Raw genomic sequence first — 288,358 nt, forward strand, 5'->3', positions numbered from 1 at the left:
CAATTTACTAACTCTCATGTCTTTCAAAACCTGTATGACTTTCTTTCTTCCATGGAACAGAAAACGTATGATTTATTGTAGAATTTCCAAGTTGCTTTTTTCTATGCAGTGAAAGTGAATGGTGACCACAGCTGCCTGTCAAGCAAGATTTTCAGTGACTAACAACTTAAATTTAATGATATTCCTCACACTAATCATATGTCTTGAAATACTTGGAATAAAGACCTTTTCAAAGCATGTTCTATAGTTTGGGTTGTCAAACACATTCAAAACAAAAACGAGAGGTGCTATATTCATTGTGACATGTTGCGGTAACTTTAACATGATTGTCATAAAATGTTAGCATTAAAATTTGGACCATGTTGTTTGGGGGCTGGATGCCTGTAACTAACAGAAAAAAAAAAAAAGTTTGATAGGTAGTGTTAATTATTTCTTTAAGTTTACATGCATTGAAAGTGATCTCATAGATCGCTATACCATAAGTCATGCACTTGCATTGCTAACAGCTTCATTGATTATAATATGACCGATTAAATATTCTTGACATTTCTGCCAAGGAAATAAAAGAATCTAAAAAACAATATGCTTTCATCATCTCTCTCGTGCAGCCATAACAAGGTACATGTCAATTCAAGTATTTTGATGTCCTTTAAGAAATGTTGTCTCAAAGTATTATTTAAAGGATCTGGTAATGAAACCTCATTGTTAATTTTCAGTTTTTGCATGTTTCTTATTTATTCTGTTTTAACTAGACACAAATTAATGCACTAGTCATAGTGTTTTGACAATTCTGGGTTATAAAAAATGCCACTACCAGAAAATACTTCAGGTCTGTACTTGCATAGTAGCGTTGTAATTCTTTGTTAAGTCCTATGAAACTTTTTTGTGCCCTTTTGCAGCTTGACAGCCCCTGGTACCCATCCACTTTCATTATACAGAAGAGTGTAGCTTGGACATTCTACTTGTAATCGACAGCTTTTGACAGCCACAAATGCTGTCGATTGAGCTCAACTTGTATTGAACCCGGAACATTCCTTTGACATCTCCTTTTGCGTTAAATGGAAGAGAGAATGCCAAATTAGATCAGAACGACATAAACGTAAGTAAATGATGACAGAATTAAAATTTTTGAGTAAACTAACCCATTAAAACTGATGGAGGATGGTTTAATTACAAGATCCACTACTGTGTACAATATGGCTGACTGTAGGTTCCTTTGTTTAGTAAGCAGAATGAACAGCCTGCTATACTCCCAATGGTAGGTAACTGTCCTCTACACTATGTTAATATGAATTAGATGTGACATTTCATGTTACCTAAAATATCATGCTGAGATTTGCCCTCCACCTGGTCCTATTAGTAGGGTTTCACATTTAAGCTCACATTGCATCCATGCTGGACAGGGCGAGATGTGCTAAGGAATCTTAGAGAAAGTGGCAGGTTTAAGGGTTTTGGCTGCAGCTATTTTAATCTGAAGACTAGAGCATTAAGTGCACAATAGCGCTGTAGAGGGGCCTCCCTCAGGGTTAGCCAACTAGTAAAGCTCTGGAAGAGACAGAGTGAATATGTGCATGCAAATTGGCACGGGTGCCTTTGTGCTGTTTTTTTTCTTTCTTTTTTTTTTTTTTTTTGGCTGATTATTAGTGAACAGGCTAAGTCTTTTCTGTGAAAACTGAATAAAAAGTGTGGTGTAGTCTGTTTGTACATCTTAGGGCTTTCCTTGAGGTACTCTCTCTCTCTTTCTCTCTCTCTCTGTCATTCACCCTACATTCCCTTCATGGGTGAATATCTCCATGACGACCCCATCCTCTGTCTCCCTCTTTTTCTCTTCTGCTCTCACTCTCTCTCTTTCTAGTTTGCGTCATACAGATGAAAAGTGCCTAATCCCCTTGTGGAACTCAGTCTAACCGACACACATCCAGAATCCCTGCATGCTTCTCTTTTGGTAAGACGTCACTCACACGGGCACGTCACTCACACGGCACGTCACTCTCTTCTAGTGAGCTTGGCTTTACCGCGGGAAACAACTGATAGAGAAGGCAAGAAAGAGAGGGAGGGTGGAGATAAACGCTTATTGTTCTTGAGCAGCCTGAAACTGGAGGTGTGGTATCTGCCGGGCGTTGTCGTGGAGACAGAGTGCTGGCTGCTCGCTGTTCCCTCTTCCTCTTAGCCGATCACTCAGACTCTGATCACAAGGAGGCTGATCCTTATGGCATCTAGAGCAGCAGCCACAGGTAACCAGCACACATTGAGCACGTCAGCACACAATACTACCTATGCCTTGAGGTGTGTGTGTATGAGTTAGGATTACTGTTTTAAACAGAAAAATTGAGTGTAATGCATGTAAAACTAAAACAAATACCTATATGTGCTTTATTTTTGGACGTGTGAAAGAAAAAGTGTGCATGCATTTAAGACACTCTTTGTGTGTTGCAGGTAGAAACGCATCAGAGGTGTGTATGTGTGTGCATTGTGACTCATAAAAGGGAAAGTGGTGATGTATTCTGCGAGGGGTTTTGGAGAGAGCTGCTGCGCTTTAGTGGAGAGGAGGGCAGAAAGAAATTAGATTTTTCATCAGCAAACTGTGTGGGTGGTACAGCTAAACGTGTCAGTAGTTCACTTTGTCTGTGATGGTCAGGTGTCAATGTCAATGCGCTCATTCTTCTCTCAGTGGATGCAAGACACTGCGATTCGCTCTTCTTTGGCATTCAAGACAGAGGCTTTAGACAGTGTTGGATGCTGTTCCAGGGTAAAGAGCAAAAAGTCTGGATTCCAGGGATGGAGAGGGACAGGTTTGGTCTGTCAGACAATAAAGAGGCTAGAGACCTGCCTTCCGTTCTCGAGAGACAGACCGAGCTTTGACTGAATAAGTAAGTGACTTACAGAATTAATTAGTGTGTCAGGGTGGTATTCACACATATGCATTTTAAGCTAACCAACGTGTGTCATCAAATTGTAGGAATAAGATCACTATTATTTGGTTTAAATCCTGTTAGGGTAAAATATGAACTCAGCAGATCTTCCAGATATGGGATTCCATTTTCAGATCCATTAGAGGCTGAAGGAAGGGATAAAAAAGAGAGAAAGACATTGAGGAAATGGACCTGGCAAGTTGATGTGAGGCTGTTTAGGTTTGTTGTGAGGTAAGCTTCTTTTCTGTTGTAGGAGAGATCTAGTGAGCATCAGATAATTAAAAATAAAAGTATTAATTATTTAGATTTGGCTTGTAAGTCTAACTGTATGTCAAAACTTCTCATTAAAATTGGTACCATTGATGGTGGGGGATTTTTCATACTTGTTGAGCTTTACAATGGTACCGTTTTTAAACCAAGAACGTTTGCAGAATTTTGAGGGAATCAGTTATGTCAATTTCTATAAGTTAATAAACTCCCAAGATTAAGTTATTAGAACTTTCAGGTTTTGATTTTGTAATACATATGGATATGTAATGTTAATTGCTCGTAATTTAAAATATTGAGAAAGCTAACTCATAAATTTCAATGGTAATTCAATTTAAGTTTAATACTTTGGCTGAAATTAAAATGACCATGTAAGCTCAACTTAAATTCTTCAAGTGGAGGGAACCTAACTACGTAGCTAGTACTAGCTAGAATAAGCTAGTGAATACTAGCATGCCAAATGCATGCTAATTGGAAACACTATGCTTTAAATAGCATAGCTGTTTCTCAACGAGTAAAGCAATATACTGTAGCTCAAGCTCCCCTTTTCATAAAGGTATCCCAAAGATTTTAACATTGCAGAAACTCTTCTATTAACACATTAAAACATTCAACACTAACAAGTACCCTTACACACCTGCCTGCAATTTTCAAATGATTCTAAAGATCTTGATTTGCTGGTTCTGATGCATTTGATTTTGGACCTAAATTTGGCAGGACAGTGACCATCCAGGAAGGGAATTAAATAGCCCTTTTCTATGATGTTTGAATTCCATCATAAGTGCAAATGACTTTACATTTTTTAAACATCCCATCTAGATTTAATTTACAAATATGTGCGCCATTGGGTCTTTCTTAGAGAAAGTTTCTTTCTTACAGGAGTGTAAGGGTGTAAAGCTGTGGGGGTTAAGAAAAACTGCACCAATAAATCCATGAATGAAAGGAGTTGAGTGTAAATGTCACTGGATGTGTGAGTGTGTAATGTGATTTTTTGAGAGTGCGAATGGATGTGTGAAAATGGAGGTCACTGCTATTCTGTGATTTGGATCATGGATTGGAACGTAAACGCTCAACCTATCGGAAATGCAAGTACAAAGATCATTGCAAACATGGCAAAGTGCCTTGCCTATGTATTAAATATACTGTGAACAAAACCCTTACAGCTACTGAGGTATAGCCTCTTAATTTATGTCCGAACGAATTAAATCCTACAACCACATCTTGTGTAACATCACCCCACAGAGGTTTAAATTCAGGAGGGAAAACAAATCAGTGTTTCACATCTTTACTGTTTTCTAATCAAGCCTGAGGGGAAATGTTCTTTAATGTAATATTAATATAATTACCACGTAATTATAATGTAATAATTGCACCAGGAATTTCACTGGGCTTAAAAGCTTAATCTCTCCTTTGTTAGCCCTGTAAACTATGCCAACAGGTCTGTATTGACATTGTAGTGCTACTGCTTTTATTTTCCTGATGCTTTGTACCAACTGCACAATAAAATCAAGTGTTTCTCTCTACTTTGTATAGCAAAATGGTTTTCTATAGATTAGTCCAGCCATATGTTATGCAAGCTACTAGACTGCTTTCAGAGAATTTCAGTAAAGCCACAAGAATTGAAAGGTACATTTTACAAGATTGCTCAGGGAATATGTGGAATAGACAAAGACATAACATTCTGAAGTGTTTTCAGATCAATGCCAAAATACATTTACATTAACATATTTCTTATATACCTTTTAACTAATTATAATGTGCATTGAACAGTTACAATTCCTTTTCAGCAGGTTGCAAAAGATCTGAATAAACAATAAAGCCATGAAGGCAATTTAGAAAGTGGCAACAGGGACATAGTTCTACTGAGAATGTATTGCTGTCTGTTGATAATTGGAGTTAGTTTTTATTTTATTTTTTCAATCTTGAACTGTTAATTGGAGGTATATTTCAAAGAAAGGCACGTTTACACTCGGGGTAAAGTAGCAGTAAATTGGTAGTTGTATATGTTTGGGATGTTATTCTACTGTTGAGATGTTTTTGATGAATAGGTGGATGCCTCTCCCTGTTGTGAAAGGCAACTCAACCTCAGCAAACTTCTGCTTCAGGGTAGCACACGGTTACAATGATATTGAGTTGAAGTAATTGGGAACTAGTGTCAAGCGATGTAAAACCTTCAGTCCCCAGGGGTTTTAAAGTATGAGTCTGTGCTGTTGAGCTCATACTAATAATGCTGACAGTTCAGCTGTTGGTTTGATTAAAAAAATTGCAAGCTGCCAATAGGGTTACAAATTAGACACACTAGTGTTAACAATCTGCAATATGTGCAGAGGACATATGGGGAGGATTTACAGTCTACAGATGACTCCAGGTGCATCTTTCATGGAACACAACATTTTCTTCCTTAAAAATTAATGATGAAAGAAGGCAGTAAGAGTAGTTTAGAGTGGTATAAAGGTGAGGAAACGATCAAAGAATTGTCATTTTAGTCAGGGAATCCCTTTTAAAGGTTGATTTTAGGTCAAAGTACTTTGAGAATCTTCTTTGAAATAGGATGGTTGTTAACGGCCCACTGATCCAGCAATTTATCCCACTGGAGATATTATCACTGTAGGAAACACTTTACAATAAAGTTCCAGTTGTTAACATTAGTTAAAACCATTAGTTTAACTAACAATGAACATGACTTTTACAGCATTTTTAAATCTTTGTTAATGCTAATTTCAACATACTGTATATTAATACATTTTTAAATTCAAAAGTTGTTTATGTTTACATTAGTTAATGAACTAACAATGAACAACTGTATTTTTATTAACTAACATTAACGAAGATTAATAAATGTGTTAAAAAAAATTGTTTTAGTTCATAATATCTAATGCATTAACTAATGTTAATGAATGAAACCTTATTGTTACAACAGGTTTTGCATATCTCACATATACTTGATAAGCCGACTAATATTCACTATTAGACAGATTCATTATCCTACCTGATATAAGATGCACGAAAAATAGGAAAAAAGTTCTCCTCTAAATCTCTAAAGCTTTTTAATTAGGCTTCCTGTCAATGTGCAAATAGCTTTGCTTCAACTCCACTGGCCCTGGTGGCCTTCAGGAGCTTCCTGAATGTCCTCTGAGGAGACAACATGCAAGAAGACTTTTTTACTAAATGTATTTCCTCCACGAATGCTGCGAGTCATCTTTAAATAACTAGTTTTCAAACTTTCAGTATTTCTAAATGGAGAATTAAGAATTATACTCTATATATGAGCTGGCTATTCTATTGCATCTTTGACTTAATAAATTCTTGAGTGCAGTAAAAAAAGCCACCATGGTTCACTCGTAAATCTGCATGCAGTTCACACCCTCAGTGTCACTAACCACTGAGGTGGCACACTGTAATTGTTAATATATTTGTTTCAGTGACTGCTGTAGCTTTACGCAACGCTGCACAGGAGAATAAGGTCATATATTTGTTCATCCTTCTCATTTGTTTGCTTGTTTGGGGACAAACAGTCCTCAAAGAGCTGAAGCCTGATAAGTATCTCACTAATCTGCATTATGTGCATGAATTAGCATATATCGGACAACAAACTAAATATGCATGTGGATAGATGTGTGCTTGTGTCAGTCATGTCTAGATGTGAGAGATTGTGAACGTTTGGCCGAGGAATCTGTTCAGACTAGTCGTTTGAAACTTGTGTGGCCATTGCCAAGTAATTTCACTTAGTAGATTCAGTTTAATTGCTTTATTTTAAAATGGCTGAGTCTTTTATCACCCTGAAGGGGTTTATTTTGACTGACTGTACACTGAAAACCCTAATAAGTTTACTTTACTTAATTAACTGAGTAAACTTGTTCCCCCAATTGGATAGAGTAATGACTTTTCCAGAAATTGTGTAATTAAGTTCAATTAACTTTGTGATCATATAGAATTAACTGAACTTTTTAAGTTAAGGTAACTAGATGCAAGTAGATTTATCTCAGATTTGCTATTTAAATGTTGTTTCTACTTAGTTATTTCTATTGAATGGACTCAAATTTATGTCATACAATATACAGCTTTAAATAAAGATTATAACTGATTATAGATCAGTCATGAAACAAACTTATTTCTCTACAGAAATGCATATATGCATATAATGATTTAAACCATTTCAGTTAATCTAAATAAACAATTAAAAATGCATTTGAACAGACTGCACACTGCAGAAATATATGCAGGTAGGAGAAAATTCTCTGAACTAACATTGTAACAAAAACAGCAGGAACAGTTTGTATTTATAAATGAAACTATTCATTCAAAATATCTTTACATTTGGCCAGACCTTGCCATCATCAAGATTCAACGCCACTTACTGTATAACCTAAAAAATAAAATGAAAAAGTGAAAAAAAAATTTTGGGTAGCTAATGTGAAATGCATAAAGTAGCCCGTAAAGTCAGTGCATTGACCCAAGTTTTGACAAATGTCCCCAACTCATTTTCGAGGGCAATCAATACATCCAGTGGGTTGAAAGGCAACTTGGTAACACTTTAGAATACTGTTTCTTACTTAATGCATAACTAATAAGGAATTACTGCAGAACTAATAGGTAATTCTTCATTAACACTTAAGTCACTACTATTAACTACTAAGGAAGATGTGTTAACTAATCAGTATGTAATAGCATTTTCTAGTTGTGTTAAGTAACAATTAGCTAATCAATAACTATTGAATTCAGTCATGCCTCCTGATTAACTACTTTTAATTATCTACTAATTCAACAACAGGAGAAATAACTATTGAGTAACTACTAATGAACAGTCGATTAATTACAATACTGTTCCAGGTTGTAAGTAATTCCCTCATAATTATGTGGCAATTCTGTATTAATTAATCATGGGTTCCCTGTATGTTCCCTTCCCCTCAGTCATTGCCTTACATACAGGAATAATTTACCCAAATGTAATGTGATATGTGCTGAGGAAAACAAGAGACACACACACTATACTGTATATAAATCATAAACCTACCTGAGGTAAGTTGGCTAGTCACTTATAGTGGGGATGGGGTTCCATTCTGTTGTTGATTTCTGGTTACAGACCACACTCACAAAGCAGTTGACCTTAAAGGCCAAAACTATGAAATTAGCTGTAATGACTCATTTTGGGAGTGTAGTAATTCCACGAAATGCATATTGCATTTCCATAGTAATAATAACATTCGAAGTAAGGAAGAAGAAATGGCCACAACCTGAATTTTGTAATGGCTAATTGTTATGATATTATTGCAATTAATTGTAATTAATCGACTGTTCATTAGTAGTTACTCAATAGTTATTTCTCCTGAAGCTGAATTAGTAGATAATTAAAAGTAGTTAATCAGGAGGCATGACTGAATTCAATAGTTATTGATTAGCTAATTGTTACTTAACACAACTATAAAATGCTATTACATACTGATTAGTTAACACATCTTCCTTAGTAGTTAATAGTAGTGACTTCAGTGTTAATGAAGAATTACTTATTAGTTCTGCAGTAATTCCTTATTAGTTATGCATTAAGTAAGATACAGTATTCTAAAGTGTTACCGGCAACTTTCGCTCTTCCTGCTCCAAAGCTATGCTGGCATCAGCTCCTTTCTGTGCTTGGTCAATCTCCTCTTCCTAAATGCATAGAAATAATCTTTATCAAAATGTATATTAACAATCTCCATTGTATTTATTTGCACAATTAAATATTCTCAAAATCAACAGCTTTTACTACATAGTAAAAAGAATAATGATGCTTAAAGGGATAGTTCACCCAAAAATAAAAATAATGTAATATAACCACCATGCCATCCCAGATTTGTACTTTCTTATGTTGAACACAAACATAAGATTTTAGAAGAATATCTCAGCTCTGTTGGTACATTCAATGCAAGTTAATGGTGGTACATTAAGGTGGCAGAGAAGTAACCCATAAGACTCCAATGCTTGAATCCAGATCTTCTGCAGTAATATGATAAGTGTGGTTGAGAAACAGATCAATATTTAAGTACTTTTTTCAATTGAGCTCCACTTTCAAATTCATATTTGTCTTCTGTTGTTTTTGGGGATTCACATTCTTTGTGCATTTCGCCACCTACTGGGCAGCAAGGAAAATCCATAGCAAAAATTGCTTTAATATTGATCTGTTTCTCACCCACACCTGTCATATCGAGTTGTATTCATATCTCTAATGCCGCATTTATGTGCTTTTTGGACTTTCAAAGGTCTGGTCACCATTCACTTGCATTGTATGGACCTACAGAGCTGGGATATTCTTCCAAAAATCTTAATTTGTGTTCTGCAGAATATAGAAAGTCATACACATCTGGGATGGCTTGAGGATGAGTATGTGAGAATTTTCATTTGAAACACAGCTATTCAACCACTGTACCTCATGCATACAATTGATACATTGATATGTATTAAAATGGTGCTATATAAATATGAACAATGTCATCCAAATGTGTTTCTACCTTTTTTTTTTTTTTTTTTTGCCTTTAAAACCTCTGATTTACTCTTCTTTCAGTTATAGTTGTAGACCTTTTTTTTTAAATGTTTACATTTAAAATTCATGATGAGACCATTTTCAACCACTGCAAACCCTGCTAAATATTGCAACATTAATATACTTATAATGTGACACTTTTTTCATAAACCAACTTACACATGTTGATATCAGAGTATCTCATTTGGGGGAAACCAAAAATGATAATTCTCTCATCATTTATGCAATCTTATGCCATGCCAAAATCATTTGACTTACTTAAGGGGAACACAAACAAAGATTTTTTTATGGATATATGGTGTGTTTCCCCATATAATGCAATTCAGTGATGTTAAAAACTTTTAAGATCCATAAAGACAGCATAAGACAGACTTGAGTGGAAATGTTGGTTTGTGTTCCACAGAAGACAGAAAGTCATAAGAGTTTGAGAAGGCATAAGGGGTGAGAAGGTCAAATGGCAAGAGAAATAGCAGTTTTGGATGAACTACTAAAGTAATTGATGAAGCTGAACAGTTAATATAAACCAACACTCAGCTAATGTATGCTGGTTAGCCTACCCTTTAAGATGAAGGGGTTGAATGAGACATTTGGATATTTGCATTAAAACATGTAAAAATGTGATTTACTTGTTGGAATTACCTGGTGCTTGGTGAGTGTCTGCGATGCGAGTGAGGAGTTGAAGCTGCCGCGTGATGAAGGGCCCTGAGAAGTGGTTACAGATGAAGAGTCTCTTGTGAAAAAATATGCGGTTTACACATACACATCTAATTAGCCTCATGCAGGCACACATTCAGTATACTGTAGAAAATTGATAGCAACAATAAACTCTACTGATTTACACTATGTTTAAAGTAATTTACCTTTGAACTTTTTGGCAAAACCTCTGTGTTGTCCACAAGCTCTAAAGTCCCAAATATGCTTGCAGTTCAATCACTGATCATGTGGTTTCCCATGGAATCTTAAAAAAATTGGTTGAGTTTAATGTCGCTTCACTTAAAATAATTAGCAAAGTTTCTTCATTTTAGTGATAAATAATACAACAAAAGAGCTAAAACGTCTATGAATTCTTAATAACGACTATTTAAATTCCCCTATATGTTCCCTTCGAGCAAGGAAACATAATTTATTAATTAAAATGCAAGACATTGTGGGTATTGCACATAGCCTCAATTTTGTACTCAATAGTTTGAGTTATTTAATGTTTCATTAAAACAACTTGATTTTTCCATCAATGACAACATTAGGGTTTACAGTGAACATTACACAACATATAACACTACTACCTACACAATAAATAAATAAATGGACATGAAATATTGATTTGCGCTGAAATTATGTTTAAACTAAATTATGTTAAGAAAGATATCATGAAGTCTCTATAAACAGCTGAATTCCACCTCCAGTTTAGTTCTGTGAAAATGATCGTCTGATTGCTTACTATCCCACTTACAAGAATACTTTCTAAATAAATAAATACATGGACATGAAACATTGATTTAAGTTGAATTTATTTTATTTGCTTACTTGATAACTTGCTAAGATGACTCGCGATTACCAGTCTGAAGTCACTTTATCCCTGGATGTGTGGTCATTATTCAGAGGTATCAGACTGCTGGATGGCACTATTGACCAATCAGAATCAAGTATTCCAGGAAGCTGTGTAATAATTAATTATATTATACGGTGGACATTTTTTACTCCAAAAAATATCAATAATAAATGTAACTCTTTATTGAACATTTGTGTATTAAAGTACTGTTGGCACCGATTTATAAACCTAACATTGGGTCCTAGAAAATCAATGTAGCACACAGCCTATCGTTGCTCATTGCTTTAATTTGAATTTAAGTAATTTAAGGGTTTAATTCACTTGTATGGAGGACTTCACAGTGCTGATCAATTCATGCATTTTGTTTGTGTGTAGCACTTATACCATTATACGAACAAGTGCCAATTAAGAATTCATGCCAAAATCAGTTTGGACCCATAATAGAAATGCACTCATTGGAATCAAAAACAGACTGCTCTTAAAAGCACTGCCTCTTAGAACAGCTGACATCATCTTGATTCACTGCACATGCCAAATAAGGATAGATGCTCCGTTTTACCAGAAAGTAGAAAATGTCCCAATGATTGAAGACCAGAATCCTCATAAAGAAAAAGAAGTTCAAGTTTTGTCATTTCTGTGACCTGAAGATATTATTAACCAATGTCATCTATCAAGTAATTAGTGGTACTTTCGCATATCTGGAGTTAGGGATTTGAACATAACTTTTCAAGTATTAAACATTGTGTTGTAACACTCTATATTAATATTCCCTATTTAAAAGGTATAACAAGTGATCATTACCTCTCATGTTATAAATGCTTATTAACACTAATTCAATATGAATATCCTATGAAAACATACCTTAATGTAAAGTAGACACATATGAAGCATTTATTAAGCACTTGCCAACATTAGAAACTTGTACATAGAAGTTTGGTATGGTTTAATGGTCATCAGGCCCTTTTTATAAAATATATGCTGCAAATGAGCATGAAGACTTGAGAAGTGTTTTTGCAGAGGACTTTAGTTAACTAGGCTAGGTAGGTTGGGTAACTACTTGGAGTAGCACCATTGTTTTGACATCAACATGACAAAGTAAATTGACAACACAAGTGATTAAAGACATTACAGAAATGAAAACAAAGCTAATTATCCCTCCTTGTACTCACACTACAATAACCTGTTTTTGCTGCATTGTGACAATGAATTATGACATGTTATGTGTTTGATTAAAACAGCTATAAATAAGTAGATGTTTATTTGCATGTTATTATTGTAGCAATTACATTTTAGTTCAAAGTAATTTAACTCCTCACTATTTGGCAAGTTGTACATGAAAGAAATACATGAAAGTTGCCCTTTTATTCATGTTGTTATAACTGCTTATAAATTTATAAATTTATGTTGATTTTTAATGCATTTGTAAATGACCTACTAGTCATTAATGAACCTCTTTCTAAACCCTTAAGAAAGGGAACATTAATGGAAAGTGTTACCCATTATGTAACTACATATACTACATATATGAATGAAACCTTAGAGTGTGTGGCTTTTTGTGGATAGATGTACTATTTCTTATCAAAGCAAACTGATTTATATTGGCAGATGATAAAACAGGTGAAAAAAAAACCTAGATTTATATTGAAGAATGGATCTGAGCCATATAGGAATATCAGAGACTTGGGAGTTGGTTCTTTTGACTTTAGCTAGTAAGGAACCATCTATCAACCACCCAGAACACCCGAGCATTAGATGATGAGTTTTGTAAGCAATTTTCTTTTATGGAATGTAAAAAAAAAAAAAATGAATCAAGCATAATTATTAAGTGATTAGATCGCCTTTATAAATCCAAATGTGAATAATTATACAAGCATATTATTGTAAAAGAAAATAGAGGAAAATAATAAACAGCAGCTAACTGAAACTTTCAGCTTTTAATGGCAAGGGTTACTGCTTCAGTGTTTTTGCCTGCAGGGTTAATTTGCATTGCTGAAGCAATGTCTGCAGACAGTCGGCTCATCAAATCTTGCGTTTTTTCCATTTTGCGCGTTCCTTTCTTCCTTTTTGTGAGTGTGATTGTGTACACGCTGTGTGTATGCAGAGGAGAAATCAAGAAGAAAGCATAAGTGATGCTTCTACTACACAGTAGCATGATCACCCCCCCCCCACACACAGACACACAGACGTGCAGGCTGAAATATAAATCAGTGTGCCTGAATTCTTTGTCCTGTTATTATTCATTGCAGCATGCTGCTTTTTCTAATTTACTATTTATATTCTCTTATACCTCTCATATTCTCATCATACAATATTCTCATAATTTTATCTTTAGATATTTTTTCTATAGTCTTCAATTGTTGACTTTCTTCCTCTCAGGTAAGGTTGTATTTTATTATAGATAAGAGTTTGCAAATTTGTAGTATTATAGAATTCTTATGCATTAGAATGTGTGTATGTAATTGCATATGGGCATGTCCTGATATTCTATACTTCATCTAAAACTATTTTAAACAGAATTTGTGTATAAATATTATGCATGCCTGTTTTATGACCTTGGGCCATATATTAAGAGTGCTAGCGCTAAGCACAGGGCTATGCTTTAAGTAAGCAAAGTCAGTGAGCATGGCCATGAAGTTTTGGTATTTTCGTGCAAGCATGCGCTATAGGCGCAAGTTGGTTTGGCGAAATAACGCTTGCAAAGCTCTAATGGGCTAAGTTAAGTGCAATTTAATTCTGAGGTTCGCCTCCGGTTATTCCACCATCTGCATCCTATTATATAGCCCATTCCATAGGTGCCAATTTATGTTTCGGTCGGTGGTCCATACCCTTTCAAGCACCAGCGACATAAACAACGACAGCACATTCATAAGAAGTTGGTAAAGTTAATGGACTGTAGGAAATTAATTTGAAGGGAAAAAAATATGGATTTACCTCTTTTATGCATTAACTGCATCCTTGTTGAATGTCAGGATTTGAAGGCTTTGCTAAATTATAGAAAATGTAAGTATTATTAATCTTTTTTATTATTATTATTATTCATTCATGGAAACAAAACAAAAAAACTGAACCAAAAATATACCTAAATTCAAATGACACTTAAAATGTAATGAAAATATATTAAAAATAACGAAGTGGTCAAACAATCATACCAGATCTAAACATTTCACTCTCTCTAACTTCTTTCATCGGCCCATTTTGCAGTGACTTAAAAATAACACTATGACAACAGGTGGAAAAATACCAACACAAATTAGATAATAGATACAATTGTAAATACAGTATACACATAACAATAATAATAACTGATAAATAAATCATGACCTATAGATAGTTTACTACAAATCCAATAAATATTTGTGTCATTAAAAAGTCTTTTGTAAGTGACATAATTTGATGTTCCACTATATTTTCAGAGTTTGGACATTAACTTTATTACCACCTGCTGGTGGAATCTCCAAACTGCAAATGTAGGAAATGTGTTTAGACTTTAAGTTTAGCTGAGATAAGACCTGCTTTTTAAATGTCTTAGCGCAATTACCTATTTCTCTGGAAAATAGCAAACTGTGCTTTGCGGCTCTTCATTACCATACAGTACACCCACAGTTTGCGCACATACACCCACAAACAGCGCAAACACCTACACCCACAGCCATTTGTGTTTTGTGCTGGCACAAAATTGTGCTTAGAATTGGCGCTTTCATGAAAATTGGATAAGAGTTACATGGTAAATAAAGCCCCTTATGATAATTGAGAGATAATGGCGACTATGGAAAACTATGGAATATTTAAACACTTTTCACACCACAGGACTATTTAAGTGAACAGCATATGGTGACCAGGTGCAACATCTAAAAATATACATTCTCCCTTGAACAAATGTATAATTTGTAACCTAAAAAGGGTCATGTTCAAATATCCATACCCTTAAAAAATCACTTTCTTACTGATTATTTTTGGCTTTTTTATCTAAACATCCTTACAACAAGATTGTGCAAAATTGTGTTAGATAATAAGACTTGTTTTCAGAGACTATATTTTTAATTACATTTATTTTTCTCACCACATTTTCAAATTTCTTGTTTTAAGCGTAAATCCAACAAAATTTGTATTTACCAATGGCTTAAAAAAATAAACTGGTTTCAAGATATGTTTCTTTGAAAACAAGTCTTAATATCTTAGGCAGTTTTGCTTCTCAAGCAAATTAATCTTGTCTTATGCGTGTTGAAATTTTGCAGTGTATTATTTGTCAGATACGCATACGTTTAAGAGTTATGTGTGTAAAAGGTTTGTTTATATTTTACAATTCTTAGTATCTCTGTTTAAATCCCTGCCATTAAAAAAGCGGGTGCTGGCAGACTTGACAAACGCAACCTAAATTAAGGCATTAGCAGCTGTGCCTTGAAGCCCTACTGATGTTTATTAAACATAAACACATTCCATCAGCCCTTACACATGCTCTCCAAGATAGACCACACTAGACATACAAAAACACTCACACATGAGCATACTAATTTATACAAATATGCATAGCTGACAGCATACGACGTGCAGGTAATATTCACCAATGCTTCCTTTGTGTGAGGGGAAACGGTCATCTCAATACTTGAATGTGTGATACCAGCAAAATCATTTGGGTTTTAAAAAATGATTCTGTGGATTCTCACCTGAGCGCTGGGGATATGAAACATTCAAATATAAGGGTTTGATTGACAGCTCTGTTGCCATGGGTTTCAGCAGAGCTACACAGGGGTTTTGGTCTTGTGCAATGTGAGGGATGCTTGAAGGAATGAATGTGTAATAATAACGCCGAGATCAATAGCAGGAGTCAATAGCGCTCCACTGGGCTGGATCAGAGTATCATAGAGATACTAGAGCACGCTGTCTGAAGGCGACACACAGGGGAACACATACAGGCTGTGGCACCTACATTTAGACACCTCAGTATGAAATAATCACCAAATGTAGTTCAAGTTTGCGCTGTAGCGCTGAATTAAACATGAGATCCAAAGACCCCAAAGGATCAAGGTCAGTGCACACACACACTGTATATCAGGGGTCCCCAAACTTTTTTCTATGAGGGCCACATAATTTTTCCTTTCTATAATGGAGGGCCGTAGTCTAACATAAAATGGCATGGGCCGGAGTGATTTATTGTGGAGATTTTATTATGATTTTAAATGGATTTACAGTATTATGCCTCCTAATGCTAGATTAATTTATTATTTATGCACCATACATATCAAGTGATATATAGCCTATTAAAAGAGCATTATTACTATCGTAATGACATTTTTTCATATTCATTGCTATTGAAATCAAATTATTTACTTTTTAATTTTAGGCTAATCAGTGTGAACTATGGGCTTGTTTCTGGCTGGTGAGAAGTCCAATGTCAGGTTCCATTCCTGTCACAGCCAGTCTCAAAGACTGATGCAAATGTTCATCAGTGAGTCTTGATCTCATTGGCTTTTTCATCAGTTTCATGCGTGAAAAGGTTTGCTCACAGATATATGTGCCAAAAAGTGTGGACATCTTCATTGCATTCCTTCTGATGTTTGGGTAGGTCTCGTTAGGGAGGGCAGTATAGAATTCAATGAGACTGTTGGGCTTAAACACGTCTTTCAGAACATCACAGTTCTGTAACTCAGCCAACTCAAACTGATAAGAAGGCAGGGCTTCGTCAATGTCAGCAGCAAAAGGGTTCTGAAAAAGGCGGATTTCTTTAGCGTGGACATGTAGCTCACGGAATCGCACATCAAACTCCGCCTTCAGCATTTCCAGCGCTTCCACTGACTTTTCAGCTGGGAATGGGTCCACTGGTTTCTCAGCTGAGAGGCTTTGGGTAACAGGGAGATGGGTGAAGTCTTGCTTTTGCACTTGACCCACAAGCAGTGCTAGTTTCACCTCAAATGCTTTTATGTGCGAATACATGTCACATATTAGTTTCCCCTTGCCTTGGAGCTGCACGTTGAGGCCATTCAACATTTCTGTCACATCTGTTAAAAAGGCGAGGTCCCATTTCCATTTTGTGTCGATCAGTTCTGGGACAGTTTTGCCCTTTGTCAGAAGAAAAACATTGATTTCGGGTAGCAGCTCGTAAAAACGCCTCAAAACTCTGCCCCGGCTTAACCATCGGACTTCTGTGTGGTAAAGCACATCTCCGTGAGAAGACTCTAGCTCGGACAGAAAGACTTGGAACTGCCTGTGTTTAAGTCCGTTTGCTCTGATGAAGTTTACATGACACCACCACTTTCATAATCGATTCCCACTTCAGAACTTTGCAGCACAGTGCTTGCTGATGAATTAGGCAGTGTACTTGTAAAGGGGGCACGAGACCTCTTTCCTCCATTTCTCTATTCATGCGTCCAATCAGTCCCCTTGACGCGCCAACCATACTAGGAGCTCCGTCAGTCGTGATGCTGGCCAGCTTAGACCAGTCTAGATCCAACTCTTCTATCGTTTGGCACACTTTACCAAAAATATCCTCCCCTGTCGTAGTACCTTTGAGACTTTTTAGGGCTGCCAGCTCCTCGGACACTTCAAAGTTTGAGCTAACTCCGCGAAGAAAAACGAGCAGCTGTGCCGTGTCCTGCACGTCATTACTTTCATCCAGCGCTAATGCAAAAAAATCACTTTCACTTTTTCCTTCAGCTGGGCATATTATACCCCATTTCTTCAATTCGTCTGGTGATTGTACTTGCGGACAGATTCACCGCATTTAAGACGTCTTTCTTATCGGGGCACACCTCCTCCGCAACAGCATTCATACATTTCTTTACGAACTCACCATCACTGAATGGCCTACCGCAGGTTGCAATCAGTTTAGCTACCTGAAAGCTAGCTCGAATGGATGATTGGTTCAACTGGGTTTGCCGTACAAACGTATTTTGCTGAGCAGATAGTCCACTTTTTAGCTTCGACACTTTGTCTGCTCTCATTTGAAAAAAATAATCACTTGTCCACTTTTGGTTAAATACCCTGCATTCTGAATCAACTTTTCTCTTTCCCAACCGTTTGGCCATTTTGTTGTCACTTTAAATTTTCTTGCTGGATCGCGTGCACCCGCTCGATCACGATGGAACGTTAATCCGGGTGAATCTAACAAATAATTTGGCTACTTTAATAATTATAACTAAGGGAAATTTTATTTTGAAAGCCAATATGTATTATCAAATACAAATATGATATGATTAAAACATATTTAAAATTAAATTGTAAAAATATTTCTCTGCATGGCATTGTTCAGAGGGCCGGTCCAAATGTGGGGGCGGGCCGTAGTTTGGGGACCCCTGCTCTATATGCTTGAGTGTACATTCCCCCAGATTCACTTGGGTATGTATGCTCCCCACTGCTTCTCTAACAACAACCACCAACTTTTGCTTGTTCCCTTCGGTCTCAAATTACTCAGACACACACCCACACCATACGCACATCCACCTGTTGGGAGATGGGACACTGCGCTCTCAGTGGCTGTGGTGGTTTCACTCAATGAAAAATGGATGAGACTAAAATTAGATAAACTAAAATTAGACCAAGTTAATCTGCAGAATGTCCTCAAAGTAAGAGAAACCGCAGGCTTCACAATCCCCCTCTATGGAAGCAACACACTGATGTAGAGCAATGGGACACGGGCAGATTCTGTTATCAAAAGCTCACCTGGAATGCATGAGAAAATGCTTTGACCTTTGTTTTGATGCACTAGAAGATAGCACACAAGGTTTTTCAACACACACGTGCTCACTGCGAATACCGAGTAGTGAACTAGTGAGATCTCTTGAGTTTTGGTAGTGTTTGATGTCTGTATGGTGTGTAATTGATGTTAAATATGAGTATTTTTGAGTATTTCAACAAAAATGTAATTTTGTCATCGTTTTCTCACCCTCATATCATTCCAAACACATATTACTTTTTTGTCTTGCATGGAACACAAAATTAAATGCTTAACATAATGTCCAAGCTGCTTTTTTCCATACAATGAAAGAGAATATGTACTAAGGAAAACTGTAGTCACCATTCACTTTCAATGTATTGGAAAAGAGCTGCTTGGACATTTTCTTAGATCAGGTTTTCTCAACCACTGAGATTTTTTTTTATCATGAGTACAAATGACCAATTAGAAGGATAGAACTGTACATTTGCAATGTTTGGGGCAACAGTGACCTCCATTGTCGAATCGTGTTCAGGTTTACGTAAGACGACCATAAGAGGCTGCATTTCTCTGATGTTAATAATTAGCTGTCCAATCACAATAATCAATCAATGCTGCAAATCATTCTTTTTGGACAGTGTTGCATGCGCTAGCTCCATGCATTATTGTGCTAGTTTCAATGCAATCTCTGGACATCATCATTTCTGAGCGGCAGTCCCAAGTAGGGTTGCCACCCATCCCATATTTAAAGATGAAATGATGTATCCCGTATCTAATCAATACAGATGTGATTTGTCGTGTATTTAAGCTGCTCCGACAGCGTCACCAAGAAATCCTTCAAGATCAATAATTTTCATTGGAAATTGTGTCTACAGTGGGTAGGGGACAGTTTGAAAGTTCTCACATTGTGGTAAAATGAGCTAAAACTGTGGAGGGTGTGATAAGAGACCATCTAAAAACTTCAGCCAGCAGCAAATATTGGGTCACAGTGGGCAAAAGGTTAAGAAACCCTGTCTTAGATAACAAAAATCAAAGGCACCCATTTTAGTTCACAGGATAACTCACTGTATTGTAACCTCTTTTTCCAATGAGCACTAGTGGTTGTATATTTTGACACCTTTGAAGCACACCTACTGTAGTTCTCCATTTTTACTTATTCTCTTAGATACTTTTATGGTGATTCTGCATCCTTTTTGAAGCTGGAAAAATTCAGTCCCCACTCATTGTAGTGCATAAAAAGCGACAAGTACAGTTGTTAAAAATGTCTCCTTTTGTGCTCAAACTCAAGAAAGAAAGTCATATGGGATATAATTATAATTTTTGGGTGAACTATCCCTTTTAAACCAAACTTCCTTGTCTGTGTGTGGTATAGAGTGAAAAATTGAAGGACTGATATTTTGTGATAGACTAAAAGAGTCCATTTGTCCAAACCAAAAGCTGTTCCCTGCTGTGTGACAACATATTCTATTATATATCAGCTAATCTCAGTTCTCAAAAAGAGGACTTTATAATGATTAATTGATTAACTTTGCCTTTGAAATGCCTCACTAATCCAGACACCTTAGTAAGAATTACATCAACACTCATGCTCTCCCTGCTGCTGATACCATCATTGGATCGGCTGGATTAATTGAATTATTAACTCATTAAAACGTAATAAACCTCTACTGTCAGCGAGCTGCTCACCATAGCGACACACAGGCTTAGCGGGGCCCCAGATGTTCCACATAAACGCGTCCTCTGTCTTCATTCTGACACTCATGTTGGCAGGGGAATGTTTGAGGTTGAACGCTGATGGAGTTGTGAAATAAAACGGAACTATGCCAAGGCTAAGAAATACTTCTCTTGTGCACGCAGCCACATAAGGACGTTTGCAATCAAACTCCTTGAATTGCAATGAGGTGGCAAATGTTGTGGCATGTATTGATATTGATTTAAAAGGAAAGCCTACGTAGTATTGTGTTTGCTAATCACTCTGAGTTTGAATGAGGCAACCTGTGCTCGTCAATTGGGGTTTGAATCATTAAGGCCAGTATGGATTTCTTTGTTTGTTTTATTTGCACTTCAAAAGCTTTCTTGGTGATTTAATGGTTTCTTGTATTGATCTTTATTAGACATTTTCTGTGTGGAACATGGCAGATGTTAATTACATCAATAAGTAGCTATACAAAGAAATATACTAATAAATTATTGTATTTTATTAACATGGTGGAAGACACATTGTCTTAATTACTCATTAGAGAATCACTGCACTCTTATGGGGGTCGCACACCTCAAGTTTCAGGCAGACGACATATGTTATCCTTTAATTACATCTATGAATGTCAGCACACTGCCGTCACAGTTCGATTCAATTCAATATAAAAATGGCTTTTAGATAGAAACAAACATATCAAATAGCCTATTTGGTTAAAGGGTTACTTAATCCAAAAATCATTTTCTAACCTTCATGCCATCCCAGTTGTGTATCACTTTCTTTTTTCAGTTGAACACTAACAAAGTTTTTTAGAAGAATTTTCAGCTCTGTAGCTTCATACAATGCAACTGAATGTCATCAGACATTTCAAACTCCAAAAACCAAATAAAGGCATCATAAAAGTAATCCCTAAGACTCCAGTAGTTTAATCAATGTCTTCTGAAGCGATCCCATTAATTTTGGGTGAGAACAGAAAATATAACTCTTTTTCACTGTACATCTTGCCATTGCAGTCTCTAGGCCAGATATCTGCCAAAAACAAAAAAAAAAACAAACGGGTCTGGGAATTTAAAGTTTACTGGACATATTGGAAAAAATCCAGTCATTTTATTTTGGTGTTTATTTTGCACTATACCGCAATGGGCTGCGCATAATATACAATAAAATAACGGGGGATGCTTTTGCCAGTGTGTGGAATTCAACCTGCTGTAATTACGGATTCGAAATTTGCAAACTGTCTGGAAAGTTTAAACCTCTGTGGCAGCAAAGCTTTGTCATCATCGGGATGGCATCATGCTGTACAATTGTGGCATCAACTAAAGGAGTTGCTGAAGCTTCGTGTTAATATTTTCACCAGACATTGTGTCAGACGATTTCTTAATTTGTCGGACAATGGGACGTTTTAATGGTCCAAAATTATAATTACTGGCTTACGGAAACCCTGCTCTAGCATGATCATGATTTCAAGCTCGATTACACTTCCTAGAGCTTGACACATGCACCGAGCTCTAGATGGCGTTATAGGAATTGTAATCGAGTTTGAAATCATGATAGAGACTGCTGTCAAGATGTACAGTGAAAAAGGAGTTACAATTTGGTCTGTTCTCACCCGAAACAAACTGGATCACTTCAGAAGACACGGATTAAACCACTGGAGTCATATGAATTACTTTTAGGTTGACTTTATCTCCTTTGTGGCGCTTCAGATGTCATCATTCACTTGCATTGTATGAACCTATAGAGCTAAAATATTATTCAAAAAATCTGTTTGTTCTCAGCAGAAGAAAGAAAGTCACACACATTTGGAATGAGGGTGAGTAAATAATCAGAGAAGCTTCATTTTTGGGTGAACTATCCCTTTAATGTTCCCAGTCATGCAAGCTAGCTAACCTTAGCCTAATGAATAGATAATTAATATGTAACTTGTAGGCCTACTATAACTGCTGCATAGCTACCTAGAAAAAGAGATGTATATATATTAAGCATAAAATGTTACAAGATTAAACTACATACATTATTTGGTTCACATTCAATAACAATTTATTATTCAATAACAATTATTTATCTTAACTGGAGTGTAAAGATAGGACACAACTCTTTTATATGCATTACCAGTGCTTCGTCCTACTAGTCCAGTGTGAGACCCCTTTAGAATTTTTATTAATTTTTTGTGGTTCTATATGGAACCAGTTCTTTACTTAACAATTAACAACCTTTTATGTCAAAATTATTTTACATAAAGAAAGAACCTTTTTGGCACAAAAAAACGTTTGGGTCTTTAGCTTAAAAATAAAAAATAATAATAATATGTAATTTAATGTGTTGTGGCTATTGCTATTTCATTTTCTTCTAGTGTTAAAGTAACTTCTGAGATAAACTATTTAATTCACATATCCATGTGAATGTCCAATATATATACAACATATCCAATAAAACTAAATCCGTAAAATGTAATGATGTTCTAATTAGAGCCTTTTAACCTGGCTAAAAAGGGTTGTTTTATTTATGTCTGTTTTTCAATAGTTTCTAAACATGGGCTAGACAGATGTCTGTGACCATTGCACCACGTCAAGCTGATTTTCAGCATCTCGTGCAAGGAGTGATGCGTTTTAATGTTGCTTTGCCAAGTTAAAAAGATTATCAACTGTTAAAAGTTTGTCTCGAGGTGCCAGCGTTCTGCTCCATTCATTGTGCTGCGTCTATCATTTTATCATTCTGTCTGAATAACCCCTTAGAGTGTATAGGAATAAGACTGATTCAGTGTATACAGGTCAATCTGTAGCTAAACTGGTTATGAGAGGGTTCTATGGTGGCTAACTACTTAACTGAAAATTGTGTGCTCCATTTTTCAGCCCAACATTATATTCAATATTTATTTCACTTTATGGCCATTTTAGAGCAACGAAGAATGCAGATTCCATTCCGGTTTTACTACCGACTATTTCTTTGCTATTATGTGCACATAACTTTTCCCAAACTTTTCTCGTTTAAGATATTTCCACAGCAATAACTACAGTCATCATTCTTTCATAACTAAACAAAAATTAGATAATTCATCTTGTAGTACACAACAACATTGTCTGAGGGAACATTTAAACTAGGAAGAACAGCCAGAAATTGAGAACCGTAAGGAATAAGAGCTTCTGAAATGGTCAGTCAAGGGATGTTTTATGGTTTAATTATCCAAAGCAGAAGGCTCTGTGCTGTTTTCTAGGGAAAATCTGAACATGCTGGGCTTTTATGATGGAAGCTTCGTTTTTAATGCAAAGCCTAAATGACTGTAATTTAGAGGCTGATTTAATGCAATTTTATACAAGATGTATACCACAGTAAATACAAATAAAAAAATCCCCTGTTGCTGATGCTCATCTGAGATGCTAAAACTGCCTTTTTGATTTTCTTATGATCTGCAATAAGGGGTGTTTTTCAGCCTATTTCATAGAATGAAAAGGTTTGAAGGGAAGTTCTTAGGAGCTTAAATCTCTTTTAAGTCTTTTCTTGTTGCACAATAGTGTGATCATTTTATATTCTGTGGCTATTTTATTGTCTGTGCAGTGTGTCATGGCTACACTTCCAAATCTGCTCTAATTATTAGCTGTTTATCACACTGCAGACAGAACATTTAGATAGAAATGGGTAAAATATGTAAACTGCAGCTCATGTATATTACTCATTTGAGGTCTGATTCTAACAGACCTGTGGAATGCCTAGCTTTGCTCTCCTCCATTATTGATTTTGATTGGCAAAGCAGGACTTGAGCCAAGGGAGCATGGGGTTTCCATGGTTATGGCATGTTTGGAGATGTCTTTCTGAAAGCAGGCTTTGTTTGTGTGTGTGTGTGTGTGTGTGTGTGTGTGTGTGTGTGTGTGTGTGTGTGTGTGTGTGTGAGAGAGAGAGAGAGAGAGAGAGAGAGAGTCTCGATCGATGTACCACAGGGTTTCTATCAGCTAGAATCAGGAGAGGTCTTGCACCAGGAGCGTGTTAGGATATTGGCATGGAACACAGGAGCTTGTGTGCGTGTATGTGCATTATAGTCTATTTACTATAGATATGTAATGCCATTTAAGAGACCATTTGTGAAATTATTATTTTTTCACATTTTAATATAGCTTATTTCTTGAAGGATTAGTTCACCCAAAAATTTAAATTCAGTCATCGTTTACCCATCCCTGTTTTGTTATAACCCCATATGACTTTCCTTCTATTTCTTAACACAAAGGGAGAAAATGTGAAAAAATAGTGTGCTCAATGATGTCATACAATGGCAGTTTATAGTGATCACCTCTTTAAGCTTCAAAAGAATGCAAAAGTATAACTCAGAAGTCTAATAAATTATTCCATGAGACTCATGATTGTTCTGAAAGCATACGATAAAGGTTTAGTGAGAAAATAAATTCAATAAAATGTCCACTGACCGTTGATCTCCTGTGCGCAATCATGAAAGTGCACGAGAACTTTAGAGCTCCTTGCATTAGAGCAACAGTAGTAGTTACGCTGGCGCTCCGCTCACGAGATGGAGCGTTCATGCAAAAACGTGTTTGTTTCGCTTCAACAGGACCACCAGCGATATTAACAACCGAAACACAACACTGCTGCACACAAACAAGAGAACAGAACATACTAATCAAGTTTGAAGAGTTTGTAGTCGAGGAATAGATCGTCACTGCTGGTTAGGACAAAAACATAGAAAATACATTTTATTGTATGTCGTTTTCCATCAGTTTAGGAGATGGTGTGACTGCGGCTGCCTGAAGCCTCCTCTATTATTCTGCTTGATTTCTGAATCCTTAAAAAAATAAGGCTGGGCATAGAAATGCATCAATTCGTCGACTACAAACTCTTCAGACATGTTTAGTAAGTTCTGTTCTCAGTTTTGAATGCAGCTATGTTGTGTTCTCTTGTCGCTATTGCTGTGGAGAACCTGCTTTTAAATAACAAACAAGTTTTCGCTGTGTGAACTGTTGCTCTCATGCCCTATCACAAACATGCAAGGAGATCAGCGTTCAGTGAAAATGTTCACGAATAAAACATTTCATTTTAGTTTGTTTCTCACCAAACCTTACCATATGCTTTCATAGCAATAATGAGTTTCATGGAATCATTTTTTAGACTTCTAAATTATACATTAATGGTCACCATAAACTGCAATTGTATGACATCACTGAGCACAATGTTTTTCTCACAATTTCTCCATTTGCGTTAAGGAAAAGACAGTTATATGGGGTTATAACAACACAGGAGTGAGTAAACAATTACTAAATTTAAATTTTTCAAACTATTTTATCAGGATTACATTTGAGTGTAAAGTTGAATTTTAGATTAATTTAATGAATGAATTTAAGAATTTCTTAGTATTTGGTATGTCCCCCCTTAGATTTAAACACAGCAAGCACTCAAACTGGCATGAACTCCACGGGTTTGTGTAAAACCTGATAATCCATCTGTGACAAGGTGGAGGTTCTGGGGTTTCCGCTGAATCAGTTGATCAGTGGGAGAGCTAGATAAAGGGCAGCCAGAGACACTGGTTCAAGAGAGACGCACACGGCCATGTTGCATATGTGTCTGTGTTTGTTTATGTTTATGTTTATGTTAAGTTGAGTTTCTCATTAAAGCTCTATTTTTACTGTTCAGCCGGTTCCTGCCCTCCTCCATGCCCATCCTTTACCTGTTAGACCATCTTATTCTAGCATGAAATGAGATTTATGAATTATTTTGTGTGCTTTAATGGAAGCAAGGAAATCTGACCTTTTGTAAAAATGGATTAATGTCACAAATTTGCTTATTTGTGACATACAAATAATGCAGAATCTTAAATATTTCTTGATCAATTTAATTTCCAGATTTAAATGTGACTTTTGAACATATGTCTTTTTTTTATCTTTCCCGTTTCTCTCTCTCTCTCTGTATCTCTCTCTCCGTAGGTGGCCATGCTGTTCTCTCGAATCTTGTGTGCTCTGGGGTTCACCCTCCTGCCCCTCCTTCTGTTTCAGTGCCCTGCCCACGCCTGTCCTGCCCGTTGTGAGTGTTCTGTGCCCACGCGTTCTGTGTCATGCCATCGCAGACGGCTAGCGCAGGTGCCTGAGGGCATACCTATAGAGACGAGGGCTTTGGACCTCAGTAAAAACCGTCTGCGCATTGTGACGCCACAGAACTTTTCCTCACTGTTGCTACTCGAAGAACTAGATCTCAGCAACAATCTGTTGTCCTCTGTGGAGCCTGGCAGCTTCCGCACCCAGCCACGGCTACGCCAGCTCCGATTGCGCAGCAACCAGCTGACCCTGCTGCCCCGTGGAGCGCTAGCTGGCATTAGTGAGCTCACTCTGCTAGATGTCAGTCAGAACCGCCTTGTTATTCTGCTGGACTACGGCTTTGAGGAGCAGCGGAGGCTGCGTGTGCTGGAGCTGAGTGATAATGAGCTGGTGTTTATCGCCCCACGGGCGTTTAGCGGCCTGGCATCTCTGCGCTCTCTAACACTGCAGCGCAGCAACTTGAGCACAGTGCCTACACATGCTCTTGCTCATCTGCACGGCTTGACCAGCCTGCGATTGCGGGACTTGGGCATTGCTGAGCTTCAGGCACATGCGTTTAAGGGTCTCCCACGACTCAAACATCTAGAAGTGGACCGCTGGCCTTTGTTGGAGGGGTTTCCCACCTCAGCTTTGCAGGGACTGAACCTCAGCACACTGTCTGTTACACACACCAACTTGTCGATTGTGCCAGTCGTGACACACCTGTTGTATCTAACACACCTCAACCTGTCCTACAGCCGAATACGAGTCCTGCCAGCAGGCTGGTTGCGGGGAATGGACAGGCTGGAAGTTGTACGAGTGCGACAGGCTAATCTGCTCAGAGTGGAGCCTCAGGCCTTTCAAGGAGCTTCCTCTCTGCGGCTTCTCGACCTTTCTTACAATCGTCTCACCACTCTTGAGAGGAGTGTTTTTCCTGCCTCCGAGGCCATGCAGAGTCTTCTGATCGGTCAGAATCCCTTTGTGTGTGACTGTCGTCTGCGCTGGCTGCTGGAAAGGACTCCACCTCTGCTGTTTGGAGAAGTTCAACCTGAGTGTAATGCACCTACCCCCTTGGCTAAGAAACTCCTGAGGGACCTGGTGGAACCTCTACTCTCTCGTTATGTCATCTGCACCAAGCCCAGGGTGATCTCCATGGCAGCATTTCCGGCACAGGCGGAAGAAGGGCAGAAAGCTTGGCTATACTGCAGTGTAGAGGGAGCGCCACCTCCCTCGGTGTCATGGCTGACACCACATCGGCGCCACATTACCACGAAGAGTACCGGCAGAGTGGTGGTCCACAGCAACGGCTCATTGGAGTTCCGCATGGCAGAGCCTCAGGATAGTGGCATGTATGTGTGTGTGGCTTCAAACCCAGCAGGTAACGCTACTCTATCTGTGACACTTGCTGTTAAAAGCTCGGGAATCAAGGACAGAGCCCTATATGCCAACCGCAGCTTGATTTTTGACCCTGACTATAACAGCTCCCTGATAAATGGCACTGAGGAATACACCATCAGGGTGGTGCTGGACTTCACCACCATCCTGGTTTCCACAGCAATGGGCTGCCTCAGCTTCCTAGGCGTCGTTTTATTCTGTTTCCTCTTGTTGTTTGCATGGAGCCGAGGCAAAGGGAAGCACAGAGGAAGCGTGGATATCCAGTATGTCCCACGAAAGAGAAAAGGCGCAAACTCAGAACTTACAGAAACAAGCGGGCCCAGACGAGTCAACATGAAGATGATCTGAACAGTTTACATGACCGAAGATTTCACGAGTTGCATGTGCGTGTCTGTTGAACTTTGAGTCCTTGAGTATGTGTGCTGCAAAAGATGCAAAGGACATATTACATCATGAAGTTTACACGTGGTTTCCTAAAGAAAGTAAAGAAGAAGAAAAACAATAGGATGAGCGCCTTCTGCGATGCTTTGTCTGTGGAAAGCATTATTTGAGCAGTGTAGATGTGTGTAAGTTCAAGTTGTTGCATATATTTCATATTTGTGGGAAAGAATGGTATATATATATATATATATATATATATATATATATATATATATATATATATATATATATATATGTATATATTTATAACTATTTACAGATACAATAAATTTCAAAGCGCTGCAAAAACTTAAGTTGTCTTCCCCAATACGCAAAGTATCTACTGGAAAAAGCCTCGGCAGTGCTGTGTTGTGAAGTGTTTGGTTTTGCTCGGAATTGCTGTTCTCTTGGGACATATTCCTGTTGTTAGCATAAACTCTGGGGGAACAGGGAAGTTGTCTGCCATTTTGTCATAGAGATGTTAAAATGCAAGGAGCCATTTGACATGGTGGGTTTCAGGGGCTGTATTTGTGACTCAGTGGAAGTCTGTGGAACTGTGTGACAGTGGTTTTTTTCTGTTTTTTTTTCTCTCTGTTCTGTCTAATGCTGCTCAAATGTTTTTACATACTAAATATCTGGTTATATTTTCCAAAGAAAATAAATATAAATCATACAGCTTGATAAGTGTATCTGTCATCTCTAATCTGATTTTTGTCAATCTCAATTGTGCCCTGTTGTACAAAACCCCTCACAACAGATATGTACACATCGTTACATTATATTCCTTCCTGACTCTACCTTAATTCGATTCTAAAAAGGAAAAACAGGAAGCCAAACTGTATTTGATATAACCTCTACAGTAGAATGCAATTAAGCCTGTCCAAACACATTACTTTAAGTCTTTCCTATACTGCCCCCCAAACTGCCTTGGACTGATTACGTTACACAAAAGTGCAAAGACCTAGTTTTCTATCTAGATTATATGTCTTAGATTACGACAGTTTTTTCCTTGGTGCTAAAAGGAGTCCAGCAGTAATAATGAAATTGCTGGCTGAACCTTTAACCTCCATGTCCCACACTAATAGTACCTTGAATGTGTTAGGTCCTTATGACGAGAGCTTGTTTTGTTACACAATCAACAGCATCTAAATATACCTGAAGTAATCATTTCCTATTTGCCGCTACATTTATGACTCACGTATTTAAACAATAGAAGTTGCATGGTATAAAGTGTGTCAGAGTGTGCGTCATCAAGATATGAGTGCGTACAGTACTGTACTGTGTTAAGTTCCTGACCTTGCAGTGTTTAATCAGGATGAGTTGGGGTGAACATTTTTCTATGTGAATGAATGTTAATTTTTTTATGTGAGTCTTCCACAGAGACACATTGAAGCATCAAGAACTGATGCATAAAGCCTTGCTTCTAAATGGACCCTGGGACCAGAGTGATGAAGTACAACTAAGAGAATGTATTAGGAGGCCCTTTATAAAGACATACCATATTACTTGTAATACCAAGAGTAATTTATTAAATCAAACATTACTACATTTATTAGACCCATTGCCATTGGTTATTGAAATAAATTTGTGTAACTATGATTATCAGTTAATTTAACCAGAAAATCCTATAGAGATAATCCTGTAGAGCAATTGGTTTTGCATTAGGATCCAGATTTTACATTGGATTTCACAAGTGGTGTCTTAGCACCTTTTTTTCTAGGCATAATCTCACTGAGATATATATATATATATATATATATATATATATATATATATATATATATATATATATATATGTATATATATATAAAACTGGATTGCTTATGCAACATTAATCTTCCTGCAGTAGGTGAAGTCACCAGAAATGTTCAAGCGGCCATCTTGGTATGCCCAAACTGTCATAGAGCAACTATGACTGACAGATGAAAACACCCCTGTTTTACGATCTCCGACCTCCGGATACGACAGTTACATTTCGCCCTCTAGTGACAATCATGTTTAATGTTTAATTAGCTTGTTGTAGATAATATTAGTTACGAGGGAGAACATATACGTGGATAAAGGCAGCAATAATGTTACTCCATATGACAACAGTGGTTAAATATCGATTTTTTTATTTAATAATTTTGTGCTCCGAATAAAGACAAATGAGTTTGGAACAACAGGAAGGTGAGTAAACAATGACAGAATTTAAATTTTGGGGTGAACTGTCTCTTTAAAGACTACCTGCAATCTGTTGAGCTCTTTCAATGAGAGTTCGATTTCCCCACTGTGTTCCTCAGACTAGCACTTTACACCAGGTTCTCCCAGGGAGGCTGTGCCTTCAGTTAGTGTACAGTAAATCACTTCAGACAAATAACATCTGCTAAATGACAAGTAATCAATATTTCCACAAAGTCCTCATATATTTAATACTGAGGGAAACGCTCCTCCCAAAACATTAAAATCTTTACCCTGTGGATTAATGTCACTGAAAAATGGATGTTGGTTATTGATTAGCAAGGTAGGGCTTATCTCCCCCATATCATTCACTCTGAGCGAGGCAGAAGGAAAGGAGGGAAACTTCACATGGTGTTTGCCAGCGGTGTCTTTTTGCCTGCCAAATCAGGAAAAGAAGCAAACGGGTTTTGACGAGAGTAACAACATGTACCAGATGAACACTAGACATAAATCTTCGGTTACACCATCGCACAAACAACTGTCCCCTGCAGCACATCTCTGTGGGTTTGTTGGCCAGATTTGCCCTTCTGTGTCCCAATCTGACTTTTTGGCACTGAAGGAATGCTTGCTTTGAACTTCGGCACACATGGGTATGTGATCTTATCAGACTGCATCAGATCATGCTGGTCTAGGCTTGTTTAGACTTTAAGCCATTGATATACAAATATGATGATCCCCTTGTGTGGGATCCCATTCCTAAAATCTAAAGTCAATATAAAGGGAAACACTATGGCTGTCAGCAATGTTCCCTTTAATTTTTATTTTTGCTGAGCAAAACCTATTACTATTGGGCAGACAATTCGGCCACCGGAGAAGAATAAACACTCACTGAGCACTTTATTAGGCTCCATTCTGAGTAAATTCTAGAGACTGTTGTGCATGACAATCCCAGGAGATCAGCAGTTACAGAAATACTCAAACCAGCCCATCTGGCAACAACAATCATGCCACGGTCGAAATCACTGAGATCACATTTTTCCCCATTTTGATGGTTCATGTGAACATTAACTGAAGCTCCTGATCCGTATCTGTTTGATTTTATACATTACACTTCTACCACACGATTGGCTGATTAGTGAATATAATAGAGTGTATATAATGTATAAAATTATATTTATGTTTATTCTATACAATTTTAATATGTAAGTAGTCTGTACCAATACCAGTGAAAATGCAAAATTCTCGATACCAGTTTCAATGCCACGAAAATGAATATTACTGTTGAACACTCCTTTATTTAAAAAGGTCACATTTTAATTCAAATATTAACATTACTGTAAATTTGAACTATGGCATGTTGCCTTCAAGTTCTTTCAATTAAGTTAATATTACTTCTTAATTTGTAATTATTCAGATAAAAGTCATAATAATAAAGAACTAAGAATAACATAAGAACATTTTGGAAGAGAACTCACATCAAGATTTTGATAAGAAATGGTTTTATCTAGTTTTCAGTACAAGTTCACACTGAACTGACATTTAACAGTAGATATCTTGATATCTTAAATTTGAGCACAGGCACTGTTGAGGTCTCTAGAGGAGACACAAGTGAGATTACCGGGGTCTTTTTCTCAGGAGAAACATCTGCAAAGCAGGAAACCATTTATTCTCTGTTGTCTAGGAGAAACAATTGAGGAATTAAAGAGATCTCATTGGTGATTTTTCTTTCCTATGGGGACTGATCTAGGATAAATAACCCATTATCCATCCTCTGTGCAGCAATGAGTGGTGCAGGCTGCATCTCCACTCTTCCACACCACAGAATGATGAAATGAGGTACTTGATGGAGGAAAATCACTCTGGCAGACGTAATGCCTCTGTAAAGAGCAGACATGATACTGCTAATCAGCACAGCGAGCCCTAATCAGTGAGGAGAGCGTGTGAGAGTTACATATAAAAACATGCAATGACGTGCACAGAACGGGGGCAGAAGGGGCGCAAGTCCCTTTCGTTCACAAATCTAAAGATGCCCTTTTTGTTTTCCAGAAAAAGGGGAGACATTTTAAGAATTAAATGAAAATAGTTAAATAAAACAAAATTAAAATCTCGTCATAATCTCACAATAAGAGTCATAATATGTTATTATGAGATGTCTTTGTAAATCATGGGCATATTAAAGAAAATTAGGCAAAGGTGTATTTAAGAAGTTACACTACAGCAGATCAGGGGTGGATTCCAATCGCAAGTGATCCTCGCTCTGCCCTAGACTCAGTCCAACCTGCAGGGTGGGTACTCTGGAGGAAACATGGCATTACTGTGCAAATGTACCTTTCTCTAACAGTCCTGTGGAAGGGCCCTCCAAGAAAAGATTCGTTTTCTCACTTTCGTTTTGAACAAGCTTTCGAGAGGCATCCCCTTCCACAAGAGTGCATTGCTTCAAGGAAGCAAAAAAAATGCAGTTTTGAATTTGTCCCGGAACATCAAAGTGCCATTACCTCAGACAAGTAACAAGTCCACTCCATGTGTTGTGTTGTAAGTTCATCAAAATAATCATTCTCGATTGCTACGATGCCACTAGTGTAGACAGATTTATGAATTATAATGGGAGCGGTCGCGTCGCTTTCAGTGATTTTCAATTAGTCTTTTATAGAATATTGACATAAACTGAAGGAGCTGTCTAGTTCAGCCAAAGCCAGATTGGTTTTGTTGAAACTAATAAGCCATTAAACTAATCACTTTCAGAAAAATACCATTAGGCTACCACAGTACTGCAGCTATCTATACGCATATTACTGCCTTTGCACCATGCACCACGTTACCAGGGTAAAGCCATGGCACTGAATGATTGATCATGTTCATATTTCATTATACTGTCATGGTAGTACAAGATTCTCTAAAAAATACCATGGTTTACTCTGATACATGTCATAAACATGGGGTTATCACAGACCATGCCTGAAAATAAATAAATAAACAAGTGTATTACCATGGTGCTTTATGTGAGAAATATAACAGAATAGTCTTTTTCAATATATATATATATATATATATATATATATATATATATATATATACACAATAATATATATAAGAAAATGGTGAAATACTCAAAAAGCATAGAAATTAGTTAAGTATTTATAATTACTATTCATTAAAAAAAAAAAAAAAAAAAAAACATTTTTTATCCTTCCACCCCTGTCCCTCCTAAGAACATCACTTGAAACATGTACACACGGACCCATCCAGTTGCACTAATCATTCTAATACAACAACCACACACTCATCTGTAGTGAACTGCAAATAATATGTTGCTTTCTTTCTAACACTTTCTGTAGTCAAGAAAATCATGCAGAAGGCAACACCCAACACAACTGATGTTCCTTCCTGTGCTGTCTTGTAACCTGGCCTTTGGATGCATGGATACGGTTGCTAGGCGCCGCCTTAAAGTGTCGCTAACACTGCTTTAGACTATTGTTGCCATGACAACTTGAAATGCCTCTGTCTCTCTCTTTCTCTCTCAATTTCTGCCATCACAATAAGTCAACAAGGTTCGTGTCATTGTAATGGAAAACTGAGAGTACAATATATTTCGTCGACCAACGGTGGTTCGAGGTTGCTTGGGTCAAGTGACGTAATTTAACCACAAAATTGAGATAAATGAAAGGTTCAACCAGGCTGGTGTGTATTACATTCAAAAAGGTAGAGAGATGATGTGCCAGTCGGACACCTCAAAGGACAGCAATGCAGCTGACAAAGAGTGTATAGTGTTTATAAGAAGATATCCTTTTATTTGTCATAACAAGAAATACGTAAATGGATAGTTTACTAAAAATGAAAATTGTGAAAATTTTCAACCTTTTGTTGTTCCTTCTTTCTTTCTTCCTTAGAACACAAATGGAGATGTTAAGTATAATGTCAGCTAGTACTATTCACTTTCATTGCATTTTTTCGAAAAGGATGACTGAGGTTGATGACTTTTTTTACAGATTTTTAGACGAATATCTCAGCTCTGTAGGTCCATACAATGATCCGATCACATGTGGTCAGGTGAGACATTTAGCTGTTTATGCCTGGCCACTTAAATGCAACTCCTGTGACCACATGTGTTTGGATTTGGAGGGGAGGGTCTCTGATTCATGATGACATGCATCACATCACTATGTCAGTGTGTTACTGCATTATATTAAAGCATAACAAATACAGAAAAGACAAAGAAAGCGTGAAAGTCTCCATGATGCGACTGAAATTTAATATAAGCACAAATGCAAATTGTCAAGCAGGATTATACATTATTTTAGTGAATTGCCAGTATTAAAGGAGCTTCAGAGGTCCGTGCTTCTCATCTGTTTTCTTCTTTCTTTCTGCTCTCATGATTGTGTATGTATCCGCTTTTTATTTTAATTATTTCCTTAAAGCCACTCCTTAACGGCAAAGTTTAAACTCTTGTTTTAGTGAAGCGGTTGATTGACAGGTGAGGGGTGGCGCTTCACTGCTGCCAGGATGCATGCATGACTGATTAGCGTTTACACCTCAAATGTGATGTGGACACATGCATTTTGAACACATTCACTTGTGGTTTCTGTGATCCGATCACAAAACGTTTTAGACCCCGTTTAGACCTTTATTTAGGGATGACCACATTTGATCGGATCACCAGAAACGCATCTTAATATCAGGTGGAAACGGGGTCTCAGTAACAATCCTGTTATTAGACACTTACACACATAAATTAAAGTAATCATGGCTCACTGTGAATTGTAAATTCCTACAATGACTCCAGTAACTGAAAACTATTGATTTTGAATGATGCTACATCTACGCCAGGTTTCAGTGTAAGTCCAAGATGACACAAAGACAAAAGTTACTGAGTGCACCTTTAAGTGAAAAAAAATCCCAAAACCTTTACTAGGGATGGGCGAAACCACTTATTTTCTTTTCAATCCGATACCAAGTCCTTTTAGGTCAATATCGCTAATATCGATACCAATACTTCTAGTAAACTGAATTTTTAAGAATTCTTTGGATAAAATGAGTAACTTAATTTATTATTCGTCTAGGTTACAAATGTAACCTCCGTTCCCTGATGGAGGGAACGAGACGTTGTGTCGGAGAAGCAACACTAGGGGTCTGTCTTGAGCACCCAGTATATCTCTTGAAATCTCTCTATCTATGAAAAAAGGCCAATGAGAAGTTGGCAGCTAGCATTTGCATACCCTGCCCCCGGACATACTGGTATAAAGGCGAGGAAATACTATAGTTTTTCAGGATTTTTCTGAGGAGCCGGAAATGGTCCGGCCACTACAGCAGCTCGGCTCAGCGACGTGGCCGGGAAGACACAGCGTCTCGTTCCCTCCATCAGGGAACGGAGGTTACATTCGTAACCTAGACGTTCCCTGTCTGTCACTCTCTTCGACGTTGTGCCGGAGAAGCGACACTAGGGGTCCAATTTAAATCCGCCATGCGCTGAGCTGTGTACGTGTTCTGCTGACACAGGAGCGGGCAGGTATTCCTTACGTGATAAACGACCGGCAGTGTCAGACCCAATTTCCTATTCTTTCAGAGGGAAAAGACCCTGTGGAGACCACATCTACCCGGTGGGGAGGTAAAGTGGTGAATACATCACATGTGTTTTTAGGCGACACGTGGGAGTGGCGCGGTGGTAGATCCAGCCTCAGCAAGGGAGAGTTGCAACAACACGGCGACCGGAGGGCAGCCGGAACTGCCTTAGGAAAAAGCAGGTCCGCTTCGTAAGGAGACCGTATCGCGGCGAATACACACAGGGGGAGTCCGAGTAGGAGTTCTCACCCTGTGGAGAACCTATTCCAGTACAGGGTAGATTGAGTACCCGCAGTGGATTGGGTCGGCAACCCATGAGGGCTAGGGAGGAATCGACCAGGGATTCAAGGAGTGGAATCTACTGGGAAAAAAAGACGCACAATTTTACCTCAACCGAGGGAAAGGCCGATATATGCAAGCGATTCACCCGGCCAGCCCATCAGCATGTTACCGAGTTCTACTGGCTCAGACCTGAGAAAACACAGGATGAAACTGACTCAACCCTGAGATTTTAATATCTCATAAAGGTGTTGGGTGTCGCCCAACCCGCTGCTCTACAAATGTCTGCCAGGGAGGTACCCCTGGCCAGTGCCCACGAGGACGCAACACTCCTTGTTGAGTAAGCTTGGACCCGCAGGGGGGCTGGGTGTGATAGGCCAATGAAATGGCGTCTACTACCCAGTGGGAAAGCCTCTGTTTGGAGACAGCGTTTCCTTTCCGCTGTTCCCCAAAGCATACAAAGAGCTGCTCTGAACGTCTAAAGCACTGCATGCGGTCCAGATAGGTACGCAAAGCACGTACCAGACACAGCAACGAGGCGGCTGGGTCTGCCTCCTCCCAGGGAAGCGCTTGCAGGTTCACTACCTGGTCTCTAAATGGCGTGGTAGGAACCTTGGGCACGTAGCCCAAGTCTTAGGATCACATGAGTTTCTGCTGGTCTTAGGATCACATGAGTGTCTGCCGGACCGAACTCCAGGCAAGTGTCGCTGACAAAGAACGCTTGCAGGTCCCCGACCCTCTTGATGGAAGCAAGTGCAATCAGCAGGGCAGTCTTAAGAGAGAGGGCCAAGAGTCCAGCTGATTCTAGCGGCTCGAAGGGAGGTCTCTGGAGGCCCGCGAGGACTACCGAGAGGTCCCAGGAGGGGAACAGGCTTGGCCGGGAGGGATTTAACCTCTGGGCGCCTTTTAGGAACCTGATGATTAAGTCGTGCTTACCAAGGGACTTGCCGTCTACTGCGTCGTGGTGGGCTGCGATAGCAGCGACATACACCTTTAGGGTGGAAGGGGACAGCCTCCCCTCCAGCCTCTCTTGCAGGAATAAGAGCACTGTCCTAACTGCGCACCTCTGTGGGTCTTCAGCCTGGGAAGAACACCAATCTACGAACAAGCACCACTTCAGAGCTGCCTGGTGGAAGGGGCTCTGTCTTGGTTGATCATGTCTACAACGGTAGGTGTTAGACCAGCTAGATCTTCCGCATCCCATCCAGGGACCAGACGTGGGGTTTCCAAAGGTCTGGATGCGGATGCCAGAGCGTGCCCTGCCCCTGAGAAAGAAGGTCCTTCCTCAGAGGAATTTGCCATGGAGGGGCTGTTGCGAGGAGTACGAGGTCCGAGAACCAGGCCTGGGTGGGCCAATTGGGAGCCACTAGTGTGACTTGTTCCTCGTCCTCCCTGACCTTGCACAGCACCTGTGCAAGAAGGCTCACTGGGGGAATGCGTATTTGCGCAGCCCCGTGGGCCAGCTTTATGCCAGTGCGTCTGCCTCGAGGGGAGCCTCTGTTTTCGGGCATACCAGAGCGGGCAATGGGAGGTCTCTCGGAAGGCAAACAGATCTACCTGGGCCTTGCTGAATCGTTCCCAAATCAGCTTGACCGATTGGGGGGTGAAGCCTCCACTCTCCTCTGGCCAAGCGTTGTCATTACAGCGTGTCCGCTACCACATTGAGTTTGCCGGGGATGTGTGTGGCACACAGCGACCTGAGGGCCAGCGCAGCGGGGCCCCTCTCCAAAGGCCCGCAGCTGAGTGCCCTTTGCACACGGAGCCCCAACCCAATCTGGAGGCATCGGTAGTGACCAGGACGCGTCGGGACACCTGCTGCAGGGGCACACCTGCCCGTAGAAAGCAGCGGTCTGTCCAGGGTTTGAGTGTCTGGCAGCAGGTGGGGGTGATTGACACATGGTGCATGCCGCGGCGCCATGCTCGTCTCGGGACTCGAGTCTGAAGCCAGTGCTGAAGCGGTCTCATATGCATCAACCCCAGCAGTGTGGCAGCGGCGGAGGATGCTATATGGGATGATGTTGCCTTGAGCACGGACCGCAGTCAACAAGCGTACCGGGGGACGGGTAGTCCGAGGGGGGGCACCCGACAGAGCCGCACCCGCTGCAATCCCCAGATCGCTTCCAGCGCCACTCGCACTGTCCTCAATCCCGTGAGAAGACGGAGCAATGCGGGGGTGGCTGGAGTGGCTTGCTTTCGGTTGAAAGCGAGCCGCGACCGCAACGTTGCCATGGTCATGCCCTCACAGTGAGAGCATGAACCATCCACAAACGCAGCCTCGGTGTGATCGCTACCCAGACACACGAGACAACGCCTGTGGCCGTCTGAAGCGAAGAGCACTCTACCACATCCAGGAACTACACAGGGGCGGAAGGGCATCTTTATAAAGACGCATCCTAAAAAGGACGTTCAACGCCGCTGTGTATTGCTCTTTTAGAGAAAATCACTCTTTTAGAGGAAATCACTCTTTTAAATAACTGTCTTAGAGTTTGGGTTTCTGCACTGTCGAAGCGCCCAGGGGCAAATGCACTGCCGTGCAAAGAAGGAGAAATCGCCGCTGTAATGCGCCGTCAGTCCAACAGCATGCAGAGCATCAGAGGAATACTGGAACTGGTGTGATCTCACATGAACAACATGCACAACCATCGGCTCCGAAGAAATTTTCTGAATGAACTCTAGTATTTCCTCGCATTTATACCCGTATGTCCGGAGGCGGGGTATGCAACTTCTCATTGGAATTTTCATAGATCAGAGCTATATTCGGTGCCCCTAGTGTCGCTTCTCCGACACAACGTCGACGAGAGCGACAGACGGGGAATCATTATTAGGCTGCTTTGTTTACCCTTTAAAAATTAGTTAGTATAAGCCACATATAAAACCTAAAAATTAACCATATTATTATATGGCTACTATTCCTAAAACCAAGTTACCATATGGATACTTCAGTAATGCTGTAGAAAAACATGGTTAATTGTATCAAAACCTTGATTACTGGCAAAAAGAAGGGAAAAACAACATGGCTACTACAGTTGTGGTTACAATGGTTAGTACAATATAACTACAGTAAATCCATGCTAAGTTTTCATTAGGGTATCATTTATTAACGAGGAATAAAATTGTCAAACTAGCCCATTATGATACATGTCATGTCTAAGCTTGTCATTACTTACTTCGTCTATTAGTGAAAGGGTGCGCGCTGTCCGACTGCTGGTGTATTTTAGCATTTCTGCGCGTCAACATGAGCGGAAGAAAAAATATTTCCGGTGCCATGCAACTATTCGCTCATATAATCATTTTTTACTCATGTAATCTAAATAAAAACATCACTTTTTTTTGTTTTGTTTTTTTACGTAAGTATCGATCTATAAATCTGTAATGTTGTGAGGTTGCTTTACCTTAAGCTTTCCTTTCAACGTGATGAATGAAGTTCAATAGATCCGAACAACACAATATACCTTATTTACAGTAGCGCCATCTTTCATTTGACACGGGAACGAAAACGAGGCTGTGGATGAGAGACTCCCCGTCTCTTCAATGACATGCACTAGCTGTATAAAGTTCCTAAAATAGACCACATTTAATTTTTCACAACTCGTGTTTTCTGGAGTTTTTTGTCAACTGAAATTTCTTGGAATTTTGTTAAACCCAATGAAGAGACAGTATTCTCATAACCTCATTGTCATTCCCGTCAATAATCAAGTATAGCGCTGCTGTGACTCCAGTCAGGCTTCCAAAGCAACCAGTTGGCCTGGTTTCTAGGGAGAGTACAGTCACATGTGTTAACCTCCTCGTGGTCACTATAATGTGGTTCGCCCTCAGTGGGCCGTGTGGTGAGTTGTGCGTGGGTGCCACAGAGAATAGCGTGAAGTCTCCACACGCATTAGGTCTCTGCGGTAATGTGAATTGTATTGAGAAAGATGCCACTTTTACATTATTATTTAAAAATTGTGTGCCAGAGCATATTGCTGGTATGTTGTATTATATTGATATTTGTGTGTGTGTGTCATGTCCTGACGCTACTGCTGTGTTATTGCTATATGTTTGGTATACAGTATACCCCTTTAACTGTTTCTCAGCTGATTGCCAGACTAGTTGGTTGCAGATTAACAGTATAAAAAATAAATACTCTGAACAAGAGCTTATTTATTAATTTTCTGCACATGATAATCAAATGCCCTTAGTGCCATTGTTCAGGAAATCATAGAGCTTATTCATGGGAGCACAATATAATTTTTATTATATTGTTTTCCTCCTCTTTTCTCCCCAACGACTAGGTAATAAAAGCAAAAACATAACGTAATAAATTTCATACGGCTCATGTAAACAAATGAAATCTTCCTCCGCCAGAGGGAGCTGCTCTGCCCTGTGCTATAGCAACAGAAAACCAGGAAAAAGGTTTAAGGGTTCGCGGATGTGCTGTGTAGTTTTGAGCTCAAACAGGTACTATTATTTATGTCACAGACTGGCAACTTAAACAAATTCATTAAGCTTTTTAAAGCACCGCAGACAGATGTTAGGGAAGGGAAATTGCTGTGTACTTAATGATATTAGCTCGATGCATGAAGCTCTTTTACTGTGACAGCAGTGGCAGAGTGAACAACTACAGTACATTCCGTTATCTGAGGTCGAAAAAGTCGACGCTTGTGAGAGAATTTTTTCCTTTTTTTAGTCCAGGGATGTGTATGAGTATCTATGGTACATTGAATCTAAATATTACATTATTTAATATTAATAAAAAAAACATGACAAACAAATAAGTAGGTTTGGACATCAATAGTGTAATTCTAGTCTCTGTCTATGATGTTATTTTGGTTTAATGTCACTAGTCTGGACTGAATGTCAGATCTTTGTCTTCACCTTATTTTCTCTCCTTCTCAAACAGATTGCATCAGCAGAGAGATGTTGCAATTTGTTTGTCACCAATAAGTTCTGCATTGTGAGACTGACTGTAGTGTGACTGTATAGTTGTGTGGCCAGGGGTTGTTGCTGCTCTGTGATGGTTAGGTTACTTTTCTGGCCAATCACACGCTGAACTGTGATGCAGTTGTCTGCAGCCTGTCCTCCCCAGTCACCAGCTGTGGCAAAGACTAAAGTTCTGGTTGAGGTGTCCCCTACTAGCTGCAACCTTCGCCAACTGGGACAACATCCTGGGTCCTCGTGTACGACACATCTGGGCCCCCAGATGTGGGTGAATCCTCAAAGGCCAGGGGTTGTTGCTGCTCTGTGACGGTTAGGTTACTTATCTGGCCAATCACACGCTGAACGGTGAGATTCTGCAGAGCGTGGAGAGTGGCGCAGTGGATGTGAAGTTCTACGTCTTGGCAGAAAAGGGAGTCACCTTCGTCTCGTTGATCTTCGACGGGGAGCTCAAGGGTGACTAGACCACTTGTGCGCTGTCAATCATTCGGCCAAGTCAGAGCTAAGCTTCTATCTGCATCTGACAGCGTGTGTGTCGAGACTGAAACACATCATCATCTTCATGCAGAAGGTCTTTGCTCAGAGTTGTACATCTTTTACGTTTAATCCAGTTGCTATTTTTTATTTTGTTTTACAGTCTATGTGTGGGTTTGGGGGAGGGGGGGGTTGCAGTGTAGACATAATATCTGACACCCCATCCGCATAACAGCTCAATGCTGGTGCATATCTGTCAGTTTCAAAGTACTTAATTTGCATGATTGCTTTTGCCAAAGTGTCAATACTAATACAAAAATTTATGTGTGCAATAACAGTAATGCTAATAAAAAATAACAATATGCAATAAAACAATAACAATAAACACGAATTTAATAAAATGGGTAAATAAAATAGAGTGCAGAGAAAAAATTAAATAAATATTCAACAAGACATATAATAGAGAATATGGAAAGCATGGCTTGTCTCTGAGGGTGCAGTTCAGGTATTTATTCAGCAATATAGAAAGTGTGGTATGAGGATTTAAAGATCTTTCAATAGTATTTATCTTACTCTCTTTCTCTCTCTCACTGACCCATATAAAGTCATAATCTTTCTTGTTACTGATAAAGGACACTGTTCTGAACGATGATGATATTGGCAGCGTTGGGATGTAACGGAATACATTTAACGGGATTATGTATTTAAAATACAAAATATTAGTAACTGTATTCCACTACAATTACAATTTAAATCATTGGTAATCAGAATACAGTTACATTCAAAATATATTTTGATTAATGAAGAGATTACTTTTCATTTTATTGTCATTTGTTTATTTTAATATTTAGTCCTTTCAGATGGAAAAATGTATACATATAAATGATGAAATCCAAAGTGCATTTGAACAGCAGTGAAACACTTTCTTATGATGTGTTACATTCATATGAGCAGACAGAGAAGTCAGTTTGGAGCAGAAGAAATAGAAATGGTAAATAGTCTGCACTTATAAAGCATTTTTTTAACCTTAGATGTTAAAGCGCTTTACACTATGTCCCATTCACACACACACTCATACACCAATGGCGGCAGAGATGCCATGCAAGGCGCTAGCCTGCCATTAGGAGCAACTTGGGGTTCAGTGTCTTGCCCAAGGACACTTCGGCATGTGGAGTCACGTGGGCAGGGAATCGAACCACCGATCCTGCGATTAGCAGTCTAGGTTACTGTTGTAACCTCCATTCCCCGTCTGTCGCTCACTCGACGTTGTGTTGAATGAAGCGACTCTCGGGGTCCCTATTCAATCACGCCATGCCCTGAACCATGTATGTGAGCTGCTGATGCAGGTGCGGGCAGGCCATTGCGTGCCAAAGCAACAGGCTGCGTTAGACTGCATGTACCCTTCCCCAGTGCCCATAAAAAAACGTCATAAACGTTTTAGGTCCCCATTTGGGGGGTGCCCTTCCCCAGTGCCCATAAAAAAACGTCATAAACGTTTTAGGTCCCCATCTGGGGGTCAAATCGACGTGCCAAGCATGGGAGCAGGCCGTGCCAGCCGCACCTTTTCTCTATATATGTTTCTTGCATAGAGTTAAAGTGGCTGTGGCCTTTTTAATGCTATAACAAGCATCGGGGAAGGTGTTCTTTTCTAGCTCCTATTCTTTCAGGGGGAAAAGACCCCGCGGTGACCACCACCTGCCCATGCTGGGGGGGAGGTAAAGTGTGGCAAAATACTTCACATGCAGGGGCGGATCTAGAAAAATATTTATGGGGTGGCGAGAGGGGGGCAGGAATTTTGGAGGGGTGGCAACATATGGCAGACTTATATATACTTAATTTAATCACGTTTATCACAGTTTGATGAGAAATTGTATGTAGACACTAAAAAAAGGCACAGGCTGCCATTTACAATCTCATACAGACAAACTTAATCTCATGCAATCAATGTCTTGCATTTGAGGTTTCATGTGACAGTTCATATTAGGAATAAGTGACTATACAATGTGAACTCACTTAATAGGAGATAGAAGTATGATTGAAGTATTTTTACCGGAAAGGCATTAAGGTAAGACACAGGTGATGACAGGCAGATGTGTGAGAGGGGAAGCAAACGCACGCAGCATTTGTACAAGAAGAAACTATACAAAGAAAAACTTACACATGAAGATCTATGGATTGAGCTGTACTAAAGTGAGCATAAATACACTGTGGAAATAAATAGGTCACGGCACTTAAACGAGGTACTGGACATCGCTTTAATTGTTTACTCAGAACACACATTTTTCCAAACTGATCAGTCTCTTGCCGCTCTGGCGCCATCTCGTGCTGCATTCAGTGCAGTCGGACATTGGAGATTCACGCTCGTAAATTGTCAAATTGGCCATAACTTTTAATTCTTGGGTGGCAAGTATTCTTTTAGGGTGGCATATGCCACCCTATGCCACCCCGGTAGATCCGCCCCTGTTCACATGGGTTTTCAGGCCACATGTGGAAATGGCACGGTGGTAGATCCTACCTGCTGCGAGGGAGGAGTTGCTTCAAACATGGCGACCGGTGGGCAGTGGGGACTGCCCAAGGGAGATGCAGGTCCTCCAGTAGGGGGACCGTACCGCGGAAAATACACACAGGGGGATTAATCCATGCGGGCCCATCCTGTGGAGCACCTATTCTAGTACAGAGTAATTAGTACAAGTAATGGGTCTAGTCGGGGAATTCCTCCACTGAATTCGCGGCCAGAGGCCTAGGGAGGAAGAACATCCAGGGAGCGTGAGTTTAGTGGACTCTCCTGGGTGAAAGAGCACACATGATCACCTCAGTGGAGGAGAAAGGCGCTATGTGCAAGCGGAACACCCGGACAGACGGTCCATATTCCCGAGTTCTACGTGCTCAGACCTGAGAGAACACGGGACGAGACCAACTCAACCCTGAGATTGTAAAATCTCATAAAGGTATTGGGTGTTGCCCAGCCCACTGCTCTGCAGATGTCTGCTAGGAAGGTGCCGTTGGCAAATGCCCACGAGGATGCCACACTTCTCGTCGAGTGTGCTCAAACTCACAATGGGGCTGGGTGTGATAGGCCAAAGCGATGGCATCAACAACCCAGTGGGATAGCTTCTGTTTGGAGACAGTGTTCCCTTTCCGCTGTCCACCAAAGCAGACAATGAGCAGCTCAGAACATGCGGTCCACATAGGTACGCAAAGCACGCACCGGACACAGCAACAAAAAGGCTGGGTCTGCCTCTTCCCGGGGCAGTGCTTGCAGGTTCACTACCTGGTCCATGCAGGTACGGTGCAAGGGACGGTGATGACGTAAAATAGAGACGTGGAAGTACGCGTCCTTCAGGTCTAACGCTGCGAACCAATCCAGATGCCGGACGCATGTTAGGATGTGTCTTTGCATGAGCTTCTTGAACGGGAGTTTGTGCAAGACCCGGTTGAAAACTCGCAAATCCAGGATCAGTCATAATCCACTGCCTTTCTTGGGTACGATGAAGTAAGTGCTGTAGAAACCCTTCTTCATCTCAGCTGGAGGGACAGACTCTATCACGTCTTTGAGTAAAACCCGAGTAACCAATTGTCTAGCCGTGAGTTCTACGGGGAGGACAGAGGGTTCCAATCCAACCCCACGCTCACGGTGGCCTGGGCATACATGTTGGTCATATGGGCATCTGACACCGGGATGCTCTCCGATGCAGTGGCGGATTTGTCATCTAGCCCAGCGGGTCCGAGGGAGTAAACAGACTGGCCGTGAGGCGAGCCGCTCTCACCTCGAGCCTGGATGGAAGTGAACGAGCTTTTCAGGTGGTTCGTGGGGATCTACCTGGCAAAACCGAGCCTGTTGCCATCCCTAAATCGCGTCCTTCGCCAGCTGGGTCATCCTCAATTCTGTTGGAAGAAGGAGTCATGCTGTGTGTGCTCTTTTAGAGGAATTTACTCTTTTAGGAAAATACTTTCTTTTAGAAGTGCTTTTGAAGCGCCCAGGGGCAAAGCCGCTGATATTCGCCGTAGATCCAACAGAGGTGAGTGGAACAGAATTAATCTCAGCTCGCTGATCGCACAACCGCTCGGCTCCGAAGAAGAAATCTGAATGAACAGATGCACAATTCCCTCCTTGTATACCCGTATGTCCGGGGGAGGGACATACAAATTCTCATTGGTCTTTTCTCAAGTTCAGAGGTAACCGAGGCCTTCAAGAAAGTCCCCTAGTGTCTCTTCATTCGACACAACATCGAGTGAGCAACAGGCGGAGATCAAATCTGCATAAGATATTAAGGTTTTTCAGAGAATGTATTTTTAACATGTATATTTTGTCTTACTGTACTGGAAGATATTTTATATTCAAAAAAGTGAAAAAATCTACCAGTGCTGAAGAAGTAATCCAAAGTATTTAGAATACTTTACTGACCTTGAATAATCTAACGTAACACTTTACAAATTACATTTTACAGCATGTATTTTGTAATCTGTAGAGGAATACATTTCAAAAGTAACCCTCCCAACCCTGGATATTGGTGACATGTAATGAAGAATTTTTGCACAAGTAAGAAATATTGCATCTTTTGGAGAAGCCAATAATCTGAATGATCTATTTTGTTGTTTGGAGCAGAGTTCTGCTGAGGGGTTGTGATATGTGTGATTCTTCTCTTTCACAGGGCAATCGGCTCTCATCTTCAGACTTGTGGCTGTTCTATGGTGGTTGGCAGCAATCCCAAGAAAGTCAATAATGTGCACATTCCTATTTGGACATTCACTTCATTCACATCGATGTACAGTATGTACAGTTGAGCTCATACGTTTAACATAACCCTTGCAGAATCTAAAAAATGTTTCACTTTTAAATACAATTTTTATTTAGTATTGCCTATAACAGGAGTTTTAAAACATTTTGATGCCAATGACCCCATGATATGGTGATCCTGTTGCAAGGGACCCCCTTCCTAAATGTAGTCTTATTTATACTGTGTGAAAAAAATAGTAAGCAGGATGTTATAAAGACAACATGTTGTTTGCTAAATTAAATAATTGGCATTTATATCGTCATTGTACTAAAACCAACAGAAATAATTAAATTATTATCTAGAAAATATTTACTGTATTACATTGACAGCGTATCTTTTTTTACACAATACTAGAGTAATGTTAGATGTTTAAACCTTTGAAGAAACATTTTCAATCCAAATGCATTTGTATCATACATTTCACAATATATATTTCTTTACAGTATTCTTAACAATTCCCAGTGAGCAAGTTAAAGGAATGGTTCACCCAAAAATTCAAATTCTCTCATTTACATGTCATCCCAGATGTGTATGACTTTCGTTCTTCTGCTGAACACAAATGTAGATTTTTTGAAAAATATCTCAGCTCTGTAGGTCCATACAATGGTGGCCAGAACTTTGAAGCTCCAAAAAGCACATAATAGTGCTAAAAGTAATTCATAAAACTCCAGTGGTTAAATCTATGTCTTTAGAATAGATATGATAATTGTGTGTGAGAAACAGATCAATATTTTAGTCCTTTTTTTACTATAAATATTCACTTTCACATTCTGAAAGTGAAAGTTAAAGTGGAGATTTATAGTATCAAAGGAATTAAATATTGATCTATTTCTCACCAAAAATGACTGCATCGCTTCAGAAGGATTTAACCTCTGGAGTCATATGGATTACTTTTATGATTGTGATTATTGGAGATTCAAAGTTTGGTACCCATTTATTTGAAATGTATAGACCTACAGAGCTGAGATATTCTATTAGATATTCTTCTAAAAATCTTAATTTTTGTTCTGCAGAAGAAAGAAAGTCACACACATTTGGGATGGGCATGTGGGTGAGGAAATAATCAGAGAATTAAAATATTTGTGTTAACTATCCCTTTAAGAACATTGGGCAAATACACTAACCAGGACAAGCCATGTTTACTCATGCACAACCATCACAAAAGGCTACAAACAGTTATTGATGCTTGAGGAAGCAACACATGATATTAAGAATCAAGAATAATTTGTGTAAATGCAATTCATATGTTTTATGATCCCTCTTATTTAAAAAAACAAAATGCAGATTCTACAACGTATGTAAACTGTAAGTATAAAACTGTAAGTTGAATTATGATGTTTCCTTCACTAGATCGTGCTCATGCTGAGTCTCTTCCTCACTCCTGTGGAGAGAAAGTGCTCTTGATTGTGTCACCCTGACAGCTCATTTAAATTTGACACAGGTCTCTTTGTTCAGGGCCTCATCAAGGTATCTTCAACATCCCTCTGTGGGAAACTTATGCAACTACTGCTCATTTGCAAAGAATGTTCTGCCTGGTAATAAAATATTTGGTTCATAATCATCAAGTGCCCCTGGTTGAATGTGGCTACAGGTGATTGTCTTTGCAGGATGGGAGATTTACAAAGTTCCCATTCTTCTTATTCCCAGGACTCCGCAGGGAGCTTCGTGTTGCTCTACTCCCCGTGTCCCACCACACCGATGTGGACATTAACACGGTGAAGCAGATGCCCCCCTGCCACGAGCACACATATCTGTTTTTTTTATGTAAGGGATAATGTACAGTCAGGCAGTCATTATTGCAAAATAAACCCTGATGTGAAGTTGAGGGCTTTTGCATCACCCTGAAAGGGTTTATTTTGCGATAATAACTATCCGACTGTACGTTATCCCACTTATTACACAGCTACTTGCCAAATAAAAAAATAAACGGAAAAGCCATATTGATTTGAGTTAAAACTAGACCTGCATTTTTAGGTGAAAATAGCTGTGCATGGAAGGAAAAAGGACGTCTTTTTTCAGCTGAGCGTTTCAGGCTGAATTAATTCCAGAAGTTTCATACTTAGGGTTAGGATTTAGAAAAAACCCTACCCAGAATGTCTGAGCAATTTTCAATACTGTGCTGCCTTTTGATTAGAAGAAAGAGACATGAAATGAAAGACATGAAACTAGCACAGCTATATAGAAATCGGTTGAATGGTGCAACGGCCTATTCTACAATTTAGATGTCATTATACAAATATATTTGACCACAGAATGCCTTTATTGACCAGTGAGAATCAAGTAATCTAGAGAGCCATGCAATAGATTGTAATAAATTGCAGAGGAACTGTTTGATCTTTTGATCTGAATCCTCTTTATCAAGAAACTTCCTTTGAGATTTCTCTGTGTGTGGATGTTCGTCCTTGATATTCTGAAAACTCTTCAATTCTAGTAATGTCATGGTTCACTGCTGTGGCCAGCATAGAAATGCATCATTGATTTGTTTTCAAAGACTGCCAGTGACAGTTTGGCAGATATTTTTTCCATTAAAAGTTCACAGAGTTGCTGAGAGGTGGAACAGAGAATTGTAAAAATTTATTTCAGGGTAGGGCTGCACAATTAATCATATTCTAATCATGATCACTATTTCTGCCTCTCATGGTTAATTGAGCGTAATTGTCTGCAATTTTTGTATGCTAGCAAACAGAAATGATCAGCCAGGTAAAATTGAAAATTGTTGCTCATTTTTATAATGCTGCCAAAACTGTTGTCAACAGAAACAACACACACACTTCCTTTTTTTTTTACACATTTACTTGTTTGTCATTTAGCTGCTGTTTAATGTAATTTTAGTTTTTATTTAAGAAACAAATATCAAAGCTATGGCAACAGTATTTTTTGTCCAAATTGTGCAGCCATGCAATAAAAATAAACAAATCAATAAATAAAACTTCAAAGGCAGAATAACCGTGATAAATAATCGTGATTAAAATTTTAAGCAAAATAATTGTGATTATCATTTTAACCATTATTGTGCAGCCCTATTTCAGGGCACTTGCTATATCCTTCGCTCAATCTGTTTTGTACACATACAAAAAGAAAGTAGTCAACTTCTTTTGAATCTTTTTCAGAATTTAAACTAGCTCAAAAAGTTAGTAAAGATTCTTTTTAGCATTTACTAATCTTTCTGGGTTTTCTTAGGAATATATTTCAGGACATGTTGCACAAAGACACACTTGTAAAGTCCTTCATAAATGAGGTAAGCCTTCACTAATCCCCTTTCAAATTCTTTGAATATCCTGAGCTTTATAATAACTTCTATTGTGACCTTGATAACACATGTGTAGTTGTGTAGGTGTTTCTGTTAAAACCAGGTATGGCTCTGCAGAGTGTGTACTTGTCCCAATTTTTTTCTCCTGCTGCACATAAAGGCTTTGACACTGCTCAGATATATTGAGGATGAGACATATGTACAGCAACTTAATACTTATCTAATGCTGCCACAGATATATTTACCTTGCATATAGTACATTCTTTGAACATGCACACATTTGACTGAATATACAGTATGCTCTAGATAGACACACAGACAGATATTGGAAATGTATTATGTTGCTCTATACAATATGGACAGATGCAGTTGTAATGCGCTCTTTACATTCTGTTTAAATATTGCATGGACGAATAATGAATTATTGACAGTGGACTGTTGAATCATTGAAAATGTATGCACACCCTTCAGTGGTAATGTTGTTACTCCGTAGGTGTGCATTTATTTTCTAAAAGTCTGCATTCAATTATTCCACGTATACAACGATTGCCACATGTGTATTTGTTTAGCACAAAGCATTTTTTAGGTTTTCTTCCCTAAAATGTTTGTGTGTATTGTAGAACTACTTTCTAATGCTGTTACTAGTTCAAAAACGTGACTCAAAATCCCATTACTAGTTTAAAAGCATCACTTTCTAACTAGAAGCAGTAACTAGTCTATTGTGTAACAAGGTTTTGTGTGTGTATATGTGTGATAGCGAGAGAGAGAGAGAGAGAGTTGTCTTTAGTGAGACTTCACATTATTACATATTATTACAATGTTATTTGGCAGGAGAGGCGTGCCATTCATCTTTCGACCAGCTGTGTAAATTACGTTTAATTAAAAAACATAATTTAGAAAAAAATATTTGTTTCATGTTATGCTTGTCCAGTGTTATTTTAGTACTGTAGCCTATACGGCTGTTTGAATTTCAGTTCATTTGAAACTTATTCAGCAAATTGGAAAGAACGTGGTGAATTGATATTGAACTGCAATGTCAACCTGGAACTACTTCATAGCTCTACAGGAACACTTTGTAATGTTTGTCAGCCAATAAGAAGTAAGAATAAAAAAATACGCTGGTATAAATCACTATAAACACTGACTAGTAAGAACTGTCCATTTTAACTAGAAATGAAGTACAAATTATCTATCATGTACAATGACAATTAATGCATTCATATGCACTAAATGACAGCAATTTTCAGTAATAATGACAGTCGTTTTATATTATTTGAATATGTTCCTTGAGGTTCACTTAAAATATTAGTACATTTTTTTTTACACAAAAAGAGATATATATTTGTAAAACATGATCATTTTCCACCCTCTTTTATAAACGCTCGGTTTGGTGCTGCTTCTCCTTTAAGACTTGACAGTAAACACCCACTGTTATGATTGACTCTCTGCTCTTTACTGACCTGCTCTCTTTACTTGCCATCTCACTGCTCACCACTACAGGGCGGGCTACAGAAGTGATTAAAGGTAAACCAGGTGTTGGTGTGTTGTTGTGGAGGCGGTGAGATGCAAATATCTACCACAGTGTGACATCACAATGTGAAGGAAGTAGAGAATGAGTCGTTTTGGCAGATTGATTTCAACAACTGCTCTTTTTCCAATGAGGAGGAAGCTTTGAGTTCTGAAACTTACAGTATTTTTATATATAACACAGTGACCTCTTATATGTCAAAATATCATGGAAAATTTGATTCCTCATGTCACGAGTAAAAATTTTATTTTAAGATTTTTGTATTATGGTATATACATTGATAATATATATTTGGTTATTTTTTATATATTTGGCCGTTTCATGGGAACAATATACTGTAAATTAGTTTGTGTTTTTTCAACCTTCTGGGCACATTTAATTATCAACGTTCATCATTGTAGGTCATGAAATATGTTTTTAGTTTCAGGCTTATTGCATTGTATTGAATATCTACTGATCACAGTGTTATTATTTGTTACAGGCAGAAGGGGAAGAAGCCTTTCAGATCTCTACACAATCTAAAAAACAATTTGGACATGACAGTGGAGGGGGACTTGAACATCATAATGGTGATGGTGGAGAAGCTGCGGGCAGACCTTCACTCCATTTGTTTTGGGAAGTCTTTCCTCGCCAGCGTGCAGGAGCGTGCATGACCTCCTCATGAGCTTCTGAACTATGCCGGAGTGCCTATAGATGTTGTAATTTTTCTGTGACCACACCCACATCCTTATGTTTATTTTAAGGACGTTTCAATGTACTGTTTGTGCACAGCATTCAGAAAAGTGCCGGTAAATGTGCCTAAGTGCTCCGTCACGATGCCTGCTTCTGAAATGATAACTGGAACAATTTTTGCTGCAAAATTATAAACTGCTAGTGATGTTGGCAAATTCTTATTTGTGTGAAAAGCTTTGACAACTTTTATGCTTATGAGATTCTTGGGCTCATGAAGGAGGCGAGATGTGTCTGGGAAAGACAGTGTTTGGGTCTCACAGTCAGCGGCTTTCTGGTATTTAAGAGATTGTTTTTACTGCAAGTCCTATACCATACCAAACATTGTTTTAGATATCCTGCATAAACATGATAACTAACATGAAAGCATATGCCGGTCATTCATAATATCTGGATAAATGTGAGAGTTGTTTTGTTTACTAATTGAATAAATATTTGACAAAAGAACAAAGTAATTTTAATCTGACTGTGGGTTTGTCTTCCTATGTGCATGATTGTCATCTTATGTAAATTTGAATACCATACAGGATCTACATAAGTAATCTTAACTCTTTAATAACTTTCCCTGGCCTTTTATCAATGATATGATTGTCTCAACACTGCACATATTTCACGTGAGTGATCTGCAACTTCCCAGAACTCTTCTTTTGAGAGATTTTTCATTGTTCCTTAAAGGTGAAATGTGTGATTTCTGCACCACTAAAGGCACCACATGGAATTGCAAAATTAGGACAATTTTCAAACTAGTTTTTAAACAAACACTCCCCCAGCTCCCATTGCTCAGCCAAAAAGATTGTCCCACCTAAAAACCCACACCATTGGTTGAGACAATGTTTCTGTGTTGGCTGGTCATGACACTCAAACAAAGAGAGCAATGTTTAAATAGTGCCACAGAGCCCAATAAGCTGGGATAGAAGACAGTATTAAACACATCAGCTTTAACTTGACAAACTATACTACAGTTATGGTTAATTCAATTACTTGTACTTGCGCATCTGGCTTGAGACATGTAGGGAAGCTGGCGGAAATTTGGGAAAACCAAGAAAAAAATACTTTGACTTATTGTATCTAAATTAGGTCAAATCTCAGGTGTAAAATGTACAAGGAAGTCAGCAAATAACAGGAACGGCCCTTAGCCATCTTGCTTTCATTTTGAAATGTTTTTTTTTCTCTCTCTCAAAATATTGCTTTTCTCCACTGTTGTTATTTAACACACAGCCTTTGTGTTAATGGAAGACACATAATGAGGGTGTAATTGTAGTGTAATGATGACTCTCAGCACATCAGGGGTGTTCTGAACATTTTGGGAAACTTGCGAAAGTCATAAACTGAATTTTAATTTGAAATATGTATATTGGTACATTTTAAGTTGTAAATGTGTTGTCTTAATAAATGGTGCCTATTTTATTTGTGAAACATAACTTGTCTTATAATACCTGTCTATTAGTGTAAAATCCTCCTTTCCTGAACTATTTGATTTTCCAAATGAACTAATATTCAGTATGTTCTATGTAGTAGGAGGTTTATTTATTGAGGCTTATATGGGGATTATTTTTTGGTGAGAAGATGAACACAGCTGGACACTGGACAGAGCAGCAGGTAGCCTATTCCACAATGCTGAGAAACTGCAGGAGACAATTTATAATGAATATGCAAGAGCCCTAATCTGATTTTATTGCAGTGCCTTGCATAAGTACTTAAACCCTTAATCAGTTCTGTCATGTTACGGAATAGCAAATCCTATTATTTGTACACAATTGCACTCTGTGATAGTTTACATTTTTTAGCTCAAAAGTAGAAAGCATTCTTTACTAAATTGAATCCAATCCCACATTTTATTGTTTTGTAAAACACACTGTTTAGTTTAATTTTGGCAATTATTCTATGTTATATTTGATGCTTTTTTTTTATTTTTTTTTTTACCTTTTCCCATAGTGCCACATACTGACTGCGCCCCTATTTAATTTTATTTTTAATTCTTGGGCCATGCCTACGTCAATTTGGCTTAATATTATTCAAAGAGAATGTTTGTTTTGTAGACAGCATTTGTTACAACTTTGATAGTCGTAGTATTCTCACTTTATCAATATCTTAAAGGCAGGTGTTTTGCTTTTACTGGTGCATGTGTATATATATATATATATATATATATATATATATATATATATATATATATATATATATATATATATATAATACATACATATTATAAATACTTTTTATTAATTCATTTATTTGAATAAATTAATTACTGGTATATTGCATTTTTTTTAATTATTATTATGTAAAATTGTATTATATAATCATTCCTTATTAATTGCACTTCATAATGCAAAGTTTATTTTCAGTGATATTCGCTTTAGATGACCCCTTTAAATAATTTTTAATTCTTAAAATTATTACAGTCTTACACTACAATGTCACTTGATCTTTTCGGCCTTTCTTTTCCCCTCCTTCACACTTGATCCACTGGCTACTCGGGTCAAGCCTGACACAGCTAACGTTATTTTGATTGGCTACTCCCCGTGCCACTCACGCCCATTTTCTATAATCTCGCTTTATTATTGGTTCATTTGTCCACAACAGATGTGTGATTGGTTTGACAATGGCACCTGACGACAAAACAGGAAGCGTAAGCGCTTTCCATGTAAATACTCCGGAAAAGAAGTCATTAGTCTGAGAAATGGGTGCCGCCGCCTGAGAAGAGCACAAGAAAGCAGCTCTGATGATCAGGACAACGTGAAATGTGATTCTACACTGTACAAGGCGAGGTGGGTACACTGCTTGTGTCCATAAAGCTTTGTGTTTGAGAACGGGATGCGGCCTACAATAACAGCAGAGACTGTGCGATATCTGACTTCTCTTTAGTCTGGATTTGAGCCTGGATCACCTGCTTAGCCCCAGTGCTGTTGTCATTTATATTGCCATATGTTTCATTACATGTACATACGATCGTAGTCCGATTAATAAAGCTCACAAATGTCTGTTCTTGCTGTTCACAAACATCAGAAGGCTGTGTTTGCTACGCCAGTATCGAATGCGTATCGAATACAATTCATCGTTGTCGTTTCGCTTGTTTTGTAAAGGTTAACCTGTACCTATTTATTGCAAAAACACACTGTAGACTAGGTGAACTATACACATCGAGTTTCATCACAATAATGCATTATTTATTAATCAGAAATGCTTTGGTGTCTGTAGGACACAGACGTACAATGGTTCAGTTGTCACATGGACATAATGAGCTCCATTATTGTGTAACGTGCCTCACCTTTTGCCAAAACAGTTCATTGTTTGAAATGGGTCAGAATGTGTTGGTTTTGATTGACTTGTTTGGGTGGTATAAGCTTCCAGTACTCTAAATTGATTGGACATGTGGCTCTCCATACGTATTGATATTTAGTATAACTGGGGCACAAATAGTGGTTGAGGTTTTGATTCACTGTTCATTTGAATTTTTGACTGATTCCTACATTACCATTTTTGGAGGTCGCATGTTTACACCAGTAGGTGGCGACAAACGAGCATCTTTTGTGTTATGAGTGAGTCATTGAATCAGTAGTTGCTTTCACACATATGGCTTTTTCCTGTAAATAAACTGTAAATAACATTTTCAGTTTAGAGAGCATGTGTTAACATGACCCGTTCGAAAATACCGGTACATTTTGTTTGGTTATTTCCCTGAATTTGAAGTTATAACATTATCTGAAAAGTTCAGTTTTGTTGCTGTGTCTGAAGAGAGTCGTAAGATTAACGGTTTCAGCATGTACGAGGTCAAGACACTGAGATGATTCAGTTAACCTGGAGTCAGAAAATGTTATTAAATTGGACAGATAGTGAAATTAGTCAATTGAATTGTACGACATACACATATTTATTATTTAAAAGCAGACTGTAGAGGAAATCTCATTGTGTTTGGTTCTCCACAACTCAAATCTGAAAGGGTCAGTTCACCAAAAAATTTTAATTATCCCATAATTTACTCCACCTCTATCCATCTTAGGTGTATATTACTTTATTCTTTCAGCCAAACACAATCGCAATTGTATTAAAAAATATCCTGGCTCTTCCAAGCTTTATAATGGGAGTGAATGGTACATAGATTTTGAAGCCCCCAAAAAGCACATCCATCCATCATTATAGAAATCCATATGGCTCCAGGGGGGTTATTAAAGGCCTTCTGAAGCAAAGCGTTGCGTTTTTGTAAGAAAAATATTATCCATATTTATAACTTTATAAACTAGAATCACTGACTTCCGGTAATGGCTGTCCACACATTCACAAGAGAGTCGAGTTCCGGTGTATGACATAGGCGTAGCGTAAGCTCCGGTGAGAAGTGACAAATGCAGAAGCACAGAGGATAGAGCAAAACAAAACGCCGGTCACGAATTAGAAGTCAACAACGAGGATTTTTAAAGAAACATTTCTGAGGATTTAGATATAAGAGAAGAGGAGATTGAGTTTTTTGCCGAGCCCTATTTGTTTGAACCGGACTACACCAACCAGGAACTCCAGGAGACGGAGGAGGCTGCAGCAGCACAAACAAAAGAATCTGGTAGATGGAGAGTATGGGAGACGTGCTGGTGCTCATGCCAATAGAGACTGAGAGTATGCCATGAATGGATGATTAGAATGACTGTATAGATGTACGAATGCACCATTTTAAGATTAATACAAATCTACAGTATAGGTAAAACGACTCGCTACTTTTCGACATTTTACTTTGCTGTGAACAACGCACGCTTCTGCATTCGTCACTTCTCAACGGATCTTATGCTACACCTATGTCATACGCCGGAACTCAACTCTCTTGTGAACGTGCGGACGGCCGTTACTGGAAGCCAGTGATTCTAGTTTATAAAGTTATAAATATGGATATCTTTCTTTCAAAAACACTTCACTTCAGAAGGCCTTTATTAACCCCCTGGAGCTGTATGGATTACTTCTATGATGGATGGATGTGCTTTTTTGGGCTTCAAATTCACTCCCATTATAAAGCTTTGAAGAGCCAGGATATTTTTTTATAACTCCGATTGTGTTTGCCTGAAAGAAGAAAGTCTTATAGGATGGCTTGAGATTAGTAAATTATGGGATCATTTTTGAAGTCATATGGTCAGCAACCAATGGAAATTAGTCGCACGTGTCCACAACACTGGACCATGAAGAAATGGAGATGGTCAAAGCGAAGCTACATATTTCACATAACTAACCTCCAACTCGCGTCACAGTCTCCATCTTTCCATTGAAGACCGCACTCAAATGCCCTTTGCTTGTTTCTTTTGAGACTCAGAACAGAGAAGCAGCAACATCAACGGCAGCTGCCGTAATTGCATGTTTGTTTACATCTGTCAAGCATCTCCTAGAATGTGTCCGTGTGTTTCCACGTGAGTTTGTGATCGGATCATCTTGACAGCCAGAGAGATCCTAAGTCGTTTAGTGTGTGATTCACAGTTTTTGTCTGCCATTTACATAGTCTGTAAGTGTGGGATACCTTGTATTTTTATTCTGTTCAGATTTAAGAAGTGGTGTAGTGTAATCCAGCCTAAAAGAGCTTTTCTTCATCCAATATGGAGAGCGGAGTTGCTTGATGCTCACTGTCAGAGAAGAATATAAACGCAACTATGTCTGCTGCTGAGATGTATGGGTTTTCACAGTCTTTACAAGTTTTGCCTGCATTTACATTTGGAGATGTTGAACGCTTCACACATCTGAAAGTGTTAAAAGTGTGCATTTACTAGTTTGTTGAACTGTTGTATAAAAGCCTGAGTGCTGATATATGGAACAACAGCACATATGCTTGTGTGATGTTGCTTGAATACAGTACAGACTTGGGGCAGCTGTTAAGTCTTTATATATTGATATTGACATTGATTTGTCATATATTAAAGAACTTTGATCCTGTCACATTAAGTACATGAATAACGGTAATTAGTCTCTCTCTTGACAATAAATTCTGAAGTTGCACTGGTTTTGACACCTCCTTTTCAGTTTCATTTTGACTGACTCATTAAAAGTTAATGTACAATTCTTTTATAATGTTGGTTTGGCATAAGATACCCTGGATCTGTTGTGTAATAAAATACAGGGTTACAAATCTTACATTTTAAAAAAGGAAGATAAGATTAATTTTCCACTGCAATACTGAAGGCATTTAAACACCCTGTTTTTGTAACTTCTCCTTAAGCATGAACATGCCACTACAGATAAGTGGAATTCACCTGAACATTGTTGCAAGTTACAGCCAGCCATGTCAGGCATTCACATCAAACTGGCTTAAAAAATGCAAGTTTGAGCTACATTGATGCTATTTAGCTAAAATAGTGATTGAGATTTAGAAGAAAATTATAACCTGACACTCCTGGAGGTAAAATCGAGTGTAAAATGTGTAAAAAGGCTGCCAAACCATGTTCTGTTTTTGTAGGTATGTAGCACCTACAGCTCTTCCTATCCTTCTTTGGGCCTATAGTTGTTACAAGAACCATGATCATTTCTGATCTTAGCTGTGTGTGTTGTTTTGGAAACTTTGCAAAAAGGCTATTATTGAAAAATAGAGCGGAGAAAGAGTGGAAATGGTCATATAAAACTAGAAAAATAATGGATAATATTTTCATTAATGAAATAATAAATGTTACTGTATAATATCTGTCAATAAATTACATGACTCCTGTAATGTCCATAGCCTGTCTAAAAAGTTATTGTGGTAAGCTGTGTTAGGGTGTGTTCACACTTGGCAGGTTTGGTTCGATTAAAACTAACTTTTACACATTTTATTAACTCTTCCTTTGTTCGTGTAATAATACCACCATATATACATGTATAAATATAATGAGCGCATTTTGCAGTCAGCATTGTTTTGGATGATGGGCATGTTCCGTCAGAAAATATACGTCAGTATAAGCCGTCCAAGCAGGTTGTGAATTTTTCCCGATGCCTTTGGTTTTGTATCGTTAGGTTTGGTGTTAAAAATGCCACTGTGCACGCCAAGCGAACCAGGACTAAATGTATAATTTTCTTTTTTGGTCCTGACCAAGAGAACTGAACTAAAAGTGTGAACACACCCTTAGTTGCTCAAGTAGTTGGACAATATATCCTGGAGAGCGGAGGAAGGGGAAGTAACTGTCGTTTCATGTGTGACCCTGTAAGATTTATACACTCAACCCTGGATGGCTACTTCCCTTGTTTATTAGCTACTTCACATAATGTAGATTCTAGCTTTAAATCAGACAGACTATACCAGGGGTTAGACTCAGCCTCAACACTAAAAAAAAGATTGCTCTCTTGTGTAAGTCAGAGTAGACTTCGATAAAAATAAATTGACTTGAAGAAATGTCACTCATTGATATTCAAGAAATCACCCTATGAAGCTCAGCTCTAGAGTCTATGCTCTTTACAATAGAATCACAGACCCTGACTTAGAAACATGATGGTTTGACCCCATTACATTAGGTTACTATTGTTAGGTTAGATCGTACTGTCTCATTGTGCATCTGAAAGTGATGTCTCAAACTAGGATCTGCCTGGACAGGTTGGATGTCCTCAGACCTGTCATGCAAGGATTGAGAAAGTATAATCAAAAGCATGCTTTCCAAATGATCCAGACTCTAAGGTTTCACAAATTTGTTTTCGCCAAATGCTTTGAGGTGTTAAATGCAAATAATGGGTTACAGGAATCTTAAATCTTTGCCTTCATCTGTTTCCCCAAGTGCCTTGATGAGCTATATGTTATTGGTCTCAGTAGCTCATATTCAAGCTGATACTGAATTTGTGCAGTTTGTCATTGTGGAACACTGAAAAAGTGTTACTTTTTTGTTTTTTATGAATAAATATGGCTGTTTAATGAGTGTGGCACATTGGTGTTCTAGGTTAAGGTACAGTGTGTGCTTGCAAGTAAGAGCGTGAGTGATGAATGTTTGCAAATGAATAGAAACAGCCTGCTTGTTCGAGTGGATTTGTGTTATTTTGGATTTTAGGTGCATTATGAGTGGATTTTCTTATCTCTTTTCAAACACAATGCCATACCTATGGAGTCAATATGATCCCTTGCTACTGCAAAAGACAACTGTGTTTAATTGCAAAAAACAATGTATGTTGTAAACGAAATCCAAGAATTGTGATCTTTTAAAAAAAAATCTGCAACAGACTTTTGGCATACATTTTTTGCAACACTTTGAGGAAAGTATATTTTCTTTGCAATGCTCCTTTTTATTTTCGTGGTTCCTCCTTCCATTTGCGCTTCACTCTGTGGCACTGTTGTGACACATTTGTAACCAAGAATAATATCACTTAATGAAAATCTCAATCTTTAAAATCTCAACCCAGTCTCATGAAAATTCATAAATATTTTACGAGTTGGCTATTTCGTATGAATTTGTATGAGTTTGTTTGTACAAATTTGTCCGATTTCATTGCGTGCAAATCTCCGGATGTCTAATGCGAACTTAAGTGTGAGTTTCGTGCACGAAGCGTTAAAGACATGATTATTAATATTATTCCCTTACCCAAACCCCTTATCTAAACATAATCGATCAGTAGAATGTGTAAACATGTTAGAAAGCTGTTGTGTGTGACAGAAACAAGTAATTGTCATGTATTAGATGGAAACAAATTTCAGCAATGTCATTGGCTGTAGTGAAAGTCGTACAAATTCATACGAATTAGCCAATTTTACAAAAGTTGTATGAATCCTTACGATTTCGCCATGAGTGTTTGTAGGAAAGTCTTGGTTACAGTGCTTCATGTAGCCTTTTAGCTAATATCACAGGCCTTTGTTGTTTGATGTTACAGTCTGCTATTTTCACATTAACTAGGTTTTTAAAAACTCCTATTTATATAATGGGAAATTCGTGTTGTGCCAGCAAATTCTTGATTAGTTCTTAATGTTAGCTGTCTCATAACAACATATGATTCAGTTTAAGATGCTGTTACTTTAAGTGCAACATAACATGACACAACATAACAATCTTTAACTTTTAAATGTTATAAATAAAAAACAAGGCATTAATGTAGAAGAACTGCAGTATAATTTTACAACATTATTTTGTTTAGCACTTTCGTATGTTTTTGTGGCAGACCAATCCAATGTTACTCATGAGGAATATTTGTTATATTAACCCTGTAAACAATGTGTATTCCAGTTATTTACTGAGGAAGTATATGCTGTGAGAAATAAGAAGACCAAAGAATTTAGAGTGTACTGGAGAAATGGTGCTCTCTGCTCCTTATCACATGATGATGAAAACAGTTGTGGGGCTTTTGTGCTACTGGTGAGGCATTACAACACTTCATGGCCACAATCTTGTTTCCTTTATAATAGTTTCCTTTCAGTGAAGGAGTGGACTTTATGGATAATTTTAATAATTTCTATTTGACCAGAATGCTCTTGCACTGACTAGAGGCATCGGTCCCAGACAACTGACAAGGCCACACTCAAAATGCCAGAGCTCCAACTGTCATGATGTGTACCAGTGTGTGTAAAGTGTACACAAATGTGTTGTCTTTGTAATACCATGTGCAGAAATGTATAATATTTTACAAGATACTGAATGTTTTTAATAATTTTTAAATAATACTTTAGTAAATAGTCTTGCTTGAGTAATTTTTTGTGTTGTTTAAAAACTTAACCAACTTAAAATTTGATCTTATGTAACACATTTAAAAATGTTTCCTGTATTGGAACTGGAAACACAGTTTGGGAGCAGTTTGAGTCAAGTACTCAAAGTTGATGGGCAGTTCACAGGGTAAACATCTGAAAAAGAATACATGAACCAATAAGTCAGTCATTGCTGAACATGAAATAATATTTTATAAAAATATTATGAGACTGGTCTGCCATAACAAACAAAAGAATACTAAATATAACTATAATATACTAAATTTAGAGTATTGATTTATGGTACATGTCCTTCAGGAATTGTGATTCATATTTCATAAAGGCACTTCTATAGCTATACTGATGTTCTGCATTAATACCAATTTTTTTTTTTGTTAATAACATTTAAAAACAAGACAAAGATTGTTATGTTGCACGTAATGTAATAGCTTCTTACACTGAATCAAATGACACCATGAAACAGTGTCAGGTTTTTTGATCAGAACTAATCAATGTTTGATGCCACAAACACATACTTTCCATTATGTAAATAGGAGTTTTTAAAAACCTAGTTAAGGTGAATATAGCGGACTGTAACATCAAACAACAAAGGTCAGTGATATTAGCTAAAACACTACATGAAGCACTGTAACCAAGACTTTTTACAAACACTCATGAAACCAGGACTTTCACCCCAAAAATTTGCTTTTATTGCCCCTCCAGATGTTAACATTAAGTGATCTTATTCTTGATTAGAAATCACAAGCTGATCGTGTCTGCTTGTTTTGAAGTTAGCGGGCATCATGGTGCATGTAAACTGCACATGCTCCTTGACCTTGTGAATAAGCCACACCCCACATGATGTTGTCAGACTCAACTCCACCCCATGTCAAAACTGCAAAAAGTAATGAAGCGCAAAGGGAAAGTGGTACCGCGTACATTAAAAGGAGCATCGCAAAGAAAAAATACTTTCTGCAAAGTGAAACTCAAAGAAAATGTGTTTTATTTTAAAATGATGCCAAAAGTCTGTTGCAGATTAAAAAAGGATCTCAATTCTTGGGTTTAATTTAAAACATGCAAAAAAACATTGTTTTTTGCAAGTAAACACAGCTTTGTCTTTTGCAATATATATATATTTTTTGTGTGTGTGTGTGTGTGGCGTTATACAGGTATTGTCTCATACAAGCAAAAGGTGCAATTAACAGTCGTTTTAATTAGTCATGGTAATAATTCAATAACTTGAATTTTAGATAATGACACTATTGTGTTGACTGTCTAAATTTGAATTGAATATGAAATATATATATTAAATGAGATTCCATCAGAAATCAGTCGCAGTTAATTTCCATAACTGAAAATTTATAATACCTTTTTGAATACCAAATGTTCAACAAAGAAAAAGCTGTGTACTGTAAGAGGCTCAAATAAACAAACACGCAGAGATTACATGACCAGCAGAGTTTGCCTTCCTAAGTGGTGGATTACTTTGCAGCAATTAATGAACTAGTCCTGTCACTAACCTAACTGATTTTTGTGAATGCTACACTGATTGTGTCTTGGGAGTGTATATGATATCTCTCCTTGATAAATAAGTCATAAGTTAATATAAATTATGTTAATTTGATGGTGATGCTTGTTCAATTTATCTGCAGTGGGGTGTAACCATGGATCTCAAAGCCAACAACAGTTTCCCCAGTTTTAATGATTTAGATGACTACCTCAACAAACGCAATTCCAACTTCATATGGCTCCTCGTGGGTAAGTGGACATCTAATGTTATTTTATACATTGTTTTCGGTTCTACAACTGTCGGCAATCTTTACAATGCTCTTGGGATGCACTCATCCACCGTCGGCCATCTTTTCAATATTTCGTATTTTCGTATTTCAAGTCAGCAGTTAAATCTAAAAAAAGGGAGAGAGAGAGGAAGAGAGAGAGAGATCCCCGATGTGACGTAGCTTAGTCCTCGGCCACTCCTCTAACGGACGACAGCCATGCGGCTCGGAGACAGTCCTCCAGCCCCTGGCGGACAGAGCGCCCTGCCGCATTCTCGGGGAACAAAAGGGGTCTCCCCTGGCAGTGGCCTTGACCGCTCCAGGCGGTCAGTTAGGAGCCCCTTATCCCCTCGCGGTTGTGGCTGTTCCTCTGCTTCCAGGTGACCGGGCTCCTCCTTCCCCCGGCAGATGGCTGCTCTGTTTGGGTGGATGTTAGTGGCGAGAACTCCACTACGGCATATCCCTCCTCCTTCCCTGGGTTTCGGCACCAGTGTAACGCGGTATAAGTGAAAGGAGGAGGCGAGAACCGGCTTGACAATTTAAACAATATTTTCAATAAAGAACTAAAACCAAAAGACACACACACAGGACGAACAGCTCCCAGTAAACGCTCTCTCTGTCTCACCATCATCCGCAGTTGGCTTTTATCCCTCTTGGTTGGCTGTATTAGCCGGATATGGGGCCGGGTGTGTAAAATCGGCCCCGCCCTCCGCCCTGTCACATCATCCATTGACCATTGCGTTTTCCAATTTCTCAAATTCATTTTAATAGAAGTTGTCTGTCTCTGCTAAATAGTCTCTGGTTTACACAGTGTCTCTACACCGGGTGCAATTGGTACGTTGCAGTGCATCAAAACTATATCGTTCCTTTTATAATCAACAAAGCTGTTGTATGGCAGAACTGCCCCATAGAGCATGTTGCACCTTAACCCTTTTACGTTTAAATTTATAAGCTAGCTTACCTTGCACACATATAGTGGACTAATTGCAATACTAATTGCAGTGGTCTTATTTTACATATTCCCAATGTTTTCTCCCTGCAAAATATCTTATTTTATTCCACTACATTGCAGCTAATTTAATCTAATCGGAGAAGACATGAGATGTTGGTCTTTATTGTATTACAGAGATCATGTTTCACTTCATGACGCTTTTGATAATCATTTGATCTGTGGCGGAAGCATTACAGTCCCATTCTTGAGAATTAGAGCTTTCATAAGATATATGACTTGTATATTTAAGTGCTATGTGAAAAGCGTTTATGTTCATACTCTTATTTCTAAATCACCTCAAGGTTGCGCACATTTGCCACATGGAGGTTTTACAGCTTTTTTTATTTTATGTAACTTAAATGCAAAACTGGTATTCTATGGAAAGTTCAGATTCTAAGCTTTCAAATGGTACCACATATGAGTGACTTATCTATCCTAGGACTTTTACAATATTAGCTTAAACTTATCGCCCACGTCGGGTCTGTTGAAGTTACTGATACTCATTTCTGTTTTTGACACTATGCGTGGTTACTTATGCACTCTGTTTCCCTTATCTGTCTAAAAGTGTTAGTCACAAATATCGCGATTTTTATTTTTATTTATTTATTTTTTTTTAACTTCTAATATTTAAATCAAACATTGAATAATGCTCATTTATTGAAGTCTGTGGTTTAAATCTAGCTGATGTCTTCCACAGCCACTATTATGTCCTGTGGATGGATCATCTACTTGACATACTACAATTCCCGCAATATTGGACTCATCTTCACCCTCATCATTAACCGACTCTACAAGAATGGATACATACACATTGGTCAGTTAGCTTCAATGCTAGCATCTATGATCTGTGTTTAGTTGTTTTTTTTTGTATTTGAATGTGTTTTCTTAGTGCATTTTTTATTTATTTACAGGTTCCTTTTCATTCTCTGTACTCTCCGGCAAGGTCATGTTCAGAGACGTCTATTATATCAACAAAGACATGTCTATCAGGTACATACGCACAGTATGACGCAAACTCTTTTGCTTTTTTTGTATTTCCTCTCTACGCTTCATGCTCCTGTCTGCCCTTTTTTTTATTGTTGTCTTTTGGGTTTAGCATTTTCTGATTGTTTATGGAATACATCAGTCTTTAGTTACTCCTTTTTTATTAATTTTTTTCAGAATCCAAGATGGATTACTCATATTTCGTTGGTGGAAGATGTACAACCCCAAACAGAAACAACATGGTCAGTGATAAATAATGACAGACAAACCACAGATTCTTTTTTTTTTTATTATTTGTTCAAGGAACATTCTATCATAACTTCAGGCCCACAATATAAGCAGGTTTTTTAATGTCAATTTTTGATTGGGTTGATTTACACTTAATCAAGGTGATATGAGAGGATATACTATTTTGTGAATAAATGTACTGTATGTTTGATGGATGTTGTTAGGTAGATGCACAGAATGCATGAAACTCTTTCAATCATGACTATATTTACAATATAGCACAACTTTGGTTGCCTACTAACGTTTATAAAATGGTCACCTTATAATAAATATATTTTCATATTATAAATATGTACAGAGGGAACACATTTTCATTAAAATAATATCAAGTGAAGTCCTTAAACACCATCCTTCCGGTAGAAGACATACAGTAGTCCCCGACATGTAAACAATAATTGAGCATTATTCTTTGGTTGCTGTGAGTGATCTACATCATAGCAAGGTGACATTGTTGTTTCTATTGGGTATTTTAGCATGGTGGGAACACTGTATTTATCTATCAGCACACAATAATTCATTATTTATTTTATGCTAAGAATAATTAATTATATAATTATATTATATAATTCTGGAAGAGTTTGAGTTGAAGACCATGTGTAGCTGTACCTGATCTTTTCTACTGTGATTGCAGACCCGAAGGCTGAGACACGGCTCTATGTGACTGTTAACGGCTTTGAGTTCCATGTGTACAATCGCACGGATCTGTACGCTCGGCTACAGGAAGTGTTTGGCCTTGAGCCCACCCTTATCACACCCCACCGGGATGAGGAAAAAGGGCGAGAGCAGAGGGATCAAACCCTGGAGAGGTAATCTAGCAACACTGCACATATATAGCAATTGAATATAGCAATGATGGCTACGATTATGGAACATAAGATTAAAGGGGAAGTGTGTAATTTTTATTAATGTTAAAATTAGCTCTGGAACAAAAAGTAACTTGTTACTTTTGCAATTTTTTAAAAGTTGCCGGTTTAACTCGTAAAAAAATATGCAATTAATGCAGTATATGTTTTGTTTCTTTCTGAAAACGTCAGAAGATGTATGGCTAAATCTATATTCGGTGTGGCGACCTTTGCCTTTAAAACAGCCCCAATTCTCCTAGGTACACCTGGACACAGTTTTTCTGGGTTGTTGGCAGATAGGATGTACCAAGCTTCTTGGAGAATTCACCACAGTTCTTCTATCTAGTTAGGCTGTTTCAGTTGCTCTCTATATGTAATCTCAGACTGACTCAATATTCAGTGGGGGGCTCTGTGGGGACCATGCCATCTGTTGCAGGGCTCCCTGTTCTTCTATTCTATTCAATTTGCAAAATAAATTTTTGGAAGTCTAAAATGTATATTTCCTATTGACACACTAAAGCTGAAAATAAATAACCATCTTAAGAAAAATGTTTTTGTGAAGCATCTTATGTGCCTAAGACTTTTGCACAGTACTGTACATATTGAAATTATTCAAATAAATGATCACAATCCAATCTCAGAGAAAAAATATAAATAAATGTATTATTACATTTTAATGTTTGTTTTAGTGTACCATGTACAACGATTAATCACGTAAATGAGTTAATAACAAAATTGTAATCAATTCACAGCCCTAGTTAAAATACTTTCTCCTAACACAGCTTAATATGCAGAAACATCTGTATGTTAACCATTCGTAGGTTGATTCCCTCCAAAGAGTTTAAATGCTGTTGACTCAACCAATGTTGTGAGTTTGAACAGTGGCAGATGTGCGAGATGTTTATGAAAGCTAGTTGAAAATAGCCATTCTTTTTGCATTTTTGTATATCTTTTGTTTAGTGCTTTTCACAATACATATTGTTTCAAAGCAGCTTTACAAGGAATAATTTTAAGGTGACAGTAGCAAGGAAAAACTTTAAGTGGATTACAAAGAAACCTTTGGAGAGAAACCTAGACTCAGGTGGGAAAGCCCTCCTCCTCCGGCTGGCAAAAATGTATAAAACGCATACATGCATTATTTTAATTTGAACAGATAATATCCAGCCACATAGAAAAAAATTCTAATTATTTTAATGACTTCTACTAGAATAATAATCCATGAGATATGCATGGGGTAGAGTAGGGATACAGGGAGTGTATGAGAGACATTGGTTATGTCTGGTGTTGCATATTTTAATTTAGCAAGTGAAGTCATAAATTGTTTCATTTGTGGACTTGAACTATGATTTAGATTTAGCTTGATAAGCAGTTTGGCATCCAGGGTTTGTTTGTGGTTGCTATTAAACTAATCATTGATTGATTGTTATTTGGATCACCAATCTGTTTAATTGATTAGAGGTTTGTTTTGGTCTTGAAGTAATTCAACAGCAGTTCATATCCAAAGATGTTTATGAATGGGTTGGTGTGTGTTTTTGAAGTGTTCACATCAAAGCTGAAACTCCGGACCCATCGTCTTCATGGAGGTCTCTCATCCCTGTCATCAAAGTCAACATCAGTACAGTGAGTACTGCAGTCACCATTCACTACAAGCTACTGCCTGTTATTCAGACTCCATACTCATAGGCCTACATTATTTTTAGAAATGTCATGAGAATAAACCCAATAAAATGTAAAGTTCTCCCTAAAATGAAAATTCTTTCATCATTTACACATCTTCATGTCAATCCAAACCTTTATGACATTCTTCCTGTTGAACACAAAAGGAGATATCTAGCAAAATGTACAAGCTGTTCTTTTCCATACTGTGGAAGTGGATGGGGACCAGGGACAGACTTTCTTTATATGGAAAAGTGCAGCTTGTACATTATGCTAGATATCTCCTTTTGTGTTCTACGCAAGAAAGTCATACTGATAAAGTGTATCTATCAGACAAAAAGAGAGATAGTACATCTGTCTGTCTATACATATGTCTATCTGTCGCTTACATTCCCTCTTACTGGTCTTGCCCTCAGGGTCGCGTAGCATTTGGGAATCACCATCTTCCTCAGACCCTGTGTATGAACTTTGATGATGCCTTCCTGACTTATGCCACTAAACCACCCAGCAGCCACTTGGATCAGTTCATGCACATTGTGAAGGGCTCTCTGGAGAACGTCCGTGTGATGCTGGTACCCAGCCCGCGATATCTGGGCCTTCAGAATGATGAGTGAGTCTAATAATGTCTACTCTCACATTAGATTAGATTAGACTTAAGTTTAGTTTCATTGTGCAGTGTACAAGTACAGAGGAAATGAAATACTGTTAGCCAGAAGTGCAATATATTATTAAAAGTAGGGCTGTCGATTTAACATGTTAATTCAGTGCGATTAATTTTACAAAAAATTTATTTACAAAAAAATGTACGCAATTAATCGCAATGCCCCTGGACCGTAATGAGGAAGATTCCTGAAAAATGCAAGCTTTTAGTACCACCTGTTTAGTCCAGAGGGCAGTAAGTGAAATTTCAGCTGTATGATCAACACGCAGTTTATACAGTGAAGAAAACACTTCAGTAGACAGAACAACACAAACATGTGTTACGTTCTTGCGTTCAAAACACTTGGAGATGTGTTTAAAGATTGAGTATTAAACTATATTTAACTTGAAACAGTGACCTAAACATTTTATGTTTATGATGCAACAAACCCGAGACACTACACAAACATGTCTGATGCTTGTTGAAATTAACGGGCTCTTAAACAAGCCCTCGTAATAAATCTCCAACTGATTGACAAATTCACTTGTGAAATGGATTGCTGTGAACTGTGTGCCAATGATTGACTTATGATCAATAATATGGTAGTAAACAATGCATTGTATTCTAAAGCCGCTTTTTGTCTTATCAATGATTAACTCTTCTGCCACAGGAATGTAATGCATTTGAATTATCTGAATATGTGTATATATATGATTTTTTAATATTTAAACTATGTATTATTATTTCATCATTATATACTGAATTATTGTTATATGAGGGGCTTTCTCTGCAAATGTTTGTATATGCGATTAATTAATCGGGACACCGTGTAATTAATTCGATTACAATTGTTTTATCGATTGACAGCCCTAATTAAAAGCTGAAGTGTAATTTTTTTTGCAGGTTAAAATTTGTGCTGTCAGTCCATAAAATATTTAAATCACAATGAATCACTTATTTTTTTTGTAGTTAATCACGATTAATTGCAGATTTTGAAAGTGCTGAAATGTGCCACAATATATACAGTATATACTTTTTTCCTTTCAAAATGCATTTATTTCCATCTCAGGAAAGAAAAGAAAATATGTTACAATAGAACGCTTTATTAACATTTTCCAAACAAAGCCTTCCACAATATAAATATACTGTAGTAATACACTAAAATAGCACCAATTTAAGTAACATTAAATGTTTCCCAAAGTCTAAGTGGGAGGTTGACTAATTGAAAGAACTAGTCTCATATAGGTTCCGTATTCATTGCATTGGGTATTAAATCACTTAAACTCTTATCCTCCACAATATTAATCTGCTGGTAGACTGTGGCTATCCACTTTGCTACAGCAATCATGAAGCCGCTTTTTATGATTTGCATTAGGTTATTTAAAAAAGAAAGAAAGAAAGTGTAAACAAAACATTGATCTGTTTGTTTTAGCATCCTGTCCAGCCCAACAAAGCTATGTTGGTTCAGCCAGTGGCATTAGTTTGGGACAAATGGTAGATATGAGTATTTGGGCAACCTGTTTAAAAACAATCTGAAAAGTTCTGTTTGTTGTTACAAACATTACACACTTCAGCTTGAAATAATATTGTAGTCCAAATGGTATGATGTATAGATTTAACTTTTCATTGCAAATGACATGAATATAAAGTGTGGATGTCGTGTACAAGTGATAATTAGTTCTAGCTATATGGCAAGTAACAACTATGATGCAAATGGCATGGTGGATAAATAGATAAGTTGCTGTTAGTTCAATAATAGTAAAATGGCAGGATTGATTTTTTTAATAATAGTAATGAGTTTGTTAAAATAAATGGTAAAACACCATTAAACTGCAAGTGGCATAGTATAAAGAGAAGGTGTCATTTACAAGATATAACTAGAAATAAATGACAAGTGACCACTGCAGTGCAAATTGCATTGTGATAGAATAGAGAAGGTGCATTGAGAAGAAAAAAAATAATTTGTTTTATGCACATATGTATTGATGTTATTTGAAATACATTTATGTAGGGTTATTAGTGTGCTGTTTTAATGCATCACTGCAGTTCATTTTTGTAGTTACAACAATTATATGCAATAAACTGATTCAATTTAGATTCAAAATAACATTACCATGATGACCTGAAAATGAAAGCATTAATCTCTACTGGAATGGAGCAGGGTTTTTCCAATGTCATTTGCAGTTTAACCGACAGTAATCGGGGGTTTGTTTTTAAATGGTGTAATTAATTGGCATATTAGAGGATTAGACTTGATTTGTCAACTGCTCGATCAATAATGATTGCTGATCAGTTAGAATGATGTAGCACTTGTTTAAAGAATTATTTCCTGTCTCCAGACCTCCCAGACTCATGGGTGAGGGGTTTGTGGTCATGCAATCAAATGATGTGGACATTTACTACTACCAGGATGAACCAGGTAATCTGTGTTTCCAATCTGTCATTATTCTTGAGTGTGAATACCTTGTTAGTCACATTAATTGTGAATGGTTGATCTTTTTGTAAACATGTAGGCCATGTCTGTTTTTATGCAGCAAAAGATACAAAAAAGTACACGCATAAATAGGGGTAAAACAGGAGATGTACAAATATAAGCAATTACAGAGACTGCAATATAATTTCAAACACACATATAAAAAAGGAATACATAATTGGAGATACATAAAGAAGTACACAACAGGATTATGTAGGTTATGATTTGTATAGGTTATTCTGGTGTTGTTGCTGGTATATTCACATAAACAGTTGTGTGTGTGTGTTGGTGTAGTTTAGTCCATATTCATATAAATGCTGTGTATGTGTGTTCTGTAGGTCTGGTCCCAGAGGAATTGGAGAACGGAGATACAGAAGCCTGCTCTGAAGACACCAAACTACAAGACTTGCCTCCTTGCTGGGGTTTGGACATTGTTTGTGGCAAAGGAACAGACTTTAACTATGGACCGTGGGCTGACAGACAGAGGTACTCACACGTAGTCACATTGGGAAGGGCTACCCAACATGATGCCATTGGCAAAGTTGCGATTGGCAACATGTCCTGTACGCTTGTCAGAGTTAGTTAAAAAACTTGAAAGTCTTTTTCGCTCGTCACAATAAACACTGTCTTTTTTCTGGTGTTATTTGTCTCTGTCCCTTCAGAGACAGCCTTTGGAAGTTCTTCCTGCCTGCAGACTATCAGCCAATGAAAGTGAGTGACGTTCCCATGCCAGGCAAACCACGGCAGATCCTTGCCTTTGAGCTGCGTATGAACATCATAGCTGATGCAACCATAGACCTGCTATTCACCAAGAACAGGGTATTTACACATGTTACTTGCACACCTACTGATACAATTTGACTCCCATACTCCTTTGCATAAATGGTTTGCACAAGTTTGGTAAAAGTGTGGTTTGCTGTTCATGGGAAAGCCACACTTTTATAAAATTCTGAGGAAGAATGTGTTCCCTCTAATAGATTTTGTCTTTTTTTAAATCACTAACACATTATCCATTTGACTTCACAGGAGACAAATGCAGTCCACGTGAATGTAGGAGCAGGTTCATACCTGGAGGTTAACATACCCATGACTGTTGGGGAGAATGGTAATAATCAGACCTAATGGAAATATTATATCAGAGAAATTAGTGAGGGTCACATCTGACATATTTTCCAAAATTACTTTTCATTTCTTTGTGTAAAAATGAGGTAAAGCATGAGTGCGCCTTTAAATTATCTTGCCACATTATAATATGTGATTTCTTGTTCTAGCACAATTTTTTCTCACCTGTGCTTCATTTCTTTCTAAATCTCTTTTTCTTTCTAATGCTTTTTTCCTCTCAGGTTATTCTCCTACTGTTAAAGGTCAGTTATTACATGTTGACACCACTAGCAGTATGCAGTACAGGACACTACTGGAGGCTGAGATGCTGGCTGTGAGTGCAACAGATGATTATGTACAATATGTGTGATTAGGGTTCAAATTTAACATGCGCCAAATGTGAGTAAATATGTGCTAGCTCACCAGTTGGGTGGTGTGACAAAGTAAATTTTTGGTCCCTGTATGTTTATTGGGAATATGCAAAATGGCACCTTTGCCATTGGCAAACAAAATCGACTCGTCAGTTTTCGTTTATATCTATGCATGTATGTCTATGTTGTTCTGGGGATATGAGATGTAAAACAAATGGGATTTGTCAATCTTATTTGCAGTGAGGAGACATGTCAAACTTGAAAAGAAATGAGTATAAATCGGGTATAATATGGGCAAAAAGCCCCGTAAGCCTATCAGAAAGTTTTACGATACGCTTTGAGGCTGACTGTGTTCCCACCAGGGCCGTTTCAGATCATTGTGGCAACTTAGGCGAGATCCCTATTGGATCTGGGGGGGAGGGGGGTTGTATAGCCGTATGGCAGGGGCCTCTTCTTTGGCACCTTCCCATCAGTTGGCGCTCTAGGTGACCGCCTAGTTTGCCTATGCATAGAAACCGCCCTGGTGCGCACTTCATCATAATGAGGAGGACATCAATGATAATTATTTTAAGTTACATGTGCAGAGTTATTGAAATGCATACATTTTTTAAATAATTGTAAGCCTTTATAGTAGAGGTCGACCGATCGTAGATTTTGACGATACTGATAACAAAGGTAGTGGAAAAGGCCAATAACCAATTAATCAGCCGATTGTTTTTAAAATCTATTCATATAATGTTACAACATTTTCTTAGTTGGCACAGACATAGAGGCCAGGGTCCAAAATGAATAAAATCCCAAATGTAGTTTAGTTTATTTTTTCAACCAAAATTATTTATTTATTTATTATTATTATTTTTATTTTTTATTTTTATATTATTTGCCTGGGTCCTGCTTTGTTCCTTAGAGATGTGTTGACACCAAGCATAGCAGCCCTTCAATTGGGTGACTGACAGATTAAATAACTAGAACATTTTATTGCAGAAAACTTTTATATCCCTCAATAAAGTGGATTATGCAGAATAATAGGAACATTGCTTGCAGCAGGCTTTTTAAAAATCTGACAGTAATTGTCTTGAAATGTATTGTTGAGGCAGAGAATTTGTTCATAAACATGAATTTAGAGAAGTAATCTTTGTAATCTTTACACGGCCCTCACGGCCGGAAATTCACTCACGCAGCTTTTGTTTCGTGACCTCTTTGGGGATTTTTTCAGTATTTCAACAGTCAGCATAGACATGTTTTTGGCACAAAGCAAGTGATGTAAACAAAAAATTATGATTATAATGTTACATTTAATAATAGTGATGGAAATGATGATAACAATGATTAAAACTACCTTAATAATAACATGTTTTCTTAATTATTAAAGCTAAACTCCATGCTGAAGTAGAAAAGTTGACTCCATTATCTCTGATCCGCTGCTGTATCCATCCTGTCCTATCCCTGATGTTAATGTCTATGTGTGCATGTTAAAAGCTGTTTGTCCTCCTCAGTTCCATGTAATAGCCAGCTACCCACGCGTGTGGAACATGCCCCAATCCTGGCAGTGTGAAATCGAGGTGTACAAAGCCACTTACCATTTCATCTATGCGCAGAAGAACTTCTTCACTGGTAATGTCTCTCTCTTACCCTTAAATGTTTTGTCTGCTAAAGCATGTCCTTGAGCTGACCTCCTGATATTTTGATCTATAGATCTGATTCAGGACTGGGCTAGTGACAGTGAGCCAGACATCTACTCATTTGTTCCATATTCGTGGAAGTTTAAGATACTTTTTCACCAGTTTGAGATGATTTGGGCAGCCAATCAGCACAACTGGATTGACTGTTCCACCAAGCAGCAGGAGAACGGTAAGAGAGACCTTTAGCACTGTTAAGGCACTAACAAAAACTAATGCTGAGTTTTGAGAAATGTGGTTACTCTAAGTAAACCTAACAAATCACTTGCATACTTTTTTGCTAAATTGCTGGACAATAAATTATCTTCATTTGGGAGCTTTATTGGTATATTCGATAATTTTGCAATGTAATACATTCATAAAAAAAAATTGGATTAAATCAATGGGCTGTCTTAATTTAAACCATAGAATCAGATTGAGTTCATTTCAAAATTTTGCAACAACTACTTATCTTACTCTATCTGTAGTGTATCTTGCTGCCTGTGGGGAAACGCTGAATATTGACTTCAATTTGCCATTTCACGAGTTTGTCCCGGCCACCTGTAACGCACGTTTCTGTTTGAGAGTGAGTGTACACCCTTGCAAACATTTAAAAACACTGTTGTGCTGATGTGTGATCAAAGCATTTACAACTTCATTAAACCATATCAGTGGTCAACCAGCTCTAAATGATGCTAAAACTCTCGTACAGGCGGAAGACACAGACATGCGCTTGTGTCTGCCGGACTGCCACCCCAGCCGGTACCCGCTGCTCACCCTCACTAAGGATTACCAGCTCTGTAAGACACCTCCAGACAACAATATGCCAGCAGAAGGGCAAGGAGCCCCTCTCAAAAACAACAAACCACGCTGGAGGAACATGACTCTTGCTGAGTAAGGGAGAACTCTTTCTCTATTTCTGCCCCTCTCTGTTTTCTGTTCTTTCTCACATGCACCCTTTTACCATGATGTTGTGTTTGTGTGTGTTTGTTTCTAGGGCTGGTTGGGTGGACTGCTGGAGTGTTCCGAACTTCATGCTCAGTATAGAGTATACCTGGCATCCCATCTACCCTCAGAAATCTGACCAGCAGCTCAAACAATCATGTAAATGTTTGTAAAATACCACTAAATCATGAAAAATTTAATTATTGTATAGTTAGACATTTTACCTTTATTGGCTTGTAGGTTTTTGATTCTGGAAACTAAACTTGCATGATTTATCAAAGGTGCACTCATTAAAAAAATGTATGTAGCGCTGGCCAAAATGGCAGTTATCTTGCAGTTACACTGACACCTAGTGGTGTGGATGCAGTAAAAACTGAAAAGCAAAGAAAATCTATATACGTGCTTGTTTTCTAAGTGAATTCAAATACATAGGCACAATGTATATATCTCTAAAAAAACTAATTTTAAGTATTAAAGCAAAAGGTTTGTATCAAGAAACATAGATTTAGTCAAGTGTGTCCAAACTTTTGACTGGTAGTGAACAAGATTAGTTGAAATTACCATTTTATTTTTAAAACAACATTTGCTAGATACACTTAAAAATCTGAGCAGTTTATTTTTATTTTTTAATTTTTTTTAAACCTGTATAAATATCAGTCACAACTCTGGCATGGATTTGTTTTGTGTGCCTCTTTTCAGTGTCAGAAATAGAGGAGTCCATGCTGTCAGCACTGCGGCCACCAGAACTAGTTCCACCGTTGCCTCCTCCGCCTAGAATCCCCTCTGACCCCAACCTGCTGCCCCCAGACTGTTTACATGTGGAGATGGAGCTGAGCCCAGACTCTCACATAACCCTTTATGGTCCTCTGCTCAGAGCACTGGTGTCCATCAAGGTATAAGTTAAGGCTTTCAAAACTACTCCTAACTAGCTAATAATCTCCAGCTTGGTTTGCTTGTAACATGCATTGTTGTGCACAAAGTGCTCCAGGTTTATTTTCTTTTTACCATTACATAATGTTAAATATAACTGATTACTACAGGTTACTATACAAAAATCATTGACACACTGCAACTGTACACTGGGGTGCTTTCAACTAGCGGCAGAGCGTCTAGTTGACTAGGCACTGGAACCTCTAGTGTAAATGACAATTTATCTAATAACTAAAATGTATAGCTCAAATTTCCCACTTTAAATGAATATATTTGGTGGTGGTTGTGGTATGTCTCTGTGCAGGAAAACTACTTTGGAGAGGATGACATGTACACTGACTTTGAGGAGGCTCTCTCCAGCCCTGTGCTGAGTTCCTGCTCTTCTTCATCTGGTTGGACAGGGGTGGAAAAAGGCTGTAAAGAAACACCCCACCCTCTCTCGCTACGGCCCTGGGACATCACTGTACTTATCAATGTACACAAGATCCATGGACGCCTTCCCACGGTCAGTGCCACCAGCACATGCTTTAGAGGAGACCTGCAATTTAATACTTTTTATTTTCTGTTAAGATATTTAAGATTAAAAATCTCCCTTCAAGTTTCATTATAGAATTTTCAACTATTCAAGATGTATGGTGATGACATCATTGTAAAGCTTACATACGGAGTTGTGATCGGTCTTTATTGCATCTCTTTGAATACTGGAGTTTTGATTGTGATCTTCCATGAATGTACATCAACTAAAGTACATTGAGAAATTGAGATTCAATTTAACTCCTTTGTACTAAATGTCAGATTTTCTTGTTTCCATTGAAGCTCACCAGATCCTCTTTGTGATTTTCGTGGTTTTGATGCAACATTATATTTGCCTAAAACTTATTCTTGTTCTGCCTTGCAAGCACTGCTATTTCCTTCAGGAAATACAAATTCAGTTGTAAATATAGTATGTTTGTACTCTCTCTGAAGCATTGCAGCAGTGATGGTCCTGAGGGCCCCACAGGCTTCCTGGAGCGTCTGTGTTTTGAGATGAAGAAGGGCTATAAAGAGACCATGCTACAGCTTGTACTCTCACCTCTACATGTATTTGTCAGTGATAACTATCAGGTGGGAGTTGGATATGACCTCATCCGTATTCTCTTGAGTGTTGAGAGTTTTAGTATGTAATTTATTTCCATTCGTTTGTGTGTGTAGCGGCCTACAGTTGATGCTGTGTTGCGAGATGGGCATCTGAGCCTCTCGGGGTTGCAGATGAGAGCCCATGCCATGTTCTCAGCAGAGGGCTTACCAGTGGGCAGTGACACACTTGAGTATGCCTGGCTTATTGATGTACAGGCTGGAGCTCTCACAGGAAGAGTTACTGTTCCACAGGTGAGTTTGTGTGCCTGACATACTTTAAGGAACATTTCCAGTTTGTTTTTATATTGTCTATGTAGCACATCTGTTCGTTGTTCATGCCCAAAAGGGTTTTCAAGCGGGCGGGGGCGGGTGGGGGGCTCACCAAACTAGATCGTGCAGCCTTAAAAGCCAGGGCAGTCAAGGGCCCCTGGGCACTGGCCCCATTAGCCCGGTCGGTAGTCCATCCCTGGATATTCCTGCTGTGCGTAGCGGGGATCGAGACATAATACCAATAGAAGAAATGCAACGTAGCCCCCCTTAAAAGATTATTATGAACCATACAGATGAACTGAAAGGACTGGCTAGAACGAGGTAGCTTTTCTCCAAATTCACAGTGAGGCCAAGCATGTTTATATGGCTACACAGCGCGGAAATGTCTGCTAGAGCGTGCACGCGTGTTGGGGAATAGACGAGCCAATCATCAAGGTAAGGCAATATCTTTAATCCTGTTTCCTTAATTGTTTGAGAGCTGCCAGCATACATATTGAGAATAACCTTGGTGCCAGAGATAAACCAAAGGGGTAGGACTTTGAAATGAAATAAACTGTCTTGGAAGGCAAATCTGAGACATTTGCGGTGGAACTCTACTATTGGAATGTGTGAGTACAGGTCTCATAGATTGAGTGTAGTGAACCAATTGTTTTGGGAAACTATGTCGAGAACATCTTATATTTTCAACATCTTGAACCATAATCTCTTGAGGTAACTATTTAACACTCTTAAATCCAACTACATTGCATTTCTGTGTTTGTATTATGTTTCAATCCCCGCTATGCACAGCAGTAATATCCAAAGGCTGAGCCACACTCTGCCGATCAGGAGGCATGAAATAGAACAGTGTTCACTTGGCCAATTAACAGAAGTGTTAACATTCCCTTGTGCCAGTTTCTAAAATCTACTTATAAATTTGTCAATGGATAGTCAACACTTTCTATTTTCAATGTTTATTTATTTTCAAGTTTATGCATTTGAGTAAATATTGCATAAAATAAAGTGTTCACTTTAGAATTTTTGTTTAAATCTGATTTGCAGTTGGTCAATTATGTTATGTTTATCAGCATTTATATCTGACATCAGCCATTTTGCTGTCTAGACATTGATTGTATTACTGTAAGAACAGTTTGTTCATAGATACTGAGGGAAATTGATTTTAAATGATTATCAACAGCATGCCACAGATGCTGTAAATGGATATTAAGTAAAAAACAAACATATAATATTGCTTTAATGTACTTAATTTAGCAGAACAGAACTGAGAATATTTGTGTTGTAGTGTGCCTCACTTCTGGAGTGGGGCGAGGCATTTGTGTTCCATGTGATGTCAAGAGAGTTCCAGCTAGAACAGCCAAAACCATCTGGCACCTGCCAACATGGAGTCGATCGCAGAGTCTGTGATTCCAAGGTACAATATAAATGCTCATGCACACACACACACATGCTTATTTTAGTGTATGCCCAAGAGAGAATGATCCCTTCTGAGCTATCAGTATGTTTGCATCATTTTAAACATGACAATACAACTCTGTGTGTCTGTGTAGAATGCAGGTCTGCCTGGTCCTTGTCGGACATCAGAGGATCTGAAGTATATCATGACTCGACTGACGGTTGACGGAGCCCATATTTTCATTGTTGAACATGGCTGTGCGGCCAACATTAAGGTTAGTGACTACAATCAGGTGAACTAAAACTAGTGACTCACAGCAAGCAGTTCCCAGGTTCGAGTCCCGGCTCACCCAGGGCCTTTCTGTGTGGAGTTTGGATGTTCTCCCAATGTTTTGTGGGTTTTCTCCAGGTGCTCTGGTTTCCCCCCAGAGTCCAAAGACATGCAGATCAAATGAATTGGAGACTCTAAATTGCCCGTAGGTGAGAGTGAATGTGTATGTCTGTGTGTGTTAGCCCTGTGATGAACTGGCCACCTGTCCATGGTGTACAGCTGGAACAGGCTCTAGCACGACTCTAGTTGCAACACTGCATGGGATAAGCGGCTATAGAGAATGGATGGATAGATAAAATTAGTGATACTGATTAAATTTTTTGAGACATCAGTAATAATTGTGTATTTGTACCCACCAGACCGGAGCTTTGCGGTTGGCCACCTGTAACCTGCACACAGCAGCTGTGGGTGAAGGCATCAGTGCCGTTCTTCAAGATGTTGTGATTGCTCAGTTCATCGAGCAACAGGAAGTGGCAAGACTTGGCCTGCCCCCACCACTCCTTCGGCGCTCTCATTGGCTTGAAGCCGGTTCTGTGACCTTTAACCTCATCACTGCGGATGTGGCATTGGCTGCTGATCATCCAGCCAAATATGAGGTCCAGAGGCATTTCCTGGAACTTCATGACATGAAAACAAAGAGGTTCATGCACTTTTTATGATTTATTTCATGTCTTAACATTTTTGTATTAATTATGAAGTGTATATTGGTTGTTTTTTATTTTAAACCTAACAAACTTCTTTTTTTTTTATTGAATGTTTTGCTTAAAATGTGCATGTGCTATTTTTCTTTAAAATACATGTGACATGGTTTGATATTTTGTTGTCTAATACAATGACATTCATGCATTTGAATATTGCTTAAATATAGGTGGCCACTCTATTTATCATGTTGGTCTTTGTTTGGGTTTGTGTGTTAGACTTTGGTTCCTTTGGCCAGAGGAGAAATATAAGCGAAGTCGTAACCGCTGTGGATGTCTTGGCGGATGTCGCTTTTTTGGTGGCACAGTTGGTGGCCTGGATTTCTTCCGTCTGGAGGAAATCACACCCTCATCATGCTCTGCCTTCTCCAGTGTTAGTGCTGAGTGTGACATGTCGTATGGCCAATCACTATTACATCCAGGAGAATGGATTTTCACTAAGGAAACTCCTAAACTCTCTGATGGTATATTGCCATTGTTATTTTTGATTGTATGTTGATTGTTTGCCATGTGAACTGTTTTACTGGAAACTTATTGATCTACATGCAGGTAAGGGTGTTGGTATGAGGCGAGAAACGTGTTCTCCTGCTCCAATGGCAGACATGGAAAAACTTGGCCAGCACCTCAGTCTGCACGTACCTCAACGTTCTCACAGTTCTGCCTCTTCCTCAGAGGAGAACTCTTCCTCCAGTGCTGCCCTGCCTCTACTGGCTGGAGAACGAGAGAGTCCCTCCCCCTCTGCAGAGTGAGTCAGATACATGTACTCCCAGATTATATAATGTAATTTACAGATTTAGTGTGAACCAATCTATACTCATTAGTTCTTTTTCTTCTTATTATTGCGGTGTTCTGATGGCAGAAACATTAACAGAGCCGAATGAAAATACAAGAACCATTTACGCAACTTTATTTATTTTTACTGTGTTTGTGTTTACAGGTTAATGAACGTCACCACTGATGGTCCTCTTCCTGAGGGTCCACCACTCCGCTCTCCACTTCGCTCTCCTCTCAAGCGTCAGGCCTCTGTACAGTCAGCTCGCCTCGGCAGCACCAAGAGCTTATCAGCTGCTGTCTTTGCGGAGAAAGTCACGCCTCCTACTGGTGTGCAGTTTAGCAGCGAGGTTTCCCGTAGTGATGAAAACGTTCTGGACTCGCCAAGACAGAGGAGAAGCTATGGGTCCTTCCCTTTCACTCCTTCAGCCGATTCTAGTACATTCCATCAATACCGCTCGGTCGACTCCTCCATGTCTGTGGCCGATAGTGAAGCCTACTTTAGCGCCAATGAGGAGTTTGAGCCAATCAGCAGTGATGAAGGGCCAGGTACCTACCCAGGGAGGAAACGCAGACGAAGACAACAGGGTCAGCCCTATGCAGAACACAGCCGCACCTCTTTGTACCATAGTGTAGAAGGACCTCTATCAATCTCTGAGACTCGCCCACCTCCACTGCCTAGCCACACGTCCCAAGCCTCATTTGTGTCTGCACTTGGATTGGAGGAGGAGGGCTCCATTGAAACAGAAAAGGCAGAACCAGGCCTCCTTACAACACAGCCACATTTAATGGCTTGTTACCAAAATTACCTAGGGCATTACCATGTGTCAAACTGGGGCGTGAAACAGCCAACCAATAAGAGAACATCCAAGTCATCGTTGCATCGGCCACTTGACCTTGACACGCCTACAAGTGAGGAGAGCTCTGTCTCCTTTGACCAGTTGTCCATCCCGTCCTTTAAGGTTGAGTATTGTTGTTTTCTGTTTCATTATTATTTATTACTAATAGATTGAATCTCACAAATAAATGTTCATGTAATACTGCACCCTGAAATCAGAATAAAAAAAATAACATTTAATATTAGTAGTGCATATATTTTGTTAAACTATAATTTAAATCATTCTGTCCAGACAGTGTTCTTTTTTTATTTTTTTAAAATAAAACAAATACTATAATCAATACTACAAAGGATTGTTTATGTAATTTCTGTAAATAATTCACGTTTACATGCTGTTTAATAATTCACATATTTACAAGTTTTTTTTATTCTAATATTATTTTCATAAAATGTATTTTATGAGTAAATAAGTAAATTATTAAGTTTCATTTACAAATCTGACATATTAATTAATTATAATGTATGTGTGTGTGTGTATATGTGTGTGTGTGTGTGTATGTGTGTGTGTGTGTGTGTGTGTGTGTGTGTGTGTATATATATATTACACACACACACACACCCTGCATCACCCTGTGATTCGGCCACAGACACGCTGTTGTTCAATGAACAAGTAAAATCATTTTTTAATAATTTTTTTTTTTGGAAAAATGGAGTACGGTCATTAAAATGCTTTGGAACAATGGAACTACTTTCTTACGCTGCAGATTAGAATCTGCTGTTGCTGGTTCAAACTAAATGATGCCTCCAAGCCTCCGTTAGTAATTAAAAATGTTCACTTCAGAAATAGTATCACGGCTTTTGCTGTGTGTGTTTGTGTGTGTGTGTGATCACCTGTTGCACTCCCAAGCAGAGATGCTATTAGCTTTCTGAAGATCAGCTCTCTGTGGAAAAAAAGCGGTCCAAGCAGGGGTATTTCTCCTTATTTTGCAGTAGCTGCACGCAAGAGTCATTCACTAAAGAAACTGCAATGTCCTCCATTTTAAACCGTGTGTCCACTCCAACTTTAGTAGTAATACATGCGATCACGAAGAGCTGTGTATGTAAACGGCTGAAGCGGCTTCACATCACATCACCTAACTGGCTCATATTACACATAAAAATAATCTTTTGCCACCACCTGCTGGCTAACATATGTAATGTCAAAGAAAATACATGTTAAAAAAGACAAACCATAGCTCTTAACAGATCTGCATCTGCACAGTGTAGGTTCCCCTTGTGCCGCCAAAGCAGTGCCAACCTGCATCCCAAAATAGCATTCTGAGATGCTAATCTTCTCACCACAATTGTACAGAGTGGTTATCTGAGTTACTGTAGACTTTGTCAGTTTGAAACAGTCTGGCCATTCACTGTTGACCTCTCTCATCAACAAGGTGTTTCTGTCCACAGAACTGCCACTCACTGGATGTTTTTTGTTTTTGGCTCCATTCTGATTAAACTCTAGAGACTGTTTTCTGTTTGAAAATCCCAGGAGATTATCAGTTACAGAAATACTCAAACCATCCCATCTGGCACCAACAATCATATGCATTATCAGTGATTTGGACCTTGGCATGATTTTTGTTGCCAGAGGGGCTGGTTTGAGTATTTCTGTAACTGCTGGTCTCCTGAGATTTTCATGCACAGCAGTCTCTACAATTTTCTCTGATTGATGCCAAAATCAAAAACCATCCAGTGAGTGGCAATTCTGTGGACAGAAAAGCCTTGTTGATGAGAGCGATCAAAAGAGAAATGCCAGACTGGTTCCAACTGACAAAGTCTATAATAACTCAGATAACCACTCTGTACAATTGTGGTTGGCTTTATTTTCTTTATAGAAAATACAATTTCAAATTATTTTCTTTTGATTCTGGGGTTGAAATATGACCCAGAAAATGTTTAATGGTAGTTTTTTATGAAATTCACCTGTATGTTAGTTTTCTTTTATTGTTTGCATATTAAAAATATATTGTTGTTGACTGAATTTGTGCTCTATCAAAGATGGTGAAGGCAGGTTTGTCTGCCAGCTCTTTATTGGACAGAGGAGTTCAGCTCATGGGAGATCCAAACAGGTAAAACGAGATCTTGGAACAAAGTATGCTAGTTTTTCAATGTCATTCAGCATTTGCATTACAAACAAGCATTGTGTGTTTGCAGCACACCTTACACACCCCTTGACAAGCGGGCAATGGACAACACTGATGAGGACACAATGATGGAGGACTGGTCTGTTGATCAGCCACTTGCCCAGACAAGAACAACAGCCATTGTAGAGGTCAAAGGGGCAGTCAATGTAGTCCTGACTCCTTTAGTAGCTGAAGCACTGGACAGGTCAGACATCACAGTGACTTTCACACACATTCTGATGGGGTTCACTAATGGAATAAGTGAATAATAAGTTATGTTGTTCCAAAGCAGTGTGCTGTTATTTATTTCTGCAGAACACAAGGAGAAATTTTGAAGAATCTAAGCGCATGTTTTTTTTCATACAATGACAGTTCATCGTGGCCCGTCTGTTAAGCTCCATAAACGTATAATAAAAGTAGCCCGTTAGACTTGTGCACTACATTCAAGTCTTCTGGAGCAAAACAGTAGCTTTGTGACCATACCATTGAGTGACTGAGTTTATCTGAATCAGTCCAGTTTTATTTGTGAACGAATAGTTCATTTCCAGTACTTTTCAATTAACCAGTTGATCCGGTTCACAAATCAGACTGAACGATTACCTCACGATTGACTCGATGATCCAGTCGTGGTAGTAATAGCAGCATTCAGCTTTGGAACCCTTTAAAAAATGCTGCCGTGTTCATGAAAGGCCTCTTTTCTGTGCATTGTAGGTACATTGAGTCCATGGTTCACTTTGCCAGTATTCGCCACCCTGCATCAATCCTGGATGACCTGCATGGGAAAGTGCTGAATGAAGTGTATCAGATCAGCAAATCCACTGTCTCTGAGTCTGTAAGTGATCAATGACAAAATATATAGATGTTGACCGCACATTTAAACATTAATGTGATCATGATGATAAATGTGTTTTCCAGAGTACAGCCAAGCCAGAGCACAAAATATCTAAGACAGAGGGAATCACACCTGGATCTCTGAATACACCCCATGGACAAACTGATCTATCGATCAAACCTGACAATGTGAAGATAAAGGGTTTGCAGGCTAACGTCACTGTGCCTAAGGTACGTTTGTGTGTGAGAAAGAGAGATCTTTTGTGTGCTTAATTTTGTGTGTTAAATTGGGAGAAAGTAAATGTACATGTGTGTTTGCAGGTAAACCTCTGTGTGCTTCAGGCATCAGTTGAAGAGTGTTCACCCTCCAATAAGAGTGTCACACATGTCTCTCTTGTGTCCTTGTGTTTCGACCGCATTGCCACTCAGCTGCGCATGAACAGGTAATACACATTTCTTCCCAAATCTTTTTCTCTTTGTAAGGGATGCATTGATATAGATCAGTATTGATCGTAATATTTATATTATGGCCTATAGCTGCTATAATGACTGAGCACTAAATGTCTTTTTTCATTGGCATGCAGCCAAAATTGAAGGCTTATAACTCTACCAAAAAAACCAAAGGAGGTCAATTGTGTGGTATCATTTGAAAGAAAATGTAAAAAAAAAAATTATGATTTATTATATGATAAATAATGTATCCTAGTGAACATAAATGTCTCCAAACAAATAAAAAATAATAATTGTACATAAGAACTAATTACACATGCAAATACAATAATGACTAAAGGTATGCTATCTCTCCAAAGCATGAGTAATTAGAACTCAATCAGTTCCATTCTGTGTCATTTGAGCCATCATTAAGTCTGGCACATGTACTTGGTGCCATCTACTGGTGGCCATATGTAATTAGCATGAATGACATCTCTGCCCATATTAGAATGACTTCCACCTCTGGTTGAAGCGATTTGAATCCTTATTTGATTGGTTGATCATTCCATGTTGCTGGACAATGTATTACATAATTTCCGATGAAGATCTGATCCAGATTGCACAATGTTTGTGTGGATTATCTAATAACCTATGAATCCGATGATGTTTTATGTGGGCTTGTTTTAATGCGACTTATAATAATTTATGTCAAAGACATTTTCTTAGATATTTATCGCCATAATTTTTTCTTTGAGAAAACAAATAGGCTGGTTATATCCTACTCTTTTAGAGCTTTCCAACAACATATGACACACGGCTATTTGAGCAGTTTGGTGTTTTTACCGATTACAATAAAATGTACAGTGCAGAATTATAAAAAAATTCTCAAAACGGAACACTTCTGTTTTGTGGTCAAATTTCAAAGCAATTGTTCAATTTTGGTAGTAATACCTACATGCATTGTAAAGTGCAGCTTCTAAGCTTTAAAACAATACAGATTGGCCAGCAGGATTATCCGATCTTAAATGGTTGAGTATGTATTACTGCAGCGTTTTTTAATTTTTTTATTAATTTTAATTTAGGAAAACAAAATTCCTGATTTCATCTACTTCCTATAGTGTCCTAATCAAACACATTCCAGTCATTTAAAAATCTGCTTATAATGGCTGATACTGATATGGACATGCTTACCATTTTCATGCGGTCTGATTGTATTAATGCATTATGTATAAGGGGTATAGTGGAGGACACCGAAAAACCCTCTGTTATGATGGAGAAGTTCTCCTCTGCATCGAAGATGGCGCCCCAGTCCAGCGGTTCTCTCCGCTCTAATGCTGGGATTGAAAAAGGCAAAGAGATTGCAGCCAGACTCAACATTCACCGCATACACAGCCAACTACGTGGCTTGGACTCATCAGGTACCTACACATACTCAGACTTTAAGTAAATATTTATTACACATCTCTCTGGAATAGTTGATTGTCAATGGTAGCATTCTACAATCAAATATTTGTATATCATGACAGCTTAACTATAAAGTTGACCATTGTCCCAAGCAAACGATTTCCTACATAGCCAGATAGATGTCTCTCATATCACTCTGTGGGCTCTTCTCACATAATAAATTAATTTAAACTCAAAATTATATTTTTAATGTTTGTTTATTTGTTTGGTAATTAGCTGTATATAAAGTGGGTAACCCTATAAAAAGGTACAGCCAGCTGGTCATTATGGCAAAATGTACTGCTTCAGTATGATACAAGACTGATCACCCTGTCGCTGGCTATTTTGTGATAATCACGATTGCAACCATTGACCATACTTTTTCCCATATATATATATATATATATATATATATATATATATATATATATATATATATATATATATATATATATATTATACTAACTAACTTCATCAACTTCATAAAAATATTATTCTGTTTGGGGTGCTGTTGAATGTCTTTGAGAATTGAAAATATGTTTGTTCATTGCTTGTGTGTGTTTGTTTCAGACCTTGGAGCTTGTGCTATCACTGCCATTCCCTTTGAGAAGTCCAAGGTTCTCTTCAGTTTGGAAGAAACCGATGACTTTGTTTTAGTTGATGAGACTGAGCCCCACACCTCCACTGATCATGTCCCAAACCACTCTGCTGACCACACCCGCTCTGGAGCTAGTCCTGAAAAATGGGGTTGGATTATGTTTGAGTGTGGGATTGAAAACCTCACTGTCAAAGGTACACATACACACAGCATTCCATCTGAATTACAACTAACATTATATATTTGTGAATTGGGAATTTGAGGAATGCTCTGACTCTTCTTCAGGTGGGCGGCAGTCGGGAGCCGTTCTCTACAGTGCATTTGGTGTGATGGGTGGGGCTGACAGTGGTGTTAGAGATGGAGTTTCGAAATCGAATGGTTCTAGTGGTTCTCAGACAGGAAGTGGCTACAGCACTGATGTTTCTGATGACAACCTGCCCAATGATGCACAGAGCCCTGCCTCTGAACCCAACAACAACTCTGACTCTGACGAACAGGTTCTCATATATTGTCCTTTTATACTTATATGTAGGCCCAGATGGAATTGTTGTGTACTACATTTTCGCAAGGGACAGCGGATTTGTTCATCAATTTTTAAAGATGATGGGAGTTCTGTAGAATTATGCCGAGTCCATGTGGGCCTACATATTGGTCATATTTCCTTTTTTCTTATCTTCCCTGCCTTTGTATGTCTTATATTATTTTTCCACACTATGTTGTTTAAGGATGAGGGGGTGGAGTCAGATGACCTGAAGAAGGACCTGCCTTTTTTGCCGCCGCCTCCTGACTCTAGCAGTATGAAGCTGACTATAAAGGAGATCTGGTTTAGCTTTGCTGCCCCAACCAACATTCGTTCTCACACTCCAGCTATGTCCAGGTAAGCACATAAATGTCTGTTTATATTAATTGGCCAATTGGACACAATTACCATCAGATGCATTAATCACAAAGTGGCCAAATATTCATAAATTAATTTGCCTGGTTTAATATATTGGTCCATTTCTTTTTAGAAACTGTAAAATTCTTGTATCTAGTTAAAAGGAAATCATGGAGTAATATTTTGTTTCAGTGTCTTATGTTGTCAGCTGAGCATCCTTGGCTTGCTGGTAATCTTACACACCAAATTTGTTCTTTGCTCCAGCTATGTTATTGTTATGTGTCTGCAGGCAGCTGAATCTCTTGAGCACTGCGACGCCTGCGGTTGGAGCATGGTTGGTTCCCATTGACCAGCTGAAATCCTCCCTGCAAAAATTAGACATGGAGGCCACGCTGCGTGTGTGTGCGGTTATGGGCTGCATAATGACTGAGGCATTGGAGGTCAGACATGTCGCACCTTCTCAGATACTTACGCTGCTAGCTATGCACACACCCTTGGACTTAAAGGGATGGTTTATCCAAAAATTTTAATTCTCTCACTTACCTCATGCCATCCCAGATGTGTATGACTTTCTTCTGCTGAACACAAATGAAGATTTATAGAAGAATATCTCAGCTTTGTTGGTCCATACAATGCAAGTGAACGGTGGCCAAATTTTGAAGGTCCAAGAAGCACACAAAGTAAGCATTAAAGTACTCATAACGAATCCAGTGCTTAAATCAATGCCTTCAAAAGTGGCATGATAGGTGTTGGTAAGAAACAGATCAATATTTAAGTCCTTTTATAGATTTGTCTCTCTCTCTGCACAGTAGGTGGCAATATGCACAAAGAATGCGAATCGCCAAAAACAATAGTAAAAAAATTACTTAAATATTCAACTGTTTCTCACCCACACCATCATAACTTCTGAAGATATGGATTTTTAACCTCGAGTCTTATGGATTAATTTTATGCTGCTTTTATGTACTTTTTGGACCTTCAAGAATCGGGCTACCATTCACTTGCATTGTATGGACCAACAGAGCTGAGATATTCTTCTAAAAATCTTTGTTTGTGTTCAGTAGAAAAGTCATACACATCTGGGATGGCATGAGGGTGAGTAAATGATGAGAATTTTCATTTTTGGGTGAACCATCTGTTTAAGCAGAGTGTAATTCAGCAGAATCGTGTGCTTGTTTTAACTAACCTAATATTATATGCTTGCTTGTTTCAATCCTACAGAAGAAGAGTATTCATTTTCCATTTCGGAGCAAGTATAACCGTGTTACAAAGCGAGCACGTTATCTTCATGAGAACCCATCCTGCTTACTGTGTAATATTCTACATCGCTACCTGCAGCAGGCTGATTACAGCATTATAGAGGAGGCCACCATGGTGAGTCTGTATATTTGGATAAGTGCATGTTTGCGTGTTTATGTAATCTTATGGGCCATTCACACACATGCATTTTTGCATTTGTGTTTTTAATGTAAGCATGCGTTAGACAGATGTTTTTTGCCTGTTATGCTGTGTCTCACTGATTTTTCAGTGTCTTTATCTTTATATTCTATATAAAAGAACATTTAAGGTAGGAAGACCTGAACAATGGTTTGAGATATATGTGTACTTGTGGTAATTTAAGTGGAATATTTGACTGCGTTGTGGCCACATTACCACTTTAAGTCTTCATTACATTTTCAATATTTCAACGGCATGTCATCAGTAATTCTTTGTTAAACTTGTACTAATATATTGTCTTTGTCCCTTTAGAATGATGGACTTCCTGCTCTGGTCACCCTGAGAAAAGGTTTGGTGGCACTTGCTCGTCAGTGGATGAAATTTATCGTCGTCACTCAGGGCTTTAAAGCAGTTGGTCTGCCACGACCCCATCAGTTTCCTAAGCCCAAAGAGCCAGACCCCATTGAGCCTGAACCAACACAGGGGCCCGACTGCAGCACTGCCTTGCAGAGTGACACCAGTGCTGACGGAGCAGAGTTTGAGTTTGATGCTGGTAAATCTCACACACATTTGACTGATTTAGTAGAGTTTGAGATGAAATATTTATCTTTTGTATTATGTATTTGTAGGTGCTGTAAGTGAACATACCATGCTTCTAGAGGGAGTTTGTAGTCGTCCTGCTCCAACCGGTAACTCTGCCCCCGTGACTGGAGTTGAGATCATGCGAAAACTGTCCAAATCTCACACACACAGCGAGTCTGCTCTTAAGATCAAGGTTTGTGTGGGTCTGTTTGCATAGCATGTTTGATTATGTTGTTCAGGTTCGGTGAAGGGACAAGAAAGTAGTGATAATGAATCAGTCTTGTAGGGATGGGAATAAGGAATTTTGCAGTTCTGGTTTCCTATTCCGATTCCTTAACAATTCAATGAACGATTCTTGTAGTACTTTTGAGGAAACACGCCACCCCCAGATGCTATACTATTTGTGGTTACATATTCTGTTCATATTAATTCATTCATGTTTTTGTTTTTTTTCATAACAAAACCACTTTTCAGAATGTGCATCTTTACCTACACTTTGCCATATGGACAATCAGGACAGCCAATAACATTTCAGTCTTTTTGACCCCTTCACTAAAAATGAATATAATTTATTTATGAATCGTGCTATGCTTATCACACTGTATGTTTATTGTCACGTGCAACCACCGAGGTCAATAGAGTATTTTAGGATGGTGTTTTGTCTGTAACCGTGGAAGAATGAAGCTGTTCAAGAACCATTAAATCAACCGAACACCATAAATAATTTGGTTCCAGTATCAACAACGGTTTCTTGATTTTCAACCCTAGTTAGTTGTCTAAACCTGGAATCTGATTGTGTCATAGGGTTCCCACCCTTACCAGTCCCTGAGCTACACGAGTGGAGATACTGCAGCCGATTCTCCAGCTCATGTAGGTCGGACAGGCCTACAGTCCAATCACAGCCCTCGGAAGGAATCACTGCTAAGCTACTTAACAGGAAGTATTCACAGTCTGCATAACCTGCTAGAAGCCACGCCTCATCGAGCCAGTGAACAAGCTGCAGCCAAGAGCAGCTCCCTCACACGTACTGGTACATGACTGTGATCCTTTGGAGCATATTACTTTTTGTAATCTAATATTAGATGAGTGAAAATGTAAATGAGGAAAAAAAGCATTTTCTTGATGTATGATGCTTCCCGTTAGAGAGTTCTATGTTTAGGCTTTATTGTCCCAATTGTGTTTGTACCAGTTTTCTTTGAAATTATTATACATTTTTCTGGAAAAAACTAAAACTAGATCTCTTAGTGCCTTCCAGTGAAGTTGTCGCATGGAAATATGTAATACAATTTTGAGTCTGTTTTGTCTAAAGATAAAAGAGTGATCAAGGAAGATGAAATGTACCACCATTACAGGACAATTGCATCCACAATCTCTTTTCTGCCATATTTCACTCGGACCATGATGATTGTCGATTATGGCTATAATTGATGTTGACTTTGTCTTGTTTATTTGAATAGGCAACAGTCTGGGTACAGACGTCCTCACGGAACACCCTCTTCTATCTGAGCCATTTTCCGTCAGCTTCTACAATTGGATGTCAAACGCTGTTGGCAACCGCAGAGGCAGCAATGTCCAGGACTCTCCCCTCAACCGCTCTCAACACAACAGCCTGCAGACTGGAGGTCAGTGTGTTTGTGAATGATTATCATATTAACATAAGAATATGGAAGTCTATTGACTGTGTGTGCGCATGCATCTATATCTGTCCAAGTGTCTGGGATTAGAGTCTAATTTTGTGTAAAGTGTTTGGAGTTTTATTTCAAATGCACTGAATATAGTCATTGATTCTCTTCATATAGGAGCGCTCCCCACCATTCCTTCTGCATCTGATTTTAACACTGTATTGTCGAGTGATCAGAATACACTGGACACACACTCTCAGCACACACATTCCCAGCACAGCACAAGCCAGGATGACCTGCTGGAACAAGATGAGACAAACCTTTGCCCTGCAGCTGTGCAACTCGCCGATGCACAGGTACACACACAATTCAGTGGATTTATTCACTCAGATGTATTAATTTATGAATGCACTATTATTGTCCCCTCTCAAGCCGTGCTGTTTTTGTGTGTTGTGTGTTTATCTGTACAGGTGGTTTTTAAGCCTTTATTGAGTTACATTGGTATTCAGCCCCAGGATGCTCCTCCGCTCAGTTATAAGATGTATTTTGGGGAGCACTTGTCTTTTAGTGGCACTCTTGAGTGTTTGCGAGCTGACATTGTTGACTCTGACACCAGCAAAGCCAGAAAGAACAAACGAGCACACAGGTAAAAGAGCTGTTCCACTTTAACCAACCTTCCTCAGTATTGAGTCTAGGATATCTTCAGACAATTTTTTTCTTTCCCTGTTGCATGAAGTCATTCTGTATTAGCACTAAGACTGGGTGATTATATAAAATATTCACAATATATTTGTGTTGATTTGTCTTGCGATTATAAATTTAAGCAACATCTTAAACATAGCAATTATTTTAAAGGGGTCATTACATATATTTTTTTATTTATTTATTTATTTTTTTTTTTTTTCATATATTAAAATAAAAGTTTAGTAAAAGCATGTACAGGTAAATATTGCTGTTTATTCCTACAGATTTTTTAACTTGTGCATAAAAAGAAAATAAAGTGGGAAAACAGGCTTTGATTATTTTTAGTTAGATTGTTTCTGTTTTTTACTTACATTTAAACATTCTGAATCTACTTGACAAAAATTGCTGTTTGACTAAAATTAAAAAAACTCCAAACTTATCACCCTTTTTAGTTTACAACTTTATTGATCCCACAAGGTGCAATTAGTAGAGCCATTTCAGATCAAACATACATATACTTAGACTCTCTGAGAATTTTATTAGGAACACTATGGTCCTAATAAGAGTCCGACGTGGTCTTCTGCTGTTGTAGCCCATCCACCTCAAGGTTCGACGTGTTGTGTATTCTGAGATGCTATTCTGCTCACTACAATTGTACAGCATGGTTACCTGAGTTACTGTAGCCTTTCTGTCAGCTCGAACAAGTCTGGCCATGCTCTGACCTCTCATCAACAAGGACTTTCCATCTGCAGAACTGCCACTTGCTGGATGTTTTTTGTTTTTGGAATTTTTGTAAATTCTAGAGACTGTTGTGCGTGAAAATCTCAGGAGATCAGCAGTTACAGAAATACTCAAACCAGCCTGTCTGGCACAAACAATCATGCCATGGTCGAAATCACTGAGATCACATTTTTCCCCTTTCCTGATGGTTGATGTGAACGTTAACTGAAGCTCCTGAACCATATCTACACGATTGGCTAAGATAATCGTATGAATAAGTAGATGTACAGGTGTACCTAATAAAGTGCTCAGTGAGTGTATTCAATATTGTCAAAAGGCTGCAAAAAATATATATATATTTCAATTCTATATATTATATATGTATTTAAGCTTTATCAACCATTCCTAATTAACACATTTAATTTAATGCTGGTTTGTGTTTCAGGCAGGGCATGGTGAACCTCCCCCCACTTGAGTTCAAGCCCGCTCTCATGATTGAGACATTCAGCCTAAACGCAGTCATCCTGGAGAAGTGTATGTCCACTCCTCCCTCTGCCAGCGCGCTGTCCTTCCATGAGCTGAGCCGGAGACCGCAGGCCAGTGTGCACTGCCATTTTACACTCGCTTGTCAGGCGATTCGCCAGCATGTGGATATGGCCTTGGTCCGCCTCATTCACCAATTCAGCACCATGATCGATGACATCAAAGCCACACAGACCGACATCAAACTCAACCGCTACACTGCTGGCTCCTCGTCCCCTACACCCACCAAGGGGCGGCCGTACCGTGAGTTCCGCTCGTCGGATTTCAGCCGTAGTTCACGGGGGAGTCTGAATGGAGCAAATCGACTGGGCACTCAGAAAGGCAAGCGGACTGTGGTTGGGCCAGGGCTCGACACGCTCACCAGGAATCGGGAGCCACGTGGAAGGGGCACGCTGGGACGATCGGAGAGAAGGACGTCAAAAGTGTCACGGAAAGGTTCACGTGATGTGGCTGACCACATGACAATTCAGATGGATGACTCCGACTCCATCACAGTGTCGGAACAGAGTGAGCCATCAGCCGAGTGCTGGCAGAATATGTACAAACTTCTGAATTTCTACTCGCTCATATCAGACCCCACAGGCATCCTGGAGATGAACCAAGGCAATGCTCTCTCAGGTTGGACTTCCAGTTCTTAATTTGTCTTAATCTATTACTGAGTGATGTGCTAGCACTGATTTATTTGTGCCTCTTCAAGTGAATGTGCATGAATAGGAGTCTTTGCACTTACATGTAACATGCATAAAACGTCATGAAAGCATGTCTGTCACATTTCACCTCAAAATAAATTGAACAAAATAAGACATTTTATTTTGCATATAGAAAAAGAAGCCATTTTCGGTACAATTTAAGATGCATTGCATTTTTGCATTGTGACATTATTGTTACAGTTATAATGTCAGAAATCTGAATAGTATAAAAAATGATTTTTCTTCTGTTATTGCAAAATATATGTTTTTGTTTTATCTTTGATTTTGGAGTGAAATTTGACCCGGAAATGTTCTTCACAATCTTTGAGGTTCACACGTTAGAATTGAAATATTAATACTGTTGAATTGTCTCCGAACTCTGATAATAAGTCAGTAATGCATGGAATGAAACATTTTGTGATTTATCGTTCTTGAAGAAATCAAATGCTTTTTAGTATTTTATCAATCACCCTATCAGCCACCATAATATTTAGACTTTGGCCCAAAACTTGCTTATTCAACTGTTAACTGTCGCTGTTCAGAAGGTGGGCGGAGCCCTATCGATCCTCCCTGTCGAGTGGTGTTTGAATCGGAGGGCGAGACTCCACCCAGTCGACTGAGTCGTAGGCGGAGCTTGGTGAGTTCTGAGCCCCAGCACGTTACACTGATTGTGTTTGGCGTTGGCATGGTAAACCGCACACACCTAGAAGCAGACATCGGAGGACTGACCATGGAGGCAGAGCTTAAGAAAATACACGGCAGTTTTACTCTTAAGGAGAAAATGAAGGGTAATATGCATTCACGTTCTTTAAAACACATTCTGTAAGCTTACAAAACAGGCTGTTGAATACTCATTCAAGCCTACTCTTATCCTGCAGACATTCTCCATCAAAAGATGACTGAGACTTGCGCTTCGGCTCACATCGGATGTGTGAACATTGTGCTTCTGGAAGGAATCACTCCAGACATACAGTCAGTAACTCTTTTATTGCCAGACTTGCCATTTTAAGCCATCACAGGTGCGCACCGAAGTTAAGGCTGTTCCAAACACCTAACAGCAAAGTTGCTTCCAAGATACCTACTTTTGGCCAAATTTTAAGGAGCATTCCATGAATCCTTTACTAATTAGCAATCCCAGAATGCATTGTGATAATATTGGTGAAATAATTAATTTAAGATAGAGTCAAGAGAAATCACTCTCCTACTCAATCTGTTGTAGGATTGGTTTAAGGAGTGGCCCTGGATGAGTGATAGCTTGTGTTATTTTTCTAACAGAAAAGAGGCCTTGGATGTATGGAAGGTCTGCTAATGGGGGTGGGGGTGAGGGGGATATTGAGCCCTGGTTGTGTATGGTATGTTTTGATGGGAAAGCAAGAACGAGATGCAAAATGAAAAGGGTCCAGTGTCCAGCTGCGGGGGGTGGGAATGAGATGACCCTGACCGCTGCTCCACCACCAGGTGATTTTCTTCTGGGATTAATGGGTCGAAACATCCATGATAGGTGGCTCCCAGCTGATGACCCTGTAGCTGGACAACTGATGGCACCGGTGGAGGTGTGGCAGGCAGTAATGCCTAGCAGGTTTAGACATTTACCAGTGCATCTGACTATTAAACTGAGAAGTATAGAAAAAAATTGTTCCATCTAACAAAAATGTATTATTTCTTTAAAAATTTGTTTGTGCTATGTTATTTTTAGTGAAACAAGCATCACTATTATGTGGACAAACCCCTTGCAGTGTATGTTGCGTAAGTTTCGTCAGCAGAATAGGCACCATGCAATTAATTCGATTACAATTTTTAATTGATTGACAGCCCTAGTAGATATATAAAATGCATATGTCCAGCGCGTTATTGAACGGCGCTGCTCTGTTTATAGACACGTGCCTATTTTTAGCCTTCACAGTGGTGCACAATATTTGAGCGCTACTCACGAACAATATCTCAGATGTACATGCTCAATAATTTGGTTCACTTATATGCATTTAGAACAGCACTGGAGGTGCTTTTTTACTAGAATTTAAATAAGAAGTAAATTAAACTACTGTGAACTTGCCTACAAACAGACACATACAACACTACCTGTAGAGTTCAGAATGTCAAAATAAAAGTGTGAGGCTTTAAAAGTTAAACGTGTCATGGAGAGACTCACAGAGGCAGAGATATGAACTCCGTATCAGGGATTATTGAACAGATAATTGAAACAGTGATGTAAACATTGTGAGTAAATCCAGTTGAGCAGAGTGTCAAACAGTGATATCCAGACAGGGTATAGACACGATGAACAGATAACTCACAACAGTCTTATGATACTTGAAGGCAATAATGAAGACACAGGTGTGTTTGACATGGTAGAAATGTCTGGAGTCTCAGAGGTACTATTGATGAGAACAGACAAAGTGTGTGTGTGAAAGCGGTATATATGCAGTCCTTGATTAGACACTAATGATATGCAGGTGTGTGTCAGTATAATTTGTTTACAAATGCATAACTGTGTAAATGAAAACTGAGCTGATTTCTTACAACTAAATTGAACAAAAAAAGAGATCTGAATCCTACAGAGCACTCTGAAGTGCACAGCACATAGATACCTACGTATCTATTGAATTAAATCACAGCTTTACTTGAATTAATAATCAAACTGGGCCAAGGAGCAAAATGCTAATCTGGAGGTGAGAAACTATCATCAAAAACACACAGAAATACCTAAATAAAAGCTTGATTTAAATGGACGCATGTGTTTTTGCTTTAAGATTTCACTTGTTGGGTGCATAAAATGTTCTGGAAAATTGTGCCTTGAAAAGAGCGGGAACCCTGCCGGGGCTTAAGCCCCAGGGCCTGCGGCAGCAGGGGGATGGCATCCTCCACATATTCTCCTCTTTCTAAATTTTTGGGAAGGTGCGCATTTAAACCCGTTTAGCGGGAGACGCTGATGTTAACTCGGAGAAGGCGCGCTATGGTTAAACGCATCCGTGTAGCGCAATGTGATTGAGTGCAAACGTTCCTCCTCCAAACCACCCCAAACGTTAAGCCCTGGGGCTCCAGAGCACCTTAATGCTGTCCTGAGAGCATACACTCTTTGTGCTTTAGACAGTGTATGCTAGAATGGTTCCTCAAATCGTGCTGCTTGTTGAGGAGAGAATGATGTTATGCTAAAAATCTAGTTCGTTTATTGGAGTTTTGTGTCATTAGCTTAGCAACATGGGCTATTGACAAAACATTTAGTTACTGCCTATGCAGAGCAGTCAACAGTCAATACAGTCAATATGCTTAGGATCAGAGCCTTTGTCATTTCTGCTGCAGTCTTTAACACTTGTGATAACACTGATTTTGAACTTAAAATACACTTTATACTCCGCATACTCTCTGTTGTTATCATATTTAAAAATCGTTTGTCAGTCTATTGTTGATGTTCTCTTGAATTCTGTTTTCACCTTTTGAAATGAACATCTATAGCAAGACTGTCATTTTGTCCTCTTTCAGAGCGTTGATTATTCTTTCCTCAAATGTATTTTTCAGAGTACAGATATATTACAGAATGCTTGACTGATTTTGAAATGTTTTCTCTGTCGGGAACTTCCCATCTTCTGCCTTTCTTTTTCAACGTCTCCCCTCTCTTTTGTTTTCTGCCTCTCTCACTGGCAGACTAGAGGATTTTCCAACCTCACCAACCAGCACATCAAAGCAGGAGTTCCTGTATGTTTAAAATTTCCTCATTAACCCTTTCCTGTCCTCCATAACAATTAATACCATTTCATAATATTTGTGTTTCACTGTCCTCTTCATATGCATTTGGTCATTCTTAAAACCATGACATTCCAGACCATATTTAGCACTCAAATCCCTCTCATCTAAATGCTTCACAGCATGCTTTAATGTCCTAATTCATGAAGTCATAATAACCAGAACTGGGTAAAAAATATAGATTTTCTGATGCTTTTCCGATCTTTTGAATGATCTCGATATAGATTCTTAAATCCCAAGATTGACCTTTTACTATTTGCACAACTCCCTACAATACAAATAGATCACATGCATGTGAGACCAAATTAATTGGTAATAATGTGACTAAAATGTCTGTGATTAGCCACTGGCTAGTTAATATTCAGACAATATCATCGCAATCCATTTGTCATTGGATAAAATCTCTTTTTTTTATTTATTTTTTATAGTCTCTCTGTTCTTTAGTCAGTTGTTGATCAGAAACAACAAAAGATAAATATTTCATTCTAATCATGAATCAAAGGTAAAGGAGCCTATTGTGTCTTCTGTCATTAATACGTGCTCATTTACAGACACAGATGTGCTGGTTTTCTTAAAGTGACAGTACAGGTTTTTAGCAGGTGTTCTACAAATCAATGTAAATACTTGTAAATCATATAAATAATGCATTTTACAATAAATATGTAACAAAATATAATATATGCATTAAAATATTATATTTATTGATGGAATACATGGATGATGGAAAAACGAATATAAATAATAATACAATATAAATAAAAAAAGTTATATTTTCGTAATGTGCGTAGGTATTCATGGTCCCCTGAATAATTAACAGCATTAGCTAGATCATTTATTTCACAGGTAAGCGAAATGGACATTCTAACTAAAATGAACCCATATGAATGGGATTCTGAATCAAATCGAGAGCTTGTGAGACGGTATCAAATCATGAAATCTGGATCAATACCCAGCCCTAATAATAACATACTCATGACATTCATTGTCAAGTCATATTTACTTTATTAAAGCTTTGTCAGTGTGATACATGTAAATAATGGAGATATTTTTATCATTATTTTGTGATACACTTGTTTTCCCTTGCCTAGTCTCACAATGCCAGACTTTTGACTATCTGCATGAAGTGTGGTCCACTTTGCAGGTTATTCTGGCCAGGAATTGTCCAAGAGACCATGTGTTGTTTTCATATAAAACGAACAATCACGGTTTGTTTTGTTTTTACATCATGTTTAAAGACAGGTTAATCTGAAATTGAGGATTCTAGAATAACAGACAGGCTTCTATAGTCATGCAATACCTGGAAATATAAATACATTTTTAAATTGTGGCTCCCAGGCTTGGAAAAGTCATGAAAATAAATAAAAATTTTACAAGGTGCCGGAACCCTGAACTGACTGGCGTGGAACAAACTAAATCACATAATGGCACTGCAGAATTTACGAATGATTGTACAGAAAACAGAAGAAATTAGTGGAAAATCTGTGTATGTTTTTGAAAGTAATAACTACTGATTATTTCACAGAAAAAACTAAAAAACAAATCAAATAGACTATTCTACTCATGGATATTTATTTTATTAGCCTCTTTGTGCTTCAGACAAAATTCTGAATATCCTTTTTAAGTGTTTGATGCTGTAAAACTTTCACACTGTCAAATTCAGTGATTTAAATTAATCTTTAAACATAACGTTGTTTCCTGGCAGACATATTGAAGTCTATGCTCCCTGACTCCTGGAATTTGCATATCAGTCAGGCAATCTGATTAGAGCTTGTGATTTTTGGCAAATGCTTGCCAGTTTTGTGTGCAGTATGCGTCAGTCTGTCAGTGAACAGACCATTGGCCTTCTGAGGCTGAAACTCATCCTTGCCACTGTCATCCATTAATCCATTTACATTTACTTACAGTTCCTACATGTTAAAGGCCTCTTTTCCAGCCATATAAACATTTGATTTGTAAATTGTTTGAAGTCTGTCACATTTCATTTCTTTTCAGCCATTGTTTTCGTATATGTTTTGGCTAAATATTTCTTCCAATACAAGATATCTAAATAGGCAGTTTTTGTTTGTGTTAGGACTGTGGTGAAGTGTAACATTGCAAAGTCCCAGGCATTATATAGTGCTCAGCGTGGACTGAAGACCAATAATGCTGCTGTATTTAAAGTGGGTGCCATCTTCATCAATATCCCGCAACACCCTGCAACTCTGCACAGCATGATGGTGCGCAGCTCACACCAGCTCTCTAAACAGATATCAGACCTCATTCGGCAACCCTCCAACATGTAAGTAATCTACGCATTCTTTTCACAAGTTCTAATCAAATTCAAATCGTAATTAATCCAAATCTGTTTATATCAGCCCCCCTCCCAACAGAGAAGACACGCCTACTCCACAGCCCTCTGAAGTGAGTGTCAATCAAACTCCAGTGGAAGCCAATGAGTTTCCTCAGCTGCCCGAGGGATTAGAGAAGAAGCCAATCGTGTTGAAGTTCAGCGCTATGCTGGATGGTATCACTATTGGTGCAGCTCTATTGCCCTCTCTTAAAGCAGAATACAAGATGGGCCGTATGAAGAGTCATGGCATGACAGGTACCCAGATTTCCCCTCATACTGCGCAGGGAGAATTAAAAAATTCTTAAAAGGGCTTATTCATATAGTCATACTTATTCGATTAATTTGTTAACAAAAGTTCTCATTTTGCTGTTTCCATTCACAGGTGCTCAGACACGCTTTACATTTGAGCTACCCAATCACAAGCTGTGTTTCCAGTCAAAGGTTTCCCCTGTGGATGTGTCGGCCATGCCCCCCACCGCCAGCCTGAACCTGCCTCCTGTCACCATGTCAGGACAGTACATTATACAGGAGCATGAGGGCCACAGTGACACTGCCTGGGCCCCAGAATACAGCAGCTATCTGCAGGGAAACTACTTGCGCTGTGTGGCTGAGGTGTGCCATTGATTTCTCTCTGCAAAATCACCTGTATCTAAATGCTGGGTTTAATTATTGCTCACATGACGATTGAAGATTGTCTCTTCTCTTATATGAAGATTGTTTCAGGATAACATATGGATTTGGTTGTAATTTGGAGCTCACTGGATTCATACTGGCTTTTTCATTTTTAGATTGGCTCTTTTGAACACAACTTGACCACAGATTTGCTCAACCACCTGGTCTTTCTACAGAAGGTCTTCATGAAGGAGGTTAATGAGGTCATCCAGAAAGTGTCAGGTAAGATTTCATGGAGGGCAGGCTAAATCAGATGCTGTAAAAGTGGATGCTGTATGAGGAAACATGGCAAAAATACATATTAAAGGGGTCAAACATTTTATTGTATTTTTTTATATTTTTACCCTGATAATAAATAATGTTGTTTTTCTCTGCCATCCTTTTTTCGACCCTTACTGACAGATTTTGCTTCTGTGCCTTTGAAGCATCTATGTAAATGCACTTTTTGCTTTTGAAGTGCTTACACACGAGCTTTGAGTTTGCTGTCTAGTCTAATTTAGCTCTCAAAACTGTTCTGGCTGATTGTGAGGACCCAATTTACAGACCAACTGTGGGTTAAACACTTCCGAATATCAAGGGCTATGTTTGAAGAATCGTGTTCCAAGGTCTGACCTTTTGTTGTACTAGTCACATCAATCTATTGCACACTCATAACACATGCACGAGTGTTCAAGACACGTCATCGTTTTGTGGATAAACTGTATCCATCACCCTAATGTGAAACTGTAGAAAATCCATCTCCTCTTACCGCATTAAATTTTAAGTGTATTTGGAGAATTTATTGGCATCAGTTTGAGGCTAGACATTTTTGTTTCTGTAGGAGGAGAACAGCCCATCCCACTCTGGAATGAACACGATATGTCAACAGATGGGGACAAACCTAAAATCCTGCTTTATTCTATTAACCTGACATTTAAGGTATGGACCTCCCATAAATTGTGTGTTTATAGATTAAGGTGAATTCTAAAGACATTTTTAGTAACAAAATACTGCTTTCTATTGTAGGGGATTCAGATGACAGCCACCACTCCCTCTATGAGGGCAGTGCGCTTTGAGACGGGCTGGATTGAACTCGAACTGTCCAATCGGGTTCAGTGCAAGACCACACCCACAGGAAGTAACTATCTGAAGCTGTTTGGGAAGTGTCAAGTGGATCTTAACTTGGCACTGGGCCAAATCGTCAAACATCAGGTAGTCCTCATGCAACTTGAAGAAATAATTTTTATGTTATGTTATTTGCAATTGCATGAGACTTGGTCAGATTTGTACCAGGTAGTGAATATCCAGACAAATCAAAATTTTAAAACACTATCAGTTGCACATTGAGTGCATTTACATGTACATCATTATGCTGATAACTAATATAAATTGGCTTATTCAAAAAGTCAGACAATGGAAGAAAACCACATTGTTTGCTTTTGACGTCAAAATATAAACAGACATTCGCACAACATATTAGATTAGTTGGTAAAATGACTGTGAAAGTGTTTACATGCAATGCGAAATCGGTATAATGAGCAAAAATGTGTTTTTGCTTAAACTGTTTATAAAGGATACCCAGATAAAGGAAAGCCTTTTAATGTGTTTGCATGACCTTCGACGTTGTCCGCTTATTAAGGCATAATCGGCACTAGATTGTGAATGTAAATGTCAAAACGCTTTCTTTTGCAGGTGTATGAGGAGGCTGGGTCAGATTTCCACCAGGTTGCATACTTTCGCACAAGAATCGGCTTGCGCAATGCCCTACAGGAGGAGATCAGTAGCTGCTCTGACAAAGAGGCAGTCCTTATCACTCTCAGCCGTCCTATCGTTTTTGCCCAACCTGTGGCATTTGACAGAGGTCAGTTCCCAGGAAGCTTTTTTCATCTTTGGCTATTTGTTGTAAATTGTATCTGTATAATTGTGTACTTGTGTGTCTGTTGTAGCTGTGCTGTTCTGGCTGAACTATAAGGCTGCCTATGACAACTGGAAGGAACAGCGCTTGGCTCTAAACTCAGACATTCATATGGCCACCAAAGAGGTGGTTGACAAACTGCCAGCCATACAGCAGACCAGTGTCCAGGCCTTTAGCACACTTTTCCTGCAGCTCACTGTGAATGACCTGGGCATCTGTCTGCCCATTACCAGCACCTCACCGGTGATATGTGCTCACTAAAACACACTTTTATTCTTCATACAGAAAAGCTGACTTTAAAAATACTGTCTAATTGTGTTTTATCTCTTATACACTTCTCATATGCATTTTGAAAATGTGACCATAAGTGGTTGGGTTGAGTGATGTTAATTGTTTGTTTCTGCCTTGTGCTGTACATTAGGCCAATCACAGTATTGATTTCGACACTGGCTCAGCGCTGGTATTGACCATTGAGAGTACACTAATAACAGCCTGCTCCTCTGAGTCTTTGGTCAGCAAAGGCCATTTCAAGAACTTCTGCATTCGATTTGCTGAAGGCTTTGAGACAACCTGGGATGACTGGAAGCCTGAGATCAGAGGTGATCTGGTCATGAACGCCTGTGAGTAACCTCAGTTCTACACACTCAATTATGTCTTGTGTTGACCCCATAATACCCCTGACTCTTGAAATGCTCAATTGTTGCTTGTATTTGTCTTTCCAGGTGTTGTCCCTGACGGTACTTATGAAGTTTGCTCCAGAACAACAGGCCAAGCCTCTGCAGGTATGTGAGCTTGTGTACACAATAATTTATGTTATTTACATTACATTTACACTAACACTTTAAGCAGATGCCTTTGTCCAAATCGACATACAGTGCATACAAGGTTTATATTTTCTTAGCATGGGAATAATTGTGTTTTGTAATCTGAAGTATTACTTTCAATAAGAATAATTGTGGGACGGGACTTGATTTTATCCAGTGAGAATTGATTGGATCTTGAATAACATTATAGAGCCAGGTAGGTTAAGAGGAGGAGTTGGAAAAACAAAAAAAGAGGGATTTGTGACATCAGCTGAAAAGGGAAGTTGTTTCAGAGGCGGAGAAATTTCTAACTTTATAAAAGATTACAAACAAGATGACAAACCTTTTCTTTGCAATAATGATTGCATCTAAACTTTTAAATTAGATTTGTGTGAATTTAATAACGCAACATTTTTATACTCCAGAGAGCAGCAGTGCCGGGACGTGGACCCTGAATGTTCTGTGGAAGATGTGTGGTATTGATGTGCACATGGATCCTAACATCGGCAAGCGTCTGAATGCTCTGGGTAACACGCTAACGTCTCTGACAGGTGAAGAAGACACAGATGACATCACAGACCTTAACTCAGTCAACATGGCTGACATCTCAGATGAAGACGAGAGTGATGGCATGTCTCCCCCCATACACATGGTCAGAGCTCGCACTTTTTTTGTAACTAATTCTTTCATCTTTTTATTTCAGTGCAAAGTGTTGGTCCTTGTGTTTTAACATACATTTTTATTATTTCTAGGGCTGTCAGTTTTAACATGTTTGTTTGTTTGGTATGTTTAATAATTTTAAAAAAGCACAATTAAAAATTCATTAATGCAAGATTTACATAAATTTAAAATGTATGCCCCCTGACCTGTACGTTAATTCCGTAATAAGGAATTTTTCTTTCTTATGTATGTGTACATACAGACAAACTATTAATGGATTAGTTCATCCAAAAATGAAAATTCAGTCAGTGTTTACTCACCCCTGTGTCGTTATAACCCTATGACTTTCTTTCTTTTGTCATGCACTGGCAGTTTATGGTGACCACATCTTTAAGCTTCAAAAGAACACAAAAGTAGAATTCAAAAGTCTAATAAATTATTGTATTTGACTCATGTCTTGTTTAAAGGGTAACTAAACACCTGCTCAGAGTCTGACTCCACCCACTAGAAATATTCGAAAATGCTGGAAAAGTGGGCAGACCCTGGCGGGGATAGAGGGAACGAACCGAGTGCGGTGCTGAGCGGGGGGGGGGGGCACCTGATACTTGTAGTGACGGATTAATTGACAGCTGCTGTCAGACTCTATGTTATTATTATTCCTCACACGGTCGCAAGACGACATGTACATGAATCTGGCATGGTGAGCTGGAACCTGCTTACGTCACGAATACCGCAACAGCCAATAGGAAAATTCAACTGCAGTAGCCACCGTTCAACCTGAAGAGGGCAGCACTCAGACGTTTTTACACCATATATTGTAGAATTAAAACACTTTATACACAAATGTCAAAAAAATTACTTGAATCAATGACCAGTACTAATAAAGCCCCATTCTTACAGATCATTAACTAAAAAAAGTTGGTTTAGGGTTTAGTTACCCTTTAAAGGAATACCAAAATCAAATGCATTAACTGGGCGTTCATGAGACAGACTGCATGCGAGCTTAAGAGCTCCTTGCAGGAGAGCACGCTGCAGCCTTTCGCGAGATGGGGCGTTCAAGTGAAAACTAATTTTGCTTCAACAGGACCACCAGCAATATTAACAACAGAAAACACAACGTGGCTGCACACAAACAGAGAACAGAACTTTCAAAACATGTTTGAATAGTTTGTAGTTGATAAATAAATGCGTTTCTATGCCAGCCTTATTTGTTTGAACCGGAGTCCTCAATCATACAGAGAGATGGGGCTGAAGCTAGCTACTGACACAACGTGTCCTCCTCAGACACCAAACGACAAGCAATAAAAGTGATATTTTCCTTGTTAAGAGTCAGAGTTTTTGTCCTAAGCAGATGTGACGGGACATTCTGTCAATCACTTGGTTTCTATATTTGGTATCGCTCTGGGAGTCCCTTCCGCTATGAACTTGCACCGATCCAAAACCATTCTGATAACATTATATTGAAGCCAGCATCTCACATGCTGGTTAAAACGACTTGATTTTGGTTGAGAATGTTACACCTTCCGAGAGTTTTTGTGCACGTCTCTTCATGCGGAGGTCTGTCTCACACACACACACACACACACACACACACACACACACACACACACACACAGGTTCAGAATAGAGAAGAGGTGACTGATATTCCCACTCCCTCCGCCTTAGAAATACATCTATTTTTCGACTACAAACTCTTCAGACATGTAAGTTCTGTTCTCTGATATGTGTGCAGCTATGTTGTAATTTCTGTTGTGAATATCGCTGGTGGTCCTTTTAACACAAAACGCTTGAACGTCCCACTTTGCGAGAGGTGGCAGCATGCTCTCATGCAAGGAGCTCTAAAGCTTAAGTGCAGTCTGTCTCATGTACATGGACAGGAGAGTTTCACTAAATAATACAAATATTTCAGTTTGTTTGTAACCAAACCTTATTGTATTCAATCAAAACAAGACACGAGTCACATACAATAATTTATTAGGCTTCTGAATTATATACATCACTGAGCACACTTTCTTTTCACAATTTCTCCCATTGTGTTAAGAAAAATAAAGTCATATGTTGTTATAACAACACAGGGGTGCGTAAATGACTACTGAATTTTCATTTTTGGGTCCCAACTATCCCTTTAAAAAATAAAGTACAGACATAATACTAATATGCATCTGGCATGAACGGCCCCTTATTCTAACGCAGACCGATCGGACAGGTGACATACTTAATTGCAAAATGGATCGCAGTGGACTGTAGGGGAGTAATGGACGTATGTACAGTGGTATGGAAATAAAACAGTATATTGATTTCTAATGCCACCTTTTGTTTATTCAATGCTTTCCTCATCGACCACAATTAGTATATTTGAATTGTATTCATGTGGGGCCTTTTCAAAGCAAATATTGATATGCAATTAATTCACTAATTCAAATTAATTTAATTACAATTTGAATTGATTGACAGCCCTAAATATTAAATCTAGTTTTGGCCTTGGTTTCATTGGTTTTAATATTGTTGTTTTTATATTAATATTATTTGTGTGCTCAAAACAGGAAATTAGCCATTTCTTCATTGAATGTGTAATCATTTGTCCTGAATATTTGTGTAGTGGTTTGCATCTGTCTTTGTTTTAAACCAACCCATGTTTACAGTGTGCTGAAGGTGATCTCAGTCCCAGACTCTCGTTCAGGAAGCGGCTGGTGAACAGCATACTGGGCTTTAGCCCAAGCCCCCCTCCCCCCTCACCTTCTGAGTGTCGTAATGTTTCTCCTTCATCCACAATCACTCGGCTAAAGTCGAGAAGTGTTCGCCTGCCAGCCACTGCCAATGCAGAACGAACTACACATCCCAGACCCCTGTCCTGGGGCTGTGTATGTACTGCAGAGCTCCCATTTGCTTTTCAATCCTTCTTTCTTTCTGTTTTTCTATTACATTTTCCCCCTCCACATTGATAATGCTCTTAGGGTGGAAGTTGCTTTTTAAGATCAGTCAGATCATTCAAATCCTTGAATTGTTCTAAGAATGATGCCTTACTCTTGGTTTTTACTGAAATATGTCGCAGGAGTCTGTATTCTAAAATTTCTTGCTTCTTTTTAGTCTTATCTGATTCCTCTCCATGAGAAATGAGTGCCCAATCTTCACATCTTATGAACATTTTGTAAGATTTCTCATGGATTGGCTGTTCTTCAATAATCTTTTCTTTACAAAAGTTTTTTGGGGTGGTGTTGTGATTTTGTTTCTCTGATGTGCTGTAATTATCCACATTTGTTTTGACTGTGTTGAACAGTGTGTGATTTTGGAACAGCTCTTTATGCATGTGTACCTTGGGCTGGACGGTACGACATATGTAATGTGCGACAGTAGAAATTTGTCTATACAAAATTACATTTTACAATATTTATATAGTAGTATGCATAATTTTGTACATTTAGTGGGTTGAGCTGCATAACGCAACTTGCCACATTAACATAGAATTGACAATTGATGTGCGGTCACAGGTGTGCATATATTGACTATTTTACAATGTCTTAGATAATGAATAATCCAATGAGATTTTAAGTGGAAATGCATGTTTTTAGTTTTTCATAGAGAACTATCCAGTTTATAATATGATTCAGCTGTTACATATTGTGAAGCCAGACATCATTTATTCATTACAATTAATTTGTATACATTGGTGCAAACCAAAAAATAAGACTATCACGTTTCAAATAAAAAAGGAAAATAATGAAATTACATAAAATACCTTTTATTTGTAAAGCATTTTTTTTCTCCATTTGAATTTCCAGCAAAAATAGCTTTATTTTTCATGTATACCATTGCCAAAAAAATTAAATCACACATACCGTGTTATAAGATTATAGTCATACCGTCCAACTCCAAGTGTGCCTCATATGTAGATGTGTAATTTTGATAGTTGTCTCCCACGTACAGGAGTCTGTTGACCTGCGCAGACAGGCAGTGATGAGCAGCCAGATAATTGACGCACGTGGGCGAAAGTTCTCCAAGCGCCTGGTGGATATTAGGGAACTTAACGAGCAGGCCAAGGTCATTGATGATCTCAAGTAAGTTCAAACCTAAGACTGATGTTTAAAATACCTTAAATACTGTAATTGTTTTGGGCATAAAGGAAATGGTTTTATTCTTTTTTTCCTCTCTAAGGAAACTAGGAGCAAGTGAAGGCACTATAAATCAGGAAATTCAGCGTTATCAGCAGTTGGAATCTGTTGCTGTCAACGATATCCGCCGGGATGTCCGCAAGAAACTTCGTCGCTCTAGCATGCGGGTCAGCAAGCCTTGATTTAAGACTTATTACAGCCTTATTACATGTCTTTATACATTCAAATGCCTGTTTCACAACTGCAATGGCATACTAGAATTGTGCCTTGCCACTGACAGTATTTCTGCAGAGTAACATGACATGAGTTCTGGGTTGCCAAACTGAATATTTCTTTTAATTAGTTATAAAATTGTTATCGGGAATGAGCTTTTGAGAACTAGTACAAACTTGATCTGAATTTAATCAAGTGAACACATTTTACCACATTTACATCCAGTTGGTAATTAATTTACGTGAAACAGAATCCAAACCACAAAGTGCACACTGTTCATTGTGAAACAGGCCTAAATCTATGGTGGAAGTGAAATGTTGAATTTGAGTGGATGTTTGTTTTAGGCCGCATCGTTAAAAGACAAGTGGGGTTTAGGGTACAAGCCCAGCTACAGCAACAGCAGGTCAAAGAGCATCTCAACCACAGGCAGACCAGCAATCAAGAGGTCGGATAGACCCAGGTACACACAAACACACACACAGTTCATTAATCACAGATGGGTTCATGTCTTTCGAATTTATATGATTAGTTTGTTCATTGTCTCTGTAGGGACGACTTGCCGGACATAAAAGTGGATGCAGCATCTACAGCACCGAGGGTTACCTTCAACATCGACACGGTAGTGTGCATGACTACATCTGTGTGTGTGCGCGCCTGTGTGTCTGTGTACATTTGTTCATGTCAATGCATTATGCACCATGTTCCATCTTGTTTTGAACAAAACTAATCTCGAAATCATGAAGCGTTGGTCTAAAAATACTTCCAAAACACGAACGCATGCAAGTGCTTCACTTATTTAAAAAGTTACTTACTGAAAGCCACAGTTATGCGCACACATTTTAATTGTGGATTCTGTTGAACCGGTACATTCGCATTCTGATTAGCTAGGTTCCATTTTTGGATGGGTTTTTCATTAATGTATTTGTGTTTAAGATGGGAAGTGTGGCCCTGGAAACCCCAATTCCAAATCCAGCTGGCTCTGTATTCAAGGTACAGGAGAAAAATGATCCAAATCAAATCTCCAAATCATCTTTGAATCTCATAAAATACTCAGCTGTGCATGGAAACCTCTTGGTATCAAATCACTTAATAACTTCTTTTACAAACCCAATCAAAAATCTCCTACATCTTACAAGTCGAAGGATTTTAGCCTTTTAGAACTTTCACTTGGGCTTTCTTGCATACTGATTCAGAACACAACTGCTCTGAAAGCTGGAACGTGGCCTCATTTTCTGTTTTTCTTTCTCTAAATCTGCCACATTCATTCACACACCTGTCGCTCCATATGTTAAAGCTGCTCTAGCTGTGCTGTGTTGGTACTAATTGACTCTTGTTTCTTTGGCATGTATGGGAGTTGATGTTTGTCCATTGCATTGCTCATTGCAAGTCTTGTCATCTATCCATCTTTTCACCTCTCCATTTCACATCCCTCTCTCCTCCGCTGGGTCTTAGTTGAGAGCATGAATTGGGAAAAGGAAAAGTTTTCTCCAAAGTGCTCACTGGTTATATGACAAGGTTATATGACAGTTACTGAGTCAGTTCAGGTTAGGTTGTGTGTACAGTTGTGGACAAAAATATTGGCACCCTTGGTAGATAAGAGCAAAGAAGGCTGTGAAAAATTATTGTTTATCCTTTTGATCTTTCATTTCAAATATTCACAAAAATCTAACCATTAATTATATTAATGGGGAAATATATTAAATAATATATTGCATAATTATTTTTCTCAAACTTGTTTGACAAAATTAAATTTTTTATGAGTAAAATATATCTGAAGTATATTCACATTAATATTTAAATAATGTTAGTACACCTGGGTGACTAGGAACTTGAAATTGTTCACCCATGAATTCCTATTTCAAAGGGGGTAACATACAAGCCAAAATCCCTTAGTCATCCATCACAATGGGCATGACCAAAGAATAAAGTTATGATGTGCAGCAAAAGGTTGTTGAGCTTCGCAAAATGGGAAGTGGCAAAAAAAAAAAAAAGGTAAAGCATTGAAAATACCCATTTCCACCATCTGGAAAATAATTAAGAACTTCCAATCAACTGGAGATATTAAGAATCAGCCTGGAATAGGACGTGTGTCTATATTGTCTCCACGCACCGAGGAGTCTGCGTGGCCAAAAATGCTCCCAAGGATCACAGCTGGAGAATTGCAGGTATTAGTTATTAGTCCAAAACTACAATCAGACTTCACCTTCATCACCACAAGTTGTTTGGGAGGTTTTCAAGAAAAAAGCCTCTGCACTCGTCCAACAACAAACTGAAGCTTCTTCAGTTTGCCTGACACTACTGGAACTTCAAATGGGACAAGGTTCTGTGGTCTGATAAAACACACATAGAGCTTTTTGGCAGCAAACACCAGAGATGGGTTTGGCACGTACTATTAAATATGGTGGTGGATTTTTAACAGTGCGGGGCTGTTTTTTATGCTAGAGTTCCTGGACAACTTGTTCGGATACATGGATTCTTGGACTCTATCAAATACCAACAGATTAAAAAAAATCAAAACCTGACTAACTCAATGGGCCCTGGTTGGATCTTCAAACAGACAATGATCCAAAACACACGTCAAAATCAACACAAAAATGGTTCACTGACCACAAAATCAAGGTTCTTCTATGACCATCCCAGTCCCCTGACCTGAACCTCATAGAAAACCTGTGGGGTGAATTGAAGAGGAGAGTCCAACAGCATGGACCTTGTAATTTGAAAGATCTGGAGAAATATACTGTATGGAGGAATGGTCTCCGATCCCTTGCCATGTGTTCTCCTACCTCATTAGTCATTATAGGAGAAGACTCAGAGCTGTTGTCTCTGCAAAGGGAGGTTGCGTTGAATATAAGGGTGCCAATAATTGTACCCCACATATATTTGACGAAGATATGTTTTTTTTTATATATATAAATCTTGTGCTGTGTTTGCAATTGTTTGATTTGCATTAGAGAATAGATTTTTTGTGAATATTTTTAACGAAAGATCAAAAGGATAAACAATAAATACATTTTTTTATAGACTTATTTGCTCATATTTACCAAGGGTGCCAATATTTTTGGCCACAACTGTACATTTCATAGATAGAAAGACAAAATGATGATACATAGATGGATAAATAGATGCAATTACCCAAATATTTGCCCTGTGTGTGAGTGTCCAATGGAAATATAGTTGTGCCCTTCCACATTCAAATTCATTGATCTTGATATAGAAGCTTGGTTGAGGAGATAAATGGCAGACTGATAGATAAAGAGATTTATATTTTGTGAGGGTGGGTGGTTTTGTGAGTGGTAGATCAGATTGCCCTTTCAGTTGCAGTGCAAGTTTTCTCCCATATATCTTAATGCAGTTTTAGAGTAACTTACCTAATAGACCGACCTAATAGAGTAGCTTAGTGCTCATTGATCTTATGGATAGAGGCTTATAAATTAATCTCATGAAAGCTGTAAAAAAAAAAATTCTATAATTTCACACCAAATCCCCCCCCCCCAAAAAAAGAAATGGCATATTGCTTTGAAGAGAATAAAGCCTGTTTTAGGACCATTAAAGGATAGTTCACCCGAAATGTACAATTCTGTAATTTACTCACCCTCATGGTGTTTCAAACGCATATGACTTCTGTGGAAAACAAAAGGAGATGTTTGGCAGAATGTTAGTCTCAAGTACCATTCACTTTCATTTTATGGAAAAAAACATGCAATGAAAGTGTGTGGCGAATGATGCTAACATTCTGCCAAACATCATCTTTTGTGTTCTTGAAAAGCCCTACAGTTTTTAATCCGTAAATTATGAAAAACAAAATTTCGTTGAACTATCCCTATTAAGATTTTGTGTGTGTATCAGATATTATTTTCATGACAATTTAGCAACCCTCCCTTCCAAATTCTCATTATCTTTCTCATTATTGTTATGTGAAAAAAAATAAAATAATAATAATTTCACTGCAAAAAATCCCAGTGATTCCAAAATAGGCATCTTTTTCTTAATGCAAAATGTAATTTCCTATTTTTTAATTTTGTATCTTTTGATTTTTGGTGTGAAATGTAACATGGAAAAGTTTTCATGAGATTCACTCATTTTGTTAATTTCATGAGATTCACTCATCTAGTTAAAGAGACGTGAATCATTTTGGAGAGGTAAACAGATGGCTAGATGCACAGATAGATTATCTGACTGTTGGCTCTCACTGGCTGTTGAAGTTCCCAGAGGAGACAGAGATGGACCTGTTGTCTGTCATCAGTGATGATCCTGCCCATTACCCATCTTGCTCAGTGTTCAGTGCACCTGGCACTCCCGCAGTCTTCTCACCAAACGTTCCCTTCCAGCCTGACGACAGTCGTCGTGATGAACTCTCATCGACATCGTCAGAGGACTCTGACAAAGATGACGAATTTGACAGAGACAGACCGCACAGCTGCTACCGCAGACCAGGGTGAGTTACACACATGCACTCTTTATACAACACATGTTTTTTTTCTTGAATAAAGTACACTTTGAAGGCACATGTCTTGAAAAATTTTAAAAAGAAATTTTATCAAACATAAAATTAATCTAGCATGAAAAGTAGCTAGGTTAAAAAACTTCAAAAGTCTTTAAAGGAATAACGTTAGTCATTTCATCAATATCTTGTGGTCAGTAGTGAATGATCAGACTCCGGTTGCTGCCATCTCACTTGATGCCGAAAAGGCATTTTATATGGTAGAATGGGATGATTTTTGAAATATACGGGTTCGGGAAAACTCTTATTGGATGGATTAAGTTACCTTATAGACACCCGGTAGCGGCGGTACAAATGATTGGATTAATTTCATATTATTTTACTCAGGATAGGGGCACCCGGCAGGGTTTCCCTCTTTCCCCATTATTGTCTGTCTTGCCCTGGAACCAATAGCAGCAGCAATAAGAAGGAAACAGGATTTTCAAAGGGTGGTGTTGGGAGGTATTGTGCATAAGCTTTTGCTTTACGCTGATGATATTTTATTACTCATCTTCGACCCCATTAGATCTATGCCTTGACTCCACAGAATTATTAATTCCTTTTCTAAATTCTCGGGATACAGTGTAAATTGGTCAAAACCCAGTTACAGCTTTCCAGCTGGGTGTCTTCCAGTGGCCCATCCCTGCAAATTTGTGTTATTTAGTTAGTTAATTTTGACCCCTTAATAAAAAGGTTTTTGAGCGATGTGGGCAGGTGGGCTTCATTACATTTATCTATGATTGGGAAGGTTAATGTTATTAAAATGAATTATATTCCAAAATATAACTACCTGCTACAGTCTCTCCCTGTAGACATCGCCCTCTCTTATTTCAAGCAATTTGATAGTATAGCTAGGTTCTTCATTTGGAATGGTAAGCATCCTAGATTACATTTTAATATGTTACATAGGCCGACTGACAAAGCTGGGCTAGGCCTACCCAAGATTTAGTTTTATTATTATGCATTTGGTCTCAGACATTTGGTCGCTTCCCCCTGAGAGAGTCCCTCCCTGGTTTTGTATTGAACAGGAAGATCTTGCCCCTATTTCACCATTACAAAGCCTTTCTATTAAACTAACTGGAGAAGTTGCACCCCGTTATCTCGCATTTGCACTCAGTATGGACAAGATTGTCCAGAGTGTTTAATTCAGACATTTATTTAAATGTTGCCTCGAGCATATGGCTGAGCCCTAAATTATGTATAAGTACCCATTCTGCTGGTCTGAGTGGATTGTGAGGGGGTTACTACACTCTGTGACTTATATGAGAGTGGAGTGTTGAGATCTTTTGAAAATATGGTTCAACACTTTGAGAATCCCAGATCTCAGTTCTATAGGTATTTACAGCTGCGCAACCTGCACTGGCACAGTGCCTCCCAAGTTCCTCTGCATGCATTCAGAGGAAGACACTTAAAAAAAAATTACAAGCTCCTTAAACTAAAAGATTGGTATTTGTTTTCTCAGGGGTTCTCAGAGGAAGTCAACTGGACTGAGTGCATTATTCAGTGAGCGCTGGCCAACCACACCCCCTCAGCGTGGAGGATTAGCCCCGCCCACTGAACGGAACATTGATTTTGAGCTGGATGTACGAGTTGAGATTGACAGTGGCAAGTGTGTGCTGCACCCTAGCACCCAGCCACCCGAGCATGATGATGTTGCACTGCGGAGGTAAAGAAACACATAACAGATATCCATACATGCTGACTGCATCCGAATTCACATTCTGTTAGTGTATGTACTGCATTTAATGAACAACGTACTTCTCTCCAGCTTAAGGATGATCTTTAGCTTTTCAGGTGGTCCTATTTATATATATATATATATATATATATATATATATATATATATATATATATATTTTCTCCCCAATTTGGAATTCCCAGTGTACTCTAACTCCTCGTGGTGGTGTAGTGGCTCGCCTCAATCCGGGTGGCGGAGGATAAATCTGAGTTGACTCCACGTCTGAGACATCAATCTTATCACGTGGCTTGTTGTGCATGTTACTGCTGTGACATAGCGCGCGTGGAGGCTTCACGTTATTCTCCGCGGCATCCACAACTCACCATGCCCACCACCGAGAGTGAGAATCACATTATAGCAACCACGAGGAGCGTTACCCCAACATGACTCTACTCACCCTAGCAACCGGGCCAATTGGTTGCTTAGGAAGCCTGACTGGGGTCACTCGGTACGCCCTGGATTCGAACTTGCGACTCCAGGTGTGGTAGTCAGTGTCTTTACTTGCTGAGCTACCAAGGCCCCCCTATTTGTATTCTTAGTACATATTCCTGGTCTTATCATGAATGATACATTGGTGCAGGTTATTCCAAAAAATCTCCACGCGCTCTTATTTTTCATCACTTCCCGCACTACATTTTTATTCTAGCTAAACATCTCATTTAATTTGGCAATACTGTATGCTACTTTACAGAAGTTGAATGGATTGGGTATAATTTTGATCAGGGCTTTGAAGTGTTTTTATGTCAAATGTTTGCACACTCGCTTATTCTTTCTGTTGTTTAGGAGTTGTGAGCGGAGCTCCAGGAGTCTTGATCAGGACTCTCCACCAAAGAAGCGAAAGATGCAGCCCAGTTTCGCCTCCAGCTCTCATCTACTGAATGCTAAGAGAGTGCCTACATCTCTGCAGAGCAAGAGCAGTGACATCGAGACCACTGTCTTCTACATCCCTGGAGTGGATGTCAAGGTGTGCAGCCTTACTGTGGACCTATGCCCAGCATCATTTCAATTTGTCATTTCAAAGATGATATATGAAAATGTCAGCTCTGTCAGTTTTGAACAAAGGCTAGCTTAATACTGTATATAGTACAGTCAGACTTATTGCCACATTGTCTGCTGTGGGCTTGACCCAAGATCTCATTGGGGTTATATTGTAAATTCTGACAAGCAACAATTGTGAAAGATGGCAAAATTCCCACAGTGTACAGTCAGCTTATATTGTTTACATTTTTAAACCATATTCAGTTTATTATGGTGATTGAGCACTAAAAATATTTTTCTGAATCTTTCACTGTCTCCATCTCTTTTTACAGCTACACTACAACTCTAAAATGCTGAAAACCGACTCGCCCAATGCCTCACGTGGCTCATCTCTCCCCAGAACCCTATCCAAAGAGTCCAAGCTGTATGGTATGAAAGATGCACCCGCAGGTTCAGGCCCTGGCAAGACTAATACTCTCCTTCCCCCCCCTCCCCCTCCTCTCCCTTCAGGTACACACTCTCTTTCTGTCTCATCAGCTGCTGACTGCTTACATGCTCTAAGCTTCATTTTTGTCTCTGGAGCATGGCCCACACTTCTGATCTCAGCTTTTTTTTTTTAATCATTCATTTATTGGTTTGAACTAACTTTCTTATAATCTTAAAAACCACTAAATCTAAACTCTTTATGCAAATGTTTGAAATTATTTGTGTAGATAAATACAAATTGTGCTTATGTAAGAATTTAGAAATGAATGAGTTGGACAGGATAGTGAAGGAAAAGCAGCTAACAAGTGCTGAGCATACATGGGCTAAAATCTTCTTGAATACCGTTTAAAAAAACATCCCAGGTGGATACCTCATGAAGTCTGAGAAGAATTCCCAGAGTGTCCAGAGCTGGTAGATAAAGCAATTGGTGCCTTCTAAAAAGATTAGATGCTATAAGAATCTGAAATAATAATAATTAATTATAAATGTAACTTAAAAGTATATTCCTGGTTCAATACAAGTTAAGCTCAATCGACAGCATTTGTGGCACAAGGTTGAGACCACAAAAATGATTTTTGACTCGTTTCTCCTTTTCTTTTTATATATATATATATATATATATATAAAACAATGTTGCAATGAGGCTGTTGCAGTGAGGCACTTACAATGGAAGTGAATGGGGCCAATAAAGGTAGAAAAAGGAGAGTTTAAAGGTAGAAATGTAAAGCAAATAATTTTATTAAAGCACAAGCTTAAATTAATTCTTCTGTTAAAACTCATATATTATTTAAGCTGTAAATTTAATCAAATCGTAATTTTTACGGTGGTGTTAGAGTTTTAGTGTTTACAGCGTTATGTCGTCATGGTAACAAAGTTGTAAAATTGGATTGGAAGAAAAGGTTAGCAAGCGATTTTATCTTATTAAAATCATGTTAACACTTGTATTGTTTACGTCTTGTGGCTATACTTTTGAAACCGTGATTATTTTATTGTTAATCTATTAGCCCCATTCACTTCCATTTTAAGTGGCTTAAGATTTTTGCTTTTAAAGAAAATGAGGAATGAGTCGAAATACATTTTTGTGGTTATCAACACTGCCACAAATGCTGTCAATTGTGCTTAACTTGTATCAATTCCAGAATATTCCTTGTGTTAACTTTGACTTTATATATTAGAACAATTGATGTCACTAAATATCACAATGCCTTAAATAGCTCTTTTTTTTTTTTTTTTTTTTATAGCTTTTGTATAAATTTTTGCTCTGATTTCTCATTGCAGTTTAAGCATGTCTGCAAGCAATTTGTTTTAAACAATCTTTGGGTGTTATGGCTGCATTGCTGCTTCATACACATTACATGCATGCTGAAGATACATTTGGTGGCATATGGATTTTCTTGGTTTTCTTGCATAAGTCAGCATAGAGACTTTATGCGATTCTGTTTGTGTGAGCAGGTAAAGGTAAGTCGAGTGCAGGGGGGAAGACTGCAAAGCTGTATGCATGGGTTGCCTTGCAAACACTGCCAGAGGAAATGGTCATTAGTCCGTGTCTGCTGGACTTCCTGGAGAAAGCTCTGGAGACCATTCCCATCACACCAGTTGACAGGAACTACACAAGTGAGTGTGGGAGTGTGGATGGATTAAAAAGGGCTCATTTATTATTGCTTTAGGTTCCAATTTGAACAATACAGTTTGTGAGATGTTTCTATGTATACATTTAGTTACATACATTTCTCTGTGTGGGAGTGTAGCCCTGAATGTACCTGAGGAGGATGTGGGCCATTTTGATTCTGTGGAGCCTCTGGAGGAGTCTCAGGTGTCCCTTGTATCTTCTGCTACATCTCCATACTCTTCCTTCCCTGTGGATGTGGTGGTTTACGTCAGGGTGCAGGTACTGAATATTAATCCATATGCTCCGTCATTATTCCAAGAGTATAGTCATGTTCTGCTGCTCTGATAGTTAAAGAGAAGCAATTTACAGAAGATCAACTCTGCAGAGAAAAAAGTAAACATCCAGCCATAAATATGTGTTATTATTGATGTTTTGGTCATATTAAAGGAAATGTTCCAAGTTACTCACCCTAATTTCATTCCAAACCTGCATGTCTTTCTTTCTTATACAGAACAAAGGAGATGCTTTAGTGAATTTTACATTATGTATTTATTTATACAATATAATGGCAGTTAATGCAACATATTAAAGCTTTAATAAGGCTCCTAATATCCTAAAAGTAGACCATGTGACTCTTGCATCATATTGAAGGCAAACAACAACCCAAAATTAAAGTCATTTTTCAGTGAAAATCATGATCTCTGCTGCATGTTCATGAGTGCTAGAAAGAAACTTGTTCAGTGTATTGCATGTTAACGCATTTAACGCTAAAACGATTGAAGTTCTCATGTCAATATTCTTTCCACTCTGAACAAGCTTCTCTCATAGTGCTTATGAATGTGCAAAGGACAAAGATTTTTACAGAAAAATTACTTCAATATTGTATGCCTTCAAAGGACTTTTTTATGTTCTGGTAATATTGACGTTAATATTTTAGAGCAGTTCATTAATTTAATCTTGCTTATTTCTCAGCCATCTCAGATCCGGTTCAGTTGTCTGCCCATGTCTCGAGTGGAGTGCATGCTGAAACTTCCCTCTCTGGACCTGGTCTTCTCATCCAATAGGGGTGATCTTGAGCCCACCAGCTCCACCCATCCACCTGATGGTCAACACACACCCTCTTCCACACCTCCATCAGTACACAATGCCAATAGAGTGCCTGGAAACAAAGGTATGAATGTACTTTACTGAAAAGCCTACTTTTACGTTGATTTATGTTGATTTATGTAATTAACTTACTGGAAATTATGTTATTATATTATATTATTACCCACTTTATATTAGGTGGCCTTAACTACTATGTATTTAACCATTTCATACAATGTACTTATTATGTATATACATATTGTTGCATTGTAATTTAATTATATTTGTAGTTACTCTGTTCATTTTATCCCTAACCCTAACTCAACCTTCACCCCAAAACCTAACCCTACCCTTACTCCTAAAGCTACCCGTAACTCAACCTCAGTAGCAAATGTGGGAATTTTGCAGAACAACCTTTAGTTACGCAGTAAATACATAGTCTGTATGTATTTAATGTTGGTACATAGTAGTTAAGGCCACCTAATATAAAGTGTGACCAAATTATCTATTAATCATGAGATGATTTATTCAACTGTTCTGGGTGAATAATTCATAGAAATTCCACTGAATCTTGTGCATGCCTCTTTTAATATGTATTTTGATTTTGGTAATCATGATAATTTCTTACATTCCACAGGCCCATCCACAGGGTTAGGCAGTCCCTTGGGGCGGAGTCGCCACCACAGCAGCCAGTCAGATCTAACAGGCCCTCCCACAAGCTCCTCAGGTCTGAGTTTCACCGCCTGCATGTCTGATTTCTCACTATATGTGTTCCATCCTTATGGAGCTGGCAAGCAAAAGTCTGCAGTCACTGGCCTCCCACCTGGACCAGGACCATTGGGTAAAAGCTTCATGCAGAGACATTGCTCAAACAATTTGAACTGTGTGCTCAAAATAGCTTTGCACTATACTGTTATTGATATTTATGATCATTATAAGACAGAGGTGACTTTGGTTGGTTGTAGGAGCAGTGGATGAGGAGGCGTCTTCAGTGACAGGCAGGAAAGACTCTCTCTCCATCAACTTGGAGTTTGTGAAAGTCAGTCTTTCCAGGATGAGACGAGCAGGATGTCCAGCATTTATTGACACCTTTATTGCCAGCAAGGGCGGGAAGATGGACACAACACTTATCAATATCTCAGGTAAGGAATTGAAAATAAAGTTCTGCGATATTTACTTCAGCTTTTAAAAAAGCCTTCACTGTATCATAATAAAATAAAAGGGAATCATTCAGACCCGGTTTACACCTGGTAATTGGATTAATCCTGGAGAGACACACTTGTGTTCAGATATCAAGGGGAAAGTCTTTAATTTCATTACGACACATCAATCACTATGATAATAAACCACAAATGAGTCATAAAAGACAGAAATCTAGAACAAAAACGGAGCAATGTTTCTCCCAGGTGCAGTTGAAATTCAGTCTAAGCACAAACACAACATTTTGAACAGAATTCTGTTATTTTAGTGGAGTACCTGAATTAACTGAGGTTTAGATGTTCCTGCTTCTCATCTGTGTCACTACATGTTGATATCAGGCACACTGCACAAGATCCGTAAAGATCTCTTGCATGTAAATGTTAGTGCTTTTTTCAATTTTCATATCGGATGGTTATTTTTATTCAAAACCGAACATAATTGGAAAGGTTTAAAGTAGTTTATTTTTTTCGTAGTGCGGCAGTATCCAGATAGTATCTGGATATTCCTTAGCAGGATTGCATTAACACCTTGCAGTCAAATGCGTCTTCACTGTGATCAGATCACGCTATCTGTGCAAAGTGGAAAATGCTATTAAATATTACATCAGATGTTGTGGTAACTGAAAATTCTTCATCTTCTAGCAAATTTTGAAAATATTGATGTATAATTTGCCTTTTTCATTTATTGATTTTTTTTGTTTTTTGAATAAATGCAAATGTTGGGTTGTGGAAGCAAATGTTATGAAATTGTACTACACTTTGTAAATGCTAAATATGCTCCTCATCTGAAGAGCGTGAGTGACGCCTTGTTCCACGTGAATGTCTCGCAAGCAGAGCCACTGATTAGGGGTGGACAACGGGACCTTTTGACAGTAGTGGTTTTAACCACCACGCAATTGCACCCATTAGGAAAGCGCTGCAAAAACTGCTTGAGTGACATGTTGTTCTGGGTACATATGCTGGGTACATAGTGCTCTCAGAGCGGTTCACGTTAGAAGCCGCCGGGTCAGTTTATTAAGTAGGGCTTTGGGTTCGGGTTTGTAATTTATGAAAAAAATAAACAGGCCTCCGAACTTGTTTTTCCCACGTGCCTGCACTCACAGATACACAAACGGATGAGTTATGGGTCATTCACACAAATGTGTTTTTGTGTGCGCCTGCTCGGTTTTTTCATTGTTTTCCTATGTAAATGCACTGGACAAACGTCCTTGACTCCTGCACCAAGTCTTGCTGTTTCTTCAGTGTTTCACTCACGACCGACACATTTTTAGACACTGTTTCAAGTTAATAATAACTTCAGGTTTCAAAAACACCAGCATTCTGTTTCATTCGATCTGCTGCATTTAGATTGTTTTTGCACAGGTGTCACAAATATTTAATGTACTGAACAAGTTCAGGTTGCAAAGAGGTAACCATTACAATGTTTTAATATTATTCCAGATTTTTCTACACCGAGCAAAGTTTCAGCGTTTGATAAACAGAAATTAGTTTTTTCCTGTAGTGTGCTGAGGGGCTGCCGTGACTTGTTGTCTACAATGCTTACATAAAATACAGCCTTTTGCTTGTGGTAAAAGCATGCATTAATTATCTTTAACTAGATTTTTAACTCTATTTTTATTTAATTAAACATTTTGAATGTACTGAATGATTCATTTAAAATGAATGAAATCGAAAATTTGCGCCTGAGCCTGAACTGGAGGTGTGGGGTCCACAGAAAGGCTATTCCATATTGTAATGGAACCACACCCCCTGGAGAGACAGTGAACTGGAGGGGGGTACGCTGAACCCATTTTGTACCGAGCCCAAGAATTCTTGGATCAACTGATATGTTTGACACAATAAATAATCATAAGACTACAGCATGCAATATAAATATATATTATAAATATTGCATGTGTTTTTCTAGCAGTGTGTGATATCGGTTCTGCATCCTTTAAGTACGACATGAGACGTCTGAGTGAGATTCTTGCCTTCCCAAGAGCTTGGTACCGCCGAAGCATCGCCAGGAGATTGTTTCTTGGAGACCAGACCATTAACTTGCCAGGTTATGCATGTACTGTACATATACTTTCAACATTATAGATTTCTGCTCACCTGTTTCCCATCATCTTGTGTCTTCAGATGAATGCTGGAAACATATTGATGATAACTGCTATGAAATATGTGTGTAGCCTCAGGTCCTGCCACACCAGACTCGGTGGAGAGCATTGCCCAGCACCTGTCTCCAGAGTCCAGCCGTAAAGCATACTGGAGGACGTGGGATGGACAGTCCAATCAACACCCCACCTCCTCAGTCTTCAGTGATGCCACACCTAGCCATGCACACCTTAAGTCTCCTGCCACCGGACGGTCCCGCAGCGTGTCAGACTCCTCAGCACCACGCAGAGGTACACATCGACACACTCTGCAGCACACCACTGGTTAGTAATATGTTTAAATTATAACTCTATGACTGAACTATCCTTACATGTTAAATAAATTGTCTCAGACTCAGTCACAAAATCCTCTACCCCATCATTCCGCAATGGAAAAGCAGCTGCGCAGCAGGGATCGCCATGGGAGACGCTGGTGGTGTTCGCCATCAACCTTAAACAACTTAATGTCCAGATGAACATGAGCAACGTCATGGGCAACAATACGTATGAGAAACAGCACTCTCCTTAATCTCTACAAATTGAATCTAACCACACCATTGGTTTAACTTTTAAAATGCATAATATCTCTGTTTTATGTGTTTGTTTATGAGCCTTTGTGTTTTAAACAGTTGGACGACAAGTGGGTTGAAGAGCCATGGCCGTCTGTCAGTGGGCAGTAACAGAGATCGTGAGATCAGCATGTCTATTGGACTGGGCCGCTCCAAACTAGATTCCAAAGGAGGAGTAGTGGGTGGCAACATTGATGTCAACACCCTGGAAATGGTCTGTAAGTACACTTCTTTGCTTTGAGTGAAGGTTTGTCTATGTACTCTTGTTTAGCTATACTTTTGACTTATGGCATAAACCGTTTTTACATGCTGGTAAAGGATGGGTTTATCTGAAATCTGATTATACATTAACAATTTATCAGCATTAAAAAATATATAGGGCATAGGGCATCCTATTCTGTATTACTCATATTCTTCCTATTACAGCCCACATTTCAGAACATCCAAATCAGCAGCCCAGTCATAAGATCCAGATCACCATGGGCTCCACTGAGGCCCGGCTGGATTATATGGGCTCCAGCATATTGATGGGCATCTTCAGTAATGCTGACCTGCAACTTCAAGACGAGTGGAAGGTGAACCTCTGCACCACAGAGGCCAGTCTGTCTGAGAAGAGGTATGGGAGCTCAAAACACACAGTAAGTTGGATGAAACAATAAGAACAAGCACTACCATAACCATCATTCTCTGATCCGTATCTCCTCCAGTGAGATCTTCGTGCATGGAGACCTGCAGTGGGACATATTCCAGGTGATCATCTCGCGCTCCACCACCCCTGACCTGATAAAGATTGGCATGAAGTTGCAGGAGTTCTTCACACAGCAGTTTGACACCAGCAAGCGAGCTCTGTCCACCTGGGGCCCGGTGCCCTACATGCCTCCCAAAACACCAGTCATCAACACAGACAAAGGAGCAGCTGAACTCTGTTAGTGCTATCTTATCCATTTAAGTTCCATTTGTAGATCCATGCATTTAATTTTTTATACATTACTTGCATTACTTGCACCTATATATTAAAATTACTGTTCTGTAGCTGAAATTAAATGACGATAAATAGCTAGCACAAACATGCATTTCTCTCTTACAGATATGGATGCAGCTCATCACAGGCATTGGCCCAGTGTGTTGAAGATGGTGGCAGGATGCCACATTTCCCTGTTTCAGATGCCCCTCCCAGAGGATGCTGTACAGCTGGGCGGTTCAATGAGTCTCCATGGCAACCATATGACCCTGGCTTGCTTCCACGGGCCTAACTTCCGTTCCAAATCCTGGGTGCTGTTTCACCTGGAAGAGCCCAACATTGCCTTCTGGACCGAAGCACAGAAGATCTGGGAGGATGGTACAAGCACAAAGCTAGCTTTAATCCAACTATCTATTCCCTTCCATCTACTCTCTTTTTCCCTTCTTACTCCCTTCCTTCTTCCTTCTTGCCTTCGTCTTCCTTTTTGTCTTTTCTTCCGTCCCTTTTTACTCTCAATTGCTTCCTTTCTTTATTACTTTCTTACTCTCCTCATTCTTTCCTTCTTTACTCTTCTTCTGACTCTTGCTTCCCTTCTTACTCCTCTCCCTCCTTCTTATTTATTCTCTTCCCTTCCCTACACTCTTCCTTTCCGTCCGTCCTGTCTTACTCTCTTCTTTCCTTCTTGGTGGCAATCTCTGAATCTATTATTTGCATTCTTGCATTCAAATTGCAATCTATAAAATCCTTTATTTCTCTCTTTCTTTTTTCCTTTCCTTCCTGCCTTCCTCCTCCTCATTCTTTTCCCTTCTTACACTTTTCCTTCCCTGCTTACATCCTTATTTCCCTACTTACTCTCTTCCCTTCTTGTACTTTTTGCTTCCTCTTCCTTCCCTCATCGGTGGTATTCTCGAAATCCATAAATTGCATTCTTGCATTCAAACTACAATCTGTAAAATTCTTTCTTCTCTCTCTCTTTCTTTTTTCTTTCTTCCTTTCTCACTCTTTCCCATCTTACACTTACACTCTCTTCCTTCCTTTCTTCTTACACCTTCACTTTTTATCCTTCTTTTCTTCCTTCCTTCCCTCCCTTCTTACACTCTTCCTTCCATTTTTACTCTCTCCCTTCTTTGCTGCTTCTTTCTTTCCTCCTTGGTGGTATTCCCTGAATACATAAATTGCATTCTTGCATTCAAATTGCAATCCATTAAATTCTCTGTTTTTGTCTTCCCTTCTTATGTTCTTTCTTCCTTCCTTTTCTTTTTATTAACATTCTCTCTCTTTTGCTGTATCTCTTTCATTTCTTACTTCCCTTTTTTTTCTTTCTTCCCTCCCTTCTTACACCCTTTCTTCCATCTCCTTTACTTTCTTCCTGTTTCTTTTTTCCTTCCTTTTTTTCTTTCCTTTCCTCCTTGGTGGTATTCTCTGAATCCATCAATTAAAACTAAATGGTTTTGTTCTTTGCCTAGGCTCCAGTGATGACTCGACATACATAGTTCAGACCCTTGACTTTCACCTTGGGCATAATACCATGGTAACCAAGCCTTGTGGTGCTCTAGAGAGCCCAATGGCTACAATCACCAAGGTTACCCGCCGTCGACATGAAAACCCTCCACATGGGGTGGCTACAGTCAAAGAATGGTTCAGCTATGTCACTGCCATGAGGAACGAAGGTAAATTTGCACACTGATCAAAACGTTGTGTGCTAGTCTGGCTGTATACTTACTACATGGGTATAATCTCAACTGAAAAGGAACTGGGGGATAATTTGGAACACTTTACAAAGGTATTAACTCTGTGTCATACAAATAGTGCTCCTCTGCACAAAAAGCACAGGGGGGGACTTGACTCACAATTTTCAACATTTCTCACTCTTTGTACGCTATCTTGGTTCGGGATGTATTCTCCACTAAGGATACATGTGATAAGGATACATGTTTAAAGGTTGCTATTCTCTATTGCTAAAAATATATTATTCATTCTTGTCTTCTCAATTCTTCTCTCTCATGTCAGAGCTGAACTTGCTGCGGAACGTGGATGCAAATAACTCTGAGAGCGGAGCTACAGCGAAGAGCTCCAGTCTTCTGAGTGGCTTTAGAGGCTCCTCCAGCTACAACCACGAAACAGAGACAATTTTCGCCCTTCCCAAAATGCAGCTCCAGTTCAAATCCATCCATGTACAAGACCCAGAGGAACCCTCTCTTAGCGGTACAGACAAACTGACAATTTTTCTTTTAATTTGACATGTAGCATTAAGTATGTTTTGGTAGCCCCTGATAAGTTAATCATAGATGCCTGTGATGTGATTGTATAGTGTGAGAAAACAGAGCGCTGACTCTGAGCTTTGTTTTGTAGATGCCAGCAGTAAGCCCAAAGTGGAGTGCAGTGTGGTGACCGAGTTCACCGATCACATCTGTGTCACCATGGATGCAGAGCTCATCATGTTCCTGCACGACCTGGTGTCAGCATACCTGAAAGAGAAGGAGAAAGGTGAGATCCAACAACATGAGCACTGAAAACATGGACATCAAGACAACCAACAAGAAATCAAAATTGACTGTACTTTTACATTACAGCCCTGTTTGCTCCACGAATCTTTGCATCTCGGCCTGGTCAGAAGAGCCCCACAGCACAGCAGGACGAGAGCTCATCAGAGAAAAAGGAGAAAGAAGAGGGACTGAACTACACCACCGTGGACTGGAGAGAGTTCCTCTGTAATACCTGGCATCTGGAGCCCACACTAAGGTAATATCACCGAACATCAACACAAATCACAGATATGCACAGGCATTTTTGACATTTTTAATAAAATAAAATTGGTTGACTTATAACAAAGTATGTTCTTTTCCACAGTAGCACAATTTGTTATTTTCATACTTTGTACAAATCAGAATTTGCATACGCCATCTATGTGTTTAATGTCTAGTAATGAATTGATGTAACATGAACTTTGCGGGATGTTGCAGGTTGATCTCATGGACAGGTCGTAAGATTGATCCGGTTGGAGTGGACTACATTTTGCAAAAGCTGGGATTCCATCATGCCAGGACCACTATTCCCAAGTGGCTGCAGAGAGGAGTGATGGACCCTCTGGATAAAGTTCTGTCTGTTCTCATCAAGAAACTCGGCACAGCACTGCAGGATGAGAAAGAGAAGAAAGGTCAACGAGACAAAGACGAGCATTAACCCAAACACTTCAGTGTATTCAAAATGTATTAATACATTTCCATTATCTGGGAGCCATCCAGCTAATTATTATTATTATTTTTTTTACCTTGTCTGAAAATACTGAATTTATTGAAAACTACTGTACAGCTCACCCACACATACATCACAGTCACTGCTATACTGTTGTGAACACTGATATTTGCCGTGGTTCATATGGCCATTGCTCTTGGATTGACTGAAAGTGTTGTTTTTTGTTGTTGTTTTTTTACATTTTGATTTTCAGATCAAGTAGATGTTGTATAATTGCTGCTGAATGTCATTTGGACTTTTAACATGGATTAAATGCACTTACACTTCACTGATACTAACAGTGATCTTAAGCTACAGTATACAGGTGTGCTCTTGAAATCCGTTTACATGAGTTCAGAGGAGCTATATGCATCCTGTGTTCTTTTTCTGAGGTGAATATACTGATAAATATTGCCAATCAGAATTTTAAAATAGTTTTATTTAACATTTTGAGAGCAAACAAGATAGGAAACCGCTGTTGGGGTAAAGTGTTCTTTTAGTCAACAGAGGAAATTGTGAATCCATCAGAAAATGTAAACATCCCTAAACCTGAATTTTCCTTTGAGAGTGACCAAATTTTATGATGCCTGCGTAAAAACATTTTGAGGGATGATCAAGTTGATATGCCTCAGATATTCTGTACCTGTGAATAAAACCTCAGATTGTGCCGTGTAATGTGAACTGGCCTATAAAGCAAGGCTCTTAAATGTAAATATATTAAATGTGCAAACTGTTACCCATGTTAGGCCTGTGGTGATAGTATTTTCCTTTTGTTTCTTTTCTTTTTTTCTTTTTTTTCATAAGTGCAATAGACCATTGTATATACAGAGGTAAATATGTTCAATGTGCTGATTTCTTAACTGAATAAAATCATTACTACTACAATTAATGATGTTTTCAAATTATTTAATATATAAACATATGTATGTATGTGTGTGTGTGTGTATATATATATATATATATATATATATACAGTGAGGAAAATAAGTATTTGAACACCCTGCTATTTTGCAAGTTCTCCCACTTAAAAATCATGGAGGGGTCTGAAATTGTCATCGTAGGTGCATGTCCACTGTGAGAGACATAATCTAAAAAAAAAATCCAGAAATCACAATGTATGATTTTTTAACTATTTATTTGTATGATACAGCTGCAAATAAGTATTTGAACACCTGAGAAAATCAATGTTAATATTTGGTACAGTAGCCTTTGTTTGCAATTACAGAGGTCAACCGTTTCCTGTAGTTTTTCACCAGGTTTGCACACACTGCAGGAGGGATTTTGGCCCACTCCTCCACACAGATCTTCTCTAGATCAGTCAGGTTTCTGGGCTGTCGCTGAGAAACACGGAGTTTGAGCTCCCTCCAAAGATTCTCTATTGGGTATAGGTCTGGAGACTGGCTAGGCCACGCCAGAACCTTGATATGCTTCTTACAGAGCCACTCCTTGGTTATCCTGGCTGTGTGGCTATCCTGGGTCATTGTCATGTTGGAAGACCCAGCCTCGACCCATCTTCAATGCTCTAACTGAGGGAAGGAGGTTGTTCCCCAAAATCTCGCAATACATGGCCCCGGTCATCCTCTCCTTAATACAGTGCAGTCGCCCTGTCCCATGTGCAGAAAAACACCCCCAAAGCATGATGCTACCACCCCCATACTTCACAGTAGGGATGGTGTTCTTGGGATGGTACTCATCATTCTTCTTCCTCCAAACACGGTTAGTGGAATTATGACCAAAAAGTTCTATTTTGGTCTCATCTGACCACATGACTTTCTCCCATGACTCCTCTGGATCATCCAAATGGTCATTGGCAAACTTAAGACGGGCCTTGACATGTGCTGGTTTAAGCTGGGGAACCTTCCGTGCCATGCATGATTTCAAACCATGACGTCTTAGTGTATTACCAACAGTAACCTTGGAAACGGTGGTCCCAGCTCTTTTCAGGTCATTGACCAGCTCCTCCCGTGTAGTTCTGGGCTAATTTCTCACCTTTCTTAGGATCATTGAGACCCCACGAGGTGAGATCTTGCATGGAGCCCCAGTCCAAGGGAGATTGACAGTCATGTTTAGCTTCTTCCATTTTCTAATGATTGCTCCAACAGTGGACCTTTTTTCACCAAGCTGCTTGGCAATTTCCCCGTAGCCCTTTCCAGCCTGGTGGAGGTGTACAATTTTGTCTCTAGTGTCTTTGGACAGCTCTTTGGTCTTGGCCATGTTAGTAGTTGGATTCTTACTGAATGTATGGGGTGGACAGGTGTCTTTATGCAGCTAACGACCTCAAACAGGTGCATCTAATTTAGGATAATAAATGGAGTGGAGGTGGACATTTTAAAGGCAGACTAACAGGTCTTTGAGGGTCAGAATTCTAGCTGATAGACAGGTGTTCAAATACTTATTTGCAGCTGTATCATACAAATAAATAGTTAAAAAATCATACATTGTGATTTCTGGATTTTTTTTTTTTAGATTATGTCTCTCACAGTGGACATGCACCTACGATGACAATTTTAGACCCCTCCATGTTTTCTAAGTGGGAGAACTTGCAAAATAGCAGGGTGTTCAAATACTTATTTTCCTCACTGTATATATATATATAACGTGACCTAGATTTGAATTTAGATGAATAGATTTTTTGTTTTTGCTGTCACTAGCTATATTTGAAATGGCATTCTAGGTAACTATATTAATATGCTATGCTAATATTTAAAAATGTAGTATTCTACTTTGTCACATTAACTTTCTGCATTGCATGTTTAGTTCACAAAGTGACATCCAGTTATGTACCAGAAATAGTACTAACATATTACTATTCCAAACATGGCTATTATGCTGTGCACTGCATGTTTAATGGTTCAAATTGATATCTTACATGGACAGTATGCATGTAGATTTCGCACAATAGTCTGCAGATAGAGGAACGTGGAAATTTATTTATTCTGTACACTGCACAGCCCTAATCATCATCAGCTCTTGTCAAACTCATTAGTCTCTAAACATACACCTATCAGCCACAACATTAAAACCACCTGCCTAATATTGTGTATAGGTCCCCCTTGGACCCAAGGTTTCCCAGCAGAACATTTCCCAGAGCATCACACAGCATCTGCTGGCCTGCCTTCTTCCTATAGAGCATCCTGCTGCCATCTCTTCCCCAGGTGAACAATGCACACACACCAGGCCGTCCACATGATCTTAAAGAAAACATGATTCATCAGACAAGGTCACCTCCTTCCATGACTCTATGGTGCAGTTCTGACACTCATGTGCCCATTGTAGGCATTATTGGCGGTGGACAGGGGTCAGCAAGGGCACTCTGCCCGGTCTGTGGCTACGCAGCCCCATACGCAGCATGCTGGGATGCACTGTGTGTTCTGACCCCTTTCCGTCATCGGCAGCATTAAGTTTTCCAGCAATTTGTGCTACAGCAGCTTCTGTGGGATCGGACTATACGGTCTAGCCTTCGCTCTCCACTTGAATCAACGAGCCTTGGGTGCCCATGACCCTGTCGATGGTTCACCGGTTGTCCGTCCTTGGACCACTTTTGGTAGGTACCAACCTCTACGTACCGGGAACTCCCTACAAGACCTGCTGTTTTGTAGACGCTCTGACCCAGTCATCTAGCCATCACAATTTGACCCTTGTCAAAGTCGCTCAGATCCTTATGCTTGCCCATTTTTCTTGCTTCCAACACATGAAATTGAAGAACTGACTGTTCACTTGCTGTCTAATATATCCCACCCCTTGACAGGTGTCATTGTAATGATATAATCAATTTGATTCACTTCACCTGTCAATGGTTTTAATGTTGTGGCTGATCAGTTTATTTTATAAATTATAAAGAGTAAAATGGGATTTGACTTAAAAACTTTAGTTCCACGGCTAAGTGTCAATGAGTAATGACGACTAACTGCAGCCTGTGCCAGCCAGATATCCCTTCAGTCTATTACGATTGACTTCACAGAGGATGAACTGATGCCAGCACCAACCGTCAGACATGGGATACTACATAGGCCACAGCCTGAAACTTAGGCTTAGGATGGATTTGCCTGAAATTAACTAATTGCTACAAGCTTGCAGTGCACCTCGCTGACCTCTGCCTGCATCACCTTGGTCAAAGGATGAATGACAATCTCATAACGGAATACATAGAGAATAAATTAATTCAAAACATTTATATTATTATTATTATTATTATTAATGGTCTACATGTTTTTTTTTGTGTGTTTTTTAATGAACAGTCAAAACATAATTTAATTTTATGGTTAAAACATGTTTTTTCAAATTACAATTTAAACGGAATTTTAGTCTATGTTTGAAACACCTATATCATTTTGCAGTCTTAACAAGTTATTTCACTTCGCAGTCTAAAACTGTTATTTCAGTGTATGGTAAACGTTTGGCACCCAGTGATGCAATCCATTTAGTGCTATTTTACTTTTCACTATTTCTATATTGACCTAAATTGATGTTTTCATATCAGAAAATAGAGGCAGTCAATCAACTAGAAAGAAAAATACATCATCTATCAGTTTACCAACTTTTGTTTTAAACTTATTATAATGTTATACTGTATATAGCCCTAATTTCACAATAATCACTCACACACACACACACACACACACACACGCTATATATGTGTATATATATATATATATATAATAAAGAAATTAACAATGTTTTTTTTTTTCTGTTACAGTAAATAAAAGACAAACCTATTTCTTTTAAAATATTCATTTTTATTTATTTTTTTTCTGGATCCATGTCATGAGTGACTGATGAGGGGTTGGGAACAGAGGAGCTCAGTCACAATGAAGATTATCAATTCAGTTTGGTCCAGTATCTGTCCATCTGGGCTGAGAGGGGACAACCCTTGAAAGCTTTTCTGATGCTTGTTTCTCTGGAGAAGCTCTAACTCCTGGTGTTGGAAGAGTGGTAAAAGTTGTTGTGTTTGTTTATTACAAGATGCTTTAAAGCTGGATCATTCCTGTATCTCTCCCCCAGGAGCTGTCTCTCCTTTAGTTGCATTTCTTTCAGTCTTTTTTGATGCACTTTTTCACTGGCCTTTTCTTCAGCCCAATGATGAAGAGCAAAGAGACCCTTTTTCATCACTCTTGGCTTTTCCTGGCCCTTTACACTAGGTTGAGCCTCTTGTATGAGAGAACTTGTTTCAAACAACTTGATGATTCTCTCATTAAACTCACTGATTTTAAGAATCTGGTCCTGTTTCGCGATGGACTCATTGCATGTCATTTCTCTAGATGACTCCAGCTGTTCCAGATCTTTTGATTTGCCGCCCACCTCTTGCCTCCCTGATTCTGGCTCCTCCTCTAACCAGCAAAATGTCTTTTTAATGCCAGCACTGGGTTTGATGTCCTCCATATCCACACACTCATCATCCTCAATGTCCATTAAGACGTTGGTGAGTGGTGTATTGTGGCCAGACAAAGACGAAGAGGTCAGCTTAGGGGTCGCCTCAACATGCTTGAGGACTTGACAGGCAGGTGCCAACAGCAATGGCATTGGTGAATGCAGAGCAAAAGATTCTCTCTCCTGATTCTCAGCTTCTTCACGGAGTTTCCTTGCAGTTTTCACCTTCTTCATCTCACCATGACTGAGGACTTGACTTGCAGGAGAAACCAGTAATGGTTCAGGCATTACTGAACGCAGAGCAGAAGACACATCTCTAGTCTCTCTCTGAACTGAATCTTGAATTTGCTCTTTTTTTTGTTTTTCCTGTATCTCAGCTTCTGCCCAGGGTTTCCTTGCAGCTTTTACCTTCTTCATCTCCCCATGAACGAGGACTTGATGGGCAGGAGCCACCAGCAATGGTTCAGGCATTGCTACACGCAAAGCAGAAGATTGCAAGGTTGTCTTCTCAATGCATAATAGAGTTGTGTCTTGGGACACCTTGCTAGTCTCTTTCTGTTCTGCATCCTGAACTTGCCTCCTCATCTTTTTGCTCTTTTTTTCTTTCACCTGGAACTCAGTTTCTGCCCAGGGTTTCCTTGCAGCTTTTACCTTCTTCATCTCACCATGAACGAGGTCTTGATGGGCAGGAGCTGCTGACAATGGTTCAAGCATTGGTGAACGCAGGACAGGATTTTGCAAGGTTGTCTTCTCAAAGCATGTTGGGGTTAAGTCTAGTAACACCCTGCTTGACTCAAGTTGAGCTGCATACCTAACATTACTGCTCATCTCTTTCTGCTTCAACTCTGCTTCTGCGTACTGTTTCCATTCAGCTTTCAGTAGAATCCTTTCTCGCCTCTTTTTCTCCATGTCTGACTTCAACTTCATCTCTCTCTCTCCCATTTCCATTACTTTTCTCTCTCTCTTGGACTCTTTCACTCTTCTCAGTTTCGTCTCTGAATCTCCAGACTTACTGTTCATTTGTTTACCCTCATCCATCATTCTCTCCTTCTTAACTCTCCTCTTCCTCTGTCTCTTTACCTCGCTTCCTGTCTCTCTCTCATGACTGCTCTCTCTTTTCTCATCTGTCTTCATGTAAGACATGTTGCTCTTCAGCACATGATGTGGATGTTCATGCACTTGCTGGTCGTGTGGCATACAGGTGCCAAAACATCCAAGTCGCACAAAAAGACTATTGACAAGTCCCATTATACAAAACTGTGTAGTACTCTGAAGTACTTACTACAGAAACAATTCTTGACATAATTTGAATCCAAATATCTGCATCAACTGCACTACATACCTCTCTTAAGTGTTGTGAGTGCAATAAAACCAGATTCTGTCAGAGCTGCAGTTGTTGTGTGTGAGAAGATTGTGATGTCACACAATAGAATCTTGTCACTGTAGTCGCATTCCGTGTTCTTTGAGGGGCTGGAATTCTGCCCAGAGAAAAGGAAACTCATTCGTATCAGTATGTCACAGCACAATTAAACAGTTTGTTAGAAGGATGGTAAATAATTGATAAAATAAACGTTTTACCTGATGGTGTTCTCACCCTTGCAATTGATATCATTGAGTCTCAGAAGTGTACACAAATTCACTTATCTGAGCATTAAATCACACATACAAATGACATATATGCCTATGCATTTAGGCCTATTTTGTTAACACAAAATACAGTAACACTTTACAATAAGGTTCCATTTGTTAATGTATTAGGTATCATGAAGAAACAATTAAAATTGTCCTTGACCTTGTGCAATGCTAGTCATGTGGTTGTTTTTCTGTCATGTTATCTATGGGGATCGTGTTGGGTGGGGTTGAGCATTGTGAGCTGGTGTGTGTGTATTGTTGTGTTTTGACCGTGATATTTGCTCTGCTGTTTTGGTTCTTTTTTTTTTTTTGCTTTGATGTATTGGAGGACCCCCTCGAAAACGAGATGCTTCATCTCAAGGGGTTAATCCTCGTAATAAAGATATGTTTATAATAATAAAAACATCGTTTAACATCATTTAATAATCTTTGTACAATAGATTTTTTTATTTACCAACATTAACATTGATAGTTCATAGTACATTAATGTTAACAGTTAAAACTTTTGACATAGATGTGTTTTCTATTGAAATTAAAACATTTACAACTGAAGTTTACTGAAAAAATTGTATGGACCTACCCAAAACAGCACTATAAACACAGATGGTAAAGTAATAGTGGACATTGTGATCAGTGCCATTCATCCCTCTTCTTTGTTGAGAGTGATGTTGAGATCGATGAAACCCATATTGTATATACTCCCATATTTTTTTAGATATTGCTATTTGCACTTCTGGTTTGATGCTAACTGCATTTCATTGGTTCTGTACTTGCATTTTGCACAATGACAATAAAGTTGAATCTAATCTAATAAAATGTCACTGTATATCTGTAGAACACTTTGTGTCTTAGAGCCTGTGATTCATAACATGATCAGTTAGGACTCTCAGATCATTGGAGTCTCTTGTGTCTTCTTTACTCTTCTCTTCCACCCTGCTGTCCTTTCTTCTCACACACCATCATTACACAATCTCCATTTGGGCTTTTTTCCAACTCTTATGTTCACCCTTGAAAAAGTTGAGAAAACCTTTCCCTTATCTCATCCCTATTTCCTCTTCCTTTACCCACTCTACCTGTTCTTAGTTCACATCTCTTCTTTGTCTTGTTGTTCTTCTTCTTTGTTTGTTTCTCTGAACATATTTGAGCACTTTTATAGAAAGCAGTCATGATATCTCAGTGAAAAGTTTAGTAAATTGCATTTTCTTTGCTGTTTGTATTACAAACGTGGATTTCACAACCTGACGTGCATTTGAGAATATGACTTCAATTTAGTTGAGAAATGTGTGTGTAGTGGTTCAAGACAATTATGAAAATCAAGAAAAATTTACCATCTTTTTAGGTCAATTACATAAGAACAATTGTTCAGATAGCAAAGTTAATTGTTTTGAAAGCAGTGACCAGAGTTTGGAGAAATGTGTAAAATCGATCGAGAAAAACTGTAAATGGCTAGTTATGATATACTCACCCTCATGTTACTCCAAATCCATATGATTTTGTTTCTTCCATGGAACACCTCTCACTTTACATTCATTGTAAAGGAAAAGAAGATGAAAGAAAGTGAATGATGTCAGACAAACCTACTGCCTAACATCTTTAATGTTCCACAGGAATAAAACATCTGAGTATGGAACAGCATGATGGTGAATAAATAATTTCTACTTTTGAGTGAACTATCCCTTTAACAAGATATCAACTGAATTTAAATGTACTGCATTACTCCAGCAAAGAACAAAACATCCATCCATCTTCAACCGCTTATCCGAAGTCGGGTCGTGGGGCAGCTGCTCCAGCAGGGGGCCCCAAACTTCCCTATCCCGAGCCACATTAACCAGCTCTGACTGGGGGACCCCGAGGCGTTCCCAGGCCAACTTGGAGATGTAATCTCTTCACCTAATCCTGTGTCTTCCCCGAGGCCTCCTCCCAGCTGGACGTGCCTGAAACACCTCCCTAGGGAGGCAGCATCCTTACCAGATGCCCAAACCACCTCAAATGACTCCTTTCAACGCAAAGGAGCAGCGGCTCTACTCCGATCTCCTCACGGATGACTGAGCTCCTCACCCTATCTCTAAGGGAGAAGCCCGCCACCCTTCTGAGGAAGCCCATTTCGGCCGCTTGTACTCGCGACCTAGTTCTTTCGGTCATGACCCAACCTTCATGACCATAGGTGAGGGTAGGAACAAAAATTGACCGGTAGATCGAGAGCTTTGCCTTTCGGCTCAGCTCTCTTTTCGTGACAACGGTGCGATAGAGCGAGTGCAATACCGCCCCCGCTGCCCCGATTCTCCGGCCAACCTCCCGCTCCATTGTCCCCTCACTCGTGAACAAGACCCCGAGGTACTTGACTCCTTTACTTGGGGCAATACCTCCTTCCCTACATGGAGTACGCACTCCATCGGTTTCCTGCTGAAGAACAAAACAATCACACATAATTGCTTCAAAAAGCTTTATTTCCTGCAAGTATCACAAGAATCCCAGTTACGATTTTCCAATTTACAACTCTGGATAGGTAGATTTTACAGACTCATTAAACATCCTAATATACTGGTTATTCAACTAAAAAAAAAAAAGAGCTACAAAAATGAATGGAGCTAAAAATAATTGTGCTGCTCTATAATTACACAAACTCAATAACTGACTATAAAAATGTAATTCAAGGGCTACCCATAGTGTCTTATTATTTAAAGATACCACTTGTTAAAAAAAACAAAAGAAAAACACAAAAACACAAGTCCTGGCACCTGTTACTAACAATAAATCCAGTATCATTATAATTTTGGTCTTTCATATACATTTCCATATACATATCTACTGTTTAAAAAAAATCTATGCCAAGATTCAAAAAGGTGTAAAAAGTTTCAAGTTTGGCGTCGGTAATGCTGTTTATTTGAGGTGTTTGATCTGTCGGCTCTGTGTTGGGTGCACATGCACCCAAGTGTGTCTGTATTTCTCAGTGCATGCACGATCATACATGAGTGGAATAAGAAGAGAGGCAGGGCGAGTAGAAAGGGACCGGATTTGGCAGCTCTGTGGAGCTCTACAGTGTTAATACGCTTCCCTGATCAGACACATGCAGTGCTTTCAGTTTGGCAAAACAGTCACGCGACGTCAATATCACTGAATTATTCGGAGAGGAAAGGGGGCAGAGTTAGTGGAAGGACTGGAATGTTCCACAGTTCTTTAACCCACTACACATCTGCAGCCTTTTTAGACTTCTTTTTGACAGCTGTTTTGCTGTTGGATTTGTGCTCTGCTCTGGACCTGTACTTTCTCGGTTTGGTGGTGGAGGTTTTCTCCACCGGGGTCTCTACTTGGAGGCGGAGATCAGAGTCTTCATGTTCCTGGCAGCAGAGCTGGCCTGTGAGTGGGTGCAACTGCAGTGCCCCCTCCTGGTGAGCCTGGCAAAAAGAGTTAGGGCACAGCTGGCAGAAAGCATCAGAGTTCTTTCCGCACACGTCACAGTGATGCCACGGGCAGTCCCAGCGACCTGGAGACAATACAGAGTTTAAATTACATTAAAACACTACACCAACAAAGATGTTCACCCTCAAAAAAAAAAAAAAAGGGCACAAAATAGGTGAATTTTAAAATTAAATGGAAATGAACAATTGCTATTTTTGTGTTGTCAAATTGCCACACAAGCACCAAATGGTTCAACACTATGATGTAATTTGCCTGATATCACCGCTAACAAGAATCTCAAACTTTTGTAGCTAAATGAAGTATAATAGTAATTAAGCCTTGGGTAAATATTAGATTTTCTGTTTGAGCGTCTGTCCAAACTGACATTTTCCACAATGTAGCTTGCACAATCAGTTTTTAACCCCATGTAATGGCTTACAAGCAGTGTTTGATGTTCAAATTACAAAGTAATTACTGTAATCTAATCTGTTTGTGCTTAAAGGGTGTGTGCTACCTAATCAGTCAATGACCAAAGAAATAAGACATTATTTTGAATTTGTTGAGGTGAAAAACAAAAGCTTTTCTGTGAAAATAGTTAGAAAGTAACAAAATTAATCATCGCGGTTCAAAATTGTGACCATCCAGATCGCGGAGATGGCAATTATTTTTATTAAATTATAGCGTCTGTTCTGTCCAATGCATGCAACGTCCTATGCCTACGTAATGTTGGCATACAAATGGAAACAGCTTAATTGGCACAAGGAGCTCTAAAATACAATTGCACACTAGAAGCCGGTGTTTTTCAATGAGTTTGGCGGAAAGTGAAACTAACAGTGGGAGGGAGACGTGCCTTACAGAGGTTTACTGAGTGTGCAATATTACTAAATAATGCTGAATATTATGTAGAATAATGCTATGGGGGAATATAACACTAATGTCAAATGTCATGTCAAATTTCATTTCATCAGTAAATTATTATTATTTAACTGGATAAGCATGCACTTCCATTAAATATGTATTTTTGAAAAGAATATTTAGATGTATTCAGAGATTATACTATTTTATAAAAATATCATTTTAGGTCAAGGTCAATTTAATTCTAGAGCACATTTAAAACAACAAGTGTATGCCAAAGAGCTGTACAAGTATTAATAAAACACAAACACACATAAGAACAGACAAAATTCACATATCAAATCACTCAAAGGCCAAGGAAACAAGTTTTGAGTTGCGATTTAAAAATATGTAGAGGGAGCTGATCTAATGTACGAAGGCAGGCTATTCCACAGTTTAGGCCCAATTACAGAGAACACACAATCTCCTTTAGTCTTTAAGCGGGAGCGTGGAATCAGTAGAAGTTGGTCTGTAGAGCTGAGAGTCATGGAGGAAAGCTGATGGACAAGATGTTCTGATAAATAGGGTGGGGCCAAGCCATTTAAAATTTAAAAACAAATTAAACATCCTACATTTAACAGACAACCAATGCAGAGAAGCCACAAAAGGAGAAACACTTTCTCTCTTCCTAGTGCCAGTCAGTAACCTGGTGGCTGTGTTTTGGACTAACTGCAGGTGACTGAATGTCATATGATTTATTCCAGAGTAAAGGGGATTGCAGTAGTCAAGCCAAGATAAGACAAATGCATGAATAACAGTCTCAAAATCTTGAGAAAGCATAGATTTAGATTTTAATTTTTTGTATAATGATAATTTGTAATCTGTGACTGTGTAAGCAGCATATGTATCTAACATAATTCCGTATTTTCAGTAAGCAGAATTATTAGCTAAGATTTGGTATCACTATCGCCCTGTTCTAGTCATACATCTCTGATGGATCATTTAGCACTTTTAAGAACAGTACTTTCAGCTACATTTCTAAAGGAAACAAACTGTTTTACATATTGTCTATAAAGTAATAATAATAAAAAAAAGTTCAAGCTCAACTTTTCTTGATTCAGGCCTAGTTTAAAGAATCGTGAAAAGAACTGAACCATGAGTTCGTGAGATGAGTAAACCGTTACACCTCTAGTAATTTTTTATTTTTTTTGGTAACACTGCCTTCAAGTACACAGAGTAATATCATCGCCTTCCAAAATTTTGTGATACGTTTCAACCCTTTGACAGCAGACATATTATATTAGAGCATCCTAATCTTGTTTGCACTTACACCGCTAATGCTACATCCTTCACACATAGTTTCAATACAGAATGTATCTGGCAAAAAAAATAACTTGTTATAAGTACAGCAAAGCCTGTAGCAATAGCTCTTACCAAATGGTCTCTTGGTGCGGTCCAGGCAGGAAAGGTGATAGGCTTTGGTGCAGCCCTTCTTATCGCACAGAACCAGCTCTCCTCCATCACCACAGCGGAAACACTCATCCTCAGACTTCTTGCCCTCATTACGGGACCTTCTCCGCTTTGCCTTTTTCTTCTGATGCTTTGCTTTAGGCTCAGAAGAATGACCATTCTGAAATGAGAGGTGGGAAGAGAAGGGTATATAAGAGTTTTCTCCATGTTTAGTTGAAGTCATTCTTATTTTTGTTTAACAGGGACACCAGTGACAACAGCCAGACCTCATATCAATGTATTAGACGGCTCACCTTGGGTCTGTCACCGAGGAAGCCACTGCAGTTGGGCGCTCCACAGCGGCACACAGTCTTTTCATTCCCCAGACAGTCCAGGTTATAGTTAAAAGTCAACTCAGTACCTGAAAACATCACATATTCTTAAATTAACAACCAGAGAAGTCTCCAAATCTACAGCTGAATGAGAATATATCCAAACATAGTTGGGTGATGCTCGCGAAATTAGACATATGAGGTGTCATGAAACATTTTGATGAAAATAAGGATACAGTTATAAACATCTCTTCATGTACTATTTTGCACATGATTTCAAATGACATCATAAATACCAATTTTGTTGTTTTTTCCACATTTAAGGGGACATTTTTCATTACTGCAACGTGTCCATGACTGGATTTGTGTTCTTTGAGATGGAAATATTTATAATTAAAAAATATAAAAAATAAAAAGCTTCAGTGCATGTTATACTATAAAAATTTACAGTAAAGAAACATGTGGTATTTGTTGATCATTGGTAAATGTAGTGACAATAATAAGGAATATATATGTGTCCAAGACCAATTTTCTCATCCTCCGCAACAATTTTCAATCATTGTTTAAGTCCTCAAGGAACTAACATTTTCAAGAAATTTTGTTGGAAGGGACATAATTGACTGTGACACTCAAGATGGCTACCAGGTAAGCGGTTCTTATTTTTTCTCTCCAAATAAAAGTTAAAATTTTGTTTGTCATAGTACCTACACAACTTTTTAGTTCTCATTACTGAAACATGAGTTTGTGAAGTTTTAAAAAATGTTGCTGTTTTAATTTTTTGATTACTATATACCCCATTATGGTCTAAATATAAAAAGAGAGGGAAAGTTTAGCTAACCCTCATTTAGCTTCCACAGTTAGCAAGAATGTTTAAGGTCGCTCATCCTCCGCAACACCATTATCATTCACCGCAACAATTGAAGGCCTGTTGCGGTGGAGATACTCAATGTTTCGGTAATGAGAAACAGACTTATGAAGGAGGGACACGCACTATAACTCTTGCTCATTTCAATATAAACACTTCTTGAACAAATTGCGTAAACCTTGCAGAAATGTCACCTCCTCTGCTAGACATTTCTGCATTTTACCTGACATATGGGCAAAACATAAAAAACGCTCATGAATGAGTTACAGTTGGGGGAAAACATGATTGGTACAAAGTAGAGATGCACCGATTGCAATTTTCTTGGCCGATTTCGATTTCCGATTTTTTGCAAGTGTGACCTGCCGATACCGATTTTCTTTCCAAGAACTATTATTGACCACATATACAAACAAAATCTACCTTGCTTCAATGCTAAATTTTATTTTCATAATAAAATAAATCATTAAACATTACAATTTCCCCCAAACTGCACTAAGTTACAGGATCTTCTCTCACTTAAACAACTCTCAAAATAAAGTGCTCTGTGACTAGAAAGAGGTAGAAATAACAATTAACTGCAAATGAGTTGCTTTATATAACAGATGTCATTTTCCACTATTTTTATAAATTAACCTTTTTCTCTTTATTACTCATCTAACAAAACAATTCCAAAGATCTGAAAAACTGAAGTGTCCAATACGCTCAACTTACGTTAGATGTCCAAATATCAGTTGTAAAACTGAGCACTACTTCAGGAATGGCTTGCATACCTGTCAACACTCCCGTTTTTCCCGGGAGTCTCCCGTTTTGTTATTTCTCCCAAAAAAACTCCCGTAATTTGTATGGCCCAAACCACGTTATATGAATAATCACATCAATATATTATTCCAAGGTGGTCCAGTTGCCATGACCACAATCTGGCAACCTACAACCCATTTGCGCTGTTGATATCTGCGCAGGTTGTAGACGCGGGCTGTTAAATCAAGCATCACTGGTAGATGGGAGGAGAAGAATCAGCTGGTGCTCCGGTGAAAAAACAAAATATACATGTAAATTTAACAACAGCTGGATGGAAGAATTGAATTTCATATCCCGAAGCCATATCGACAATGCCCACGCCTTTTGCAATGTGTGTCTGATTTTAATATCGGACACGGTGGGAAAAATTACGTTAAATCACAACGGCACAATTTGTATGTATTTAGCCTGCCTCTGCCATCCAGCACCCCACTTCCCCTCTCCCGGATTTGTGTACCCAAATGTTGACAGATAACAGGCTGCGTGTGTCATGACACGAGATTAAACAACTCGGGCAACGCGACGTCGGAAAGTACCTCCTACTCTGTATCGAGGACATTTATCAGATTTCTGAACCCTTTGTCCTCAACTAAGGAGAACAGCTGGTCATCCAGGGCCATGAATTGCATAATTTTCCTTGTAATTGCTTTGGCCTTTTCGCTGCTCATACCAAGGAATGATAGGACAGGCTGCTGACTTGTGGCTGGCTCTGAGCTCTGGCTAGCTTTAGTCGCTTTCACTTTTTAGCTTCTTTTTTAAAATGGGCATTTTCAGCTGGGTGATGGTGTTATAAGTGTCTAATTAGGTTTGTTGTTCCAAAAGTTATTGTGGTGGTTCCCCCACGGTTTCCTTTGGCCTTACAATTATTACACATTTCAAACTTCATATATACTTCACTCACACAGTGAAGATCTCCCACGCCAATGACATGTTTACATGAGGCTGTGATGTTATTGCCTGCGCCGCTGGCAACAAAACGGACCGGCTTGAAATCGGTAAGACGTGAGGCTGAGCATGCGGAAAATCGGCTAATTCCGGTCCCTGGCCGGTTGATCGGTGCATCTCTAGTACAAAGCAGTCATTCCAGTTGTTTGTTTTAGTTGTTTGACCAACTCATAAATCGAGTTGCTGCTATTCAAGTTCTTCACATGAAATTATTCTCAGAAAAAGGTTGTGTGGTTGAATGTCAGGACCAAAGTGTTTTAGCTAAACTAAAATCTTTTTACAAGAGCACATGATGCTGTTACATTTAAATGTTTCTCAGGACCACATGATAATATGTTACATTGAAAAAGTTCTCATGAACACATGATTATATGCTATACTAGAATGATAATATTTATACTAATGGTTGTATATTTGTTAGTACTACAGTGTAGGCTACATGACATGATTCTTTATGAGCATAACATTGTAACTTATATACACAACACTTGTTAACACAAGGCATGGTACTGTGATGATTACGATAAATGAGAAAATGAAACTCTGTTCATGAAATAAATATTATTTTAAAAATTGTATGCGTTTTAAATATGTAAAATAGGGTTAGGCATCAAACCCCTTTGTCAACAGTTAATGTGTGAGCTAAATCTCATTTCGAAACATTGATTCTCATTACCGAAATGGCATTTTCATTACACGTAACATGTATCTTTTTACAAATTAAGTAATAATTAGATAATCATATTTTGTTTTAAAATGTATATACATATTACACAACACTACTTATTTAAGGTCTGCTACATAACAAATGTGTATGTTATCTTTTAGTAAAACAATTAAATAAAAGATATTGTAAATCATCACGTATGTTTCAGTAATGAGAGAAAATAAGGAAATTACAAAAAATAATAAATACGAAAAAGTAATCTCTCCAGAGTTTTACATAGCTTTGAGCACGAGTAATAAGAGTCTACTTTAACATTAGCCAGAAATACACATTTTTAACCATATATTTAATGTAATGTCATGTTGCGGTAATGATAATTTTTTATGGACTTCATCTAAAAATGTAAATAATTATATAGGAAATATTTTTTTATGATATCTTGTAAAAATAATGGTTATAGTAAGTTCAGACCTTAATCTTATATGTGCAAAAAGAAAATTGGCTTTAAGGGCATTTTAAAAATTCTGATGCTGGACACCTTCTAAATCTGGATTTCGTGAGAATCACCCAGTTGGATTTGTATTCCACTTTTCAGAATGTGAGCTCACCAGCAGGGATGTCACACACAGCAACCAGGCCCACACGTGTGTCTCCATTAACAGTCCATTTCTGAGTCTCACAGTTGGGCTGGCAGCTGTGATTCATGAAGCGAGAGAAGTTCCCTTTGGGACCTGCATCTATAATGCGATCCTACACACAAAGAATTATACATTATCAATGTAGAAGTGTGACAAACTGTTATGCTGTTACAAGTGTGTTTTCTATCATCTGTTGTATTGTAAACTGTACTGCCACACAAGGCTGCTTGGTCACACTCCAAATAAAACACTGAACCCTGTGCAGCAGATTCAGAGAAACAAACAACATGCAGCATGAACTCTGTACATGAAGAGTGAATGGGGCTTGCACACACCTTTACTTGGCTATCAATACACTTCTATTGTTTTTATACAAAGTTAACTTATAATTACTAGACTAACCCAAACCCACATTCTAACCCTTCCCCTAAATTTGCAACTTTAAAAACAGAAATTGATTTTCTAATCAAGGCCCCCACACCCCACCAAAAAATTAAATATGTACACACTAGAGGTCGACTGATATGAGTTTTTTTATTGGGGGTGGGGGGCCTTGATTAGAAAATCACTTCCAATACAAGCAAAAATTCTAAAACTGATATTTTGTCCCCTATTTGAAAAAAGGATAAAATATTTCTTTGAACAATACAAGCTATTCAGTGACAAGATATGAGATGCATGTGAAATCACTGTTCTAACAGCTAAAATATGTGATAGCTGTACAGCCAGGCACACATTCAACAAGGCTTTTGAACGTGTAACACTGTTTCAGCAAAACAGGGTTTCTGCAAGTTTAAAATCATCACGTTGTGTTTTCCCACTGAATGAGGAAGATTAATAGTCAACATAAATGTACATTTGTGTTAATTATATTAAAATTGGTAAATTTACCAACATATAAATAAATAGCCGATGAATAAACAACAATGTTCACCTACAATTTATACTACATTTTATGTAAAATTTCACGCATGGACGTCAGCAATAAACTTTGTAGTTTCTGTAATTTCATTACATTCACACAGCATTGGTCCTATTAAACCCTCAAGCCTTTTTTATTTTTATAAAGTAAACTGAAGACATTTGTATTCTTGCATAGTTTTTTTTTCTTCATTATTATAATATTCTTTTTAGCTTATTTACAATGTTACGAAATGCCACCTCCCCCTCTTCTGTGCCACAGTGTGAAGTTATCAGTGTTGAGTAAGTTACTTTCAAAAAAGTAGCCAACTACTGATTACTAATTACTTTATTTGAAGCTACTTTCTAAAACCAATCAAACCTGCTAATAGCTCTTTTAGTACTTTAATACTGACTGAAATATTAACCAAATTACAGCAATATGACAAAGACAGAAACTTGGCTAAAGAGATCCAATGCATTTTTAAAAATGCAACAACTGTCTTCTCAAATATGCTGTAGTAGTATCTTCAGGTATGTGTGTGTTTGCTATCTACAACCTTATTAGCTGTGTGTGGCATGTATGTGTACAGTATGCTTGATTTCCTGTGTTTGTGTTGGTATAAAAGACAGAAAAAGGATGCTAATGAAATTAACCTTTCTGAAACCTATTTGCAGACAGCTTTGATAGTAAAACCATTGTGTATTTGAATGCTTGTTTCTTTTCGTTGTGCACATACAGGTTTGCTTGTGTCTTGCATCATGCTGGTCTGTCTGTTTGGGTGTGTGTACACATGTGCAGCATGTGTGTGTGTTTACACAACTGTACAGCGAGTGGATTATTTCTACCTCTCTGCTTGTGCAAATTGAATATCCATTATCACTTGCACATCTGTAATGCTATAGCATTGTGTTTGTGTTTTATTGTGTTCAATACATAAAGAACATAAAAAACGATTTGCTTAGCAATGACTTTTAGATGCCATTCTGCAAATGTTCCCACATTGTGAGCTATATATCCCTCTGTCAGATGGGAACAAGCGCTGTTTTCCATATACACTAGAAATTGATCCACTCTCCTCCCACAGAAGCTGCAGAGGGACACCCATTGGGGCGGAGCACGGATATTTAAGGAGGATTTGTTGCCGGCCCAGCCTTGCATACCTTAGCCAGGGCTGGGAGCATGCGGACACAGAGCTCGCTGAGATTGATTGTGAGCGCATGAAAATTTGAAACGCTTCACTTTTGTTTTCAATTTGAATAAACAACTACACTCCGCTGGGTCCATAGTAACACAGCTCACTCATCTGCCATTGCCACGATACATGTCCTCAATGCCATGGTGGTTTGTTAGAGTGCATGCTCATTAGCTGACACAGTACCACACATAACAGTAAAAGTAATACATTTTAAAATGCATTCTACTTATTGTTTTAGCAATAAATGTGTAATCCAAGTAACTTAAAATTAATTCATGTCTGTTGCTATAATCAGATTACTTATTTTAAGTAACAACTTACATTACTGAGTTACCGCAAAATGTAATCAGATTACAGACATTAAAACAAAAATGTTCTGAATTACGTGAAAATATTGATTTCATAGCACTTGGCTTTCTCAGTGCACATTATAAGAAAACGCACTATAAACTAATAGCAAACCAAACTCCATGTTGGGAGTTTGTGAGGGCTGTTCACTACTTGTTTTCTCTCCTTTTGTGGAAAGAAAAATTGCACCGGTGGAGTCTCGTGGCACCATGCATCTGACGTGTGAAAGGCGAGCCCAGCGCACTTTGCTAGTTTTAATATTTTTTGTGTCATAAACCAGTGAGATTCGATACATACGGATTCTTAACTGTTCTAGGAAGACAATGTCACAAAATGTGAAATCTTTGGGCTCTGGAGACATTAAAATAGACTTACACACTCAAGCTGAAGCCCCCGAGCAGCAGGCCGCAAGCCTGGAAGTCGATTTGGCAAGTGAGGTGAAGGTCATTCGGCGACAATTGATGAATGTGTCGGCAATGCTGACAAAGGTCATTGCTGATTTGGAGGAGCTTGCTGTAATATGTTGATCGATCAGTGCCATGGAGACTAAATTCACCGAGATGGTTACAAGAGTGGGGATGTCAAGAAATGGATAGATGGAGTCATCGGAGAGGGAATTAGCTGCTAATACGCTAACGACCAAGACAGATTTGGAGCGTGTCTGGCAGAAGCTAAAATATTTTAAGAACCGTAACTGGCGGAATAACGTCCTAATTGTTGGAATTTCTGATGGAGCAGAGGGTCAGAATATGGTGGACAAGTCTATCTACAAAACAGGCCATAAGCTGGAAATTGAGTGAGCTCACAGAGTTCTGGCTCGGTGATCCACTGAGGGAGACAGGCCTCGAACAATTCAGGCCAAATATCTGAGATCACCTGATAAATATCTCGTGTTACGTGAGGCGAGGAGTAAAGGAAGTCTTTCTTGGAAGAACCACAGCATTTTCTTGTTCACAGATTTTAGTCTCAGATCACACCCTGGTATGTTTAGAGGTGTTGCCACATACAGAGAATAAGAAATCATATAGTTGCCGCTTTAATGCATCCCTTTTGCAAAATCATGAATTCTAACTTGATCTCTATAGTTCCACATCTTCGTCTACTGATGAAGATATTAGAAATTTTGTGGATCGATTAGAACTTCCTAAACTGAGCAAAAACATTCTCTTGATTCTGAGATATTCTTGGAGGAGCTTGGGGAGGTAAATAAGGCTTTGCCTATAGGCAAGGCTCTGGGGCCAGATGGTTTTGCCGCTGAATTTATTAGATCTTATGCAACAGAACTGCTCCAATTTTGCTAGAAGTTTATACGGAATCATTAAAGAATGGAAAGCTTCTACCAACCATGACAAGCCCAGATCAGACGGATTCTTAAAAAGGACAAAGATCCAGGCAAGTCTAAGAGTTACCGTGCAATTTCCCTGATCCAGCGAGATGTAAAAATATTGCCAAAGTCTTTTGATACAGTAGAATGGGATTATCTTTTAAAAATATTGGAAGTATACAGGTTCTTGAATACTTTTATTGGATGGACTGAGTTACTTTACAAAAAATTTATTAATTTCAGATTATTTTACTCTGCCCGGCAGAGTTGCTCTCTTTCACCATTATTGTCCGTCTTGCCCTGGAACCATTAGCAGCAGCGATAAGAAAACAGGATGATTTTCCAGGGGTGGTGGCGTGATGTGTGGCGCATAATCTTTTGCTTCACGAAGATGATATTTTATTATTCGTCTTTGACCCTACTAGATCTATGGCTTGCCTCCACAGAATTATGAATTCCTTTTCTAAATTCTCAGGATACAGAGTCAACTGCTCTAAATCTGAAGCTTTGGATCTGACAGCGTACTGCACGGTACTGGCTTTCCAGCCGGGCACCTACCAGTTGCCCAAACAATAATATTTGGGAATTTTATTCTCAGCAAATGTGTGCGATTTAGTTGGCCAATATTGAACCTTTACTAAAAAGGTTTTCAAACGAAGTGGGCAGGTGGGCTTCATTTCATTTATCTATGATTGGGAAGGTTAATGTTATTAAAATGAATTATATTCCAAAATGTAACTACCTGCTACAGGCTCTCCCTGTAGACATTGCCCTCTCTTATTTCAAGCAATTTGTTAGCATAGCGAAGTCCTTCATTTAGAATGGTAAACGTCCCAGATTACATTTCAGTAAGTTACATAGGCCGTTTGACAAAGGTGGGCTAGGCCTACCCAAGATTTTGTTTTATTATTATGCTTTCGGTCACAGACATTTGGTTCATTGGTCTCTTCCACCTGAGAGAACCCCTCCCTGGTTTTACATCGAACAGGAATTTCTTGCCCATTTTTGAACATTCAAAGCCTTTCTATTAAACTAACCGGAGAAGTAAGTTATCTCACATTTGCAAAATTATGCATTAAGAAGTCCCCTTTCTGCTGGTAATAGTGGATTGTGAGGGAGGTTAATACGCTCAGTGACCTATATGAGAGTGTAGTGTTGAGATCTTTTGAAAATTTGGTTCAACATTTTGGGATTTCCAGATCTCAGTTCTTTAGGTATTTACAGATGCGCCACCTGCTCTGTGCTATTTTTGGGATTAGCATACACCCCCCTAAAGAGGCAGATACTCTGAGAGTGGTGATTACTGCTTTTGGAAAAGGTCATGAGGCATTCAGAGTCTGGGGGACGGAACTTTAACTTCAGTCGAGATTATGGGAGAAAGATTTAAACTTGGTATTGGAGGAGAGAGAGTGGGCTTGGATTCTAAAAAATGTTAAGTCTACATCTAGAGATGCAAGGGTGTGCCTTATGCAATTCAAGATTTTACATAGATTCTATTGGACCCCCTCTAGATTGTATTGGCATTGTCTTAAAAGACAAATCTATATATAATTATTATTTTATTGTGTCTATAATCATTTGTGACCACAGGGATGTTGAGAGTCAAGGTGGGGTTGGGGATTGGGAGGGGTAATAGTGTGGTTAAATGTTGATTCTGTATATATATATATATATATGTATATATGTGTTTTGTTTTAACATTTTTATGGGTTACTTTGTTATTTATATTAATCAGAAATATTTTTTTTTTGGCATACTTTAGAAGTATGATTTCTTTGTTGATCACTCCTCCACGTAGAGATATTTTATTATTATTATTCCTCCAATCAGTTGTCATTGAAACAGCACTCTGGCATGTGGATAGAAGCAGGAGATGCAGGTATAATAATTTCTTTGGCACTAATCTACCACAGTGGGGACGTGCAGTCCAAAACCAAAGTTGAAAACCAAACTGTGAAAATCAAGCATTTTCCAAACTTTCAAGACTTTGTACGAACCCCGATAATACTGTAGTTAATGCCATAAATAAATAGGATAAATAAATTTTTATTTAGCATATATTTACGTCAAAAATGTTTTTTAGATGGTTGTGTGTGTTTGTTTAAGTTTAATCTTCCCATTTTAGTAATTACTTGCACATTAAGAAATTGTAATACATTAGGAAGAAGGAAATAACAATGGTGTACACAGAAGTCAAACAACCATGGACCGAGTGTCCGCATTAATAATCACATTTTCTCACCAAGTCTGAATCAAACCAACTGTACATACAGAACACAGTGAATAGGGAATTTAGTTATAGTGCATGTTACACACTTTTACTTTGAAGTTGCTCCATCACTCTCAATCCAGCGGGAGGCCGCTTCTAGTTTACTTGGCCCAGATCACCTTCTTGAAGTGTCACAGACTTACCCTTGCACAATATTCATTAGTCTGAGAGTTAGTTTTGATCCAGGCTATTCTAATACATGCTAGACCATTTTAAAATAACAAATATCTGCAAATGTATTGGCCTTTGCAATATATCTGTCAACCACTCGTACACACACTGTGCCTTCAACATTTATTTAAATTTTAAGATTGCTGCAATAAATAATGAAAATATATATTTTTTTATATGAATTACCTTGTCAATTGTGAGCATATAGAAGTGTGTGATGTCGTTCTCCTGAGCATATTTGATTCTGGCTCTGCACTCCTCCTCATCAATCAATTCACCCACATACTCATTCACAAACTCCCCCTGAATGACACCAAAAAAGCTCAGCTCACAAGGACACAAACCCAATCAGCAATAAAGTAACACTCCATTAGAAGTTAAAATTTTTCAAAACCCAGCACACTCACTTTCTTAATGTCTCGCATAGACAGCAGGCCCCAACCTTTGCCTGCAGTGCGGATGATCTTGGTGTCAGGGTACCGGCGCTTAGTGAAGTCCTGGTTCTGGCAGCGGTCTCCAGCTGGACACACCTGAGGATGGCACTCGTACAACAGCATGCGGTTCAGACACTCTGACTCAAAGCTGCAGGGACGCTCATCTGATGGCTTACAGTTACACTTGGGGATTTCAGAGGTGTCCGCAGTGTAGACCTGGACTCGCCCACAAGGCTTATTCACCTGAAACAATTCACCAATATATTATTCAGCACACATGCTCATTAGCTTGTAGAGTACAATGGGTTTAAAGACCAAGGGATGGGCCGGGATGGTCGAATAGTCCTCAAACAACCAACTAGTCAATTAGTGAGGTCCTCTAGGGAGTTCACAATATTTATTTTAAATGTTTTACCTTTACATTTAAGTGGGAAGAGGACTGCTCTGTTAGAGTCTGACTGTAACTAGACTTTCAGTGGTACACGAAAACCCTTTCTGAGAAGTTGCTTCTCTAAATTCCCCCCCTTTAAAGTACTGCAGCTGTAGGCATCAAAGCAATACTTCTGTTGAAAATTCACCCCCTTATTTCAAATGTCAGACTTCACATCACTTGCTGTGAGCAATGTTCCCTTTTTAAGCATAATCAGTAGGTCTTGGTTTTGAAAAGACTTTGTGTAACAACAGTTTATAGTTTTTAGCATATATATTTGTTGAATCAGTACATTAATCATTATGTTCACAACCCTAAACCTTCCTCACTAAACAGGGAATAGATGATTAGAAAACTTTTGTGTATCCCTTATAAAGTTAATTGTGGAACCAAGTAAATTGTAGTACCTTGATGAATTTGTATGGAGGAGGTTTTTTGTTGTTCTCATGAGCCTCCTTGGCCTCCTGCTCCATCTTTATCTCATTAAAACGAGCTTCAGCCTCCAACAGGGCTGTATAGATGGGGACAGAGGAATTCAATAACAGCACTGAAAATACTGATAGGCATTATATAAGATTCCTGAGGCTTCTATTACCATTCTTAAAGACCTTGCCGATGCCAGTCTGCTGGTGTTTGCTTCCCCTGTCTCCCTCCATGTAAGGGAACACTCTGCCCTGATGTGTCCAGAAGTAGTCTTTGGAGCCAAAAAAGAACACTGGAAACTCTCCAATCTCATGCCGAAGATGCTGAATGTTTGTTGGGATGTTTTTAGGGTGACGAATCTCTGCAGGCCACCATCTACAATTTCAAAATGAAGTAAAACGGTTAGAACAAGAAAATTATCTTTAATCTGGGTTTCTGCAGGCTCGAAGGAATGAAATGTAAGACTTTTTATGGCCAAATTAAAGAAAACTTTAAGACCGCTTTTGCAATAATAATAAAAACCACATTAAATAATTAGCTGGTAAAACAAAACCACCGAGGCTGCTTAGACGTCTCTGGAGATGTTTTTTATATTTTATTGTGTATTTATGCGTTTCCTTTTTTTTAAATAAGAAAATACAACATTAAAACTCTAAATGAATTCATCAAGACTGCACGCAGACTAAAGTAGCCTATATTATAACCCTTCTCTTTAGTCACCGTTTATGTCAAACTAGGAAAGTGGTGGCAAAAACCGTGCGCAAAAAGTAGATTTTTATCAGATTACATGTTTTAAAACGTATTCAGAGGGATCTCATTGACTGCTGTGGCTTCAATCCATTAACAGAGCTGGATGGACTGAGGAGAACATTTCAACTCACAACTTTGCAGCAAACATTTATAGCAAACATGATTACATGTTTGTTATTAACTCATTTCATTATAGTAATTGAATCGCTAAGAATATATTTGTATTTATGATGGGTTTTGTGTCATACTTTCATTTAATCATCTAATCTCTCAAAAGTAATTAAGCAATAAAAAGTTCATAGATCACATCTGATTTTTCACAACTCCTGTGTCTACGGAGTGTCCATGAACAGATATTTTTCCAATGTTTTGTCTGCGGAACGATCCAAAAACACTTTACACAGAAGTACAGCCCATTGAAGAGACTGTACGTCTATCCCTCACAGCCTCATTGTCATTCTCGTCAAAAATAAAATATGGCGCTGCTGTGAATAAGGTCTAGGATGTTCTGAATAACATTTATATATATTATTTTCTAGGAAGATACCTTTAACAAATACTTTAACAGGTAGTGAAAGGGAAATTTCCTTAAAAATGAGTCACTTGAGTCTGTATGAATTTTTCTTTGCCACGGAACAAAAAAAGATTTTAAGCAAAACGTATCATTCACTGTCACTGCATCTTTTTTTTATTCAATGAAGTGAATGGTGACTGAAACTCCTTAATATCTCCTTTTGATATCCACTGAAATAAGAAAGTCATACAGGTTTGAAACAACATGAAGGTAAGTGGTGACAGTAAAATTTTTTGTGTGAAATATCTCAAGTAAAAACTCATCAGTTACCTTAAAAATGACTAAAAACAGATTAAATTATGAAAGAACTGTGCTGCATAATTAGTTATGATGTATACTGAAAACAGATTATATACACTAATATTAAATATAGATAATAGATTTTCATATCATATACAGAACTGTGCAAATGTTTTAGGCACTTGGGAATAGGGTTGCAACGGTATGAGATTTTCACGGTATATTTTGATGTCTGCGCTCCGCAATATCGAGGGAAGCCCAGTTGTTGAACACGTACCCCAGTGAGAAGAGCGGATCACGATTGTGAGATTGTTACACTCGTGCAAAAGTGCAGATGAGAAGTCTTTAGCTGTTTGCGAGATTATCATTAAATCTGCCTCGGCAGTCCTAAATAGTCGATCACTTGGGCGGCGGCCGAAATATCTTCAATGGGAGAAGTTACCATGGCATTGCTCTTTCCCTGCTGTCCGCGACCAAGTCCGAATAGACCAGTCGAGAAACACTGCTTTAACACACACACACCCCCTTCGCCTCACTTCTCTCTGACATTTTCTCTGCTGCATGTTTGTGTGTGTGAGACGCAAGTTGATGAGTCTGACAGACAGTCAAAAAGGAGGTTGCATTTTTTTTTTCTTCAATACCGTAGATAAGCAAATGTACACTGTATGATAACCGTCTATTTTCAAACAGTGGTATACCGTGAAACCGGTATACCGCTGCAACCCTACTTGTGAAGAATGTTGCATAGTGAGGATGACTTCAAAAATAAATTACATAAATAGTTTTCATTTATCAATTAACATCATAGAAAGTCCAGTAAACATAAAAAGCTAAATCAATATTTGGTGTGAATACCTTTGCTTTTAAAATGGCCCCAATTCTCCTGGACACAGTTGTTCTTGGTTGTTGGCTGATAGGATGCACCAAGCTTCTTAGAAGAACTGTGGCGAAATCTCTATTTCGGCTGTCTCAATTGTCTATGTAATCCCAGACTGACTCGATATTCATTGGGGGCATTGTCATCTCTTGCAGAGCACCCTGTTCTTCTATTTGCAAAATATATTTTTGGAAGTCTAAAATGTATTTTTCTTATTGACACTAAAGCTGAAGAGACAAATAACCATCTTAAGACAAATGTTTTTGAGAAACATCTAAGTGCCTAAACCTTTTGCACAGTACTGTATTATAATATTTACATAATTATTGTTTTGTATATTACATTTTATTTTTAATTGACTGATTCAGATGGCAGAGAAAATACTTGTATATGTCAGATCTAGAGAGATGTAATGAGAGAATAACAGGTGTAACTCTGCAGCTGAGAAGTTCTGTTAGCTTTACCATTCTTGTCAAAGATGCCACAACATTGACAGCTTTGTCGATTATAAGCAGTAGCGATAGTGTTAGCACATCACTCGCTTACAGAGATGCTAAATAACGGCATTTGCATTTCTGATTAACGGGTTTATGAAGGTTTATACATGTGTAACTGTAAGTTCAGTAAAAATGCACTTTCTTGCACGTGTTCACGCTAAACTCAAGCGTCAGCTGCTACATGCTGGATGCACGAGACAGATTATGATTTTGACACGCAGATTCTGCTGTTTTAAGCATCTCCTCTTCACTCCCCAAAATGTAAGACTTCTTGTAATTTAAGATATTTAAGGCTTTTTATGGCCTTAAATTTAAAAAAGTAAATTTAAGACTTTAAGGACCCATGGGTACCCTGTTAATATAAGATGACGAAAGTAAATAAAACCCCTGCTGTAAGTGAAGGCATCATCAAGAAGGATTAGTTATGCTGGCCTGGCCCCCCATATGTTATAATGTAAAGCCATCATAACATATGCACATGATCAACAACATTGGGGGCGTGCACCTGAGACCCGTAGAGTGACGGATTAAATGACAGCTGCTGTCAGACTCTAAAATGGAGAGTGACTGAAGTGACGCTAAGTAGCTTTGCCACGGAGCGTGTCTTTTGAAGTCGAGGACTTTTCTCCCCACCTTCACCTGAAGTGGAGGAGGGTGAATTGTCTGTGGACACAGGGCCGAGCCATATCAATTGAGCCGCTGGCTCAAACTGCGGTTTTAACTCCCGCATCGCGATCGGCATCCGACGATGCTAGCGAAGCAGCCGCGCAAGGGAGAATGGGGCCAGTGTCTAGCTCGTACCAAGGGCGTGGTGAGCTGGAACCTGCTTACGTCGGCTCTCACCACTTACGTCACGAACTACCGCAAATAGCCAATAGGAAAATTCAACTGCAGTAGCCACCATTCAACCTGAAGAGGGCAGCACTCAGACGCTTTTACACCATATATTGTAGAATTAAAACACTTTATACACAAATGTCAAAAGAATTACTTGAATCAATGACCAGTACTAATAAAGCCCCATTCTTACAGATCATTAACTATAAAAAGTTGGTTTAGGGTTTAGTTACCCTTTAAATAAAGTTCAAGTTTGTGGTGCAGCTGAAAACTGACCTGTAGTTCCCCAGTTTGACCCAGATTATGTCTCTGTATCTGGGTTTCTTTCCCGAGCGGCAGTCATTACAGAACCAGCTGCCATCAGGCATAGCAATGTTCAGACAGTCAGGATGAAATGCAGCTGGACACGATTCACAACACAGCAGTCTGCCCCCTTAAATGCACAAACATATGCATATTTATATTAGTGTACAGTACTTCTGGCACATATTGTTCTCATGATCAAATAAAACTAAACTAGGGACACTTAAAATTCACCCAAATTGCAATGTTTAAATGACAACTGCAGACACTGCTCACTGAATAAATAACTAATAGAGATCAATAAATACAGTGGAAGACACACCCTTTGAGCAGATAAAGCACCAGCTGACATTGACGTGGGAGTGGTGACTGTAGCCCTTCTTAGCCCTGAAGTGGTTTGTGCACACAATGGCATTGGAAGATAGCATCTCGCTTCCAGCAGCAACACATAGATCTCCAACATGATAGGCCACAGGACAGCGCAAACAGCGCAACATCTTTCCTGCAAGGAGACAACAGAACGTATGCTTTACTATAGTGCAACACAAAACCCGCAGCAACTAAATACACATCCTACTTTGCATAGCCAGGATGGCACAACAAGCCTGTTTGTTTTGAAACGAACGGCACTTATCAGCCAGTTCTTGTAATGAATCATTCAAAAATGTACGACTGGATTTATACATGCCACTGTGTAATTAAAGATAGATCAAATAAACAGATAGATAGTTTAAGTACCTTTGGTGGCTTTGGCATTGCCTCTGCCACTGTTATGGCAGCTGAGGCAGGTATGCAGGGGGCAGCGGAACCCTCGGTTCTCAAACACAGTCAGATCACTCAACTGCACACAGGACTCATGATAGAAGCGGCCACAGTGAAGAACACAACAGCGTCGCACCTCTCCGTCAGACTTCTTACAGGTGAAACACACATGCACATCTGAAAATAATACAGAATATGAAGTTCAAACAGCTCACAAGATATATAATAATATATATATAAATTATTTTCACCCCCATAACCAGTGACTGAGTGTCTAACCTGAGCTGCAGGTGGTGCAGAGCACCTTTTTTGCTGACCGCTCTAGTCCTATACACTGCAGGTGATAGGAGCCAAAGCACTGTCCCTCACACAAAACTAGATCCTCACCTGTCCGCTCACACACCTTTGGAACAGTAACACATCACACTTATGCCCATGCAGCAAGCATCATGGCAGAAGGTCTCAGAAAACGCCAACAGTTAACTTACCAGACACACACTCTCTTTCTTTGCTCCTGCAGTGCGCTCCGTCTTCTTTGAGGTCTGTGATTCATCTATGCTATCACTGGGAGAATCCGGTCTCTGCTCACACACCAAAAACAAATAATCATTCATAATACACAAGCGACGCAAACCATTCATTCATTGTTCCGGAAAAGTCCAGAATCACAAATGCATACACAAAGTAAAAGTTGTCGCATTTTTTTTTAAATATCAAAACCAAGAATGGTATAATCAGGGTTCCCACACCTTTTGACCAATTAATTTCCATTATTTATAGAATATGAGGAATATTTTAAATAGAGATTGCACTCTACAAAAAACTATTTCAAGCCAATAAAATATTTTAAAGCCGAGTAGGACTCGACAAAAATTATTTTGACTATAGAATTCCCAGACTTTTACAAGCATTCCATGACAGTAAGAACCCTGCATACAGACTGTGGATTGCCAAGTCCATAATACAACCCACAGATACACACACCTCTGGCTCCAGAGAATCTGATGGACGACACTTTTTGGATGAAGCAGGAAGTGATTGTCTGCCTGACTGTGGTTTCCTCTTCCTGACACGTTTGACCTTGGCAGGAGACTCCTCCCCTGAGAAACATTTAAAAACAGAAGCATAATGCACACAACTAGAAGGCAATAAAGATAAACAGTATTTAGACCTTGCCTTGTCCTTTTTTGCTGAAATAGTTTGAAGACTTACTTGAGGCTTTTCTAGATCTTTTTCTTGGCTCATTCTGGTCAGATTTCTGCTTCCTCCTCCTCTGTGTGGTGACATTTGCCTCATCTGATGTGGTCTTCTGACAAAACAGAGAGAGAAAAAAAAACAACCTTTTAAAAACAATTAACACAAAACATTTCAGTACAGACTCCTTTAATTCAGTGACTGCAGGGCTTTTTCGCCACCTTCATACCTTTTGGGTTCTCTGGTTTTTCAACCCCTTTTCCAGCCTGCTTTTCTTTCTGGGCTGGGATGCCACACCCTCATCTTTTGACTCCTCTCGTAAACGTTTAGAGCCCTTTTTCCTTCCTGTATGAAGCAGTCAGAATACACGGTCATAATTAAGCCTTTAAGAACTGAGTTTTTCCAGCTACTGGAAGGATGCCACTAATAAAGAAACCACCCACACACCTTTAGAAGCTGCATCAGCCTTGTCCTTCACTGGTTTCAGGCTTGGTGTTGATACATCTATATCTGGAAAAAAATAATAATAACAGATATATATAAAAATAACGAATTACAGCTAGAACAAAAAAATATGATCAACACCACTCTCAGACTGTTCTTGCAAGGCATCCATGGAAAGACAATGTTTTCATTAGATTATTACAAATGTTTGATTTGCCAAAGATTTTAAAATGTGTTTTAAATTATTTCTCACCTGACAGCCCAGGATTAGAGGACTCTGCCTTCAAAGTGTCAGATATACTGATGCCTGCTTTTGCTCTCCTCCTCTTCACAGAATTTGGTGCTGCTGGAAATTTCTGCCTGAGCTGCCTCTGTTTCTTCTGAGGTGCTTTTGGTTGAAGGTCTAAGCCAATACAGAGCATGTCCTTCACCCACACCACATGGAAAGAAACAAAACGATTAGAACAACAAATACCACAGAAACACGGCTCATAATCCAATTTGATAAACAAAACATACTTTTTTCCGGGTCGTTTGTTTCCCAGCCCTTGTCTTTCTTTTCCTCTGAGGTTTAAGTGTCTCTGATGCAGTGCATGAATCCTAGAACACAAAAAAGATATGAAACATTCTATTCAATCTCTATACCTACATTACCTCACAAAATGAAATCTTATACAGACGCAAACAATCCTAACACCACTACTTGCTACCTGAACAGTAGACTCTGTTAGAGGGATCTCTTTCGCAGAGGTAGCTGCTGTCTTCTCCCTCTTCGGGGTTGCTGGGCAGTGTCTACGGTGATCCCTCTTTACTGAAGTTTTAGGTGCTTTTCTGGGGAGGGTAAATTTCCCTGCTGAAGTGCTGCTGTCTGTGGGAGGAACAAGGTATTTGATGGAAGTTTTTGTGGAGTTGGGGCTGGACTGGGTGGAGTCAGGGGGAGTGAGACTGACAAGCTGCTGAGACTCTATGTGGTCTTGCTGTGGTTCCTGATTGCGCTGTGCTTGAAGCTCTTGTAGCATGCGAGGATTGAACTGGGGTTTCCCTTCTTCATAAACATAGCAGAATTTGTCCAGTCGCTCCTCTATGAGTAGACTCAATGCTTCTGTAGCCTGCAACAGACCTATTTCCCACTGTTCCCGAATCTTACGAGGAATTGATCGCTGGAGAGAGGAAATTAAGGAAGTATGAGACCAAGGAAATCTATCATGCTAAAAAAAAAATAAACCATTTTGGAATATGTACTCTGTAATAACTGTACCTTCCTTCCACTGGTTTCACTGAGGAGTTTGTTGCCACGGCTAAGTGACTCGTACTGGTCTTTACCAGAGAATGTGACTATGCTCTTCTCAAAGACATATCCTCTCTCTGGAGCATCTCCAAAGTACTGTACATGGTACAACAATCCTTTACGGCCATTCACTGTTAAAACAAACAAATATTGAGAATTCCACCTTTTATTTCTAATGCCATCCTGTTGACAATGCATTTGGAAGCCAGTCCTTCTCTTTGCTTGTTATCTCAGTGTCACACTTGTGTAAATATAATTTTCACAGGCACTGTGCTCTCCCCTATTAGTAGTGTTTGCCTATTTTACACCAAATTGCTGTTTTTAACATTGTGTATGGAGTTGAGAGAGAAGTCATGACATTGTTCTCTCATGTTTAAAATCCAACTTTCAGACAATACTTTATCCAGAATTACAGATCTCCTCTTGACCCTTTTGCCAATATTTACATGGACCTCCTTAGTCACTTACATGGTCTTAGCTACCACAGTTATGATGATGACTTTGTAGGTTGTGCTATTTGGACAAACTCTTCCCACCTCTAAGACTTAAAGCCCACATTAACTAGCTTGTCAATAATCAGGCATAAAGGCATGAAGTTAACTTGCAACCTTAATAAAATGCAAATATTATCCCATTTCTTTCTCACAGAATTATTTTTCCACATCTGATTAACAATGTTTTTCCTAAATATCTTTCAGTCATTTGTGTTTGTCATAAAGTCAAAAAATGAGATCTTTTGATTCACAGTTTGATTCCTAGTGATATTGCAAATATGGCAGACTCATGCTCTGCTACCGATCTTGATTTTTTTGTATTCATATCAGCAGACGGTCTTGTGATGTTAGTGCTTGACCTATTTGATGAAAGGTTATCAGTTATATTTTAAATTACCTGTGCTTTTTTTTTTGTTTTTAGCTTGCAAATGTACAATTTATAATGTCAGTATACAAGCAAACATATACAAAGCATCATGAAAGGGGGCAGTCAATATCAGAGTTTTAATATCGGCATGATCCACCACAAATTGTCCAAAAATTTAGTAAGAAAATAATAATCTTTTGTGGTTGAGGATATTGTTGTGAAAAGTGCTTTAAAACAAAAATCAACTGCTCTAGGCCTTACTTTTCAACCTAAAGTGCACGTCGAACTCAGGGTCTGTAGTGATCATGCATGGCCACCATGGGTATCCAGACACTTTGGTCCAGATAATGTCGCCCACTGAGTACCGGACATGGGGTTGTGTCTCTGCATCACTCACTTTCACTTCATCCACACCCTGTGCAACATCACTCACCTCACACTCCGGCATAGGCTGCTGCATGACAAAAATGAATGTAAAATGTTGTTGGGTTACAATGCTGTGTTAAAGATAAGCAAATAAAACAAATTTTTTCATTTGAATAAATAACTAATTTTGTACAAAAGGAACTTAAAGAAAAAAAATGCTGGTAAATGAGGGTCATTAAAGAGATATTTCATCCAAAATGAGAATTCTCATAATATTTTCACCCTCATGATATCTCAAACTCACGACTTTCTTCTGCAGAACACAAACGTAAAATTTCAAGGTCCAAAAAAGCACATAAAAAGGCAAAATAAACAACCAATACAACTTGAGTTATTTAATCCATGTCTTATGAAGCAAAATTATTGCTTGGAGTCAGAAACAGACCAAAATGTACATCCTTATTCACTATTACTTTGACATCCGGCCCGATTGTAACGCTGCACGCTTTTGACTTCAATCCCGGTATTATACATCAATAATATGTTGCATTTTATAGTTTTTATCATCTAACTTTTGGTCATCATGCCAAATACATTTTAAAAGTATCCTATAAAGATAGGATACTCAATCATTTTAATTAGAGTCTACATCTTCAAAATAGCACAACTGGGCGTGAAAACATAGAAACATGAGGTATGGTTTGTGAACAGTGCTCTGTGCATGCAATCAGGAGAAAAAGTGTGAATGAGCTTCTCTCATGAATGTGCCAAGGAGACTGAGGATGGCAAGATTGATGATGAGTAAGGAGTTTTGGTCTGTTTTTTCACCCAAACTGATCGCATTTCTTCAGAAGACGTGGATTAAACCACTCGAATCATATGGATTACTTTTATGCTGCCTTAATGTGCTATTTGGAGCTAGAAAGTTTTACACCCCGTTGACTTAAATTGAAAAGACAAACACCCATCATACATTCTTAAAAATATATTTGGTTGTGCTCTGGGCATGAGGGTGAGTAAATGATTCAGGAATTATAATTTTTGAATGAGCTATCCCTGGTCTGGAGTGGGACTTACAGTAGTAACAGGTCTCTCTAAATTAGTCTGCTGATTAGACTCAGTGGGAAGGACACATGGATCACTGGTGAGGTCATGTGGCTTCATTGCGGCATGCAGAAGAGGCAATCTATCAGCGTTTACAGTAGGTGATAAAATAGGACGCCTCCGAATCGGTGGAGTTCTCTTCCTCACAAGCCCCCTCTTCCTCTTTCGTCTTTCTCTACTGGCAGTCGGAGAGCACAGAACACCTTCTGATAGTCCAGAAGGGGCATTTGTCTCTTCTGTTCCCTCTCCCGCATAATCTGCTTCATATCGACTTGGCTTCCCATTTACAACTAACTTGGTTATTTTCAATGTGAATTCAGGAGAGGCAATGGACTTCCTCGGAGGGCTGGCGTGCTGAGGAACTGGCTCCACGCCCTTGAGAAGGGGCTGTGCCACTGTGGCAGCACAGAGTTTTGGCATTTTGTCTTGATCACCATTTAACAAGCGAGAGGTCAGGTCCTTTAGTCGCTCGTGGGTATGGTTATGACCATGGGTGTGATTATGACTGCCAATCATCTGCAGAACACTTTCTTGAGGTGTAGCTGCCAGCTGGGTAGCAGCTTTATCCATGAGCATAGAGGGGTCCGTGCTCCCATCACCCCGCCCTTTATGTCCACCAGGTGAATCAGAGGGCTGCTTCATAGTGGTAGGACTCCTGGGCTCTGGCATTGCAGGCAGTGACCTCCCCTTAGTGTCTGTCATTGCGAATCAGGGGCCTGTGATGCACAAAATAAATTAATTTAATTATTATGAAAATAAAATGAACAAAATTACAACATATTGAACATACAATTGTGAGTCACAGTAATGCATTGTTCCTATGAACAGAACGACACAACAGATACATCAGTTTGGGGGAAACTATAGCGTTTCATAATAATGCAAGGAAAATTACGTTGTGATATACAAAGCAAATTAATTTTACGAAATGATTATAGAAAATATAACAACACTGGAAACAAAACAAAAATTCTTAAAAGTTATGATATTGTCGTCAAAAACTAAAAGCAACTAAAAAAACAAATAGATGACAAACTGAAAATAAATGGGTCTTTAAACAATTCACCATCGTCGTTTATCGTAAACACGCAACGTGCGGACAGACGCAGCGCGTGCTGACCACTGCACCTGTGGTGACTGCTGCAAGCAGCAGCTCTCAAAAGCCACAAATTAACACTTTATACGCCAATTGCGTTTAGTTCGCATCATGACAGCGTGGCTTAAGTTAAATCATTCAGTTAGTTATGCTGAGGAAAGAGTTTGAAAAGTTTAAAAATAGTGGTTGGTCCCACGTTAAAATGGCTACCGTGGCGGATTCGCAGTGCGGGAGTGGGTGACCAGCCGCTTTCATTCAGTTCAATGAAATAGTGGGCCCGACGCCACCTCCTCAAATTAATCATAAAACAAAATATATCAAAAAGTTAAATTACAAGCTTTCGATCAAAAAAAAAATGCAGTTTATCTAAATGTACCATGCAACATGGCAATGGTTGAATCAGAAGTTAAAGCCGTACTTCTGCATGAGACTCAGAACCATATTTAAGCTAAGCAATGGAGTGACCGCTCAAATGCAAATGCCCGAACCGTTTTAAACAAGTAGCAGTTATCGAGCTATTGTCATTCAGGATGAGCGGTCGGGATGCCTCGTTAACATCAGCGATTGGAGATTATGGATGAGCCGTCTCGTTTAACAATTACTGATAACTCACTACAAATTGCAAGTAAAAACGATAATCTGTAACACTGAAACACCTAAATTGCCACAGTCCTCTACGTTAAAACGCTGCAAAACTTGAGTTTAAACAGCAACTGCATATACCCAGAGGAGTCATCAAGCCATCTACGGCCAAAGTTCGCAAAAGTTACTGTATAGAGCCAAAGCTAATATGATGCTAGCAAAGAGATGACACGCCACAAACAAATAAAACGACTTGTAATGTCAAACACATACTTGCACTAGTATGCAATCTCAGAGCGGGTGTCTGGTGTGGGTTATATACCATCCGTATGACACTTTTATATACTCGCTAATTTGCCCCTCAAACTGAGCTGAATTACTCCACGAACTAGCCAGCTAGCTGGTGAGATACAGCTGCCTCAGCCTGACACACCGCAAAACGTCCCATTGAGACAAAAAAAACAGGTTACCCTCTCTAATATCCAACCCGGCGTGTAATAGACAATAATCGCACTCAACTCTGACGAGCCACGATTTATTATGTGAGAAATTAAACCGGTTTACAGCATCTTAATTTCTCCAGACCTATATTGAGAGGCTTGCTGGAAACTCTCTCATCCCAATCAGCGCCAAAATTACTCACATCCGATTGGCTGACACTCGACGGCACAATTCAACCGGTCTTTTCAAATCACTCTTATTCAAGGGTCACTCTCCGATGAACATCATCACATTTTTCCCTGGCGTGCTCCAAACATAATCGCGGATATGTAGTTTAAGTCAAACTCTTACGATTCTAAGGTCATCTGCTTTTGTTTTTATTTCAAAAAACGGCAAAGCAACACAGACCATTGCTCGAGAAATCGAGCGGAGGCGGGCTTCTCACCATGTGACGTCAGGTGAAAGAGGGAGGGAATTCGTTGTGGTTGCCAGGTTGCATGTGAAAAATGGGGCCAGCGTTCAGCTTTGAGTTCTTGTACAGTTTAATTTGTAATATTATAATTTATTATTTGTGATTGGTGGTTGCTTATAAAATAATATCCTAATGAATAATTTACGCATTAAATGTTTTTTTTTATTAGACTTGTTGTTAAGGCTTGGCCTCGTCGTCGAATTTTGCTTTAACAGAGTGCCTGGCAACCTGAAAATAAGCGCGCCAGGACTCACGGGCATCATGATTGCTAAATGTCCGTTTTATGAAGCATGTCTTAACATTTTAGACGAATATTTAAAACTGTTTAGTACAAATATGTGCAGTATAACCACAATCTTGAAACAAGCGTCAGTGTATCACCAGTACTTAACATTTAAGTAAAATTAAAAGATTTCCCCTAAAGTATGTAGCGTTTCCTGGATATCTGAACGATTTGATTGTTTTAAGAGGGTTTTAAGAGTCTGTTAACTTTTTTTAGACATATGATTGGTGGTGATGTGACGTCCCAGTACGTAACGGGGCAGTACTTCACCATTTATTCGAGAGGCTGCTCACTATTCTGGATCAGTCCTGTCACCACCAGCACAATACGCCCCCTGCTGGCCTAAAGCGGCCCAACCACAGGAAGACGGAAGCAAATGCCGAGCGCTTTCAAACTCGTCGTTGGTATCACCGAGGAGGGTGCAAGGACATAAACCAAGAGCTTGGGACTATGACTTCTGTGGATAGTTCATAAACCGTCAGTGTTCTGCCATTCTACGTACGTCGATTCAGCGTTACTGTAAATATTACATTAACGTTAGGCGCCTTTTCATCCATACAGACGGGACCAGAATGGCATCGATTTTGCTCACCAGGTCTCGGACTCCGTTGCTGAAAACATCTTGGTCATTAAAGAACGAATTCAGAAAAGGTAAAATAGTTTTCCCAATCGCATGAGTTAGATCTGTATGTGTTAATTGTATTGTTTATAACATTTTAAATTATTTTGTAAATGTAATTTTCTTGGCATCGATATTTTAAAAGGACAACAGCCCGCTACGAACTGTCAAGTACGGAGCTGATACCCGGCGTACTACAACAGTTTGCTTTATATTTGAGCAGAACGCAACACGGCCTTGTTAAGTTAATATATCCACTGATTCACTTGCAGTGTATATTATTTATTGTATTTATCTGGATATGCCCAGACTAGTTGTGTATAATGCAAATGCCACTCTGTCTTTTAATGAAAAGTGTCATGAGTGTAAATCAGAAAGTTCATGACAGCCACTTATCTTGGCACGCAAGATTATTGTAAGACTGATGAAATCGGAGGCTTTAAGTGATTAGCCAACCAGCTAATTGTTTAGCTTCACAGATTGAAGCGACCAATAATCACTGAGAACATCCGACATTTAAACGTTTTCACGTGCTGCATGTATATGGGATGCGTCCAGTATAACGTTTATAGGAGCATATAATGGAGACACTGTAACCCGTTCTTATGTGTCAAAGTGTGACACGTGTTTGTGCTTTTGTGTCTTCATTCTCTTTTACTGTAAAGTCATTTCCAGAAAACAATAGTGTTGTAACTGTTGTTGGCCGCTATTTTACCTGGTCATTGTTATGATTAACACACGAGTCGTTTCCACACATTTAAAGAAACAGTTGAGTTTCGTGTAATTATGGTGTGCCTGTTTGTTAGATATACATTCATTACATTAAAGAAAACTAGTTTGTTAATTCCCATCACGCCATAAATCCAGTTACCAGTGTAGCGTAACTGGCGTCTGATTACGTCAACGCGACGCAATAACGCCATGGATAATTTATACCGCAAGTGTTGTTTTTGTGTTGAAATAGTCGTAGTCATGCGATGTGACTACATATAGTTTTACAGCGCTATATGTTGAGAATATGAGTTGATTAGCCCGGTGTGTTTTGGAGGTTATCTGAGGACAGCCGTCTGTCGCAGACTGCAGTGACTATTTCCTGTTTCACCAGCAGCCGTATAGTAAAGCAAACGCGCTTAGACATGCCGTATTATAAACACATCTGCTAATATGCTTTTAAATGAGAAGTAGGCGAATAAAAAACTGGTTGCTTTGTGTTTATAGAGCAATAGCAGTGTCAGGCCTGCCTAATGACGGGAACATGATTAGGCTTTTCTTTCCACTGGGACAACAACACTAATGACACTTAAGGGATTGTTCACCCAAAAATGAAAATGTTGTCATCACTTATTTACCCTCATGACATCCCAGATGTATATGACTGACTTCTGCTGAACACACAGATTTTTTATTAGAATATTTCAACTCTGTAGGACCAGAACTTTGAAGATACAGTATGCACATAAAATAAGCATAACATTAATCCATAAGACTCCAGTGGTTAAATCCATAACTTCAGAAGTGATATGATAGGCGTGGATTAGAAACAGATCAATAGCTATGTTTCCATAGTTTTTTTTTTTGGCCACAAAAAGTTTACAGATATAGCTGATGGAAATGTAAATTATCGCTAAAAATTTCACAACTGTTGAAATAATATTTTTCCGTTTAACTCTAGCGCATAAACTATATGTCGATACTTCAAATGTTGTGAAAAATTGGCTTGTAAACAAACACTTTTTGCAGAGAAAATGGGCATTGATGCAAAAATTTAGTGTCACATGACAGAATGTACCCCAATTGGTTAGCCTGTGTTAATCATGATGACGGTATACATCATTGAAAGCCAATTTATTGTACGTGAAGCAATGGTAAAAACACTGTTTTGGATTGGTCTTAACTGCATATTTGCACAGATCCGATGCTGCAAACACATCTGCGTCATGACACTTCCAGGAGTGCCAAAACAAATATCTTGTTTCATGCACATCGACAAGTGCACAAAGAACAAATGAATGGCCACTCTTTGCGATTTAATTTAATTGTGGTAGCTATCCGTTTATTTATTAAAGTTGTTTTTCCACACCAACAAAAAACATATTTCTGTGCTCAAAGTTGTTTTAAATTAAAAATAAATACACAATACTAGGAGAAAAACATCAGTGTTTTTTGGAACACTAACATACAATATAGCCCAATTCTATACAATTATTGTTTAGTTTACTTTTGAAAAAATGCCGGCAAAATTCCCTGCATTAAATTAAATAAATTACCAATCAAATAAAGCATTAAATAAATAAATTACCAAATTAAAAAATAACATTATTAGGCCTATATACTTGCCTTTTCTTTACACAAACTTAAATTAGCCTTACCCTGATTTGAATGAAAAATGGATTTGAGATGAAAAAGTCAGCTGAATTACATTATCAGAATGTTCTGCACTTTTTTTTCAAGACTAAAAACTATCAGAACTATTTGTCCAATGCTGAGTTCACTTTCAGAAAATGAGCTTTAGAACATTTTAAAATGTTTAAAGATTTTAAATCTAACCCACTTTACCTCAGATCGCATTTGCGGAGCTTCTTCAGAAAATGTAAATTGCATTTTGACACTGAAATAAATTTTAGATTCAGTTGGTCGTTAAAAGTTGCTGGACAAATATGCAGGACATAATGCAGTTGTGATGGCAATGCTTTAGATGATTGTTCAAAATAGCCTGATGAATATCAGGAATGTATCAAATGTAATCCCTGATATTACACCACATACATGTTTCTTTAATAGCTGTGCACACAGCATATACACATCAACGGACTGTCCTTATACTAAGACTGAAAATTTCCCCCACTACATGGTGCAGGTTGCCAGCTTGAACAAGGCCATGATGATTCACTTTCGGGTCAGAACCGGTCGGCAAATTTAGCAAAAACAATTTTTACGCCTTTCCCTTTGTCGATAACAAAACAGTGTGAAAAGTGGATGGAAACTAGGTTAATATTGTCCTTTTTCTTTTTGGGTGAACTATCCTCTTAACACTCTAGTGTGTTCTAAGGTCCATATCTGTCTTATGTAATGATTCATGTTTGAACTAAGTTGCAAGACTTAACAGTGATGTTTAGCAACCCTTCCGGCCCCAGAAATGCAAGTCACTTTCTAGGCCTAGAAAACACACATGCACTTTCTAGCCCTTTCTACTTTATACCTCAATCCATCTTACTTAAATCTCACGTAGTCTTGTATGTAGTGGAAATTGAAGAGGCCTGTATTTGGCTATTTAAAGCAGCTACCAGTAAAATTAGTTGGACTCTGTGCTTGTGTGCTAATAGTACTTTGTTCACAGTTATCTCCAAGTAAATCGAGGACATTATTAAAAATTATTATGCCATTATATCCCTGGACCCTGCAGCTGTAGTAAGTGGTTTTCGATCCTGAGAGAGTTCACAGTCATATAAGTTTCTGTTAAAAATGACGGATGTTACCACAATGTGTAACTGATTTGGAAATATACACAAAGTGCTTCCTGAGAAACCTCAGTAACATATGTGCAAACTTTGTCTTCTAGTGGTCTAGAAAATGATTAACCACACCTTTGCATGCAGCCTATAAATTAAAGATCTGATCTGGATTTTCTGTTGGGTAAGCAAATGCTACCACAACCACAAGTATATTGAGTATTTTGATTGATATTGTGGATTAACCTCAAAAAGACCTGCACAACAACACTGACATTCCATAGAAGCAACCATTTACTGGACTTAAAAATATAGCTGATGAATGTTTGTTAACAGCATCAATGAACACTTCCCAAAAAAGGTTTACTTTGAGATAAATTTAGCATCTGCTGTCAAGTCTTATCTACATTGTCTCTTGCCAGCAATGTGTTTTTATTATCAGGGCACTAGCTCACTCCACAGGGGATCTACAAAGCTGGTTAAATGTACCAGCACAGACTGTTTTTATTTTTTTAATTTTTTTCTGTACCCACTGGCACAGGCAACCAATATAAGAGTAAACGACACCTGATTTGAGATTCAAACAAGCTGCCTAAATTTGTGTGGTTCTGTTGTTTTTCTTAAACGTTATAATAGTTCACTAAAAATGAAAAATCTCCCATCATTTACTCACCCTCATGCAATCAGACTTTCTTTCTTCTGCTGAACACAACAAATATTTTTAGAAGAATATCTCAGCTCTGTAGGTGCATACAATGCAACTGAACAATGTGACTAAAATTTTGAAATGCCAAAAAGCACATAAAGGCCACATAAAAATAATCCTTCAGACTCCAGTAATTGAATCAATGTTTTTTGAAGTGATCCAACTGGGTTTGGGTCAGGACAGGCCAAAATATAACTCCCTTATAATTAATTTCCTTTTCATCTTTGCATCAGCTGTCTCATTACACTGCACATGCGTCAGGGACTAGGAAGTGAGCTTGAAATCATGATTGTGACTATTAACTGCAATGGCAAGATGGACAGTGAAAAAAATGTGTATTTTGGTCTGTTCTTACCCAAAATCGATTTTGAAGACAAGGATTAAACCACTGGAGTCATATAGATTACATTTATGCTTTCTTCATGTGCTTTTTGAAGCTTCAAAGTTTTGGTCATCATTCACTTGTAATGTATGGACCTACAGAGCTGAGATATTCTTCTAAAAAAATAGAAAGTCATACACACCTGGGATGGCATGAGGGTGAGGCTTTGCTGTGTATATTTTGGTTGGAGTTGACAGTCCTATTCTTCGTGGATATAAACCACTGTGCTTATTCATTTGCATAAACGCACAGATGTTTTACTGTATTTCCACTGTTGCTTTTTGTTTTAAAGACCATGTATCATTGTTGACCTTGTTTTTTACATGACCTTATAATTACTGTATACAGTATGAGCAACTTGTGTTTCAGTCCTGCTGTGTTATCAATCTCTGAGAAGGGCTGTTACCTCTGATAAGACCAATACACACAAAACTACAGTAGAAAAGCCCTGAATGCTGACAGTCACTTTATCTGCTAGGATAATATTTTCTAAGGAATATATAACATAGAACTTTAAGTTCTCAGTGTAGTTCTTTCTGGAAGTCCTCAGGTCATGATGACCTCAGACACAGGTTGCCTTGGTGATTTCTGCTGTCATGTGCCAGGAGTGCAGATAATCAAGTGTAGGAAATCATTTTTCTGATACCATTATAAAGCCTGTTATCTAGTGTAAGTATTATAAAGAACATGTTTGTGTTCATAATACCTGTTAACATTTATTGTTGTGTTGAGCAACACTACAAAGGAGAATTAAAAATATATATTTTGTTTTTATTGTAATAATTTTTCCCAGACACGGCCATCTTCAGTTGTTTTTACACAAATGCTAGTCCCACCAAAAACTTGCACTGTTAATAGAAGGTGACATATCAAACCGCTTGAACAAACAGAGAAAGGATTTGAATGCACTACAATGTTTACATTCTTGAAAATTCATTCTGTGAATTTTCTCTGCCTCAAAAAGCTCGCCCACAGTTCTTGCACTAACCATCTGATGCATATTGCACTCAAAACTGGAAAACACTTTCACAATCTTATATGAGCCATTCTGATTGGCTGGTTTGGTTACTATCATGAGTAAAATACAGGACTTTTTAATAAGTCCATCTAGAAACCGACAAAAGGTTTTTCATTTCCGGTCTTCAGTGTTTTCACCTGCATCAGCATCTATTCTTAATGGTAAAGTATTACATTTGCAGAAATTGCAAAAACAAAACAAGTGGCTCTAGTGCCGATACTTCACAGAGTCGAGATTATCGCTTTTTTCTTTTACAGTGCCTCATATAAGTATGTACATTAGATGACATATAGCGATGGTCTAAGCTATGTTGATATCATTTACTACTTTGAGTTGTTATGACAATTGCACAAGTTGAGTGTGAAATTAATGTTTACTCCAAATAGATTGTCATTATGTGACTGTTACTCATTTCGGTTAGTTTTACATTCTGTCAAGACCAGCAATAGAAAACAGCCAATTTGAATCATCATGGTGGCTGCTCAGGAAAACTGTGGATATAAGAACTTGTGAAAATCTGAAATACATTTCTGAAATAATAGCATAAAATAAGTTAAGTGAAGTATTAGAATTAGGGATGACATTATCGAGTAATTTTGTAGTCGAGTACTCCAATCCCTACAAACAAGTAATCGATTACTTGTTATTTTAAAATGTATTTTTATTTTCAAGTATGACATATAAGTGACATTTATATATTGTTTAATTCACAAATGTTATCAAGAACGGTTTCAGAATAAGCTAACTTCAACAAACTATGCTTTCTCTTTTTTAGAATTTCACATTGTATTATTCAGAAAAACAAGTGGTAAAAAGTTGGCTTTTTAGAAAATGCGTTCTGCTGGTGTTCAGATATTTCACACACATACACACATGCTCGGATTAGCTTCTGAGTGTCTCGTACCATTAGCTGTGCATTCGCTTTGTTGTCTGGGTAGATGTAAGTTAGAATATTTATAGTTTTTATATGGCTGATTTATCTCATTTATATCGCCTATGATGCATTTGTGTATAGTGATGAACCTGCTAGTAAAGTGCTTCAGTTTATCCGTGTTCAGCTCAAGCAGCTCAGATGGAGCAAGCCTTTAAATGCCAGAACTGAATCATTTAAAAACACAGATACGGTGTTATTCATTTTTCCAGCATATTTTTGTCAACAGTATGTTTTAAATAAAATTACTTAAAAATCCTCACGATGTCCATTTTTCATCTTGTGTTCATGAGCGGAATCAAAAAACACCTTGAACATTTTTGTCAGTAATTTTGAGATAAACGCTGCTTCTAAACGTGCGTTTGGTGCAGCTGGAAGGTCCTTTCTAAAACCGTACTATACCTTTAAGCTGCAGGAGAACATATTTTGGCATTTTAAAAACTATACACTTCACTTTTAAACTGATTAATCTTAACCGTTGAATCAGTATATCTGAAGCATTATACAGAGTTAAAAGCATGTTCTGGGCCTATATACGCTCTATGGTGGCTCTTTGTTGAGGTCTCTCCCAGACACACCCTAAAACTTGTAACAGTTGTGTTGTTTCTATAGCAACCCAAAATAGAACTGAAAATTTGTGAGCACAAAGTTTGCCTTTTACTCCTTAAAGGAAAATGGACAATATCCATGCCGGGATCATTCACAGATCTCTAAGTTCAGGATTCTGGTTCCTTTCTCAATCTTCTCATTATAGGCAAACAAGTTTATTATTTTATTATTAAGACAAACACAAGAAGGCTAACAAAGGCTTTTTGCCTTCTGCCAACAGTGGACTGACCTCATGATGTGATCCTATAGAGCTAAATTTAGAGAGAGAATGTAAAGGCAAGATGGACAGAGTGTTTATCCTTCAATATGAACATCCTGTCATCAAGAAGATTAGGCTTCTCCAGGCACACAGGGCCAACGGTCTCCCTCTATAACCTGTGTATGGCGATGAGTCCGAGATTAGGCTTACATGGGCACTGGACCAAAGCTCCTCCTACAGACACCGTAGTATTAAAGACCAGGAAAATGGGATGAGAACAGATTAATAACAGAGTCTGGTCTGCTCTTGTTGCCTCTGATTGGATAAGGCTAATGTTCAGTCAGGGAATCAAGAGACTGCAAGTGCAGGATATAAATAAATTTTAACAGCATTGGAGAGAGAGATGGTTCAGAAAGAAGGTTTGAAGGGTTACTGTATTTTAGGAACCGAGACAGAAAGGGTTGTAAGGATTATAATCGAGCTAATGTGGGGTTTTGCATAGTTAAACTATAGTCTTAATCTGTCTGTCCAAGTTTACATGACATAACTATGCGTAATTGAATATTTGAAGGAAGGACATCAGCTGAGGAAGTGTCTTGAATGTTTTCAGGTTGACCTATTGCGTAAAGCCTGAGTACATAACATAACAGAGTACACATGAGAAGTGATATAATATACGAAAACTAATGCATGATCATATGTTATGAATTTCAGAATATGATGTGTATGTTTTTAATCATATATTTTATTGTTACAATATGAAAAAGTACCTCCTACTGAAAAATCAAAGAATTTGCAATTTCTCTCCACTCTTCTCTTTCTCCACCCGGTTGTGGTACAGTTCAGAGGAAATATCAAATAGGCGCTGGTGCTCCTGCCAATGTTCCACACATTTTTCCTCCATTTCTTCGGTCCAATGAGACTTTCTTGATACCACAGCCATGCTAGTTGATGTTCTGTTGCAGGTACATCAAGACTCCTCCCACTGAAACTTCCCGTGCCCCGTTTCTTGCTCTCTGATTGGCTGTAGGTCAACGCTGCTGTTGTATTCAGTCAAAACATATTTCAAATTGCTCTATTTTGAATCGCAGACAGGTCCAATATTTAACATTCTAGATATCTCGCTGACATCGGCGACGCGTCGGTGCTTCTCTCAAATCGTGCCTTTGATAATTCATACATTACGATCATTGCTTATGAGAGCGAGCTCTGATTTGCCTACGATTTCAGCTTTTGTCGGCGATCCCCTCAAAACTGTCGGCGTTAAAATCGTGTAGTATAAACTCTGCATAAGAGCAATTGGTCAAATTAAATTTAGGCCTTAGATGATTGGCCATGAAATGTTTCCAGAACTGAGTGCTCATAAACCAAGATTGCGCCAGCTGAGCAACTGCCATTGAGATTAAATCGAATGCTAACAGATAGCTCTCGCCATGTATCCATTGTAGATGACACTATAGAGTACAATGATAGTGCACTGTTAAGGAGAAATTTGTTTCTGGTATTAGGATGTTCAAACTTTACCCTGTGCCCTATGTTGAAGAGCTGTAGCTAACTTGAACATGGTTTAGATGTTTGCTACAGACATGTTGCTGCTTTGTCATCCTCGCGTGTTTGCTTCTTTCACAGACGTTGAGCGTGATTGTGAAGGTCATTACTAGTGAAATGCACCACTTGTCTTGAACAACTGAAAACATTATGCAGTAGGCGGTCTTACTTGCACGTAAAGGACATAAGCTGCTCATACAATTAATCATTGGCCTGAAAGGGGGGAAATTTACCAGCAACTGACAACAAAAAGGTTTATTACTCATTCAGTATAAGAGAATGTGAGCGCTATGTAAACATTTCACTGCAGCAACTGTATCGTTTTGTGTGAGGTCTGTGTCCTGAGGCAACCTGTATGAATGCTTACCTGCACACCATGCAAAGAGACACAAATCAAAAGTATTCTAGGCATGAATAAACATTTTGAATTGCTGTATAAAATAATTCTAAATAAGTCATATCGAAGTATGTATTTGTAGTTCATTGGCAGGTGCTATACCAACTTGTTCAGCAAGACCTATTAAGTAATAGGTTTGGTGAACAGCATGGCTGTAGACCAGCACTAACCAGCATAGACCATGTTGGACAGGCATGGAAATGTATGCTTGTCTTGGCTTGTCTTTTCAGCTCATCTGTCTTTCTGAAACTTCATACTCCTGGATAATTTTTTTATGTGACCTTTCTCTTGTCAGTTGTGCAGCCAGTCTGTATTTTTTCCTGGCAATGGGTGCACAAGTGGCATACGAGCAGTCTTTGCCCTGTCCTTTCCTGCTCTAATCCTGTATTGGCATGTAGCCTGTAGCACTTTTCATGACCCCCTATTCCTATGTTATATCATATCATCTTACCAAGTATTAACACACCTATGCACACATTGCAAATGCAAGCTTAGGACAGTAGAACATGGTTTGTTGCATCATGCACAAATACCTATGAAGCTGCTTGGAATACTCAGTGTTTTTAGGCCCTCTCCTATTCACAGTGGGCTTAAGTCTTTTGCCTTTTGTAATATGTTTTCAAGCCTGAATTTTTCTTTCTTGGACTCTTTTAGGAAAGTTACCAGAAGGAGCATGTTTTAATTGCACTGGACTGCGGTTAGCCACAAATAGGTAAACTCAATTTTATGACCTCACTCATGCCATTCTAAACCCTTATGACTTAATTCTGTGGAACACAAAAAGATATCCTGGGACACTCTTTTCCATTTGATGAAAGTTGATAAGGACAGGGGCTGTCAAGCTCCAAATGACAAATAAGTACCATAATTGTATTCATTAAAAGTGGTCTAAACCACTAGTTTGTTATAGAAGTCTTCTAATGCCACACGAAAATATTGTGTGAGGAACAGACCAAAAGTAAAGATGTTATCACATGTTAACACCCCCTTTTTGGTAGCGATATCCAAGTCCTAAACATATCATTATTTTGAGTAATATCTTTTCACTGAATTAGTTGTTTCAATTCACAAAAGCAGTCTAAAAGATTCCTTTAATAATTGGACTGATCTAGATCTCGACTAATTCAACTCACTAATCAATTATGTGGTCAAAACGGTTTAGAGCTCGTTAGAGGGGACGATTTTCAGTGATTGACGACAAAGTTATCGTATGGCTTCAGAATACTTGGAATGTAGTGCACAAGTCATTTGGACCACTTTTGTAATACTTTTTATGGTGTTTTATGATCCTTTCATGGTGCTTTTTTGGAGCTTGACAGCCCCAGTCCTTCACTTTCATTATGTGGAAAATAGCATCCCAGTATATTATTCAAAGATTAAAATTTTGTGTTCTACGGAAGAAAGAAAGTCATACAGGTTTGGAACAACATGAGGGTGAGTAAATTATAACAGTATTTAAATAATTGGGTGAACTACTACTTTAAATCAGATCTTTGTCTGTTGTTCAGCAGTCCTATTGCTCTTGGAGCCAGCACATGGCCTCATACATCATCTGTCCTGTATCCTGACAATTTACCGGTGAGTCAGCGGCGCTTGGCTAGGTCACCTCGTCTGTACTGTGCCATCCTAGTACCTGACTGTGCCCTGCTTGGCCACACCCACTCCATTTACCACAGTACAGTTCGGTGGGTTCATACTACAGGCCGTCTCCATGATGATTCAAAGGTAGAGCGTTCTTTACGTTCACTGAAGGATCGGAATAAAAAGCTAGAGGAGGGCGGGCCAGTCTACAGCCCAACAGTGGATGCAGAACCTGTGCGACGGACAATACCTCAGCGTGTGATCGATGAGGTGAAGCACTACTATCATGGATTCCGCCTTTTGTGGATAGACACAACCATCGCTGTGCGCATGCTCTGGAGGGTACTAAACGGAAACATTCTGTCACGGAGAGAAAGGAGACAGGTATAAACATACAGAGAAGGCATACACTCAAATTCAATAGTGCAAATTGACATTTTTTTAAAGCTGAAGTGTGTTATTTTTGTGTTTATTTGTGTAACCAGACATTTTCCTAAACACTATCCCCATCTGCTGTTGGTTCTTCCCAAAACATGTGCTATTGGTTGAGTCAATGTTGCTGTGATGTTGCTATTGGGGATGCTCAAACCCAACAGAGCAATGTTTTTGTAGCCACTGTGTTTACACTTTTCAGGGAAATCAACCTAGAAATTACCTACTAGTTGAGTAGAAAACAAATTACATACTTCAGCTTAAAATATCTGTTGCATTGTACAACCCTGGGGAAGAGTAAGCTCTCTCTCATTGCTCATTGAGGTACTTTTGGTGGACTGGATAATCCTATTTTATCAAATGTTGCCATCTTCCATATTATCAGACAAACTTTTGCTCTTTTGTAATGTAAGTATATGGAAGTCCTGTGTGTTTGAATAGTTTCCCACTGAATTCTTCAGAACAATATGATAAAACTATGTTGCTGGTATCCATTCAAGTTTTAATGCTCTCTAAGCTAATTTTAATGAAAATTGCTTGCGTCTTTCACAGAAATCTCCAGTTGATTTCAATGTTCTATTAAGAGCAAAACCGTAACCGTGGGGTCAGTTATCTATTTGTGTTCTTGTCCTGTGGAGTTAACCCAATGTAATTAAGGATAGCTTTAGGATTTGACTGACAATGTTAGCGTTCTTCCACAGTTTAATCCCAGCCCTATAAAGCTTCACTGGATCACTGCTATATCTTAATGATTTAAATTAGTGGCATGCTGAGACTTCAAGGAACAATCAATTAGAGACTACTCTAAGTCTGGAGGCCAGAAGAAATATTGCAACTGGCTCAAATGACCTCTGGGACTCCACTAAATCCAGTTTAAGAATATTTCTGAATAAGATGAGATGATGTTTAGATTTAGTTCATGGAACAGGTTGAGATTTGGATTAGGGCTGCAACTAACAATTATTTTGATAATCGATTAATCTAACGATTTATAAGAACGTTTATTCTGCGACTATTGCAACGATTAATCATTAGATCTTAACCAAATATTCAGCTTGCGCCCCGACTTAAAAGGTTGCATTAAACGTGCTTACTAACAACAAAGAGGACAAAATCATCTTTTAAAAATACCTCTAAATGACATTCACTGAATTAAAGGGAAAAAATACTGTCTCTCCTCCTCTCTCTCCCTCGATTTTAATAGATCAATACAGCTCACATTGGTGTAGACACATAGTTTGCCCAAATCTCAGGCTGACTCTAGTAAAGAGATGTCCCCCTGAGATATGTTTTCCTTTTGAGGTAAAGTAAGATTAGTAGTTAAGGCCAAACCTGAAAATTATGCATTTGCTTGGTTTATTAGTTGTGCTGGCTAAGCCAACCCTTAATTTCACAATTATTAAAGGTTGGTGTGTAACTCGTCCTGCACTGTTTGTGCTACTGACATGAAAGATTTAAAATCAAATCAGCTTGTTGAGGAGAGACATGCAGTTTTGCTTGGGTGAGCGCCATACATATTTCATTACTGTTATGTTCTTCCTCCTTTTTAAACTTTTGCATGTAAGAGATTTGATGCCACAATATGACTACACACAAGGTTACTGCCCTTTAATATTAGTCTATATATACACCAGTTCTCAAGCACATGGCAGATCACAGCTATTACACAGTTTAGCACGCTCTCTGTTTGCATAGTTCTGATATCTTCCTGCCTGAAATTCTCAGACAATGGCTTGACTCCGTCTGTTGTAAATTGACACTTTAGTGACGCATACAATATATAAGTGCTGCAGGCCTTTGATTTTTACCAGTCATTACTAACTGGAAATTGTCTGTCTTTGGGTTTCTGGTATATTAATGCCTGTCATTATGTACAATATTATTTTTAAAATTCATGGCAATATTATTGAGAAGTGATGCTTGGTTTTCCTCTGAAGGTTACATAAAGCCACAGAATTTGGAACATCCCCTTACAAAAATATATATGGTGTGTTCCAAAACCTGCCTCCTGCAGCTCACTTGACAGCTGTTAGACAGCTGCATTCTATGGCAGCATCCTAATCACCTTGGAACCTTATAAATGACTGATTTGAAATGCTCTGCATAAGCAATAACTCTGTGCCACACAAATAGCTCCTCTCACGCACAACACATGGGAAGCCTCGACTTGCAATTTATTTGCGAGGTGCGAGAGGTATGATGCAATAATCTTAAAGAAATAGTTCTCTCAGAAATTATAATTCCCTCATTATGCTGTCTCAAACTCCTATGACTTTCTTTGTACTGCGGAACACAAAGAAAAATATTTTGAAGTATATGTGATGTTTTTTTGTCTATACAATGCAAAAATAAAGGTAAAGGTAAATAAAGATAATCCATATGAATCAAGCGTGAGGAAGTGTGAACAAATTGCTTTTATGAACTCGCCAAATAAAGTGCAAATGTCAAGGTTTATAGTGAATAAGGAGTTTCTGTTTCTCACATTGCTTCAGAAGTCATGGATCACTCAAGTCATGTGGATTACCTTTATGTTGCCTAATGTCATTTTTGGAGCTTGAAGAATCTGTACCCCATTGATGTGCATTGTATAGACAAAAAAGCATCATATATTTTTGTGTGTGTTCTGCACATATTCTGCCTGAGAACACCTTAGCAACTGCATAATAACACAAATAATAGCATCTTTATGGTTTGAACTCTGTCAATATTAGCATTGTGAAGGTATTCTAATCCAGCAGCCTCAGCTAGTATCTGTTGCACTTCACTCTCACTATTCTTCTGACCTGGTTTATCCTGCCTATTCACAAACAGCCTCACACAGCGTGGGTTCCTTCAGCTTTTGATGTCAGCCTTCAACCCCCTTCCCAACCCCTTCTCTCTCCCAGCCACTTCCTTTGGAATGCCTTCTCTCTTTCTCTCACTCTTCCCTGAATATTTCACACTCTAGGCCTCCCTGTTTTCTTCTGTCTGCCACTGCTCTCTATCTCACTCTGATTGTGGTGATATAAATGTCAGTGGGCCAAACACAAAGGCTCTTTTCAGGCCTGCCTGGCTGAAATCCTTCTTCCCTTCAGGACAGCTGGCACACAGGTGGAATAAGAGGAGCAGGGACCCCTATCATAAAGCTGACCCCTCTTCTTTTGTTGTCCTAGCTCTTATTTTTGTATTCATCTCCCATTAAATATGGTGTGATTAAGGAAGTCACATCTCCACATCTTTCCATGGTTCACTTTTGTTGCGCTGCGTGACATGACGTTGCCTGACTCTACGCTGGGATGTGTTGCATTACTTTGTGTTGTTACATTGTTATGTTGTTTGTTACATTGCTTTGTATCATGTTACAAATTAGCATTGCTAATTAATTTTTTTAATTTAAGTTGTGTTATGTAGCATTATGCTGAGTTTCGTTGTGTTTTGTTATATTGCATTGTTACATTGCTTTAAGTGACATTGTATTTGTACATAGTTACATTGCAATACATCATGTTATGCTGCATTATGTTAATTTATGATGTGTTGTTGTGTTATGTTACATTACGTTGCTTTAATTTTTGTTATTTGTAAATTAGTTGAATCTTAGGGAAACAAATTATATTTTCCTTAAAGAAAATCAAGCCTATTTTTGGGCCATTTTGATTGTTTGCATTGTGAAATAGTGCCTTGTGTTTTTCACGATGTGTATACCATTACCAGTGAAAGTTCACAATTCTCAATACCAATTTTAATACCACAGCTAATACTAACATGCGCATGAACACACCATTTGAAAACATTTCATATTATTTTAAATATTAACAACCCCATTATAAATGAAAGAGACTCACTTTTTTTCTTTTTGAATCTAGACACGATCAATACACAAGGTGTCGCATTGGTTATTCAAGACTTGCACGTGTTTTTATTGAAAACTGAAGAATCACCAACATTTCAGTAGAATACCATTGACTAAGCATATTTTACTGGACTGTCCTGCCTTACTCCATAACTGTTCTATTCAGAAAATTCTTTATTGGAGGTGTTTAAAAAGGTTTTACCAGTAAAAAGAGTAGATCATGCTGTAGAAGTGGTTTTAAGTGCTTCATGACGGGGCTATCAGAGGTTTTAGATAATTAGGGGTCCAAGCACCGAAGATGCTGCAACACTACTCTATCCGTGCTGATTTTCTTATTCTTTTTCTGCCCTAAAAGTGTATGGGTAGCAAAAACAGTAAGTCCTAAAGACACCAAACTTGGCAGGATGGTCCCAAATCCTCCTCACTAGCTATAGATTTAATGTGCTGTTGTCCATTTTATTCCTTATTTCTAAATTCCTCTTCTTCCTCCTCCATTCTAATACATTTCAAATTTTGCTTGTGTGATACAAATCTTTTGGAAGAAACGGGATCTGTTGTCCAATTTAATATATTTTTATGTTATGTCTGTTTTCAAAGCAATGCTGTGTGAACAGATAGCACAGAGCTCGTTTAGTTCAAGAGATTAGATTTAGAACTCCATATATCATATACATCGTTAATTACATTTCATTAACAAAGCAGTTTATGTGATTAAATGTTTATGACATCACTGCCTCTCATGTTAATCACAGTTCCTGAGGACTTGTGCAGATGTCTTCCGGCTTCTCCCCTTTCTGGTTTTTATCATCGTTCCTTTTATGGAGTTTCTACTTCCTATTGCACTGAAGCTTTTCCCTAACATGCTGCCGTCCACCTTTGAGACACAGTCCAAAAAGGTACACTGATCTGTCACCTTTGTGTTTTAATCCATAAAGACCTTAATCGTACTTCTGTCCCTCTAATTGTATAATACTTTTACTGTGTGTGTGTTTTGTAGGAGGAAAGGCTGAAGAAGGAGCTAAGAGTGAAGTTAGAGATGGCAAAGTTCTTGCAGGACACAATTGAGGAAATTGCACTAAGAAACAAAGCAGCCAAAGGCAACGTTACAGAGGAGTTCTCCACTTTCTTCCAGAAGGTATAGCAGTCACACATACTCCGATATCATCCAACTGTCCACACTGACATTCAAAACAAATCAAAACATTGAACACAGCTCTTTATTGCCCACTGGTGGTGATCTTTATGATGTGCTTTTTGATAAGATATTGCAGTGGGGTTCAAAAGTCGGAGTCCACTTTATTACAGGCTTTTCTTTTCAGATTATATGATCAGCATAAATTTGGTGACAACATACACTCAAGCTGGAATGAAGTGACCTAGAAATAGTGCAGAATCTTAAATATATATATATATGTATGTATATGTATATGTATGTATATGTATATATATATATATATGTATATGTATATGTGTGTATATATATATATGTATGTATGTGTATATATATATATATATGTATATGTATATATATGTATATATATGTGTATATACAAAGAGATGTAATGTAGATTTTTAATGTGGACTTTTACATCTCTTTGTATGTACTAAAGATGTAGTGTAAAAATCTTTTACATCAAACTCTCTCTTTCTATCTCCTCTCTTCCTTTTACTCAGATTCGTGACTCCGGAGAGAGACCCAGTAATGAGCAGATCATACGTTTCTCTAAACTGTTTGAGGATGAACTGACTCTAGATAATCTGACACGGCCACAGCTGGTGGCTCTTTGCAAGCTGTTGGAGCTGCAGTCCATTGGCACCAACAACTTCTTGCGCTTTCAGCTCATCATGAAACTCCGTGCCATACGAGCAGATGACAAGGTTAAACGAGCATATCCTTACTTGTAAAAGTGTGTTAGTTTAATATAAGCAGAAGTAACATATTAAACATTTACTTCTCTCTTACTCTGGATAGTGTTTTTGTCAATGTATTGGTCACTAAATTGGCATTCACCGATATTATTATTAAAAAAAGGCATTTAAAATGTTACTATAAATTCTAATAAAATAATGTATTAGAAATTATTTATTATATTAATCATAGTTTTAAATATAATTTTAAATTATCAGCATCTGTCTTAGTGGCCAATCAGACAGAACACATTGTTGTGTTAAAAAAAGTAGATGCAGTGCAACAAATTAAACAGGTTGCAAGTCTCTTAAGACAAATTTTTTAAATGTTAAGTTCTTTTAACTAGTCATGGCACAAAAATGCGGCGCTCGTGCAAGAGATGGTGATAAAAACATGAGATGTGACTCAACAGTCAAAAATGTCCATCTAGCACATTAACACTGATATACTGTATAATTATTAAACTGATGAAGAATGGGTGAAAAACACATTAGTTAAATTGTTTTTTAATTTTCTCCCCTTTTCTCCCCAATTGGGAATGCCCAATGCGCTCTTAAGTCCTCGTGGTGACGTAGTGACTCACCTCAATCCGGGTGGCGGAGGACGAATCTCAGTTGCGTCCACGTCTGAGACGTCAATCAGTGCATCTTATCACATGCTTGTTGAGCACGTTACCGCGGAGACCCTAGCGTGTGTGGAGGCCTCACGCTATTCTCCACAGCATCCACGCACAACTCACCACGCGCCCCACCGGGAGCGAGAACCACATTATAGCAACCTTGAGGAGGTTACCCTATGTGGCTCTACCCACCCTAGCAACCTGGCCAGTTTGGTTGCTTGGGAGACCTGGCTGGAGTCACTCAGTACGCCCTGGATTCGAACTTGTGACTCCAAGAGTGGTAGTCAGTGTCTTTACTCACTGAGCTACCCAGGCCCCCCTTATTTCAGGTTTTACATGTACTAAACTTTTCTACTGTGCAAAGTCATATTTTGTTGATCGATTTAACTCTTAAATTCAAGATAGCAGAATTAGTTTGAATGTAGTAGAAAGAACAGTGTAGATTCAAAGCAGTGGCCATCAAATTGGTTATCGGCCATAACATAAAAACAATTATAGGTCAAATATTCTGCATCTGTACATTTCTTTCAGTGCTGATTTCTTTGCATGTATGTGTAATTGACAGCTGATAGCAGAGGAGGGAGTAGACAGTCTAAATGTGAAAGAGCTGCAGGCAGCATGTCGTGTGAGAGGGATGAGAGCTCTTGGGGTGACGGAGGAGAGGCTTCAAGAGCAGCTTAAACAGGTTTAAACACATTTCTTTACAATCCATAATCACTTATTAGTACTGGGACTTCTCATCACATAGTTTACATTGCTGTGCCTTCCAGTGGTTGGAGCTTCATCTGAATCAGCACATCCCCACATCTCTTCTACTGCTGTCTCGAGCCATGTTCCTGCCAGACACACTGTCCCCTGCAGATCAGCTTAAAACCACTCTACAGAACTTGCCTGAGATAATGGTATGTACACAATAAGAAAAACTCCTGAGACCAGTGAGTGACTGCTGTGGTAACTAGTAACACCTAATAAACAAGAAAATATATATATATATATATGTATATACCGTAATTTCCGGACTATTGAGCGCACCTGAATATAAGCCGCACCCACAGATTTTTAAATAAAATATTATTTTGAACATAAATAAGCCGCACCTGTCTATAAGCCGCAGGTGCCTACCGGTACATTGAAACAAATGAACTTTACTCAGGCTTGTAACAAAAATAAATAGGCTTTAATGAAACACGGTGTGGCAGCGGGGGCGTTGTCAAGCGCCCGTCTGGGAGAGAAAAGCGGTAAGGGCGCTTACACCTGAGCTAAATTATGTCTAACACCGGTGTCTAATTTCAGTAAGCATGGGGAGAGCGGCATAAAAAGGCAGCAGCCACAGAGCTGAGAGAGTGACACACGTCAGTCTAGAGTTGGCGCATAGAAGAATTGAGAAATTTTATAAAATTGATTGTAAACATTGCTGTGGCCATTAAAAGCCTTACCTGGAACGTCAAGTGCCCTGCTGAAAACTGTCACACTGGTACTTGAAATTAGACACCGGTGTTAGACATAATTTAGCGCAGGTGTAAGCGCCCTTACAGCTTTTCTCTCCCGGACGGGCGCTTGACCACGACCCCGCTGCCACACACGGCTTGTAATAAAACATTTGCAGTAAATAGTAGCCTACCAATAAAGTCATTGGTCACTATCTTCCTCGTCCTGTGCACTGAAACCACTGAAGTCATCTCCTTCGGTGTCGGAGTTGAATAGCCTCAGATTTAGTTGTCTTTTTGAGTCAGTTCATCACGCTGCTGTTTCCAGCGTCTTATCATCGACTCATTAAGACCAAGCTCCCGTGCAGCAGCTCTATTTCCTTTTCCAACAGCCAGATCAATCGCCTTCAACTTGAAAGCAGCATCATATGCGTTTCTCCATGTCTTTGCCGTGGTGAGGGTGACAAAATTACTACCGTAATCAGAATGATGGGAAGTTTGAGCGCTTCGATTTAATCTAAACAGTAAACAAAAAAGTTGTTTTGACCTTAACCCGTTCGGCAATTTCATTGGTCTAATGAAAGCTTCACGCCGAAAAAACTGAGCACGTCACAGAATGTTTTTTTTATTTATTTTTTTATAAAATTTGAAAGCGGGAAAAATCCATATATTAGCCGCGTCATTGTATAAGCCGCGAGGTTCAAAGCGTGGGAAAAAAGTTGCGGCTTATAGTCCGGAAATATATATTTCTAGAGCAAATAAGTTTTGCTAAATTCTGAAATTTTAAATAATACCTAGTTATAGAAAGTCAGTTTTATTTCACCAAATTGTTTGTTTCCAGGAGTGCTGTTTATTCATGTTTTTTGAGACATTACAACAGAAATTAACATCATTAATTCTGATTCAAAGTAATGGCCAGCATCATCTATGTTAAAACTATTAACTATGTTAAAAAGAAAATATATACATTATGTATTCAGAATTTCTATACTGATTACCATTGTTAATGAATAGAACCATACATGTCATTTGCAGTAAACAGTAGCCTACCAATAAAGTCATTGGTCACTATCTTCCTCGTCCTGTGCACTGAAACCACTGAAGTCATCTCCTTCGGTGTCGGAGTTGAATAGCCTCAGATTTAGTTGTCTTTTTGCACTGAGTCAATTCCTCACGCTGCTGTTTCCAGCGTCTTATCATCGACTCATTAACGGGTGATGGGTTAAGGTCAAACGGGTTAAGGTCAAAACAACTTTTTTTGTTTACTGTTTAGATTAAATCGAGCGCGCTCAAACTTCCCATCATTCTGATTACGGTAGTAATTTTGTCACCCTCACCATGGCAAAGACATGGAGAATTGAAATTAGACAACTTAAAAGGTGAAACTAATATATTATATAGACTCATTACAAGCAAAGTAAGATATTTCAAGCCTTTATTTGATATAATTTTTATGATTATGGCTTACAGCTTATGAAACCCCAAATTCAGAATCTCAGAAAATTAGAATATTGTGAAAAGGTTCAGTATTGTAGGCTCAAAGTGTCACACTCTAATCAGCTAAACACCTGCAAAGGGTTCCTGAGCCTTTAAATGGTCTCTCAGTCTGGTTCAGTTGAATTCACAATCATGGGGAAGACTGCTGACCTGACAGTTGTGCAGAAAACCATCATTGACACCCTCCACAAGGAGGGAAAGCCTCAAAAGGTAATTGCAAAAGAAGTTGGATGTTCTCAAAGTGCTGTATCAAAGCACATTAATAGAAAGTTAAGTGGAAGGGAAAAGTGTGGAAGAAAAAGGTGCACAAGCAGCAGGGATGACCGTAGCCTGGAGAGGATTGTCAGGAAAAGGCCATTCAAATGTGTGGGGAGCTTCACAAGGAGTGGACTGAGGCTTCAAATGTCAGTATTCCTCTTGTCAAGCCGCTCCTGAACAACAAACAAGGTCAGAAGCGCCTTACCTGGGCTAAAGAAAAAAAGAACTGGTCTGTTGCTCAGTGGTCCAAAGTCCTCTTTTCTGATGAGAGCAAATTTTGCATCTCATTTGGAAACCAAGGTCCCAGAGTCTGGAGGAAGAATGGAGAGGCACACAATCCAAGATGCTTGAAGTCCAGTGTGAAGTTTCCACAGTCTGTGTTGGTTTGGGGAGCCATGTCATCGGCTGGTGTTGGTCCACTGTGCTTTATTAAGTCCAGAGTCAACGCAGCCATCTACCGGGACATTTTAGAGCACTTCATGCTTCCTTCAGCAGACAAGCTTTATGGAGATGCTGACTTCATTTTCCAGCAGGACTTGGCACCTGCCCACACTGCCAAAAGTACCAAAACCTGGTTCAATGACCATGGTATTACTGTGCTTGATTGGCCAGCAAACTCGCTTGACCTGAACCCCATAGAGAATCTATGGGGCATTGCCAAGAGAAAGATGAGAGACATGAGACCAAATAATGCAGAAGAGCTGAAGGCCGCTATTGAAGCATCTTGGTCTTCCATAACACCTCAGCAGTGCCACAGGCTGATAGCATCCATGCCACGCCGCATTGAGGCAGTAATTAATGCAAAAGGGGCCCAAACCAAGTACTGAGTACATATGCATGATTATACTTTTCAGAGGGCCGACATTTCTGTATTTAAAATCCTTTTTTTTTTATTATTGATTTCATGTAATATTCTGAATTTGGGGTTTTCATAAGCTGTAAGCCATAATCATCAAAATTATATCAAATAAAGGCTTGAAATATCTTACTTTGCTTGTAATGAGTCTATATAATATATTAGTTTCACCTTTTAAGTTGAATTAATGAACTTTTGCACGATATTCAAATTTTTCGAGTTTCACCTGTATTGTACAGTGATAAAATACAACAACATTTATATTAAAAATGAAGTGAAATAAAGATGTGTCAATGATGAAAGTTATTCAAAATAACTAACATGTTTTTATTTTGTTATTTCTTTTTTTTACTTTTGAGGGAATAATGTCCCAAAACCACATATGTGGACATCATGTTTATTAGCACGCTGACGCCTGTAAAAAGCCTCTAATAAAGTGAATTTTTAAAGCGCCATATCAAACGAAACTAGAGATGCTACTCTTTACACTCAAACAGGTTTCAATAAAAAACATAAATAGGTTTCTTAACAGAGGAACTTTTGCCATAGAAGCGTTTAACAGAAATTGACGGCATGCTGTTGTGTCACATGACTTGGTGCGCCAGAATTTTAACCCTTAAATGACAATCTAGAGTCTTGTAAACAGTATTCAGTCGGTTTAAATTTATTTAAATTATGCGTTTCGTATAGCAAAGCCAAAATACCACGTCCATACATGTGGACCACCACAAGGTTAAGGTATATCACTCAGCCCTAGTACACAGACTTTTAAACTGCTTATTAGACTCCATGGACAATTCTGAAGCTGCATTTTAATCTGGAAAAATAAGTGTTGTGTGTGCTTTCACAGGCTAAGGAGGCGCAGGTGAAGGTTGCAGAGCTGGACTTCTCTAAAGTTGATAATAAGACCAAGCTGGAGGCCACGCTGCAGGAAGAGGCAGCCATCCGTGAGGAGCACAGAGAGAGAGAGCAGGAGAGATTGGCTGATGCTGAAGAGAAAGCAAAGGAACAGGCCGCACTGGTCATTACTGTCACCATTAGGTTCTTTCAGCCCAACAGCAATACCCCAATAATTTTTATAGTATTGTTGCAATGTTTATGGAAGGATGTAAATGTATTTTTAGGAGGGTGAGATGCTGGAGTTGGATGCAAACAGGCGGGTGGATGCTGAGCATGCTCTCTCCAGTGTAGATGTAGCCATCCATTCAGAAACATTACGAGATACTGCACCAGTATTGGAGGGTATCAAGGTAACAATGTCACACAAAACACACACACACACACACACACATACAAAAATAGCATGTAGGCTATACATTTGCTACTGACAAGTCCAGCTAATGTGCTTGTGCATTCTATAGCAATAAGACCAGGCAATTTGGCTCTTTTAACTCAAAAGTGGAACTTTCCTACAGTTGCCATACGGAGCGTTTAAATCTCCCAGTTTTTTCCCGATTAATTTTCTAAGTGGTCCATCTCCGTATAATGTCACTGGAGTTACAGATGTGTCAAATCTTGACCTAAGTTTTATAACACAAGATCTTGATCATGCTTGTTTCAATGGCACACTTTTTTTTTTGCCTCTTGTATTGTGTATAATTGTACGTGTTTATTTATTTCTCCAGTTTGAGCAGTGGCAGAGGTATCTGCACATTCAGGTTTGCTAAAATTCTAAACTGTTGCCCATCTGGAGGAAACCACACTGACTTCTCTGCTCTTCTAGTCACTTTAATGTGTGCTTTCTCAAACAAATCTGTAGCAGTTTGGGAAAGGAGGATGTGGAAACCGGAGTAACAAACAAAAATTATTTAAATAACACAAAAGCTGAACTGAAAACATAATGACACATCGACGAACACACACACAGAGCGGCCGCATGCATCTCTCTCTCTCTCTATCTGGCATCCCAGGCTCGTCCCTTATCTCCCTCCTGCTTATTAGACAACTCAGCACTGGGCTTGCATCCTCACGGCCCGGCCATGCCCTCCTCCTCGTCACAAAAACATTTCCAATATCTGTTCCAAAAATGGTTTTCCTAGGGTAAGGGATGGACTAGTTTCTGTACCAAATGTACATCCTTTTGTGTGAATATGGTGATTTTAAAGAGCAGAGGACTTGTGTGGTTATGCTTGTATCCTCCTACCCACTCCACCCCAACTCTGTCCCTTTATGAGTATGTGTGAGTCTGTAGGACAGTGCATATGAAACTTGCAGCAAATCCTTGAGGATATTTGTTTTGTCACACAGAACTCCACTAAATTGGCATTAAAATGTGTTCTGGTTGGTTTTAGTTACCTTTTTGTAATCACCTTTTTTGTACGGTAGACTTTCCCTCCCTCTGTGGTTGTGTGATCCTATTATTAAAGGAGGACCAGCACTTTTGTCTCTGCATCAGTGTTTGGGAGTAATTATCGTAACTAAAATTAGCCTAACTACATTATTCAATACTGTTACTGTAGTCCATCTGTTTTCAGAATAAACACTACGTCTATCGCTGGTTGATGTCACATTGTATTACACATGCAGCCTAACAAGTGACTGAGCTGAGTATGTGCTCAAAACACTGATTTATTTAAGAAATCACCCAATAGTGTTATCTGTATGGCATTTTACTTTTCTTTTTTTATATATAGCAAAATAAATACTGCTCTATTACTTTATTACTTTATTTATTTATTTATTTATTAATGTATTGTTCAGGTTTGATGCTGTTACACTAATTGAGATAAAATATAAATGTATTAAATTGTTAAAAAATATTTTGTAATTTATTAAATATATAAAATGTAAAAATATCATCCCTTTATATAGCTACAATGTAATTTGATGCTTTTTGTTAGTAATTTGTTGTGTAGATAGTTGGGTAGCTTAACTTTAGTTCACAATATGAATAGCTAAAAAAAACTGGCAAGCTACAATTTCCCCAACACTGCTCAGGATGTATGTTAAAGTGTGAATCTGTTAATGGAGTTAATGTGTGTGTTTGAACTTTCAGGGGGAGGAGATCACTAAGGAGGAGATTGACATGCTGAATGATGCCTGCACAAAACTGAAAGAGCAGAAGAAACTGCTCACCAAAGAGAAGGAGGAACTGGAGGAGCTGAAGGATGATGTGCAGGAGTATAGCGAGGTGTGTGAATGTGGATAGAGGGACAGTAGTTCTCATTCACTAACTGTGTGTACACTCATTTGTTTGTAAAACCTGTGTGTGAATATTTTCATGCAAAAATCATGTTCATCATCTTTTTTTATGCAATTATCAATTTTGTACATGCTTTTTTAAATTTAGAATAGAATTAAAAACCTACTCAAACCACGCAAATGCAAAAATCACAGAATCCTGGTGGCCTTAGTAACATGGAATGTGTTAAGACAATTTGTAGCAGGTAAAGGTTGGGCAGGAGGAAGCGGGAACCGGCTGAACAATCAACATAAATCTTTATTGCATAAATTAACTTAGACACATATGCAGTGTGACCGCGTGTGTCTCTTTCTCTCGAACCGGCGTCTCCGGCCACCCCTTATCTCGCTGTCCCGCTGATTCAGTGCCGGCCGTGTTCCATCACGGCCCGGCCACGCCCTCCTCCTTGTTACACTCCTCCCCTGCATGATTCTGGCGGGGGTGCTGCCGGTCTGGCTAACCCCCCACCCCAATCTCTGGGTGGTGAGATGCTTCCCTTCCGGCTGTTCTGTCAGCTGGTGGTCCACCCCACCTGTGAACCTGGGGAAAGAGACGAGGGGAGGTATGGGGAGAGGGAAAGGGTGAGCGGAGACACACAGAGAAAAGAGAGAGAGAAGAACTTGCTCTCCGGCTCACCCGGTCCTCAACCGCTCCTCCGCCCTCTGGCGGACACCAGCTCGCTCTTCCCCCGGTGGACGGCAGCGAATCTACCAGCCCCTGGCGGACAGAACCTCTCCTCCCCTTCTCGGCTGACAGCCATATTTCCTCCGGCTATTGGTGGTTGGCAGCGACCCCTCCGTCCCCAGGCAGACAGCCGCGGCTGCTCCCCTTGTGGATGGCAGCAGCAAGGACTCCACGTGCATCCCTCCTCCCTCCTGGGTTTCGGCATCAGTGTAGCAATTCAAAGATGGCAAAGGAGGAAGCTGGGACTGGCTTGACCAACACATAGATATTTAATAAACCCATTTCAGTGTGTAACAAAACAAAATCATGCACTGCTTTTCAGCCAGCTACGTCTGAACTTAAAAAAGACACACCCAAACAGGTTTGTGCATCTCTCTCTCATCTGCCGCTGTCTCCTTTCCTTAAATACTCCTGCCAACCCTCACTGGAATGCAAGACCGGTGTGGCACACATGTGGACCTCATTCACCACTTATCTTCCCGGCCTGCTCTGCCCAGACGCCGCTCAGCCCCGCCCTGCTCGCCACATAATAGTTGTTGTTGTTATTATTATAATTCAAAATTGAAAGTAAGAGACTCTACAATATGTCTTTATTTCAGAATAACCAAAATAATGGAAATTCACTAAACAGTTGCGCATCATTTGCCCATAGTATTACTAACCACCTGCATTATAGTTTATTCGGCCGCATTTAACTCTTTAAGTGAAAACACGTCTCCTTTCTATGTAAATGAATTATTATTGATTGTGCTTTATTCACAAAACTCCTTGCTGTTTACCCAGCGCGTTATTACTGCCCAAGGAAAGATTTGTTATGGTGCATTTTCTATCGAACATGACAACAGTAATTCATTAAATGATTGTGAAGATCGTTATAATCTGGCATTCAGTGCATCTGGAAAATATTCACAGTGCTTAATTTTTCCTCATTTTGTTATGTTACAGCCTCATTCCAAAATGGATGAAATTCATTATTTTACTACAAATTCTACAAACAATTCCACATAATGACAGCTTGAAAGAAGTTTGTTGGAAATCTATGCAAATGTATTAAAAAAAAAAAGAAAATCACATGTACTCACATGTAAAGTATTCACATCCTTTCCCATGACACTCAAAATTGAGCTCAGGTGCATCCTGTTTCCACTGATCATCCTTGATGTTTCTACAACTTGATTGGAATCCACCTGTGGTAAATGCAGTTGATTGGACATGATTTGGAAAGGCACACACCTGTCTATATAAGGTCCCACAGTTAACAGTGCATGTCAGAGCACAAACCAAGCCATGAAGTCCAAGGAATTGTCTGTAGACCTCCGAGACAGGATTGTATTGAGGCACAGATCTGGGGAAGGGTACAGAAACATTTCTGCAGCATTGAAGGTCCCAAAGAGCACAGTGGTCTCCATCATCCATAAATGGAAGAAGTTTGGAACCACCAGGACTCTTCCTAGAGCTGGCCGCCCAGCCAAACTGAGCGATCGGGGAGAAGGGCCTTAGTCAGGGAGGTGAACAAGAACCCGATGGTCACTCTGACAGAGCTCCAGCATTTCTCTGTGGAGAGAGGAGAAACTTCCAGAAGAACAACCATCTCTGCAGCACTGCACCAATCAGGCCTGTATGGTAGAGTGGCCAGACGGAAGCCACTAAAAAGGCACATGGCACATGACATCCGCCTGGAATTTGCCAAAAGGCACCTGAAGGACTCTCAGACCATGAGAAACAAAATTCTCTGGTCTGATGAAACAGATTGAACTCTTTGGCCTGAATGGCAAGCATCATGTCTGGAGGAAACCTCATCACCTGGCCAATACCATCCCTACAGTGAAGCATGGTGGTGGCAGTATCATGCTGTGTGGATGTTTTTCAGCGGCAGGAACTGGGAAACTAGTCAGGATCGAGGGAAAGATGAATCCAACAATGTACAGAGACATCCTTGATGAAAACCTGCTCCAGAGCACTCTGGACCTCAGACTGGGGCAAAGGTTCATCTTCCAACAGGACAACGAACCTTAGCACACAGCCAAGATAACAAAGGAGTGGCTACGGGACAACTCTGTGAATGTCCTTGAGTGGCCCAGCCAGAGCCCAGACTTGAACCCGATTGAACAGAAGGAGAGATCTGAAAATGGCTGTGCACCGACACTCCCCATCCAACCTGATGGAGCTTGAAAGGTCCTGCAAAGAAGAATGGGAGAAACTGCCCAAAAATAGGTGTGCTAAGCTTGTAGCATCATACACAAAAAGACTTGAGACTGTAATTGGTGCCAAAGGTGATTCAACAAAGTATTGAGCAAAGGCTGTGAATACTTATGTACATGTTTTTGTTTTTTATTTTTAATAAATTTGCTAAGATTTCAAACAAACTTCTTTCAAGCTGTCATTATGTGGAATTGTTTGTAGAATTTTTAGGAAAATAATTAATTTAATCAATTTTGGAACATAACATAATAAATTTGGAAAAAGTTAAGCGCTGTGAATACTTTCAGGGGTCTGGATCAGAGTAGTGGAGTGATGCTGCACAGTCCCAGCAGAGTGTACCAGATTGCGGTAGTCTGCTGCATCCTCTGCTATATAGCGATCAGAACTTTGGGCTGTTTCCTGATCTGCATAATTTAGCATGAGATTTTAGTAAATCTCATGCTAAACCAGTGCAGAGCGCCAATTTTTAGAGTGATATGATGCATTTAAGGGGTTGTGCGGAAAGCCCTTATATGGAGTTTGTTTGGGCTTGTATTATATATTTTTACTATGGTTTGGGCATATAATTACTAAATATAGGCACACATTCTCCCTCAGTTTCATCAGCATACAAAATATTTTTTGTAGTACACGGTTTTTAGTTAATGTTAATGTGCATGTGATATAAGACTACATACATTTTGTTTTGTAATTCTGATCTGTATACAGCATTTAAACATGCAAGAATATCAGATCCACTTGTTTAAGTAGTGTGCCTGTCTCTCTGCACAGGACCTGGAAGAGATTAAGCGAGAGCTGTCTAAAACCGGAGAGGAGAAAGTGGTGGAGGAGTCTAAAGCAAGTAAACGCCTGTCAAAGCGGGTCAACCGTATGATTGGTAGGATTGATAAGATCATCAGTGAGCTGGAGAAGGACAAGGTAGTGCTAGATGGACAGATGGACAGCGGAACCACACCCCCAATCGGGTAAGAGACTGTTCCTATGGAATTGGGTTGAATGGTGATGTTTGTCTTTTCATCTGTGTGTTGGTGTTAATGTAATTCCATCTGGAGTGAAGTAAACATGGTGGGAAATCTACACATTAAAATGGTGGTGTAAGAATAGCCTCACAAAGGTGTAGACGCAAACAAAAAGAGAAGGTTCCTAGTCAAATTAAACCTATATTTCTGTTGTTGTTTTTTTAGATTGTTCTTTGAGAAACATAGTGACTTGCCAAGGTAAGGACAGGAGAGACCTCTTGCTTTTGTTTTTTTTTTATTTCTTCACGAAAATCATTAACTGGACAAAAAACTGTTAAGATGTGGACAATCCGATTTGATTTGTATTGATTTGTTTTTATAATTTTTTTTTATCCATCAACAACATGCTTGTCATTTTGTTTTTTTGGCACCATTACATAAGTAATGCTGGCCATTGTGAAATTAATCAGTAGTTTGTGTAACATTGTGGCATAAGTTCTGCTTCTCTTGTATGCTCTTGTTCAGTGTTCTTAGTGATGACATGATTACTTGATTAAGGGGCTTTTTAAGGCGTTCTTGTGGTTAAAAAAAGCTAGACGCAGTGAAACGATTAGAACAGAATGCAGGTGTCTCAAGATGTGTTCTTTTAACATGACACCGCATTTTAAAAACTTGATGTTCTCTTACGAGAGGTTCTCTCGTATTGCGTAAGCTAGCTTACGCTACGGAAAGATTCATCTTTTCTGAGATATTGAAGCCAAAAATTATCCTTAATTTTTGTATCCATTGTCAACGCAGTGCGGCAGCTGCAGACCTTGAGCGGGCTATCTAGCGAGCTCGTAGGTTGCTCTGCGGCAACTGCTGCAGCCTATAGACGAGCTTGGGCTGAACTCGCGATCCAATGAGAGGCGTCCGCGCGCTCACTGCATCAAAGCCCGCCAAAATGGGCGTGACTAGAGTGCATATAAGCGTAGTTCGTAGGCTGGAACCCTGATTTTCATCTCTTCAGCGAAGCTCTTTGCATCACTGAACTGGAAGCCGCGTCGCCGTTCGAGGGGCATCAAGCAAGCGTGGACAGCGCTCGAAGAAGCCGGCGACGTATCCTTTTTAAAAGCAAGCTAGGTCTTAAGAACTTCACAAAAGAGTACGAGCGTCTTTTTTAAGATGCTTCGCTCCACTTGCGCCTCATGCCGCGCTCCTCTCAGCACCGGAGACCGCCACATCATCTGCGCTCTCTGCCTGGGACTGGGGCATGCAGAGCTCGCTCGCCGAGGCGGATGCGATCTCTGCAAGGAGCTGCCGATGTCGACCCTGCGGGCTCGACTCAGCGCTCAGGACCGAAGCCGCCGCGCCTTCCATTCAGCCGCGCGAGTAAAAGCGCCGCTCTCAAAGGCTGCCGGAAACAATGGTAGAAGCGATTGCCTCGCCGGAGCCCATCCCTCGAGCATCGCCTTCACCCTCCCCGCCCACCGGGGCCGCGCAGTTGCCGCCGAGCGGCTGCTCTGCTGCCATCTCGGACAAAAAGCGTAGGATAAGGGCTGTTCCATCATGGCTTCGGACAGCGAGGAGTGGTCAGGCTCACACGCCTCCTCCTCGGCCCAGGAATCCAGCAGGACCCGCGCCCGAGTCGGAGGGAACTAACACGCCTCCTCACACAGGCTGTCGACCGCCTCGGGCTCGAGTGGTCACCGCCCTTGAGCAGGCACCCAACAGACTTGACGGCTGCTTTCACAGAGCCGCCGCAGCAGCACCCGCTACCCGGCCGCTCCCTTCCTGCCGGAACTCCACGCCGAGCTTTCCAAATTATGGAACGCGCCTTTCTCGGCCAGGGTCCGATTCCACGTCTCCACCTCTCTTGCGTCGGTGGATGGCGCCGCTGAGAAGGGCTACGCTTCCATCCCTCCGGTCGAGGATGCGGTAGCAGCACACCTTTTGCCCGCCCTCCGCGAGATGGCGGTCTAAACCAGTGCTCCCGTCTAAGGCCTGCAGAACAACTTCCGCCTTTGTTGGCCGCGCCTATTCCGCCGCCGGCCAAGCTGCATCTGCTCTGCACTCTAAGACCGTCCTACAGATCCTCCAAGCGGACCTTCTGCAGGAGTGGGATGAGGAAAGTAGGCATCCAGAGGCGGTTGCAGACATACGGAGTGCTACGGACCTCGCCCTCCGCGCTACCAAAGCTGCAGCCCAAGCTATAGGGAAGTGCATGGCCGCGTTGACTGTGACCGAGAGACATCTGTGGTTAACGCTAGCCGACATGGGAGAAGCAGAGCGCTCTACGTTCTTCAACGCACCGCTCTCTCCATCCGGTCTCTTCGGCTCCGCGGTGAGTGGTATCATTGACCGGTTTTCAGAGGTCCAAAAAGCCACACAAGCCATGAATGTTTTTCTGCCTCGTCGCGCTAGCTCCTCTGCAGGCCGCTCACGTGATCAGCCTCCTGCACGAGCCTCTTCACAGCGCCCAGGTCAACAATCTCAGACTTCTCAGCGTCGACAGGGCGGCCGCCCTCGATCGCGCTCAGACAGCCGCCGCAGACCGCCGCCGCAGACCGCCGCCGCCCCGCGGGCCTCGATTTCAGGTAACGCTGAAACCAGAGCAACCGAAGTCTTCCTAACTTTGTTGAACAAACGACGGCTCAGTCCCGCCACGGCCGGACCACCGTCAAAGCTTTGCCCCCTGTCAGTCCCCTTCATTCAGGTTTCTACAGTGGTGAATTTAGCAGCCAACAAGCCGGTGACACTGCCCGCTTGCCTGCTATCAAACGCCGTTTTCACGGCGACCCAAATAAATCTTGTAAAGAGCAAACATGTCTTATGTGTAGAAAATGTGCCCACAACTCAGTGTTCGCCCCTACACACAAGCATAACACATCCCGTGCCCCTATCAGAGCACGCTCTCATAAAGCGGTTACGTAACCGCTCGAGCGTCAGAGTCAATGAAGGCGCCCATTCTCTGGCCGCTCTGTCACACGACCAGCCCTATGTGTAGAAAATGTGCCCACAATCCAGTGTTCACTTCTGCACACAAGCACTGCATGTCTCGTGTCCCCACCAGAGCACGCTCACATAAAGCGGTTACGAACCGCTCGAGCGCTAGAGTCAATAAATGCGCCCATCGAATACGCGTGCGCCCATTCTCTGCCCGCTCTGTTACACGGCCAGCAAACATTCCTCTGTGTGTAAGTCCCGTGCCCATGAATATGCTTGCGCATCACGTAACAGATGTGACTCTTTCCCCATTCATTCCAATCGGGAAGTCACTCACAAAACAGCCTGTTCATGCTGTCTGCGAGCAATCATGCATGAACACACTAAACGCACTCACACATTTTGTTCAGCTCTGTGTGCGGCAATCAGAGCGAATTGGCCATTCACCCTCTAGCGTTACGCTTCAAAGCATGGGAAGCTATTCCAGGGATATCCAAGTGGGTGTTAAGCACAATACAACAGGGCTATTTGCTACAGTTCGATCGCCGCCCTCCTCGCTTCAGAGCGCGGTTCGAAACCACTGTGAACACGGAAGCAGCGTGCATGCTTCGTTCAGAAATAGCAAGCCTTCTGTGCAAAAGGGCCATAGAGAAAGTGCCACCCTCTCTGAGCTGAGTCGGGGCTTTACAGCCGTTATTTTCTTGTTCCCAAGAAAGACGGCGGCCTCAGACCCATATTAGATCTCAGGGTTTTGAACAAGGTGCTTGCAAAAGACCGTTCAAAATGCTTACAATCAGGAAACTCCTCACGCATGTGCGCCAGAGGGACTGGTTTATTTCTCTCGATCTGAAAGATGCATACATTCAGATTCAGATAAATCCCGTCACAGGCCATTCTTGAGATTCAGCTCGACGGCCAGGTTTATCAATACACCGTCCTCCCGTTCGGCCTGTCCTTAGCACCCGTACTTTCACGAAGTGCATGGATGCGGCGCTCGCACCCCTGTGGAGTCAGGGTTTGCAAATTTTGAACTAATTGGACGACTGGCTGATTATGGCACAGTCACATATGGAGCTTCTGTCTCACAGAGCAGTTCTCCTCAGCCATCTGAACAGTTTGGGTCTTGCAGTCAATTGGACCAAGAGCTCACTACAGCCCAGTCAGACAATTTCCTTCCTTGGAATAGAACTAGACTCCGTGGCAATGACGGCTCGCTTATCTACACAGCCGGCGCGTGTTCAGCGACTAGCCGCATCTTTTCAGATGAACAGCCTCACGCCTCTGAAGAAATTCCAGAGAGTGCTAGGTTACATGGCCTCAGCCGCAGCAGTACTTCAGCTGGGTTTACTGCACATCGCTCGCTTCAGCATTGGCTAAACACCCGCTCGTCTCGCCGGGCTTGGGCCACAGGCCACCAGCCCATCAAGGTGACTCAGACCTGTATATCAGCTCTGCAGCCCTGGACAGTGGCCGAATGGTATCAGCGGGAGTGACAATGGGAGCTGTATCTCGCCGAAAAGTCATCTCGACAGACGGCGTCCAACACGGGTTGGGGCGCGGTCTCGCGAGGGCTCTCCGGTTTTCGGCCTATGGTCAGTTCAGGAAAAGCTCCTTCACATAAATTGTCTGGAAATGATAGCGGTCGAGTACGTGCTGTGCGCTTTCTCCCAGTCATTCAGGGTCACCACATCCTGGTCCGTTCGGACAACAGATCTGTGGTATCCTACCTAAACCGTCAGGGCGGTGTCAGATCCAGGAACCTCTTCCATCTGACCGAAACGCATACTGAGTTGGTCCCAGTGCCACCTGCGCTCGCTGAGGGTGACGCGCGTGCCAGGCCACCTGAACGGCGGCCCGGACAGACTGTCCAGAGACAATATTCCCCCAGGGGAATGGTCCCTGCACGCTCAAACAGTCCAGACGTTATGGCACCTATTCGGCAGAGCAGAGATAGACCTCTTTGCGTCCAAAGAGAACTCTCACTGCCCAATATTTTTCTCGAGCGAGGACGCGCTGGCCCAGGACTGGCCCAGGCGACTGCTTTACGCCTTCCCTCCCGTCTCGCTATTGCCACAGGTAATGCAGAGGATCAGGGAAGCGTGTCACTCGGTGCTCCTCATAGCCCGCGTTGGGAGAATCAGACATGGTTCCCGGAGCTTATGCAGCTGTCACTGACAGCGCTGTGGCCCATCCCAGTGAGAGCAGATCTCCTCTCTCAAGCTCGCGGCACAATCTGGCATCCCCACCCAGAGCGCTGGGCGCTGCATGCGTGGGTGATCAACGACTACCCGTCGCTCTGCCAGAAGGAGTAATAAACACCATCATACATGCTAGAGCCCCTTCCACGAGAAGACTCTATGCGTCAAAATGGTCTGTGTTCTCAAAATGATGCACCGACAGAGACCTGGACCCGCGGACATGTGGGGTGTCATCGCTGCTCGTATTCCTACAAGAGCTGCTGGATAAGGGCAGATCCCCATCCACGCTCAAAGTGTATGCGGCGGCCGTTGCGGCGTTCGCTGAACCCCTGCACGGTCAGTCATGGGGTAAAAACGAGCTGGTCATCCGCTTCCTCAGGGGAGCTAGAAGGATGAACCCCGCGCCCCCATCGGTTCCTATCTGGGATCTTTCTATAGTTCTCGAAACTATGAAAGCCCCCTTTCGAACCACTTCAATCCGTGGATTTGAAATACCTTTCACTCAAAACCGTTTTCTGACTGCCCTGTCATCAGTCAAGCGTGTGGGAGACCTTCACGCGCTGTCTGTCAGCTGCGTGTCTTGAGTTTGGACCAAGTTACTCCAAGGTCATTTTAAAGCCTAGACACGGCTATGTTCCCAAGGTGATCGGTACTCCTTTCAGAGCACAGGTCATTTCCCTATCGGCGCTGCCAGCACCGATAGTGAACGCGACGCCAATCTCCTTTGCCCGGTCAGAGCACTGAGATTGTATACTGCGCGCTCCGCCGCTTTCAGACGCTCTGAGCAGCTTTTTGTTTCGTTCAGAGGGCGCACCAAAGGTCTCGCCGCCTCGAAACACACACTATCTAGATGGATAGTGGACGCTATTGCTGCTGCATACGCGTCAAAAGACCTGCCATGCCCGCTGGGCATTAGGGCTCACTCCACTAGAGGCATGGCATCCTCGTGGGCATGGTCCAGCGGGATTTCCATTCACGATATATGTGTGGCAGCGTGATGGACTTCCCCCTCCACCTTTGTCAGATTTTACAATATGGAAGTGCCCGCTCTGCAGGCAAAACTACTAGCGGTTTAATACGCTACAGCTCCCCTGGTGAGCTGCACTGATGGGTCACATTCCACGCAGACCGGCACCGCCGCTCTGTCGTTCCCTTCCCACTATGTGCTTATGTATTACACAATCAATGACCCGCATTCTTGCCGGCCAAATATTATTTCCCCACTCATAAGGGCTCCCGGGTCCCCCTTAATTCCCTGGGGCTCATACAGTGGATGCTTGGCGTGCACGGCGTTGACAATGGGTTCCCGTAGCGTAAGCTAGCTTACATAATACGAGAGAACCTCTCGTGAAGAGAACGTATCGGTTACCTAATGTAACCTCGGTTCTCTCTAGATGAGGGAGCGAGTATTGCGTAGCCGGCCGTGCTTTCGCGCCACGGCGACTTTTCGCTTCAGTCAATGAAAACCAGGGTTCCAGCCTACGAACTACGCTTATATGCACTCTAGTCACGCCCATTTTGGCGGGCTTTGATGCAGTGAGCGCGGACGCCTCTCATTGGATGCGAGTTCAGCCCAAGCTCGTCTATAGGCTGCAGCAGTTGCCGCAGAGCAACCTATGAGCTCGCTAGATAGCCCGCTCAAGGTCTGCAGCTGCCGCACTGCGTTGACAATGGATACAAAAATTAAGGATAATTTTTTGGCTTCAATATCTCAGAAAAGATGAATCTTTCCGTAGCGTAAGCTAGCTTACGCAATACTCGTTCCCTCATCTAGAGAGAACCGAGGTTACGTTAGGTAACCGATACGTTTTTGCATGAGACACTGACCGTTAAAACACGTCTTGCTGTTTTTTTCAAAGACATCCATGTGAACAGCCCCATAAAGGTGCATTAAATTATATTTGTGTAGTGGTATATGGGTCAATGACAAATAAGATTTTCAAGATGAAAAAAAAAATATTTTAAGCAAAACAGTTTTAAAATGCATTTTTATGTCTAAAAAAATGTATGGTGTTGATTCATATTGGTTTTACAGCATTTTAGGCAGCATTAATTCATTATTAAACAAGATTTCTGATTTTACCACCCAGAAAATGTCAGGTGGTTGACCATATATTAATTTAAAATAATATACATTTAATGTACTTAGCACTACTGAGACTTGTAAATATGAACCATTGTAGTGTCTAAAATGCATATCACATGGTAAATTCCCTTTCTATTTCTTTATTTATTGCCCTTTTATTCCAAATCATATAAACGGCTGCTTTTCTGTGTGTTCAAACACCCATTTTTCCATAAGGACTTTTTATGTTTTGTTTTTAACTGTAAAAATTATTTGTATACGTTATGTAAAGTTTTTCAGTTATATTTCTTACTTAATTTTGCAATTGCAGTGGGAATTGATACATTTAAATGTAAATTTGCTGGTTGCACCACCTGACCATGACCGGTCGCACCACCTGACATTGTGATCAATAATGATTGATATTCACAAAATAAAAAGAAAGATATGTCATTGAATTTTATTCAGGTTTCAATTGGCTTTTTTTATTTTAATCCTCTGACCAATTTATACTCTATCTCAATTATATAATTAAATTTCATTAACAAGAAAGTGCAAAACAATACTGCATGTTATGATAACATTTGATCATCGCTTCTATAAATCTAGAAATTTAATACATCTCCGGGAACACATTTAAAAAACGCGAACATCTTTTATAAAATGTCAATACAAAAAACAAAACTTGGTAATACATAATACATATACACTAAAAAATGTTGGGTTGAAAATAACCTAATTTGGGTTGTTTTGCAACCCATGGCTGGGTCAAATATGGACAAACCCAACCGTGGGTTATTTTAACCTAACATGTTGGGTTGTACAACCAACCCAACTCTATGGGTTGATTGTCTAACACATATTATGGGTAGTGATAATTTTTTGCTGGGTTACAACAACCCTGTTGTAGGTAATGTCTCCCCATCCAGCTTGAAGCACTGCACTGATCAGCTGTCTCCAGTGTTCACAGACATTTTCAACACCTCACTGGAGACATGTCACGTGCCAGCCTGCTTCAAGTCTTCAACTATCATCCCTGTTCCCAAGAAGTCAAGGACCACAGGACATAACGACTTCAGACCCGTCACCCTGACCTCTGTGGTGATGAAGTCCTTTGAGCACCTTGTGCTTTCTCACCTCAAAGTCATCACCGACCCCCTCCTTGACCCCCTGCAGTTTGCATACAGAGCCAACAGGTCTGTAGACGATGCAGTCAACTTGGCCCTCCACTACATCCTCCGGCACCTGGACTCCGCAGGAACCTACGCCAGGATTCTGTTTGATGATTTCAGGTCTGCCTTTAACACCATCATCCCGGCTGTGCTCCAGGAGAAGCTCTCCCTGCTGGTGGATCACAGACTTCCTGTCTGACAGGAAGCAGCATGTGAGGCTGGGGAAACACATCTCCGACTCACAGTCCATTAGCACTGGATCCCCTCAGGGCTGCATTCTTTCTCCTCTGCTCTTCTCCCTGTACACTAACAGTTGCACCTCCGGTCACCAGTCCGTCAAGCTTCTGAAGTTTGCGGACGACACCTCCCTCATCGGACTCATCTCTGATGGTGACGAGTCCGCCTACAGGTGGGAGGTCGACCACCTGGTGACCTGGTGCAACCAAAACAACCTAGAGCTCAACACTCTAAAGATAGTGGAGATGGTTGTGGACTTCAGGAAGAACTCAGCCTCACCTGCACCTGTCCCCATCACCCTCTGCAACTCCACAATTGACACTGTGGAGTCTTTCTGCTTCCTGGGAACTATCATCTCCCAGGACCTCAAGTGGGAGCTGAACATCAGCGCCCTCATCAAGAAAGCACAACAGAGGATGTACTTCCTGCGGCAGCTGAAGAAATTCAACCTGCCAAAGTCAATGATGGTGCACTTCTACATAGCCATCATCGAGTCCATCCTCACTTCCTCCATCACTATCTGGTACGCTGCTACTACTGCCAAGGACAAGGGAAGACTTCAGCATGTCATCCGGTCTGCAAAGAAGGTGATTGGCTGCAATCTGCCGCCGCACCAGGACCTGTACGACTCCAGGACCCTGAAGCGTGCTGGAAAGATTGTAGCTGATCTCTCCCACCCTGGCCACAATCTCTTTGAATCACTCCCCTCTGGCAGAAGGCTGAGGTCCATCAGGACAAAAACCTCACGCCACAAGAACCGTTTCTTCCCATCCGCCACTTGCCTTATCAACAATGCCCAGTACCCACCCTGACACTCTCCACACTCCACCTCTGGCTCTACATTCCACTGCACTACTCTGCTCTTTTTATTTTATACATACTTTTAATTGATACTGCGTGGACATATTTATATTTATATTGCTTATATTTTTATTCTTGTTCATATATTTAGAGACTGTGTGAACGCACCTACAACACCACAACAAATTCCTTGTATGCGTAAAAAACGTACTTGGCAATAAAGCTTTTTCTGATTCTGATTCTGATGTGTTTCAAGCTGTTTATAAAGGGTTTGAAAGGACCATATCAGTATTTTCTGCAGTTTTTGTGAATTTATAACTCAGGTGTACATTGCATTTCTGCAGAGAGTATGTCATAGTTTTATATTTCACTACCTTCACTTATTGTAACTATATACAGACAAAAAATAGAAAGTGTTCTTCATAGAGAAAGCATAAGTATATTTTCATTCTCAATGTTTTGCATCTACAAAAACAAATTAAAATAGATTAATTTAAAGATGCTAATTGTTTTAGTATCAATGTTGATTATACAGTCCTATATTCTTGAAGAATAAGACTTTAAGATGGACAATGTGCTCTTTAAATTGTCACACATACCATAATAAAAAAAATATATATATATATATATACACATATGTAGATTGCACCTTTAAACAACTTAAAAGCTTTATATATTTATTAAAATGTATTTAATATATTCAAAAACATGAATTAACATGACTTTTTTTAGTTGGTTTAACTGTTACTCTGGTCACGACACCTGACATATTGGTAGCACCACCTGACATTTCAAACTCCATTAGAATCTAACAGGCATTAACTTGGACACCTATACAAATGTTTGACCATGTGTTCAAGGTTATACATACATTTTTTTTAATAAAATACACATTTTTATAATAACAACACATTTTCAAAGTTTCCAGGGGTCATACCACCTGACATGATAAGTTGAATCAACCTCATCATTACTCAAAAATGTCAAATTATCTAATATTTATGGGTGGGTGACTAATCTTGTTACTGCATCAAAGGGGTCCTCTGGAGTCTTCTGTGTGATGTCAAATGCCGTCACATGGTTTTCTTAAAGGAACATTGCATAAAATTGCATTTTTATGTCGGTCGCCCTACTTGACATTAGTAGAATTCAATTTTTCGGACAAAAGTTTTTTAAGTAATAGAATAGTTTTGAAATAGGTCCGATACACTATTTCCCCTCATTTATAAGGAATTTAACATAAAATCATGCCGAAATATTTGATTAAGAATTTTATTGTGAAAATGAACATTTATATCTCAGTTTTGTTCTCTGCTTGTACGTTCGGACAGTCGCACCACCTGACATTTTTGGTCTTTCAAACACCAAAACTCAAAAAATCTATTGAATTTCAATAAAATGAAAAGGGTTTCTTATAAAGGGGATATTGTAGATCCATTTGATATATGACAAGTATCTATTCAAATTCTTTTTAGGAAAATAATGAATTTGGACACAAAAAATACATGTCATGTCATTGACCCATATGTTGCACTGACACCTAGGTGCATAGATGTAGCAGCATGCAAAAACAGTTACCGATGCCATTGAAAACATTTGCTATTCATAGATAGCCGTGATTACTTTATTCTGCAAGTGAATAAAGCGTCTTAAAATAGTTGATTATCAAGATAAATCAAGTAATATTCGAGTGGTCACGTGATCTCAACATGGTGCCGCTTATGAACTAGAGTCACTGAGTTCACCTTTTATTTTGAGTAAAGTTTCACTACTGTGAAACCATAAATTAGGCTTGTAAAATGTTGTCAGAAGATTAGAGAGCGAGTAATTTGCTTGTTACTCTACTACATTACTAAGTAATAACTGGAGTCTTTTTTGGGAACCCATCCGTGCATGTCTTGGCATGCAATTTGGTTGATTAACACTTCTCCTCCTCCACCATCTTACCCTCTGTGTTATCAAGTAACCGTTCCCTGTATGCAGTGTGTTGCTGTCCTACAGGGAGAATCTGATTAGCATCAACGAGCTCATTGCAGTCATGAGGCAGATCCAGAGCATTCCCGAACACAAGCTGCTCAGCATGGCAGAGGCACTCGATGAAAACAAGGATGGCAAGATAGACATTGATGATGTCATCAAGGTGAGCTGATTGAAAAGAAACACATCTGCAATATCTCTCTATACTGGAACCTTAATAATAATAATATTTATTTTATATAGCGAGTGCCTTTCCATAGATGAAAGACTCTTCAGGAATGGCTCTTAAAGTGTGGGGGGGGCCCAGGGGTGTGGTTAAGAGGGCACGAAAGATTGCCCCATTCTTAAATATAGTTTTCTTTCACACATTCAAATTTAGGGATGTCCCGACACCACCAATACTTGTATCTGAATCGGGTCCAATACTGTGATGTCCAGTACTTTTAAAAATACTCCGATTAAAAAAACAATACCAACTGACGTAAGAATGTCATTACATAAACATGTCCTAGTGATTAATAAAAGGCAAAGGCTGCAATTTAATTAGATAAATATGCATAATAATGTCCCAAAATCTGCATATGTGGATGTCATGTTTATCAGCGTGCTGTTAGTAGCCAACAGTGTTCCACAATGCATTGTGCTTGACTGACTTTCTATTTCCATTGTGATTAAAAAAAAACTTTCATAATTTTTAACAATATTATTTGATCCGTCTGCCAAAAGTGAAGATTGCTTTTTGCACAAAATTACATAAAATGCAAAACTACTGTATATTATTTAACTGGATGCCACTCACTGAATTAAACATACCACATACTGTTTCATATACTATTAAAAAACATTTTTAGGCAGTATACGATGTATGCAGTATGCTAATATTCCATTCTAAACATAGCCATTTACTTTCATCTGGTGTTTGTGCTTTTGTGTTAGGTGGTTGAGCTGATCGATAAGGAGGACATTGATATCTCCACCAGCCAGGTTGCAGAGATCATGGTCATGCTGCAGAAGGAAGAGAAGTTGGTGGAGAAGGAGAAAGCCAAGGAGAAGTCTGAGAAGGAGCAGGCAGCTAAATTCCAAAACTAGATCTAAAACTGAGAGCACTGTGTAGGGAATGGAGAAGACTGATGCTATTCAAGACCATTAATATGTAAATCAGTTTCAGAGTAAGGCCGAAGCCAAGCCTGACCCCCGCTCCTGTATTAAAATCAATATAAAGTGTTTTTCTTTTTGGTTTGTTCAGAGAGAACAACACTGCTAAGAGGAGAAGACAGATGTTCCCTTATGTGTACTCTTTTGCACACACAAAATTTGAACAAATTTTGCATTGTTCAAAGAAGACTTGTGTAATGACTGAATTGAGGAATATTTATTTATTACTAGACTAATAATAATAATTCAGAGATGAATTTTGGAGGAACATTTGTTGATTTGTTTTTGGAAAGACCCTTAAAAAACAGACAAAAATTATTAATGATTAAAAAAATAATGACTTGATTGTTCTTCAGTTGGCAGTGATGGCATTTCCTGTGCACTGAGGTCATTTCCTCTGCACATTACATCACCCATCACCATAATTATACTACTCGCTCAGCTTTATTCTGTTTTATATTTTCATTTTTGTTTTCAATTCTCATTGCATTTTCATGAAATTCTTGAATGTTGCTCAAAAGACTTTGATATCATATTTGTGTTTATCTAATTACCAAAGGACATTTAATGCAGAGGTTAAACTTCATTTATACTTATGTAATATGTAAATACACATTTATGTGGACCTTTTATTACACATAGCCGAGGTTTAAGGTAGTATAATGGTGTATCCCTAACGTGCTTGAACTTTATTCAGGGCAGAAGCTTTTGTAATGACTTGAAGGCAGTAGTGGTCTAATTGATACATCAGATTTGTATTTTAATAAGCAATATTCTTGGGTTGATTTCAGCATCATATTTATATTGTGGCCTTAGTAATCAAACATCCCTTTAATAATCTTAAAAAATTGAAATTAAGAGACAATAAAGCTATAAAATATTTAACAGTCTTTACTGCTGGTGGTATTGCTAGTCTTTGAATTGGACATTAACTGTTGTCTATGCTGTGGGCCTTTGTAAGGTGGCTGTTAGCTTATGTGTGTGTTTGGAAAAGATAGAGGGAACTTCAGCTAGTGTGGACATAATCGGGGTATGGCTCATCCCATCTTGTGCAAGAAGAGGCCAATCTGGATACAGTCAGGATATTCCCTGGATAAACTTGCACTCCTTACATGGAGAGAATGTGTGCGATGGCAGTGTTCTCATTCGCACAAACACACAGTTCCAGCTGAGCACCTGTAAACTGGAATGTGTTGATCAGTCTTAAGGGTTTGGAACAAAGTAAGGGTGAGCGAATTGACAGAATTTTTATTTTTGGGTAAAGTACATTTAACCACAGTAAAGGCTGTATAAATTTGAAACTCGATGATGGCTTTTAGGCCTTAAACTGTATTCAATCATTAGTATTACTGTAGCGTATGACAGTCCTTGTTTGTGTTTTAACAGAGCAGAGAATATGATGCTGATGTGTATTTGCACTATAAATTATTCTGAGCTTTATTTGACCCATTTTGGAGTGTTGATTAGACTCAGGAAGATGCATGTTATTTCTGTGTGTGCACATTGAGAGATATTTGAGGAGCCACACACTTGAATTTGTATTGTGTTAGATGGGACGAAGTGTGACTGTTGTAGAAAGGTATAAAGATACTTTGCTTTGTATTTTGTTTATTTATTAAAATTTAATTTTTAAAGGATGGTGCATGTAAAACTGACCACAGATTAAAAACAGTGAGATGTTGAAAAAGTATTTAATTACTACATGAATTAAGTAATTAAAAACTTGAACTATTTAAAATTGAACAGACATTGAATATGCTCCCATATAGAAATTGTAAGCATACTAATTATTTGTATTCTGATCATATATATCATTTTATCTCCAAGAAAACAAGTCTACATTATCTTAGTACTGTTATGCTAGTTAAAGAAATAGTAAACTCAAAAATGGAAATTCTCTCATCATTTACTCACCCTCGTGCCATCCCAGATGTGTATGACTTTGTTCTGCAGAACACAAATAAAGATTTTTAGAAGAATATTTCAACTCTGTAGGTTCATACAATGCAAGTGAATGGTGACCAGAACTTTCTAGATCCGAAAAAATCACATAAAGCTGTCTGTCTGTGGGAGAGGGAAAGTGGTAAGGCTCATCACCTGGGTTGTAATTACTCTAACACCTGTCTCTCATTATAGTGATACTCTGGTGTGCCTTATCAGGTCTCCACCATCACTATAATGAGAGACAAGTGTTAGAGTAATTACAACCCAGGTGATGAGCCTTACCACTTTCCCTCTCCCACAGACAGACACATGACCATGACCCCCATGCCACACCATATAACTCCAGTGGTTAAATCCATATCTTCAGAGGCGATGCAATCACTCTGGGTGAGAAACGGATTTCAATCCCTTTTACTTTAAATCTCCACTTTCACTTACTCTCAGAATGTGAAAGTTGATATTTATAGTATAAATATTTATCTGTTTCTCACCCACACCTATTAAATCACTTCTGAATATGTCGATTTAACCACTGGCATCTTATGAATTACTATTATGTGGCCTTTTTGTGATTTTTTTTTTGTTTTGTTTTGTTTGGAGCTTCAAAGGTCTGGTCACCATGCACTTGCTTTGTATAGACCTACAGAGCTGAGATATTCTTCTAAAAATCTTTGTTGGTTTGTGTTCAGCAGAAGAAAGTCCTGCACATCTGGGAAGTCGTGAGGGTTCGTAAATGATGAGAGAATGTTCATTTTTGGGTGAACTGTCCTTTTAAATTTTAGACTGAAAAAGAATAGGGTAATCGAGTAATGTGCAAAAGAAATGTTATTGAAAATCTGTATGATGCAAAAATCTATAAGAATTTGTATTGTATTGTTCACAACATATGTATGCACTGTCAAAGTGGTTCAAAAGTTGTGAATTAAACCAGAATGATCTCTGAAAAGTTCTTATTAACACACATCCATGTGCAATGGCCATCATTTCACACAGTCACTATATATTTTTTTTTCATTTGTCGTCTTAATTTTATTATTCATTTTTTTCTCTTATTCCTTTTCACTCCCCTGCTGCACTATCCAACTATTACTGACCAAAGATTACATGGAATCAGATCACAATTATCTTCTCCACTTTAATGTTTACACAATTTATTTAACTTGAATATTACTCAGCTTTATGGTATTGTTTTGTTGTTGTTGTTTTTTTACACCTAAAACTGCCAAAAGAGTTCCTAGACAAAGCTCAAAGACAGTTCCTGCTTAAAAATACGGAAAATGATCAGTTTGGGAGAGAGGGGAATGTTTTAAAGAACTTAAATATGAGTTTAAAAGGCAAACAGACTGTCCATTTGAAAGCGCTGTGCTGTTAAAATATTCTGGCATGTGAAAAGAAAGACATTTGTATAGGAAAGCTATGTTTGAAGGCACTGCTTATTTCAAGTTCATAAATTATTTTGAATGCAATGCATGCATATTGTCTTGTCTTTCTGGATTAAATAAAGATCACACTTTTTAGGATGCAGAAAGCTATTAGCAGCTCTTAGCAAATACAAATGGAATTCTGAATACAATGAAAACCTAATTTTATCATTCTGTATTCAGGCCTTTAAATTTAAGTTTTCAAAATCAAATGTTGATCTAAATCAAAAATGAAAACAACTTACTTGTTAATGCATCAGAGCTTTTGACTGTCTTGTCTGTCTCGTAACTGTTGAGAGACCGACCTTGTTATGGACATGTATCCTAGGATTTAATAAAGTGTTTTAGTGTTTTATCTCCAATCAACAACTTTTCTTAAATTAATGTTTTGAGAGGGGCAGACCACTTGAGGGTGCTATAGCCTTAGTTAATAAAGGAGATCATCAACGTCATAATATTCCTATTTGCTATTCTGCAGTGTACTTTATGTTGCTCATGAAGCCAATCTTGCATACTGCTGTTATGCATGTTCCTGGATATGTTGTGCATTCTTATGAGTACATCATAGAAAACTGACAACAGTCACAAATGTTACATGCTATCTATCACTGGTTTACGTACACAACACACAAAAAAAATTTGGGCAGTCTACAATAATAACCTGTGCAGACTTGAAGTGGGCTGAAAAACTGGTGGGAGAGTCGTGGTAAATCATTTTGCCCTGTAAGTATAGCCATTTGGGCTGGTAAGAGGACATAGCTCTATGTAAGCTTATAACAGCTGTATGTCTACCTGTAAAAGCACATTTCTCTGGCCAGCTGCTCCTGAGAGTTTGTATTTTAGGTGTGCATCGTGGTTAGATGGTGAAAGATTGCATTTAATGTACAGTATGTATTATGATGTTTTGAGTCATTTTTATAGCCAGAAATTGATAGTGCATGCTTTATGTTAAGTTCAGTAGACCCTGAGTACTTTCTTGGAGTTCTCAGACTCTTTCGCTCTGCTCCCTTCTTGCACACTACTGTGAAATATGTGAGCAGACAAAGAGAACTTGTTTCAACAGTAGGATAGTCAGTGTGTTGCAATAAGCTGTTGGAAATCTGTTAATATAGCACGTGTAGCTTCGTGTTGGGCACATTTAGCAAAATATCTAGTAATGCACTGAAAATAAAGCTGCTGCAAGAGATGTGATTATTTACAGGTCTATACCATTAGGTGTTAAATTAAACTTGCTGCTTTAATGGCCCTAGTGTCTTTAATGAGCAAAATAATAATATTAATAATACAAATCTTCCAGTGACATGTGAATGATAGCCAACCTAAAAACTTGGAGGCGTTTAGGAAGGGTCTGCCTAATCAATGAAAAATGTGAGAGTTTGATAAACTTGTTTGGTAACAGACGTTAAAATGTATTCCACTACAGATTACATGCTCTAAAATATAATGTGTGCATGTATGTGTGTGTGTGTGTATGTATGTATGTGTGTATATATATATATATATATATATATATACACACACACACATACATACACAGATGTGGAAAATACATTCTCTGAAAAAAGCCTAAATATCTTACGCAGTGTTGTTTTTAAAACAGGATTAATCAAATTGATCTTGATTTAAAGATATTTGTTTATATTTATAGTGAAAAAACAATACAACAATTCTCTTCAAGAATATGATTTTTGCCCAAATATCAAAGATCTTGCGAGAGAGAGAGAGGAAAAAATGATCTAACGTGGATTCTCTTGATGAAAAGAAATTAAACGTGCCTGGTAACAGGTACATGTAAACTGGCTAGAAATAGCATTTTAGCTTGGCATTGTTATGAATGTGGGGAAATCAGGAGGCAGGCGGGAGGTTGGATCTACGTGCGGCTTTATTAGCAACGTTAAATAAACAAAACACAGGAACAAACGAAAAGTCCACGATGGGAACCAACTCAAACACAAAATAATGCACAGCAGGTAGGACAAACAGCGAACAGCGAACATCCACGAAGGGCTGGGGTATCCTCGAACGAACTAGAGGAACAGAGAGAGAACAGCGAGAGGTCATAGGAATAAACATGAAACGTTAACGATCGACAAAGGAAAGGGAAAACAGCGGGGTTTAAATAAACAGACACGATAATGACAAAATAACAAACAGGTGCGGACAATAACACCGAGGCGGCAGTGAAGAGGATCGTGAATGAAGGGAAGTGTAGTTTATCACACACGGACAGTGAGACTCAGGGCGGACAACAGGGAAAACGTGACATGGAACGGGATCGGTGATGGGTGAAACGGAAAACACGGAGAAGACAACAAGGAAACGTGACAAGTGAGACAGAGAACACAGGGCAGACAACAAGGGATCGTAACATAACCCCCCTCAAAAGGACCGGATTCCAGACGGTGCTGAAAAACACAAGAATAACAAAAACAACCAAATGTTCAAGGAGGGGGGGGGCTAGAACTGGGGGAGAACAGACAGACAAAAGGGAGCACAAGGGACACAGAGACAGTCCAAGGAGGCACAAGGGGCAATTAGGCAGTCCACGGAGGCACAAGGGAAGATTAGGCAGTCCACGGAGACACAAGGGGTGGACAGGCAGACCAGGGCGGCCGAGAGGGCAGACAGGCCGTCCACAGGGGTGTGAGACGGGGCCAGGGTCAGGTGGCCTAGGGGGCATCCACCGGGTAGGGACTGGTTTAGGTGGTCTAGGAGGCAGCCACGCTATGGGGACAGGTTTGGGTGGCCCGGGAGCTGGCCACAAGGCACGGGCCGGTTCAGGGGACCTGGGAGGTGGCCACAGGACAGAGGCTGGTTAAGGTGACCTAGGAGGTGGCCGTAGGGCAAGGGCCGGTTCAGGGGGCCTGGGAGGAGGAGTGGCCACTAGGGGAGCCGGCGGAGCCGCGTGAGGCGGGGCCGAGGGAGGCTCGGGAGGTGGAGCCGAGGGAGGCGATGGCTTAGAAGGCTCAGAAGGCGGAGTTGAGGGAGCCACTGGAGGCGGAGCCGGGGGAGGCTCAGGAGGTGGAGCCGAGGGAGGCTCAGGAGGCAGAACCGAGGGAGGTTCAGGAGGCGGAGCCGGGAGAGGCTCGTGAGGCTCAGGGGGCGGAGCTGTGGGAGGCTCAGGAGGCAGAGCAGAGGGAGGCTCAGGAGGCGGAGCCGAGGGAGGCGGAACCATGGAAAGCTCTGGAGGATCAGGGGACAGAGTCGTGGGAGCCTCAAGAGGCAGAGCAGATGGAGGCTCAGGAGGCGGAGCCGAGGAAGGCTCAGGAGGTGGAGCCGAGGAAGGCTCAGGAGGCAGAGCCGAGGAAGGCAGAGCCGAGGAAGGTTCGGGGGCTCAGGAGGCGGAGCCGTGGGAGGCTCGGGAGGCAGAGCCGTGGGAGGTTGTGCCATAGGAGGTTCTAGAGGCGGAGGCCTAGAAGGCTCTGGAGGTGGAGCCGAGGGAGGTGGCGCCGTAGGATGCTCTAGAGGCGGAGCCCTAGAAGGCTCTGGAGGCTCGGGAGGTGGAGCCGTAGGAGGTGGCGCCGTAGGCGGCTCTAAAGGCGGAGGCCTGGAAGGCTCTGGAGGTGGAGCCGAGGGAGGTGGCGCCATAGGCGGCTCTAAAGGCGGAGGCCTGGAAGGCTCTAGAGTCTCTGGGGGCAGAGCCGTAGGAAGGCTCGAGGGGCGGAGCCCTGTCAGGCTCAGGAGGCGGAGCCGAGGAAGGTTCGAGGGGCTCAGGAGGCGGAGACGTGGAAGGCTCTGGAGGCGGAGCCGAGGGAGGTTGCGCCGTAGGAGGTTCTAGAGGCGGAGGCCTAGAAGGTTCTGGAGGTGGAGCCGAGGGAGGTGGCACCGTAGGATGCTCTAGAGGCGGAGCCCTAGAAGGCTCTGGAGGCTCGGGAGGTGGAGCCGTAGGAGGTGGCACCGTAGGCGGCTCTAAAGGCGGAGGCCTGGAAGGCTCTGGAGGTGGAGCCGAGGGAGGTGGCGCCATAGGAGGTTTCAGAGGCGGAGACCTGGAAGGCTCTGAAGGCTGAGCCGAGGGAGGTGGCGCCGTAGGATGCTCTAGAGGCGGAGCCCTAGAAGGTTCTGGAGGCTTGGAGGTGGAGCCATAGGAGGTGGCGCCGTAGGCGGCTCTAAAGGCGGAGGCCTGGAAGGCTCTGGAGGTGGAGCCGAGGGAGGTGACGCCACAGGAGGTTTCAGAGGCGGAGACCTGGAAGGCTCTGAAGGCTGAGCCGAGGGAGGTGGCGCCGTAGGATGCTCTAGAGGTGGAGCCCTAGAAGGCTCTGGAGTCTCTGGGGCAGAGCCGAAGGAAGGCTCGAGGGGCGGAGCCCTGGCAGGCTCGAGGGGCGGAGCAGTGGAAGGCTCAGGATGTTCGGGAGGCGGAGCCGCAGGAGGCTCGGGGGCGGAGCCCTGGAAGGCTCGAGAGGCGGAGCCCTGGGTGGCTCGAGAGACTTGAGAGGCGGAGCCCTAGAAGGCTCGGGAGGCTCGAGAGGAGGAGCCCTGGGAGGCTCGAGAGGCGCTGACTCTTGGATGGGCACGACCACTGGCGCTGGCTTTTGGACGGTCATGGCTACTGGCGCTGGCTCTTGGACGGTCATGGCTACTGGCACTGGGACGGTCGAGACCACTGGCGCTGGCTCAGGGAAGGGGTCGAGGCAACAGGCGCTGGCTCACTGACGACTGAGGCGACAGGCACTGGCCCACAGACATCGGGAGCTAATGGCTCTGGCTCGCTGACCGTGGCTGACGAGGGCTCAGGCTCGTTGACCGTGGCTGACGAGGGCTCAGGCTTGCTGACCGTGGCTGACGAGGGCTCAGGATCGTTGACCGTGGCTGACGAGGGCTCAGGCTCGCTGACCGTGGCTGACGAGGGCTCAGGCTCGCAGACCGGGGCAGGCGTGGGCCGGGAGGCGGAAGCCCGTCTTCTCTTCCTCCTCCAGGCAGACGAAGTGGACCGCGCTGGCTCGTGGAAAGTGACTGGCGTGGGGGGTGAGCTCGCTGACGGATGGGGCTGGCATGACAGGAAGTGCCATGGGCGACTGGAGAGTCACCACTGAGGGAGGAGAGGTAGGGTCCTCCTCAGTGACGCCCACAGTGAACGGTGAGCCGCAGACCAGTAAAGTCGCCTCCATGAAGTCGCGGAGCTTCCAGTAGTGTGTTGCCGGTGGCAACCGCTCCTTTAGCCAGTCACTCAGGTTGTCCCTGAAAAAGACCACAAGGGAGGAGTCAGGGAAGTCCGAAACGCTCGCCAGAACGAGGAAGTCGCGGATGTGGTCTTCTACTGGTCGGTCCCCTTGCTTTAGGCAGAGCAGTTGGTAATTTGCACATTGCACCGCTAGATCCATCTTGGGTCGATCGTTCTGTTATGAATGTGGGGAAATCAGAAGGCAGGCAGGAGGTTGGATCTACGTGTGGCTTTATTAGCAATGATAAATAAACAAAACACAGGAACAAATGAAAAGTCCACGATGGGAACAAACTCAAACACAAAATAACGCACAGCAGGTAGGACAAACAGCGAACAGCGAACATCCACTAAGGGCTGGGGTATCCTCGAACGAACTAGGGAAACAGAGAGAGAACAGCGAGAGGTCATAGGAATAAACATGAAACGTTAACAATCGACAAAGGAAAGGGAAAACAGCGGGGTTTAAATAAACAGACACGATAATGACAAAATAACAAACAGGTGCGGACAATAACACCAAGGCTGCAGTGAAGAGGATCGGGAATGAAGAGAAGTGTAGTTTATCACACACGGACAGTGAGACTCAGGGCGGACAACAGGGAAATCGTGACATGGAACGGGATCTGTGACGGGTGAAACGGAAAACATGGAGAAGACAACAAGGAAACGTGACAAGTGAGACAGAGAACACAGGGCAGACAACAAGGGATCGTAACAGGCATAAAGCTAAATGTTCAAATGCAATTTATTTATTTACCAGATTTATTATAATTTCTTCTGCTCCAAACTTACTTCAGACTGCTTGTATGAATGTAACACGTCATAAGAATGTGTTTCACTGCTGTTCAAATGCACTTTGGATTTCATAATTTGTATATGTATAAATGTTTTCTATCTGAAAGGACTAAATATTAAATGAAACAAATGACAATACAATACAAAGTAATCTCTTCATTAATCAAAATACTTTTTGAATGTAACTGTATTCTGAAACTATTTAAATTTTAACTGTAGTGGAATACAGTTACTAATATTTTGTATTCTAAATTCCCTTATATGTATTTCGTTACTCCCCAACCCTAGGGCCGGATTAACCATATGGGCAAATGGGTACGTTCCCAGGGGCACAACGCTACGGTATTTTTAAAAAATGTCTAAGGTATGTTTTTAATTTAATGGTTTATAAAGATTTTCAGGATCATTAATCAAGTGTAAATTATTATCCAGAGGTCCAGACTGCTATCAGATCAGGCATAGATGGTGCTGTCACGTGGTACATGTTCCATTTTTCAGTGTTGGATAGGATGGGCCAATCACAGTTGTTTATTAATGGATGAGGATTTTATTAATCCTTTTATAGATACTGGTTAGTCTGACTCGGGGGCAGTCAGGAGTGTCAATCCGCCACTACCCAACCTGTGTGTGTGTGTGTGTATATGTGTATATATATGTATGTATGTATATATATATATATATATATATATTAGACTGGTGGTCAAATGTTTGGAATAATGTACAGATTTTGCTCTTATGGAAAGAAAATGTTCAGAACTTCTGAAACTACTTCCAAGAGTTCTCATCAAAAAGATCATCCACGTGCAGCAATGACAGCTTTGTAGATCCTTGACATTCTATGTGTCAGTTTGTCCAGATATTCGGGTGACATTTCACCCCACACTTCCTGTAGCACTTGTCATAGATGTGGCTGTCTTGTCAGGCACTTCTCACACACCTTACAGTCTAGCTGATCCCACTAAAGCTCAATTGGTTTAAGATCCATAACTCTGTGTTCCAGTGTCTGTTTCTTTGCCCACTTTAACCTTTTTTCTTTTTGATTTTCTGTTTCAAAAATGTCACACATTTCCATTGTGTCCTTGAGCAAGGCACTTATCTCCAGGTTGCTCTGGGGGGATTGTCCCTGTAATACGTGCACTGTAAGTTGCTTTGGATAAAAGCATCTGCCAAATGTAAATCTAAACTGCTTCACAATTGTGCAAAAGGACCCTGTTTATCAGCAAAATGCCAATGTATTACATTTAGGAAGTTCTTAAGTGTGCTCACATTGACCATTAAGATAGAAATACACATTAAATTACATTGTTTTGAAATTGTGTTCTTTGAAGAAATGTAATTTGTTTTGATGTGAGCACAGTGGAAAGAATATTTGGTGGTTGGAAACACTGAAATGGAGGTTGGAGAATGCTTGCGGAGCAAACATTTACACTGGACTTACAACACTGAGATGTTGCTGACGTCAGAAAAGTCACTCCACGTCATCCTCCCCTGCTTGCTTGGCACACGCCACTTTGGAGCACTGAGACTTAGGCTGGGTATTATGAGTGTAGCTATGTTTTGTTTAGCTTCTGTTTAAACAGAATTTGACATGCTAGTGGCAAAGCCTGCACAGGTGGAGGCTACGGGGTCAGTTTTTGTTGAATGAAGGTTGTGACTGTGTATGACTTGAGTCATAAACACTTACTATTGTTGCAGTATATAGCATGTATGCTGTTTATAATGAGCAGTATACAGCAAACATATCCCAAATGTATCCCACAATGCAATGCAAACACCATAGTTATCAGTTTCCGATGCCATTGTAGAAGTTCATTATTAGTTGTCAGTCATGAGTTATTTAATACAAGAGTTCAATTGTCCAATAACAGAAAGGTTACTGAGATTAAACGAGTAGTATTCAATTGGTCATGTGATACTAACATGGCTGCCCCCATGAGGGGACCCTCTCCATGTAGAATAAAACTACAAAAGGTTACTGATATGAGTCTGCTTATGTGAGTGGTCATGTTTTTATACATATATTTTAAAATGACTTAATTTATTTAGTAGTAAAACTTTTTTAATCAGAAAAAAATTACTGAGTGCACCTTTAAGTACAAACCGCAAGTAATATCAGCTGCGATTTTTAACTTCTCTTTCTTGACTCATTATTTGACCGTACTGACATTTTTACACAAAAGTTTTTATTTTCGAGATGATAACTGGATGGCACTCACTGAATTAAACATGATAACGTTATAAGTTAATGTGACGTAATATAACAATGTAGCATACTAACAAACCATCAAGACAAATAATAATGGCTTCTGTTTCAGTTAGTATTTATAAAAGGTATTAGGCAGTATACAATGTATACAGTTCAGTGTGTAGTCACTGGCAGTATTCAGTAAGTAGCTAGCTAGTATTCCATTCCAAACATTTCCATGTTTAAAGCAGTCTTTTGAATACCTAAAAGGTTTTGACCACTAGATGGCAGTGTATGACAATCTGTTCTGCAGATCTCTAAATAGCTCTTTTTGAACATTGACACCCCAACCACTCGAATGGGTAATTTATGTCTCATTAAAACTTGTCATTTTGGGCTTATGAACAGTCAGTCTGCTATGAAAAATTCATAAATTTAAACTGGTATGGCAGGGGAGAATATCACACAATACAAGGTAGTGGAACCACATTGTAACACATTTATAACCGGCAAGATAAGATGTATTAAAGAAACATGTCTCTTTTTTCCCCCCTGCTTTCTCTCTCTCTGTCTCCTCCCTTTGGGTGACTGATGTATGTTTTCCAAATGTAGAGATATTATTGGATGGCACGGTGAAGTACACCCTGTATTCAAGCAAATTCTTGTCTCTCCATGAGTTCCCTGTCTGCCTATACTAATATTGTTCCTCTAACTCTTCTACAAACACATCACTTCTCTACTCCCTTTTCCCCCCTTTGGTTACCCTGCGCCGCCATGGCGCCTGCAGTCACCAGAACCATGGCACAGAGGCCAGGAAACGTGGTTACCATGTCAACCATTGTGGTCAGTAAGGGGAGCGCTCATAGGCTGGTAAAGATGATCTGCGTTAGTCTTGAGAATTGAAGAAAAACAAACAGTGATGGTTTGCGTAGGAAAAAGGCTGCATGAAGCAGTATTGATATTTTGAGGTTTGCCCTGGCTTGACTTTTGAAATTCTAGAATAGGATCGCTTACTGTGAAATGTTTGTGGGATTTGCAGTGTATGCCAGGCCAGGGGCCACAGCAGATCCGCTTTAAACATGCAATCCATCAGGTGTGTGTGATGCAAACGCATGCGGGTTAAAAATGCTAACAAACACATACCAGATCATGTGTGACTTGATGAGGAACTGACGACAGCCGTGTATAATTCTCTAACTGCTGGCATGTACAGTGACTTCTGTGGTGCACTAAACCGTCTCTGTGCCCTCTGGCACTGTAGGGTCTCACTAAAGTTCAAAAACAACAGGGCTGAATCGCTATATTGCTGGAATAGTAAATATTGACCCACTCTGTTGCCTCACTCTGTTCCCTACTCTGCCTTCATTGTGATTGTTTGGTCTAATGTGTAGTTTGAGCGTTCAGTGGGTTTGGTCAATGAAAGTGGAGATTTTAGTGAGGAAGCACTACCAAATAGTACTTTGCAAAAAAAGTACTGTGGCGGTATCATGCAGGGGGACAGGAATTAGCTGGTTAGCAGGTGCTAACAGGGATCTGTTAACCAGCTAAGATGCTGGAACTACACCCTATGAAGACAAAAAGCTGTCAATTGACAGCCATTCAAATGTAGCTGTGTTTTCTGAAGAATATGTTTTTTTTTTTACCAGGAATATTTAAATCGCACTTATGTCATGATATTATAGTACGGTATAGTATGTATAGTATAGTATAGTATAGTATGTTTTTCCAGGAACAGATTGTTTTTAAAGGGCTATGAAAAGTGTGAGATGGACTTATTTTGTTCCCCATCTGATCCCAGAACTGAGTGCCCATAGGCAAAGATGTCAGACCACAGTGTCAGCGTACTTCTGAGGAACCTTGTGGTAGCCAAGCAGATGCCATTGTAATGAATGGGAATGCTAATGGATATCTGTCTCCAGGTTTTTGAGAGCTTCTTGGTAACACAGTACAGTGATTGTATCAGATGGTAATACCATGGTACTTTTGATATACAGTATTTGGACTTGTAGACATACATTTTTGAATGTTGAACTACACATGTGGTTACTCTGCTAGGAGACCTAGTAGAACTTGAAGAGCTGACTTCATATATCCACTAAAAATCCCTTTGGGACCAGTTGGTTAAACGTAATTGCAGAAAATTGCACAGAAAAGTCCAGTTAGTTCTGAGAAAAGGTTTAGCATCACTTGATTTTATTTTTTTAATGTTTTTTTATCAAATTTTTTAAGTATGGCTTAAGTTTCCAAATACTTTTTGGTGTCCCTGTATATGCCAAGATTACCACATGAATTATTACCACATTTATATACACTAGTATATAAATATTGGAGTACCAATATACCTCAAAGAATTCCATGGTATTACCATGGTACCATTCCAAAAGTATGGTAACAGCATCCTTTTTTTTGCAAGTGTAGGATGTGTTTGGTTTCGGAATGATTTGATCAGGTCTGAGAGTGTGTACTGTGCTACAGTTGTGTAGTTTGGTGTGTGGTGTTGTATGGGTGTGTATGTTTCTGGACTGTAAGTGTGTCAGGGCACTGTTGAGCAGGTGTTGGGGAAGCTGCTCTTTAAGAAGGTGATGTGAAAAAGCAAAAGAGAGGGAGTTGGACAGGAGGAAAGTAACTCGTGGAAAGTGGATTTCGTGGCTGTAAGGTAGTTGGTCATTCCCCTGGGACTCATTTAGAGTAATGATTTTAATACTGTACAAACTATAGATTCTATCCCCTACCCTTAAGCCTAACCCTCACAAAAACTGTCTTTATATTTATATATATATATATATATATATATAAAAAAATATTATGTGATTTGAATTATGGGGACACTAGAAATATCCTCATAAACCACATTTATAACAAAATAACCTTGTAATTACCAGTTTGTAACCTAAAAAAAGTCCTCCTAAACCACCCAAACCCGTGCGCACCCACGCGCACCCACGCACACACGCGCGCACACACACACACACACACACACACACACACACACACACACACACACACACACACACACACACACACACACACACACACACTTTCTAGGATCTAATGTGAGTGGGAGGCTGCTTTTTACCTATAGTTTGGTCTTGAGCATTGGGACTGGATATTTTTAGAGCTTTGATACAGTGATGTATTTTGGATGCAGTAATTGTTGTGTGTACTTTGTGTGAGAGAGACAAAATGTCTCGTAAATTCTTATTGTATAAATATAAATAGTGGTGCTAATAGAAAGTGTTATTTTGGGTGATCTAGCACAATCGTTTCCCTGTTTCTGCTCTGCTGTGATGTTTTGTGTTCATCTTTTGGATTTCTGTCATTTGAAAAGTTTACAAACTGCTGGCTGTGCATGAAAAACCAACATTCATCTTTCCAGTTCCCTCTCATTGTGATTCCAGTGTAAATGATTACAGTGTTGTGAAAGGCACTATACAAATAAAAATGACTTGACTTGACTTAAATATAAAGTCTTTAGGCAAATCTAACAGACTGATCACACCGCATTCAGCAACAGTAGGTTGAAAGATTTGTTGCTAAAAAGTGGAGATACAGAATTTCAAATCACTGCCCCCAGTGGCTGAAACTGGAAGTGCTGTTGGACAAATTAGCATATGTGAGCTCTAGTTTCAGGGTGAAATGTCCACAGAGTGGCAACAAAAACGAGTTGTATGTAGGGATGCACCGATGCCGATATCGGAAATCTCCGTATCTCCCGATCCGATACCAGTGTGTTTTATTTGCATAGTCAGTTTAGAATATCTTTACATTATTGTGTGGAACTAATTGGGAGTATTCTTTAATATGTAAAGAAACACAAACCTCTAACTACACGTTATTTCAATATAAATGTATAGCTTATTAAGAAAAACTTTATTGTAAACTAGTATACTGGATAATGTAGCAGCAAAATTAACAGTAATTCCAGTATAAGTCATCAGTAGAAAAGAAACCATTTTTTCCAACTTCTATCTGGACTTTTAAGGATTCAGATCTCTTTTTGTTCAATTTAGTTGTAAGAAATCCGCTCACTTTTCATTCTCACAGTTATTTTTTGGAACCCATTCAATTTAAATATTATCATTTGTAAGCAAATGATAATAATATATTATAATAGTAATATCTCAATCATGCACCTTTTGTCACGGATCCACCACTCTCCCCTGAGTTTTGATTACACGCACCTGCATATCATTAGTGTCTAATCAAGGACTGCATATATACCGCTTTCACACACACACTTTGTCTGTTCTCATCGATAGTATCTCTGAGACTCCAGACATTTCTACCATGTCAGACATACCTGTGTCTTCATTATTGCCTTCAAGTATCATAAGACTGTTGTGAGTTATCTGTTCATCGTGTCTATACCCTGTTTGGATATTACTCACCTGCTGTTTGACACTCTGCTCAACTTGATTTACTCACAATGTTTACATCACTGTTTCAATTATCTGTTCAATAATTCCTGATACTGCATTCATATCTCTGTCTCTGTGAGTCTCTCCATGACACCTTTAACTGTTAAAGCCTCACACTTTTATTTTGACATTCTGAACTTTACAGGAAGTGTTGTATGTGTCTGTTTGTAGGCAAGTTCACAGTAGTTTAATTGGCTTCTTATTCAAATTCTGGTAAAAAAGCACCTCCAGTGCTGTTCTAAATGCATATAAGTGAACCAAACTATTGAGCATCTATATCTTAGATGTTCGTGAGTAGTGCTCAAAGATTGCAAACCACAAGAAGACAAAAAATAGGTGCACGTATGTGTGTGTGTAAACTGAGCTGCGCGGTTCAATAACGCGCTGGCACTGCGCATGCATTTTATATATTTGCTTATTAAACAGCTTTTTGTGATTCACAGAGCTATTGCACATCTTCAATTAGCTTTGAATAAAATGCACGAGTCATATTAACTACTTTGTGTTTTAATGGTTCTTTTGTAATTTTTTTGAGCTTGACCGTAACGAACATGACAAACACACAGTATCGGATTTGGATCGGGCTCGTCTGACCGATACCCGATCCGTTTAAAAACGTCAGTATCGGAGCCGATACAGATCCAGGTGCATCCCTAGTTGTATGTTAGTTAACAGGAATGCAAATTTGATTAACTCTCCTCCCTAATCCAAGGCAGACAGCCAAGATAATCCTTAAAAACTTGGACTATTCGGATAGAACCGAAAATAGTAAATTGTGAATGTATAGCACCGTATGACCCGCAAGACCCGCAATAAGTTATCACTGGAAATAACCATGTGATGGCAGACGAATAAAAAAATGATATAGGTTATGGGGCAACAGTTACCTTAGCGCGGTACCACCGGATAGTAACGTGAAGTGCAGTATATCTCCAGCACTAAAAATCAGAAAATAAAATATACACTCATGAAAGATGAAGTTCTGTCCAGGTAAATAGTGAAGAGAGCTTGCTGTCACCGCTTGAGAGGGCAAGTCCTCACTATTCAGGTAAGCTGCACTGAACAGCGTGAAGAAACGACCTATCATAGAGCGAGAAAGCGAAAGAGACTGAGCTACTACTAAAATTACAACATCATTATTGATACAGGGGTTCGCTGTCCTTTTCTGCATATTGCGGTGCCGTTTTGTTGTCCGTTCTGCATAGCGGCAGCTCATTTTAGCTTATCGCGGCCCATTCGGAACATTTCGCGGCCGACCCACTGGCCCGCTAGGTTCTCCCGATGGCCAGTACGCCCCTGATTGGCCCCAAAGTGTTTTAACACCCACACTTTTCCCGATGAGAGGGTTCAACACCCACACTTTTTCTGCAGTTTTGCACAAATGCCTTACTACAGCCGCTCCTCTGTGTCTCTGGCCGCTCTGTGTCTGCGCTCGCTGCGGCTGCCTCCTCTCCCCCTCCCTCTCAAACATGACACCGGCTTTGAGTGTGACCGGCTGATGATTGGCTGTTCTACCTTAAGTCCCGCCTCTCTTGGTGTGTTAGATTTATCGGTTAGCTCATGCTGAGGAGGCGGGAACTTATGGTTCCCTCTCGAGAGGTCTCTCCTATTGCGTAAGTAGCTTACGCTATGGGAAAACTCTGTTTCTCGAGAAATATTGAAGTCTTTATGTAAAACGCATTGCAGCTGCACATCAGACAGCAATGAGCGAGGCAGCTCGGTCATTGGCTGTGCTGCGGCAACTTGCTCAAACCAATGGCGGGGCAACTCTGAACGCGCGACCAATGGGCGCACGCTTCGCGCTCGCGCGCTCAGAGCCTGCCAAGATGGCCGTGGCTAGGGCTATACATTAGGCGCCCCGTCATGAGAGTTCTTTAGATTTAATCTCCTTCAGCAAAGACCTTCTCTTCGCTGGATCCTCCGGATTATTGGAGTCTTTTCGCCCGCCGTCGACAAGCCTACAGCAGGACTGCTACGAGGACGCCGGCGCCTTCAGCCGCCTTCAAAGCCTTCTGCTACGCCATCCGGCGTGCATCACCCTGATATCCTTTTGCTAAGCTACTTTGCAAGTGTTCGCCTCTGCGACGCTTTTTGTATTTTAGTAAAAGAGCAATTTCGAGGCGTTGTTCCAAATGCCTTCCACCTGCGCCTCGTGCAGAGGCCTTCTTCCTGACGGGGACCGTCACATTATCTGCACTTGCTGCCTGGGACCCGACCACGCAGAAGCTGCTCTCACTCGAGGCGGATGCCCCGAATGTGACTCCCTGGGCCTCACCGAGCTGCGCGCTCGCTTCACCGCCTTCGCCGCGAACGAGCCTGCTACCACCGTGCTGCCGTCCCCTCTGTTCGAGCCGCGCAAGAAAAAGCGCCGCTCACAGAGGCCGCCAGAGCACGCGGACTTCAGTGATGTCACGCCGGGCCAGTCCCCGCGTGCTTCACCACTACCCGAGAACTCCCCGCCGCCAGTCCATTTCACGCAGGCGGACCAGCAACCCTCCAACAGAGCGGTGGGTCTCGTCTCGTTCGGCGCGTCAGGGGATGACGGTGAAAAGGATGACAGCCTTTCCATTTACGCTGCATCCGACGACTGGCCGGGCTCGGCCTTCGACCCCGCGCCGTCGACATTAGCGGACACGAGCACGGGCACCAGCATGGACTTGGAGATCGTCCGCATCCTATCTTGAAACAGACGCTCGACGCCGCTCGCATTCCGCTAACCGAAAGCAGCCGCCTGAGCGACGGGGACCTCGGCCCAAGATCGTGCTGAACCCGGAGCCTCGTAAGTCTTCCTAGCCATAGGAAGAAAAAGAGAGAGTGCGTGTCTCGCAAAAGCCGGACCACTCTCTCCAAAACGTGTAAAACATTACCCAGTCCCCTTACAGGCGGCTGGAAATGTCTGTACAGCAGTCAATGGGCCAGTCACAGAACTCGCTCACCTGCAATCAAACACCGTTTTAACGGCGACACACAAAAATCACAAAAAGAGTAATTTTCTGCTTGTGTCACTAAGGGGTCACGTGTCCACACTAAAGTGCGCATTCCCACATATCAATACTGTCCAAACAGTGTCGAATACTTCCCCAGCTCCAGCTGGACGCCCCATAAATGTAGATCGTGTGCCTATTGTCATGTATGCACCACTACACACAAGCACTGTTCCCACAGTTATCAACACTTCCCCAGTAAAAGCGGGAAATACAATAAAGGTAGCGCGCGTGCCTGCTGTCATGCATGCACCCCTACACACAAACACTGTATGCATGGCCAGAAACCCCCGCCATGAGCCGGAGGCTTTATGAAAGTGGCGCGCGTGCCTACTACAGTATATGCACCCCCACCCATAAGCTGCCCATACAGTTTCAAACAGTTCTCTGGCTCATGCCGCGAGCATCACAGATGCGACGCCGAGCTAAGAAACTCCCGCTAAGAGCGGAAGCTTTATGAAAGTGGCGCGCGTGCCTATTACAATGTATGCACCCCCACCCGTAAACACTGTCGATACAGTTTCAAACATTTCTCCAGCTCATGCTGCGAGCATTACGGAGATAGCACGCGTGCCTGTAATATCACACGCACCCCTGCACTCGGCACTCAACAAAGCTGCTCAGCGCGCGCCCGCGCTTCTGAGAGCTGTAAGCTCAGTGTTAGCACAAGGCGATTCGCCGGTGGGGCCCATACGTCACTGCGACACGCCCCCAGCCAGCATTCAGCCCATATCTGTGCGAGCAAAAGCCTGGGAAAAATCCCGACATACCGAAATGGGTTTTGAACATAATAAAACACGGTTACTCGCTTCAATTCAGCTAGCAGACCACCCCGCTTTTCAGCGGTGGTCGAGACGAAAGTGAGGAAAGATGTTTCACATGTTCTACTCACCGAGGTGCTCAAACTGATAGAGAAGGGCTATAGAAACTGTCCCTCCCTCTATGAGCTAGGCGGGTTTTTACAGCCGCTATTTTCTCGTCCGAAAAGGACGATGGCCTCCGCCCCATCCTAGATCTCAGACATCTGAACAAAGCATTAATGATTCGCTCGTTCAGAATGTTAACGACCAAACATATCCTCGCGCAAGTTCGCCCCGGGGATTGGTTCCTATCAGTGGATTTGAAAGACGCTTACTTTCACATCCCGATAGCGCCTCATCACAGGCCTTATCTGAGATTCGCTTTCGAGGGACAGTCATACCAGTACACAGTACTACCATTCGGCCTATCATTGGCCCCCCGTACATTCACGAAATGTATGGACGCAGCACTTTCCCCCCGAGACAGCAGGGAGTGCGAATACTGAATTAACTCGACGATTGGCTAATCATAGCACAATCAGAGAGTCAGTTAACAACGCACAGATCTTGGATTGTCAGCCATCTAGAATGCCTGGGTCTGAGAATCAATTTTGCAAAGAGCATGCTATCCCCCAGCCAAAATATCTCTTTTCTGGGAATAGTGCTAGACTCAGTGCAGATGACGGCGCACCTCTCATCAGAGCGCGCTCGCTATTCGGCGCCTTGCAACATCATTCAGAGCGGGCACGCACGCCCCCGTCAAACGATTTCAAAGGATGCTCGGTCTCATGGCCTCGGCATCAGCTGTACTCCAGCTAGGATTGTTGCACATGCGTCCTGTCCAACGCTGGCTCAAGAGCCGTGTTCCCACTCACGTGTGGCGCTCGGGCCACTTTTTAATCAGAGTGAATCACGGCTGTATAAAAGCCCTGACGCCCTGGAAAGCCGTCGACTGGTATCAAACCGGCGTGAGTCTGGGCGTGAACACATGGAGAAAAATGATCACGACAGATGCCTCCAAAATAGGATGGGGGGCCCTTTACGAGGGCAGGCCTGTCTCCGGCTTTTGGTCAAACCCGGAAACGTGCCTACATATAAACTGTCTGGAAATGAAAGCGGTCGCCTTGGCTCTCAGAGCCCTGCTTCCGTACATGAAAAACGAACACGTCCTGGTCCGAACGGACAACATGATGGTAGTATCGTATATAAATCGCCAGGGTGGACTCAGGTCGAGCTCCCTGCACTCTATGGCCAGGGAGCTCATCTTATGGTCACAGCACAACCTGCGCTCGCTGAGAGCAGCGCATGTGCCAGGCGTCCTGAACCAGGGAGCGGACATGCTGTCCAGAGACAAAGTTCTCCCAGGGGAATGGTCTCTCCACCTCCTGACGGCTCAGTAGTTATGGCAAACCTTTGGCGAGGCAGAGGTCGACCTCTTCGCCTCCAGGGAAAATGCGCACTGCCCTCTTCTCAAAAAGCACGGACGCGCTCGCCCAAGTCTGGCCGAACCGCCCCTTGTATGCTTTTCTCCCGATCGCGATGCTACCTCAGGTCATCAGTCGGATCAGGGAAGTGAAATGTGCAGTGCTCCTGGTAGCCCCACTCTGGAAGAACCAGACGTGGTTTCCAGAACTGATGCAGATGATGCAATCTGCCCCATGGCCGATTCCGTTGAGGCTGGACCTCCTCAGGCAGGCCAACGGGATGATTCTTCATCCCCGCCCGATCTGTGGGCCCTTCATGCATGGCCCCTCAACGGGTTCCGAGAACCTCCCAGTGGAGTGTTGAGAACCATCACTGAGGCGTCGCGCCTCTACTGGCGCTTATATGCCCAAAAGTGGAAAGTGTTCAGTGACTGGTGTGATACCCAGAGCTTGAACCCCAAATCGTCGCGAGATACCAAGTGTACTCGCCTTCTTGCAAGAGCAGCTGGAGGCGGGCCGCACACCCTCCACGCTCAAAGTCTATGTGGCTGCCATAGCGGCGTCACACAATCCTGACAAGGGACGCTCATTAGGGAAAAACGACCTAATCATTCTTTTCCTAAGAGGCTAGGAGGATGAACCCTCCTCGCCCCCTCGGTGCCGATCTGGGACCTGGCCACGGTCCTGGACGCACTCAAGAGTGCCCGTTCGAACCTCTCCGAACCGTGCACCTTAAACAGCTCTCGCTCAAAACTGTGCTCTTGCTGGCTCGCCTCAGTCAAGAGAGTGGGCTGACCTGCACACGCTGTCATCAACGCTGCTTGCCTGGAATTTGGACCTAACGACTGCAGAGTTGTCCTTAGGCCAAAGCACGGGTATATTCCTAAAGTGCTCTCCACACCCTTCAGAGTACAGTTTATATCTCTGGCAGCCTATCGTCTCCAGCAGACAAAGCGACGCTAATTTACTCTGCCCGGTCAGGGCGCTCAGAGTATATTTGGAACGTTCTGCCCTGTTCAGACAGACGGAACAATTATTCGTATGCTTTGGCGGCTGCACTAAAGGTCTCGCAGATTCAAAGCAAAGAATATCGCGCTGGATAGTGGATGCTATAGCGCTGGCTTATGAAGCCAAGGGCCTTCAATGCCCCTTAGGCGTCAGAGCTCACTCTACGAGGAGCATGGCCTCCTCGTGGCCGTGGTCGAGTGGGATACCCATTGAAGATATTTGTGCGGCGGCAGGCTGGGCCTCGCCTTCGACATTTATCAGGTTTTATTACCTACAGGTCCCCTCATGGCATTCCAACATTCTATCAGCCTGACTGTAGTATGAACTGGAGTATGTATTTGCTGAGCATTATCTCCTCCCTTATAAGGTCCGTCTCTGACTGACTTAGAGGGTTTTTTATGCATATCAGTAAGTAAAAAAATCAGTACATAAGATATGTGCTTATGTTTTTACAATGAGCGCCCCACCATGGGCCACCTTGAGGCAAAGGCTCTCTGTATTATCCCATTATATAGCTCGCCGTTGGCCGGCTCGTTGAATAATCACTTTGCTTTAAGGCTCAGGCATCTGTCTCTGGCTTTATAGAGCGAAGTCAGCACGCACGGCGTTTTGCATGGTGTTCCCATAGCGTAAGCTACTTACGCAATAGGAGAGACCTCTCGAGAGGGAACGACTCGGTTACTAACGTAACCTCGGTTCCCTGAGAGGAGGGAACGAGTATTGCGTAAGCTGCCGTGCTTGTGCTTGGTCAGTTCGCTTCAGTCGATTGAACCTAAAGAACTCTCATGACGGGGCGCCTAATATATAGCCCTAGCCATGCCCATCTTGGCGGGCTCTGAGCGTGCGAGCGCGAAGCGCGCGACCAATGGGCAGTGTCGCCCCACCATTGGTTCGAGCAAGTTGCCGCAGCACAGCCAGTGACCGAGCTGCCTCGCTCATTGCTGTCTGCTGTGCAGCTTACATAAAGACTTCATGAAGACTTCAATATTTCTCGAGAAACTGAGTTTTCCCATAGCGTAAGCTACTTACGCAATACTCGTTCCCTCCTCTCAGGGAACCGAGGTTACGTTAGTAACCGAGTCGTTATGGTTATTTGCATCTCCCTTTTCCAGGTACTTTGAATGAGTGTTTATGCTTTCGAGCTTTTTAAATAAGCTTGATATGTGTTTGGGAAGATGTTCTGTTTATGTTTTGTTGACATGTCGAGTGTTTTCGGTATTATATTTAGTTTTTTAGACTAATGCTAATTGGGATATTGTTCAGCAGCTAGCTAAATTCGGTTATGTATGTGGCATGCAATGTATAAAGTAACTGTGATGAAGGCAGGGAATTGACGAGGAGGGACAAATTGCCATTGTTAAGCAGTGTATAAGCAGTGGGTTTATTGCCAGTGTAATTGATTTTGAAATTTTGAGCATTGTTTGTTGATTAGCTGAATAATTTTTATGGATACTTACCTGTTGTGTTTGATTGTACCTGTTGAGGAGAAAAAAAGTGAGAAATGATGACATGGTTTGCATACCTTTTGAAGAACTATGAAAGAAAAGTGTATATTATTTAATGTTTAAAAACAGTAAATTGTTACATTATTTATACCACCAGAGAAAAAGCTTTGTGTGGGCGTTTTTTTTTTTTTTATATCTCCCTTTTCAGGGCGCAAATAAGCAAAATTTAGCAGTCTCAGTCACATTCCTGTCAGACCCATGTCACTATCAAGCTTACCAGTCTTTTTGTCATGCAGAATCATTAAGATGCAGAAAAGAAAGAGGCAGGAGAAGATTGACACCTTTTTCAAGAGAAATCTTGTAAGTGAAAGTTAGAAAATGTTGACATTAAACAACAGTAGCCTATTACCATTAGATATTGTTTGCATTTATTTCATGAAATTACTTTTCAATATTCACTAAGGTTTGCTAGTGCCACAGCTGTAACTGTTTGACCCTATTCCTTTACCACTGCACCCTTGTTTAGGAGAGGAAGTTGCTGGAGGCATCAGTTTCAGAGAGAGCACAGGAAAATTCACAGGTGAAATGAATGTTACCGTTTGTGAAAGAGGTCTATGAAAGAAGAGAGGCCATGTGTGTGTGTTTTAGGCATGTGCCGGTATCACATTTTCATGCTGCGGTTAATTGATTGAGCTTTTATCACGGTACGGTATTATCACAATATTTTAATTCCACAAGAGAAACGGATGGATTGGGGGGGATGTAAAAAACAACAACTTGCATCACTTAATTGGGGAGCTTTTTATATCTTGTATGTTATACTTTTTGTACCCTTCTGTCATTGTATTCATCATTTTTATTGTTAATAAACAAACCACATCCATTCCCTGCACTTTTGAAAAGCTTGCTACGCCCCTGGTTGGCCCACTGGGAAAATGCCCGGTATGCCAGATTACCAGTCCAGCCCTGCCCATCGTGGATCTGTCTATTTTTTATTAGTTTTAATTTTGAAAAAGAGCACTCGCCGCTGGCGTCATAAATAGCTGGAGTGCTATATCAACATTTGGAAACAGTGATTGTAGTTTCTTTGCTCTTATAAGTTGCAGCAGTGACCTTGCTGAGGTGTCCTCATTTTCTTTGATAAATTGACTAAATTGTCCAATTTCATCCACAAAATCCTCTTAAATCATAGCATATTTCTTCTGAAGATTAGCTGCTCCTGTGTGAAGATCTTGAAGTATCCAGTCAATTTAGCGGGCAATTTGTCAGTATATCTTGGTCACGTTGTTCCTTATTAACCTTTTGTATTTTCTGTTTTTGTGCTCCACTATTGTACTTTCTTTTGGACATTTTGCCGCTATGCCGTCTAGCAATAACAGTGATGTAAATGAAAATGATTGACATGATTTGACCAGCAGCTGATTGGACAGTTATGACCCAAATCACATCTATCCAATCACCTGTTTATTTTTTTTTTATGTTTCTTATGGGCCAATGAGGGTCTTTTTTGTTTGCGCTGAAGTAAATTTAAAATAAAAAAAATAAATAGTCTGGCCAATCTGGGGCCCCTGCACACGTGGGGCCCCCAGGCTGCAGCCTATGCAAGCCTGTCTGTTAATCCGCACCTGCCCCTATGCATTACATACATTGCATTTATGGTTGTTACACTTATGCGTGTGTGTTTAGAGGTCACAATGGCTCTATCAAGCTGTGATTTTATGCTTTTAAGGTGTCAGTGTGATGAGAAAGTGTGTGCATGTGTGTGTATTAGAGATAGACTGCATGAGAGCTGCCTCCATGCCTGTCACTTTATATTGAGCAGAAAACACATTCTGACGTTAAATGAATATTAAGGCCAACAGCTTCTTTTACTTGGTTCACTTGCAGGGGGTCTTTTGCAGAGGGACTACTGCTGTGTCTCTTGCCTGTGATCAGGGTTGGGAGAGTTACTTTTGAAATGTATTCCACTACAGATCCAAAATACATGCTGTAAAATTAGATTACTCAAGGTCAGTAACGTATTCTAAATACTTTGGAATACTTTTAGATTTGTTCACTTGTTTTGACTATAAAAACTACAGTAAGACAAAATACACATGTTAAAAATATATTCTCTGAAAAACCTAAATATCTTATGCGGTGTTGTTTCTAAAACAAGATTAACCAAATTAATCTTGTTTTAAGGATTTTTAGATATTTTTACAGGAAAACAATACAAAGATTATTGTCAAGAATACGATTGTTGCCCTAAAAGGTCCTACAAAAAATAAAAAATTATGATCCAACGTGAATTTTCTTGATAAAAATATGATCGTGTTTGGTAACATGTGCATGTAAAATGGCTAGAAATAACCATTTTATTTAGCATAAAGCTAAATTATTTATAATTCTTCTGCTCCAAACGTAATTCAAACTTCTCTGTCTGCTCGTATGAATGTAACACATCATAAGAAAATGTTTCACTGCTGCTCAAATGCACTTTCGATCACATCATTCATATGTATAAATGTTTTCCATCTGAAAGGACTAAATATTAAATGAAACAAATGACAATAAAATGCAAAGTAATCTCTTCAGTAATCAAAATATTTTTTTAATGTAACCGTATTCTAAATACCAATTGTTTAAATTTAAACTGTAGTGGAATACAGTTACTTGTATTTTTATTTTAAATATGTAATCCCGTTACATGTATTCTGTTACTCCCCAAACCTGCCTGTGATTATGTGTGTGTCCAACTAATGGAAAACTTCTCAAACATTCTAAATAATGTCTTGAAGAAAATGCAGAAATGCAGAAAGGTTCAGGTACAGGGGATAGAAAATATTATTTGCTTAGAATAAAGACAATAGAAGTCATGGAAACTCCCCACCAAAAGAAATGTGTGTTTGTGTGTGCCATTTAGATTGACAGCTCTTGTCGACGTCTCCATCTCCTTCCTGAAGGGGTGTGTCCTGCTGTCAGAGCCTTGAATGACAGGTCACTGTCTGCTGTGACCTTTGGTCAGGTCATAAAAATGAACCTGTTCCTCTCTTTCACCTTTCCCTTAACCCCCTCTTCCCTCCATCTTTTTATTCTCCACATCTCTTTCATAAGTGTTTCAATTATGTGTTGCATATGTTTCCAGGCTCAAATGCAAGAAGAGTGCCTTTATTGCCCTCCTTGTGTCCTGGACCCACATCCAAACCCATCATCAAACGCTTGACTGCCAGTTTCAGTAAATAATATCTACACACACACTCGGGTATAAAGAGCCCTATTGTCCGCAAGCTGCTTTTGTGAATGTGGAATTATCGGAAGGGATCCTCTAAACCATCTTTCAGAGACTGACAGCTTCATAGAGAGGGAGAGAGGGGTGGGGGTGAGATCTGAAGTGGAGACTCCTGAAGCAGTTTAAGATCTGCTGGCTGCAGTAAGACGGACAGTGCTGGGCAACTTCCTGCTTCTCGGAAGGGTCCTGTGTTTACTTCTGCTCTTACAAAGCTCCCACTTTCTACTAATACTGCAGCATTTCTCTCACAATCATCTGATTAAAGCGGATAAACTTCAGTTATTCCTACTAGATGCAATGAAAATGAGAAGGATGAAGCAGGATTCAAACTCTGATCACTTGCACACATGCACCATGTAAAACAGGATATAAGATCATGTGTGCTACCTGTGATAAAGCCACTATATTAACACATTATAAAAAAACATTTTAATACATATATTAAACATTAAGATTTTTGCCAAACATTAGCTATTGATGATTTTTGTTCTGACATACAACAAGAAAATAACACATTTTAATCTAGTAAAGAGAGTAAATTGACTGTGTCCAGATCACACACTGGACACGTTTAGCAGACAAGGCGCATCAGCAGCACCCATCTACAACTCCAGAGGCTCTTCTAACATAGTTTTCCATTAAATCTGGCCCAAATCTTTATCAAGTGACATAGATTACTACATATTAAGTGACTTAAGCTATGACTAGAAGATATATTATGTATAAGTATCTTTCAAATAACCTACACAATGTATTTTCATTAACAAGTAGTATGTTTTTTTTTTTGAGAGCTTGTCTGTGCCTTGTCCTACCTGTGATGCGGCATGTCGCTTTTCATCTGGTGTGCGACTGGCTTAAGTGGTGGAGACTAACCACTTGTTTATGAATACGAAAAATCGCAACATGAAATATGGTGGCTGTAGTCCCACCTTACAGTTAAAAGAGCCAACCACCTTTCGTAATGCCCAAAAGAGTGCAACAGTCTGTTCCTGAAGTAAAAATCCCATAATTTTTTCCATAGACTGATTGATTTTCAAGGATATCTTCATTCTTCAAATCGTGTTTACTTGTGGTATTACTGGTAAATGACTACATTTCCCATGGTACAGCAGAGAAAGCTTCACCAATCAGAGAATTGCCATAGCCCAAAAGTGACCGCCCACACCCATGATGCACTCTGAATGACACAACCAAGTCGGTTTCCCTCAACCCTTATATATTTGAACATATTGGAATATTTTGCAATAAATGTTAAAAATATTGTTTCTAAATTTATAATCAACAACTTTAAATCAATAGTTTTATGCTGTACATTCCCATTGTTTTATCAATTTCGTAATTTGCAATGCTTCAAAGGATTACAGTTTGTGCCCTTGTGAAAGACAGTAAGTACACAGTTTTGTACCTTTTGTCTTTTTGTTTGAAATGTGTAATGTTGTGATTTACCTCAGGGCTGGTTGGTTTTTATGGAAGATTTTATGAGAAGCCTATGCAAAACATGATTGGAAAAATACTTTTGTGACCCAGATGGCTGAAAAGGTGGGCGGTTACTGTTGCACTCTATATGGAGGCTATGGTAATGGATGTCCCACCTAATAGTTAAGAGCCAGTAAACTTTTTGATAATGGCATCACAAATCTCAATATAGAGGCCATAGCAATCAAAGTCCCGCCTTACAGTAAAAAGAGCCAATCACCTTTTTGATAAAGGCATTATAATAATCTATATAGAGGCCATATAGTATGTGAATGCTCATTAGCTTGACAAGCCTTGTAAATACAGTAATTTGAACTAATGAAGCATGATTTATGAAACCATTGTCGATTTTATCCCTGATCTGTAATATGAACATAATCTTGACCAACTGTCTACAGAGTATACAGAGCTGTTCTTGCATGACTTGAAACAGATATGATCATGTAGTTACGACAATGAGTGAACCTTAAAGGGAGTTTGCCTTAAAGGAACTGGCATCTCTCAGAAAAAATAATGCACCATCAGTCCCACTCCAGTAACTAACTCTAATTGTCTGTTGAATTTGACAGATTTAAATTTCTCTTCTGTTTGACATGCACCACTCATTTCTGTGACTGACAACTCCCAGTCCAGAGCAGATGTCTAAATCCAAAATGGAAATGTTTTCTATAGCATTCACTCAAGAGAGAAGTCTTTGCCATTTTAATGAGTGCTGTGTTTTGTGTCGAGTGTGGTGTGGATGGGCTGAGTGATTTATTTGTGTTGTGGCCTGGAGTGTGGGGGGACTCCTGAGGGACTTCATTCTCCACTTTGCTGTGGAGGCCCCACAAAACGCCAGGAAATACCACTCCATGCTGTCACTGATACATCACGGCATAGCTCTGTGGCCCTCTCACATGTATGCCACGTTAGATGCAATTACTAGCAACAGTCAGAAATGTAACTATGTTGATCCATGGGCTATGGGAACCAGTGTGTGTGTGTGTGTGTGTATGTGTGTGTGTGTGTATTTAGAACAGTGACAGCTAATACTGGTCAGCTGTCTCATTAGTTTTATCATTAGGCTAACAGCTGAGTACAGAGGCCTGGATCCCATCTCTTTCTCTCTTGATTCTTTTCTATTTGTCTCTCTCCTCATGTTTCTCATGGGAAATACTTGGAGCAGAGCCCCATTTCCATCCACCTCCTACCATATTCTGATATGCCTTATATGAAATATAAACAAACTCCAAACTGTTCAACCTTTTCATCATGTTCTACTGTTTGAAACTCATCTCACATCTATTGTGCCCTTTACATATAATCCACATACTTTAATGCTGATGTTGCTATGCCCTGTGATTTTGATATGGCAACTCTAATTTCCATTAGAGTTACCTAATGGAAATTAGAATCTGTTCTTAGGCTCATCTAATTGTTGGCATGATAGTGTCATAGTGATATAGGATGGGATGCTTTGGTCATATGTGCAAAGCTCATCACTAGATGTGATTGTGTTGTGGAGCTTTTGATTAAAGCTCAAATATGTCATTTTATTCAGTGTTAAAATATTTCTCGATCCCAGCTTAGCATGCTTAGTAAGCCATTTTTAGCTTTTACTTCCCAGAAGTGCTTTTAAAACATTGCTCAATTCTGCCAAGCAAGGTCTCAAAATAATAACCAGAATGAGCCTCACAGATAGAATACATAAGCATTTTGACTTGCCTTTTTGTTTATAAGTTACAGCCTTTCAAAGTTAATGTGGTCGGATATGAGGCTATATCTCGGCAATGGTTTGATGTATCAAAACGATTGAATGAATGAATACATTTTTTAAATGTTTTGCCTTTGTTGAAAAATTACGTAAAATCATAATTAAAGAGGTGGCCGTGAAAACGGATTTCAGGCTGTATCTCAGGAAAACTCTTTCTTATCAAAACAAAACTTGGTATGCTTCATCAGCACCATGATCTGAGGACACATGCAGAGTTTCACAGCAGCGCCACCTATGGGTCAAAAGTGAAAACATTTCTATTTTTGCCCTTAACTAGTGTCATAGTGATATAGGATGGGATGCTTTGGTCATATGTGCAAAGCTCATCACTAGATGTGATTGTGTTGTGGAGCTTTTGATTAAAGCTCAAATATGTCATTTTATTCAGTGTTAAAATATTTCTCGATCCCAGCTTAGCATGCTTAGTAAGCCATTTTTAGCTTTTACTTCCCAGAAGTGCTTTTAAAACATTGCTCAATTCTGCCAAGCAAGGTCTCAAAATAATAACCAGAATGAGCCTCACAGATAGAATACATAAGCATTTTGACTTGCCTTTTTGTTTATAAGTTACAGCCTTTCAAAGTTAATGTGGTCGGATATGAGGCTATATCTCGGCAATGGTTTGATGTATCAAAACGATTGAATGAATGAATACATGTTTTGCCTTTGTTGAAAAATTACGTAAAATCATAATTAAAAAGGTGGCCGTGAAAACGGATTTCAGGCTGTATCTCAGGAAAACTCTTTCTTATCAAAACAAAACTTGGTATGCTTCATCAGCACCATGATCTGAGGACACATGCAGAGTTTCACAGCAGCGCCACCTATGGGTCAAAAGTGAAAACATTTCTATTTTTGCCCTTAACTTTTGTCCGAAAATCATGAGGTTGGTCTATGGATTATGTGCGTAATGAGGATTTTATCGATATTATTATTATTATATGGGAAAAAATGGTAATTCCTTAGATTCATGTAGCACTTTTATATGCACTCAAAGCACTTTACATAGTATGGGGGACTCCTCCTCAACCACCACCAGTGTGCAGCATCCACCTGAATGATGCAACGGAAGCCATAGTGAACCAGAACACCCACCACACACTAGTTATTTAGAGGAGAGTAGAGTGATGTAGCCAATTCAGGGATGGGGATTATTAGGAGGCCATGATATATAAGGGGAATTTGGCTAGGACACCAGGGGTAAACTGAGAACTGCCATGGGATTTTTAATGACCACAAAGTCTCAGGACCTCAGTTTAACATCTCATCTGAAAGATTGTGCTTTTTTTTTTTTTTAATAAAGTATAGTGTCCTCATCACTATACTTGGGCATTAGGACCCATACAAACCACAGGGTGAGCATCACTTGCTGGCCTCCCTAATACCACTTCCAGCAGCAAACTTTTTCCCCAGGAGGTCTCCCATCCAGGTACTGGCCAAGCTCAACCCAGCTTAGCTTTTGTGGTCAACCAGGCAAGAGCTGCAGGGTGATATGGCTGCTGACATATCAATTAAATATATATAAGATATATATAAAAAATATATATCTTATTCGTATTTCAAAGAATATTGGTATGCATCATCGACATTATGTCCTGATGATACTTGAGCAGTTTGGAGACATAGCCACCTATTGTTCAAAAGAAAACCTAAACTTGAGTGCTGACGTTATATGCACATATTTTTTCACACCACTGTATATGGGAGTGATATCTTTTGAAAGGATTTAGAAATTTGCAGACCGCATCACCTGTAGTTAAAAAGAAACATGATCTGTTTGGCATGGTTTTCATGCTAAATGCTATGATAGCTTAGCATGCTAATAAGTTAGCATGCTAACTGTTGGGTTTTCTGTCTAATAAGGCAATTTGATCACAATGCTAACCGTATGGCAACACTAGATTTGCATGCTAATCAGTTAGCATACTAACCAACATATCTAAGGCTGTTTGATCACAATGCTAACCGTATGGCAACATTAGTTTTACATGCTAATCAGCTAGCATTCTAATCAGTTAAATACATCATGACCAGTCTGTTCTTTCTTTCTGCTGTTAAAGCACTGATTTATAGTTTGAAAGCTTGTGGGTTCAATTCCCATGGTGACCAGTGTTGGAGTTGATGTTATGTTTGTACTGGAGGTCATTGTATTGTATTTACTGAACAGTTGCAGGTTTTAAACCAGATAATTTCTGCTTGCAGGTGTACTCTTGTTCTTCTTTGTCTTAGTGTTATTCTTCTGATATACAGTGCTGTGAAAAAATATTTGCCCCATTTTGATTTCTTCTGTTTTTATATCTCATTCTAAATTGTTTCAAAAACTTAAACAAAATCGAATAAAATCTAATATAAAACAAAGGCACTCTGAGTAGAAAAAAAAAAAAAAAATCCAGTTTTTAAACGAGACTGTTATTTATTGAAGCAAAAAAGTTATCCAGTACCAACTGGGCTTGTGTGAAAAATGATTTGCCCCCCTTAGTTAAATCCCCAAATCTATGAAACTGCATTCATAATGTGGTTCAGCTGGACTAGACACCCAGGCCTGATTATCGACAGCTCTGTTCAATCAAATCAACTCCTAAATATAACTTTTTCAGCAGCTTTTAGTCAACCTAAAAGGTCTCATCCAGTAGCAATATTCCAAGGTCGAAAGAAATTCCAGAAATTATGAGGAAAAAGGTGATTGAAATACATCAGTCTGGACAGGGTTACAAAGCTATTTCAAAGGCTCTGGGATTCTAAAAAACTGCAGTGAGAGCCATTTTCTCCAAATAGAAAAAACTCGGAACAGTAGTGAACCTTCCCAGAAGTGGCCGACCTTCCAAAATTCATCCAAGAGCACTGCAATGACTCGTCAAAGAAGTCAAAAAAAAATCCAATGACAACATCCAAGGAACTGCAGGCCTCTCTCACATCAATAAAGGTCACTGTTCATGACTCAACTATAAGACAGACAGTGGGCAAAAATGCCATCCATGGAAGAGTGGCGAGGCGAAAACCACTGCTAACCCAGAAGAACATTAAGGCTCATCTTAGTCCGAAAAGGACCGATAAGTCGAAAGTGGAACTGTTTGGAAGACAGTGGTACCGTTACATCTGGCTTAAATCAAACATATAATTCAACAGAAAGATCATCATACCTATGTTCAAGCATTGTGGTGGTAGTATGATGGTGTGGGATGCTTTGCTGCTTCAGGGCCAGGGTGACTTGCAATAATTGAAGGAATACATGAATTCTGCTCTCAACCAGAAAATCGTAAAGGAGAAAGTCTGGTCGTCAGTCCGTAAATTGAAGCTCAAGCTCTACTGGATTATGCAGCAAGACAATGTTCCAAGCTAAGGAATAAGTCCACCTCTGAATGGCTTAAAAGTAGCAAAATTAAAGTTTTGGATTGTCCAAGTCAAAGTCCTGACTTGAACCCAATTGTGATGCTCAAAAGCCCTCCAATGTATCTGAACTAAAGCAATTTTGAAAAGAAGATTGGGCGAGAATTCCACCACAGCATTGTGAAAGACTGATCTCCAGTTATCGGAAGCTTTTGGTTGCAGTTGTTGCTACTAAAGGTGGCACACCCAGCTATTAAGTTTAAAGGGGCAGTTAGTTTTTCACATGGGTGATATAGGGGTTTGATAAAAACCTCTCCTTTGAAGATCTAAAACTGCTATCTGTTGGGTTTTCAGTCTTATAAGGCAATTTGATCACAATGCTAAACGTAGTGCAACACTAGCTTTGCATACTAATCAGGTTGCATGATAATCAGTTAAATACATCATGATCAGTCAGTTCTTTCTTTCTGCTGTGTTTGATGTCAGCCATATCGTCTCTCCACCATTTAGAATACTTTTTTTATTTTTATTAAAAACTGTCTGTTTCTCAGCTTGGTATGTTTCTTCAGCAACTGTAAATCCTGTGGAATTGTGGTCCAGCGGTATAGTGGAGTTTGAAAGGTTGCTGGTTTGAAACCAGCTTGGGATGACTGGTTTGATGAGTGTTTGCAAAATAAATCATAACCTGTTTGTTCTTTCTTTCTTTGATATCAGCCATATCAGCACAACACCATTTTAAATAAATGTTTTATTCAAAACCTGCTGACTCCTTAGCTTGGTGCGGATCTTTAGCACCAGTGAAACTTTTCTGTTTCTGCCACATTTTTGATGACTTGTGAAGTAGTGTGGGGTTGCTTTGTATGTCACATTCATGCAATGTGTTGTGCTTGCTATAGTGTAATGCTTGCCATATATGAGATTTTTAAATGATGTTAACTGAATGGTTGCTGGGCTTTTCTCCAAGCAAATTTTTATTTTCCCCTTTGTTGAAAAGTTACATGAATATAAAGTTGATCATGCTAACAGCTGTGATCTGCTGTGATTCCTGTAAGCTTGGTATGTCCCTTTGTTGACTGGCAACTCTGTGGCTGTGTAGTGTAGAGTATAGCAGACAGAACTCTAGAACGAAAAGTCATGGGTTCATATCCACGGGGTGTGCTGACGTCGAACCAGCTAGAAGAAACAGAGGCTTAGCTAAGGATGAAAGACACATGAGTTGAGTTACTACTCCCCTATCAAAGAACTGCAATTAAGGGAGATTTTCCTGATAGTGTAGAGTAAGGATGGCCCAGGGAAGCCAGGGGTGCTCTCCCTCTTTGGAGGAGATAAAAAATGTGTGCGCCGCAGAGCATTTTTGGTAATTTTGGTAGTTTGACAAATTAGAGGATGAAATAATTTCTAAATGTTGGTCTAACTGTAAGATGGGAGGTTACCTGTCACCAAAATGATCTACGTTGCCAATGAAAGAAAGAAAAAGATGTGGTCATCGAAGGGCCACTGGGCGCTGATAATCTGTGCCAATTGTTGCAGACATGATGAAAAAGTTGCTTAAGAGGCCGCTAAAATAGATAAAACTAAGGTAGAGGGGTGAATAACTGGTTTGGGTGAAAGACTTAAAACAGTGCAAGGAGAAAAAGGGCATTTAGAAAATGAAGTTGAGTCTCTGAAGTGAAAGCTCACACTGAAAGAAAAACTAATTTCAGAAACCAAACCACAGCTGCGTCATCACCACTCTTATGTAGACAGCACTGACACTGAGAGCGATTATACAGACAGTGAAGAAGAGCCAGACATCCCAGAATGGGATGACATTATTTGGGGCTCAGTGGGACCAATTGCCCCACCTAATAATGCGTCATTTAAAACCACCATCTGAGACTGCTAAAGGTTAAACGTACAACATGAAGACAGGGTAGGGCATTGACGAGCAAAGAAGAAGAGGAAGTCGATATAGAAACCCAGTATAATTACAGACCACCGGATCCTAACTCCCTGAGCAACTGGGCTAGGGAAGATGGGAACCCATGTAAAGACCACGTAACGCTAGAGACCTATTGGAACATCTCAAGACGGTATTTATGCTCTTGTGCCATGATGGAGATTTTGCAGTCCTAAATCTCAACCTAAAATTGGCTGACCAAAGGACACTAGATCGGGTGGTAGGTAACGCCACCGTCAATTTAGAACAATACACCGCAAAAGCATAAGAAGCCAGGTGGGGAATAATATGGGGTTTCATGAGAGAGTTAATGTGGAAAAAGGTAGACCGGTCTAAAGTGGCGAGCATCAAACAAAAACCAGGCGAATGCATGGTTGAATATTCTGAGAGGTTAGGTGTGGTGTACATTCAACCACACCGGCATTGAGGTGATGGATCTAACCTTGATGCGCTGTGGCTTCTGAATGTTACATCGGGCCCATTCATGGGATCATGCATCCTGCAGTGTGAAAGGCACTCATGCTATCCGTTCCTAGTCTAATAAACCCAATAATATGCTAATAATGATGACGTGTACTGCACAATTAGCACAAGTACACAACCTTAGAGCATTGAGGGTCCAATCAGCTGGTCAGTAGAAACCTCATCATTGGCCAGCTAAGGGCGAGTGCTGTTATTGTGGTAAAAAGGGGCATTGGGAAAAAGACTGTCGAAGAAATTAACATGACCGAGAGCAGATGTACCCCTATAACCATATCAAGAAAGGGGCCTGGTCTCCCAGTTGAGCAAATTATCACTGACCACCCAGAGAGCTCTCCTAGGGGCCTTTGCCAGACACAAGGAGACCAAAAAGGATAAGGATTATAGCTCAGCATCTCCTCCAGGCCCTTGGAAGAATTCTGGAACAGAAACAGGATGGTTTCTATGTAAGGCCAACCACTGATGACTGGATTTGGGAGCTGAAAGAACTGTGCCGAAAAGAGAATGGGTATATTTAAAAAACACTGGTGAAATATGTTGCATGTCAGGGGCCACACCCAGCACTGAAACAATGTGTAAAACAACCCCAATACAATTAGGGATTGGCCCACAAATTTATTCTATCTAAGTGTGGGTGGGACTGGTGTGTCAACCTGTACTATGGCTGGATGTACTAACACAAATTCTCTCTACCATAGAGGTTGAAATGGGCATGCTGATATGGAACATCCGAGCCCTAAGCTCCATCCCTAATGAGCTCAAAGCAAACAGCTGTAAGGCAGGGTGCCAATGTGTTTGCATTCAAAGGCAAAGAGCAAATGTATGATCTTTGAGAAATTCAACAAACTAACTTTCTCGCAATTAGCAACTCTTCCTGAGGCACCACACCCCACTGAGCGGAGACTGCAAATTCACACCTCATTGTTGCCCTTCCACATCTGTCCCATTCTCTCCTCTCTCCCCTCACCCATTCCTCTTCAGCTCAGAATCACCTAAGATCTGTATGTAACAAAAGTCTATATCTGATGTATACAAATAATGTAACTAGTGTAACATGTTTGGAACCATTTAAAATGTCTCAGTGCGTCTGGTATAGTGCTCTTATTCCCAGGTTTGTAAACTTAATGACAACAAAGTTATAAGGTCTTTGCCAAATGCTTTATAATTCTGGAGGTCTGTCCCCATTCCTGCTTGTATGTTAATGAGGTATGTCCCCAGGACTTCCAAACCTAACCACTCCCAAAATCCCCTTTGTCCATGGTTTGGGTATTTAAGGAGGTGTGACACATTGCTCAAGGTTCTCTGTAGTCAGAGGAGCCCACACAGTTTACTGTGTGTAATTTATATCAGGTGATTGCAATTCGAATTTCTTATGTTTTGATAAAATGTCTAACTTTGACTTATCACTGTCTAATTGGAATTAATGAATTGATTATGTTACCTGGTCAATAAATTGTCAACATTTGATTTGATTCTGACTGACTCTGACATTGTGTTTCCCAAACAGATTAAACGATTCGTATGTTACCGCAAGTCTGCGTCAGATTATTGACGACTAATATTTGGCATCGATTCAAGTGTACGTGGTTTGCAAAGACAAAAAGGGAATTTCTGTTTAGAACAGCAAACGCTGCTTGACCAATCTAATTTCGGGTGTCTTACCTCTGTTTTAATTTGATGTTTCTCCAGATAAGTGTACGTGGGAAACCACGCATGGCCAAACCAAAGCTATTACAAGAGAAGTTATGTTGGTCAACTTACATCTGTAAAAGTGGCAGTGACCTCTACTGAAGAAAACGTTAAGTTACATTCAAGTGTATGCAATTCCATGGGGCTATACTGAAGTATCTTTGATTGTGTGAACTTGAATGTGACCGATCTCAGGTATATAGCAATTACCTCTCTTTGATGATCCAATACTGGTCGCTTGTGATCGTGAGACCCGCGGTGTAGAGAAAAACACGCGAGGACCTCAAAGCGACATAGTTTCTTAATCTAAACGGGTAAAATATAATTAAAGGAGTTAAAAGAATAATCAAACATTCGCTCACTTTTAATGATGCTCAGATATCATTAAAAACCTTTTTCATTTATGGAGTCAGATGAAATAACGAGGTAATACATAAGAGAAAATGTATTTCATTTAATATTGTTGTGTTGTGTAACAAGAAAGACAGTAACGCGCAGAGACCTTCACCCGTATTATTGGAGACCGCCATTGGACCGATAAACGGGCTTACACAGCTCATCAAGAGTGGGGTGGTAAGGTCATGCAAATCCCGAGCCAGCGATAGAGCCAGTCGAAACTAGCACGATGGTACATAATTACGTAACATAACACCAGGTCTTCATCAAATCGTTAAAAGGAAAAGGCGGCTGATGGGAGAGACTGCACACCATTCTCGTAATAATGCCAACAGCAGTAAAAGTAATGGGGAAGGATAGGTGGACCCATGCCTAACACTGTCCTTATGCCCGAAGCATTACAGGCATTACAACAGGAGTGAGGGAGCCTGAGGAAAGAACTTCACCTTATAGTGGGGGAGGGGCCTCCCGAGGGTGAAGACTGAACAACTCACCTTCACTCAGTTTAGTCCCTTTCCAATGCTACGGACCGATAGGTGGTGAAATGGCTCCACCCTTCTATGACCCCGGAGGGAGTTGAAAACACACAATTACTGTTTATCTGTGTTATGTCCCCTGTGCTACAGGTATCCAATGAACTGGGTACAGTGGCTGAATGACAATATCAGACACAAACTCGTCATCCCACTACCAAGGCCTCCACTGGGGAACCCACTAGCCTGGTCTCCAGATCAAGATGGTTAGATGGCAATGGGCCCGGGCTTCGTGGAAGATCCACAGGATGCATCTATGCTCAGCCGAGCTTAGCCCAAAAAAAACAATGTGGGGCCACCTCCTTGTGGGCCCACCACCTGCAAGGAGAGAAATATGGGACCGGTGTGATGCCCGATGGGTAACAGGCAAAGGCGGAGGCCAGTGTGGACTGGACCTTGGTTACAGAAACTGGCTTTTGGAACATGGAATGTGATGTCACTGGTGGGAAAGGAACCAGAATTAGTGTGTGAGGTTGAGTGATACCAGCTAGATATAGTTGGACTCCCCTCTACACACTGTCCTGGCTCTGGAACCAAACTCCTGGACAGGGGTTGGACTCTCTCCTTCTCTGGAATTGCTCAGAGTGAAAGGTGTTGAGCGGGTCTGGGTATACTCACAAGCCCCCGGCTTGGTGCTACAATCTTGGAGTTTAGCCAAGTAGATGAGAGGGTTGGCTCATTGTGACTTCGTGTTGCAGCGGGAAAAGCTCTGACTGTGGTCTGTGCTTTTGCACAGAAACACAGTCCAGAGTATTCTTTCTGCCTTCTTGGACACCCTATGCCCTGGAAGGGGGTTACCAGCTGGGGACCCCATAGTTCTGCTGGGCGAATTCAATGTCCATGTTGGCAACGATGGAGATACCTGGAGGGGAGTGATTGGGGAGATCGGCTTGCCAGCCAGATCTGAACCTGAGCAGTGTTCTGTTATTGGATTTCTGTGCTATTCATGGATTTGCCATAACAAACACCATGTTTGAACATAAGGTTGTTTATAAGTGTACTTGGTACCAGAGAACCTATATCAAAGGTCGATGATCAACTTTATTGTCGTATCATCAGACCTGCGGCCATATGTTTTGGACATTTGGATAAAGAGAGGAGCTGAGCTGTCAACCTTTCACCACCTGGTGGTGAGTTGGATCAGATGGCCAGAAGGACTACAGGGGTAGCGGTTGTGGAAGCGAAAACACAAGTATAGGAGGAGTTTGGGTAGGCCACGCAGAAGGACTTTTGGTCGGTCTCAAAGCGGTTCTGGCAAACCGTAACATGGCTCAGTTGTTGGCTGGGACAGGAACTGTTGACCTTGCATGGCGATATAGTCAAGCGGTAGAAGGAACACTTTGAGGAACTCCTAAACCTACCCATTTCACTGGCAGAGGTCACTGAGGTTGTCAAAGAGCTATGAAGTGGCAAGGCACCAGGGGTGGATGAGATTTGTCCTGAGATTCTGAAGGCCCTGGATATTGTTATGCTGTCATGGCTGACATGCCTTTTAGCATTGCGTGGATGTCTGGGCTGGTACCTAGGGATTGGCATACAGATATGGTGGTTCCCATTTTTCAAAAGTGGAACCGGAGGGTGTGTTCCAACTATCGAGGGATAACACCACTTAGCCTACCTGGGAAAGCTTATGCCAGGGTGCTGGGGAGGAGACTCCGGCTGATTGTTGAACCTCAGTTTGAGGAGGAACAATGTGGATTCAATCACGGTCATAGAACAGTGGATCAGCTCTTTACATTAGTGTGGATTCTAGAGGGAGCGTGGAAGTTTTCTCATCCAGTTTATATGTGTTTTGTGGACTTGGAGAAGGCATATGACCGTGTCTCCCAGAATGTCCTGTGGGGGACGCTGCAGTAGTATGGGGTAACGGGGCTGCTAGTACGTGCCATTCAGTCCCTATATAACAGTTATGAGAGCCGTGTCAGCATCCTTGCTATTAAGTCGAGCTTGTTCACAGTGGGTGTTGGACTCCGACTGGGCTGTCCCTTATCACCAATCCTGTTTGTGATATTCATGGATAGGATCTCAAGGTGCAGCTGATGTTTGGATTGTCCAGTTTGGGGGCCTCAGGATTGTATCCATATTATTTGCAGATGATGTGGTCTTGTTGGCATCATCATGCTGTGACCTCCAGCGTACATTTGGGAGGTTACGGACGAGTGTGAAGAAGTTGGGAAGAGGGTCGGCACCTCCAAGACCTCCATGGTTCTCTGCCAGAAAAAGATGGATTGTTCTCTTCAGGAAAGGAGAGAGCAGCTTCCCCAAGTGGAGGAGTTTAAGTATCTCGGATCTAGTTCACGAGTGAGGAAAAGTTGTAGAGTTAGATCGATAAGCGGATCTGTGCAGTATCTGCAGTTATGTGGTCGCTGTACTGGACCGTGGTGGTGAAGGAGCTGTGCCTGAAGGCAATGCTCTCAATTTACCAATCTGTGTACGTTCACCTCACCTATTGTCATGAACTTTGTGTAGTAAGCGAAAGAATAAGATCGTGAATACAAGCGGACGAAATTAGCATTCTTTGTAGAGACTGAGTGCTCAGCCTAAGAGAGAAGGTGCAAAGCTCTGACAGTCGAGAGGGGCTTGGAGTAGAACCGCTGCTCCTCCGCATTGAAAGGAGCCAGTTGAGGTGGTTCAGGCATCTGATTAGGATGGCTCCTGGACAACTTCCTATGGAGGTGTTTTGGGCATGTCCAACTGGGAGGAGGCCCAGGGGAAGAGCCAGAACATGCTGGATGGATAATATATCTCTCAGCTGGCCAGGGATCTCCTCGGGATTGCCCAGTATGAGCTGGAGGATGTGGTTGGGGAAAAGAACATATGGGCTACTTTACTAAGTCTGCTGCCACCACGACATGGTCCTGGATAAGCGGTCAAAGATGGATGGATTGATGGAGATTGACTCAACTGCATTACTGGGCACTGGTGTCTAATTTTTACATCTAACCCAGGATACAACACTACCTTTTGCAACCTTCTCACTAGGTTTTAAAATAAAGTTTGTGTATTATGCTTGTGTTGTGTTTGGGTTGTGTGGCTGTGTATAGAAGTATTCTGGGTTGGCTGGAATAATGAGGAGTCCTGTGGACAGATCAGTAGTCTAGCCAGCACCAGAGAAACTCACAGCAGTGCTCAGTGGGGAACAGTTACAGGAAATGGATTTAAGACAAAAACATATGGGTGAGATATTTTTATATAAAAGAGGGCATAGACCCATCCAGACCAAGTTTTATTTTTTAAAGAATTGAATGCTTTGTTATTTTTTCCATCTGTTATAGTCGTGCCTGTTTGTGTGTCTGTTTGACAAGCTGGCTCTGTTCTTTTGCATTCTCTTTGATTTCTCTCTGTTCGTCAGATCTTTTTGCATCATTTCCCGTCTCTGACTAGGTCATTGTTTCAGAGCAAGAGCTGCAGAATGGTTCAATGATCATAATATAACCTCCTCTCAAACACACCAAAACAAGGGCCTGAGGTGAGAGGTAGATGAAAGGGTGAGTCTACGGCAGCCGTTGATCCCCTAAAGCTCCTTTTCAATTTGTTGTGTTTTTTTTGTTTTCATCAGGTTTACCTGAAAACCTTCTATGTAAGTAATATGCATGCAAGGACAGCTGCTATCTACTTGAATAGGGAAAGATTAATCTCCAAATGTTTGACAGTATTGCATTTCAATAACATATGCAAACAATAAAATTTGACAACAATATCATAAATTTAGCTTCCGTGGCTCAAATCACGATAAAAAAAAATATTTTCCGGTGCTGGCGCAAATGTGTGTGCATGTTCTAGAGTTAAATAAGCCAATCTCTCTATCAAAACAGTCTGATCTCAATGGAAAATCAGCAACAGGAGACAAGACGGCACCTTTGTGCGATGTACTGTTTAAGTACAAGACATGACAAAGCATTATATGAATTAAACATTTTTAGATTACATTTTTGGAAACATTTGAAGTAGGCCTAATTATAATCCTAACCCTAACTCTACAATTCTGTTTCGGATGCAGCATTGTAAGGGGTTAGGTTTAGGATGAAAAAAAGTGATGTCAAAGGCAAAGCATGGATGATTTTCGGGGCTTGAATATTGGCCATATTAGAGAGATTGTTCGGACTTTGGCATGTTGGATCTGAATTTGGGTGGAAAAAAATTTGGAGCTAACTTGCCGATTTTCTGGGTGATTGTTTTGATCAAAAAGGTGATTTGCTTTTTGAAACTGAAGGGTGGACATCCATTCCTAAAGTTCCCAAAATGAGAATTGTGATTTCTCCCATAAAGTTTTCTATGAATGGCCTCTCTCCTCATACTGTTTTGGCAATACTCAGTTAACCATAAAAAATACAAAACAGACACACCAGACAACCCAAAGACCTGAGGTAAGAGATAGATGAAAGAGTGAGTCTATGGAACCCTTGAGGCTTCTTTTCTTGATTTTTGTTTTGTTTTTGTCTACAGGGTCCTCATGTAGAAAAATAAAACTGACACATGCCCTGTTATTGTACAATTATCATCCTATGTAACATCTTCCATGATAGCCTCCCTCCATTTGGTCTTATGCACACATACTCTCACACAGTAATGACATCCTCCATTAGGCCTATATTTTTAGTGCAAACATTCCCAGAGGTCTGTTAGGCAGTAGATGGTATGGGCTGAGTGGGCAGATGCAATAACACACCTCTCACCTGTCTCTACTGCTGAGACTCGTAATGATTTCACACTGACAATCCAGTAGTGCTACACACTGCGTGCACACTTTGTGACATAAATTGCCATGTTTCATTTTCCTTGTTAATCACTAATTTTGATTTGAATCAGATTGATACTTTTGAACACCACTATGTGTGCTCATGTTTGCTCACATCCCTAAATAATGTAGTTGTCTCATTGTGGTTTAAGGAGTGTGTAGGCAGAGTTGAAAATCTGAAATATTAACAAAGTCTCTTTCAAGGCAAGCAGTTTGGGAATGCTTCCGGGCAGCTAGTATTTTCTATGGATACAAGCGGCATAAAAGTACAGCTTCTGTTTACTTTAGTGGGGAAAGACTCAAATCTCCAAAATGGCTGGTCATGATTACGATCAAAGAACATATTTCAAATCAGCAGTTAAATCTTACAACGATGGTATCATAAATTGTGCTTTGTTAGCTCTGATCATGCAAAAAATGAAAATTTTCAGGCTGGTCCAGCTAATCCGCATACACATTTTCAAGTTGACTGACATACTATGGCTGTATCTAAAAGGCGATTGGCTCGTTTCCCTGTGAGGTGGGATTTCCTTTTCTATATCCACCATATTGGACGTACCACTTTCTCACATTCATTTTAATACAAGTGCTTCATCTTGGGCTTTGGTATTAATAGCGTATCTTCTTACTTACATCGTGCTCTTCTTAAAGTAAAAAGCAACACACATGGGGGCCTGGGTAGCTCAGCGAGTAAAGATGCGAACTACCAACCCTGGAGTTGTGAGTTCCCATCCAGGGCATGCTGAGTGACTCCAGCCAGATTCTCGCTCTCGGTGGGGTGTGTGGCGAGTTGTGCATGGATGCCGTGGAGTACAGCGTGAAGCCTCCACACACGCTATGTCTCTGCAGTACTGCGCTCAACAAGCCATGTGATAAGATGTGCTGATTGATGGTCTCAGATGCAGAGGTAACTGAGATTCGTCCTCCTCCACCCGGATTGAGTCACTATGCCACCACGACGACTTAAAGCACATTAGGAATTGGGCATTCCAAATTGGGGAGAAAAGGGGAGAAAAAAAAAGCTGCACATATAACAAGAAAATGAAGGCTGTCACTCGCTTAACTCTACAGCGCAACCGATGCAAAGTGGGTCACGCTGTACTTTGTTGACTTGCACAGTTTCTTCACACTTTAATAGTGTTAAGCTTCTAAATATAAGTAAATAAAACATCCTGCGTATGAGGAAGGATGAGACTTGCACAAAACTACCAAAACTTCATGGCCAAGCCTGAATTTGCTCATATGACTTATGGCATAGCGCTGCGCTTGGTGCTAGTGCTCTTAAAATAGGGCCATTTATATAAATAAAATATATACTCAACACTCTCCCTGTTTGCAGGTGCCAGTGATTGCCCCTCTGTGCCATAGGTTGCCAACCCCTGCATTATACTTTAATGTCTCTTGTAATGTTTCAAAATGAATGGCATTACCATAGTACTACTAAGTAATTATTTGTTAGTGTACTTGTGTTAAATATAAGATTTCAATTAGCAATGGTTAATTTAAATATAAAATACTTTTTTTGATCAAAATGCATGCACCAATTCCCTTTGGTTAACATGCATAACAGTCTCTCCTTGCATTTTCCATTTGGTAAAGGTTGATATGGATTTGGGAAATTAATTATTTAGTAAAGAAATTGATGTTCAAGCCAAAGTACTAAGTAAAGTAATCCTAAAGTAAATACTAGAATAAAAGATTAATAAAAGTCTTTCAGCTGAGACCTGAAAAACATCCATCCAAGGCAACTGTCAACCAAGTCTGGTTGCCGGGCAACAGCTCTTTTTCTCTGTGTCTATCTCTCTTATTATAGTTCATATGGAGCTCTATCCGTCCACCACTGCAAACCTAGTGATAATGCTTAGTGCAGGCTTTCAGCCACATTATTTGTTTGTGTGTGTGGTTGTGAAATGTAATTGTTTGTGTAAATGGATGAGTTATAGACATGCTGTGTTAGCAGGGTGACTGTTTGCCAGCCCCAGTCAGTGTGGAGAAAGCTAACAGCAACGCAGATCAAGCCTGAAATTATTCAAAGGTAATTTCAGAGCCGGTGCAGTAGCGGAAGTGTTATGCAGCTTTAAATAAGGCAGAGCTGCTCTGCTTTAGTGAAGTAACGTTAGAGTTGGCATATTCTCATTAACTCATGCTGAAATAACTTGAAAATGTGTAGAATTTGTCGTAAGAGGGAGCTTTATAGGAGTATCCGTTGAAAATATCCTCATTGCATAATTTATTAATCAGTAATAATCAGACTTGTTTTGCAGTAAAATTACCTAAACATCCTTGAAACATCAATGTTAGTTTTGAAAAACTTTAAGTATCTAGGTTGGTTTATTGTCTTTACCCTATTGGCAATTTGTTCTTGTTAAACATAAATTTCACAAAATTTATGACAATATGCCAAAGGGAACTAATGAATAAATTAAGTTGAGATATATTTTGCTTTGTTGGGTGTAATCTGATTACAAAGTAATTAGTTACAGTAATATAATTACATTAAAAGTCAAAACGTATTGTTATGCATTAGTATTTAAATTATTGTAATCAGATTATAGTTACTGACTTTAAATCAACATAATTACTTTTAAGTACATTTGTTACATCCTGCTGGTGCTGGCAATGATGACGAAGTCAATGAAGTGAAGAACCTAAGTGCAATTTATAAATAAATGTGAAATCCAAAAACCCTAACTATAAATTTGAAACATAAACAAGAACTTGACTATAAACTATGACTAGACATAAACTTGGCTTGACATAACCTTAACATAAACTTGACTTGACTTGACTTGACTTAGCATAACATGTTACCAAATGCTCAATACCTGACAAGGGACAGACAGAACTGATAACAAGATAACCAGACAATAACCCAATGAAAACAATACACATGAACATGGAGGGAAACAGGAATCACATGACCAGGGAACACATGACATGAAACAAGAACTAAACTTTTCAAAATAAAAGACATGGAAAAACATGATTCAACAAAATACACATGACATATCCCCCCATTAAGTGGCGGCTCAAAATGCCCCAACACATGAACAAACACATAAAACATGACATAAATCCCAAAGTTCTGTAGGGAGCTGGGGGGGTTCTTGAGGCGTGAGGCATGGCCTGGCATGACGTGACATGGGGCATTGGACCAGGGCTGAGTCAATGGGAGGTGGAGCCCTGAGAGCCTCGAGAGGTGGAGCCGTGGAAGGTGGGGCTGTAAGAGACTTGAAGGGCGACAACATGGAACTTGGTACCCAGAGAGAAGCCGAAGACTCGAAGGGCCAGGATAGAGCCGATGGCAGGGAGGACCAAGGTGGCGCTGGAGGCTCGGAGGAGCAAGGCAGAGGTGGGGGATCGGAAGACTGAGGTGGAGCCGGTGGGACTGATGACCAAGGTGGAGCGGTAGGGATGGAGGTCCCCAGTGGAGCTGATGGATCGGAGATATGGGGCGCAGCCAGAGGATCAAAGAGCCAAGGCGGAGCCAGGTAACCTACAGACCACGGAGGAGCCGGAGGGACAAGGGAACACAGAGTTGAGGCGATGTCAAGGACCTGACAGGCCAAGGCAGAGTCCAGGGCTCGAAGGGTCCAGGTGGGGTCGGAGATTTGATAGTACCCCTTGCCTGCTCAGGAAAACTAAGGGTGGGTACAAAGGTGGGAACCATCTCCAGGTCCAACTTCTCAGATGTGGCTATGACAAGACGTGGAGCAGACTTATGTGTGGCCGTGATGTGGCATGGAGCGGGCTCAGGCGTGGCTGTGACATGGCATGGAGCAGGCTCAGGAGTGGCTGTGACGTGGCATGGAGCGGGCTCAGGCGTGGCTGTGACGTGGCATGGAGCGGGCTGAGGCGTGGCTGTGACGTGTGCATGGAGCGGGCTCAGGCGTGGCTGTGACGTGTGCATGGAGCGGGCTGAGGCGTGGCTGTGACGTGTGCATGGAGCGGGCTCAGGCGTGGCTGTGACGTGGCATGGAGCAGGTTCAGGCGTGGCTGTGACGTGGGAACTACGACCGCCAGGCATCGAAGTGGAAATTGGCTCACTTATTCCAAAATGGAAAAAGTCTTTAAGGGCAACCTCATTAAAATCCACCTGGCATGCCAGAGTGCAGAAGTCCTGCACATAGTCCTCCAGGGGATGATTCCCCTGATGTATGCACAGGAGATGAATTGCTGGGTTCATTGTTGGTCAGGTATTTCTGTAATGCTGCTGCTGGCGCTGTCAATGATGATTAAGTGAAGAGCCCAAGTGCAATTTATAAATAAACGTGAAATCCAAAAACCCTAACTATAAACGTGAAACATAAACATGAACTTGACTATAAACTATGACTAGACATAAACTTGGCTTGACCTAACATAACATGTTACCAAACACACAAGACCTGAAAATAGACAATGGAAAACATGAAGGCATAAATACTAGACATGGGGGAACATAAACCAATGAACAGACAGAACTGATAACAAGATAAAAAACAATAACCCAATTAAAACAATACACATGAATATGGATGGAAACGGGAATCACATGACCACATGACATGAAACAACGACTAAACATTTCAAAATAAAAGACATGAAAAACATGAATCAACAAAATACACATGACAACATTACTCAGGTTAGAAATGTCTAAAATAATATTATTTACACAAATTGTGAATTATGTTAACATGAATTATGTTCATACTGTATGTACGTACAAGGGAAGGAACAGCAATAATTAACAAGGACATATTGTACAGTATATGACAATATTGCATGGTTTAATATGACATTATTTTGAATTCGATGAGTAGAAAACAAAAAAACTTTCTGTGAAATTGTTTTATATATGAACTTAAAAGTAAAAAAATTATGTGATACATTTTTGAATGAAGTAATCATTAAAGTAATCTGAATGCAATTTTAGAGAATTAGTCATTTGTAGTCATTTGTAGTGGCTTAAGATTTTTGAGTAACTCAACACTGTTAATACAGTATCTTCTGAAAGTAAATGTATCTTATATAAATAATATTTCTTTCTTTCTTTCTTTCTTTGCAGTGTTGAATGAGATGAAGGCTGGTCTTGAATGAGATAGGTTTGATTGAATTGGTTTTCTAAATCTTTCTCATATTCTATTCTTTATTTCATCCTGTGTGAAAGTGGGATGCATAAGGTATTTAAAACTGTGAGAAAGCAATTTTGAAACTGTAGAACAGCAGCTCTCGCCAGCATTGTGTGATATTTGCCATGATACAGCCTGAAATGCACACATACACACTCACAGACACCTGCTTGGATCTGATTCGATTTTTCAGAGAGAAATAGGGGGGTATATTATGGGACATGGTTTTTTTCTGCATCCTTTTCGCTGTATCCTGCCCTTGTCTTCTTTGCAGGGTATGAACACTTGGCTTGGGCTGCAGAAACAGGAAGGCTCAGTAGTGCAGATTACATGCATTCACATTGAGCATGTTGGGTGTCCAGATTTTGTTGTCTGCAGGTGGTGTGTGTTCCAGATGTGCTGACTGATCACGGTTGGGCTCACTTGGCAGCAGGAAAATGGGGAAAGAGGAGAACTAAAGAGAGAGCAAGAGAGACCAGTGCATTGTGTGGTGCAGTGGATTTTTAAAGACAGCTGGCAAAGACAGCAGAGGAAGAAGATGCCAGTGAAAACTTTTACTGTTTCCTCTCTCTCTCTTTCTCTCTCTCTCTCTCTCTCTCTCTCTAGACTGAATGAAATCCATTGACTGGCACTCGTCTGGTCTTCACTGCCTCAGCAACAGTTGTCAGGGTGAGGATGCCTTTAGGGCAAGGACACCCCAAAGTGTAGTAAACACAATCCATAACAAATCAAGAGTAAACAAAAAAAAAAAAACTGCTCCAAAATAAACCCAGACTAGTGCTGTGTGGTGTGAACCAATTTAATCAGCAGCACAGGTTTTCTCACTTAGATAGGTTTGCTTACAAAGCTGAAAATGATGGGTATGAAGGAAAAACCCTTCAGGCAGTGCTGAAGAATTCAATCTTAAAATTTTATTGACAATGAGGTGATTGTGATTATAATGTAGATGATAGAGGATAGTTTAATTTCTGTGACACTAGCATTATCAACGGAATTCTAAAAACAAAGGATTTCAACCATTTGGAAGCCCACAGTGGTCTCGCATTATATTTTTCGGTGTTGTTTTACCCATGCAAAACTCATGGCCGCAATGCTGTTCAGGGTGGTTGTTAGCACATTATTTTGTGTTTGCTAGGATGTTTTGGGTGGTTGCTAGGGCTTTGCTAGGTGGAAACCTACTATCATTGAGCCAACCCCCAAGTCTCTATGATATTCTTGTCCATAGATGTGTCTCTGGTTTGTTCAAATAATGGCAACCATGGTCCAAAGAATCACATAAATATACTGTACCAATATTTTAGAAAAATTATTTGTACATGGCTTGTTGTATGTATCGCAGCTTGGTGGTGAAATAAACACTAGAGGCACCACAACAATAACAACTTTTATTCACATCATGAGTAAAACGGCAGGTTATCAGTTCATAAACATTCTTCAAACTGTTCCTCACACAATGCTGATCTCATGACATCAAAATACTTTTACTATAGTGCATGACTTGTAAGATGATACCTTGTAACATTTGCAATTACATTACCAACTACATTTACATTTAGCTTATTCAAGTGCAATCAAGTTGCATGGTAGCTCAACTGATGACCGTTGCACGTACAATGCTAAGGATTGGGATACGAGTCCAGAAGGCACCACAAAATGACATGGTTGCTTCAACAATTGCATTTTCATGACACATTTGCTTTTTGTTACACATTGGTTATGTTTAGGTATAAGGTTAATTGTTGGGAGGTAGGTTTTGTTGATTTAAAACTCTATAGACTCTATAGTTTGGGAAAGCATTTTACTTGCTTTTTTCACACCATACAGTGGACATTTCAATTTGGAACTGGCACGATATGTGTAATGAACCACGCAATGTAATTTTGCTATAGCCACATACGTTTCATGAGATCAGGCTGAATGATGGTGATGCTTGCCTCAGACTCTGTGGGCTTCTATATGTTTGAAAGCAGTCATTATTTTTTGGAATTCCATTTGGTGCTGCAAGTATCACCTCCACAAGAGAAATTACTGAGTATTAATATTTTGTGTGTGTATGTGTAAGTTAACGGCACAGTACCATTTTCTCTTTCCTCTGATGAATTCCATCTTCAGAGTTCTGTCCTGTTTGCACATCAATATTTTCCTTCTGATGGATGGGTGTTCTTTAAAGTGTACACATACACACATATACATTCACAAAGAAATGCTTTCTCATTCACAGATACACATTATTCCCAAGCCTCAAATTTCTCTGTAGCTCTTTGTAACCTGTTTACCACAGGATGGAGAGGCAGGTTTAGCATGTGGAAGCATTCGGCTTGGTATAATGACTGCTAATTTCACAGCAAATAAGTCAACAGAGATTCCTTTGAATCACACACCATTTACGACTGGCCATGAAAAGATAGCATTCCTCTCAGTGAAGCTTAAGTGCTGGAACCGTCCTCTTATCTATTGAACTGCCACTGAACTGTAGAGCAAACCCAGTCGAAGTCTTTACCTTCAAACTGAACAGTATGTGTCTATATCTCACACACATATGCAACACTGCCGCACTTTCTTCTCTACTAATGAGACTTACCGCTCTGCTCTGAGTGTACACTAACACACTTGTACACTCAGGAATAACAGTTGATCAGTGTGTGGTATACTTTATTCAACCTTTAAAGTTGATTTATAATGGCATAAAATATACATCACAGTGAAACTTATATATACTTGACATTTGAAATGTTGGTGCAAGCAAATGGTCCATTCTTAGGAACAGGTTTTAATGCATTACATTTTTTTTTTATTGTATCACTGCAGGCCTCTTAGAGATCTCAGCCTGGATGAAGGAACACCACCTTCAGCTCAACTAGTGTGGGGTTCGAGTCCACCTTAGTGCACAGAGCTGGAATTCGTCCTCCGCCACCCGGATTGAGGCGAATCACTACATGACCACGGGGACTTAAAAGCACATTGGGAATTGGGCATGCTAAATAATAAAATAAATAAATAAATAAATAAATAAACCAAAAGGCTGGTGGAAGCCAGCATCTTTACCACTGAGCTACCCAGGCCCCCGAGTCAGTGTCTTTAAATAATCGAGTCCGAGTCCAAATGGGGCCGAGTAGGACTCAAGACCGAGTCCATAACAGGCCGAGTCCGAATGAATCTGTTCTTGAATCTGAATTAAAATAGTACTCGTAATCTCAACATCAATATTTTAAGCTTATTTTAAATTTCACAACTCAGAAAAACAGTCTGTCAATATAAATGTACAAAAAGACCTCATATATACATAAAGACCTCATATATAATTTCATATATACATTTTATGATTAGTATCCTGCTAAACAGACTTCAGAGTGGTTTCAGAATGAAAGCATACACTTTAGGTGTATGAAGACAAAACTGTCCTTCAACACCCTTCTTATTCAATTATTTGTTGCTTTTTATCCTCCACCCAAACATACACCAAAGAAAGTGAAAGCTGCTTTAGTCTTTGGCTATAGTCAACCAAAGTTATTATTATTTCGAAATGTAATAAAAAAAATGTCCACTTCATTTTCAATTTGTCAATTCAATTTAATTTAGTTTTATTTAAAATGATCCCAGGTAGACCTGTTCGCTTCCCTAGAATCCTCCCATTGCCCACTATGTTACTCTCTGACCGAGGCTCCCCTCGGCACAGATGCCTTGGCACACAGCTTGTTCCTGGGGCTGCACAAGTATGTGTTTCCCCCAGTGAGCCTACTTGTACAGACGTTGTGCAAAGTCATGAAGGACGGGGAGCAGGTCCTCTTAGTGGTCCCTTATTGGCCCACCCGGATTTGGTTCTCGGACCTCATGCTCCTCGTGACAGCCCCCCCTGGCGAATTCCCCTGAGGAAGGACCTTCTTTCTCAGGGACGGGGCACCATCTGGCTCCCGCAACCAGACCTCTGAAATCTCCATGTCTGGCCCTTGGACGGGACGCGGAAGACTTAGGTGGCCTACCACCCGCGGTGGTAGACACGATCGCGAGGGCCCCCTTAACGAGGCACCTTTACGGCCTGAAGTGGCGTCTGTTTGCTCAGTGGTGTTGTTCCAGAGGTGAAGATCCCCAGAGATGTGCAGTTGGATCAGTGCTTTCCTTTCTGCAGGAAAAGTTGGAGGGACGGCTGTCCCCTCCACCTTGAAAGTGTATGTAGCCGCCATATCGGCACATCACGATGCAGTTGACGGTAAGTATTTAGGGAAGCACGATTTGATCATCAGGTTCCTGAGAGGCACGAGGAGGTTAAACCCCCCCAGGTCGCACCTCGTTCACTCGTGGGACCTCTCCGTGGTCCTTCGGGGGCCTTCAAGGAGCTCCCTCGAGCCCCTTGATTCAGCAAAGCTGAAGGCACTCTCTTTGAAGACCACCCTCCTGACGGCGCTCACCTCCATCAAGAGGGTAGGGGACCTGCAGGTGTTCTCTATGCCTAGAGTTCGGTCCGGCTTACTCTCACGTCATCCTGAGACCCCGATTGGGCTACATGCCCATGGTTCCCACGACCCCTTTCAGGGATCAGGTGGTGAACCTGAAAGCGCTGCCCCAGGAGGAGGCAGACCCAGCTTTGGCATTGCTGTGTCAATGCCATCACTATGGCATACCACGCCCTGCACGTGCTGCCCCCTGCTGGCCTATGAGCCCATTCTACCAGGGGTGTTGCGGCTTCTTGGACGTATGTAGAGCCACGGGCTGGGCAACACATAACATCTTTGCAAGGTTTTATAACCTCAGGGTTGAGCCAGTTTCATCCCGAGTGTTATCAGGATGACACCAACAGGTAAGTTCGGGTCAGCTGGCCGGGTGTCAGCTGGCCTTGTGCATTGCGCCTTTCCCCTATCTTGAGGCGAAGATATGCGCTCTTTCCTCAGTTGTGCTTGCAAGATGTGTGAACCCTGGACGTTTTCCTCCCTAGCCTAGTGGCCGTTGAGTCTTTGGAGAGGCTCGCTGCCGCACCAGTACGGGCGTCACCCAGGCCCCCGTACTGAGGTAAGTGCTGCCGGTAAACCGCGTCTTCCTTGGGCAGAGGGCCCTCTGTCCTTGGTCGGCATGTTGTAGTAACTCCTCCCCCTTTGGGTAGGACCTACCATGATGCCGCTTCGCACAATGTGCTTCCACTCCTAACCGGTAAGGGCGTGTGTTGTATTCCACCTAAAATCCCCCCCCTCTCGGGTGTGGTCTCCGCAGTGTCCTCCTCTTTGGAGGGACACCCCCCAGCTTGGACCATATATTTGGCCCCCAGCCGAACTATTTTGTTCCTTTTTGGGGAGAACAATAGAGAGAAGGCCACGGCTGGGCCAGCCAGTCCTTATACTTCTGACCTAGGTGCAGAGGACCGCTTCATGCCAGTGTGTTGGGGGTAGTTATGCAGCGGCTTGCTGGCTACAGAGGTCTGTCAGTCTCGCACCGCCAGTCTGCATAACTCTGTTCAGCTCTTGTGGCATTTGTAAACTCATCGACACAACATCGAGTGAGTGACAGATAGGGAACATTTACTGATGTAACCTCCATTCCGTTCCATGATGTGGTCCCTCCTGCCACAACACTGAACCAACCACTGAAATGGCCAGGTCTTTGGCTTGGCTCCTCAGTGCAATACCTGTTGTGTGTTTGCAGCATCACTATGTCCAGGGGAGTGGAATGCATATTCCACACAGCAATTTCCATTGGCCTTTTCTCAGCTCACCGACACAACGTCTCGGTCCCTCCACCAGGGAACGGTGGTTACCTCAGTAACTGAGACATTATTGTTACTACATTTTACATTTATGCATTTGGCAGATTCTTTTATCCAAAGCAACATACAGTGCAATTATTACAGGGACAATCCCCCCAGAGCAACCTGGAGTTAAGTGCCTTGATCAAGGACACAATGGTGGTGGCCGTGGGGATTTGTACCAGTGACCTTCTGATTAACAGTTATGTGCTTTAGCCCACTACACCACCACCACTCCATACTACTAACTTACTACTAACTTACTACTAACACTAACACTAAAAAATAAAAATGTTAATCAAAAGGTAAAAAGATGATAAATATATTTTTTTTCCACCATAACAGAGTTGAAATATTACAGAAGAGGCTTAGGGCCAAGTAAAAATAAAAACATCTTGCAATTAAAGTCATTACAATGCAAGATTTAACTGGCAATATTTCAAGAAAAAAATTCTAAATATAATGTTGAGAATAAATTAATTATACTTTGAGAATAATGTCATTGTGTTTTGAGAAAAAAAAAACTAATACAATTCAAGAAAAAAGTCTAAATAAAATGTTGAGAATAAACTCATTATACTTATGAGAATATGAGAATAAAGTAATTGTGTTTAGAGAAAAAGGAGCTAAATGTTGGCCTGTTCTCACTTAAAACTGATTGGATCACTTCAGAAGACATGGAGTAAATCACTGGAGTCTTATGGGCTACATTTATGCTTCCTATATTTTGGAGCTTAAAAATGTTGGTCACTATACACTTGCATTGTATGGCACAGCATTTACAGAGCTGAGATTTTCTTCTAATAATCTTTGTGTTAAGCAGAAGGAAGAAAGTAGCAAGTCATAGAGACACAAAATGGGACTTATTTAGGAATGAGCCAAATGTATTTCAAATTACTGATAGAAATTATAAATTCGGGACAATGAAAACATATTTTCATCTATCAAAATCCATGTCCTTATCAATTATTTCCATTTCCTTACTTTTCCTTTCTTTCATTTTTGACCTCTACAAGGGGTCCTGCAGCTCTGTGGATGTGATAGAGTTTATCATTTGCTCTGGAAGTCTGGAAGTTAAATGGATCACGGACACGCTGTTGCACACATTCCACATTAGATAGACACAGACCTAAACAGATAGATCATTCCTTCACGCTCACATGGGTTTGGCCACTGAATAAAGAGCATAGTCGCAATATCAGCAAGATCTAATATCTTGCCTTAAATGTGAGTTTGGAATATAGCAGTGAATTTTAGAAAAGGTGATGAAATGCTTGATTGGGTCCCCCTGGATGCTGACTGTTCATTCTGCAATCCTTGTGCTTGAGTTATGGATATATATAAACTATGAGGACATGATTATGGACAAACCTCCTTATCTAAGATCAATACGAGAGATAACAAAGAATCTTGTGTTTCACTCTTGCTCTCAAATTTACTGAGTTTCTGAAGATTTTAGAGTATAATTTAGTAGATTGTTTTTGGACATCCTTCTCATTTGAAGTACTGGTTTTTGCATATTGTGTTGCAGGCATAGGCGGAAATCGCAGAGGGGTCGGGGGTCAGGACCCCCCATCTGAGGGTTGTCCCCCCTAAAATATCATTAAAATATGTGTAATGTAAATAATATAATGATATATTCTTAAAATAATTGTTTAAGAAATAAAATAATACAAATGCAAACGGGGCAACAACAAAAAACCCCTTGGTGTCCCCTTCAAAAATTGCTCTTGAGAATTGTTATGTTTATTGTCCACCCCAAAATTTTTATGAAATTTTCACCCTTGGTTGCAGGTAAGTACACATATCAGACATTGGGCCTGTCTCACTCTCTGTGATGGAGCATTAGAGTAGAAATGTCAGCTGCTCAGCTGTGCACATACAAGGGTAAAGCGTTAAAGGTGATTGGAGACTCACATTAAAATAATGGTAAAATAATAGCTTCACAGTGTTAGCAGGGCTCTCAGCTTGCTACTGCATATAATTGGAATACCCACCAAAAGGCAAACCCGCACTGTCCCACAATACGCAACAGATGAAGAGCCAAAGATGGGCCGTGTGTTTGTGTGTGTCTGTGTGTGTATAAGACACCTGTCCCCAACGCTCACTCCACTCCACGGCTGTCTCTCACACAACCTCACTAATCGCTGATTTGGCAGCGATTCTCTGACAACATTCCAAGGTCCAGTTTCAGCAGGAGAGCTCTCACACACGAACGTACACAATTACACACACATACACTAACACGTCAAACATGTGGTCATTTTGGGCTTTTTTATGCCATTTTGGGTTCTTAGTAAGGAACATGGTCTCTGTGTTGAACTTTTGTTGTTGTGTTACTGCTGTGAACTCACTTGCGAAATGATCTTTATGCGTAATACTTGTAAAAAATTGCTAATATATTAAGAAAAGTACTCATATCTGACAGGCTGATCAAATGAATGCAAGCCAAGATACAAGAATTTCAGTGCTGCATAATTGATCTCTTGGACTAGAGCGCATGCTTTAAATTAATATCAGATTTCACAATGTGAAAATCCTTTGTATTAAACTCAAAGTGCTTTTCAGATAGCACAAAGGAAAAATGTTTTTAAAACTGTAATGAGAATTTTGAGATAAAATTGTGATTCAAATAATATTCAGTTTTAAAGATGATGTGTGTAATTTACCATTGCTCTTTAACATTAGGCTACATGTGTTCGCAAGAGTGGTGCTATAGAGTTGCTCGTTTATTAAAGGAATATTCTGAATCTTGGTTCAATACAAATGAAGCTCAATCGGCAGCATTTGTGGCATTAATGTTAATTATCACAGAATATAGTTTGGACTTGTTTTATTTTAAAATCGTGGTTACCGTAAAGCACTGACAGTGGATGTAAATGGGGCCAATCCATACACATTAAAATACACACAGAATACTTTTCGCAACACTCTAAAATGTTATTTAAGGTGCATCATTTTTGTGCATCAGTGCAGTGATAAACATGAATTACTCATATGTGGATTTTGGGACATTATTCCCTCAAGTTGAAAAAATCATAAATTTATAACTCAATAATGAATTCTGCTTTATTCTGTGATCGGAATCCACATCAGATCCAAGTTAGATCCAATGTTATTTCAAACACTTGTTGGTGTTTATAAGTGCGTTTTGAGCTCAAGACATGAACAACACGAATGATCATTCAGATGTGTGTGATTTAGCAGGCGTGATTTCATTATATGATTAATTTCATGCAAATTGTAGGCTTAATTTACACACCGAACTCCAACAAACGTTACAAACACAGTATGGTCAGAATGGCGACCTTTTGAATCACGCTCGTGCCAGAGAATTATTGCACCTCCACCTGTAATTAGCCAAAATGCTCCGTTCGACTTTTCCGAGACCCTCTACTCTCCCCTGTGGAACACAGAATCTTGATCTCTGACCCACTTTCTGTAGATCTGAATTTTAGAATATTGAATTTGGTGTTCTGAATTTCTTCTTCATCTTGAAAACTTGAAGCTGTATTTTTTAAAATGGGATATTTACAGTGTAAGAATTCAGAACCAAAAATTTGCTGTTTGAAAATACATATTTATACAATTTTGCCATACAAAAAATAACCAATTCAATTTGGTTAAATACGAAATGTCCAGGATTGGAGTTAAAAAAATTCAAGTTCAAACCTTAAAATACAACGTAATATTACATTTGGCAAAATCACACTTAGAATTCAAATTCAAAAGTCTATAATTCAAATTTACACAATTTTAATTCAAATAGTTTTTTCATATTTCTGGCTCCATAAAGCCGCCCCCTGCATTTGATCTGCAGTTTTCCATGTAAAACTTTACAATTAATTGAAATGTGCAGTTTAATTTCAATAAATAAACCATAGCCAAATCAAATAAAGAAATATATAAATTAAATAGAATGAACAGAATAATTCAATAGAAATGGTAATAAATAAATAAACCCTAAAATCCTACTTGTTCACAGTCTTTTACATTTCATGCTGATAAAATAAATATCGAATGAATATATAAATATCGTCTGGCCTACTTCACAGGCACTTTTTTGTTATGTATAACTGCTGATAATAGAAAAATAAAACAAATAAATACTGATACTTGCTCACAGGCTTTTCTGTTTCATATATTATTGTATATAACAGGAAAATACACACACACACACACACACACACACACACACACACACACACACACACACACACACACACACAGTTGTGTTTCCATGTTTTATGGGGACTTTCCATAGACATAATGGTTTTTATACTGTACAAACTTTATATTCTATCCCCTAAACCTAACCCTACCCCTAAACCTAACCCTCACAGAAAACTTTCTGCATTTTTACATTTTCAAAAAACATAATTTAGTATGATTTATAAGCTGTTTTCCTCATGGGGACCGACAAAATGTCCCCACAAGGTCAAAAATTTCGGGTTTTACTATCCTTATGGGGACATTTGGTCCCCACAAAGTGATAAATACACGCTCACACACACACACACACACACACACACACACACACACACACACACACACACGCTAGCTTGTTTCTCCAATAAGTGCTTAAAAGCAGCGCATCCTCCGTTGCTAGCTCTAAAATGACATTTTCTAATTAGCAATGAATGCTTGAGCTGTATTAAAGCTAGATACACTTGATCAATACAACAGTTCCAACTATTATCTGAAATATCTGTCTGAAAAACCCTCACGCTCCCCTCTCTCTCTCTCTCTCTCTCTCTCTCTCTCTCTCTCTCTCTCTCTCTCACACACACTCTATATGCGTAACGCACACACTTAAGGCCCAAACATACTCATGAGAGAAGAGAGTTTTCATGTCAGCACACTCCTGCATCTCAGTGAGGATGAAAAAAAGTTGTTACGGTTTATAAGAGGAATATGGTGTCACGCATCTTGCCAATTTTGAAAATATGTCACTTCTGACCAGAGCTGCAACAAAAAAGGTAATCCCAGAAGCGATCTCTTTCATTTTCTGAATTTCTCTCTTCGATCCCTGAAATGCGAACTCTCACACACATGCACAAACGCACTAACTTGTTCCTCCAGACCTCGAGAGCGCAAGCATCCATTGCTAGTTCTAACGTGACGTTTACGAATTAGCAACGAAGGCTCTGACTGTACTAAAACAAGATGCTGAATATGTGGTGGAAGAAAGTAGTTCCACTTACAAGAGCGTTTTAGGGATGAAAAGCAGAAAATGTCTTGAGATAAAACCCTGAACGATGTCTTAAGGTGTGGTAACCATGGCATAAGCAGAATAATTGTCTTGGCCCATTGAATTGTTTAAAAATAATGCACACCCGAGGTGGTAATGCAGTTATTCCTTACTTAAACTCAGGATATTCTATAAGTCTTTGTTTAAAGTTATAGTCCAGTATTTCAACTCATGTCATGAACTTACTTTTACTTGTACAATGTTACTTTTGCACGACATCTGCCCAGAAAAGGACGTGATATAACTGTCATACATTTGTATTAAACAAAACTCCTCTCACAGGTATTATAATGGTAATGCGTAACCAAAAGTTTATGCACCTAGAAAGGTCAATCAAAAATCAAATAATAAAAATTGCTACAGAAAATTTAGTTTTTTATGCTTTAACAAAGATACAAGCATGACAGTTCCGCTTTTAAACCCTTTCCATTTCCATTGTAAGTGCATTTATTAACACATATTCTTTTGATTTTACAAACTCTTGGATAAGTCAAAATAATTTGGCTAATTAAACCCTGGTGAAAATAGTTTCAGTTACTATTTAAATACTTTTTGTCAAAAGAAAGAAGTTGCAATCAAAGAAGAAAGACAATATTTTTCAAGTCAAGCATTTTCTTCCCTATAATTAACTTAAGCCTTTTCCATTTTTTAAAGCTCAAGGAACCCGCTTCCTGTTAAAAACTATTTGCCTTTGCTATATGATCATTTGTCCCACACAGTTCGAATCCAAGGCATGTTGAGTGACCTCAGTCAGGTTTCCTAAGTAACCAATTGGCCCGGTGGCTAGGGTACGTAGAGTCACATTGGGTTAACCTACTTGTGGTCGCTATAATGTGATTCTCGCTCTCGGTGGGGCATGTGGTGAGTTGTGCGTGGATGCTGTGGAGAATAGCATGAGCCCGTGCTCAACAAGCCACGTGATAAGATGCACTGATTGACGGTCTCAGATGCGGAGGCATCTGAGATTCATCCTCCACAACCCAGATTGAGGCGAGTCACCACGCCACCACAAGGACTTAGCGCGCATTGGGAATTGGGCATTCCGAATTGGGTAAAAATATACTAATACTAATTATAAAAAAAATACTTTGTTTCAGTAGAATTTTAGTAGTAATCGTGCATTTTAATGGATTTTTAAAGGAGAGAAAATGCTTAACATTATTGGATTACACTGTTGTTGTTTTGCCAGTAAATAGTGTTTATCACAAGGGGAATGTAAAAAAAAAAAGTGTTTTTACTAAACCTGTGCTGCATTGTAGCCTACTTTAAAAAGTGCTGCATTTTTTCTCACCATCATTTAGCTGAATCTCTCTTCATATTCAGTATGCATTGTTCTGTAATGTCTTTAATTACTGGTGTTTTTTAAATCACAATTTTTTTAATAAACGATTTTCATGCACTCGAATGCTATATGTTTGACAAAATTCTTTTGCTTCTGACTGAAAACATGTCAGGTTTTCATTGATCATTTCCCCGGCTGCTTCTATCAAGTGTGGCGTCTGTGTAACATCTAACAGCCAATATCTCAACTCACTTGAAAGGTGTATGTTTCAGGTCCATTTTCCTGATTTATGAAACATTCGCGGCAGTTTGAGACACTAATATACAGTACAAACGGTGTCACTGGGGGTGGACTTTGCACTTGGCAAAGTTAGGCATCCGCCTGGGCCCCCAGAAGTCAAAGGCCCCCTTAACATACAAATGATATGCTTTGTTGTTATCATTAATGCTAAATAACGTGTACTGACATTTTAAATATCACTGTTACAACACTGATATGATTGATATGGCTGCCAATGATCTTTGTCTGGCCCTCCGATCTGAAATACCAGAGCGCTCTTGGTGCAAATCTCAGCATTCATAGTCGTGAGCCACAGCAATTAGCGGTGAGTTTAACAATGCTCAATGGAGCATTCAAAAGCTTTTATGGTGATAGTTTAGTTATACTGCTTTGCTTAAGATGGATCACACCGTTTAGGTGAGCATTTGATCACGTCTTTTTCAATCGAATGCATTTATATAAAATTGCTTGGTTGTGTGGAGTGCGGTCAAATCTACTGATGGAAAAATTATCAACGCAGTTGTTACAGAAATGTTGTCAGCACATATGCACATCTTAGGCAACAAAAGAGAAATTGATTTTGAAAACCATCCGTTCAACAAAAATGTGCTGAAAAGTTTGCTTTTATTCACTATTCTTGAAGTGTCAAATGATCATGTCTCATCTGTTCAGGGTCTGTAGGGCTTGGGAAAAAAATATAATGTGATACTGAACCTACAAGTATCCTGATTATATTTGGTTCTATACAGCTGTGAGTTAGCCCTCTCAATCACGAACAGCATCAACACATTTTTTTCTCTCACTGAATAGGATGATACTTTATAGATAAAATGGAAGAATAGACATTTTATCTCATTTTGATCCAAAAAGAAATGTAAACACATTCTTAAGTAAACATGACATTCCTTTATAACCATTGTTTTCATATGTGGGTTGATAATGTGAGAGGGCTTTAGCAGATCTAAATGTTTATCCTCAGTTTTATAATTTGTAAAAAATAGCCTTAAAATGTTAAAATTGTATAATGTTTGTTGTATAGTAAATGTAATCAAAAATTATTTGTAAGCTAAGTGTTTAAGTCCTGTTTGTTTTTTAGCCAGATCTTGTGAAGGAATTTATATATATATTTATGAGAATATATATATACATTGATATTGATATATATATAAAGATTTGATTTGGCACAAGTTTTACACCCTTACAGATGCAACCCCCAGTGGCTGGGGGACTCTCACTCACACACAGGCAATTCAGAGTCTCCAATTCACTTAACCTGCATGTTTTTGGACTTCCAGAGGAAACCCATGCAAACACAGGGAGAACATGCAAACGCTACATAGAAAGGCCCTAGTTGAGCCAGGACTCAAACCCAGGACCTTCTAGCTGTGAGGTGACAGTGCTAACCACTGAGCCACCCTCACAGTGCTAACTAAAATGAATACTGAAAAAAATATGGCCCCCTCTTCTTTTCATCTGGATAATCTGGCCCCCACAAGAAAGTAGTTGAAGAGCCCTGTCCTAAATTCTTTCCAAATGGATCAGATTGCCGCACAGCCTGCACTGCCACCCGCCGCTGCTTTCACTTGCATAGCACTAACTATAGTCACCAATACACAGTGTTGATGATTATTATGATCTGGGCATTGACACTCGTAAATTAAAAAAAATGTAATTCTCTGACTGTTGACGTGTTCTCCTATTAAGCAGCTTAAATCTAGCTAAATCTATTTATGAGTTGATCAAAGCCTTCTGGAAACATACAACTAAATTTTTAGTCTAAAACTTTGGATATAGTTAATTCAAGGTCAAGTTGATGGAAGGAAAAGTGCATTAAGAAAGAGTGAGAGAGAAAAAAAGGTATTGTAGTATATACTGTATTGTAGTTCATTGTAGCCAGATTGTGTATTTATAGTGGGTTGTTAAACATTATTAACAACTCTGGAATATCTGGAAATAAAGCGAATCAACGGAGAGCAAAATAGTGAAGTCTTCCTCGGATGCCATGTGTGATGTTTACACAAATGTTTCGGCTTTGCTGTGGAAAAAGCTGCTTATTGACCAAGTCACATGTATATGGGAGTAATGTACTCTGCCTAAACAGTGCATGTAAACTGGAACACTGTTTTCTCACAATAACCTGCTTTCCCACAATAAGCCGCTTTCTGGTGTCCAGTGATACATTGACCTAAATGTGTGTCATTGAAGAGGGCCTCATTCTTTTACTTTGTCTTGGGCCCCCAAATCACTAAATCCGCCCCTGGGCATCCTGTATTGATTTCATACAGAACGTAACTTTGTTCCCTCAAATACGGGACACTTCCGTATTATATAGGATGATTATGTATTAAACAGGATGGATGGTAACCCTTATTTTTAAATTGCCATTCTTTTACTATATAAACCATAGTATCACAATGGTATTTTGTAGTAAAATCATAGTAACCACAAAATTAAACACGGTTACTACTCATTCAGTAAGCAGCTTTCTCCACAGCAATGTAATTTTACTGCAACGCTTGTAGTGTAGTAACACCATGGTTAATTGCATCAAAACTATGTTTTCTGCAAAAACAAAACATGGCTATTACAATATTATGGTAAAACTATCTTTATATACATTTTTATTTATGATTTTTTTAAAATATGGATATATCTGGAAACAGAATGGGAAAAAGAATGGGACAAAAGCTAAATCAAACCCGGGTCGCTGGCATGAAAAGGCACATTCACACCAGCATTATGCCACCATGCCACTGCTGATGCGCTTACAATGCTCAGCAGTGGCATGGTGGCATAATGCTGGTGTGAATGTAAATTTCTATGCTTCTACTAGATTATTAGGGTGCAAATAGCCACACTGTGTGGCAGGTGCCATCTACACTTGGGTGCAAATAGTCACACCGAAATAACTTTATGTGGCAATCAACAGCATGCCACAGATGCTGGCAATAGAGTGTAAGCTGTATGTAACCCAGAACATTCTTCTGAAGACAAGCATAAAAAGGTACACATGAGCTACACTTTGAAATTGTCTGCAGTGCCAGTTTTCCTAAAAAATTTTGGTGTTGTGTTCCAGAGCTTGTGCATGAAGCAGCCAAAAGCTGTCACACAGAATACATCTTTCTGTGGAAACACGTGGAATATGAAGGACTTGAGGATGCCAAGAATACCGCCACAAAACCTCTACAGTCAGTGACGGTAGAAATTACAATTATCTTATCACCTTATATGTTTTATCCTAAATCATTGTTTGATATCTACACACATGCCTTCATGCACAGTTGCACACACACACACACACACACACACACACACACACATACAGTGCAGGGGCAGGGCCAGAAGGGTGGCATGGGGTGGTAGCTGCCACCGTAAAAATGTGCTTTGCCACCCCAATTCGGACCCCGCTTTTGTCCTGGAGACGGTGCGCAATGGCTTAACCTGTCCGTGTCACGCATATTCCAAAACAACGTTGCGCCCATGTCTGGAAGGCGTTCTGCCTCAGTAGACAAATCGTAGATGCCACCCTTTACTCGACTATTGCCACCCCTTTTTCACCCCTGGCAAAGAATCCTTGAGATGCCCCTGATGCAGAAGGTATTATTACAGCTACTGTTAATCGCACTTAAAAATGTCCGACTGTCATTGCATTAGATTTCAAAAATCTGACCAAGTGGCATCTGCATTTTCAGAACTTTTAATGCTTTTCCTAGTCATTTTTGCAAGTCCTTTTAATCAACTAGTCTCAAGATCATTAAGTAGAAGAATAAAGTCAATTTAATTTCCCTCAAGTTCACACAAGTGTACTAGCAGTGTAATCATAGGTTTAGTACAGCACATTAACTGTTCATGTTCCACAAAGTTTAACAACCAGAAAGTGTCCAAATGCATGAATTATTCATGTGAAATATGTAGCTTGAAAAGTGTTTGTGCTATCTTTCTTTAGAAAAATAAATGCCATTGGTTTTGCCATTGGTAATGCATACATATTCATAAATGTTTAAGTGTAGCTTACGTGTTCAAACACTTTTTGGGGCCTCTGTTCAACCAACAGGTAATGAATTGGAATATATTCTGCCTACAGTGTGGGGAAGAGTCTTAATAAGAGTCTTACTCATCTTTACTGTTCAGAACACAAAGTTCACATTCTGCTGTGTTGGCATTCAGACTCGTTCAGCTTTCCTGAAGCACATCATGGCAGGTCTCTAACTGTAAACACACTGTTCTCTTAGTAAGGTGGGGAGTCCCTTACCCGAGCCAGATTCACTCTGGAGTTTAGCCACTTGTCAAAGGAGTCTCCACTCCGACACTGTTTGACACATCTCTCCTCTCTCAACCTCTCCCTCTCAATTTCTTGTAATTTTTCTCTCCACCTCACCATCACCCCCCACGCTTTCACTCTGTGCGTCATAAATGCCGATGTCTGCAGTAGGTTTTTAATAGGGGCTAAAAAATGTCGCTGCTCTCCCATCCAACGCCACAGACTAACGGTAAACAGCTTGTCTGGTCAGAGCGCAGTGCCAGCCAGGCACATTAAATCATGTTTTACTTTATTAAATTTTGTGAAAAATAAAGCCTGTGTCTCCGCCTTTTCTGTGACCACATTGAAAGTACTAATTATGCTCAGGCCTCCCAAACTCTGCATACCTCAAACCATGCGTGTGTACATGTGTGCATTTGTGCACACTGCATGCCACAACTCTCCACTACACACAGTCAACCAGCAACAATTACAGAAAGGTTTGGCATGACATGAATTCAGCAAACACACACATTCAACACATATCAAGTCAGTTAAGTGGAGTCGGTAGGAGATTTCCTGCACACTCTGTTTTTAAGTCTGTTTATGCACTGGCCCATTTTGGAGTTTTTCTTTGGTCAGAAAAATTTCAAGTGTGTTGACACAAACCAACATTGGGTACATGGACCCATAATTGTCACTACACAAGTTATAGTTACAGGAAAACTATGGTCATTTTTTATTTTTAAAACTTAATACGGGACATTATTTAAAGGTATTATTTTCATTGTATCTAACATACATGTTGTGGGAGAAAAGGATGTTTTTGTGCCAAAACAGTTATAATTAGCTTGTCATGATGATTTTGCACTTTTTTTTAACTGCCTGTTCTTGCTGCTGTGCCTTTAAGATTTCTATGTAACTACTTTGTCTGTTAAAAGTTAAAAAATTAAAATTCTGTCATTATTTACCACCCCTAATTTTGTTTCAAACCCTATGACTTTTTTCTTCTTCTGCAGAACACAAAAGGAGAAATTGTAAAAATAATTATTGATTGCTGTCTTCCATACAATAGCAGTGAATAGTGACTTTGTCAGAATTCAATAACATCACCTAATATTTGTACAGAATATTAAATTTAGGTGACATTCCCATGGTTTTGCTACAGTAAACATCAGGGTTACATCAGGGTCTGTAGTGGAATAAAATGTATTCCACTACAGATTACTTAATTGTATTACTTCTTCAGCACTGGTAGATTTTTTTCACTTGTTTTGACTATAAAAACTCTGCCAGTACAGTAAGACAAATACATTCTCTGAAAAACCTAAATATCTTATGCAATGTTGTTTCTAAAATCAAATTGAACTTGGTTTAAGGATTTTTATCAAGAATATGATTTTTGCCCTAATATCAAAGGTTTTACTAGAAAAAAGAAATTATGATCCAATGTGAATTTTCTTGATAAAGAAATATGATTGTGCCTTGTAACATGCATGTAAAATGGCTAGAAATGGCATTTTAGCTTTGCGTAAAAATGACAATTTACACAAGGTTAATTTCTATTTCTTCTGCTCCAAACTTATTTCTCTGTCTGCTCGTATGTAACACATCATAAGAAAGTGTTTCACCACTGTTCAAATGCACTTTGGATCATTTATGTGTATACATTTTTCCATCTGAAAAGACTAAACATTAAATGAAACAAATGACAATAAAATGCAAAGTAATCTCTTCAGTAATCAAAATACTTTTGAATGTAACTGTATTCTAAATATCATTGATTTAAATTTTAACTGTAGTGGAATTGTTATGATGCAGACGAGGGCAAACAAGGAGTGGGATCAAAATGCGGTTTTATTAGACAAAGTGAAAATAAACAGACAGGAATAAAAGAAACTACCACGATGGGTAAACAGAAACTAAAACACGAACACATTCAAGGGTACACGAAACGGGAAAACACGGCTGAAATGAACACGGGAAGACAGGCAACGGAGAAAACATCAGAACAGGGAAACATCAAAACAGTTGAGACATCCATAACATTCACATGTAATGAAACAACGACCGACAAGGGAATGGAGGGACAAACAGGGTTTAAATACACAAGGACAGGATGATACAAACGATAAACAGGTGCGCACAATAACACAATGTTGGAGACCGGGAACCATGGTGACGGTGACATGGAAAACACGAGGCAGACTACCAGGGAATCGTGACAGAGTAACATGGTGACGGTGACATGGAAAACACGGGGCAGACAACAGGGAATCGTGACAGAATCCCCCCTCAAAGGATCGGATTCCAGACGATCCTAAAAAAAGACAAATAAACCCACAAAACAAGAAACAAAATCGTCTAGGGAGTGGATGGGGGGGGGGGGCAGGCAGACCAAAGAGGGCACCAGGGGTAAACAGACAGTCCAAGGGAGCACAAGGGGCAGACAGACAGTCCAAGGGGGCACAAGGGACAAACGGACAGTCCAAGGGAGCACAGAGGGCAAGAAGGCAGTCCAAGGGGGCACAGGGGGCAAGAAGGCAGTCCAAGGGGGCACAGGGGGCAAGAAGGCAGTCCAAGGGGCAGGGACAGGTTCAGGAGGCCTGGGAGGCGGCCACAGGATGGGGACAGGTTCAGGAGGCCTGGGAGGCAGCCACAGAACGGGGACAGGTTCAGGAGACCTGGGAGGTGGCCACAGGACAGGGATGGGGAACTCCGAGGGTGGAGCCACGGAGGGCGGAGCCATGGAAGATCCAGGTGGCAGAGCCATGGGTGGCTCAGTTGGTGGAACCGTAGAAGGCTCTGGATTCGGAGTTGTGGGAGGCTCAGGAGGTGGAGCTGAGGGAGGCTCTGGAGACGGAGCTGAGGGAGGTTCTGGAGGCTCAGGAGGCAGAGCTGAGGGAGGCTCTGGAGGCTCAGGAGGCGGAGCTGTGGGAGGCTCAGGAGGAAGAGCCGAGGAAGGCTCGGGAGGCTCAGGAGGTGGAGCCAAGGGAGGCGGGACCATGGAAAGCTCTGGAGGCTCAGGAGGCATAACCGTGGGAGGCTCAGGAGATGGAGCTGAGGGAGGCTCTGGAGGCTGAGCCGAGAAAGGCTCAGGAGGCGGAGCCGAGGGAGGCGGAACCATGGGAGGCTCTAGAGGCAGAGCCGAGGGAGATGGCGCCGTAGGAGGCTCGAGAGGCTCAGGGTGCTCGGGAGGCGGAGCCCTAGGAGACTCGGGGGGCAGAGCCGTAGGAGGCTCGGGGGATGGAGCCGTAGGAGGCTTGGGAGGCGGAGCCCTGGAAGGCTCGAGAGACTCGGGAGGCGGAGCCGTAGGAGGCTCGAGAGGCGGAGCCCTGGGAGGCTCGAGAGACTCGGGAGGCGGAGCCCTGGGAGGCTCGAGAGACTTGAGAGGCGGAGCCCTGGGAGGCTCGAGAGGCGGAGCCCCGGAAGGCTCGAGAGGCAGAGCCCTGGAAGGCTCGAGAGGCGGAGCCCCGGGCGGCTTGAGAAACTGGAGAGGCAGAGCCCTGGAAGGCTCGGAAGACTTGAGAGGCGGAGCCCTGGGAGGCTCGGGAGGAGGAGCCCTGGGAGGCTTGAGAGACTTGAGAGGCGGAGCCCTGGGAGGCTCGGGAGGAGGAGCCCTGGAAGGCTCGAGAGGCGGAGCCCTGGCTCTGGAGAGGGTCATGGCTACTGGCGCTGGCTCTTGGACGGTCATGGCTAATGGCGCTGGCTCCGGGACGGTCGAGGCTACAGGCGCTGGCTCCGGGATGGTCAAGGCTACAGGCGCTGGCTCACTTACCGGGGCTGACGAGGGCTCAGGCTCGTTGACCGTGGCTGACGAGGGCTCAGGCTCACTGACCGTGGCTGACGAGGGCGCAGGCTCGCTCACCGTGGCTGACGTGGGCGCAGGCTCGCTCACAGTGCCAGGCGTGGGCGCAGGCTCGCTCACCGTGACAGGCGTGGGTGCAGGCTCGCTCACCGTGACATGCGTGGGTGCAGGCTCGCAGACCGAGGCAGGCGTGGGCCGGGAGACGGAAGCCTGTCTTCTCTTCCTCCTCCTGGCAGACGAAGTGGACCGTGCAGGCTCATTGACGGCGACAGGCATGGGGGTTGGCTCGCTGACAGGTGGGGCAGGCATGATGGGAAGAGCCATGGGCGAGTGGAAGGTCACCACTGTGGGAGGTGAGGTTGGGTCCTCCTCTGCCATGCCCACAGTGAGTGGCGAGCCGCTGACCAGCAAAGTCTCTTCCACAAAATCGCGGAGCTTCCAGCCACGCATCGCCGGTGGCAACAGCTCTTTGAGCAAATCGGTCAGATTAGCCTGGAAGAACACCACCAGGGAGGAGTTTGGGAAGTCGGTAGCCCACGCTAGGTCCAGGAAGTCTCTAATGTGGTCCTCCACCAGGTGGCTTCCTTGCCTCAGGTTCAGGAGGTGGCAGCTTGCCTGAAGAACTGCTGGATCCATTGTGGTCGGTCGTTCTGTTATGATGCAGACGAGGGCAAACAAGGAGTGGGATCAAAATGCGGTTTTATTAGACAAAGTGAAAATAAACAGACAGGAACAAAAGAAACTACCATGATGGGTAAACAGAAACTAAGTCACGAACACATTCAAGGGCACACGAAACGGGAAAACACGGCTGAAATGAACAGGCAACGGAAAAAACATCGGAACAGGGAAATATCAAAACAGTTGAGACATCCATAACATTCACATGTAATGAAACAACGACCGACAAGGGAATGGAGGGACAAACAGGGTTTAAATACACAAGGACAGGATGATACAAACGATAAACAGGTGCGCACAATAACACAATGTTGGAGACCGGGAACCATGGTGACGGTGACATGGAAAACACGGGGCAGACAACAGGGAATCGTGACAGGAATACTGTTACTTATATTTTGTATTTTAAATACATATTCCCATTACATGTATTTCGATGCTCGGGCATATGGGCACATTTGAGCTCCAATTTCCAGGTGAAATGCCCATGGAGGGGCGCCAAAAGCAAGTTGTGAAGCAAGTTGTTTTCAGCTGTACAGGCTGTAATAATGTGAAGAGGAATGCATATTTTATAAAATTAACCCCCCAACTCAATCCCCAAACCTAAACCTTTGCTACTGTTTCAACTGCGTGCATTTTACTGCATGCACCGGTTTTCTCTTTTTTGTTTTCTTTTTTCTCCACTTGTCTATATCTCACATCTCGACTGCATGGATTTGTTTTCTCCACTGTGTTTTACATGAATTATTGCATCAATCTCAAACCTCTGCTGATCAGGAACCCCATTAAACCACATTGATCTCAAACCCTAGCTGCTCAAGAACAACCATAACAACAACAACAAACAATTGTGGTATGTCATGGCATCTGCTCATGTTATATCTTCCTGCATTGCATGCCACATGTTTACTATAGCTTCTTCTGTCAGCAGTGAGGGATTTACATGTGAAAAATATAAAGATTTAGTCAGGTTGACTATTGAATTAGTCAGGCTAATGACTTCGAGACACGCATCCGAACGCTAGTGGAGGTCAGTGAGAAAGAGAAGCCCGTAGTTAATGTTTCGGATGTGGGTAGTTCAGCGAGCAACACACATTTTGGTTCCGGCTGTAGAGCTCCTGCAGCAGGGCATTTGGGTGACATCTCGGTGGCATACTCACTCAGCAAAGTGACAAACTTCCGTTCCTGTTAGGGTTTCCAATCGATCCTCCCCACTCAGTGATACACCCACTGAGAATAATTTTGTAAGAGCCTTAGTCATAAGTGATTCACCCAGGTTATTGTTATAAAAATGAGCCTTGTCTGGAGTTTCGAGGAGGAGGTGTTGCTACAATTTACAGTGAAATTTTAGGTGTTACTCGGAGGACAGGATATACATTTAAGTATTTTGAACTAATAATGCTTAATGTGACACCGTCAGATATAACTAAAACATCTCTGTCGTCTTTTGCCTTTCCCTTGTACATAGATCACCTGGGCATAATCAAATTTCCTTTGTAAGTTTGCAAATAATCTATCAGATCTTGTAGTTACTGTAGATAGAGCTTTAATTGTTGGTGACTTCATTCACATAGATAACAAAAATAACACACTGGGATTAGCATTTATTGATATTCTCAACTCACTTGGAGTCAGACAAAATGTGACATGACCAACTTATCACCATGATCATAGGCTAGATTTAATTCTGTCATATGGAGTTGATGTTGGTAATATAGAAATTCTACCTGAACATCGCAGAACATACAGCGATCAGCTAATGTCACTCAATCTATACCATGCTTTCGTTCAGGTAGAACTATTCTTTCGACCACTAAAGATAGCTTCACTAATAAACTTCCAGAATTGTCTCACATACTCAGTAAGCCAAAAAGTCTAGAAAAACTTGATGTAATAACAGAAAATATAATTACAGTCTTCTCTAGCACTCTTGATAGTGTTGCCCCCTTCGATTAAAGAAAATTAAAGAAAAAAGTCCTGCACCATGGTACAATGATCACATTTGTGCTCTCAAGAGAGCAGCTCAGAAATTGTGTGCAATTGAAAGAATTAAAAAATTAGAGATATTTCACAGTGCCCGGAAGGATAGTGTCTGTAGCTACAGACAGGCACTAAAAGCTGCAAGGTCAGCACATTATAGTAAACTCATAGAAAATAACCACAACAATCCTAGGTGCTTATTAAGTACTGTGGCTAAATTGGGTAGGAATAAAGCATCGACTGAACCAGATATTCCGTCACAGCACAGTAGTAATGACTTCATGAATTTCTTTACTGATAAAATAGAAATTATCAGAAATAAAATGGAATTATGCAACCAACTGTCACTGCACCTCAGAAAACAGTGTCTCATAAATTTCCTCACAAGCAACTTCAATCCTTTGCTATCATAGGTCATGAAGAGCTAACAAATTTGAAAAAAAATCTAAAGCCACAATATGTATGCAATCCAATACCAACTAAGCTGTTAAAAGAGGTATTCACTGCGTAACAGTTAAAGGTCTGCAGGAACTGGATGAACAGCAAACATAAACTTTAATGATATAAATTAACTTAAAACAACATAAAACATAAGAACACAGACACACATGCACATCTGCATGCATCTCTGTCTCTCAAACCGATGCCTTCGGCTCCCCTTTATCTCACTCTCCCTCTTATCAGCTGATTGAGTGCCGGCCGTGCATCATCACGGCCGGTGGTGTCTGCTTCCTGCGGGGGGCTCAACGCCAGGGCGGGCCGAGGCGGTGCCGGTGCTGCCGCCGCAGGAGAACGCCCTTGGAAATGCGCAGAAGGGGTGCGGGATCTTGAGACGCGCCAGGGCAGGATTTGTTGAATGGCCTCTGTCTGCTCTTCACCACCGAAAACTGCTGGGCAAAGTCAGCTCCTCATGCACCTCCGGGAAGAAAGGAACTGTGGCAGGGCGTGGCTGTGAGTGGCGCAGCAAGCCCAGAAACCAATCATCGAGCCGTGAGGGTTCAGGGGAGAGTGGAGGTTTCCACTCAAGCCCGACACTCGTGGCTGCCCGGGAAAGCATGTCCGTCATCTCTGCGTCCGCCTGTGACTGGGCGACCACACACAAAGCCCAGCGGAGCTTTCCACGTCTGATTCAACGACGCTACGCTCGATAGCTCATCACCTTCGCAGGCACCGAACAAGAGGTCGAACTCGCCCTGAGACGAGCTGGCGCATTCATCCGGAAGCCTAACCGGAGCAAACGAGCGTGCTGGGGGATGGGAGGTCCATGGGGATTTACCTGGCAGAGGTGGTGACATTGGGTTCCCCAAATCGCCCCCCAGTGCTAGCCACGCTGGCCTCATACCCATAGGTAGAAGGCCTGAGGGAGGGAGCCACTGGGGTGGTGGGCTTTCTTACGACTACAACGTTGTCTGCGTGTTTTTGCTGCAGTTGAGTATTCTAACCAATAACTAACATGTTCGTTGAGCAATGAAATGGCAATAGCCAATCAGAGCGGCTTAAATTAGTCCTCCGTCCTATCAGTATTGACAACTGATCCTAATGTGCAAGTTTTAAACCGTCTGAATGCTCAGATGCTTTATGTTCGGTGGCACAAGAAAATTACTACTGAAGAAACATCACCTGACTCTCGTAAAGAAGCTGTAGAACACGTGCGAAAAGCACTTTGGAATTATTTAGGATTCATTGCAGATTGCACAGCTCGCTTTGAACATAGATGTTAAATACACTGCACGTGAGAATCACAACAAAACTAAAATGCTCCCATTCTAATCAAGGCATAAATGCAGTTTTAATAACTGATTTATTATGCTGATTAGACAGCTTTGTTTTTAATGAAAGCATTCGCGATAGTGCAGAATTTGTGCTTATTGAGCTTGCGTCGAAATGTAGGTTTCAAACAATGTAAACCAGCAGTGAGTGACAGCTTCAGTCATTGTTATGGGAAAGTTTGTCACGTTGCTCTATTTCTTTGTACAATTTATTCAAAATAAAAATCAAAAACATATTTGTTTTGTCATGTTAATAAGTAGGCCAATGTGAATTTTTTTTTTTTTTTTTTGAACATATTTTTATTTTATTTTACAATACATGCACAATACAGGATTTTCAGAAAAAAAGAAAGAAAACACACCCTCCCTAGTCCCTACCCCAACAAGAGAGCCATAAAGGTATATTCACACCCATTGAAAAAAAAAAACAAAAAAAAAAAAAACACATTCTTAGTATTACTCAAGAGTCATTCCATTCTGTTCTAGAAAATGAAGGAACGAGTCCCAGATCCTGTAAAATATGTGCTTTTTTTGTTTGATTGAGTAAGTCAGTCTTTCCATTGCTATACAAGAAGACAATTCTTTGATCCAGAGTGATAAAGATGGACAACAAGTACTTTTCCAGTGTATGGCAATCAGGCGTTTCGCTTGCAATAAACACAGATTTATAAGCTTCTGTTCATGTATTTTCAAAAATAAGGCAGGCGGAAGTAGACCAAGAATACAAATTTTGGGGCAAACAGGGATTTCTTTAGCAATTATTTTAGATAATACACCGATTACTTCTTTCCAAAAGGATTGTAAGTGCTCACATTGCCAGATGCAATGAAATAATGTTCCTTTATGAGTTGTACATTTTCCACAGATATCTGGGATATTTGGATTGAATCTATTCAACTTTTCAGGTGTTACTGTATGTATGTTCTCATTATCCAATTATATTGGATCATTTTAAAACGAGTATTGATCGATAATGTTTGTGCTTGGAGACAGGCTTTTCCCCATTCATTTTCTGTAACATCCATTTGGAGATCATCAATCCAAGCCAGTCTTTTATGATTTGTTGATTCTTTAGAAGCATTAACAAATTGGCTGTATATCATAGAGATTTTACCTTTATCATTGGGATTTTTAACTGCCATTTCTTCTAAACTACTTAAGGGAGGACACTGATATGAATGAGTCTTAGATCGTATGAAATTACGGATCTGGAGAAACTTAAAAAAGTGGGATTGGGGGATTTTGTGTCTTTCCCTTAAGATTTCAAAGGGCATCATTGTATTCTCTGCATACAGGTCTGCTATTTTCTGTAAGCCTTTCTGCCACCACAACTTAAAGCCTGAGTCTGATTTGCCTGGAGCAAACATTGCATTGCCCCAAATAGGGGAGAGTTGAGATAATACAGGTATCACTCCCATCTCAACTTGTGATTCGTGCCATACTGAAATAGTGGTTTTAGCAAATGGGTTAGTTGTATTTTGTTTGAGTCTCCTTACAGAGTCAGAGTATAAATATGTATCAAGACTCAATTCTCCTGCGCCTTTTTTTTCAATCTGAACCCATGGAGTATGAGATGGACTAGCAAACCAGAAACATGCGGCTCTCAGTTGGGCTGCCTTAAAATACCATAAAAGATTAGGGAGTTGTAACCCCCCTCTTTCGAATGGAAGGTACAAAAGCGATAAGCGAAGCCTGGAGCGTTTCTTGTTCCAAATGAATTTAACAAATGACTTCTTTATATTTGAAAAAAAGGAAGTAGGAGGAGTTAGGGGGATTGATTGAAACAAATATAGAAATTTAGGGAGTATATTCATTTTAATGATGTTCACCCTTCCGATAGTGGTGAGAGGAAGAGACATCCATCTATTTAAACTTTCATTTACTTGAGATATCAGGGGAGTGTAGTTGGATGCAATCAGATCCTCCACCCGTGGAGTAACCTTTATTCCCAAATATCTAAATCCATCGATAGAGGTTTTATAGGGATGTTGAACTGTTGGATTCAGCCTTTCTTGTTCATTAAGAAAAAGTATAGATGACTTTGATTTGTTAACTTTATATCCCGAAAATATTCCAAAGTCATTAATCAAATTGTTAAGAGTGGGTATTGAATCTTTAAGTTTAGTTAAATAAACAATTATGTCGTCTGCAAATAGCGAAATCCGATGTTCTAGGCCTGCAATTTCAATTCCCTTTATACCTGGGCACAATCTAATCGCAATTGCCAGGGGTTCCAGGGCCATTACAAATAATAACGGCGAGAGTGGACAACCTTGACGAGTCCCGCGATATAAATTAAAAGGTTTGGAAGTTAAATTATTTGTAATGACCTCTGCTGTTGGGCTATGATATAAAATCTTTACCCACTGGCAAAAGTTCTGACCGCATCCAAACCGTCTGAGTACATCAAATAAATAAGACCATTCGACTCTGTCAAATGCTTTTTCTGCATCTAACGACAAGATACATGAGTCTGTAGAGCCATTCTTCTCATAAACAATATTAAGTACTCACCTGATATTATGGAAGGCCTGTCTATTTCGGACAAAACCATTTTGGTCAATTCCTATTATGGAAGGCATGTTATTCTCTAACCGAAGGGCTAAAATTTTTGCTATAATTTTGGCATCGTAATTCATTAAAGAAATCAGTCTATATGATTCACATCTGTCTTGGGGCTTGTCAGATTTGGGGATGAGTGTTATTAAAGCTTCTCTAAGAGATGGGGGAAGGCAGCCCTCGAGTAAAGACTCTTTATACATTTCTAATAGCGGAATCACTAATTTATCCTTAAAGGCTTTGTATATATCTATTGGTATCCCATCAGGGCCAGCAGTTTTACCACTTTTCATCTTCATTATAGCATTTAACACTTCTACACTAGATAAGGGTTCATCCATTTGTCTTTTGGCTTCGCTGTTCATAGATGGGAACTTGAGATTATCTAAAAGTATATTTTGCTGCATACTCTGACCTGTAGATTCTGCAGTATATAACGCTTGGAAATATTTGGTGAAAGTTTCATTGATCTCCGTTGGATCTGAAGTCAGAATTCCAGCTGTTGTGTAAATGCTATTTATTGCTTTACTCGATTGGAGTTGTTTAATCTGCCATGCTAACAGTCTACCTGACTTCTCTCCATATTCAAAAAATGTTTGCTTGAGACGGATTATGCTGGCTTCAGCTTTTGCTGCAGATAGTTCATTATACTGCGCTCTTAAAATGAGCAACTCCTGCTTATGAGGATTCGGATTTGACTGATCTGTGTAAATATCTTGTTCCAATTTTTTTATTCTTTCATCTAAATTTTGTAATTCCAATTTCATTTTATTATTTAAGGAACTTGTGTAGCTTATCATTTGACCCCTGAGGTAGGCTTTAAAAGCTTCCCATCTAACAGATGCCGATGTTTCTTTCAAATTAATTGTAAAGAATAAATCTATATGAATTCCAATGAACTCCATAAATTTTGAATCATGAAGCCATCTAGGGTGTAACCTCCATCTACAAGGTCCCTTAATAGTTTTCGACATGCTATATACAAGTTTAACTGGACCATGATCAGAAATCACAATCGACTCATAGGAACAGTCAAAAATCTGGTGAAATAAATGATTAGAAATCAAAAAGTAGTCTATTCGTGAATATGATTTTAGTGAAGAACTATAACACGAATATTCAGTTTTGTTGGGATATTTTCTCCTCCATGGATCGCATAAATCTAGTTCTTTTATGAAATTATGAAGTGTTTTCCTACTTTGCATGTGAGCTGTGTCTTTACTGTTGTACCTATCTAAATTTGGGTTTAATGTTACGTTAAAATCACCTCCTATGATTAAATATCCAGGTTGGGATGCCAAATTTAAGAACAAGTTTTCAAAAAATTCTGGACTATCAGAATTGGGCCCGTACACGTTCACAAGGGTAATTGTGTTGTCTAAAAGAGTGCCTTGTACAATTAGATATCAACCAAATTTATCTGGAATTACTTTTAAAATTTTAAATGGAATGGCTTTATGAATCAAAATCATTACTCCCCTTGAGTTAGATGTATATGAAGCAGAGAATACTTGGCCCGGCCACCTTCTACGTATTTTTAATAGTTCACCGGACAAAAGGTGAGTTTCTTGTAACAGCGCGATAGGTGTTTTAAATTGCTTAAGTCTAGTCATAACCTGTTTAAACTTGGAAAGTTTACCTAGCCCCCTAACATTCCAGGAAATAAATGTTATCTGAGATTCACTTGACATGTTTTACAACAGCACATTTCCATAACTCTATGATCATACAGACAATGGATAATAAAAAATAAATAAATAAATAAATAAATAATAAAAATAAATAAATAAATAAAAATAACAAACCGTTAGGGTGGGAAAAAAAAAACTTTGAATGCACTGAGCTACGATTTTGCATACCATGGCTCTTGAACGCACTTGAACAGAACGACCCGGCGTTCACCCCCTTCCCACCAAACTGCAAAAATTCTTCAACAGGCTCGTCTGGTCCTACAACTAGGAACACATCCTTGGCCAGCAAAAAAAAAACATTAAGCATCAGCCTATCCACAAACAATCATTAAACAATGAATATATGATTATCTCCCCTCAAATATTTGTTGAACTGATTCAGTCTCCGATTGAGTTAAATTTAAATATGTTGTTTTAACTTTGACAGACTAATACTGTCTGTCTACACATCCGAGCCAAACCGATAGAGAATTACCTTGGTTATGATATCAGCACTGATAAATAAAACTGCTTGACGACAACGTTACGGTCAAATACTAGGATCTTTTCGTTGCTCTCCTGACGCTTCTCCGAATTCCTGTATGCATTTCTGTACATCTCCTGCCGTCTCGCAAATCTTCCACTGTCCCTTATACAGCAAACTCAGTTTGGCTGGATAAACAAATCTGTACGAGATATTCAGTGTCTGGAGGCGCTTCTTCACAACATCAAATTCCTTTCGTTGTTTCCACAGAATCGGCTTTGTCGGTGGCTTGCCGATTCTGTGAGCTCTTTCGATGACTACTGGACTCGGAAAGGTAGATGCTCCGAACACATCAAACAGCCACTTTTCCAAAAAGTTTGCTGCATCATTCCCTTCCACTTTTTCAGGCAGGTTGACTAAACGGAGATTGCAGCGACGGTTGCGATTCTCTAAGTCATCCAAATCAGAGGTGAGCATTACAATTCGACGTTCCAGAACGTTAACAGTTTTCTGTAACTTTTCCACATTATCCTCGGTTTCGCTAATTCGGTGCTCCGCTTCTGATATTCTGCCCCCAAATTCGGAAATGTCATTTTTTATCTCTTGAATAGCGCTCAGGAGGCCTTCGAATTTTGAAGAGAAAAAAGTCTTCATGTCAGCGATAGCCTTCATTACCTCACTATCCTCTTCGTTGATCACGCTAGCAGCACCCACTGGCTTAACGCTAGCTTCGTTCCCGTCAGGAGTTTCCTCAGTTTTATCCATAGTTTTCTTTGTGGTCCTTCGATTTGCCATGACGAATCAACAATTTTTGTGGTCACGGTTAAACTCGGATAATACTCAGTCAGCTAGATGTCTTGAGGAGTTTTAAAAACTAAAAATCTGGCTGTCTGTGGTAGGAGCGATGAGACGTACGTCTACCTAGCTCGCCGCCATGTTGGATCCCCCGCCAATGTGAATTTGATTTGTACAAAATAGCAATAAAGTAATTCAGCTTAACTGTTCTAAGTTTGTTTTGGAGATGTATTCAAAATAAATAATATGGCATGAATAACATATTTCAGGAATCACCATCATTGTTATCACATCTGTTCTAATAAAACCCATTTGCCACGCAGATGGTATTAGTAGATTTAACGTTTTCAAGAATCGCACAAACTCTGATCGCAAACAACTGTTTTTAATTTCCAAAGTGCAACCACTGAGGCCAAAAATTATCTAACGATCTTACATGAACAAGATCACCACTGAAGATCTAATGGGATGAGAGGTTCCATCTCACCACCTAAGGTCTTACTGAACACTGTAAATAACTTGTTCAATCGGCTGTTTGACTATTGAATATGTCATTATTTACTGTATATGGACTAATAATTTAAGTAATTTAGCAACGATTGTATTTTTTTCTATAACATAGATAACCATTTAAGGCAATTTTTATTTGGCCTAACATTAACAAACATTATTATGATATTTAATGCTTGAAATAAACTGAAGTGCAGCTCATATCCACCATTGAAATCTGGTCATCTGAAAAACCGCACGGTTGCTTACTTTGTGACATCATGGTAATTTAATATTTTAATCAACATCAATAATCACAATTATGATTTTTGCTATAATCGTGCAGCCCTAATTAACAGCATTTGTAACCTTATGGACAGCACCAACTTTACCTTACTACCATGTCTTAAAAAAGTGGTTATCATGTTAAAAATATCCATCAGCAAAGGAGCAAAGTCCACCCACTTGAATTGTATATGAATATGAAACATATTACCAGCGGTTCATTCACCTAGAAAAGTACTTCCACTTAAAAAGGACAATTTAGACAAACAATTTTGTATTTTAATTGGTTTTACAGGGGAATTAATGTAAATTCTTCAACAAAATATGGAGCGCCACATTTCTGCTTATACAAAATCCTCTGATACACTTGCTCATTAGGTTTCCACTGTGAGTTCATTACTAGGCCTATGCAGGACATACATTTTTCCTGAGAGACGAGTAGAAATAATTTTCTGTGGTATTCGACAGCATGTCACAGATGCTGTCACCAGAGCAAGAACTGTCCCTCACAACAATTCACTGCTAATTCCTTCAGTACTCTTTGGAATGACTTCAGCATCACTGGTGCCATTGCGTGACCAAACACATTACATATTTATAAATAAACAGATGTGCTCATTCAAGTTGCCTTCAGCAAAACTAATTATGCAGAAATATATCCAGAAGTTTGTAATGCGCTCTATAATATAGGGATTGCGCTATGGAAAGTTGACAAATCTACCATAGGCTGTCAAATTTTGAAGAGTCTGAATTAGATATGAACTGACTGAGTTTCAATGAACTGTGTGAGCAATTATACACACACACTACTGAACTGTGGGACAACATGGTAATAAGGTGACAGGCAGCAGAAAAAGATGACATGGGGTGGTGGGATAACAAGAAAGAATAAAATAAAGAGGTGTAAAGGAATGAGTGTTTCATTTGGATGTACTCACTCGCATACAGGGGCACATTGCTTAAGTGTTCAGGCCATCCAGTCTTTATGAGTGTCACGACAGACATCAGTTCTTTGTCCACTGCTTTCGCCCTTCTGATTTCATCCATCTTACTTGTAGATGCCGGGATCCCCTCTACTACACTAGCCACATAGCATGCCTCCTCACTATGTGTGTCTGTCTCTGCATGCGTGCTGGCCAGTGGACTGCGCGACAGGGTGTCTGTGACGACCATAGTTTTCCCTGGAGCATATTCTGCTGCTGGGTTAAATCTCATGAGCTACTGCTACCCGTGGAATTGAAGGAGTACACCCCCCAATCCATAACTACTTGCGTCCGCCGACACAGCAGTGGGCTTGTTCACATCATTGTAGGCGAGTACTGGTGCATGACCCCATGTCCATACATTTTTGTTCTTCAGGAGCTCATACAGCGGCTGTCCAACAGTTGAGAGTTTGGGGATAAATCTTCCAAGATAATTCACCATACCCAGAATCCTCTTTAACTCTTGCACGTCTGCTGGTGGTGGCAGCTGTCGTATAGCCTCCACTTTGTCAGGGTCGGGCCGGATTCCGGACCGGTCAATGAGGTGTCCTAGGAACCGCAGCAGACTCTGCCTGATGGAGCACTTCTCATGATTGAGCTTAAGACCGGCTGTCTTTATGCGCTCCATTACTTTCTCCAGACGCTTGTCATGCTCCTGTTCAGTGGCCCCATAGACCACAATGTCATCCATGAAGACCTCTATGCCCTCTAGCCCCTGCAGGGTTTCCATCATCTTCCTCTGGAAGATTTCTGGTGCGCTCGTTATGCCTATCTGGGTGCAATGGTATTTGGAAGAACCCACTGGCAGCATCATGTGAGGAAAAGACTGTGGCCCCACTTAGCTTTGCTTTAATCTCTTCAGTAGTAGGCAAGACCTACTGTTCTCTCTTCACAGCCTGATTTAACTTCTTGAGATCAACACAGATGCAAGCTTTACCTGTGTTCTTCTTCAAGACTGGCCCCATGGGTGCGCACCAGTCAGTCGTCTGTGTCACCCTCTCAATGATGCCATTTCTCTCCATCCTCAGTAGCTCTTCCTTTACCTTTTGCAGCATAGGGAGATGTACGCGTCATGGTGAGTGTACAGCATATGGCTGAGCATTGTCTTTTAGCTGTATTTTCACAGGTTCAGTCTTTAATGTCCCATGCTCCCCATATATCTGTAGATGTCCTCTATTGCAAAGAGTTTTATCTACTCTCCTCACCAGATTAATTTTTACAGACATTGGCCTGCTGAGTAGGTTGTTCACAATGCGTCCGCGAACGACATATGCTGTGAGTATGCTTTGCAGCTCT

The 288,358-nt window shown here is 40.0% G+C and overlaps 4 protein-coding genes and 1 long non-coding RNA gene across 14 annotated transcripts; 4 read left to right on the forward strand and 1 right to left on the reverse strand.

Annotated features, from left to right (window-relative positions):
- The first annotated feature begins 2,047 nt into the window (after nt 1–2,047).
- lingo2b (leucine rich repeat and Ig domain containing 2b) lies at nt 2,048–28,597 on the forward strand. 4 transcript variants are annotated; one of them, XM_052151594.1, is made up of 3 exons: nt 2,048–2,234; nt 2,672–2,870; nt 26,511–28,597. In XM_052151594.1, the coding sequence occupies exon 3, from the start codon at nt 26,517–26,519 to the stop codon at nt 28,338–28,340; it is 1,824 nt and encodes a 607-aa protein (XP_052007554.1). In that variant the 5' UTR covers nt 2,048–2,234; nt 2,672–2,870; nt 26,511–26,516; the 3' UTR covers nt 28,341–28,597. The 4 variants fall into 4 exon arrangements, 3 of the variants coding, with proteins under 3 accessions (XP_052007554.1, XP_052007553.1, XP_052007555.1); XM_052151593.1 differs by lacking the exon at nt 2,672–2,870; XR_007972723.1 differs by lacking the exons at nt 2,048–2,234; nt 26,511–28,597 and adding an exon at nt 2,997–3,104 and having other exon boundaries at nt 2,706–2,870.
- Nucleotides 28,598–40,777: 12,180 nt separating this feature from the next.
- Nucleotides 40,778–48,735, forward strand: LOC127660949 (uncharacterized). The gene is made up of 4 exons (XR_007972705.1): nt 40,778–40,844; nt 41,287–41,892; nt 46,448–46,566; nt 47,924–48,735. It is a non-coding gene; the product is annotated as an uncharacterized LOC127660949 (long non-coding RNA).
- Nucleotides 48,736–54,769: 6,034 nt separating this feature from the next.
- LOC127660523 (transmembrane protein KIAA1109 homolog) lies at nt 54,770–127,341 on the forward strand. 2 transcript variants are annotated; one of them, XM_052150822.1, is made up of 87 exons: nt 54,770–54,851; nt 63,322–63,427; nt 65,133–65,249; nt 65,347–65,425; nt 65,597–65,661; nt 66,339–66,513; nt 68,088–68,169; nt 68,622–68,815; nt 71,185–71,264; nt 71,657–71,804; nt 71,981–72,137; nt 72,345–72,423; nt 72,662–72,753; nt 74,287–74,404; nt 74,486–74,641; nt 74,937–75,034; nt 75,161–75,342; nt 75,446–75,552; nt 76,093–76,286; nt 76,628–76,828; nt 77,290–77,427; nt 77,515–77,691; nt 78,992–79,120; nt 79,257–79,376; nt 79,792–80,072; nt 80,350–80,594; nt 80,680–80,875; nt 81,068–81,863; nt 83,777–83,847; nt 83,933–84,106; nt 84,613–84,733; nt 84,817–84,963; nt 85,054–85,175; nt 86,398–86,582; nt 87,178–87,399; nt 87,491–87,702; nt 87,931–88,082; nt 88,372–88,522; nt 89,304–89,456; nt 89,832–90,072; nt 90,149–90,294; nt 90,906–91,131; nt 91,559–91,723; nt 91,901–92,079; nt 92,194–92,369; nt 93,573–94,288; nt 94,902–95,147; nt 95,238–95,331; nt 98,002–98,052; nt 100,172–100,378; nt 100,455–100,684; nt 100,812–101,041; nt 101,218–101,323; nt 101,922–102,019; nt 102,107–102,292; nt 102,773–102,941; nt 103,027–103,238; nt 103,417–103,615; nt 103,718–103,777; nt 104,224–104,450; nt 107,101–107,319; nt 108,383–108,513; nt 108,611–108,734; nt 109,125–109,240; nt 109,330–109,399; nt 109,714–109,770; nt 112,983–113,215; nt 114,723–114,926; nt 115,782–115,962; nt 116,309–116,486; nt 117,915–118,076; nt 118,211–118,350; nt 119,044–119,242; nt 119,795–119,998; nt 120,123–120,299; nt 122,263–122,409; nt 122,528–122,743; nt 122,845–122,995; nt 123,121–123,278; nt 123,487–123,676; nt 123,768–123,985; nt 124,148–124,399; nt 125,488–125,691; nt 126,032–126,226; nt 126,374–126,508; nt 126,595–126,763; nt 126,985–127,341. In XM_052150822.1, exons 2-87 carry the CDS (start codon nt 63,334–63,336, stop codon nt 127,202–127,204), a joined length of 15,024 nt encoding a protein of 5,007 aa, XP_052006782.1. In that variant the 5' UTR covers nt 54,770–54,851; nt 63,322–63,333; the 3' UTR covers nt 127,205–127,341. The 2 variants fall into 2 exon arrangements, with proteins under 2 accessions (XP_052006782.1, XP_052006783.1); XM_052150823.1 differs by lacking the exon at nt 98,002–98,052.
- Nucleotides 127,342–136,692: 9,351 nt separating this feature from the next.
- Nucleotides 136,693–164,062, reverse strand: LOC127660856 (histone-lysine N-methyltransferase NSD2-like). Its single transcript, XM_052151301.1, has 24 exons — nt 163,728–164,062; nt 161,750–162,492; nt 160,568–160,760; nt 159,416–159,576; nt 158,868–159,317; nt 158,677–158,757; nt 158,411–158,582; nt 158,161–158,223; nt 157,943–158,058; nt 157,732–157,828; nt 157,504–157,619; nt 157,008–157,100; nt 156,799–156,922; nt 156,496–156,696; nt 156,080–156,259; nt 155,731–155,887; nt 151,852–152,054; nt 151,664–151,767; nt 150,800–151,069; nt 150,579–150,695; nt 144,152–144,293; nt 140,251–140,357; nt 139,922–140,117; nt 136,693–137,738 (listed from the first exon to the last, which is right to left on the reverse strand). The coding sequence occupies exons 2-24, from the start codon at nt 162,476–162,478 to the stop codon at nt 137,440–137,442; spliced, it is 4,371 nt and encodes a 1,456-aa protein (XP_052007261.1). The 5' UTR covers nt 162,479–162,492; nt 163,728–164,062; the 3' UTR covers nt 136,693–137,439.
- Nucleotides 164,063–165,015: 953 nt separating this feature from the next.
- Nucleotides 165,016–208,447, forward strand: letm1 (leucine zipper-EF-hand containing transmembrane protein 1). Of its 6 annotated transcripts, none has more exons than XM_052151442.1 (15): nt 165,016–165,301; nt 175,163–175,220; nt 176,017–176,473; nt 181,106–181,249; nt 181,351–181,488; nt 182,028–182,231; nt 183,447–183,566; nt 183,652–183,783; nt 187,770–187,940; nt 188,044–188,169; nt 189,915–190,049; nt 193,758–193,951; nt 194,171–194,203; nt 205,327–205,483; nt 206,257–208,447. In XM_052151442.1, exons 1-15 carry the CDS (start codon nt 165,223–165,225, stop codon nt 206,407–206,409), a joined length of 2,301 nt encoding a protein of 766 aa, XP_052007402.1. In that variant the 5' UTR covers nt 165,016–165,222; the 3' UTR covers nt 206,410–208,447. The 6 variants fall into 6 exon arrangements, with proteins under 6 accessions (XP_052007402.1, XP_052007404.1, XP_052007403.1 ...); XM_052151444.1 differs by having other exon boundaries at nt 205,345–205,483; XM_052151443.1 differs by having other exon boundaries at nt 176,020–176,473.
- The last annotated feature ends 79,911 nt before the right edge of the window (nt 208,448–288,358 follow it).

This window comes from Xyrauchen texanus, chromosome 20 (genome assembly GCF_025860055.1).
Source record: "Xyrauchen texanus isolate HMW12.3.18 chromosome 20, RBS_HiC_50CHRs, whole genome shotgun sequence".
NCBI classification, from domain to species: Eukaryota; Metazoa; Chordata; class Actinopteri; order Cypriniformes; family Catostomidae; genus Xyrauchen; species Xyrauchen texanus.

Coding starts and splice junctions, on each gene's coding strand:
- lingo2b (XM_052151594.1), top strand. CDS start 26,517: ATGCTGTTCTCTCGAATCTTGTGTGCTCTGGGGTTCACCCTCCTGCCC.
- LOC127660523 (XM_052150822.1), top strand. CDS start 63,334: ATGGATCTCAAAGCCAACAACAGTTTCCCCAGTTTTAATGATTTAGAT. Junction 71,265..71,656: donor CTACTACCAGGATGAACCAG/GTAATCTGTGTT, acceptor TGTGTTCTGTAG/GTCTGGTCCCAGAGGAATTG. Junction 86,583..87,177: donor ACGTGGCTTGGACTCATCAG/GTACCTACACAT, acceptor TGTTTGTTTCAG/ACCTTGGAGCTTGTGCTATC.
- LOC127660856 (XM_052151301.1), bottom strand. CDS start 162,478: ATGACAGACACTAAGGGGAGGTCACTGCCTGCAATGCCAGAGCCCAGG. Junction 159,318..159,415: donor GTGAAACCAGTGGAAGGAAG/GTACAGTTATTA, acceptor TCCTCTCTCCAG/CGATCAATTCCTCGTAAGAT. Junction 158,758..158,867: donor TAACAGAGTCTACTGTTCAG/GTAGCAAGTAGT, acceptor TTTGTGTTCTAG/GATTCATGCACTGCATCAGA.
- letm1 (XM_052151442.1), top strand. CDS start 165,223: ATGGCATCGATTTTGCTCACCAGGTCTCGGACTCCGTTGCTGAAAACA. Junction 175,221..176,016: donor CTGCGGTTAGCCACAAATAG/GTAAACTCAATT, acceptor TCTGTTGTTCAG/CAGTCCTATTGCTCTTGGAG. Junction 190,050..193,757: donor ATGTGCAGGAGTATAGCGAG/GTGTGTGAATGT, acceptor CTCTCTGCACAG/GACCTGGAAGAGATTAAGCG.